Below are 218,868 nucleotides of genomic sequence, written 5' to 3' on the forward strand. Positions count from 1 at the left end.
TCGAAGATAAATTAGCCTATATGTTGCCCCGACTTTATACAGATACAACAAAGAAAAAATCATTGAAATCCGTCCAGTAGTTCCGAAGATTAGCGTGTACAAACAAACAGACATACAGACATACAGACATACAGACATACAGACATACAGACAAACAGACAATTTTTTTTTTTTGGATTTGTGCTCCATTACTGTTTCTAAACCCCACCCAATTATTATTTTTTTAATATATTCAATGTACAGACACAGTTTTTTTACAGATTTATTATATGTATAAGATTTATTATATGTATAGAAGTTGCTCATTTATATGGACTGGCCCGGCGATCGAATTGAGCCCAGTCCCTTTATATTTTTGAAAACATCATGTTTGTACGTAAGAACCGGTGCACAGTAAAAAGTGACATTTACGGTATGAACACTGAAAATAAGCTCTAAATAGTCGTCCCAAATTTTACAGTAAGCAAAATAAACAAATCGTTTTAAGAGAAGAGTAGGTAGGTATTCGCTTTTACAAACTACCGAAATGTGTAAGAGATATTTTGTTAAAAATACCCGACTGCACACTAAAAAAAGAGTAAAACAAGCCCCACAATAATATTGATCAATACAACTTTACTGAATATAATTTATAAATATTGATGGAAAGCATCGCAGGCGGGGACCAACAGAGGCTTATTTATAGTCATTTCGGTTGTGCACCATTTAGCAGAATTTTCGTTGGTGGCGGTCAAGGTGGTCCCCGCCTGCGATGCTTTCAATCAATATTTATAAATTATATTCAGTAAAGTTGTATTGATCAATATTATTGTGGGGCTTGTTTTACTCTTTTTTTAGTGTGCAGTCGGGTATTTTGTTTTTTTAATAATAATTCTTTTATTTATAACTTTTAGCTGTTTTATTTAACGAAAATGTTGTAGATGTAGAAGACTATGTATATGTAAGTACCATTTTAAATTATTTCGACGACATTTGGCTTTAGATTACGAGTGATGTTACTCCGCAACATAAATTTACCGCCAATGCGACGTTCAAGACGATCAAGACGACGTTCATGCATTTGATCAAGACGACGTGATTGTATCGCCAAAAGAATCCCTTTTTGCTTGCTAACGCATGAGTTGCTTTGCGTTGACGCACAATTAACATGTTCCCGTGGGAATTTTGAGAAAAAACGTATCCTATATTAATTACTCCCGTGATTGAAATGAATCTAATGATACCGCATACATATTTTTTTAAAGGGAAATTTAGAAAAAATATCCCGTGGGACTTTTAGGATAAAATGTATCCTATGACACTCCCGTAATCAAGACAAATCTAACGATACCTCATACATCAAAATCCATCAAGCCGTTTAGGCTACAGGAGGTCACAAAGGAACAGACATACATACATACATACATACATACATACTTACATACACTCGAAAAACATTACCCTCCTTCTTTGGCAGTCGGGTAAAAAAATCAAGTATGTCGTCATTTAATTTATTAACTTAATAACATCAATTTATAATAATTTTCTCCAATAACTTACTTGTTCAACTTACATTGAATACCTAGTCATAGTATAAAGAGAGTATAGTTTTCTCGGTGTCAACTTAGTGTAGGTAAGTCAAACGTAAACACTTTTGTTTTGATAAAAGTGTCTGTGTGCAGTGTCTTGCTGGTCCTTCTCCATAAGACCTACTCTTTACAACAAGGCACCTAGTCATTGTCGTTTATTATAATCCTGTAATAGGTCTATAGAGGTATGACAAAAATAAACGTTGATTGTGTAGTCAATTCAGTGTTGAATCGAAGTGTTGACAATTCAGTGAGTTGTACTTCATCCATTTCAATATGGGGTCGGGTAAGATATTCAAAGTGGACATTTTGTTTGTGTGGAGAGTCGCTCACGGCTCGTAATATGTGCGGAGTAGTGCGCCCTCCGCGTCCTCCGCTTGACCTCTCGCGCGGGGGTAACTTAGCATTCACGGCATTGTTCTGTTATTGCACGTCCCGCGCAAGGGGAACTTTGTCTATTGACGACGTGCGGGATACAACTATTTGCAAAATAAATATTTTCTATTTTGCTTTCATCACTGGCACGGACGATGCCTTCTCACGTTTTATATTGACGACATCCACGACGTTGCTATTTTTCAAAAAAACAATTTATAAGTACAATTTATTTCATTTCTTTTGGTTTGAAGCTTGTCTAGTTCCGCCAACTTAGTGATCGTTATTCTGCCTTTGTATCTCTCTGTCTTGTACAAGTCCACGGCTAAATTGAATGTCGTTTATGGGCTTGCCTAGATCAGAGTTGTATGACAGCGGCGGCGTACAATAACGATAGCTTATTACTTGTTACCTTGACCATATTTGTATAAAGCGCTTCAAGTGAAATATCAGCAGTTTTTATGAGGCAATTATTAGCATATTGTGTGTCGGCGGGGGGCCGCGCGCTCGGCGGTGGCCGGCGGCCCGGGCCCCGGGGCCCCGCTGCGCTCATAGATAAACATGTCTGGGCTTCCGAATACTTGCGCTGTGCACCGATATTGATTTTGTTTTTGTTACAACAATATTATATGTAGTGCGAGTACCAGCTAATTTGTTCCTTGTCGGCTTTGGCTCTTAAATCAAAACGAGTTTTGTTTTTGTCTCGTTTAACTGTATCATTTGTAAGTGGATGCTTTTTGGTGTGTTTGTATAAGGATATTGTATTCCTTCCGACCACTGCTTTCTATGATCATCATAAAATTATAAAATACCTCTACTGTTTCCATTTTGTATGGCCGGCAAACTCTAACTAGGTTCATTTTTATCGAAGACTCCTTGTTTGATATTAGGTACTTATTGAATATAGGCGATGCCTGCCAACAATGCAAATTTGTATGCAAATAGGATCAGAATAGATCATCCAGTGGTCTCCCGTGAGTGCGTGCCGTACCGCGCCGGTGCCGCGCCGATACCTTACCGTGCCCGCGCCACAGATAAACTATACCTGTAATTACTATTAAGCGCTGTGTATGCTTCGCGAACAGGTATACAGTGTAACTGATGCGCTTCAACAGATATTTTGTATTTTGAAGGCATAATTATCAAAAATTCAGCCAGTGTATCATATATGTAGGTACTAGTTAGACAGTGAAACCAATCAATCGTAGATCGTATTTGATAAATATCGAATTTTGCAATACAATTTTAAGAAAGTAGGTCTCTTTTGAGACAGGCCATGACCAAGTAAGTACCTAGTTGCCAAGGGTATTTGAGACAGGATAAAGATTTTCTTTGGAAAGGCAATTAAAATAAAATGTATTTACAGACAAGTTACGTTCTGGTTCTATCTATATCCAAATTCCTCTCAGCGATTTATGATCGTTGAGATGCGCACGCGCAATTTCTCAGAAGACTCGGTGCCCCGCGTCCCCCGGCGGGCGGCGGGCGGCGGCTACGCTAGTTTATTTCATGACCTTATGAGTTCCATTCCTTGCCTTTTAATTATAGTCACATTACATGGTTCTGACGCCGATACACTCGGCTTTTAGTGACTCAATCATATTTATTATGATACTTTTGTATATAAATGATCAAGATTTCCGAGAAATTATATCGATATTTGATCGAGGCATGTATTGTTATTACGATAAACGCGTCGGATAGCGCGAGGTCCTGGAAATGCACTCGGTGCATGGGAACGGCTTTGTGCAACTGACTGCACGACGCCTCACTCTGCTTTACTTGTGTGATTTATGTTTTCGCTGAATTTTGTCCATCGTACCTTTGTCATAAATATCCAATAAATAAGCTAAGAACAAATAGTTTTTCTAAAGTTATGATCGACTATTCCATTATTCAGAAGTATCTGGCCGAGTCCTATAGCTTTTAAAAGCTCGTCTAGCTCATTTTTAAAAGGTTGGCCGTTTTTCTCTGTTTCGTGGCTTGTGCTCTCTGTGGCTACACATTCAAAGGGCCATAGTAATGTTACGATTTATTATATCGTGTAATGCTTACCAAACTAATGATTTATCATTTGATATCGGCGTATTATGCTATTCAGGGTATTACGCTAAATGTGGCGGTGTGTATAAGATGCGGTGGCTGCGGGCGGCGTCTTTGTGACCACCGCAAGATCTGACGAGGCCGGCCCGGCCAGGCCGCGAATGTCTAATGAGTTCCGAACCGATAGGGCTACCGCTACATTCTAGGAAATCACGCCTAATGCTTCTTCTGAATGATTCCTTCTAACGTGATGCCTATCAATTAACTATATAAAGCGGCTGCACTCCATAACTGTCACTATTGAAAAACGCTTTGTTTATGATAACAGCAAATGTGTAGTTTAAGTTTTATTATTCCTAGTTCTGCTGTCATTAATTGTAGATAAGCGTCTACTAAATGACATCTATGACGGTAATTACAATATTTTCTAGTGGGTACTTTATATCCTAGAGTAGCAATTTGAGATCACTCATTAACGTCGCAATACGTCTTTGAAGTGGACTAATTAAAGCCATGTAACATTCTCGGTGTGTTTCTAGATTATATTTATTTGAGGCGGCCCTGGTCCTTTGCGGCGCCGACGTCACCTGTCATCCATCAGTCGGCGACAACGCGCATGCGCATACCGGCCGGCGCAGATTGCCCCGCGCGCGCGCACACTCACCTCGCGAATTCAAATTTAACGGTACCAAGATGGAACGCAACAAAACAGTAGCGGGCCGCATTCCGATCGGAGCGGTTAGACTAGTTCCGATGATGCCTCTTACTAAAAAGGGATGCACCACTTAAGACTCCTATTGATCATGCGCGTTTAGGCTAATTTTACCATGCCGATGTTTTGGCTCGTTAGTCGAGAATTTTGTTACAGTTCGGTTAATATCTGCTGCTTAAAACACAACTTACAATTCAAAAGCCATCATTTTTACGGAATGTCTTTACCAATATCTTTATCCTTATCAATATTGTTCCCTTTTATAATAAAAACTGGGCAGAGTATTAATGAGCACTGGTCAGCATTCTCATTTCTTTGCGTCTTTATGTGGCTCAACGTTTGGAGGTAAATTTCATCATGCGCGTGGATCATTGGCAGCCACTGTATAAGCAAGTCAAAGCGACTGCCGAGGAGTTAAAGTCTAAACAAGGAATACGATAACGAGGCTGTATGTATCAACTCTGGTAATCTTCGCCATCTATCTTAATGTCACAATTAATACAACGGTTTATGGACTTGCAAAACAGGTACCATCGAGAAAATTACACTCATAAAAATTATAGTCTGCCATTACGGATTCATATGTAGTAATTGGTGGACACGAGGCAATGGTATACACAGGACTTTATGTTACTAACTACACTGTTAGTCTGATCAGCTCTGAATAGCACTTAAGTAAGGGTGCCAAGTGCGGCTGACTCGTAAGACTACTATTTTATTTACTGAAAATTAAAATCTTAAATAGAACTATTCCATTATCTAATGGGAACATCATTGAGAATTTGCAATATGCAGAGTGCAAGTCGGTAAGAGTGCTTAATCCTTAGATCAGCATATCATATGATATGGTGTCAACAGTGGTGGCACATGGCGGGTACAATTGAATGATGACATTGAGCGGCGAGTGTGTCGTGTGACCGGCAGGTCGAGGCTGCCGGCTCTAACATCATCAGTATGCCGCCGCCGACCCAGCTCCCAATTGCCTGAATTAGCATACTTATACCGAGGCGCCGCCAAATTCGCCTTGTATCACTACTCTCAAAGAAAACGCCGACACCAAACTCGCTTCAACCTTCTCCACTCAAGCATAAGACACATATTTCTTAAATAAGAATTTGCGTTTAGTGCTGAGAGCATTGACTTAAAAAAATATATTCAATCTTATAAGCTCATCAACAAGGCTGATTTTGCATCAGCAGGGGAAATTTAAAAGTGTACACATTAGGATCGTCAAGCGTCGAACTCTGACCTGTCGGTAATGGGCGCAAATTGATCGCGGAGGCAAATTTTTCAAAAGATGATGCGGCGCGATCACACAGCGGCCGCTAGGTGGCGCGACCGGTGCCTCGAACATGTTCATTTTATGTCAAATTAGTTCTTTTGCATTTTTATTTAGCATAATTTGGATTGTGCATCCGTTTAGAACACTTACCCGACGATAAAGAAGTTTTTGTCATGATTTAGCGAGAAGCACCGCGGCGTGCCACCTGGAATGCAAATAAGTTATGGAATTATTCTTTTAGCTAATTAGTGTTTTACGTACATTTCTTGGGAAACGGAATGTTAACGACAAAGACTGTCAAGAATTTTTCGAAAAAGTAAATATCCGTGAATAAGAACTTTTAATTATAACGTCAGTAAGAATTGAAATGACCTCCGCGCAGGAAAAACATCACCGCCTTATTTAATTAGACGTCCGATCGTGATGCTTCCATTAATTATCCACCAGTTAACGATGCTTCATTGTGAACACAAACGCAACCATGACACGGATTTGTCTAACTAATACTTATATTGAAATAATATGCAATTATTTATAACTTGTTGCACTAGTAGTGCGCTAGAGTGGGCGGACTAGCGATATTCAGCTATTTAACTCTGATTACTTAGTGTTGCAATTAATGAAGGCAGCTCGAAAACTATTTCTTTACATTGGATTATACTTATAGCTGTAAATATGATTACATGTTGGTTGTAATTATGTGTGTATGGTAAAGTGTTATTTGATGTCGGAATACTGATTAACTAATGCAATAAGTGATGCGCGTTCAGATTCAAAGTGTTTGATAGTAATTGGTGTAAAATAGTTAAAGGCGTCGGCTAGGCGTGGCCTGCGCGTGAGAGCTGTCAGCGCACACGCGAGCGCATCTGCAGGAATGCACGCATTATTCGCTATCTAATTGCCTAAATAACCATTAAATAATCTGCACTTTAACGCTCGCGAATTAGTTCTGTCTAAAACATGATGATTGTGTTTGAGTTAGGTCTTCACACTTAATTAGTAATACGGTCAGCAGTGACGAGCTTGTCACTGGCGCAGTGCCCTTTACGTGCTAACAAAGAACACCAGTTACCTTTACACTATTTTTTGCGCGACCTGAACACTCCATTGCCTACTACTTTCTCCTAATTAATGATAATTTACCCAGCTAACTGTAGTTTGGTTTTATGAGCGATAATGGACCTTAAAGCCGAGAGCGTCGAGTGCACCTCGTCTACTGCAAACCCTTACAGTTCAAGGGCAACGGGGATGCACTAGCATTGCTCTCTATACATTACTATTTTATTCAAGTGTGTGTTGTATTTATTTGTGTGCTGATTATTAAGTACGCATTAATTGCTGTCTTGTAATTAAAGCATAAATTGTTAGTAAATTAAATGTTATGGTATCCTAGTTAATTTTGACAGCGTCAAAGCAATTAGGTGAATATAATTTGAACTGCTGTCATTCCGTCTTCAACAATTACCTATTTAGAATTCGTAGCAAGAGAATACAAACCATTATTACTACATATTTAGTTTAATAATTCTCATGTATAATATTAACTCAAATGTCAGTAAGCTATTTACCCCATATGCTAACTTAGTAAAAATTGGCGTGTCGTGGCGTGACCTTTAAGTTTGATATTTTATACGTTTGGCATTTTGATTTCGATAAAGTTCAAAATATCGCATCGCCTTGCATACAAATTATAAGTAGGTGTCTAGGCAATAATATTTAGAACCAGACCGGTATTTCACGACTAGGCACAGAACATGGCAATAGGTATAGGCATTTAATAAGGTAGGTAATCACACTTATCAGATTATTTTTCGAATGGTGAAACGCATTAGAATTATTCGCACATTATTGAAATTATGCATTTGACAATATCCTGATCGAAGTTCTCGTGTATTATTTGTTTGAATAGCAAAACTGCGTGTATTGCTGTGACAACAAATAAGCCGGCGGGTCCCCGCTATTGTCCGCACCCCAGCAGCGTCTGGTGCGGCCTTAGCAACCCACTACTGTTTACACTCTAAACTTGCACATCTTATACAAACGGCATCTTTATACACATGTTATTGTTAGGAATTATTACTAAAGAAGTATCTGTTTTGAAATATTATGACAGTGTCAAAAAATATTCAGAGGGATTTAAGTTATGTCGCTCCCCATTTAGATACTCTTTAATATACATACAAAAGACAAGTTGAATAATCATAAAAATAATAGTTTTAGAGCCACTATCTCTTTTATCTTTTTTCACTACAAATCTATAAACACGCGTCAACCATATTTGTATAAAAATTGTGTACCTAAGTTATGTATATGTAATCAATCTAATAGTCTAACATCGGTATAGTATTCATGAGAGCACATAAAGGTTTCCATTAACCTTATGTAACAAGCAGCTAGATCAACATTTAACAGTGAGTCGTGACGGCAATTCGGCGGAGAGGCAACATTTTACAGCAGCCTCTGTTTGCTCTTAAAGTTTGCAGTGCTTGCCTCGGGGCACAATTTCATTACCAAATGGTCCGTTTTTTGTGATCTTTGAGCCGTGTAAACAGCCCTAACGATGTGTGCGCACGGCCTTTGTGCTCGACTGGCTGGTCTTCCTGAAGGACAGGTGCCTCGTTACCGATAACATTCCCAATTTAATTGGAATTGAAGTGGACTATTGTGTAGAGAGCTTTGTTTTGTTTTAGATTTCTTCCAAAATCTTGAGATTTTCTGTTCAGATTGGGTGAACTAGTTTAAATCACACACTGATTGAACCTAGTCTTGTGCGGATTGATCTCATCTTATTTCGGTTGAGATAATCTATAAAATTGTAGGTAGGTGCTAATAGTGATCTTTTTAAACTGACATTTGCACCATAATACATAAGAAAAACTCGGGACTTTCCGTTTCAGTAACTAATATAGGTAGTAAGACATTTTCCGACATACGTATTTAGGATAATCCCAAATAAAATACGGTCGTGATATATGTTCGCGCACGACTAGCAACACAAACGACTGGTCCCTCGTTATTTTAAACAATTCGATAATGGCGCCCCCTGGCGGCGGCTGATTGCGGCACAAAGGGCGCTGTCCCCTAATGAGTGGCATAGTTCTGATGTTTGCCCAGGGCTGGTTCCAACTAGCACGCGTGCTTCACATCAAAATTGATCATTTTATACGAGCAGCTTCCACCCGGCTATTAAAACTTTTGTTCTTACTTACCTTACCTACCTCCGCAACGACATGGCTGTGGGGTGGACAATTACTGCGATCCATTTTTAACATTTCCCTTAGCTATATGTCGAAAATTACCTACTTACGTATTTAGCTTTTGCTAATTCGTTTATTAAAGTAAGGTTTTTTTCCTACGGTTTGGGGTATTATTTGGAAAAGAGGTGTCGTTGACGTGTGCCAGTCTCATGTGTTTGTTGTTTCACAAAATATTCCACAATCATGCTACTTAGCGGCAGAAATAGGTAAAGAAGTTAGCTATAAGGCGTCACTTATACTAACGAGCTCACAAACATGTAACTTACAACCCTCCTAGGTATTGTTACTGTTTACTACCTAACGTGTCATCTATAGATTGTGTGCTATTATTCATAACCCTTCATTTAAATACAAGATACGCGATTCAAAGTAGCGGCCCCTCCCCAGGCTATCAGCATATAAGGCGCACAATGCCACGCGAGACAATATGCAAACTAATCTACATAGGTATGACGTACACCGCGCGCATGCCGCGACAGCGAATCAAACGCCACGCCACTAAAATGACACTTTAAAAAACCTGCGTAGCCTCGCACTGCGCAAGACCGTACGCAAATTATCAGCCAATGGCAGCCTTCCGCGCTGCCTATGTAAATGTTCTATATTCAAATCAGTTTAAAATCAGAACGCGCATGCACGCGCCGGCCCTTTTTATTGGCGCTTTGCATACAAAGGGTTCGGTCGGAGACGCGACGCACGTGTCGGTAAAAAATAAGGGTTATGCTGATGCTGAGGGGTTGTAACCCTTCCGCAACCCTTTTCAGTTGCAGCTGTTTTTTAGCACGATGTGTTAGTCGGTGCCACGCGACCTCACCATTTGACACGTTTTTTGCTCCGAAGTATTTGGAAGTGCTATAAAATCAAGTTTTAAAATAGTTTGTCTCGCGCACACCTGGTGCTGGTTTTTGTTACCTCCGGTGATTTATCATGAACACGCGTCTTTTGTTAAAAAATAATTTGGTAAGAGTTGAAGTTATAAAAGGATTTGAAAGTGCTTGTGTTACGGTATCGTTGCAGTTATTATTATTTTATTTCAAGTTATAGTCAAGGGAGCGAAGAGATTGTTTGAAAACAAATACAGATAGATAATATGATTAGGTCAGAAAGTATTTGCGGTATCAGCAATGTTAATTTTAAATACAAAGTAGATTATGTTATTATTGTAAAAGCAATAAATGAACTTGTGATTTAATATGTTGTTAGTGGAAAAGCCGGGGCTATTACTTAGTTGGTGGAAGTAATCGTCATAAAAGTGGGTAGTTGCGGTGAAGGCGTGTGCGCAAACACGAGGTGTTGGCCGACAATCAGCTAAGTGACGCGGTGTCGGGTGACGTGACTGCTGCCACCAGCCCGGCCCTGATGGTGGTCTGTAGCCTGAATAGTGTACATATGCTGTTGTTGGTAGCTGACAGTATCCTTTGAATAATGCTAATTTGCCATGATGTCAATGAACTTCATCGTATTGTGGACGCTCCACAGGGCGAGTAATGTCTACTAAATCCACAGTTAAATACATTATCAAGATTTAAATACATTTAATGTTTTATGAATATTAGATTTATTATAAAAATACTTCACTGCGATGAAACATGTCTCAGGTGAATTCCATTGGACAAAGGATCTGATGAATAGATTAAAACACAATACCCACAAAAGCCACGAAAACCGTTAAAAGGTAGCGAATTCGTCACAGCAAACAATTAACGAGTAACCAAACGTCCAGAGCTAAATATTTGCGAAAGAATATCGTGTAAATATTGGATAATTGTAGCCATTAACGGTAATATCAGCGATATGGGCGCATTAAGCGCGGTTAATGTAGGAAATGAAATATCCGGTGGAGCCGCCGCGCCGCACTCGCTCACGCATGCAGGACATATCGCGAGCTTTTTCTAATCATTATTAAATTCTCTGAAATAACACATGTCGACATACAAAATAGGATCTTGATGTATGTTGGCGTATCGTCGATATAGGCATATATAGGCAATGAGTAGTTAAATTAAGAAGTAATTTAAAGCTGTCTTGTAAATATTTTTGATCTCAGAAGCAGTGCCAAATTATTAATTTATTTGAGGAAGGGTTTTGATGTTACAAAATTTTGTAGTAAATATTAATTTTCATGATAATTTAATTAGTATAATAGCGTTTCCGCTACGCGTGCACTGTGGGCCGCGCCTTACGTATGCCAAACATCGGAAGCGTCAGCCGCCGTTTTTTCCCCAAAATCCGATACAAGGCAAATATCCTCGTTTTCTTGTATTTGCGTTCACTTTGCTATATTGGGCTAAAATTATTTTCAGCTTGGTCTCGCGTTACAGTGTTGATTTCAGGAAAAGACATGACGTTTTAGCGTCAGTAAACGGATACGTTTTGTGACGCAATTGGGTTTAACTTTGATACGTTTTCCTTATTGGCGGAGCGGAATGTGGCGGTATACGATGTTACGGCCTATTCCTTCACATCAATCTGATCGGATACTGTTTCGGTTTTCTCTAAAATTATGGCGCTTAGGTCAAACGAGGCGCTGTTGGAATGCGTATACATACGCTTGGTTTGTTTACCCGAGACAAGAATGAATGTTTTTGGGATGTTTTAAAGATCTGGTAAAGTAAGGTAAAGTATAAAAGTTTTACGTTTATGTTAACTGCAAACCAAATAAATAATACTAAAGATATCTTATTTGCGTTCACAACAAAATAGAACAATGAAATAGTTCACTGATATACATACATACAGCTACGGAGCTCGTTTATACCGGCAGCGGAGGGGAGGCACGAGGGTAGCAACCCTTTCCCTCCGAGAGGGCCATCCATCACCAACGACTAGCGAAATGTATTTTAATCCACTGCCCCACGCCCGCCGCTTCATGAAACGTGAAAAATGATCCTACTGCACGCACACTAACGCGATTGCTTGTTCATACACACGTGTGACTGTGTGTGTGTGTGCGAATTGGGAAGTTATTCCACATTTTTAGCCATTTCTTTAGTTTGGGTAATTTAGAAGAGCGCGCTGTAGTAAAATTGACGGTCATGGGGATGTATGATCGACTACTCGGGGATGTAATGATGAGACAATTGTCTAGTAACGGGTATTGAGGTATCTTTGTACTGAGTAAGAGTCTAATCTAAAGAGTTAATGTGTAGGTGAGCTATTCATTCAATATTCTCTCCTGCAATAAAATATTACATAGAATATTCGGTTAGTGGTCTAGAACCGATCGCTCTCATTCGGAACGTTTTCCCGGAGCAGCGTGCGTGAAAACTTTTATAGTTTGAAGCGGTCCCGCGGGCCTGCCAGATTTCTGTGCCGGACTCATGCAGTCATTAATCATACACAAATTGTAGCGTCCCTCACCCTGTCCCTTGATATTTAAGCTCCAATTGAGCCAGTCATCTCGCGCCCTATTGAGAGCTCGTAAGCAGCAGCGCTCACTATCTCTTTGAAGCCACTGACTCCAAGTTGACTGAGCGACGGCTACGCACTATTGTGTCTTAAACGATCATCTATTTCATGTCACTGTGAAATGGCGTTTTTGGGCTAAAGTGTTAAAAATAGAATTTCCCGTTGTAACATGGTCTTTAAAGTAGCTTTGCATGTCTCGTCTTATGTTGATTAAAACACCCCATGGCTATCAGTATTTATGTATACCTAAAAGGAGCATCTATCGGAAAGTCAATAAAATAAAACTTTATAATATTATCTAGTAGGTAATATACAATTCATGGTCCGTTTTATATGGTTTTTAGATTTAACGGCTTAATGCGAGCGCGACCCTATCGCCCGACGTCATTGTCATAATAGTGAATGTTTTATTGTAAGGTTATGCGCGCTATCTCTCGCTGGATTACTAAAACATCTGTCCCGGAAAATTCACTCTCGAGCCGTTTATCGGCTCCTTGAGGGTAGATAGAGAAAAAACTGCAATAACGCGGTGTCATAACAAAGACGCCGCCACCGGCCGATAATACTATGATTAATACCCAGCGTTATCTTGAGAGTGCAGGCTCGCCCGCCCTAAGGAAACCGCACCGACTACCCTCACTTGAAAGTCTTAACCGCCGCGCTGCCAGCACGACTTTCAACCCTATGGCGAAGAATTAAAGTTGATTATTGAATGAAGGTGTGGCTGTTTAAGGTATTCTCCGGAGCCGACATAAGAGTTACGGATTTCGCATAATGCATATTATATTCGTGCGGGGGTGGCTGTGAGGGTGCGAGCCGCGAGGAGGCCGCGGGGCGGGGGAGGTATGGCGCGGGAGGGTGAGCCAGGGTGAGGGTGAGGGGGGGGGGAGGGGGCCCGGGCTGCAGGGGAGGACCGCGTGACCGCACGTCTTTTGCACGCGACAAGCTCTCGACATTTTTTTATTATTATTGCGCTTCGATGGAATTTATTCCAGCAAGGGTCGGTAATAGAATAGCGGCCACGCTCGTTTTGCCCTTAATAGCGATTTTGAATATCATTTTTAAATCACATAATGGAGTGTACTCGCCTTTTTAGAGTTATTTTTAAGGGGCGAGGGGTCGTGACTCGTGAACTATGAATTTTTGTGACGGTTTTATATTTCTCGGGATTATGTTGTTTATTGAGGTTGTAAACGTATTGCCGTAGATAATTTTATAGTAACATCAACTAACTTTACAACAACTCTATCCAATGGCCTGATGCTTGCTGGTCTTATATGATATCTAGCGAGTTAACCAGCGAACTCCTTAGTGTATGCCCCGAAGGTCCCACTAATATAATTAGTAATTAATTTCGCGGTCTGCCGGCCGCAGATTAAACAAACGATTAATAGTGCGCAATAAACGATGTTAATCTCAGCCTTCACCGGCAGGTGGCGGCCATTGTCAATAATCGCCGGGTAATATGAGAAATGTGTTGAGCGGAGTGCACCGGGGGGCTGTAATTATACAGAGCGGGGTGGGGGGGGGCTAGGGGGGTGCTCTCCCTGCCAGCCCCCTCGCACTGTCATATGCACTCATATTTATGTTAATTGTACGTATTTATACTGCGCTTCTTTTGTTTGGATTATACGTCTTGTGGTCGCACTATTTCAATAAATTTGTATATGATACACATATCATACTGAACTCAAAAGTTCATATTTTCACTGTCTTTGCTAAAATTAACCCTTCGAAAATAAATTAAAATTTACCCAAGATTTTTTAAAATATGATTTCAAGACCTATTAACATAGAGTACAAACTTCAATAACTAATGATGATAAATTAATGATGAATTCACATTTCTGTCTTCTTGTCCAAAGGTCCATCCCGCGTTCACAATCAAATCATTATGATGAGCTGGTGTTCCCGAGACAACTCCACTGTATGTATGTTACAATCAACATACACACAGACAGTATTACAGGTAACACTATCATATTGGAACTAACTCTACAGTAGGAGAATAATATACTAAAGTTTCAGTGCTTTTAATTTCAGACTTTATATGCCTGTGGCTGATGAATATCTGATGTTCTTGAAAACTGTCCAAACAAGGAGAGAAATGGCTGAATTGTAGTCAATATGTGTAATGTTTTTACATTGAATACATTATGACTACGATAGGCAATGCTCCGGGTTTGCCACGACAACAGGTTGGTTCATACGCTTGTATTTTATATGTTAGAATTAATAAAACTTATATTTTTACTTATGTTTACTCGTCCCATTACATTTTCTGTATGAACTAAGTATAACATTTTTCATTTGTTGATCTATTTTGGTTTTTGACACAGCCAACAATAATTCAAGTAGCATGTTTATTACAGCTATGGAATAATTCACTGACAAAACAAAACAAACCATTATATTTGTAATTAAATATCACGGGATATTTATGGAGTCTCATTAATTTTCCAGGTCGGAGCGTGCTACGGCGTAGCGCCGCCGGAGGCCGCTACGCGCTACGAGCACCCAAATCTTATACTCAGGTTCGTAAACTTAGACTTTTATTTATGAACACAAATTAAGTTCTGTTTTTATAATAAAAGATTACTTGGCTCTTGGGAAACGTCTATTAATTTGAATGCTACTCCGGAAGCTGAACAAAATCGAGTTTATTGCCCTCTCATATCTGTAAAACGAGCACAATAGCAGTGTCCGAGTATACAGTCATCTAGTTAGACGTAATAGTGTCGATACTTGTGCTCTATACATCTTTTCTTCGCTTCCCAAGTGTGTGTAATGTCGCCGAGCTCTCCTGTATAAAGCGTCCGGCGTAGCGTGATCCCTCGCGCCGCATTCTGTGCCCCCGCGGCGACGGCGCCGGGGCGCGCGGCGCGGGGCGCGGGGGGTCAGCGCGGGCTGGTAATGGATCGTACATATTTCTGCAATTGATTAGACGGGGGCGGTCGCCATGGTAACGGGCTGCACCGGCCGCCCCCCGCGCCCCCGCCGCCCGCGCCGCCCGCCCGCGACAACGCTCATTGTACTAGAAATAAGTAAGGTACTGACATATCGCCACACAATGTGCAACATTATGATGATTGATTATTACAAGGAGTCGGCTATCTAGCGGAACTGTGATGCTCCGTGCACACGAGCCGACTCCTTACACGTAACGTTCTCGAAATGGTTGAAACACCAAAATACATTTTAAAAAAGCATTTCGAAAAATTTTAAAAGCTAGAGCGTCCATTTCCGTTAAATTGAGCTCACGCAATAATAACATATAGCATTGGTATTTATTTACGAGCGTCCGTCACGCTTTCTTCCCGCAGGTTGAGTCTACCCACGCGTCGCTACCTGCGCCGCTCCATCACACTGGCGTGCGTTTTGTTTATTTGTCTATCAACATATAACACAAAAAAAACTGATACCCAGATGTAATGTGACTGCAAGCATATCCTAGGTTGGGAAAGCCTAGACAAGATGATGATTGCCCATAACACACTATCGTCAGATAACATATTATTCTGATAAGTATTACCCTCTTCGTCACACCAATCCACACTTTCTTAACTATCATTTTGTTGCATATAAAAACATTTTGAAATAATTAGCTTTATAAATAGGAATTTTAATACATATCAAGACGAGAAGAATTTATATGTTAAGGTTTACCATTTAAGCTAGATACACAAGTCAGGTAACATATGCGTCTGACGTGAATACTAAGTACTGAGCTATTATGTTTTGTGTGCGATATAGCTGTCTTAATTAAAGCAAAACGAACGTGAACCGGCGAAACCAATCGAGGTGAAACTTGTGAGAAGCGCTCATACATAACGCTATTAATGTAGGCATGTTCGCTTGTACACACAAACGCTTTCACGCATCATTGCCTCACAGCTAATGAAATCGTTACTTCATTACATTCATCGCGAAGGTTGCCATGTACTCCGGTTAAGTTTAATATCTACTAACTGAAGACAAAGGACGTTCCTACTTCAGTAAAGTGTAACGCGAGTACACACGGAGGAGCAGTATTGTGTGGAAACACGTCGTTTGGTGCAAATCCTAAATCTCAGAATGCAATAAAGTCTCGCTCCCGGAGCACACGAAATATTTTCAATCAGCCGAACGGAGGCAATCGAATACCTGTGTTAATTGGCGGCGTAATGTCGGCGCCGATTGTCTGCGAGCCTCTAAACTAGCGTCCCTCCGGCGGGAAGCCATCCAGTCTCAAGTTAATTTCCTCGCTGGAGGCTAATCCGCCGCCTAATTATGAGCCTCCCTCGCCCCCCCCCACACCGCCTGTCTCCTCCACGGATTCAATGATACTTAGTTTTGTAACTACGTGATTGAAGTTTCTCATGAAACAGGATATGAAATTAATTTATTAGAGTAGATTTTTTACTTTGAGTTAAAAAAAAATATATACTTTCTATACTTAATTTCATAGAGCCAGAAAGTAAAGAGGTGTTTATTCCCAATATAAATATTGATAAAGTATAGCTAGGCAGTGATTTTATCGCAAATGTTGGCCGAGTATTGTCGGGAATATTATTCATTTCGCAGATACTTCGCACTGATACGCTAACTGTGGTAATAAGTAAACGGCTATTTTCCTCTTCGTGCCCACAGTGGAAATTATTGTTTATTTTGCATATATTCAAGTAGGTTCTTTTCTACATCAATTTTTAAATAAAATCATCTAAACATTCGTAATAAACGGTTTGTCAACAAAGTGAGTCCACTTGTTACACCTGAATGAACTTCAAGAACTCAATGGCATGTAGTGAAGCAGCTCTCATCTCTACAGAGCAGCCATTTACATGGAGTGGTACAGACGCAGCCTCCCTCGCCGGACCTACCGTAACGACCTGCTAAGTGTCGCGAGAGGCTTAATTACGCAGCCGGAGGGCGAGGCGGGGGAGGAGGAGTATGTGGGGGGAGAGGGCATCTGTAGCGAGACGCTTTGTTTATCTCCATACAGTCAGGCGGGCACATATCAATTAGTTCTAACTGACCGCCGCTTATTTTGGTCTGGTTCGCAAGTTTTTTGTCATCGCGTAGTCAATTTTAATTCATGGTTTAAAATTATAGGTGATGTATAACCTGAAAGCTTATAAGTAAAAGCGTTTATGATATCCAGTAATTAAAATGAGTGGTGACAAAATAATGCCATAACGTTTTTATCATAGACCACGTAATATAATCTTCAATCTACTATTTGTTACCACACTACCGCCGATATTACTGTTTCAAGTACCTTCCCGACTAATTTCATTACCTGTAACTATTCACCGATTGAGTTGCTCACACTGCAGCACTCACATTGCACGCGTGAACATAACTAAACGCATGCATCGCAATGACACGCAACTCCACGTTAATAGCCGACCTGGTGGAACACACTTCATAAATCATAATAATAGGTATAATTTTACTTGAAAGATATGCCTTTTCAGAAAAGTGTTACATTAAAACTTGGGAAATAAACAGCAACTCAAAACAAAATAATACGTACAATACAGTTGAGCTTCAAAGCTTCACCGATTCCGTGAGAAATTACATTTGCTAACGAAATGGGAAAAACGTGCGATTCTGGTGAATTCATCCCCCGACGCGAGGGGACGTAATGAGCGCATCTCATCAGCTTATGCAAATAGCGGGGGTGCGCATCGATCGCTGCACATGCATTATGTATGCACTGCCCCTCGCCTGTGTCTGATGCACTGTTCATCTCAGTTTGTAGTTAATGTGCTTTGTCTATGGTACATGTTATGTTTCGATACCATTATCTCCAATCTAAAATACCTAGATATACGAGATAGATTATTATAAACAGTTGTTTATATTAGCACAATTTAGGAAAACGTATCTTACATATGTAATTATGCAGAATGGTGAGAACAAAGACATTTTAAGATATGGACTTGCAGCTATAACTAGGCTGTTATTATGGTTGTTTGAATGGTTTCTAATAACATCTTGATCTCTGGAAAACAAGCTGTTCGCAGTATTCCCGTGATGTTGAGGTCAATTAAATGTCGGAGCTATCGTCATTGTCGTTAATATTAGCCGCGTTGTTTACGATGCCGCGCGGTCCGCTCGCCGGTCGCCGGTCGCCGGTCGTCGCTCGCCGGTCGCCGGCCGCGGGTCGCCGGCAGCGCTGCACAACTTAAATCTTTCATAAACTGCAATGATAATAAATTTAAGTGCATTTTACAGCGTGTGTGTTGCCGTCCGGTGCCGTCCCGTGCGGTCCGGTGCCGGACGCCGCCGGTCCGAGCCGTGGCTTTATTAAATGACCTTTATTAGCTGTTTAACGCCGTTCCGATATTGGACCGACGTTTATATACGCTTTACTGCGCTATGGGGATTTAATTCTTAATATTGTGTAATTAATGGACTTTACGATCACTTTCAAGGAACTGTGGATGTTCTTGGGAGATTTTAAAGGGTTTGAAGGCAGAAAGTGTGATATTGTTGGTGTATTTTGTTATGTTATGGAGTTTTATAAAAACGTGACCAGGCTATCGCTAGTTTGGGCATCAAAGGTGTTGATTCTGGGCTGAGTCGGCAGGGGCGGCGGCAGTATGTAGTGCGGCGCAATAATTCGGCTTCAAACGGTCCTTTGTGGCGTTGAACAAAAGGCCGCTAGTTGCCGGAATCCAATTTAAAAGTAGCGTTTACTTCGCCGTGTAATCGTTAGTGGACCTTAGGGGCGCCGCACACTCGCTCACTGCACGTCCATATACAGCAAATTGTTTAATATGTTATTGAGTGCTCCTAAGTATATGTTTGATCTGGTGGCTGTTATCCAACTGTGATCTGCCTAACCTTTTCCCAACTATGTTGGGGTCAGCTTCCAGTCTAACCGGATGCAGCTGAGTACCAGTGTTTAAATGGGGCGACTGCCTATCTGACCTCTTCAACTCAGACACTCGGGCACCCCGGTGTTTAAATTACAGGGCAGACTTTACAAGAACAGTATAAAATATAATCATATATTTCTTGTTACGCTATTAAACAAACAATACAGTGTGAAAGAAGTGCAAATTGTATAAAAATGGTCAAATACAGAAACTCAACATTTTACAAAGACATACTATTCTTTGGACGAATGTGTTTAAAATTCAGTACTGCTAGATGCAAGTTGCATGTGCGTGAGGCCTAAGCGAGTGCAGGCGGGTGGGGCGGGCGGGGCGCGGTGGGGTGCGGGGCGGGAGGGGGGGGGCGCCCAACAGCCAATATTATACGGGCGTAGTTAGCGCGCACTGATATTAAGAATTCCACAGCGCACAGAGTAGACCAACTGTTTAAACATTTACCTGGACTTTTAGTTTGATACATTTCATTTTTAAAGTTAAATAGTAAATGTTTGTAAAGAGCATTTAATTTTCTTCTAAAGACATTAGGTACCAAGTTACCGCATCGAATAATTAATAGAACTTAACAAAGACAAAAATAAATATAAATCGCCCGGTGCTCAGACCTTCAATGTTCTCTATAAATTCAGAATACTGACATCACAAACACATGCAAATACTTTTAAAATGTTATCGATACAGTCATAGAATTTATAGCAAGCGATTTATAGCAAGCGATATTATATATTTTTAAAGAACTTTTCTCTGTTGCACTAATGAGCAGAGTTCTCTGTCCCGCGGCACTACTCTGCGCGCCGAGATTGGAGCGAACGGCACAAAGTTGGTAATTGAAAAATCTTTCCGGTCCCCCCCCCCGCGACCCCGACCCCCGGCGACCTCCCAGTGACCCCCCAGTGACCCCCGACCCGCAGGGAATTAAACTTAACTGTAATTACACGTGTTATGTTTAATTGCAAAATGTTCGCGATGTACTCCAATAGGTGCCCTCGACGCACAGGTAAATAATAAACATGATTGAAGATAAATTAAAATTTTAAAGTTATTAAAATTATATCATTAGTTTCTCTACTACCCTACTACTACAAGTCACAGGGACTTGAATAAAATTGCTGTTAAAAATATCTTTGATATACAGCAGTTCTCAAAACTTTTTTCATTTGGATGGGTTAAAAAAAGTATCAGTTAGAAATTACTTATTGTATGTGAAAGTTTACATAATATTAGACTTGTACCTAAAACCTCAAGTATTTATCAGTGAGACCTCAGTCTGCCTATATACTCACATTTAATTCTTAGATAAAGTTTTATCTTTACAGTCTTAGGTATTTTCAGTAAAACGTGACTTCCTCGTGTTGGGCGGGAATGTGCCCCTGATGATAAAACTTTATATTAAGTACTTTTTTGTAACTGTTTAGTACAGTCTAAAGTATTTAAATAAAACTACTTTTACGGATTTTATCGCGGTTATATTATTTAATCCCGACGTTTCGGATCCTTTACAGCATCCATGGTCACGGGCAGACTAAGGTGTTGGTCGTCTTGATATATTAGTTACAAACAGCTACCCTACATTTTATTAATTATTATTGACAATCCAATTCACGCAAAACGAGCTCACTGTATCCTTAGGTCGAGCAGTTGTAGGCTTGGATTTTGATTTAATAGTTTCTATGATGGGATTCCAAGCAGGTGGTAATGACCCAGCCATCTTCTCTATTGAAATTTGGATGTTTTTTAATTTCAATAGCCTCGCGAATCATCCTAGGTAGGAAAAAAAAAAGGTAGGAATCGGTTTTCTTTTGCAAGGATTTGTGGTTTATCAAATCTGATGTAATGCTGGGCCTTGTCTAGTGTGTGTTCACAAACTGCTGACTGTCTGGAACGGCGGTGTTTGACATCGGCGATGTGTTCTTTTACGCGGGTCCCTATGCCCGTAAAAGTAGTTTTATTTAAATGTCTAATATTCGCGTAAGTGTCAGAAATCAATACAGTCTAAAGTATAATATTATTAATCACAAAATATAATTTTACTCTTTTCAATCACTAAAATCTACCTTTACATGTTTAATATTGCTTTTGTTAAATTATTCATTAATCTTTTAAATCGTCTTCAAAATAGTAAGAAAGAAAAATAAATGAATAGATTTAGGCTGTTATTAAATATTTTTTTTAAATCACTCAACTAAAACGTGTGTAACTTTTCATTACAGAAAAGAAAACATCTCACGTCAAATTGTACTACGAGTTTTCGTAGACAAACCCCGTAGCATAGAAAACTATGCAGCTCCGTAGCCAATTAGAATATCTATGCTACGCCACTTCGTAGCCATCACCTATGCTACGAGCGGCGTAGCATAGCTCATTTGAAAACCACACAGCTGTCATATTACTTGGAGGTGGGTAGTTGTGTCATCCCATACCTACCCTCTGTGCGGGTGGTGGGAGGGGGTCGGTGGGGTGCAGGGGGGGACGGCCATTCGTCAGCTCTCCGCAGAAATGTTTTCATTTTTATTTCATAAATAAAGAGTGGAATTCCGGGCGGGCGCGTAATAAGGCTGCGGCCTGTCCGCCCAGCGAGCGACTTGAGAAACTTTGCAACTGTCCAGTGTGAGCCTCGCTTTAGCGTGCTTGTGGGGAGAATGCAATTGTGTTACTAACTACTGTTATTGTTGCTCAATCAGAGGACGAGTTTTGTGAATAAATCTTACACAAAACCCTCGTCTTTTTCTGGATAGATCTCCCCATGAAAATTAAATAACCAATGTTTTATTGGATGCAGTAGAAACAGTCTTAATTATTTGTTGAAACTAATTAATAATAATTTAATCTAGACAGCTTATGATAACAATTTTGTACAAAAAACAGGCAGCGATACTTACGTCTATCGAAACAGAATCGAGTTAAAACACAAGTAACCCCGTATGAATACATCAATATTGGCAATCTGTATAGATTTGTGCAGTCCCGGGGGTGCGAGGGGTGCGAGGTGCGCGGGGTTTATTGCTCCACGCGACGCTCATGAATACATCTGCCGTGTGACGTGCTCCGACACCACTCTGTGACTATGTTATGGACCATGTGATTAATTCGGGCATTATAAATAATGCCTGAGCATTATGAATAATGTCTAGCTTTATCGGGCCAAGTGATTAATAACTATTTTGACTTCATTATTTATCACATTGCACGGGCATTATTATATTGCTACATGACAGTTGGGCAATTTGATAAAAAAGCTATATTTTACGCGGTGATAGTTTCATTTGACTTTTATTAAGAGAAGATGTTAATTATGCCAAAATTGGTGGTGGCCTAGTGGGCAAAGAACCAACCTCTCAAGTACCAAGTACCAATGCAACTTTTCTAAGTTTGTATGTACTTAGTTTCTAAGTATATCTTAGACACCAATGACTGTGTTTCGGATGGCACGTTAAACTGTAGGTCCCGGCTGTCATTGAACATCCTTGGCAGTCGTTACGGGTAGTCAGAAGCCAGTAAGTCTGACACCAGTTTAACCAAGGGGTATCGGGTTGCCCGGGTTACTGGGTTGAGGAGATCAGATAGCCAGTCGCTTCATGTAAAGCACTGGTACTCAGCTGCATCCGGTTAGACTGGAAGACCCCAACATAGTTGGGAAAAAGGCTCGGAGGATGATGTTAATTATGCCAAATAATGAGTCTGATTGCGTAAACTGTAGTTTATTTTGTTTTATAATAATAAGTCATTTCTATAAAACAAAGATATGTTGTAAAATTTTCGTTTTTAATTTAATTATATTTTATGTTATATTTTTAATATGACTTTCCTTAACTTTGAAATGCAAAAAACTAGTGGATTTTTAAGGCAGAAGTCCTTCATAATTAATCCAAATCATGAGGCTGATTATTTAAGTGGTTAAATATTTAGTTTATTTTAAGTTAAACGGCAATAACAATAAAAAAATCGAAATTAAATATGTTTGTATTACTTTGCCCAAAAGGTCACGGGCAATATGTATAGTGCACGGTCAATTTGATTATTTGTAAATTATTATCAAATTGCACTCTCATATTGGGCATTTTTCATAATGACCGGGCATTAATTATACTGCCCAATTTATCACTTGGTCCATAACAACTATACTAGCTGCTTCCCGCGGACTCGCCCGGAACACGAGGGAACTACGTATATTTCATACCCACAGGTAGCCTGTAGCCCACTCCAACATAGTTGGGAAAAGGCTCGGAAGATGATGAGGTAAAGAGCCTGTAGCTCTAACAGATATGTAGGCTGCACTGAAAGATATGTAGGTATAATTCAAATGAACTTGATGTTTCCTGAGATAACCAAACAAAATAACTCTTCAGTTTTATAGTATCAAGGATATAGATATCTCTTATTCAGGGTGACCAGTTGTTACTTAAGAGATCTAAGATGCATTCACTAAAATTAGGATATCGATGTGATTTAAAATGAGCGTGAATGCGGTTATTATTATGAAGATATGAAGCAGCAGCGCAGTCCGTCACGCTCCCCACAGCTCGGGGCGGCGGCGGCTCCCTCGCGTTTATGACTCTGTCGGAGCTTGCTTTATTGCTCTATTCGCGACTACATGTGGTGGGCCAGTTTAAACTATTCAAATGTGCACCTATTCCAAACTTGATTTTCAAGTAGGCTTTGCATTTACGACTACTTATATGTTACCCTTACGGGAATTCTAAGCAGTCAACGTTTCGTGACATTCTTATTTTCTAACACTTAATAAACATGATATACAAATCTATGATACATATGTACTATAAGTACCTAACTATTTCAGAATGTCTAGATATACCTTCTGGATATAGTGTTTACTCATACGGTTTAAAATACATTAATGTAATTTTACAAACATAACCCAAAACAACTTATAAATAAAGATAAAACATTTGCACAATAAATCGTCCGCCGAGAAAATTGGATATTCACATGATTTGAGCGCCATTCAACTACTTGAATGGAAAACTGTAGCGAAGGGGCGCGCGGCGTGAACAACTTTCTACAGCAGTGTTTAAAGTCGCCGCGAGCACAACACAAACCCGAAAGGGCAAAGTAATTGGTCTCGAGAGCGTCGGCAAGGGGCGAAGCCCTACCTCCGACATATTGCAAACATATTCTCCGCTTGAAATTTATTGTAAATCGCGGCGGGCGGGGATTTGAATTCGGTCGGCCCCTCCGCTGTCAATAAACCGAATGGACTTTGGAAATTCGCTACATTCGCCCGATGTTTGTGTTTGCTGCCTTCGCTTTTTCTGTTCTTGCGAAAAAACCGCCCCGTCCCCCGCGCCCCGCTCGCCACCCCCGCACCCTCGGCCGCTTCCGATTTTATTTATCTAAGGTTTTCCATTCCGTGGTAATTGTGTGAGTTGCGAGCTCGATTGTTGCTAAAGCGAATATTTATTTGGGCTTCAGTTTGCTTTCCATTTGGTCGCGGCTCTCGCGCCTCCACGTGTGTGTATGTCTGTATGTATGTATGATGGCTCCGAGCTCACTTTTAGCGGCATTGTGCTACAAATTGAATTTGCGGGGACTCAAATCAAATGTTGTCGTAAGAAATGACTTGTCGCCGCGACTGACACTATCAAAAAATTGATCGTCCGCTAGCTTATGAGCACAAAACCGTTCAGTAAGAGTACCCACCGCGGGCTATATTGACTATTACAATACAAATAACATACAACACAAACTACATGGTTATGTGACTGTGTACCTATTCACGCATTGTACTTGTGACTGTTAGTTTCCTTAGTTCTTTATTACAAAACTCAAGACATCAGACACTCAACCCAATGAATAAAAAATACTCTTTCTTTAGACAAACTACTGTAGTAGGCGGTTCCTCCCCACAGACCCGAGACTGCGTATGATTTGTGAGCAAAACAATGCGATCTACATGAACAGTTAAGTAATTTGTCAATAAATCGTAGCAATAACATTAGTACAATGAAACGCAATCAGCATTAGCCGGAATATATTTGGCGTAAATCTTTCACGGCAGCTTTTATGTATATCGTAAAAAACGGGCAAGTGTCCGAGCCCGCTATAAATATGCTCGTAAAGCGGAGCGGCTCAGCGCGGCCGGCGAGCGGCGCAGCGCGGGCCTGCACAGACACAGGCGGGAGGGATGGGGATGGTCTACATAATAACGTCAGATTAACTGACAAATTAAAGACTTAATATAGCATAATAGTGTTTGTAAATGGCCATAATTTGAATTTTCACAAGTAGTTTGTTATTGTCGATGTTTGTTTCGTATGACTCCTACAAAAAAGCGCTGTCCGCTGAGTGTACACTGGCACGGTGAGTTTTATTTATTGGCACATTACGTTATTAGGGAGATGATGTTACAATGTATAACGACACAAAACACTAAACGGCGGCCTCGCAGCGGTGGCTCGTGGTTATATTGAACTTGAGATGTATATCAGTAGTCAAGTCAGAGACAAAATATATTACATTTTGAGCTGTTGGAGTAAACGTTCTTTTTATAAAATCGCACTAAATATAGGTAGCTTTCATTGAGAGTATAATGAGTATGGAAGTTGATTCATACAGCCTCCAGTCGCGTCACTATCGACGCCGTACAAGTGTCTGCTCGCTGTACAAAGTTATCGAAGTGTACGCGATGCTATCGCGACACCGTTTTTACCTCCGCGTCCCTAGGAAGGTGTTGCTGAATAAAACATTTACTTTTTACTAAATAATACAGCTTATTACTTTATCAATCGACAGATGGCGAGGCGGCTGCGGCTGGTCTGCACGGAGCACAGCGCTGGGAGCTGGCGAGTGTAGGTAAACACAGTTTATTTACGTTGTTATTGGACATAACACGCGCAATAGCAGATCAAATGCCAGTTAGGGTTGTATCGGTTCAATCACAGTAAAGAGTGTTCGATGGCGGCCGGTCAGAGCCGCCGGATCCGCGAGATCCGCCAGATCCCGCCTCACAACTATATCATATCATAACATCCAACTTGTGGAGCTACGAATCATTCTACCCTTGTGATGTGGTACTTTATAAGCTGCTCTACACGAGCTTATGCACAAGTAAAGATATCCGTAGTGTAGTATGTATCTTACTTAATCTGTAGTTGTTCATGTATAGTAGTAGGATTATGAGCTGATTAGAAATGTTTACTAACCGGCATTCTCTTGAATACAATTCATGACAAAAGAAAGAATGAACATATGAAAAGGATATCAGGTATCAAGGAGTAGTGTTCCTATGCAACACTTATATAAGTGTGCATACATAAGTGACATGCCACATCAAGTGCGTGTATCTTCGGACGTGTAAGTCGCGATTGAACGCGATTCTCTCCAAGACAAAGTGTGTTATTTCTCGCGGGATCTCTTCGTGGGGTCCGCGAGTGCGAGGCGTGGGAGGGGGTCGGCAGGGGGTCGGGGAGGGTAGGGGGTGGTACTATGTAGTAATATTTTTACGAGCGCGTTTTATTGTCGCGGCGCGCGATAAATTTGTCATCGCGCCCTGCACCCCGCCGGCTGCAACCTGATAGCTCCATGAATTGTAATCATCGACGATGTCTCTGTTCACGTGTTACTTACTGACCTGCAGTCTGGCTGTAACACCGGTAACCACACCACACAGTCTTCTTTCTGTAGGCTCACAAACTTTCATCTTCTAAGTATGGCATCCAAGTATGACGTGTATGGCTCGATATGTTACAGAATTTCTAGGAATACTTATATGTATGTACACAGGTACTTATTCGTACTTGTGTCTCTACGAGTACATATTAATTTATTTCGATCTTTTTTTGTTTCAATGACACTCATAGACAGACATACCTAACTTTTACATTAGTAAAGGCACATGAAAGAGGTTTATGTCTAGGCTTAATCGTTGCCTTATTAAGTATATCAGGTTGAGAAAACATTGGCCCTTTTACCTAATTTGAAGAATTACTCGTGAAAAATATATCTTAGTTAGACACTAACTTTACCTGTTTATTGGCAGTAGTTTAGTTTACCTATTAAGTAATTACAAATCTAGGTTTCGTTCTGATAGTTGGGCGGAGCTCACAGTTCCCACAGCGCGGCGACGCCCGCGCCGCCTCCTCCTACCGTTGCGTACCAGCGTATGATTACCACAATCACCACATTAGTACACAAAAAGTTTCGTGTGTACAATGTTACAATCAGGGTCGACACATGACTGCCAGTTTAAATTCACAAGTCTTCTGAAAACCTGGATTTTCATGTGACAGTGGCACTGATACTCAATACAAATCTCGACTCTATATTTGTTTCGATTTTTATGCTAATAGAATTGATATAGATCATATTAATAAATGTAGACAGGGAATGTCGACCATGCTACATATAAAACATAAGTGATTCAAGCTACCGTTGGTCTTGTTATCCTTTATTATCTGACAAAAAGTGTGCTTCTCCTAATGCGGCAGGCCTGTGATTACAGAGTGTTCCCACAGCGCGGCGCCCGCGCGCGTGACGCAGCGGTTCACACGCGACACGGCGGCACTGCGGCGCGGCGGCGGCGCGGCGCGGCACCAGACTGACCACTATTTGTTTGTAATCGGTAATTTGTGCATGTTACAAATAGACGTTTACTTTGACGTTGTGTTTTCTTTCTATGATTACCTAGTTGTGGAATGCGTGGGAATATTTGGGAACCTGATCTATTAAGTTGTTATCAAAATGGTAGGAATGTCTCTGTGAGATAACTAGCCTAAGTATGACGGCACATGAATTCGTATGAAATACTACCGTTAGGTTCGTAGCGCAGGTGGAAATGAAGACTGGGTTCCAATTAAAATGAATCTGTGCTGTGTTTTGCAGTTCAAATTCATAAATATCTTTTCCGTTGCTACTTTTAGCACTGGATGCTTTTGAACCTAGCCTCTTTCTGTAAATACCTCACACAATACATATGTACAAGCACCTTGAAAGAAGCGGTTAACATTTAATTTAGCAACTTCAGGATTTAAGTAGATATAGCATTCCAAGAACAGAAAAGCAGAAAGTACATTCGTCTTAAAAAACAAGGAAAATAATGAGTAATTACATAAACAATTATAATCCAAGCGGCAGGTATTTTCCCTAAGTATAACTATTTGATAAAGGACAGGCCGAGGTGTCAGACAATAGCCATTAGCACTTATTAATATTGTGGCAATCAAGTAATAGAGGCGAGTCAATATTTGCGCGCGCTATCGGTTGTTGCCGCGGCGTCGCCCGCGACTCATCAATATGTACCACTTCACTGTTAATACGCATATTGCACATTTGTACAATTAATCAATTATAACAATGGTTTATACTGTCTAGAGCTATTCTTTTGAATGTCATATAGATCATGAGTAAAAGTAAGGTATCTAACGTAACTAAACGTCTAGCAGTTTGTGGCTTGGCTTTTGATTTAAGTTTCTGCCAAAACTGCCAGACCTAAGGAGAGAGACCTAAGTGAGCTTGTTTTGCGTGAATCAGATTGTCAATAATAATCAACAAAATGTAGGGTAGCTGTGTGTAACTAAAATATCAAGACGACCGACACTTTAGACTGCCTGTGACCATGGATGCTGTAAAGGATGCGAAACGTCGGGATTAAATTATATTCATATAACCGCGATAAAATCTGTAAAAGTAGTTTTTATTTAAATGTATTATATTCGCGACTTGATCAAGCACTGTATGAGCTCTCTTAGGTAGGGGTATGAGCACCTGAATATATTTTTTGCAAAGCCCACGTCTGTAACGTTTTCTTATTAGCTTCCTGAAAAAGCCGGCTAGCTGACCAGTTGGTCTCAGGTGACATAAGTAAATATAATAATCAATGCCCATATTGTCCCTTTGTGAGAGGCGGCTGCGGCCTGGCCAGCAGTTGGACTGGAGAGAGACTATGCTGGTCATGCAGGGTGGCAGGAGGTACAACTAGTGCATATGTCAGCTGGTGCCCAGCAGTGCCAGGGCGATGGTTGGCACTTGTATGATAATGAGTGGCACAGTTGATGCGTGTGCGCTGCTTTCAAGCTGTTTGCTCACGATAACTTCACGATAACTTTCTCGATAGCCAGCGCTTATCGATCGAGCAAACATTCGATATCTTCATCGGCATAGCATGTAAACGTCGCGTTTCTCACATTTTTACATTTTATGAATATTCAAGAATTGCTAAGCAATAATGATTGGTTTGTTTCGTGTTGTTGCAACTTTATTGCGATACAATCACAATACTCGATTAACAACATTGGTCTGAGATATCACGCTTAGGTACTAATTATTTATAGATATGATGTGGCAATAAACAACAAATATATCGGTTGTATAACAAATTATCTTATTGTCTAATGTGATAGCATGTTGTGATGAACTGTTCGGATGATCGTTCCTGCGGTGTTGGCGAGGCCTGGCGGCGCGTGCGCACCGTCACGATAGGAAACGTATGCAATACATAAATATTGCACATCGCTGTAATTAGCCGCCGAAAGCAAGCATACATGCATATTCAACACGTGTCATTAACACGTCATGCATTTACATTATGTTCATTTGTTCATCAAGGTTTAATTAGGCAGTCGGTAGCCGTTTACAGCTAATAGGCGGAAGTTATCGTTTAACCGATTCGGTTTCGACAATCGCTTGAATAGTGAGTAGATAGGAAAGTTTGGCAAGCTTCGCGCGACAGTTTACGCGCTACGTGAGATGCGCACGAGTGCCGCGCGACGCACCTGCGCCAGTCCCGCCGAGCGCTGCCGCCGCACGAGCGGTCTCCGTGCTGAGCACACTGACTGACTGAGTGCCCTAGTGACTACTAACTTGTGCGTGACCGTGAACTGCTGACACCGCACCATGGACCTCAGCCAGGTAGGATCTTTTGGTTCTGGTGGAGGGTACCTCACTTGCGTACTTTATACGACTTTATTCAGAAGAATATAAGAGTAGTAATATGTATAAAACTTTAAGCACTCGTTACTTAGATGTAACTTAAATCGTATGAATACTTTTTACTTTCACCACGATTTAATTTAAAAATATATTGTTTTGAATTGATAACATCCACATCGATATGATTGAATGTGTATGTTAGTCTTTAAGGTACTATTACTGTATTTTGATTTGATTACCCTCGTTAACAATGGTACATAATATCTACTGCACTATTGCTGGAACTATGAAACCGAATAACGTACAGTTAATGATAACTTTACCGGTCGTTACATATTCATTGATTTACGAATGTTTACCCCAATCACGAGCCGGTGTCGTACATACACACAAACATATGTAATGAATATTGAATTGATTGGTTTTACAATACGCTGTCGTTAGTGTGACATCTCGTGTTAGACATTCATTCATTATTTACGTCAGTAGCGAATAAAAATTACGCAAATACCCACTTGTCTAGCACTAGTATATCCACTTAGCGTGCTATTATTATAATGTAGTCTTCATTGTTAAGTGAACATTTTAAATTAGTATTAGTAGGTAATATTTTTTCTAGTCTAATTTGATACACGTAAAGATTAAATATGCTATGCATGTTTCAACAACGAGACTATCCCAAAGAGAGCAGCTGTAATCGATAACTTTCGTATAATTATACGTTAAACATAATTAATAGTGAAATTATGGATATGACCTTTCTCATTATTCGTTATTCAAGTCGAGAAGCGGTTCATAATTTTGTAATAAATATTACGTGGAGAATGAGCGGCGAGCATGCAAATGTCACTATGTTATGCAAATGACTCTCACATTGACTCGCTCACGTAAATCATGAAGCATAGCAAATGCAATGATGTCGCGTCGGTATGTAGATGCGGCAGGTGGCGCCACTGAGCCGATAATTACACGCCTTCACGACACCATTATTACATCATAAATATAGATCAGTTTCCCTAAGTCATCCTGAACACACGCAACCGACATTACACGTAATTCCATCAGAAAGGCGATATTGATTCTTTGTTAAAATAGTTAATTATTAAGCCTATAAATATGTTTTGACTTTGGTGTCTTTCCTGCGATTTTAAACACTTTCAATGAGTGAACCTTTTCAGTAATGAAACATCAGATGACAATGGTACCTACTTATCTTTTTAGGTTCTGACCGGTGTTTCAATGAAACGAAAAATACTAACATCTTAAATGTAGTACTTATTGGGTATTTTTCAATTTCATGAACAAGTATATCATCCAAGCTATAAAAATAACGATTTTAATTATCATTGTATGATATTTTTCTACACCGTCAACTTTAGTGTCTGCGAAACTGTTTTTAAAATTAAGATCTCAATGTACCATATTATCAGATATAAATGACCATTCCATTAGGTATATTTCTCAACCAGATAATCCCTGTTCTTCGTAGTAAAATACTATAACATAATGACGTGTTTACGTGACTTTATCAAATACACTGAAAATGGTAATTCCTGAAGAATTCAGTTAATTTGAATATCAAGTGTATTGATACACTTTTCAGAATCGAGTGAGTGTACCTATGAGTGTATCATTTGTATGAATATTCATGCGGATTTCAGTGATAACGTCAAAGTACTGATAGACACAGCTCATATAATTACGAGTTTCCCTAGTGACCTCATCTATTTATAGTTAAGTATTTCTTTTTCAAGATTTCGCAAGTTAGAGAGTTGAAACAAAATTTTCTTTGAAATGTTGATTTTACTATACACACCTATAGCTTCATAATGTACTACAGTACCTAGGTACAATTGTACATAGGAGAATGCTAAATCAAATTTTTCATCAGTTTTTAGGTAAACTTGATTGTCCTGGTCAGCGAGGGAAGTTATTGTAGAAACAATTCTCTCTTCTAATCGACAGATTACCTAAACAGAGTACAGATTAGAAGTAAACCATCGCAATGTGTGTTACACCTAGAGGGTATTCGCATTAATTTTTTCATGTTATCATGTTGTCATGTTAATTTCCCATGATTTAATTTTCAATATCAGTTGCCATCGATTACCACTTGTCCGACATAAACAGCCAGAAACTATTGCAACTCACTCGCTTACTTATATTTTATAATACCTTGATTGTGGCTTTTCCAAGAAGTTACACTTCATTGTAATATTCGCATTTCTGGCTGCGTCACACCCAACCTTTATTTGATGTCCTGTACGATTAGGTATGTAATAATACAATCCCTACATAATATATTAATTGTTATCTATTCAAGTATTTACGAATATCATAATATGAGGCGATCAATGAATCACAGGCGTATCGGCACCGCACCTTGCGCGCGCGCATGGCGCCGCCGCGTCACACTTCCGATAAACACAGCCAATGAATAAATTAGCCGCGATACCTTATCTACTAGAAGCCTGCTATCTACTCGCCTTACAGACGAATTATTATTGTAATCACGTAATAAACAATATGTATACATTCACCATCGCTAATTTGGTTCAAATATTTCGTCATGTTTATTTGAATTGAGTAATAAATCAGAGCGTGTTAAGTAATGTTAATTCATATTTATCAGCGTTTACATCTCTGTGAGAGATTTTATCGAATCCCCATATTCGATAAAATCTTGACTAAATTGAATTACCTGCTGATTTCTAGTTCGTTGACTTTTTTTGTACCCAATTGTGAATACCTGCTGAATCTATGACTGTCTTAGGAGCAAATCCCGTTTTCTTTGGTTGGGTTATTTGCGTGGATCATAGGAAATCAAATCAGGGGGTTATTAGATTACGATTTACTGGAAAAGCTTAAGTATGTCTTCTATTTACAAAACCATCTTCCCAGAACCATACAGTGACATGTCCTTATAATCATCAAAATCCGACGACTGCAATAGAAATTGATTTATCTTTAGATCTTCTTTCTACTTGTCATCTCATCTGCTTAGCGTTTTTTCGACTATTTCGGGGTTGGCTTCCAGTTTAACCGGCTGCAGATGAGTACTAGTGCTTTACAAGGAGCGACTGCCTATATATGACCTCCTCAACCCTCACAACCCAATACCCCTAGATATGACTGATTGTCAGACTTTCTAGCTTCTGACAACCCGTAACGACAGTCAAAGAATTTCAAATGACAGCCAGCATCCACCAGTTTATCGTGCGGGACACGCAAGAACTCATTATGACAAGGTGGTCACCCATCCTTGGACCGACCGCGCCTAGCGTTGTTTAGCTTTGTGATCGACAAATACTTGCAACATGGACTTAGCCCCTAGCTAATATATTTACCATTAACTTAAAAAAAAACTCAATAAATATTGATGAACATTAGAGTATAAGGAATGTATCCGGGGTGTGCGGTGTGAGCCGACCGCCACAGGTGCGTCGCTGACCCACATAGTTTTTATAGAGTAAGCACAAACAAACACGTTACGTTATCGACGTGACATGTTTATAGAGCGATAACTCCGTAATATCCACGTGAATATTGATGGCGATACAATTCGCGACTTTAATGCGAATTCTTCGCGAGCCGCACTGTTTGCTTAGCGATACGCCTCTTGCGAAATATAGGTCGACTGTTGTGTGCACAAATTATTATTTAGATATACTGATAATTTATGTCAATAATACATTGATACGTACATACATATGTATTTAGATCATATTTTATTTGGAGCAGCTCTGTTGTTAGTTGAGGCGGTGGTCAACAGCTTTAGGAAACTTCATGACAATCACTTTGTAATGTTTACTTTTTACGTGTTATTAAGGAAAACATTACGAAAAAAACTCGTAACCAAAGTTTACCAGTCTGCGCCATATCTCTAGTAAGTAGTATTATGCCAAGCTGTAGTCTCTTCGCCAAAACCGCATAGCTCACCAGCTTAGATGAGTGGAGTTAAATAACAAATTCTGTGACATCAAAAGGCTGACGTAGCTTTTGCATTTATTTAGCAAAAATCAGAAGGAAAATCAATTTAAAGAGTCCTATGCTAAATCTTTACTAGGACTAAACTGTGAAAATCACACTCGTATATCGTAGTCATACAGTACTGCTCGCTCACCACTCAGTGTGCCCACATAACTATGATTGCACCTTCTCACCGGTCAATCATACTTACTTGTCCGCATTTTAATTGAATAAGTTGTGCGATGTTAATGAGCACGTGGAACTATGCTCCAGGATGTGTCCTAATCATCACTAAACTACCAAGAATACATATAATTGTCAGCTGCACGAATAGGTCTCACTATTCAGGAATATCTGCCGATGGTTAGCAGATCGCTCGAGCTAATGATGAAATGTTTTAATGAGTTTATTAACGTCGTCGATGTACTATTGATGTCTCGTACACGTGGATAATCACGCATCAGCATCGGTTTAGTTTTCCTTTGTATTTAATTGTGAAAGTAAAACTTTGAAATGAGACACCTCTGAAAATGCAATTCAATGGTCTTTATTTTATCCACGTCATCAATTTTAAACAAATACACAGTTCATACAAATCAGGCAATTTACGCATTCGTTCTGTAGATAGATAGGTACCTAACAAGTTCTGAGAATCAGTTAATGTTTCATGGAAATAGTTCTCATTAATATAATATATCAACAACACGTCTGTACGTGGAAAACTCGTGGAAATTATATTTTCTCATGGAAAATTCGCGACCGGAAACAACAGCATTCTTAAATGTACGTACTTTAGTACCTATTTACGGAGGCATTTATAATAGTTATAACTGTGTAGGTACCTTTTGTATCTCTTGGACACTAATAACTTAGTACAGGGGAAGAAAAACATCTTGTGGAAACCTAGACTTTAAAATCTGAATCATTCCACCTCGAGCAGCATGGTGATTACCTAATTTCTTCTATTCTGCTCCTTCTCTGTACTTATGTCTGAGCGCGGCAGCAAACCTTGGGGTAGGCCTTTGTCCAATATTGGACGTCTTTCGTCTGAATGACGAGAATGACAAAAGCTGATAATAAAGTAGTTCAGTAATAGATACAGCTCTGTAAGCATTGCTAAACATTACAGACTGGACGTATGTCATGTAATATTCTGCGAAGTGATACCATGAGTCACGTGTTGCGATCATCGATACATGTTTATGATGTGATGTGAGTGAAGGCTCGTGTCCTCGCGGTGATACACATCTACTCATTAAGCTAATTCATGTAGAGCGGTGTTTGTTGCACTGCGCCAGGAATGTCCTTCCTTCATCGATTATCTATTAACAACTTTTTAAAAAGGTTTCATTAGTCAAGACATGTGTTTTTGGATTTATTTTGTTAGTATAATTTAGAATTTCTAGAAATATTAATGTTCAACAGATAACGTGTATGTATAGATGTAGATAACTGCTTGTAGTGCACTTACATTGTTTTTATTTAATTTAATGCCAATCAATGCTTGAGAAACTTGTGATTGTGAGATATGAATGTTGCTTTTATTGCTTTCTTCCAGTAATAATCTCTATAAGCCTTTGTTGGTCATGGTTATCGATGGCTGAATATCTCATAAACTTTGTAATTACAGCCGAGTTCAACTCTGAATCGAAGTTAATGTCTGCCCGTTGTGCGAGATCGTTTATTCTTATTAATCTCAATCGTACATGGGAATACGCAGAACTGCAGGAAAATATAATAACTACCTACATAAGTACATACATAGTTCGAATTGAATACGCGACTATTGCAACTAGCATAGATTTTGCTTTTTTATATGCACAGCTTACATTCGTTATAGTTTCACTTAATATTTTTTGTGGCATTCAATTCTATCTAGTGTGGTGTCCTCCCCCTGGCGCTGATAGTTGGGCACTATTCTTAAAGAGCAGGTCATTAGGAGCGGTGCCAGCTCGGCGACCATCGCTCATCGCTCGGCTATCTCGCGGCAACCGCCCGGAGACACTAATGTGTCCGGTGACACATCGCGACCGCTCGGCTATCACCGCGTGACACATGGCTGCCACTGCCGCGGGAACCAGGGAAGGGGTCCTATTATATATTGTGAATTGCAAACAATTGCTAACGATGCATGAGATACTTTTCGCAAACAGACAGACAGCTTCGTCATGAGTAGCACTATTTTTTTAGTGATAACAACCACCATGATAACAACAACATAACAATAGCTTTCATTTGAATGTAGTTCAAAATGGAATGTGGTGGAAGGATACCTGTGTTATAGAACCGATTTCATATATTATATTAGAACACTGCTCGGTCGAATCCAAGGTCCACCCATAATCCCAAGTATACTGATTGCAGCTTTGTACAATAACAGATTATTGTAATGAAGTCCACCTACCATTCTGCCAATCCTGCAAGTGCACCACAACCAGCTATTTTCTGAAAGCACCCAGTTGCTTCGTATTGTAATAATATTACATTTATCAGATTTTTGCAACATTCACTGTGATTGGGGAATTACCTTGGGATCAAAAACATGTAATATAATAGACAAGCACTATCAATTATTTACTTTTGGCTGATATTCTGTAGTTATCATTATTGTATCGTACCTATACGTAAGTATGCAAAATTAATCCGAATGACAGTTTATATTTTATAGCGATGTAATCTAAACAGTAGCGATAAATGTTTAAACTGCGATAACATGCGTGGGAGTGGCTGTTCACTACCTACCGTCAGTTAGTATGCAGTTCTGTTATCGTGGTTCAGAAACAATAATTACAAAGGTTGCTTGATGACAGGTAGTCTGCGTTCTTTACTAGGTAGTTGTTGTATAATCCATTTCGCTGAGGATCCTGGCTGCAGTTTAATCGCAGCAGAAATCCTGACAGCAACAGTAATGCTCAGTGGGGTATCTATTGTTCAGTGGTTGTTTGTGAAGGATAGTGTGTCACATGGACATGAGGCATGTCCTGGAACTTGCTACTTACTGTTAGTTTAAAGAGGAAGCCGGATCCCAAAAGTTGTATAACTCGATACATGTATGTTCTAACAATAACCTTTTGAAACTAGGCCCACTAGATCAAGTCAAAATTCATAATAGTTCAATTTTACACATAGCTAACATTTCAGTTTTCAAGCTGTAAGTAAACCGAATGACCTGGATTATAACCAGTCCATTCATCATTCAGAACTACAACTGTGCGAGCATGTAGCTGGTGTTACTGGAACACAAAGGCACCTCCTCCTGCAGTGATCGCTCAACTCATGTCAGATCGCAGGCGAGGATCGCGCGTCAGACTTCATTAATATGGTGATAGCAACAAAGCGTTCGTGTGAGCTATCACGGCTAATTATCAAGCACGTGTCAGATCTGATCGCAGGTCTGATCATTAGCATACCGCGGGCACAGGTGAGCCAACCCCCGGTATTCACAATTAGCGGCATTAAGCGATGATTGATAGCGGTATCGCGCCATCGCGAATGTTTGCGCAGGTAACCACTGGGCTGCTATTGTTGTCGGATCGTTTCGATGCTAATTACCAACCTGCTAATTAATTCCTTACGATATTGTTATTAATTGGCTGTATTCATCACACACGTCACTTGGACATTCAGAATATGAGACATAAGAATGTAACGTGGGTGGTATCGTAACATTATACATTTTATTACAACTATTTGTATTGCTTATCTGGCGTGACAGATATCGGCCTATCATTCTAGATGAGCAATAGCAGCATATTTTATACAGACTGCTATTATCTAAATACGCAGTGTTTATTTGTGAAAGTACTTTATATAGGAGAGATAGCAGACAGATTAACTATAAAGCATACATATCTAGATGTTTTATATTTATATATATGCAGCTGGTTATGACATTGAAGAAGTACCTATTTAATTTCATTAATTTATAACGCCTCATTTAACAATATGTTGGTGTACGTACCTGTTTGCATTGTTGTTTTCGTTGAGTTTCAGTGAACATACCTATAAATAGTTAAAGTCTAAGTTCTGGACTAAAATTGCTATCCATAACATTTTTCAACTTAATAGTTTTAAGTTTCATTTATAGGTATAATTTGTATAGTTGTGCATTTTTAGATGTGTGATTTTTGTAGATTTGGTAAAGTTTTATACTCTCCTATATGTACCTATGCAGAAACTACTGATATATCTACCTACCTAGTTGTGTAGTTACAGCTAAATTTTGATCTTGCATGATCGTTCTTATTGAAGTATCGCTATCATCTATACCTTCTCAAGTTTAATACATGCATCTACTATTAGCTTTGATTGAATATTTATTATATTCATAAAATTGATGACAATACCTAGTGATTATGTGTCATCGATCATAGATAGTACAACGAGGCTATTAGATACAAGCCTGAGTGGTACAGAGCTGCAGCTTCCCACTAAATAGCCATCGTTTTCTCAGATAAATGTATAGTTAGGTCTCAAACTAGTCGGCTAGACACCGCCTAGGTGGGGGGAGGGGGCGTGCCGGGGCGTTTGCAGGCGGCGTGTGCGCAGCCTGCTGCCATGCTATTGGTCCGCTCAGACTTCCTAGTTTAAAAGAATCGCACGTGATTGGTCGTACTGCGGAGTAGTAATACTAGATGTTTCAGCATCCCGATGTATTCAATGTAAATTGGCGCGGATTAATGCAGACTCCATTGTTTCGGGTAATTAGTTTAATAAGGTAATATAAATTAGCGGATGGCTCTGATTGCTATCTGCGTTGCGACACTGCTCGTTAACATGCTAATGCCGGAGAGACGAACTGTTGCCAGATGTTTAATGCATGTTCATAGCGAGCACTCGCCCCTGCACAGCCAGTACCAGGCACTGAGCTGCAGGCTGTGAGATCGAGGCTGAGACCATTCCTTCTGGCTTTACCTAACAAAGAAGACTTGATTGAAGATTTCAGACTCTATAGCGTATTTTGAAACTAGTTGTTCCCAAAAGATGGGCAGATTGAATTAAACTCTACAAAAGAAAAACATTGTACACAAGGGTCGCTGTCTCCACTGTTGCTTTTTGACTGTTGTCAGTCCAAACAGTTCAGTTTGTACCACATGACAATTTTGTGGCTTCAGTTACAAAGTTAACTAATTCAAATACCTGATACCTGAACAATCAATCACCACAGTAGTATTAAGAGCACAGATCACCTAATCAGGTTAGTTTTTTCCTCGACTTTATTAAGAAAATAAGACATTATGGGCAATTTGTTTGTAATGATGAAATTGATGAAAATGTATAGATAATTATGAACAAGTCACTGCATTTTGTTATAATCGAAGCACCGAGCTAAAGAAGTTAAAAAAAAGGTTTTACCTAAGTACACCTATGAGTGAAATTGTAAAAACTTTTAAAAATTGTGCATGTAATTTTTCTTAGGATCTATGTAAATATAGGTTCCCTTGATAAGTATGCAGTAGGCTAAGCACAAACGTCTGAAAAGATATTCTATAGATTAGGAGATAGCGTCATGAAAACTTTTTTTCTAGTCGTGGGTAAAGAACCAACAATACTCAATACTTTTATTGCACTCCATATCCACAACCTCTGAAGTATGAGTGCGTGGGTCCGATTCCAGGCCAGGCAAGACCCAATGCAACTTTTGTAGGCTTATATGTACTTTGTAAGTACCTACATCCTATTTATTATCTATTTATTTAACTTAATCATCTAATAAATTTTCTAAACATAAATAAGTATTATAACATTAAATCATATCTTCGACACCAATGACTGTGCTTCGGAGGGCACGTTAAACTGTAGGCTTCAGCTATCATTGAACATCTTTGGCAGCCGTTACGGGGATTCAGAAGCCAGTAAGTCTGACAACCAGTCTTACCAAGGGTATTGAGTTCGCCGGGTGGGTAGCTGGGTTGAAGAGGTCAGATAGGTAGCCGCTTCTTGAAAAACATTGGTTCTCAGCAGCATCCGGTTAGTTAGACTGGAAGCCGACCCCAACATATTTGGGATAAGGCTAGGCGGATGATGATGACTAATAGGTAGGTACATACAGTGCTTGCAGGTCCTGATTTAACGGTGTAAAAACTTTTAAAAGTGAAGAATCATGCAGACATTCTAAATTACTTATATCCTTTCCACTAAATTGATGTAAAAGAGGAGCTCGTGCAAGCTAAGTAAAATTAAATCACCCTGGCTGATAGATCTAGACACACGGCAGTGTGTCCGCCAAGTTCGAGCAAAAATAGCGACACACCGGCCGTGGGTTATATTACACGAACCATTTCGGGCCAAATTCGATCCCCCTGTAACTCAAAATCAATTTTATTTACGCATATCAAATTTCTAGTATCTGTTGAGACCCCATCACTTATCTAAAATACAAAATTTCATTAATATACATATTCCTATTGTAGGTCTTGAGATATTGACGTCAGAAAATCGCCATTTTTACTATACACTCACTGACTGACTCACTCACTCATCAAAAACCTAGACCACTTCCAATGGTCGTGTTGACTTGAAATTTGGCATGGAGGTAGGTCTTTATGTCAAGGTAAAGGGAAAAATCTGAAAATGGCCAAGTGTGAGTCGGTTTCAAAATAATGAAGGTGTTTTATACCCGGTGTAAATTTATACCCCTAAGGAACTAAAACGAACTAAATTTATCTATATTTATATAATATATCTTCGAATGGTACAAAGGTTTATATTTAGACAAAGTAAAGTAAAAATCTGAAAACGGCCAAGTGTGAATCACTTTCGAAAATAACGAATGTGTAACTTTGATCCACGAACATAATATATGATAACATGTCATGTCAGTCAGTTGGTAAATCTAGTCTATTTAGTTAATCTAGTTCATTTCTTTGTAAGAAACATAGTGCATATAAAAAAATCTAAAAGATAGTATAAATGAGACATTTCTTTAACTCAATTCATCATAAGAAAAAAATAAAATAAACAACCTTACAAAAATAAATGAAATCCCACCCAAAACAAAAATGTGAAAGACTGCCAAGTTCGATAATATGGGAATGCTTCGCCTATAAAAGAAGTGAGATCTGAATAAGTACCAAGTTCCATACACATACCTCAGTTAAAAATAGTTACTTTTTAATGATGTTACTTGGCAAGTTTTAATAGAAAATTTAATACTTGATTCATTGCGTTTAGTAGGTTTATAACAAGGTGTATGAAAACTTGCCAAGTAACATCATTAAAAAGTAACTATTTTTAACTGAGGTATGTGTATGGAACTTGGTACTTATTCAGATCTCACTTCTTTTATAGGCGAAGCATTCCCATATTATCGAACTTGGCAGTCTTTCACATTTTTGTTTTGGGTGGGTTGAATTAGCGCGGTCGGTCTGTTAATGGGTGATCATCAATGTCATACCGAGTTCTTCTGGGTTTCAGAAAGCACCTTCTGTTGTTGTGTTGTTTCAATATTTAACTAAAATATAAATAAGTAGGTACAAACATTTCGAAAGGTGTTACGAATCATAACTTATGATTTTTATTAGTTTCCCGTATCAATAGAACAAACATTAATGACGCATGCAATCGTCATAGATGCGTATCTCACGGCGCGGTCATCTGTCCCCATTGTGGCGACACTGACGGAGGTGATGCTGGTCGCTTATCTGATGCGCGCCGGCGCCATGCTGAACACTTTACGATGCTCCTCACATCTGCCAACCCTTGCTGTCGCAGTATTAGATGCAGTTTGCTTGATTCGATCTTTCGATGTAACATAAACGTTCTTATGCAATGCCCTCATGACATCTGGAAATTATCATTACTAAGTATTAGATGGGCAGCTAAATCTATTCAATTACTTAAACATTTTAACAAGTGGATAAATTATTCTCCATGTTAATTGACCCTCACTTGTATTAAACCTTCAGTACCCATGAATGGTATAAAAAACGTCAGATGCCTATCATCGGGCAAATGGCCGCCACAAATATAACTAATTGAATTCTAAACTACACATTATACCGTTTAAGGACTTTTAAGTAATTTGTCGATTCATATCGTCCCCCTTTATTAAAAGCCCATTGATTTAGCTAACTACCTGGTGACATCCATGAGCACATTATGGCTTTTTAATTCGGTGAAGTGGCCCCCATGGCGTATGGCGCCGGTACACAAATGTCGCTTGTTTATGTTTTCAATTAATTCATTAAGGTCCCGCTGTCGAGGGGTATATTGTTATCAGCTTCATCAAAACGTGCAAGTTTTTTTGGGCAAGGGGTGTCTCGACTGCGAACAGTTAATTTTGTGACAAAAACGTTGATTGATTGTTTCGAGTATAAGTTATGTCAATTTCACAGCTTGAAGTGTTTCGTAAGATTGATGGTGCGAAATTCCAACTGTCCCACTGAACGTCAGGTCTTTCTTAATGTATGATGTTATATTATTATAACCCTTAATTGTTCTTTTCCTGCTTTCCTAAACTGGTACCTACATGCTTTATAGCTACATAGAATGTTGCTAATCTAAGGCAAAGAACAAGCACAGCTAAATGTGCCAAGCTGACCACCCAGCGCCATCAGTCGCGGTGACCAGCGAGCCAGTCGCCAGTGAAGCTATAATATTAACATTTAAACTGCGCACTTAAAAGACGAATTAATCACTTTAAAAGCAATCACAGTTTTTGTGCTCAATCATCGTCTCGTCATTTGCAATGTGCGAATATTAATGAGTGGTGAGTGAGTGCCCGGCCGACTCCCGCGACCCGCTAAATGGTAAATACTTGTAATTTCCCGGTATTTGCCATCAATGGACGGAGGACAGTTCTTGCTCCATTGACGCATTGTTCAGTTTTTGTGTGTCCCTGGTTCCCGGAGTCGACGGTGCCACCCACCGCAACGAACATTTGTTAGGATTCAATGGATATCAGGGAAACGACAACGCCATACAGCGCCTCTTCTAGATGTGGAGCATTGCTAATACATTTAAAGATGATTGCGTATGCGCAAGTGCACGGTAGGAACCGAGGAATGATACAGTTTTGATTACATTATGGTTATAGCTTTAAGTATAATTATATGCAAGTATGAAAGCTATAGGAACAGTGAAGTCGGCGTTTCTGGCGCAGTTGGGTAAAACAAACAAACCGCTGGGTAATAGGCCGGCCGCGCAGTGGGGATCGCGGCGAGCTGCGTGCGCGTCACGACGCACGCGCATCGCTGCTATCAATTCACTTATAGTTTTATTGCTTCAAAGCGATTAACCGCCGCTAGGAATGGGTACAGCGCGTTATATTTTATTCTTAGTCATTGTCTCAACGATAATGGATCAGTTTTTTCGGCACGGCCATGTGTGCCAATCTACGTACTAATTGTTAATTCCGCTGCCTTTTATGGGAGCCATTATAAGTTTATGAAATTCATAACAATATTTTGAAGTGAATTAATTGACGACATAACATACATTAATTATGAGGCAATGTATGAATGGCTCATTACTTGAACAGATGTTCTTGTACCGCTGCATAGATTTCGGGAGGAGTGGCGGGCGGCGGGCGCGGGCGCACGTCGCCCGGCGGCCACCCGCGCACATCACACCTCCGCAGACAGATACACACGACATAATCCTACCTTTTGTTTTACTGACTTATTTATGTTTGTATCCTGTATCCACTTGCACTGTTTAAAACAAATTACTCACCTAATACATAAATCATTTGATAAACTAACCTGCAACCTTCAGAGAATACTTATTGCTAGTATAATATAATCATTCAATAAATTGTAGCAATTTATCAATAAATCAACAACTTGTTTGTTCTGCATGAGTATGCAAAGCGCAGAGAGTCGCATACTGACAACTGTGTGCTTATAGTGATCACGGACATTTGAATGCGCGGCAAGCCCGGGCATTTGACAGACTACAACAAATTGTTATCCTTTTAATGAATTAATTGTTCCAATAAACTAATTCTGGCTGCGGTGGGCCGCTACCGGGAACACAGCGGCTCCGGGATGCCGCGCCGCGTGTCCGGGATTCTTGTCGTGTTCCCGTCCTTATCGCGGACCCCGCGTTTTTGCGCAGCCCTACGTTACTATTAATTGATTGGAATTACTTAAGTATGTGTATTTTTTGTGTCGGTGCGCCATCGCGCCAGTCCGGCGGAGTATGCCTGCCTACTAGTTTTCCTAAATGAATTGCCCTGACAGGCTGCAGCAGGTTGAGGCTTAGATAATTCATCATGACTTGCCAGCAGTCCTTAAGCTTCTCAACTATTTAATTAGACAGCTTCTATGGTGAGCTCACTAACACATAGGTAACTATTTGTTTAGGTTTCAGGGTTTAGCTAGTGTAAAACTACAATGACCAATTTCGTTAATGCAATATTTTTTAAATCTTTCACAAAATCAAGCATCGAAGTTTAAAAAAGCGTTCGGAAACAACAAAACACAAGTTCCCCTGGTGCAGCAGCGGCTCCATATATCGGAACATTGCGTGGCCCGTGATTAAACAATCAAATAATCATATTAATCACAGCGCGCGCGCAGCCCGCCGCGCATGCGCTCTGCGCGGCCCTCTGTTCATGCCGAACGATACTTTGTATTGATCTCCTTACACAGATTATGTTATTATATGAATATCCGCAGATGTGCTACTCCCTAGTAGATGGAATTTAAATGTTAATTGTTATCAAATTGTTCAGATAAAGTCAGGCCTTCTTATAAGGATTCACGAAGAGAAAGCTATTCTTTTCTATTATTTTTTGAATTACAATAGTTAACACGGAACAAGGAGGCTTCCGAAAGTCGCCAAACTAATAGTGGATAAAAAGATTGATCTTTCGACACACCAGTCAAGGAGTAGGCAGCACTTGAGAAAGTGGTGAGTCTGGTCCACTCCATGGCTGGAAGGTTGGAAGTGGTCCACGCAGACGACTGCGCAGTTTCGCTAAACAATAGCTCCCATTACGACATCGATGCGCTTGCGCCTCTCTGATCTGAGGACATTGAGCAGCGCTGCACAGAGAACCCACTTCAAAGAAAAGTCCATCTTGACACAATAAACAAACGTCCGTTACTTATCTTACGCCTTTCAAAGTTCAACTTAGTTTTCAAGTCATACTGTATTATGGTCATCGTGGATGAGGCAAGAGAAAGAGATCGAGGAACATTCAGTACGCAATATACTTGAAGAGTTAGCACCATGAGGGATAGAGTGAACCTTCTGTAAGCTACATGGTGTATCTGCGGCCTATTACAGGCCGGCTGTGGTTAGCTGCGCGCGCGCACGCCGTGTGCTTTATGCTTATTAAACTGAATCCAATCAGCCGACGCGTCGGATTATACTAATTAGAGATATTGTGGCATTACCTGGACGCTTCCGCGACCGCCTGATCCCGTGACGCTCACCACAGGAGCCTGTAATGATGCTCCATTACTTGCACTAGCTTCATACGCTCCGACTGAGGCACAGGATAATCTTGTTATACTTCTATGAAGGCAACTATATCATAGGCTGGACTGTCACTATATGGACTCAAATAAAGATTTAATTTGATTTGAACCTATAGAACTCAGCACACTTGCCCAGAGGTGTCGCAAAGTAGGTACCTCGAGACATCTATCAGACCAACTTTTTGTGATTGAGTCTAATGGTGGAAATCTGACAATGTCCTAGAATTTAGAACATCAGACTGTCGTCAGTTGGTTTACAATAAACTCTGTCGGGCGTTGTGTGGCATACTTACTGTTTGTTTGTAGTTTCGTGCAGCTTCCACATAGATTGCGCAATGGTGAGTATCGTGGCTTTACATATGATGTTATTACGTAATGATATGTGCACAGGTAATGCGGCTATTGCTTACCGCTCCGTCATCAAATTGCCCACTTCCCGTAGTTGGGAATGGCCATAGCACACAAACTTTCGAAGCGAATGGCTCAGTTTTGTAACACGCGAGAATGAAAGTTTGTGCTGACGGCTAAATTGTATTGTAGTCTTACCTATATAATCTAGGCATGTCAGACGCAATCACAATCTATTACTATTATTAATTGCAAGTGGTACTAAAAGTCATGAGTCTTAATCTGATTAACTTGTTTATAATATAAAAGTTAAACCGTCCACAGTGCTGATAGTTATCTCGGTACAGCTCTATTGTGCGACAGGTGACGAGGTAACTGTCGGCTATAAACTATTTAACTGCAGTAATTACGTTTGTTTGCAACAACAAGTCGCGATGTTGCGATACTACAATAGTGTAATTTAGGGGACACGCGCAGCGGCCGCTCGTGAACGTGTTATTAAGGGCCGGCGCATAATGCGCGTACGCAAATCACGGCGCTCCCGCCCCGGACGCGGATCAAAATAATTGCACCCGCGACCGCCGCGCCGCCATTATCTCAAACTATACACAATTACTGACCGCCGCCGCCACCATGCGCGCGCGCACTCTGCCGCCGCGCCGGTCACCGCGCCGCCAGACGCGTACATCGACGCATAGCCATCAAGCTGGCAACACCATGTCAAGACATAGCAGGCAATGTGGAGTGCTCGAGTGTATCGATGGTTCTGTGGTACGGAGGAAGTTATTCGTCGTGCTCATTACAATATTAATCAATGCTTTCACATCCAGGGCTCGGGATAAATATAACCGATGCAGAATATTGTTTAATATTAGTTGCGCAATAGTAATGCGCAGGTGAGCGCTACAAATGATAGCCTGTACAGCGCCCGAGCCGGGGCGTCCAGCGCCCAGCGACCGGCGACCGGCGACCGTGCGATACGGCGACCGACACGCACAGATTTCGGCTTAGTTGCTCTTAACCTGTAATTTGAATGAATTACGTTTGCATAATCAAATATGATTAGTTTTTTGTAGAATTGCTCGAGTGTGTAACTCGAGACACACATGCAGGTCATTCTCAAGTGACCGGGTTCTTCTATTATTGTGCAAGCATTCGTGATTTTGTTTACCTACATTTTATTATTAACTACACTTTAAAATTAATGCGAAAGTAAGTTAGTTAGGGGATATGCCCTCGGAATTTGTAGAATGAGTATAAATTCCAATAATACAAACAATAAACTATCTGAACACTAAATCTTAAATGCTTTTCTAGTTTTCTATGTACACCTTATTTTCTTCTGTAGCCATGAGATATGCTTGAGTGTGGGAGATGTTAGTGCTCGAAACTTTGTAAGATGGATAATGTGAAAGTCAAAGTCAAAGCTCTTTAATCTGAGTTTATAGGTTACAAAGGTTAGTGTGTACATAATATTAGTTAGTGGACTGATGTTACTAACGGGTGTTACATGTTACATGACGTGACTCTTCCCTGTCCCTCTAGAATGTGTCCATTGCACAGGACAGTTGTGTTTCCTGCTAGTTATCGCGAGGTTTCCGCGCGGCACTCCTAGTTCACAGAAGTGCACGCTGCTGATAATCCCCGTGTTTGTGAAGATAACCACATTATCGTCGCACTGATACACTACACACTAACACGCGTATTTGCTTTCAATACAAGCTTGTTACATTAGTGACGTGTACGTGCTAAATCATTGTAATGTGTGCAATTATTATGAACAGTCTTCAGATAGAGTCACGCATTGTTGATGTAAGTATGTAACTTCAACTACATGTTTTATTTGGTAGGTTGAGATGATAGTTGTTTATCTGTAAATGGTCAAAAATAAGAACTCTTATTGCTCTTTGCATGATATTCTTACTCATATCCCAACTCATTGGATAATTCATGCAAAAGTGCAACACATAGGTTTATGTATGTGACTCCGCAGTTCTATGAGCGCATCTATACTCTTGATGTACCTAAGTAAATGAAGAACAAGCACCGAGTTTGTGCGCTGTATGTTGTTGAAGCGTGTAATGGCGGCAGTGACAGGCGTTAGATAGCTCGGCTCGGCGCGACGCGACGCGGTAAATCACGTGGCGTGTTATGAGGCTCGCGGCGTGCGCGCGCGCATCTCGATAGTGACCCACAGCCCGCGGCGAGGACGCGCCCGCGCCGCTCATCACACCGCGCCAACGATAACTAAGCCCAGTAACGTGTTTACATCGGTTAGCTTTCATGATTTCTGTCTTGGAGTATCCAGCTAATGTAATTCTACTAGAAGTGACGACTCCTTATCAACGCCGCCACGTCACGTTACATATTTTAACATAAATTTAATTGTAAACTCGTCAGAGATTGGCTATCGTAGCATCAGATTGATACACACGTGATACACATCGCGCGATATGCTGGTGCCGGCGCAGGCGCCGCACTCCGCGACTATCGGATCGAACGCGGACCGCCGGTATCATGCCCTATCGGTCAATCAACAGATAAATATAATTACTGTTCCCGAGAGATCTAGCTCGGGCTCATCCATAGTCGTTGCACAATGTTTCAATAATCCCTGCTTTACTTTCATCTTGTCCTGTATAAAATATTTGCGCTTAGCTTTATTTTTCCGCTGTTGTAGGTATCTTAAGTTTTGTTGCACTTTTTGAAGTGTTGGTAATGAACGGCGTGGGGCCGCGAGGATGCCCGCGAGCCTCAATAAATAAATTTAACTAGATTATCAGCGGCCGACCGCCTGCGCAGGCGCACTGCTGTAAGTTACTGCCTGTATCCAGCACCAGACGCACACTGTACGGTACAAGTTATTATGACAAAACCATTTCTATTTACTATTACAACTGTGCTTATCAAGCATCGACTCGTAGTATTATCATTACCTACATATATTTTTAGCCATGAAAGCGTGATATCAATTATGATCGTTATCGCGTTTAATTTAATCCAAAACATCCCATTACCCGGCAGATATCAGATAAACCTTCACTAAAACATTACATTGTTATGTCGGTACTACTTACAATCTGGCGTCCGCTCCGCAATAGCAATATTCAAGTTCAAAACACATGCTTTATGGCGGTAGGGACCACAGGCAATTACAATACTCCGCGCCTCCGCTGCGCCCGCGCAGCCGCGTGAGAAGATGCACTCCTTTACTGCACAAGTTCATGCCACAGCTGACTGCTCCCGACGCAAGCCAAACTGAGCCGTGAGCCGTTGTGTTACGAATCACGGCGGCGCTTCAGGTAAAGTGGCGCGCAGCACTGCTAAATTGTTCAGAGTTTACACAAATATTATTTATAAAAGTCGATTCACGATCTAGCGGTTGCTCTCAATGTGCAGCGGTGCAGTTTCGACTAGCTGGTAACAGCTTAGGCGTCTAGTGCTAATAACATTGTGATCATCATATGCCATTAAAAACTTAAGGGAGAGCACCATAGCTCTTGCCAGCAGTGAGCACTGTGATACACTCTGATGTATTCGACATACTTCACATCTCCAGAGACAAGTGGACACGTTGTTTCGTGTGAATGCTACAAAGCGCTCATTAGACGACAGTCTCAACTAAAAAGTGTAGAACGTGACATATTGTAACAAATGTGGTTTGTCTTCCATAGTTATACGTACAGCTCCACAATATCAGAGCGTCACAATCGATACATATTTTTTACACGAAATACTTGATCAGATATAATCGGTGGCACTTTATCTTCGACGAAATCTCACGTTTGAATGAATGTGAATGGTTAATTTATTCAAGACAGAAACGTTTCCGACGAAGCCATTGATGTTACGGCAGTGCATCACGGACGGCAAAAAGTCGCCGGTTTAAATCACTCGGAGGCAAATGACAAGACGGTGATTACGGCAATTAAAACGCCGGCGATTCGACGCTACGTGGCGAGGGGGGAACACAAAAAGTTGCGTGCGCGCATCCGAGCCCTCATGAATACGCACACAATTGATCTAAAGTTTGCAGGTTATTGTGCGAGTTGGCGTTAATGATGCATAGAGTGCAATGTCGGGAATGTTGCAGCGATGCTCTGCCAGCCTTCTCGGGAATCAGTCGAGAGGAGAGGTCATGTGGCGGAGCTCTTGTGTCCGCGGCGAACAAGAAAGTAGCGTAATACCGCTTCGGTATGCCAGTACTCGTAATTTAAACACGCAAGAAATGCCCGACTTGTAAAGTACCCGCAAGAATTTAATCGATTTCTAAAAAGTAAATATTTGTAGCGATTCCTGCGATGCGTTCACCCAGGACAACACAAACACAGAACGACTCGCTTCAGTTACCCAGGAGTGAGCTGCTTGTGCTTCAAGAGTACAGGGCTGTATCAACGGGCTTTTATGTTGTCAAATTCTCTCATAATGTTGGCAAAACCTCCTAACAGCCACTGGTAAAATTCGGCGCACTGAAGTTGCGGTTTGGAGGAAACTATACTAGGATCAGTTTGGGTCAGTTAGGTGATAAAATCTATATCTCTCGATTAGAAGAAGAAAGGACAAATCTTCACAAAATGATGAGGACTGTACTTAACAAGTTGTGATTCCAAGCACACAGGTAGCCACAACAAAACATAATTGTAACTAGGAGAAGTCACAGCTTTCCCATAGACCAGCCCCAATTATAATACATAAGACACACGTTGCATAAGTCCGCTTTCTCAGCGCACCGGTCCGGCGACAATCAGTGCAGGCCGTCCGGCGGCGTCCGGTTCAGGTGGCATTTCCTCGATTATCATGCGTTTAGTTTTTGCTGGCGACAATTACGTCGCATCTGTATGCACGAGGCAGACGCGCGAATAGTCGGCCGCGCCCCGCGCCTCGCCCGCGCCGCGCCACTGTCGCGTCGGTGCAGAGCCGCCGCATCGTCAGCAGGACATCTCCGATACGTCCTCACAAATGCACAACTGGACAAGTGATGGGTTCTAATTTATACTTCTTAAACCAATACTAATTAATCTATCTGTACTAATATAATAAAGACCATTTTTTTTGTTTGTAGATACAGTTAAGGCTCTGAAACTTGTGAAACCGCGGGAAAACTATTAGTTATAGCAATATTTTAAAAGTAGCTAAGTTACTTGGCAGTTGTCACAGAAGTAAAACAAGATAACGATCATCTTAACCCGTAGAAATAAATGAGGGATTCAGATCATGACAATATTAGGCCGGGAGACACGGAATGTCCATCTTTAAAAAATGAGAAATTCATGAATAAGATAAATCATAAACTTTTTTGAGTTATGATGTGTATCGTTGTAGGTGGCTCCTGTACGTGGTTTATTACACTGAAGGTTTTCTGCAACTGTACTACTGTACGCTGAGTGGTCATGTGTCAATGCTGCGCATGTTTTTGCGCATGCGCGGCGTGCTCGCGGCGTGGGAGCTGCGGCCTGCGCGAGCGCACACCGCGCCCCCTCCCCCGCCCCGCGCATCCTCAGCACGGAATTAACATTTTATTGTGGACCCTCATACAAATATGTCACTCACGCACATTCAAATATGTTCAGTTATATTAGTGCAGGGATCGCGTGGCTGTTTTAGCATACTTCGCCAGATTTCTCTGAAGAGTTAGGCCACCTTATATTAAAACATGGTCTTACAATGTACTGGGTTTAGGTCTAGGTTAAGAGCATTAACTTTGTCCAAAATGATGGTTGTATCTAGCACTAATAAGGTGGTGGGTTTACCGTTTACCTAAAATACACCATAATTTCTTAAGATAGTTTGAGCTTAGGGGAAATTGTGGAGAGGAAAACGGTGAGGTGTGATATGTCTATGCTAGCAAAAGCATATTATGTGCTTTAAAAAAAAGATCACGCTTGCATGAGTAACAACGAACTGCAAAGGCAGGAACAAGTTGAAACATCGCTCAGGCTAGCTCTGCGTCCCCAGCTGTGACTCTTCAACTTGATTCTGCCCTTTCAGTTCGTTACTTCTCATGCAGGCGGGTATTTTGTGTTTCATAGTTATTTTATTTATTTAAACATTTGTGTACACAGTAGACACGTCGAAGAAGTAACATAAAGTACAAAGGTTAAAGCAGAGTTATTTTTGAAACAACAACAGAATGATGTTGCTAATTGTGGCGACATTAGTTAGACAACACCATTCTCTCGCTCAGCTTCATACAATACCTACTACTATCTAGTGGTTCTGACGCTGGTTTTGGACCCCAAAAATTCTTTCAATCCCTTCAGGCAAGTTTTATGAGTTTTAATTAAATTACCTCCCTTTTAGACTTCTTTATACTGACTTGATGCATAATGTACCTCCACCTACACTGAGATTAAACACAACTCGGTTAATTATCACGTACCAAACGCTACGAGTGCGCTCAGGTCGTAAGGAGAATAAACTGAGGCAGTCCATAACCGGTGAGTTTTTGTTTGATTAATGAATACTCGTCAACTCGGCAATTTATCACCAGATATATCTTATGTCACACGAGCTCGACCATGAAATATAAATGAGTTACTTTATGCTAAAAACCTCATACCTTCCCCGCATTAATATGAATGTATGCACTCAGATAACTTGCATACAATGAATATTTTATGTATTCAAACCGTCCAAAAACTTGCTCTGGATAGCGCGGGCGCATGTCGGCCAGCTCGCGCAAAAACTCACGCATTCAAACGATGTGCCCTTGTGGGGAGCGGGTTCGAGTCCATTCAGCGCACTGCTGCCAAATGGCTTCATGCGCGCAGCCTCGCCATCATTAGGTGAGGCCTGCGCACGCACACACACCGCGCCTAGCTCCATACGCGAGTGCCCCGCGTAAGGAAGTGTTGCCTCGGGACAACACAGTCGTCACCGCGACACTGATAACCGCTGAAATTCATTATGCGAACCTGCATTCAATATTCTAGCTCGTATATTGCACTTAGCTGAGCCGCACATTCATCTTGCGTTTTTTCATATAAGGTATAATTGGTTTGGCACCGCGGGAATCTACATACAATATGTACGTAACAGTTGCGAGGATAGCTAAGTGCGACAATTAATTGGACACCAAGAATAGCTGACGATTAGTGGCGGTATGATGAAACGAAACGCCACGTTTTTTATTAATCAACATAAATTCTAATAGATCATCGTGTTACTACTACGTGTCAGCGGAGTCATCCCTCAATAGATATTGTTTGCAGTTTTAATAATACAACACAACAAGAATAACAACAGGAAAAAATAGTAGTAAATAAGACATGCCCTGGTCTAAAATCAAAACCGAGACCATGCTAGCATAACCAGCCACTACACCTTCCAGACAGTCCTGTGGCTGTGGATATGCCGTACATATAACATTCAGATATTCGCACAAACAATGGGCTAGGCGAAAAATTCAAATGAGAGTTGATTCGATCAAAACACGAGCACGTCTGCGATAGACAGGTCGGCAACGCAAAACAGCGGGTCGCAGCGGACGCGCGGCGGAATGCGTCGCGCTCCCGGCGCGGTGTGTCAAAGCGATGCGCCCGCGCAGCCGCCGCCGGTCATTTAAATATCATCGCTACTCATATTTGGAATGCCTCCACCGACCGTCGCTCGTCCGCCAGGATTAAGCGACAAAAATTGCTCCAGTTTTTGTGGCGACACATTAACTTTGACCTTGTTCCAGAAGCGACGCATTGTGTTTGTTATTCACAGCGTTTTGAGGTATTCCTGACTCCTGCTAACAACGTTTTGTCTCAGCTCATTGTCTTTGCCTTTGGGACGATATTTGGACTTCAGGGGCACATTAATTATAGTGCAAAACAAATCTACTTACAAACCTGCACGCTATTTTAAGATATCAGAAGAACAATTTCACTTTCTTTGAGGTGACAAATATGAGATGATAAATAAAATTCAAAATATGTGGCCGACCACACTAACAGAGGTGACGGTGAGTTTTGATGCTCAATCGTTTTACGTAGATGTCTAAGCATAACCAGTTCCGTCTACATAAGAAATGATATCATTGTAATTCATACCGTTCGAGTCGACACAGTGTAATGTTGACAGACGTTATGTCCCCCGACCGCGGGAGAGGGTAAAGCGTGGTGGTGTTTGTGGTAACTCGATCGCAACACTTTGGTCATCAATCACTGCGCACGGGAGCTGCTCCAACAGACATACATCATGTGACGAAATTACAAGGGTAACACGCATTACTTGACACACATACGTTTTTTTTATGTTGCAGTGCCTGAAAAATACCTTGTCCTAGCTTGGATAAAAGTTTTTTTACCTCAGTGTCACTTGAGATAACTTAGTGATCTTGCTCTATCCAGGCCTCTGTCACTCGACGTACTTGCGCGCGATAAATGCCTACCGCTCGCTGGGTTACCGGTAGCCCCACGCGGCTCAGGGCGCGCAATAGTCACACGCGCCGCGCGCGCTCCAATATTATTATTTTTATTTCGTGGCATGTTATGCTGTTGGTTTTTATTAGGTTTTTTAAGCTACCTAACAAACTGATGGATTATTTTGAGTTGTGTTGGTTTATATGAGACTATTGTAAGATTTAGAAACATTTTATATGTATGAACTTATCTAGTAATTCTATTTTTTTTTATAAATTAATACTTATCTACTTTATGATTTTAACAACAGAGATCATTAGGTACTTATTTTAATTTAGATACCTACTTAGTTATATGAACTGTATTGTGAGTTTTGTAGCTCAAAACACATCTCGAGTGTAAGTAGGTATAGTTCTGGTTCAACTTAATGACGACTCGGAACATTACGCGTGTCGCTACGCAGAAACCAATTTTAGGTATGTATCAAGACTCGACGGAGTTGTACCATATGGGGTATGGCACTTGTGCTCGAAAAATAGTTGGATACCGCCTTTGATTTTGACGAAAGCTTTACTTAAGTAGGTACTTACCTATGCTTACGTATTAGGTAATATTTAGTAATATGTACCCATACTCCATTTTAGTAGGCAATACAATAGTTAACTAAAGAAAAATATTATTGATATTACTTTTTATTTAAAAACTCAGTTTTAAAAAAGGCTATCTTAAAATAAGCGTAACTTTGTTTTCCTACTTAAATATTAATAAATTGTAAGAAGCAACCCTAAGCACGGCCACGGCACGGTTGCGGTCACTGAACTGTGCGCTATCGCATTGGAATAACAATCAAGCGCTCGAGCTTTTAAGGTTCATTTTCTAACGCAGCTAGGAATTTGTAGGTAGTTAGGGAACTTGTAGGTGCTTATAACAGTAGGTATGGACTTTTTTGTATGGAGTGATTTATCTGTTACGTAGTAACTATTATATAATCTGTGCTCTATCTGTCATTTTCTAAACACCATTTGCATAAACAGTTGCATTCTCCCTGAGTGCTAGATAATCACGACTGCATCTACAGCAACATGTGGTGTGAGGGTAGATGCAAGCGAAGGTGCAAGGTGCAACGCTATCGGGAAGTTCAACGTTATAATTACGCTGATATAATTGTTAGATAGAAAACTGGATGCACTACAGGCGTGATGTCATATTAAATCTTATCGGATGACCATTTGGAAAGTAACTGACAATTATGTACATAGACAAGTAAATTAATATCAACTTTATTTTAATTATTATAATTCTATTAACCCTTAACGATTTTGCGTCCGGTGGTTCTTTTGAGCTTAACTCTTCGCTCTATTATCGTTATCTAAAGCGGGAACATTTATTGTTTCTTTGTACCCTACAGCAAAGGCTTCGAAACTACTGAACCGATTTGAAAAATTCTTTCACTCTACCCGAGTAACATAAGCTATGGGCAGTAGTTTACACGGGAATGAAACCGCAAGAAAACGGCTAGTTCACAATAAGCATACTATCTGTCTGTCTGGTATTGGACGTATGATTTCTATGTACAGCCTGGCAAGCTCGGACGTTAAAGGACACTCACATGGACCACGCGGTGATGCGGGGGACGTGACTGTCAATAATAATAAGTATGTTTAGTAGCCCTGCTTGTAGGCTGGGGAGCTCGTAGTAAGCGGGGAGTAGGCCAGACATGCTGGGCAAACCTGTGATCTGAGTTTAAAGTCCAGCGAGGCATTTTCACCTTTCAGCCGCTCATGTCCCAGTTATCGCCTTTTTGCTTTCGCGACTAGTTCCCGGGGGCCCGCTGCTATATCAAATTAATGTAAACATGTGCACGTTCCGCAGTTGTCATACTTATCAGTTAGTTGGATGTTCGAAGTAGAAACTATTATAAATAATATTGTGTAACATCAATCATATTTATACAAAACATATCCATATAATTAAAATGTTCCGTCAGCCAGCAATGCTCTAATAGTACAATTCGAGCTAATAGCGGCGCGTATTCAAACGCGGCCCGGAGCGGTCGGTGCGCGCGCATCGATTAAGCTTAATTTGTAACAATTATCACTGCGGTATAAACACAATAGTTAAATTCGGTAACACCTTCATTAATAGAGTAATTCTTTCGACCTCGCTGTCCTGCCAAACGATCTCTAACTCTATGCGCACTCACTACGAGTCATATTGTATTGCTGACGGAGCGGTGCGCGGAGGTGGCGTTATTAAAAACGCATTAGGAAGATTCTCAAGACTAGTAGACTCGTCTAATGGCTGTTTACAATGTTGCACAACAGTAGATATGTATAGTGTAGGCTAGTATCGTTACATAACGAGCACTGGTATTGTGACTCCGCTGTATCATGCGAGCTGGACACGATACGCGCTGACCTCAACAGCTGGCATCACTACAACATGTACCAGTTGCATCGATCTTCTATATTTATTGATTCTAAGCGCAATAGATCTTACACGCAACTCAATAAAGCTGATAATGAATTGTATAGAACAGCTTTATTATCTCTCACAACTCTCGGCGTCGAGACATCTGCGCCAGTGCACACTGAGGTATGCTAATCGATGGCTAGCCGTTTAGCTGGCTGGTCGATATTTACCCAAATTACAGTAATTTGAATACGGAGCTTGATTAATGAACTGCTCCCAGTCCCTTCTAACGTCCCGAGTTAATACTAACAAGTTTCTCGTAATTTACTAAATTGCTCCCAAATAACAGTCGCTTTGAATGATACAAATTACGCAGACTAATGTTTAGAAAGCAGCTCCACTCTGACGCGCCCGTTGCGACTGTCCGTAATAAATACTGACACATGAACAATATATAATCGACAAGGAAACGTTTCAATATTTTCCCAAGAGGTGCACGTGACAAATGGTGGGTGACCGTCTCATGCATGTGCATCGGCGGCTGCAGCGCGGAGTAAAAACGCGGCGTCGAGCGACCGCGCGTAATTGTCGCCGTTCCCAGCCGTTCCGCGAACGCCCGCGCCGCCGCCGCCGCGTGCGTGCCACCACCAGCCACCAGCCACCAGCCTCATGGGAACACGTCGACTACATGCTACATTACACGAGTTCTCTAAATTTTCCTAGGGGTCAGCATTTAACTGACCTCTAAGAAAATACTTTATAGTCGAAAGATCCGTGATCTTCGATCCATAACTAAAGAACGGTTACATCAGGTAAATCTGACAAGAACAAAGGGTTCAGTGACAACTTGTGTCCATACGACTCGCGTTGGCGGACAGTGGACAGGACGCACTCAAATATCAAATAAATTATTGAAGTGGACGCTAAGAGTGCGCAATTAATATTGATAGATCTTAGATAATGATATTCTATGTGTGTCGCGGCATGTGACGTTTTTGCCGCGGAACAAACGATCTCATTCCTAGTGGCAGCTACATTCCCCGTGTTGCACACTTGCTAATGAATTATATTTTTTCCACGTCTGTCAATCATATCTGTTAGCGGGTACTGGGAACCGTCGGCGCCGGCGCAGGCTCGCACGCCGGACACTGTGCGTCTGACCCAAACTAACATACTTCGCTGAAGAATTAACAGAAGAAAACTTACCGGCCAAGGCATTTCCATTATAATTTTATGTGTATCTTAAATGCAGTGCGTGGCCGCGCCCGCGTGGAGCACGACGCGACACAGACGACACGGTGCCGCAGTGTGCGCGACGCGGGGACGCGGAGCGAGCTCGCCGCGACACCGTGCCGCCTGCTGGAATACAGCAGCCGCTTCAGAGTCTTCATAACATAAGATTGAACCGATATTTCCCATTAGAGTTTTTGCTATGATAGTGTTATCTGCAAAAGTCAATTACGAAGATAGTTTTTACGAAACAACCAGTCGAGTAGCGAATATGTCAAGCTGTCGGGGCCCTCTGAGATCTTGTTCTGAGATATCGTGATTTATAAAGAATACTTAACGATTAAATCAATACATTCATTAAATGATAAAATATTGAACTAGTAGGTTTCTAATGCTTCCGGTAATGACTTGAAATGATTGAATGTTAAAGCAAGTCGCCGGTAGACATTGCACAGTTTTTCATTGATTGAATGCAATGTATGCGGGAGCACAATAAATTATTATGATAGCGTTAACTTTAGCTATAAATTCATAATAAGGTATGTAATTAAGTATAATATGTTGAGCGACATACAAAAAGCTCGCGATTTGCGTCCGTCGGTGTAACTGCTCACTAGTATGCAATTAATATTCTTCGGCTATAAAGCAAACATTATAAAGCCGGAGTGACGGTGTAATTGTTTACTATTCAATAAGAAGGGAACGTATAAATCAGCGGCAAAAAGCGCGCGACATGTAAATGTTAGCCATTAATCTAAGTATCGCATAAGGTTTGTATGAGCGCCGTACATACGAGTATGAGTATCAATATTAATGCACCACGATACGTATCACGCCAGTCCGCGCAACGTGAATGTTAAAAATTTGCAATGACATTCTGCTAATTACGAGCGCGCAGCGAGCGACCCGCGGGCCGGCGCACTATACATCGCCGGGTCAGCGCGGCGTGGCGGCGCGGCGCGCCTCACCGGGCGGCGATGCACGGCGCGCCGGCCCGGGGGACGCGCACGTCGCGCCGGCGCCGGTATGTGGCGGTATGGTCTCACGGCGTTTCCCACGGCACAGATGCCCTTAAACGTTGGCTGCGTGCGCCCGCGCATGCCCACCACTGCCTGCCACAGCGCTGTGCGTACACATCACTACCAAAACATCCATTTCTTTCAACACTTTGCATTTCAGTACATACATTGTTCTCTTGTGCGTGCCGTTTATAACAGAGGATACATAATTAGTGAAATAGAATGTATGTATGTAGCAGCAAGCTGTTTATCCGTTTTTGCTGAGAACACAAAGGAGCTTTTAGTTTTCGCTCGTGAATAAGCTACTTGTAACCGTTTAACCTGTAACATGATCTGATGAGGACTAGAGAACGCAGATTACCATTAGTATGTAAATCATTATCACCAGCCTCTTAATCGTGCCACTGCTGGGTACAGGCCCCCTCTCACGCAGAGGATTGAGCGTGAATCACAACGCTTGCTCAATGCGGGTTTTTTATTTCAGATATTAGTATAGTTACAAGGCCAGGTTTTCTCGAGATATTTTCTTTCACCTTTAAACAGTCATTATATCTAGATACTAGTGCGTACATCTCAGCTTCAACTTACTTTTCCAAAACAAAATACTTAATGAACGATAACGATAAAATATATGTGGGAGCGTCAGAAGGAGCCTCGCGGCGGTTCTGGCTGTCACCTTCCATCGTTTGCGTTGCAACTACCGGAATTCAGAAATAAAGGCACGCTTGCATAGTCCAATGTTCCATTATTTGGTTTCCTTACCATTTTATTCACAATCGCACACAATCAGTAAGATGGAATGAGATTTCGAGCCAATAGGTTAGTATGTGCGCACTTCAGTTGGCACCTGTCACCAGAATGACTGCTGCCATCACTCATCGTGACACTTACTACTCTATTCGGGGTTACCCGCTCATAATTTTAATGTTATCAACGCGCCGACATATATTATTTAGTTGGATGTTCGTGGTGTGTACGATCACAAGTCAACATAATTTCCATAGGAATGCGTTTTTGTGTTTGTGACGTCACCGCGGCCATTACGCGAACATTCAAATGCAATGTTTATGCAAAGCCGCGCTGTGTCATACGGTGCGCGCGCGCAGCCCGCGGGCGCCCGCATCGCAATTAGCTAATGTGATCATACGGCATTATGTATGTATGCACGCATTGTTTATATTTAAACGCCGATGCGCCCTACATGGACACAGATGCACGTCCACTGAATAGCTGGGAGCTGGCGTAATGTCGCTAAATACATTATCGCTCACATACCTATAAATATGAACGTAAGTTAAGTGTGCATACTAAATAATCAGCTATCCATAGAGATATTAATATTTTATTTACATTTCAAGGCTTTTAAAAATATCCAACTAAAACCAGCAGTACCTAAAATTAATACAAAAGTCTGCTAAATGCTGTAAAATTATACAAAAATGCTGTTGTAAAGTAAATCACATGTACATATGTACTGTGTGACATCTGAGTGCTGGGAACGGAGACAGCTCGCATGTCGTCCACTGACTGCTCTCCGATGTGACGTGAGGTGATGCAGCAGTTCTCACTTCTCCTTGCTACATCGCTGGGTGAATACGTAGTTTCCATTCACTGGGTTAAAGTACCGGGGACCAACATCACAGGTTAACTTTCGAAATGATTGTGTTCCAAGCCTCGCTCAACGCGACGCCCGGTAATGAATTTACCCAACCCAGACACCTTTCTGATAAAGTAATGTTCGTCACACGTTGATAGAATGCGAAACAAAGCCTCCACGTTTACGAGGCAGCTCAAATATAAAAAGGCATTGTTCAGCAATACAATATTAAAGCACAAGCAAGGACATTAAAAGCTGTAAGCAATATAATGTGTTGAGGCAGTACGTCAGTGCAGGGCGGGCGGCGGCGTGGGCGGGCGGTGCAGCGCCACCTGCCGTAATATCCTATTTATGAATAATGTTTTATTCTAAGAGCGTGCGACCCTCCCCCGGCCGCCGCCCCAGGGTTGCGTCCTAGAGCTACATTTCCAAGCGATTTGTATTTAAATGATGGGAGAAAATGAGAGAGTTATTAAACATACAAACAAGTTCTGTAGACATGCACTGTGTTCACCTGCCAACAGTTAGCTGCTGTAACGCCGCACTGAGGACACTGGTGACGTATGTGTGGGCAGCACATAACATTACCATGTGTCAGTGTGATGAGACCAGAGCGCAGGGGTAGCACCGCCAGGGACCTGCTGCGCTCTGGCAACACCGATGCGATGGACACAGTATTTACACGTTAGAAAAATAACAATGGACAAAATTAATAAGAAATGTTATTGTTACTGAATCGATAGGGTACATTTTAGTTAAACAAAGAGGTGTATTGATAAATATGTGGCAGCAAGTAAAGCTGAACGACGCTTGATATGACATCAGCAATAATATGAGAAGTTCCTCCGGCGCACCTCACATAAATATGCTTTTTATTCGAACACATTATCATTACGCTGACTTCGAGAACATATCAAAATACTTGCACCGGGAATAACTTCAGTCGTTACTAAATACTTGTGAACTTATAAAAATACCCAATAATAGCTAATTGTTCGAAAAGAATGTTCTTAGTTTTAAACAGTTATCATAAATCGACATAGTTGTGCGGGGAGCAGCCCTGTGCTCCTTATTGCTTGCTTTGTTTTTGCTTGGCGGGCGCGGGCGGCGGCCGGGGCGGGGGAGGGAGCCGCCGGGCGCGGGGGGAGGGGGTCGCGGACCCGCCGGGTTTAATTAATGGAATAACTCCAGCGAGTTCGGCCGCCCCCTCGCTGCACACCGCTGGCAAATCTTTAAAGTATCGCCTCCAACTAATGTGTTTGTTCGATTTATGGACGCACCAAGTGCTGGCCACGATCAGCCCAGTGCCGACCTGCTGGTAGCTGCTAATACCCAGCGAGAGAGGCAATACAACAACACCCTGAAGGTCCTGCACTGTAAAGCTAAGTTGGTTACCAGCAATCATTGCCAACATATTATCACATCGATGCATGTGCTTGCTTGTTTAGCTCTCGATCAACATCCTGTCCCGGTTTCTCAAACGTCCTACCTGAGGGGATCGTTTTTTGACAATCATAACAAGATTTTAGTCAAGCCACATACGCGCCACATTCTCAAATAAACTTCAATTTGATAGAATTTAGAAATGATTGTTTCCTTAAAGTAGAACACAAAGCATGTATTGCATTGCATAATGCGCGAGTACATAGTGATGAGTATGAGTGAAGCTGACGAGTGTAGACACCCCAGCAGCCCGCAGCGAACATCTCTAACAAAATGAAAATTCTCGTGATGCGAGTAATGTAGTTGTGGTGCCGCGGGAGGTGCCTCCTCCTTCCTATATATCACGTAAAAATAGTCGCAACTCCTTTCACGACCCGTATTCGCTCCGCACCTTACATTATTATGATTTAGTGGAGCACAGTTGCAGCGCTGCAGATGCCCCCCGGGGCCCGGGGCCCGCCCCACCCCCGGGGTGGCAACAAGTCAGCTATGCTAGTAATAAAGCCGGCCATATTTCACACTTAGCGCGTAATGAGCGCGCGCCCAAATAATTGGATCACGTACATAACTCATTATTACCTCGCGCCTCACTTCGGCGTGCGAATGTATCATTACTTGACCCCCACCCCCGCGCGCAGACACACCGGCTCACCCACCCCCGCGCTGGCGACTTCGGAACGCGCAAACACAATAGAAGTTTGTTAAAGGTGCTGCCGAGTGGCCAGCCACCCCCTACACCTAGCTACGACTGAACGGACATCTTATTTGCTTGCCCTTGTCTGCAAACTTCCGTGCACCTCAATAATAAAATTTTATTCCATTTCTACGTTTCCATAAAAACATTGAAAGATTTTTGCACATGTAGCTACAACCAGAGCTCAGCGTGTACAACTGGCGGAGCTTTTTATGAGCACATAATTACGTGAGCGAGCAGTAGTTCCCAAAGCACACGACATCAAACTATTATTCAAACAAGCAGAACTGTGCTCGTGATAGTTTTTCACGCTAGCTGGCGAAGAGCTCGGCATAATTAATATGTAGATTACTTTCTACAGCAGTGGCGAATGTTTAATCCGGGCCCGTCAGCGGCACGATACGGCGCGGGCGTCCGTCAAGCGCTCGGCATAAATCTTGCGCGCGCGCACGCAACGCGCCCGGCCCGCACTCCCCACGCAGTGTTATTCAACTTTAACATTTACCACGCAGCCGTTAGCATATTCATGGCGAGCGAGTATAATTTCACCCTTTCTTTGTAATGAATATGGAAATGAAAGAAAGTTCTCGCGACTTAAAAACTAGTTGCTACTGTAATTGGCGGTAGTTTGATGGTTTTTGTATCGATGCCCCGCGCGCCGTCTAGCGAGCCAGCCCTAGTGCTGCGCCACGCGATGTATCGATGTATCGCCAACCTCGCTCCGCACTCTGCTGTAATCACACTACACGTTATTGCTGTTAGAACAACTAATATTCATAGGACGAACGTAAGTAAACATGAAGGTCGCATCGATTAAATCAACGATGTAGATTAAGATTAGTTTTCTATTAGTGAAACATACACCGATATTATGCAGATATCTTCAAACATGAATCGTAATGAAGTAACTGCGACTATCGTCGATTCAATCAGCAATAACAGGAACAACAGAATGTATTTAATGTAAAAGTAAAAGAACATTGTGTATATCGTTAGTCATGTAGTGTGGTTATCGAGTGGAAATGCGCATATTTATCGATAGATTAATGAGAGCGGTGTCGCAGCGCGCGGGGTCGCGCCCGGGTGGCCGCACGCACGCTAGCCGCCTGTTTCTTCACCCGTTATATTCGTATGAGCTGTGTCCCGGCTCGGCACAGCTCGGCACAGCACAGCTTGTAGCCCGGGCTGGTGGCGCATGGCGGCGCGACGGGGCACAATTTACCTCATACTGGTGACCATTATCTAATTAAGTGTCGATTCGCCGCATAATTGAGGGTGACCGCGTCGCGCCGCTCTCAATTAATACCAACGTTTTAATTTGTTTATTTATTGGCTCAATTTGTCGCAGCCGTCGTGACATATTGCAGCTTTCTGTTTGATCTGTATCAGTCAATCGAAATGTATCTTTTAAATATGGATGAACTGGAATCGAATGAGTAATGCTCGCATCTGTGGTTATTGAACACTGCTCAAGTAGGTACCTACTGGGTACATGTTGTCATTTGTGGTGTATATCATTATGAGGTTCATATCACCTGTAAAGTTATGAGGACCAACAACAACACAGATATATTATTGCACCGTGACTCATGACGGCTCGATATCATGTGAGATAATGGAAGATTAAGTAGCCAAATAAAAACAAGTTAAATGGAAATAGTTTGGTCGCGAAACCCTCAGGAAAACTTCACACAATTATTAGATAAGAGGTCCGATATGATTGGACACATTATCATTAAATCGCTGAGGTGATAATGTAACGGTACGAGGCGTAGTTCCGCGCCGCTGCTCAGTCGCGGTGAAAGCGCACCGTGCGCGCTGCCCCTTGCGCCTGCGCCTGTCCCGCGCTCACCCCGCGCCTGTCCTCTCGCCCTCTCTCTGCGCCGCTGATCATGTCCTGACAGACACTGTGTATGCTGCCACTAGAAGACTTCATAAAAAGTGATCATTGCATTAACTGCTAGCGTTTATGAAAGTGTAAAGTTGTTGACACTTCATTAGAACTGTAAACAGCACGAGTTAGTGTGGCGCCTCCAGGGTTGCCTCGGCGACGCGAAGCAATGACTCCCTACATTTACGACTACTGGGTGAGTGCGCATTGTGAAATCAACTCGGTTGAGCTCTTCGTCTACATCGACACATTACGTGTCATATAATCATCACACATAGTCATTGACCCAACTGACGAGTTGGAGTTATTATTATTTGATTATAAAAGAAAATACAGCCAGAATTTTATACGTTTGCACTTATTATTTATCTTCAACGACCTATCAGGTTTTTCAAAAATATCATTCAGTTTAATAAATGTTTTTCAAAGTTTTTAACCGGCAACAAGGTGCAAATTAACAAAAAGAAAGTATTTCCAAAAAGCCTTGACATTCAACCTAATAGTAATTTCGCTAGTAACTTTCTTTCAAGTGCACTGGAAAGTTCACGCTCAAGGAGAAATTGCGAAAAAAATGTACATCGGTGTGCGCAGGAGTGCCGTTAGCGAGGGGGGCGCAGGGCGGGGCAGGTGGGGTTATATGCAATATCAACAACTAGTTAGCACTAAACAGTTTCTCAAAATAATATAATCAGAGGTAGATTGTCACGTTACACCACTACAGCATTGATAAAGTTGAAGACATCGTGTGAAGTAAGGATGGCAGTTGTGACACCCCTGCTTATTAAACAACTACAGGTAATCCTGCAGAGCTTAGGCTCTACGATGTTGTGATGTTATTTTTGGCAGTGTCACTATGCTCTCAAAACGATACTTTGGTTCAGAACGTATTCATAGCGGATAACTGTCCTGCGCGTGCGCCTTACTCTCGCCGTGACATTTAGGGCACGACGCACCTGCCCCGCAGCCGCCACGCCACAGCCACGCACTCACCACGCCATACGCGCTATGTTTCGGCACATCGCGATAAGTTTATTAATGAACTATTAGCCGCGACCAGCTGAACGTCTGTTTATAAATATTGTCCACATTTCGCGGCGACACTCCGGCCTCGTTAATTCATAGACCAGATAGCGATCGGCTTCAACTTGAATTATAGCTTGATACTATGTAAAATGTCTCCGGGCTTATCTACATTCTTTTAAATGTTACACCGTCCTTTGTTCCCGCGGAGCGTCGCTGCGCCGGCGCACGGCGCGCGGGCTGTGCGCGTCCACTACGCGCGGTATATTGATTACTGCGGCTGCAGAATTTGTTTACCAAGAATGTAATCATTCGGCTGGCCGCCTGCGCCGCTTACACATTTATAAGTTGTTTTTAATAAACTGTTAATTTTCTTTATTGCAATTTATTAGGAAGCCTCAGATAGATAGGGCCCTCCCGCGCACCGGGGCTCTAATTGAAGGTGGAATCAATAAGTCAGTGTGGTTGTATCGCAATAATGATCGCGAGTTATGCGCAGGCGCAGCCGCCCGCGCCTCCGCCGGACCGATCGCGATACGGGCCGGTCACGAACCGTGCTAACTACCGCCACGTGAAAATTATGAAAATGTACACATATTATCAAGATAACGTAAACTGTTTGCGCTATGAATTATTGTTTATGGCGAACTATCCACAACAGAAAAGCTAAACATTCTTGTGTGTTCGACGAAACCTAAAGCTAATACAATTGTTATACCCTTATCTATGTATTTTACACAACAGAAACCGTAAAGCTGATAGGACTGAGTTTGTATAGGTAGCATTAGCCATGCCGCAATAAATAGTGCCAAGCTGCGGCTCTGCATAATGATGTCAGTCCACGTGGAACAACTTCACACGTCCACTCACTCGCCGCCTGTGTTGACACATGCGCGGTGACACCAACTCACTCATTGTCAGCTATAATGTTGCTGCTCTGACACACAACGGAGCGGCCTCTAAGTTTTTACTAAAACCTGTTTCCCCCTTAGGTATAGTCCTTGTATTTTAGTTTTAAATTAAAACTTGACAGATGAATGATGAACCCTAATGGGTTAAAATGTGGATGCAGAAATGCTGATCATATTATTTTGGATTTTAATGGATAAGAGAGTATTGCTCCTACTACTAGTGTAAGTGCTGCAAAGGATGATGGGTAAAATTGGCCGGTATATCCAATGAAAACCATTCGCATATCAAATGATAGCTTATACCCTAAGCTTCATTTTTTATTATGGGCACAACCTTGTAAACCACCGGAGAACGAAGATATAACACCTGATAGCATAGGACAGCCCATGGACTTGAACCACCTCAGTGCGTATGGGAGGGATGTTTAAGTGCATTATTATTGTCAATAATTGTCAGAACGAGTCACAGAAGGTATCTGTGCCCATATTTTCCAAGTTTATTGAAAAAAAAAAGATTATTTAGCAGGTAGTATTTACAACGTATGGTGTACGTATTCCGCCATTCTGGTGAGTCTAACCGGTAAATCCAATAAAAACCATTCGCATATCAAATGATAGCTTATACCCTAAGCTTAATTTTTTGTTATGGGCACAACCTTGTAAACCACCGGAGAACGAAGATATAACACCTGATAGCATAGGACAGCCCATGGACTTGAACCACCTCAGTGCGTATGGGAGGGATGTTTAAGTGCATTATTATTGTCAATAATTATCAGAACGAGTCACAGAAGGTATCTGTGCCCATATTTTCCAAGTTTATTGAAAAAAAAAAGATTATTTAGCAGGTAGTATTTACAACGTATGGTGTACGTATTCCGCCGTTCTGGTGAGTCTAACCGGTAAATCCAATAAAAACCATTCGCATATCAAATGATAGCTTATACTCTCAGCTTCATTTTTTGTTATGGACACAACCTTGTAAACCACCGGAGAACGAAGATATAACACCTGATAGCATAGGACAGCCCATGGACTTGAACCACCTCAGTGCGTATGGGAGGGATGTTTAAGTGCATTATTATTGTCAATAATTGTCAGAACGAGTCACAGAAGGTATCTGTGCCCATATTTTCCAAGTTTATTGAAAAAAAAAAGATTATTTAGCAGGTAGTATTTACAACGTATGGTGTACGTATTCCGCCATTCTGGTGAGTCTAACCGGTAAATCCAATAAAAACCATTCGCATATCAAATGATAGCTTATACCCTAAGCTTAATTTTTTGTTATGGGCACAACCTTGTAAACCACCGGAGAACGAAGATATAACACCTGATAGCATAGGACAGCCCATGGACTTGAACCACCTCAGTGCGTATGGGAGGGATGTTTAAGTGCATTATTATTGTCAATAATTGTCAGAACGAGTCACAGAAGGTATCTGTGCCCATATTTTCCAAGTTTATTGACAAAAAAAGGTTATTTAGCAGGTAGTATTTACAACGTATGGTGTACGTATTCCGCCATTCTGGTGAGTCTAACCGGTAAATCCAATAAAAACCATTCGCATATCAAATGATAGCTTATACTCTCAGCTTCATTTTTTGTTATGGGCACAACCTTGTAAACCACCGGAGAACGAAGATATAACACCTGATAGCATAGGATAGCCCATGGACTTGAACCACCTCAGTGCGTATGGGAGGGATGTTTAAGTGCATTATTATTGTCAATAATTATCAGAACGAGTCACAGAAGGTATCTGTGCCCATATTTTCCAAGTTTATTGAAAAAAAAAAGATTATTTAGCAGGTAGTATTTACAACGTATGGTGTACGTATTCCGCCGTTCTGGTGAGTCTAACCGGTAAATCCAATAAAAACCATTCGCATATCAAATGATAGCTTATACCCTAAGCTTCATTTTTTGTTATGGGCACAACCTTGTAAACCACCGGAGAACGAAGATATGACACTTGATAGCATAGGACAGCCTATGGACTTGAACCACTTCATTGCATATGGGAGGGATATTTAAGTGCATTATATTATTGTCCATATTAGTCAGGACATATCACACAACGTATAATGAGTACATCTTGCTTTGAAATATAATCCTGTGGAATTAGAGGTGTGCTGGCATTTGTAATAACATCCGTTAAATAGTGAGGAAATACTGTTTTCCCGTGCGAAGCTGGGGTGGGTCGCTACTTTTCTAATAATTCGACAACCCAGGGCCGACTATCCTGGTGCCGCAGAACGAGGAAATGCTATCTCCAATAATGGAAATAATATACGGTAGTAGAAGTAAAAGTTTTCATGTTTTGTTTTGCTAGTTAAAACCGATTTTTAATTGATAATCTACCCTAGGCTTATTTAAATAAGTGATAAGTTGACGAAAATACATCACGCAATGAATTTTTCTACTATGGATATTATTTTAACAAAAAAAAATGGTGCAAAAAGTATAAGTCTTTTGTGCCCGACTGTACTTATTTCCGGTCGATTCTTGACATGAACTGTATTATTTCAGTAACTGTAGGGTATAAGCAATAATCTAATTCACATAAGAACTTTATTGGTTATCAGGCCAGGGTTCATACAAAATTGCCCATCATCCTTTTGCTGCAATGTCGTTAGTTTGAACAAAAGTTAATTAATGCTCGGAGCTACATAGAGGTATGCTGTACCGTCTAGCAAGTATGTACGTGATGAGCGGGCACTCTCCATCATCATAATTCGGAGATGGCTGGCTGCAGCGCGATGTGTATCGCGCACGAGCGTCTGACGTACGGCGCGCGCGCAGCCCGGCGCCTACACCACGCACACCACATTAATATCATATATTAGTTCTATTACTTAAGAAAGCTGATCATTATGTTCATTGTTGTACGCCAATAATCTAGACTTTGTTAAACTCTTTACTCTCTAACATAATGTCATTATCCTCCGAGCCTTTTCCCAACTACGTTGGAGTCGGCTTCCAGTCTAACCGGATTCATCTGAGTACCAGTGCTTTACAAGAAGCGACTGCCTATCTGACCTCCTCAACTCAGTTACCCGGGCAACCTGATACCTCTGGGTTAGACTGGCGACATATAGACTTACTGGCTTCTGACTAATCGTAACGACTGTCAAGGATGTTCAATGACAGCCTGGACTGTAGGTCCCGTTTAACGTGCCATCCAAAACACAGCCATTGGTGTCTATGATATGCTTAGAAAGTAAATACAAAATGTAGAAAAGTTGCATTGGTACTTGCCTGACCTGGAATCGAAACCACGCCCTCATACTCGAGAGGTTCTCTCTACCTACAGGAACAACATGCGACTCAGCTGCCAATATTTGTTGTAAGTGTTGCATTTTATTACTTGCCATATTTAATTGCAAAATATCAATTTATTAGCGTTGGTGATAGTCGAGGGGTTATTGTTACCTTAAAGTATGTTGTATTGTAAAGCTGAACCAATACTTACAATTTTATTTACATATACAAGCAGTCAATTACCATAATATGCATATGCACAAAACGAGATAACTTCTAGTTTAAAAATGCAGATTTATGTCCACTTACACCCAAACAGTATGTTACACTATATGTCATCAATTTGTCATACTTCTATCAATATTTACAGAATAAGTAACGGGTTCTGAGTGTTCTATTTAATTAGGTAATTGTTTATTTCCACGATTCGTGGTCAGAGCGATTGGAAGCCCTCCCCCGGGACCCGCGGCAATATTGTATTGTTTGCCACTTTACTTTAATAAGTATAGGAATTATAAATATGCTTCATTTTGGGAGGCAGGATTGGACAAAGTGAGGAATGAATACTAAATAGGGATCTGAAAGTGGTGCCAATATATCCAATAAGTAACAATAAGAAACAATACAAATGTACAAGGAACCAATGTCCAAACCCTGAGAAAATCTTGTCAAATAGGTTTTTAGTCTAATCTCGGTGTGATGATGTTACTTTTAATCCTGTTATAATAGATCTCTGTTCGAGAGGAAGCCTATTCCCAACAATTGGACGACAAAAAAGCTGATGATGTTGATGAATGGGTAATGGTCGATTTTAAATGTGTGCTAAGTTATTATTCACAGTCACATTATAAAATCATAATCCGATAAAACACAAAGCAAGACATGAGTCGCCCGCGCCGGGCCGCGGTCAGCGCTGACGCTCCTAAACTAGGAAATGTTATATGACGCGATGACATTCATTGCTCACGGGGAAAAACTCTATTGAAATGTAGATGATATTTAGTAGGAATATGTTGCATTTCAAGTCGATATTGGCAATGTTTATATTTCTTGTGCTCCTCCCCCTGATGTATAAAACAGGTCTGTCGACATAAATGGTCAGGTGTTATGCACTCGCAGCGTCAACTCTGCTGGCGTCGCTATTACCGGTGCGTGCCCGCGCATGCTGCCGGCCTCGCACCAAACTCGCATTATCATACACTGTGCCGCAATAATGCATGCTGCACGTTAACATTGTCTTCTCAGAATCCATTTCACTAATTGAATAGATCGGTACTTCGATTACTTGCCACAAAAACCTCGAATGTGTCGGTGCGAGAGGCGTACGAAATGACAGCGAAATTAAAAATAATGCAGCGATTATAAATTCATATCAGAAGGCTGCGGCTGCGACTGTAGGCTGCAGTAGCAGGTTGAGAGAGATAATCTGTTGCATTTTCCATGCGTCGTCGGCAGCGGCAGTAAAAACGAGCGGCGGTGAATCCGAGCTTGTTACATAATCAGCCGATCTGCTGTCGCCGACCGCCGGGCCGCTACCCTGCCGCTACCCTGCCGCTACCCTGTCGCTCGCTGTCTCATCTCCATAGGCTAACAGTGGTTTATGTTATTCTATTACACGTCTGGAGACGTTCTATTATTACCACATTATTACATTAAAACTCATCCACTCGTTTATTTATGCGTTACCTACTACTATTTCAATTTTCAAGCCTCAAGCCTCGGTAGGTAATCTCTGATTTGATCTGTTAGGCCTGATCTGCAGTGAACACTTAAACAGTACAAGTGCTCTCACTTTTTGAAATCTTACACTCAATCACGAGGAAAAATAAATAGAACTCTAGGAGATGAGTAGTGAAGTTTGGTGAGAAACGCAGTGATTGACTTGGCAACATCTTAGCGCTGCGGCGCGGGCGCAAAAAATCTCTCCATTCATATGCACCGGGAGGAGTGCGGTCAGTTTTTGCGCGGCCGGACGTTCCCCGCGTTTTATTTGTAAATTGGGCGCGGGCGCGGGGCGGCAGCGGCGCGGCTGCGGGGCGGGAGCGGCGCGGGGACGCGGCGGTAACGAGACCGAGCGCGCGTCATTCAAATGCGCGACTAGTTTTTGCGCAGGCGCATAATTGAATACGAATGCGTACTCGGAAGGATTCTAATGCGTTCAGATGAGACGCGTAATGAACGTTATTTATACAGGCGCGAGTCGGACCTGCCCGAGCTGGCCCGAGCTGACCCGCGCTGCTCCTCACTAGCTCGGCCCGGACTGGTCATTTTCACTTGGCACGTACCTACTTACCCACTATTGATGATATATGTAGGTAGGGTTATCTCTCTAGTACTATTTTTTATTCATTTAGGTTTTAGGTGTAATCTGACAACCCTATGGAGTCTTTACTATGGATTATAGGAACTGTCTAAATAACGAACTGTGGAAGGAAACGGCTGAGCCTGTTATGATGTGATGCTGGTAATTTAGGATATCAGGGATGTGGGTGGGATTTACTTATGTCAAACCTAGCACAGCAGCTCTCAAACTTCATTAACTTCTTCTAAAAGATAATACCCAAAATAAAAAGGAGACCTCTGCACTTATTGAAATGATTTTAGGTAATTTTGGTGAGTTTATTCTTTAGCTTATAGTTAACTTAAAATGGTAGGTACCAGGTGTGCGAGGTTAAGGTGAATGATTTACATCAATTCAATACTCATTGGTTGTCATATCATCGATGTCGAAGCTTGTAAGCTCAATTACTTACAATAATTCACTGATCCTATGGAAATTAAAGGTACTTCACACTAAAATCTTATTTTCTAAAATAATAAGGTACATTGGTTAATATGTCTAGAGAATGCGTATATGCTACCTCTAAAATATATTACTGACACTTTTGGATCAAAAAGTTTGGAAAACTGGCCATGTACTCAGGTACTTTACATGGGGATAAATACAATGCACAATGTAGGCATAGATACCTAACGATAATACATGTATGCTTTACAAATGAATTGGCAGACACCGATAAGTGAGCTTAGAAACCACTAGTCAGGATTCTCAACTATTTTTAACAGCCCTGTTAAGTATGAGTGACTTGACTATGGACTATGGATATGACTCAACATAAAGGTTACTACTTAAAGGGCAGGGTTCCTGTACAATATTCGTTTGTTGGTACTTCATATTTTATTCACGTATCAATACGATCTTAACAATTCAAGCCTACGTAAACATAAACAACGCGGGTAGGCGTACATACGTACAAAGTGAATTTAATCAAGTTTGCGCAAAAATATTACAGCGTTCAGAGGGGAATTGAGACGAACGGCGTGTGTGCGCCGAGTGCCGCCAATGTAAATAAGCACATGATTGTGTTACACATGTACCTACGTACTGGTGGAGAACAGCCCAGGGCGGTGCATCACCGCGCTGGCGGCCCGCCAACGCAGCCTGCACCCGCCCAATCACTGCTCTAAACATGGGCAATTTGCTTACTGCACTAATTTAGGAATTCCCAAAGCGACGGAATTGCACAATGAAACGAAATGGCTCCATTGAACGCATCACTAGGGCTGGTATGTATTGTGCCGTGGCGGGCTGCATCGTCCTGCGCCAGCCAGGGTGCATGTTATTGTGAATATGTAGAGCGTGCTCTAGCAGCGTCGCGTCGCGTTGACGTACAAATGGGCTGGTCACGTACTCGTGTCTGTTAATTTATTGCCGTATTTTAATTGAGCGTAGCATCGAGCGCTCGGCGGCATGGCGGCCTGCCGTCGTAGCGCATTCAATGTAAATGTGATTTCAAAGTAATGGCCCTGTTGCCAATTGCCTGTGGTCACATGCTCTAAGAGCTGTGCAATTTAAACACGCCGGGTTCAGTACCCGGCCGGGGCGTTTTTGCTCGGCCGGGAAAATGCGGCCGAGTGACGACAGGCTAAACGATGTTAGGATAAGTAACGCGAGCGGGAGCTGCGCGTGCGCTCGCTCGCTCCTCCGGGAGGAGCGGGCGGCGGCGGGGCCGGGGGAGGGGAGGAGGACTCGCGGGGACATAAATCGCAAGTAAAAAGCGCCGCGTCGTCGTCGTCCGGCCGTTTTTGCAGTTTCTTGTTATGCGCATTCCTCAGTTTTTGCTCACGCGTGTTCCCGACAAACGAGCTCGGGCAAGTTCGCTAGTTTTTGCGTTGGAAACAATGGTGGGTCCGCGATGGCAGCGGCCGTGATTGCGCGAGCGCAGGCGGCGCGTCGCATTTGCATGCAGCGGCCAATCGCAGAGCGAAGCCACGCCTACGCTGCCCCGCCCCGCCGCCCGGCGCTCTAGCGCGCGCTATCTAATGCTAATGCGCAAGTGTGCGCATACGATGCATGCATCAGCCTCCACACCAGCCATCTCAGCAACAGCAGCACCAGGCGAAGCCAATGGCCGAGCTGTAAGTGATGCGAGGGCACGACTACAAACTGAACATTGACTACAAACGGTACTTGTGACATTTTCCTTGTAACTAATTTGTGTTGTATGTAAGGTCTTACCTATATTTGCATTTAGTACCTACTGGGACAGTAAATATATTGTTGTAAGTATTTTGAATGATTTAAGCTCAACATCATACCTAGCCATAAAAAGCACAGTATAATCTGCCATATTGTTCCCAATCCTTTCGCATGCTCGCGTCACTGCGCTCCGTATGCAAATGTGTGTGAGTAGGCAAGCACGGTCGCGCACGATTGGTGCGACGCGACAAATCGCGACGCATGCTAATCAGCGGCCATTAGAGTTGCAGCACTCGGCACGCACACATGCACGTCATGTAGATTAGCGACTGATTGGCGTCGGCGGCGTGTTGCCAATATTTTGCAACTAGGTACCTAGTCGATGGTCATCGATTAGTTTTTTCACAGTCCTGTCGATGCTAATTATAATGCAAAGCGAGTACTAATGAATTGACGGCTGACAGCTGATCGCTATCACACGTTTAGCCTCGAGTACGCGAAGTATTCGTGCATTATAGATCCAATTATTCGGTCACTTTCAACAAAATGGAATAAATATGAAATAATTGTGAGTATGGTCACGAGCGCGCTCGCTTAGTTTTTGCGCGCGTCACATGAACATGGAACAAAAACGTATTGTCTCGAGCGGCCGTCGTTTTTATAATGTTGTGATGTTTTGCTGTCATCATTCTCATATTATTGTGTTGTCCAGCAGCTTCGGTTATGTAGGCAGTGTGTACCCGCCTCACTTGCTCAGCGGCCAGGCTGAGACCTGACGAGCTGTGAGTTCAACACCCCGCCGACGTTCTGCAATATACTTACTATAACAACCTTGCAAAATATGAAGTAAGGCGCACTTAAATGGTTTAAGTAAGTACCTGTAATGTATTATTTCCTCTAAGTGTCTCGTATGGAATAGCAATGCTTCGCCACAGGAAGTGCGAAGACTTGCGCTGAAGTCGCACTGCTGTCTTGATTTCATTGATTTTTGAGGCATTCATTAAAAATATATTTTAAAATTGTTGTATGATGACCAGAATTGACACGCTTTTCCTCTCATGACCACATTTTCTTCCATTCTCATATGCGATTTCCATCTCTGTTTCTGAAAGTATTATTGTTCAGGGGAATCATTAGGCAACTTATTAATATTGTTTACTTATAGCATTTGCGTTAGTTAGGAGTTAGAAGGAGTTTTGGTAGACATGCTAAGAAGAAGTTACTTAAATAAAAAAATGAGCATCACCAAAGCACCGGTGTTATAAGTTTGAATGCTGTGTCTGTCTGTCCCGCTGTACTTAGCTCTATAAAGTATGAAACGTTTTGGAAACTGTTTATTTTAGATGGAAACTGGTGCTCCAGCCGTGGCTCCAAGTACTGCAGGTATTTATCAAAATCGGCTCAGCAGTTTTAAAAATATAACTGTTTTGTTAATGGGGCAATAGGATCTCACTTCCCAGTTATGAAATCCTTAACAGATTGTCGTGTTTAGCTTTGTTCCGGCAAGAATTTAAACATATTGTTGAAATAATAACAAAACAACAGTTTATATAGAACTCTAATGATTGCAGTAACATATTTCACAAATACTTCTTCTATTAACAATAGGGCTATGGGGCCTGGTGTGGTCACGTGACTGGACACAGGAGTAGCTCGGCATTACCATCGATTAGTTAAACATGGGGACTCTCAGGAAAAACTACGCAAGGAATGGATGGCGTGCCGAGCGCCATGTATTACTTATTGACATATTAGCGCACTTGATGCCTGATAGCTGTTTGTATGCACACGACCTGCCACCAGAACACATTAGAATTGTTAATACGCATGGCAGTTCACTCGTCTATTACTTTGTTTACGTAGACGACGCTATGTTTTTTATAATTTGCATATATTATTTCTTTGATAAAGTGTTTTTCAATATAAATGATGTAAAGTTAATTGTGTAAAAACGAGCTGTCGATATGTGAAGGGTCTCATATTAATGAAATACGTGTTTAATTTATAGTAGATACGCTATATAAACATATTTTAAAGCAAAAAACGAGGAACGTCCATTGTTACAAACTGTTAATAGTGCTTACTTCAACACTATGTATCGAAGTAAATAATAGCTTGTTTAAATCTCTTTCACGCCTGTCTGTGTTTAAAGTGTAGGATTAGGTAGTTTTTCCTCAATAACCTAAGTACACTAAACGTGTGTCAGCTGTACCTAGTCCGGCAGGATATTAACCTGACTATAGTTTGAGTAAAAATGTTAATTAGCGGCGTGTGCGCAATGTTGCTATCACTGCTATCAGCGGTGTAATGGCGGGCACTCGCATAGAGACGTTACAGAGATAGCATCGCGCACGCATGCGCCCGCGCCGCACAGGTCAGGGGGTCGCCTGCACGCGCGCACCAGCCATGCTACATGCGCCGAATGTTCACTACTGATCAAGACAGCTTTATCAAAAGGGACAATCTTTGTATTACATTTCCCATAACTTTCTTTATCTAGAAAACTTCTAGTAAATCAGAAGTTTTGAAAAGTCCTTCCAATCCTAGACTTAGTCAGAAGATGTGAGTGCATGTGTGACATCTCGTGTTCGGCACGTGCGCACCTTCTGCGTGCGCTCGCGTCGTGGCGGCAGATCAAACGGTTCGCGTAATTACACGATTAGGAGCCGCCTGATCATCACCTTGGAATAACATGCTCCGGATATATCCGCCCTGAGCACTTCATAGATGACCAGCTGTAGGGACACCAAACTAATACTTACTACCGATTGTGAATCAATATCCTCAGAGTTGGTTAAAAAAGAAACACAAGCATTGCCTTTCTACTTAAAGCATTCATAGTCATAGTTACCGCATAGCTTTGTAGGTAACTATATCAGTTAATAAATGCAGATTTCTCTGACATTGAGGTACTACGTTACCATAGTCAATTGAAGACATTGTCCTCGAAATATCATCACATCTCTCGTTCTCAAGTGGCGTCACAAAAAGTCTTCGTCATTAATAATGATATCCCCGCCAGAGTTTTTGTCCTGTTGCCAAAGTACCCCGGGCAGCATCACGGCACCACCCGGGAGTGCAGCGCCACGCGAGCGCCACGCGTGCGCACGTCCACGCCACCCACCGCGAACAATTACATTTGTCATTTCAAACAAGTTCCGTCGGTCTCCTTGAAGTTCCGCGAGCGCTTCTAAATCATTCATTAACGACATGTTTGATCACCACTTCTAACTGTTCCTCAGTTTGTTACAATGTTGACACAGTCTTGAGTTATAACTTCTATTTTTTTTTATTTGGCTACGTTATTAGATCATTCAGGAAAAATCTGTCATAATCAGAATAGTACCTACCTATCAATCTTTTTTAAATCTCTGTAGGAACTTTGTCCCTGGGCATATGTTTAAACCTCCGGCACAAGTTATTCCTTGCCTAATATTGTAAATAGAAGACAATATTAAAATGTGTGACATTGGTAAAAGCAAGGCCAGGTCCCCCCGGGACGATCCATCACATCGCGCGGGTGAGCGGCGCGATGCTCATCCATCACCGCGTGCATTACGATGCGCGGCATATTGTACAACTCGATAAAAATCATAAAACACTGCCAACCCTTCTGAACTCACCACACAGGTGGATGTCGAAGGTCCACTGAACACACTATTTTCCTGTACACGCCCAAAATAAAAAGCAATTTCGTTTTCGTCAAAATTACAACATATTGTGAAATCTACATATATATGTCTATTTTTATTTTTATCGTAGCACTCGTAGCATATTTTCGTAGAAATTTTGTCAAACTAAATTGGAGCTTTTTATTCTTTGAAGGGTACATAATATGACCATTGTTACATACTTACACTTAAGAGGAGTTTATCAATATTTAGTCGAATTGAAAATTCAAGTACTTACCTAACTCTACTAGAGTTAATTTAGTTTCAAGTGTGTGCCTCAATGTTGAGTCAATACCATTGTAAGCCTTCTGAATGTTCCACCGGGTTCATAAGAAAGGGGTGTCGCACCCTTCCGTCCCGAACGAGGTGTTAAATGGTTATAAGTAGGCTAGGTGCGGGACACGCCGGGACAGGCCGGGACTCGCCGGGACACGGCGGGACAGGCCGGGACTCGCGCACGTGACACGTGACTACGTTTAAAACTGTTTAGTGGCAGAAGGGTGACGTGTTGTGACTGCAGGTGGACGGCTACACGTTATTTGTGAAGGGCTCGACTGATCTTGTAATGATCCGCGAGGGAAGCTTTCCTTAAGGCTTTTGTGTAAGTAACTCTCTCCTTTGTCCCTTCGGAATGTCTCGTCGAACTGATTTTCTTGATTCAAGATAAAACATTTTCAAAATACTTAGGCATGTTAAAACATGATGGACCTTCGTGATGCAAAAAATAAATGAATTAGAATTTTGAATTTGCACCCTACATGTTGTTAAACAGGTTTTAATTATCCAGTTATCGTGATGGTTATGAAATAAATGCTAATGAGCATACATTTGCAATTCAATTAAGTACTGATCCGACGATGAGCATGCGAAATAAATTATACATTTGAACCCAAATTTTGTGTAAACAAAAAACTAAGTACTAATTACCGAGCACTTGATGCATACATTAGAAGCAGACGAGACTTTGTAATGAAGTTGTAATGCCTTGAAAAGTCAGCTGACTGTGCAACATGGTGGCTAATTAGCAGTTCGCAAATTACTGCATTCTGCGAGTTGTCGCGCACTGGTTGCGTGCACCCTTCTGCCGTGAGAACAGTTATAGTGCAGGCAGTAAACTGCTTAATGTTATATTCATATCAATATTAGACGCCAGAATTATATGTAAGTATCTAGTAGGTACTTCTGGTCTTCTGCTGATCTGATGCTTTTAAGAGTGGATGTTAAATAGATTCTTAGTAGCAGAGTATCCTTGAGTAAAGTTGAACAGGTGCTGCTGTTCCACGAGGCGCTGCCGACACCTCAGCCGACTGCTCACAGGCTGGTGATAGCGCGGCCATGGGAACTGACCCACTGCAATGCGTTAATCACCTCACAGAACGTGTTTGGAACACTGATTACACGTCACCGTAGAGTTATTTGTTTCTCGGCAAGTGTTGTGAAGAGTATTCGTGATTACGGCTCCCACGGTCGCCACTCGGACCACGTCAAAATTAAATAAAAGTCGCGCGCGCCGTAATAAAGTGTAAATGCGGTATAATGCGCGCGCGCAGATCTCAGCATTAGTTCCGCGCTCCGCATTCGTCTTGCGCGGTGTGCGTCGCTCCGCGCCCCGCGCCGCGTCCCGCCCGCGCCGCGTCCCGCCCGCGCCGCGCCGCGCCGACCTCGTGGTGCACGGTACTTGCACATTATCGGTTTACGAGCGTCTCGGATATGTTTATCGATTGAGGCTCAACCCTCGATTCCTAGATTTCATTCATAAGAATTTATCTGTAATGTAATTAGGTTTTTCTTTTATTATGAATCGCTTCAATCACGCTAAAGATATGTTATACCTCCTTAAGATTCGCAGAACAATACAAAGTACTTAGGTACCGATATTATATGATGTATAATATACCTACATATAGGTATTGTTGACACGAAACAAATAAAACTCGGTACCTTAATGTTCTGCGAAGTGGTCATTTCATTCACGTTTGACGCTGAATAATAATATGTTGATAACTCAATAATAAAAACAAATTGAAATCGTGTTCACATTTATATAAATTTCCAATTCGTTTCAATTTAGCCCATATGAGTGTAGCGTCGCTGTAGGTGCGCGTGCGCGGCTGTGCTTGCCAATGTTCCTGTGAAATCGGAAATGATCGGCGGCCACGCGCCGCTCCCCCCCTCCTCCTCCCCCCCGCGCGGCCGCCTGCGCGCGCGCATTATAAACACATTAGCGACAAGCGACAATTGTTTACGGCTCATCTTGCATTTGAATAATTTAGATGGATGGCCGCCGAGCCGCCGAGCCTGCATGCTGCTTCACTTCATTATTTATCTTCTGAAGTATACCAGAGCTCGTGGCGCGCATGCGCAGCACTGATTGTTTTATTTCCTGCAACCGTTGTTGTTAAAAGCCCTGTCTGAATTACTTACATCTCCCTATAGTATTGGCTACCAGTCCAACCTGATGCAGCTGAGTAGGTATATCTTACATGGAGCCCTTAGATTGGAGATTGGATCCCCTTTGGTAGGACTGGTTGACAGACTCTATGGCTCCCAATTATCCGCAGCAAACATATTATTCGAATGACTGCTTATGTCAGCCGGTCAACCACGGACTATGGATGCTTGGCCTTATGATCGACTGACCCGGACGGTTGTTACTCAGCCATGAGACTCTTCTAGGCACATAATGTACCTAAATGCTTCGACAGTGTTTACTAAAAGTGTTGAAATTCAGATTTGTTTGCTAATAAATACTTATTATAAGCGTTAATTAACTAATCTTATGTAAGAAACAGTGTTCAAAATCTACATATACATATAACTGACTATTGTATCCGCGCTCTCACATCGCTAACTTGCAGTCGGCCCATAGTTAAAAACAATAGTTTGTGCCATCAATATTAATTACCGACTGTGTGGGGTGCAGAGGGGTGCAAGGGTGCAGGGGGGTGCAAATGATAAAGTTTGTAGTGTGTAACGCGGTTATGCCGGAAGTTGTGCTAATCACATGAGTGTCGGCCACATAACCAGCTCTGATTTACTTGCCAACTACTGACATGTCAGCCACTGCACAGATGCGACAGAAGTCTCACGTGACATGCCCAGTTCTGCTGCTACACTGGATGCCAATGGTGCACACTATGCGTGTGGAATTTAAGGCACATTTACATGTTGCAGCTGTCATACTGTGTGTATTATGAACTTATGAGTCAACTCCTGACGGACTAATTATATCGAAGTAAATACTAGGTACCTATTGTGTATAGGTATTGACAATTTACAAATGCTGCGTAGTTAGAAACTTTTTCATTTGTAAGGTTTTATTCATCATAATTGATTACTGTCCGGACAATGATTTTAAATATATTCGATTTGTTCTATAGAATAAGTTTTTATATTGAAGTATGTCACTTCACCTCTCGAGCCCAAACAATAAACGTCGTGATATCGAATCAGGTTTTCATTTTGAGCAAGATAATTATCTCCCGGTCCTAGAGTACCTTTGTGTTTAGGTACGTAAAATCGCGTTACCTATCGTCAGTCCACTGGAAGTTGGTGTGCGCGGTGTAGTGGACGCACTGCGCGCGAGGCCGCGTGGCACCGCGCGACGTAACGCGACGCGACGGCTGCTCCATTAGCTGAGCCACGGCCCGCGCTCAATATTTATTGGAAACTTCATGTTTATGCGAACAACGCCGGGCTTTACTTGAAGCATGTCCGATCTAATAATATATGATAGGCCAATAACATTGCTTTGAAATACATTCAAGTCATCAGAGGCGATGCTTACAATCTATGGAATACCTGTTGAATGAAGAACATGTGTATGTTCACATAGATATTTTGGTACTTACAAGATGTGTCATTCAGCCTAAATTACATTCGTCCAAGCATTACTGCTCCTTTGTAAGTGCCAGCATCACATACTCCTGCATATAGCAGCATGTACAGCAGAGCTCGCTAACAGCTGCATATCAACGATAATGCTAATGTACGATATAAGTATTCGAACAGTGTGTAGTTCCCTTTAAATGTGTAGTACAAAGAAGTTGTAAATAAAGCTACGATCAATATTCACGGCACACGTTTGCTCAGCGATTCAGAAAATCAACCGTTTACTGGCAGTGAGATCAGTCGAGGAGTATATACAGTGACGTGGGTCTAACCACGGCTACCACCAGCCTGCACCGACCTGTTCCTGAGCGAGAGCATCAGACACAAGCTTGCTGCTTCAAATCCTGTGCATTCATTCAGTGTGTCGGTGTGTTGTATCGGACGCAGTGGTACGCTCACCATTTCATATACTTCTATTCCTATCGATTTTGTGAACTTTTCAACATCAAACTATGTCGGATGGTTTAATTATAATGTATTTTAAATACATGGGTTTATTTCCAATAAGCGAAAAAATTCCAAAAATCATAGTAGGCATGTAGATAATTCTTGGCAGAATTAGTTCTAACAAGTATACTGACTTAAACGAGGATGCCATGTCAGTAATCAAAACCTGTTCGAATATGCAAACTTATTGGTCTATGTTGTTTAGTCAATTTATTTCAATCTAATGAGAATATTTATCCACCAGCTTCTTATTAGAGTCCCCTGTAGCTAATAAGGTTTGTCTTGCTTGTTGCAGGTACGTGTGCTGCTAGAATTAACTAATAAGATACCTAGTAGCGAGCCGCACTGTACCATGTGCTGCTAGCAATAGCTTTGTGATGTGTTCCAACGAAGGCCGTGTCTTGCGTAAGTCACATTCATTGGATGAGTGGTCGTCAGCAATATGAGCATGTGAAGCTGCTGATTCACGATTCAGTTGTAGTCTTATGACTGCTAATCTTAGTTCCGTTATTCTTGAATCAGCAAGCAATAGGTTATTTATAAATATTGTTTCTGCGCCTAACGTCAACACGACACAACCAACTGAGAAGCTCCTGCTGTCAGTGCTTGCTCCGCGATGTTGAGCTCTGTGGCCCGCGCGCTGCAGGCTGCAGGCGCTCGGCAGCTCGTCGGAGTGACGCGGGGGGCGCATGCGCCGCTATTTAGCCGAGCCCCGGATGAACACAAAGTGCATAGTTACCGTGCCGTGCCTGTACTTATGAGTTTTCCAATTAAGTAAATGGTAACCGCCGCTTATTGGAATAACAATTTTCAACGGAATATCTGTTTCGATCGCGATTAGAGCCCATCGCAGGAGATGCGCCTGTAATTCCAACTAAATTTATTAGAAAGCCGATCTCGCCCTTCTCCGCTCGCCAATTTACTAATCGTAACTCATCTGCGATAAGCACGGGATTACCGCGTGGCGTGCCGGAGCGCCGGACCGCCGGCCCGGCCGCGCATTATCGGCCCATCGTCCGGTAATAAGGAGCGAGATTGGAGCGCTTTAAATAATATCGCCTCACATCGGTAACGGCCGCTGACGGTCGTTCACCGCGCCGGTGCGCCCGCGCAGCGCCAGCAGCGGCCCTCCGCGCTGCTGCAGCACTGCCCCGTGCTGCCACGCTGACACAAGCTCACTGCAGCATATCAGTGTGATGCTAACGGCAACTGTTTGAGTTGTGGTTTTCTCCTGTCTTAAAATAATAATTAACCTAACCTACATGTCAACAAGACTAGATAGAGCTTTGAAATAGTTTTAATTTCATACATTTAGTTAAGTTGTATTGTGTGGTCGTGACTCACTTAAGGCTAAAGTGTAGCGATGTGTGAGCGGCGCGGGCGCAGTGAGTGCTGTTGACTAAGAGCGTTCTCACGGCAGCCGCAAGCACCAGCAATTGATCGCCGCCAATTATACAATCAGAGAGCACCACGCCCGCGCCGCAGCCGCCCCGCAGCCGCCCCGCAACCGCCCCGCAGCCGCACCGCGCCCGCTGGGAACACGCACTAATTGCTGTGGGTTTTTGTCGATCGAGTGTTCCCACTTGTCTTCACAAAACCACTTATAAATTGATGCCGTTCTCCCACAATACGTATTATCTTAATCGCTGATCAAAACGACAATTTAACAGTTTCTTGCAGGAGTGAGATTATAAGTGAATGTGCTAGTGGATAGTGCGCCTCTCTCTAATACCCGGGAGCTGCGAGTTATGCTCCCTGCAATCTGACGCGTGACCAGCACCCTTCACTCGCGTTACCTAACCTCCACTCGTCTCGTACGCTCTGTTACTTACTTATGTAACAGGTACCCAGTCAAATTTGTCACTGTTCATGTGCTTTCACATCCAAACCACTAGACAGCCATACACAGTGCGTTGTAGAATATTAGAAGGACTCATCTCAGCAGAACTATAAACACTTATTAGAGATAATTTTGTTCTTCCTGTGCATTTCCTCGCTGCATATTTTTTGTCCAATTTCTTCTAATCCCAGCAATAAATTATGTCAAAGGAGACCGCCGCCAAAACGCAACGGCTACAAAATTGTGGGTTACCGACGTTATGCTATTGTTCGTATAATCGACCACGTGATTAATAAACGACGGCTTAAAACACACAAATCACAATAAGAGGCGCCTACGCAGCAGTGTGCGCATACGTATGCACGCTCGCTGCGTCTGTGTGCGTGTGCGCATACGCAAATTATTTAATTGTCGGCGGCGGCTCTGCTCTATGGTTATACGCCATAAATCTAGTGGAATCATCCGCGAATTATTCAAAGAGGCCGCCTCCGTGGTGCAGACTCCGGCCAGCGCTGACCCCCGCGCCCCTCCGCTAACTGCTCGTGATTATGTCTAGCGCAGCCCTGCCGTCCGTCATCCTCGCGGCCGTCACTCGGCCACGCCAGACCATGTACCACCGCCTGCATTACACTATTGAAACATATCTCTGAATGCCCAAATCATACCACGCCTTTACTTCTACAAACTCTGAACTAGTCTATTGTTGATGCATTTACATTTTTAATTTATCTTGCGTGCTTTCGTCAAAACGCGAAAAGGTAAAGATTTTTGTTATGTAGAACTGTGAAAAGAAAGCCTTAATACTGAATTCAATGCTGAATAATAATTGTGTGGATAAAGGTCAACAATCGTGCATGGTCGAGTGCAGTGAGCGCCTGGCTTCAGCCACTCAGCCACTCAGCCAGTTAGCCTCCGATACGTTGGATATCGCACCCATTGTTACGCAATCCAGAACAAAGCTCTAGTTATTTGTGTGGCGGCTGTCGCCTTGATTCATAGCGTTCGTTTGTCCTTCCTGCTGTGTGTCAGTGATAGCGCGCTATCGCTGCGCCCGCGCACAATCGCGCTCTATCGTGCCATCTGCGTGAAATATTCCGCCGTCGCCACAATGCCGTGGTTGCCCGCCACGCTACCGGCTCACCTGGCGCCACCCTTACTGCCCACACAATACGGTCGCGTTTCCCCGGCAGCGGCCGCAATGCTGCGCTGGTTTCACAATAACGACCTGTGGCCGCGTAATTCACGCCACCGCGTTCATCATGCAAAGTGACCGCAATGAAAGTGTCGAGCGATTCCCGACCTTACTGACTTCATTCCAAGGTCCACATTCGACTCGCTGCGGAAAGATTTATGTCGCGGGGGAGTTTAGCGTTTGGTATATCGGAATTTGAATTTTGCGCGGTGTGGTCGCTGCGTCGGTGCGCGCGCGCAGGCGACAGATACGCATCGTCTTGTTAGCGCTATCTGATGCCCGATGCTGTAATTGGCACGGAACTGCGCGTGCGCAAGCAACCTCACATTCATACAAAATGAATTTTAAAACGCGTTTTATCAATATTATTCTAGCGTCATAATGGGCTCTGCCAGCGAAAATGATAAGTTACGACCAGGAGACAATATGGCATGCAGTATAGCTAGACGAATCTAGATAGATGACGCCTGCTGACAATTTGAATCATAGGTACGTGAGTAAATGTGAAAAAATATGGCATTGTTTTACCGTGAAGAGTTATAGCTAGCGAGCCGATTTGTCTAGATAAATGGATGAAATATTTGCTGGTAATAGATGCGCGGGCGCAGCGCGAGGTGTCGGATATTTGCATACAATGCGCGCGCGCCGATGTTCCGTGATATTGTTGCGTTTCTTAGCGCAGGTAATTGCGTCGTCGGCAGCAACAATACGCGCCTGATGATGGCAGCGCCATTATGCTCGTACGCACCACTACTGCACAAGAGCACATGCTGTCGCTTCTTGTTCCCTCTCGTGCCACTCCTACTATAACCAATGCTATTAGGCTTGAGATCCTCTTAGTGCTAGAGAGTTGCAGGATATGTTTATATGGAAACAACTTCACATTTCTTAAAGCCATTTATAACCAGGTTGGCTGCGTCCTACCATTACACTAGCGGTGTTTGAGTTGTTTTGTAAACAGTAGCTTGCAAACGGGAAGTGTCGGTGTTCGCCTCGGTCGACTCCTGGCACAACGAGTTGGCGAGACAGCGGGCGGCGCCGGCGCCGGTCACTTGTCAAAATGTTGTGTCACGACGTGAGTAACGACGCGCTGACGTCACTACTGCCAGCGTGCACAATATACGTCACAGCGCATGCGCCACCACACTATAGGTAGGACTGTATAGCTTGTGAGGGGAACCATCCAGTCAGATACCAGATTCTAGGAAACAGATAAATGGTGCCTAGGTACTTGTCTAGGTACAGAAAATAATATCGCTAACACTCCTCTAATTAAATACACTTAAACGTTGGTAACACTAGCAACGTAGTTTCTGCCAGTACTTAGCTACTAAGCTGAATTAATTCCGTCGGATAAAAAAACAGAGCGTGTGATGCGCCGACGCACGGCAATTGCGAAAGACGCCGACAATTGCCGAAGGCGCCGCCACGAATATGGATGAGTTTTACATTTGAGCTGTAATTAGAGCGACGACACTTTGAAGTGTCGCCGGGAAGCGCGGGCGCAGCCACACGCTACGTCGACACCGAATTACTTCTAACAACCGACGCGATGGATTCGCCTTTATTATAATTATATTTCCTAATCAAGAAGACGTAATCTAGTCTAAATAGGAAATATCCTTACATGATAACGATCGCGGGTAGGGATGCATTCAGCAATTTTCGCGAAACTCCATGTAATAATTAAGAAGGTGTTCCAGTCAGTGGGCCGGCGATCTGTCTTGCAGTTTATTGTCCTAATTAGAGCAGTAACACTATTCGCTCATAGCATTATTTACGAGTCGGGTATCGTTTGGCAACGTCCTGAGTTCAATCGTGGATGATTTGTGTCGGTCGACAGCGGACGTCATAATCAGCGGGATCATGCAGTGCAGTTGTCATGCGGCGGCTAATTAGCGCGCCGCCATCTTGCGAGCCGCGCCGGAGCGCGACGCTGACAGGCGACACCGCAGAACTCCCGCTCGCAGACACTGCTCAGCTCTCAGCACTGCCACTCCTGCTGCACGAATACGAAAGACGAGGACTTTCACAAGAACAGTGGACAGGGTAGGTCATAATTAGCACATTATAATATAATTATCGCGCTTAAGTCCCGATTGTTTAGAAATACATAAATAAATATGCGTATAAAATGCGAAAGTTAAAGCATTTAGGTCATATTGTACCTTTTTTTTTTAATTCCTCGTTATTCTAGTTATTCCTTAGCACGACTGCTGTACACGAGGACTCGGATCCGATTCACGGGTTGGGCCGAAATCGTTTTGTGGGTTTTAGAAACTTTCACTAAGCAGCCCTGAGTCTGGATGTTTTTAATTGATATACCTGTGCATAGGAGAGCACGTTAATATCAGTCCTGCGCCTGATCTCCCTTCGGTCGTGTCTGAGGGAATAGTGAGTGCACCTGTGTCTGCACAAATGCTGGTGCACTATAGTATGTTCTGAGCAACTGGCTGATCCCCTTATATGAGAACAGCCGTCGCGCCACAACTGGAAAGTCAATCATTATTATTTGGTAATTTTAATTCTGGGTGTAGTACTGTGAAACTGAACATTTTGTTAATACGGTATCGTGGTTTCCAAAACATAGTTTATTCAATTATTTCACTTAGGTTAGTGTCCGTGTACTTAGTGTGTATGCAGTGAGCCTTCTGTGTCCTCTGCGTGGTGAGCTGCCGATGTAAGAGATACGGCACCGGAGCTCAGCGATTGTGAGATTGTCGCGATACGAGCTCCCTGCGTCGACACTCGCGCTGACTCAGTTAGCGCGTCACCATGTAGATGTTCCGTCAGGGGTGACTCTCGTCACGTCTGGAGCCCACGTGCTCACTGACTGCTGGCCACGGGTCATGACCTGCTCACATGCGCTGCCCCCTCAGGATCAAGCTAACTTGATCAAATGATTTTATATTCACACAAGTTTTTGACATCATATGTTTATTTCATGAAACATGATATATGTTATCTTTTATGAATAATGGTGGTTAATAGTCCGATCATGTTATATGTAGTGGGTAATGTAAGGCTAAGCGTGGCAGGTAATACTTCGACACATTTGATCGATGGCCTGCGTAATGGCTGCCTGCAATGAGCCGTGACACGACATGACATGACTCACTGTCGGCACTGTCAGCAGCATCAGACCGCAGGGTACACTAGTAGTAGTTATGACCGACCTACCGATGTGTATCACACCAGCAGCATGAGCATAGATTGTATAGGGCCTATACAATCTATTTGTTGTATAAGAAGATCAGGGAAGCCTATAGTATAGGCTATGTACTTCCCTGATCTTCTTTCATCCTTGTTGACCACTCTAAAAATTCTGAATGCGTACACCATTTGCATGTGTGTTCACGCAGACCGAACTAGCAGTCTCTGCTTGAGGACTGCAATCATGATGTAGTTCTGTGGGCAGCAGTTGTAAGCTCCCAGTAGTGGTGAAACATTTGCGTTCGCTGGCGACAGATGGGCGTGAAATCGCCGGTAATGACCCCCTCCGCCCGCCGCCCGCACCCTGCCCCCGCACATCTGTCCGCGTCATTAAACAACCGTCTAATCCTGACCTATTGATTGCCGACTGCTTTTTATAATTCAATTAGTTTTATGTCCAGCGATATTACTTGTTAGAAACGTGTTAATAAGCACCGATATGCAGTAGGTAATTGAGTAATCATTTAATTGAAACATTAAATACCTATGTACATAATGACAAGAGAACACAAGACATATATGTAACAACAGAAGCATCTATTCACTAGCTCGGCAGCAGTGTTGTCAGTAAGTAGCGGCGCCCGCAGCGCTGATCGCATCTCGCGCACTGACGGCAGCGGAGCCCCGGGCGCCTGCACCGGGCTACTGCTGCATTATCCTGCTAATATACCCGTCATTGGAATAGAGGGTATTCGCCGCTCGTAAACTTTGACAAGTTTTTTAAGTTAGTCCCAAAAAAAAAACCTTTTGTGGACTGTTAATAAATTGCTCAAGTAGTATCTCAGGGTAATTTTTTCAGTGTTTTACTGATTAGTTGGTAGCTCTTTAAAAGCTTTAAAATGAGTATGAATAAAATGTAGCTTTCACTGTTTGTACTTTCTTCTGTCGGACGGACGTAATGTAAAAAAACAATAACGAGCGACATTCAGCCACAATTAGCGGTAGTAGCGTCTCATCAGCCGACACGGCCGCCGGTCAGCCGGTCAGCCGGACAGCCGGACAGCCGGACACCGGACAGCGATGCCTGACCTTTCCCTAAAACATCCATTAACATCAATAATGTAAAAGGGCAACCTGCGCTCGCGCAAATAAAAAACAAGTCGTTACAACTCACAAAAGTTTTATATTGCTAAAAATATTTTGCCAGAAAGTAGGATCGCATCATGAAAAATGTATAACACATGAAACAACGCGTGAAGTGATCTAGAATGAGGTGGGTATGGCGCAGGCGCAGGTAATGCACTCATATAAGCAGACTGCAATAATAACGCGAACAGTCGCCGAGTGCTCTCGGTATCGCGGTAATGAAGACGTGCCTACTCATTACCATTTCGCATAATTCTCGCTCACCTGCGTAATCCGACCACTTAGTGCCGGCAAGTGTAGCGAGTGCGTGTGTGTGCGGGAGATGCGCGGGCGCATGCACCACGCTGCCGCTACACAGCACGGATTTGAATATAATATACACCTTGTATGCGGAGTGAGACGCATAATTGGCAACCTGAGCAGGTGTGCGGCTGCGTCTGCGCATCGATCATTAATTTTAATAAAAAATTAAGCACATTTAAAAGCCAAAAAGCTTGAGCACATTGAAATTCGTGAAATGGTATGGATTGTTTACATAAGCCGCATGCGACCATCACATATGTTAACGACCCAATAAAAAGGGCTTGGACACCGAAACACTTTTAATGACGCGCCGTGCGTCGGCGGCCGCTCACCGCGCTCACCGCGCTCGCTCCGCGCTCGTCGCTCCCCAGCTCGCAAAAAAGCGAAACGTTCACGGAAATTAACCCTGTTAATGCAAACACTCCCGTTTTGTGTCGGCCCAGTACTGACACCGCTCCGACACATTTAATTACCGGTACGTGTGGTGCTGCGCGTTTTTCTCCGCCGGATGGATTCGGAGCCTCCTAACTTGGCGCGTCCTGGAGGTGATTGTAGTCATTATCACCTCAGGACATTAGGCATACTAATGTTAATTGCGTTTGCGAATTCCTTCAAATCTTTTTATGAAGGTTGCCGTGTTAAGGCGTTAGTCGTTATAAGGTTTTTCTTAAGCCGTCGATCGTTTCAATTCCCACAGCCAATTATTTGTTTAGTACAATACTGTGGTCATAATAAACTTATATTAGGTCCTACGTATTGATAATAAAGTAAGCAAGTGACACGGTTCGCACGGCGAGAGTCAAATTGATGTTATTTGTAGTGCAGTACTGTTAGACGTTCGTCAGCTGAGCATTACATAGTAACGGTGAGTGGCTACCTCGCGTGACGTGTGTCGCCGCGCGGCGCCGCTCGCCTGCGGACACTAGTTGTAGTGCCCCCACCTCACCTGCAGCTTGTAGCATCTATTGAAATTTTGAAATTTCACCAATTTACTTTAAGCCTTTCAATTCGATAGTTCAATCTTACAGTTATGTGATTCCTTTTTTGGCCACAACTTGAGTTTAGTTAATTAGGGTTGCCTTCCAAAAAGTTCTACATTGCGATCCTACATTTACTTAGTGATTATATGAAAGGCCCTCACAAACCTTTCTTTGACGCTGTACTAAACCCCTCGAATCGTATATAACAACTGGAGAGAAGTCCAATCGTGGCTGGCCACGTCACCCGGGAGCGCCGGGTCTCGGGCGAGCACGTGTGACGGTGACGTGACGGCACGGTGAGACACTTTCCCCGGCTATCTGCATGAATATTCATTCCCACGGCGTGTGCAGTGCGGCAGGCTGCGTGGGAAGTGAGCTGCTATCAGCGACCGCATCACCAGCAGATCGGCTACCAGCCCGCACGCGTGATACATGACGCACATGACGGACTCCACCATCTAGATAGTACAATGTGTGAACACCGGCACTATTCGTGACCTTCTAATGTTCTCATACGTGCATACCAAACTACACCTGCAAATATTCCAAACAAAACATGTTCACGATCTTATTTCAATGTTCAAAAGGTTCGTGTACAAAGTCGGAAGGCAGACGAGTAGCCAGCAGTGCACGCGGTGGAGGAGCAGCGATGACAGTTGTCTTTGTGTCGGCGCATGCCGCTGAGCCGGTGATTCGGAACACCCCAATATTATTACAAGATTACCCGACGATACTAAACGGAGGGGTTCACAAATTGCCCCCGCTTGCTGTTTTAAAACGATTTTATTGCACAACTTTGTACCAACTAGTTGTGAAAACTTTAAGCGGTTGGCACACATGCGGTAACGTAGATCTAGACGAATATTATACAGGTACCTATAGCAGTAACCTGTATCATATTTCATACGGATACCAATTCATTATGTAATTTATGGTTTAGGTATATGTCAAGTAGTTACTTAGGCACATTAAATATTAAACACGAATGTTTCAAAAGTTAAAATAGGTATGTAAGGTAGTTTACAAAATGAATGTCGATTGTGCACAAAGTGTGTGTGCCCGCGCTCCCCGGGTGCAGGCGGGAGGCGATCCTGTAATGCAGCTTATTAAACAAAAGCATGTTCCGTATGATAAAGTAGTCGCGCTCAGCATCTCACGCTTGTGATAACCTTATCTAGCGCATGACTCAGTTTTGGAAAGTGCATTAAATTATGAAGCCGCTCGCGTGATTTATCTGAGTGGCCGACGATACCGGCCGCGCCACTGTGCAGGCGATGCAGAGAGACAACTGCGCTGCGTGCGACTCACTACTTCAACAATGCTGGCTAAATGTTTTATGTAATGAAATAACCATTTGCGTTCGTACTACTAGATTATAAAAATAAAGTTTTGATCTATTCAAAGATTATTAAAGTCATGTGAAACTAAATCAGACTGAAAGTTTCGTATCTAGAGACAGTAGTTTATGACAAGAGGACCAGTGTTCGGTATCCTACAAAGCTATATCTGGAACTAGGATGGGATAATTCCCCGAGTACAGTTCAGTTGGAGTGGTACTACTGGTTGTGTGCGTTGCGCAGTGGCGGCGCAGATCCTGTGCGCTCGATATGATATAATTAAAACGCTCGGCGGAGCACGAGCGCGCGAAATATTACCATACACCCGCAGTATCGCGCATCGCACTGCCTGCGCCCGCGCCGCCTGCCCGCGCTGCACCCACTGCCCAATGTCTGTAGGGGCCGTGTCACCTAGTGACAACCATGACGTATGCACTCATGTCACAACTAGAGGGTAAAGTTGCTGTCTTCTATCACCGACATTTGTGTTTGGGTAGTAGATATATTGCTTCAATAAATAAATAACAAAATCATAAAGATAAACAAACTAAGGCATCCTCTAATAATAACCAGATTTATGCTCACATAGTTTTTGCGCTGATTGTAGTAAACTACTCGTTCGGCTGTACATCTCGGCGCTGATCATCCGTGTCGGCGAGAGTGAGTTGTTCTCATGTGTGGTGTAGTGCAGCCGGGCTGTCGGGAACACTGTGCTAGTGTGGCACGCGGCCTCGCTTGCAGGTACATGCATACACATACACAGTGGAGTGCTCTAGGTTACATTCCAAGTGAAAGATATCGTCTGCGCGCGCTACGACACTACGCACGCGTAGACCAAGCGCTACGACAAATACTGATATTCAGTTATTAGGTAACATTACTCTTTTATCAATTTTTTTAGACTTACTCAACATGCTTGAAATAAAGACAACTATCTTATAAGCTGCTACAGTACAAACAGACCCAATCGTGTCCTATTAACTAGTAAGAGCATGCAGGACAAGTAGTACCTATATAACGAGGCTATTATACCAGTGTAAGTGTATTTCGGAAGAAATCGTTTGTAAAAACAATTGTTGAGATCTGCTTCATATTCACGTCTCGTGTGCGTTTAATCTGCGGAGACTTATCGGGAACAGACTAAACACACCTCGACACAATGTAGTGTAGATCCTCGATACCATCGCCGAAATACCCAGCCGCGCCGGCTGACAGGCTATTATGTGCTTTATTAGCAAGCAATAAGGTCGCGGTTGATCTCGTGCTGCTACGGTGTGGTGGTGTGCGTGTGCTTGTCATGCTGCGCGCGCGCCGCACACCTGCGCAGCTCGTGACGCGCATGCGCGCCCCGCCGCCCGTGATTCACTGAAGCACCTGAATTAATATGCCCATTATGATAATATTACGATTATCTGCCAGGAAGTAGACCAAAGTGTTTATTGCCTCCGTACTTTATGGGACAATGAGCTGCACTAATTAATTTATTATGTAAATGGCATGGGAACACCTGTTCACTGCACCTTATGCGTTCGATTGAACTCTCTGCAATGTTATACTGCGTACTGTTGTAATCAACTTCAGTTTCGTACCCTAAATATCTGTCGTTTTTTTTAAGGTAATGCTTTTTTAGACTTTTTATTTGTATAGTCTGTCACAACATAGTGTGTACTCATAAACAACTGCTATTGCTAAGACGTTAACACTATCTCGATCACAACGACATGGTTGTGTGAGTGCGTCTCACAGCGCACCGGCGAGTTACCCTTCTGTGCCCAGGACAACAAGTTAGCTCACATGATAGTTCTAGATAATATTAACTACATTAAACAATTGCAATTAATAAGCAAGTCCAAGTGTCACATAATTGTGATGTCTAATAGTATATAGTTAGGTAACGTGACCATGTAATGTGGCTATTGTCATCGCTTGCATCATGCTGCAGCGGCGAGTCATTAGTATTCAAAGTTAGGAGCACTAAGTGTTCGCCAATCACCAGGGTCCGAATGTAAGTATGTGAGGAGTGGTACGCGGCGGCCAATGCGGGTTCGAGTCCCGGCTCGGCAGTGTCCAGCGCCTGCGTACATTGTGAGTACATGTCAGTTTACGAGCGCAGTTCGGGGAACAGCCGCGGCATTAGGTATGTATGCAGGCGAGCTACTTAGCGTAATGTGGCGACTGACTCACATTCTAAGCTGTTACAACACTTTGTTATACATTGATGTCTCAATGACAAAGCTAAGTTGATTGTTATTTTATTACCTAAACATTATCATAAAAACGGCTTCGCTCTAACAAAAAAGTTTAATACGTATTATTTAAACGGTTCCTGGTAATCTTAGATCTTACTCAGGCACGCGTAGCTCACAAGTTTACTACATCGTCCCAACACGTGCCTGCATTTGCTAGTTGTTGCTTTGCAGTTGCATAGTCGGCAAAAGTCTGCAATAATACACTGCTAGGTAAGCTCTTTATGTAATGATAGTTAAGTAGTCTAATCACCATTTCTCCATCGGTTAAATAGTAATCAATAAACCGAGTGCATTGTATTAATATCCAAGTAAACATCATTTGCATGACAGGCCAATAATTCATGGTAACGTCGGCGACATGAAAGCAGCGGTGGCATCGGTGGGAACGCGCAGGCGCAGCGCGGCCCGGGCGAGTTGCGCGCGGGCGCAGTGCGGGACGAGGCTCGCCTGCTAATGCGCAGCTTATTACTAATATTGTGAGTTATTGATTAGCATCGCCCCTCCGGCAGCTTGGTATGTGCGGCGCGAGGTGCGCGCGCGCAGGTGGCCGGGCCGCGCTTCCTTCCCCGAAGCGTCGCGACGACCATTGTCCGGCACACGCGCCGCACATACATATCGGCCACTAGGTCCGTCACCACGCCGCACGTGTTCCAGCTTCCAACATGCTCAACACCAGAGATCACTCTCACACTCGACAGATGACTCACAGACTTAGAGAAATGTCGAGATGAGCATTAGGTACAAATGAGAACCTTTATGCTTACTCTCTACAAAGATACATACATATAAGGGTGGTTAACAAGCGCGTTTTATAGTGTTGCGCGGGCGCATCGTAAAGCAGGAGAGGGACGAGCGAAGCCGCGCAATTAAACACGATTAGCGCATGCGCAGTCGAGTGGTTGGCAACACCGCCGTGACGGCGCGCGCGCAGAAGGCGCACTGCACGCCGCTCCTCGCTGCACGACTCCTGCAACATAATGCTTTCACGGGAGTTCTACCACTAGCATGTGGTAGTGAGATTGAGCATATATGTAGTTGTAGTATGCTCTTCTTTATTAGTAAAGGTGTATAAGTCGCAGCCGGGGTTAAAATAGCTGTTTAACCGACTTGTTGAATGCAACGTTGAACATTACAAAGCAACGAAGCCTGAACAGCTATGTTAACCAGATGATGGCACTCTGGGCAGTGGGCCTTCTGTAGGCAGCGTGGCGTGTCGGGTATCGCCGGCATCGCGCTCAAACAAAAACTGGCCGCGATACAGACCGCAGACATTGCCGTTAACAGTCACAATTTGACATACTCCTCGCTGATCGATCAACTTCGGTTTAGTGCCTGTTTCCCACGATACATGCTGCAGCTCGAGCGGACACACGTTAAACTGCAATCACGACAGGCTTTGCATCAAATTATATTATGTGCGTTTAGTGTGAGCTTCATGTGTTCTAACTTCATTAACCCTTTAATTAAATACATAGTTCATACGTACACAGGTATTACTTTGTGAACCTTATTTACACAATGTGTTATATTCCATCCATAGTTCTGAGTCAGTTGGCAGAAGCTCACATAGGAGACTCATCAAGTTTATAGTTACTTGATTTATTTAGGAGTATCGGCGTAAGAGCTGATGCAGTGAGTTGGACGCAGTGTCCCGTGCAGTCGGCAGTGCAGCCCGCACCTTGCCCCGAGCTGCCCCGCGCAGCACTCGCGTGTCGTGTGAATGAGCGAGCGGGGCGAGGGGGCCGCGGGGAGTCCCGTTACACGACGAGTGACCTTTGCAGGCAGTTAATCGCTCCACTTGGGCTGGCCTTGACCTCGCCGGCGCATGCACATGCTGCATTTGTTATTAATTATCGTCACACTTGTCCTGCCGCGGGCGCGCAACGGTATTATGTATTAAAGTCAATTTATCGAGTGCGGCAAGCTGCGACTGCGCAGCGATCTCACTGCCTCGTGTTACTGAGCTAGCGTTGTCACACACGTCCAGTTCCTAGTATACGCAGCGCCAACTCCGCTTGACAACGTTATAGAAGCACATTGGTTTAATATTTAGGGTACTTTGAATAGGTACACTGTACACATTCATAACCAAAGCCTTTTCATAGGTAAAAGGTGCAATTTCAAGTGTTAAAAATAAATGAAGTTCCTCCTCCAAAGTAACAAAGGGAACACCAAGATATATCGGGTGTGTCGTACCTAACCACATGAAATCCTATCACATAGACTTTATAATATTGTATGGCGAATTGTAAAAAAATAACCTAATACATTCAGTAGTTTGGCCTCATTAGGAGTCATTTTTCGTTTTTTATAATTTACAAAATCATGTGTAAAGCAGAGATAAAGTTAGGGTATCGAATGTTTTGATCAGTTGACAGCTGTCAGGTTTCAAGGGAGAATTTCAGTTGTTTGTTATGACTGACTGACTCTTATATGGTGTTCTAATACTCGCACATTTTTATTCTATTTACTTTGTTTGATTTTTTTTTGTGCTGATCGACATAAATATGTTAACTAGTAAGTATATTAACGTATTTAATTTAATGTGATTAGGTATACGACACACCCGATATAGATATAAGTAATATTCATCATTATAAACACCAATTAAAATTACAAAAAAAAACTGAAATATTATAAAGTTTAGGTGGACAAGTTCAGCACTGTTTCCCTTTGGTTACAATCATTTGATCCTCATATCAAATGAATTGCAATGTGATAAGCTTTTGATAAAAAAAAAATAGATCTAGAGAGTGGAGTTGGGACAGCAGTTTACATATAAATGTATCTGCAGTTTAATAGTTAACCTGCACGTTCGGGAGTGTGAAAGTTTAACACTAAAGTGATCTAGAAAAGTGCATGCATAGTATGTGCGCTTCAGCTATTCCTCACGTCGGGACTTACTTATGTATGTTCAGTAGTACTTACTGCTAGACACAGTCACATTCATACTGCCTACTGTTGCTACAAGTTGCTACTCAGCATGCTTGCAGATAAAGCTATACTAACCGGTATTTCATTCTTTTATAGATTAGGTAAGTATAATTACTCGTTCGTTACAGCCTTTATGTCGTCCCACTGCTGGGCACAGGTCTCCTCTCACACGAAGGAGGATTGAGCATTAATTTGAGTTTAACTACTGTCAGGGATACATACATTACATTAACATTTCTGACATTGCAGCCTTCGCTACTGAATCAAGTTATAAATAAACTTTATTAAAACTTCTGACCTTGTAAAGCAAACACACAGTAGGTAAAAACCTGTGTTTTAGGCTTAATACAGTCAAATTAAAATGACTGCACTCTTAGTTAGGTATCATGATGTTTGTTAAGTCCAGCAGTAGACACACTAAGGTGAGAGCGGTGTACACTGTACATCACAGAGTACACTGTATGTACATCACAGTGTACAGTGAAACGCGTTGTCGCGGACCAAAGTACACTGCTTGCTGTTCAACTAATTAATTAATTTACAATTATATGATACGAGACTGCTGAGACCGCATTTCTGAAGTCCTATGTTGAAATACTGAACTAGGCAGAGCATCGAAATTCACAGCCTGTGCCTTGTTTTTTGCAAACCCTTTTTTTTCTAGTGTAACTGTTAGGCACCCTTTATTAATCCCTACCACTACGTACTTGGTGATTGCAATATAAGTATGTGGCTCTATTGCAAATATGGGTGCAAATGAATATTAAAGTGCAACTTAATTCAGATGTAAGCTTAATTGATGGTATCAAATTTCAACGATATCGGAATGTTTACCTTTTCATCCCTTTCTGTCGTAAGAGGCTTCGTATTTGCTAAGAGTCACGCTACAGTTTCATACATATGCTTTGTGTATTTAAATTGTAATTTATATGGAAACATTTGCATTACAAACAATAATAAAAGAATTAATCTTAATGGATGAGCCACACGGACAATATAGTTTATCCGGAGCCGTGTCGGTAGCCAGTAGGAGTTACAGACTCTGATGTGTCGGTGTTGAGGAAAACATCGCCACTGAATGTCAATGTTACATCGTCGTGTAAGGCGGGGGTACTGGCAGACAATGTCGATGTTCAGCACATACATGCACAGGTGCACCGACTCAAATTAATGAATCGGTCATTATTCGGTATTAAATAGTGTTTGATGTTTTGAAAACGTCCATCATTCTTCTGTAGTTTATACAAGTGCCGGACGAGTTCTAAGTCCTGTCCTATATCAGCTAATCATGATGGGCTACTGATTGACAATGAGCACCTGCTTTGAGTTACCAGGAGACCCAACGAGAGATAATCCTTCCTGAAACACATTTATATTGATGGTGGAGCCGACTCCCGACTCCCGAACCCAACAAACAAAATGTCCCGTTAAATAACATTTCAAAAGATAAGGAGGATGGAGGCTCCGGGGGGAGGGAGGGTGGTCGCGGGGCGGGAGGGGGCGGGGGGGGGAGGACGGGTCAACTCCGACGCTCGGCTTTGTTTAATATCATACAAGTTTCAAATGACGCGTCCTCTGCTTCGCGTTAATTACGACACTCGCGTGCTACGTGCTCACTCTGTCGTATAGCTACCACTTCTAGTCGTATGTATTCAATCAAACTATCTGCTACCTCACGAATGAGTTACTGAGTTATCTTCATGAATGGCAGCGAGACTCTTTTATCGTGTCTGTGTGCTCTGAGTGGCCAGTAAGTAAATAGGCTCGGAGACGCTTCCTGAATATTTTCCTTTATCGGCACATAATTGGGTAGTTCTCGCACTCTGCCGGTTAACATTCACGGCGTGTGCTCCGGGACCTGGCAGATGTCATCTCACGTGCCTCGGTAACGCGCCTACTGATGTTAGCACAACATATACACACTACTGTGCTTAATAATAACTTATTTAAGCTATAGGCAACTCTTGGCCTATGGCACCTTAATCGGCGGTAGATATATTCATTTTAAAGGGAAAATTTGTAAATAAACTATGACAGAGAGGTGCTCAGAACCTGGACAGTACAGTACTGATTGTTAGAGATTAGACTTTGTTGCAATGAATCTATGAAAAAGGCAACATTGGAAACGACGCGCATAGGACAACAACATAATGCGTAACTCATGTGAATACATTTCCATGTAGCTGGGTCCTGTTGTTCAGGCAGTTGGGTCAGTTTACGAGTAGTGTGATGTGTTGAGCAGGCGGCGCGCTCAGGCGCGAGAGTGTCCGCCGCCGATTGCGTATCGCGCGCGGCCAGCGCCGGGGGACGCCCAGCCCTGCTCACTGATAACACCACCCACCACTGTCATATTTGTAGTCAATAAATAGATACTACTCACTATCAACTATGTAGTAAGTAACTTATACTTCAGTAAGCCTTTGTTGATTGTGCCCATCATAGCTTATGAAATGAATGTATTTTGTTGACCACAATGTAGTTGTTAGTTTCTGCAAATGTAGGCTGTTTGTAGTGAGGGCTGAATGACATCGTTGTGATGCTGGCGGTAGACCTGCTGCGAGCTAGTGGTCGTCGCCGGTGGTGCTGGCGGCGGCCGAGCGGAAGACGCTGAGGACGCTCCTTATCGAGCCGCACACTCCCCCCCGCGCACCCCGCACCCACCCCCCGCCCGCGCCCGCCGCCCGGCCGCGCCTCGCCGCCCGCCCGCATTTCCCCGCGCGAATTTACAATGTAGCGAGCCTCCCGCCCCCTCCCCGCGCGCCGCCGCACCCCCCTGCACACACGCCGCCGGGCTGCGCGCCGTGCACCCTGTGTCCGGGGCGTAAGGTCGCGAGTGCAGTGGCAGCCCGCGCGCCGCGGTGTGCGTGAGATTTTCTCGCCTGGAAATTCTAATGCGCCGCGCGACTGCGATAAAAAATGAGCGGCTCGGGAAACGTGAATACATTACCGAGCGAGACGGAGCACCGCCTCCGTCGCGACGCCTCCCGCGCTATGTGCACACCACTTTATATTGCGATATCGCTGAAGGGAAGGCTCGCGCTATGTACCGCTTTAAGGCTGTTCAATTATGTATCTGAGCCGCCAGCCCGAGCGATCCCTTCTGCGGAGCGTCTCACAAAGGGTTAGCATTAGAGCACACACAGCGTGGAACGGCTCGATAATAGCACTAACAGGTTACAAAGAAGCGCCGGTAATCTAACAGCTAATTAGTTCCGGCAGAGGGTCGGCGTTAGATACCCACATAATGAGCTCACAATCGCGCACACCACGCCGGGGACAAAGGGTTGTAGCGTTTTTTGTGTCGGCACGCGCGTCCTTGTGTTTTTCTAAGGGTTTTTATGCGTTCTAACGCGGCACCTGTGCGCGGAAGGGTTGCGCGCGCGCACCGCCGCCTCACGTGCCCCTAATCTGTGACACGTTTCGGCTCACACTTGATTTATGAGATTGTAACAATACTTTCTTTAAGAAGGGATTATTGGTAGTCGAACATCTCTAGGGGGAGCTACTATCAATCGGCAGTAGGTTAGCTATTGATTAATAGCTGACACGGTACCTGTTTAGTAATGTGCATGTCATGATGTGGTTAGTTAGAGCAGTGTTGTTGTTGCAGAGACGGCGCGAGCCGACGTCGTGGCTGGTGTACCCGGCGTCGCGGCTGGCGCGCCTGCTGCAGGCCTCCGCGCCGCCGCCGCCCCGGCCCTCCGTCATCACAGGTACACACACACACACACACACACAGCACGCGGCACCAGTGTGTCGGGAATACACGCACGACATCTTCTAAACACATTAGTTCCGAAAGTGTTTAAGTTCGTTTAGATTAAGTTTGCTTACGAATATCAAAGAAGTGTTTACGAATAATAATGAGTTTACCTACTCTTTCTTATCGAGATCTAGCATATATTTTGAGTTATATTCAATGACGCCATTTATATTCAATAGCCTACGAGTGATTTAATCCTATGACGATATAAAACGAACTCGGCGATCAGCAGTTACTCACGTGCCGGTCTCGCATTATACATTCAATCAGTACAGTGAAGCAATACTCGTATCACAATAAATGATAAATATATCAAGTAAATGAGCCGGTCCTGCTGCTGCATATGTGTTCACAAAAACTGTCCTGCAGTTCAGTATCGTTGCTAGACTGCGTGTATGTAGGTAAGCTAAAGTAGTTGGTACAGGTTCATTATGTCTACTTAATAAATAGCTGGCATTTTCCGGAGCGATATCGACATTAAAATAACTGTTAGTAGCGCAGTCCCGCGGTACTCATGCGGAGATCACATCAGCGTCCTCTCGTCTCGTCACCAGGCTATAACGGAGTGAAGATGTTTTCCTTAACCAGCGTTACTTTATTGAAATGTAAAACAGCTGCTAATGAGCCACACGTGACAATGCCATAAAGCTCTCGTGCGAACAATTTACTTGACTATGTATTCAAGTTGTCACTTCCTAACTCTTTCCTTACATTACACTATAAAGCAAACATATAATTATTATCAAAACCAGTGGGATGTGTATTGAATCAAAGATAATTCCTTAGATTATATTTATTTTAGTCCGTCACATGGATAGACGCTAGGTTACCCTAGATCAGATATTGCTGGCAACATTTGTACAGCAAAATGTTGCTTTTGTGGAACCTTACACTTGGTTCCATACGCACAAGAAAACTTTGGAAATAACGCAATGTTGACCAAGTTGGGATTTGATAATGCACAATTTATGAAAAGCGCGCTCACACAAATATTAGGTAGTCAACAGCTGCAGTGTATCTATAATGCAGGAGCACTGCCGGACTCCAGCCTCGCACCACATTACGTGTCTACTCATCAGAAGTCGCACACTATCAATAATATATTTGAAGCAGTAGCGAGGTATATTCGCAACAGTTTGGAGTCGGTGCGAAGTGGCGGCACGTCATCAGTAGTTAGCGGTCGCCTGTTGGCAGTACTTAGCCGCGGCGGAGTTGGAGCTGCGCCAAACTGGCCCACTTCAGCGTCATTTTATATTTCACGGATAACACCGGTTCACCTACACTTGAACCTCCATTAAGCACACCTCAGTAAAATTTCAAGTGAGCGGGAATCGAACTCGTTTACCTGTCTGTCAGCCGCAAATATGTTCGCCGGAGCCCTCGCGAGCGACTAAATTGATTTCATTACCCCAAGTTGGGGGTATCAGGCAAGGGGCGCATTCTACAAATATTGCTCTCCATTCGTCTCTCTGCGCTTTACAAATCTCATTTAACTGCACAAGCTGCCTACATTTACTTACTTCAAATAAAATGCGTTGTTACATGTTACCCAATTACGTTTTGTATATCATTGTCAGTCTGTTTTTATTGAGTGACATACAAAGAAGAAAGATACCAGTAGCTAGTGAAATAAACAGCTTTTTGATGATGTTTCTAAGAAGATAATTATTCAAGTCCCAAGCAAATAAAAATACACGAGCAGTAAGCACCCATCATGAACAGATCCAAATCAAAAGCACTGTCTCAGGCACGGACTAGTAAGGAGAGCTCAGGGCATGTATTTGTACAGTAGTCTTGCAACACTTCCATTGATAAGGGAAGGTGGCTCCCGCACCTGCACCATTGTCTGTGATCAGCTCGGGTGACGTCACGCACTGCTCCAGACAAAGGCCCCTACAGACAAGTGTCTCGTGTTTACTTGTAGTGTCCCGCGCCCGTGTGCACGCCTCTTAACCCAAAGGGTAAGGCGAGAGGGTGCAGTCTCCGCTTTTTATAAACATGTTAACAAATTGGCTCGCTGTGCATTCAAGTATTTATATTACAAGTGCGCAATAAAGGGTAACTACAATCGATAATATGACAACATCAAGATTAAGCGACTGCAAACTTTAATTGAAAGACGTTATCTTTTGTTACAGTATAAATATAAACAGATATTGTGTGTATTACGTATTTACGTAGTCGTTGTATGCTGGTGACAGACATGTATCACATTGTCAGTCGCTGGCACGACACAATAGCTGGAGAGGGAGTAGTGATAACAATCACATCTGTCCGCCCTCGCCGCGCTGGACCCTTTTCCATTACTCTTTAAAGTAATTAATAGCGTGAGTGGACCCGCAGCCGGGTGCTGTGCCGTGCTGTGCCGTGCTGTGGCTGCCTGCCGGTCGAGCTGTGTGTGCCCGGCGAGCGCGGCCTTCATGCGTGCGCGCACATCCTGCGACGCACGCGTCCTCTGCAGTAATGTCGTATTACGATGCAGACCAGCTCCTGCCATGTTTCCTACAGTATACACGGAAGTATGACGAACAAATTATATACATTGACAGAATGGTCAGTGATCAGAATTTGATAAGACAAATTCAACAGAAATCATCGAAACTCTCACAACGGAACACTATCGCTATGAACACTTACAAATCTTAAAACTTGCTAAAGTTAACAACAACCCGCTAAAGGATACCTTTTCAAATATGGATTAATTGACCTCTGCCTAAAACGCCACAGGCAGAGACACAAATACTAAGTATTTGTCAATTTAACTTATCTGTCAGTCGTAAGTTCTCTCTGTCTGGTTGGCATAGTACCCCCGTGCCGATGAGATCTCACTGACGGAGCTACGAGTGTCACTCGACAGACATTACAGCATCAGAACCTCGCGCTCTCGTCTGCCTGTCATTATGCAGAAGTCGTGCACATGTGCGTAGTGTCGTCTGATTGTAGAACATACTCTGGTGTCATACAACTGTAATTCACTATTATACAGTTTTATTTAACTAAGTACCATTAAAACAATAAATTCCAAATCGAGTTACAAAACTAGAGCTGCATTCCCGCTTCTTCGTAGTCCTCTTGCGAAAGTAGTTTTCTGGTTGTAAGCTTTGACGATTCAAATAGTTGGCTGCAATTATTGGGATGTTTTTCATGGGGAGAACTAGGACCCGGGAGACGCGGGTCAGCGGATACTTTACATAGATAAATGATAGTGCACATTAAACCACGGCAGTACTAAAGTGGAGTACTGATAGTAAACAGTGTCAGAACCTCCATTGCGTGTGGTACTACTGTCGCAACCGGTCGTTCTGTGCACAAACAGACGAGCTCAGTTTTGTCCTCCCTCTCAGTTCACTTGGTGGTGGTCGCCAGTAGACAGTGCTGCTGGCTGAGCCCTCACTTACTGAGCACTTCTCTAAGTCGGCTGTGATGTCACCCTCCCTCACTACGAGTATATCTTACGTAGATGTAATATGCCACAAATTAATACTGGAAGCACGGTTTAAGTAAATAGATAAAGAGCTTATTATTTTTGTTTAATTATGATTGCAGTAGTTTAAAAACGAACTGAATCTTAACTAATGTGATTGTTTAATTTGTAGTGGTATATCGAGCATGTTGCGTAATGATGAACACAGAATAGCGCTATCTGGATGATCTGGACGCCGCGGTGCCTGTTCATCTAGATTGCATTGGGCAGCAGCCATAAATAGAAAGCTTTCAAAACCAATTATAACTAAATAGATAGTACGGTAATAGTTTAATACTTCACAATACATTTCGATAAATACAATAAACATTAAAAACTTTTAACTAACAAAAACTAACGCTGCCTTGTATTTTGACAAAAAACGTTTTATAACCGACAATTATTGGGTTTTTTATTATTTACTTGCAGAGGTTGTACTTGTACCGTAACTATTGTGTTGTCCGGCAACAAACGGAACTTTTTGTGACCGTCGACTTAACAATACATTTGCAGTATTTTTACTTATAAACTGATTTTAGCTGTTAAATGTTCGGAGAGATGCTTTCACCGGTTTTTTAAAGAACGTTTGCTTTTTACTGCTGCTAATGCGGCCCATAAGACAAAACAACACATCGCTATTGTTAATGAATACATCCACGTTAGTGTAGATGTTCTGATCTACGCTTTACCCTCGCATCTATTGATTGTGTATGTTCGGAGTCATTTCCATTGTACGTAGATCTGCGTTATTCGCAATTTGGGACATAAATCTGCATGCGTTGTGTGCGCTGCGACAGCTCGGCAGAGGGGCGGCGTGGTCCAGGTGCGGGGGCGGCAGCTGCGAGCAGGTGACGCGGCCCACATCCCGCCGTCGAGGCAGAGCGTGCTGCACCGGGAGCGATGTGTCGCCGATACCGACGTGTTGTCGCGCCCGTGCCGTACATGACGCTCACCCCGGTGTGTAACACCACGTGCCGTCACCCCACAATATACAATGTTGGGGGTTACACGACAATAAGTGAAAATAAGTCCAATTTAGTTAATGATTTTTCTAGCTAGTCAGCCGGTTGAGATAGTGCCACAAATTTGATCTAAAGATGAACAAATCGCCCTCACCTGCAGCACGTAATAAAATGGATTCATTATTGGTGATTAGGTCTATGTGATCTGATTTATGTTATGAAATAGCTAGCTTATTCCCGCGGCTTCACCCGCGTCCCGAGGGAACTTTGTTACTCGGACCTAGTTTAGTTTCGGGAGTCTTGAGGAAAAAACAAACAAACAAAAAAATACTTTACTGTTTTAGTATAGAAAGACGTTTTAATTTTTTTTTATCTTAAATATAAAATTCCATGTTAGATGTCTCATTAAAATTCATTTTCTTTATTTTTAATAACTTATGTAAGTAGAACGTAGCATTGCTTATTGTGTAAGCTGTGTACAGTTATAATTGGGTCTCAGGTTCATTTATTGTGTTTTTCTTATTATTTTCTATTTCTTGTACCTATAACCTGTTATCTGTTTCTGTACCTAATAAATAAAATAAAATAAAATAAAAGTGTATAAAGAAGAGCTAAGTATTTCGGGCGAGTAAGTTCACTGTTGTGTTGTAACCACACATACAACTAGTTGTTCTTCTCCGCAATGTTTAACTGTCATACACGTGAAAGCTAATTATTTCATTATAAACAACTAATAATAGTTGGATGCACACTTGGTACCGGGTGTTGCACCTGTGGGTGCTGCTCTGTCTGCGGGAAGGTGCTCGTGACGTCACTACACACATCTTATCTCCCACACACAAGTACGAGTGTCACGCTGAGCTTTGTTCACGAATCGATTTCATCTTCTTCAGGTAACTTCAATAAGTACCTATCCTATTGTAGAGAATTTTAATCAAACTCAATGTTGAGATAACTGGCTGATGACTACATAATTAATGAACTTTTATTTAAATCTCGTCCCCGATATCTTACTTAATGATGAACTAATTAACAGTAATTGACATTTGAATGATGACTATTGAGTTGCTATCGACTTAATAGACGGATGGAATATTTGATGCAGTAGTTACCTGCTATACAAACCCTAACTCTTTTTATTTATTCCCGATGGTAAGATTGTGTTCTTGTTCAAATAAATGTTTGATCATATGACATAGGTAGAGTCTTGAAGAATTTTTGTTAAGTCCATCTGGTGGACCTGCCAGCTGGAGAGGGAGAGTGCGGTGTTGTGCTCATAGCTACCAGCAGTTGCAGCGCTGCAGGCAGGGCGCGTGTCGCGTGACGTGCTGTCACATGTTAATTAGCCGCTCAGGTTCAAGTTCAGGCTTCGTCTGCGGCCGGTCAGTGACCCCGCGCCGGTGACGTAACAACAGCCACTCATTACCGACGCCCGCAGACGTACTCCGCCCAGCCTCACGGCCGCGCGCTGCCTCCGTCCACGCCGGATCTACTCATTTCAATCAGTGAGCCTTCACAAACTCTAAATCCAACATCACAAAAACTGGAGCCGCCGACCAAATGAATGGACGAGCGATGCAAGTTTTTGTCATGATGAGGATGGTGAGCGGTCGGAGCGAAGAGCGCGGGCGACCGGCCGAGCCTCGCCGCGCCGCGCTTTACATACGACGCCGAGGAAAATCCATAACGGCACGCGGAAAACCCTTTTAATATACGGCACGTAAATAAGAGTAGAGACGCGGGGGCGGCGGCCGGCGGGCGGGGGGGCCGAGCCGCCATTGGCCGACCGCCTCGCCCCGCCCCCGCGAAAAAAACCGTCGGAAAAAAGCGGCGCTCGCACGGCAGTGTCTCACGGACGCGCTCGGTGGGCGGACGCTCGCACCGAAGAGACGGCGCGACCCAGGACCGGCGGCCGCGGCCGCGCCATGCCCGCGCTGGCCGTGCGCGACCAGCCGCTCGACTGCTCCATGCGCCTGCGCGAGCTGCCCGCCTGGCCGCCGCCGCCCCGCGACCAGCAGCGCCACGGTCAGTAGTGCCCAGTGCAGTGCTCGGTAAACAAACAGTGCCCCAGCACCGGCCGCGCTCCACGTGCCCAAACCCTCCTAACTTGCGATAGGCGCATTTGTTATTGCGCGTACGCAACTCTTCAGTGCGATATTTGTCGTTGAATGGTTGTGTAGGAAGTCGCTAGTGTTCGTTAGCTGATCGTTGTCGTATCGTCGCCGAAGTTCGATTACATTCGTCAAGTCGCTCGCTCGACACCGCTCACTGCTAATTAATCCGAATCTGAATAAAATATTGTGATTAGTGATGTTCATACAGTCGCAAACGTTAGTTCCGTACGCTCGGGAACATCAGTCCGCTGTACACGGTAAGCGCTATGTTTAGTTCACTGACAGGTCACTGTAATGTCACGCTGACGTGCTCCACTGTGACAACTTGTCAACCTGTACACATTATACAAGTGGATTGCAACCAATGATTAGTAAGTAATCTAATCACAACTTTCTCTTTGAAGTGATAGCCTGTGCTTGTTATTTCTCTGTCGTTGTCCCTACTTATCATCAAAACAATTAATTTTATGTGAAGCACAGTTTCAACTGACAACTTACAAGATATTTATTTACATAAATCGTGAATATGTACCGTAAAGATTAGAAGAATCTTCAAAAAAGTTCATTTTCGAAAATTAAACGTAGAATAATGATATAAGTACCTATGTAAGTGTGGTCAGTTCGCCACGGTGTACATGCGGCGCGGTGTACACGCGCCGGCACGCTAACTTCTTTCGCACTTTATGACCTTTATCATGTAGATAATTTTACTTGAAACTAGCCCTCGCTAAATATATAAAAAAGCAGTAAACTAATGCTTTTGCCTATCTAATTAGGTTATTTAAATAATTAATATTTATTATGATTAGCTCGGCGTCAGGAGCCATTCTTCTTACTAAGTAGCTATTTTAATTAATTCTTATAAAATAATGATTACTTGGATTCTTATTTTATTGATTAACCAATAAGTTATTACATTCAACGATGTTTATTGTAATCATTGAAATTCCTTCGAAAGGAGCTTACAATAAATGAGAACTTCTGAAGAATAGTGAACAGAGAGGTCAAACAATGCGCGTGGGGCGCGGGTGACGGCTGACGGTGTCGGGTGACGGCGAGGTGCGCGGCTCCTATAAATAACTGCGCGCAAGTAATACGACAATAATCCCTTATCGGAACTTATGTGGGGTCAGGTGGCGTATTGTGATTTAGCGGGGTCAGGCAAGGGTTGTCCCGCGGGAGCGCGCCCTCCCTTCGCAAATAATATTAAGTCTCTTACGCGAGCCTTTGTCACCTCCGTCCGCTCCGCTCGCACTGCTTCGCTCGCACCGCTCCGCTCGCACCGCATGAGCAACTTCATCTCGCGATATGATGTCGAGTGTCATGTACCTTCCTGCCGCTACACATTTATTATAAGCTAGTAAAGACGTTAGGGAGCGAGAATGGGGAACTCACGGCGTTTCGTGCTGGACTAAACCATGTCTCGTCTGTTGTCTGTTAGCGAATCATCGCACGACAGTGTAGCCGACTGCAGTCAGGCGCACAGGTGCCGCTCGGCGCTGCGTAACACAAATCATCGGCGATGACAATCATCACTAATTTCTTCATCTTCCCGTACGCTAGACAATACACTAATGGCGTTTTTATCGCACTCCCCACGAATTATATTAAAATTACTATCGAAACGGCATCAAATCACCGCAATGTAATCGATGTAAAATGCGCGCGAGTCGCTCCGAGGTGTAATTCGGTTGTAATAATGTCATCTACCTAAGTGAATTAGCGGATGATGGAGTCACGCGTTGTTTACGAGTGTAATAATACGTGTCGGTCGCGTCGCTCGCTCGCGGCGGAGCGGAGCGGCGGGAGCGGTGCGAGCGGAGCGGTGCGCGCGCGCATGGGAGCGCGCTGAACTTTGGCACGGCGAGGGCGCACGCTATGCGCACCTGTCGCCCAAATTAGCCAACATTACAAACACTGTATTTTTGATATAACGACTGCGGTTTGATTGTTTCGTTTCGTTCGGACACCGGGATATTGATTCGTAATCAGTTTTATTTGAGCAATGACTCCGGGTGTAGGATTGTGTAGACATGACGAGCGGCTGTCGGGAACGCGCTTGTACGGCTTGTATTATAAAATAAATTGCATATTTGAATAATGTAGGTCTGTCCTTACGTAGTGTACCTAATATTTCACGCAGTAAGTAACATAAAATAGATGTTATCTTAGTAAAGTGCGCGTTTGGTGATGAAAAAAAAACGACTTTAAAAAAAACAAAAAAAGCGAAAAAGCCATTTCGTATCGTTCTGGAAATCAGTTTCTATAGAAAGCAAAAATGTCTTTTGCGCTTTTCTGTTTTTTTAAGGAGCTTTTTCTTTTGTGTCTTGTCTATTTTTTTGTCTGTGTTTTAGTTTTAAATCATTTCAGTCGTGCCATCGTAAATGTGTAAAGTTATCGTGACTATATGTACAACTTAGCCAAAAACTGTGTTCCTTCTCCATTATTGAGCTTGCGATTGCAATAAAACGACACACAACACGAGGAAGTACACTTGAATATACAATGTTTGAGGGTTTCTCGCTATTTGTCTGAGTTTACATGCCTAGATCCTGTAGCGATGGGACCATCTCAAAATCATACTAAAGGTCGATTTAAAAATACAATCATCATGACACTTCTTGGGTCAGTCTCTGTTCCCGAAAATCTTTTGTATTGAGATCACACTTAGCAGGTCATCCACAGACGTATTAGATATATAAATAGGTGTATATTGCACAATATGTAAACAGGTGCTGTTTGTTGTTAATTTTACATATTAAATTAGAACATATTTTATTGAGATTAGTTACCTAATTGAAACAAAAAAACTAACATTTTAGTTTTATAATATTAGCATCTGTATTATCATAAACATCAACATTAATCAAAATACTAGACAAGTTTTTATGATAAAGATAGAAAATAGAGATTATTTTTTTTTGGTATAGCATCTCGCACTTCAGCCTAGGAGGCCGCGTACTGCTTAGCCGGAATTACCCCTTTTATGCCTAGAATTTAAGGCCTCCAGCCAGGGGAAATAGAGATTCGAAATCGATGAAAAGTAATAGTTGCCTTTGTCAAAGCTCAGGTGTAAAAACTGTTTTCTTTTTTTCTTCACTGAATAGTTTAAATACGTTCATTAGGAGACAGTTAAAGTATTCATATCGGAATACCTGTCTACTTCCTGAGTAAAGCTCTCTTACTCAGTGCAGACGTTGTAGCCGTGGTGCGCAGCCAAGGAAAGGCTATTCCGTTATAAACAAGTATAACTCCAAGACCTATGTATGTACTGTGTGCTACTTAGTACGATTACATTTAGAATAATAACTCATAATAAACGAGACACTTCCACTGAAAAACAACTGTAACACTTGACATTACACTCGGTGACAGATAGCTTGAGTTCGGTTGATTGCACGGATAGTTGTTATTCCGAGTGAATGTAGTAGTTCCTGCAAGATGTGGGCGAGACCACGGGAAACTGATCAATGTAAAGACATGTCGAAGTCAGAAACGAACCTAAAATATTTCGCTTTTTCCTTTACAAAGATGCCATTAATTTCTTATTACAATACCACAAATTAAAGCTTAAAATAAGTTCTAAAAACGGCTGCGAAATAAACTTAATTGTTGTCTCAAATTGGAAAGTAGTTTCCGCTGTCAGTTCACTTATTATAAAACAAAGTTTTTAACAAAATTACAGTGAGGGCAGTGCTCAGACAATCCATTATATTGCAGGTAGTGCTGTCCATACATTCGTATCATTAAAAACTAGCTGTGGTGCCGTGTACCAGAATATAATATAGCCTAGATACATTACTCAGCAACGGTGTGGCTTCTCAACAGTAAAAGATGTTTACAAATCTTTTCAATAGCTTCAAAGTGTATGATACAAACAGACAAATGTAGCAGGAGCGAGTGCAGCAGCCGACGGAGCGGCCGCGATGCGCGCCTACTTGTGCCTGACAGCCAGCCTCGCTGTCGGGAGTACGGCTGTGAACCATGTGACTGCTACAGGTCACACTTCTTTCATATCAAAACTGTTATTTAGGTCAATTCGTTTGCGTAAATTCAAATGTTAGTAGTTATTATTTTGCAAGTTAAAACCTCAAATCTAAAAAAGTACAAACAGCACGGGACTCCGTCCTTACATAATGATGATTACAAAATAGAGTTAGTTTGTTTCTTAACCCTTTTACGCTGTAGTATATTTTTAAAGAGTTTTTGATTTTTCGAACATAATTTAAAATGTGAGAACATAATGAGTATTACAATTCGGTCCCCACTGGCGGCGCCTTCACTGGACAGTGTATCAGCAACACAATAATCTTAGGAAGTAGGCCTCAGAAAACTCCTTTCTTCTCTCTGCACTTTAAAATGTTATTTGGGGTCGGCGAGGCAGGTTTTATGTTTTCATTCCTCTCTGACACTTGTCATACTGACATTCACTCCCTTTTTATTCGTATCTTTCATACAATCCTGCCATATTATCTTTGATGTTCACCCTCTACATCCACATTCATACTTAAGACACTGCCCGTCAGTTGCACAAAGCTCCATTATTACTATTGTTAACACTTATTATCTTTTTGACAAATAAAGAGTCAGCAATAGATTTAAAGCTTTAACTTAAATGGAGCTTTGTGCAACTGACGGTTAGTCACATGTGTTTCTTTCCTCCTCACTACATGCCCCTACCACGACCACCGCTTGCCTCTCATTGTTTCTGTATCTGTCGCTATGTACTCTCAGACTCTCTCTGATGTAGTCATTCCTCAGTTTATCCATTCTCGTGAAATCAGACATCCGTCGCAACGCAACATAGTCATTTCTGCTAAATGCAGTCTCGTCTCATTTCTGTTTTTCTAGTCCAAAATCTTTTCAGGGCCCGAGGAGACCAGTCGCTAGCTACACTTGTCATAAAATCAGAATGGAAGGTCGGGGGGATCTGTTCTGTGTACTTGAATAGCCCACGTGGCTCTTCTTGGCGAGGTATTCGGGCAATTCATTCTTCTTCTTAAATATTATGATATTGGATTGGCCTTTTTATTTCTTTGGGGTAAGGTAGGTAGGTAAATGTCGGTCTTAAGCCTGATAGTATTTAATATTCTACAAGCTGTTGATTTGCATCCGTGCCATATTCAAGGACGTAATTATGCTAATGATTCTCGACCCAAATCGACAAAAAAATTGGTAAGTAATATATTTTTTTTTTTCGGATTTCTGCCAATGTCATCTAGCCGTATTTAAACTCGGTGCGTGTGTTACTGGCCTTAAAACCGTTCTGCACCCTCACACAAACGCAAACACAAAGCATACGCAACGATTATTCATAAACATTCATAAAATTAGATAACTTCTGAAATACTACGACATTACAATGACAAAAAAAGCAGTGCATATGAGCTATTTCCCGTCTATTGTATTTCCAATCGATTATTTACGTATTTTATGTCCTCCTCCTGAAGTATGGCACAAAAGCAAATCAACACCTTGTATAGTATGGAATATAAGTAATTATCATAGAATAAGTAGAGATATTTTTATTTGGATGATATTGTGACTTCACCCAAGCAGTCAATACAGATGAGAATACAGTTGTAAGGTTTTGTGCCAGCGCAGGTGTGTCGTCAATGTGGACTACAAGAAGTTGGTACAAAGCGATGCAATGTTCCCCTGTACGCCCGCGTGTATGTGATGTGTTGCCCGAGTGTCGCTGATTAGCTTATCTACTGATGTCGTAGTTATATTGCATGAGCTTGATGGCCGACTGCGGTGCTGTCGGTAGCGAGGGTTCATGTCACACCAAACTGAAACATTCATAAACGATAGTTCATTGTATAACGATAGAGTGATGTACTGAGCGCGCCGACTACTGGCCCAACATCTAGCGCCTGCAAACTGTAATGTTTATGAACATCATTATAATTATCAAATTAAACAGACGGCCCCCGCCGGACGGAGCGAGGGGAGGGGAGGGGGGGATGCACCAGTTCACTGCCAGCTAATAATTAGAATGACGCGACCAACTTATTATAATAATATATTCTTTAAATAATCATGCAATTATTTTAAAAACACGAAATGCATTATCTTTATTATAAATCTGAGTGTAACATGCGATGGTTATGTAAACACACAGTGTTCCCTCGCTCCCGTTTTATTTTAATACAAGAACTTTTCGAGCCAATTATTATACTTTTATCGATGCATAATATTTGTATTTTATTAAAGCTGATGCCTGACGCGCCCATTTGCATGGTAGCGAAGCGTCAGCTCAGTGCAGTGCGTCACATATCTGTGGCGGCAGTTACTGTCGACACGCCGGCTTCCGGCTAACTTATAGCTCACAATTATAACAGGCACTTAACCTGTTGCCGCCGCAGCCTGCCGCTGAACACTCGGAGTTTGTTATCGCGGCGCGTGCTGCGGCGCGTGCTCGTTGATGTCTTTACTGTACAACATGCACTACTTCACTAGTTATTTTAAATTGTAACTTGAACATTTGTATAAGTGATGTTTTCTCTCGCGAGTAGTGTGCTCAGCCACGTGACGGAGGCAGAGCTGCCACACGAGGGTGTGAGCCTGCAGCCTGCAGCAGTGTAGCGATGTAACGTCTTGTAATGAGCAGCGTTCGTTAAGCGTGCGCGGTGGAGCGGCGCCGGCGCCGACACCGACGCCTAATTGTTGCTTTATGACGCTATAAACAAGGCACCGACAGCGCCCGCTGCACTCAGTCACAACGCGCCGCTTCCGACCGAGAGCCGAGCATACATCACTGTGTCATAGGCATAAATAGTAGTACTAGCACACCGCACCACGACACACGAATCTATTCCAAAATATTCTATTATAATGTTGATAGCTTGTGAGTGGAATGAGTAAGTGGCGCGAGTTATGTTCGGCTTCCGCTGCAACACTGCACATTGTGCATATTCATTAGCGGCGCCGCAGCCTGCCGGTCACAACGAAGCGTTATCTCGTCTCTCACCGTGTTCACACTCCTCGTGGAGGCGGCACTTCACACACAAAGCGTTGTTTACACGGCTAGGATGGAGGTCACCCAGCTCGGAGTACTCGCTCAGGGTTTACTTCAGTCTATTAGTCTACAGTATGTCGCAGAGTGTCAACCCTGTGTGTTGAGAAGCAGTGTACAGCGCGTGGCGCACGTGTGCGACACACGTCGGTAGCAGTCTGTTGTGAGCGTGACGTGCGTGAACTTGCGAGCGCGATCGATGCCGATGTGGGCCAGCGGACTGGCCCAAATGTTCTCCTTAAGACGAAGGTCCCGGGGCGCGGGTGTGCGCGGGGGTGCGGCCGGGGCGGGAGGGGGAGGCGGGCCGCAATTAACCGGGCGCGGTCGTCGACCCGCGCGTTATCCTGCCGATACATGCGACTTATTGTGACGACATCGATCCGTGACGTCACGCACCATTCATGAACCACACACAACACGCTCGTTGTAGCCATCACCTCATGTGCTCCACTCGCACTACAACTCTACACTACTACTTACTTCCTCACCGATGTTATACATACACAGCTGATCGTGGTGCTGTCTGGCTAAAAGCTGCGAGAACACCACAACAACGCTTTGAAGCGTAATCGCGTCGGAGGATTCCAATCAATTCGATGTAAAGTAAACGCGGGGGAAGATCCCTCACGTCGCACGTAAACTGCGGATAACATTCGCAATATGTACATTATCAAATACATAGTAATATCGTCGCAGCCTTAGCTGAAAAATGCGGGAAAAAAATTGTATGTCTCGATGATACTAAATTATTGTTTTGGGTAACGAACATAAATTGATCAGAATAGATACATCTAGACATCATATCGTTTAGACATCTACAATATAAGCAAAACAACAGTCGGTCGACTCGCCGTCGCTCGCTGGCTCCTCACTATTGTGTTGAGATATCATATAGCTCAGGAACAGTGTTCACCAACAACATAAACGACACTTTTCTTCAAGCAACTGTTTTCTATGTACTGTAACGTACAGGGTTCAAAGTATACTAGGTATATGGCTTTTAAGAAAACTGACGTTTATTATGTCGGGAAACTTGAGCCTTAATATTTGTTTTAATTTAGTGTTTAGTTAGAGATAAAACGTATGTATAGTATAATGTGTCGCGTAGCTCGCCACCTTGTCTTCCCGTATTTACCCGACGTCAATGATAACAACGTGTCGGATTTAAACAAAACGCTGGTTGTGCCTTCGCGAGTGTCCCTGTGTCACCTGTGTGTGATACAATCGAAATAATAAGCTTCAACTATGGAGACGTTTGAAAGTCTTTACAAGTATCATCAATTACCGAAAGTAGCTGCAAATAATTATCATTGATTGACATTTGATTACAAGTAGGATGTTGATTCGGCGAGTGCGAATGAGGCGCACTCTCATTATGCGCGCATGTTGATGCGCTCCAAACTGCTGCTTCTTAGAAACCGCGCGACGCGCGTGTCGTGCGCGCCGCGCCTAATGTATGCGCCGAGCATGCCTCCGCCGCAACATCACTGCCACGATGCTGCTGCTGCACTGTGCAGCACACTGCAGCGCTGCGGGCTCAGCTCGGGCACATGCAGTTTTTGTGCCGCTATTGCGCTCCATGATTGATGCCAAGTGAAACCGCGGCCTGTCCATTAACTAATTTCTGCATTGTAATAGCGCTTGCATTAGCGATTGTAACCGCTTCTCATTAACGCCATTTGCATTTGTAATGAGCTGCCAGCGTCTGTTCTGGGAATCATTTTGACAAGTATAATCAGGTGCTTATCGCGATAAGAGCTCATCCACAACACCCGCGCGGTGCACACGAAGGAGCGCAGTCAGAACATTGAAGGTCGAGCTCCAGCTCAGCAGATGACAGCAGCTGTAGTATCAGCACAAGTGTACCCCCGCCCCCCCCCCCGGGCCCCGCGCCGCCCTCGCCCTCCGACCGATGTTAAGCTATTTTATTATTCAGCGTTATGAGCGCAGTTGAACCCCAACACTTGGCTTTCGTTATTTCTTTGATATCCAGTGCCGGTCGGCGGTATATTAATAGCTTGTTAGATTACAATAATATTGAAAGTGCGATAGGGTCGGCCGCCCTCGCTCCTTTCAAATTGGATTTAAACATTGTGAATTACCTTTCTTTGATTCGCGGGTTAGCCAAATGGGGACGATTTATGGAGCGGCGGCGGCGAGGTGGTCCCCCGGGAGCGGCTGAGCGATGGCGGCCGGACCGCGGCCGGCGCGCTGCTCGTTTATATTCGCCGCGTTAATACGATCCTATCTTTTAACTGTATCGAGGAAGGAAAATGTTTGGGTGCACGAAAGTGGTTCAGCCCAAATTCTAATAAATGCGCGTCGCGTGGCTCAGTATCGACCGAGGAGGAGGCTGGATACTTCCAACGTGCAGGCAGTGGGCACACTAGCGGTCACACGCGGGTCATGTGCTGCGCTGCTGAGCTGATGCCGCACGCGCGTGTCCGCACGAGTGACGCGACGTGTGTCCCTCCCCCCGCGCCCCGCGCCCCGCAGCCCGCATGTCGCTAATATTTGAAACAAATGACAGGAGCAGTGCGCGGGGCGGGTTGTGCCAGTCATGTGCGCTCCCCCGAGGGATACAATGTTGCATTCAGTTTTAAGTTAGCTATGTCGGAGGTTTCCGCAGACGTCCGTTTAGTGTACCGAAGACTACACCAGCTAACAGAGTCGCAGTATTGCAATAATACGGTATCTAGATAATGAGCAATACGGTAATGACAGCTAAATTGTAATGTTAGTTGATAGCAAGTGAATCACGCAGCGATTTGTCTCCACAGTGAGTGGTTTATGTGGGCGCGACAGTCAGCACAGATCTGCTCGTAACTTAGATCAGGTTCAGCTCCAGCATAACTCACTCGGCAGCAGGTTGCGCAGTGACACGCATGCGCGCGCGCACCGCTCGCTATCAACACTACTACATACACCTTATTTCATAAACATTGATCGCTTAAATTGTCACTATATCTTCTGCGAAACAAGATTGTCTAATCATTCGAGGACATCAAAACTAATGACATAACGTTTACAAAAACCATGTGAACCCACGCTACAGGGACACGCGTACAATGTGACGGCACTTACTTGCACTTGACGGTGTGTACACGCCTTACAACAGAGATGCCATGGGGGCAGGTAGGTCAGGCGCGTTCCTCTAGCTCAAATACGTACAGTTGGTGTAAACAAAGCCATCCGTTACGAGTAAACTATCTAGCTAGGTTTTCGAGTTCGTTGACGCATCTGTCAATGATTATTAGTTTTACAAGAAATGGTTGGGTTTCAAATAGTTGTTTAAGGCCGGCGATAGTAACGTCCCTCGTCCTCCTAACACCTACATTTTAGCGCACTACTTTCCTAGGAGAGTTTCCGTAATGATCCCCTCATGTTTCGTTTCTGCTGTTAGGTGTGTCAGTAAAACTAATATGCAATGCCTTAGCGCAAGCTAATATTCTAATGATGCCACACAGTTGATGCCCTCGAAATACTGCCAATAAAATAGATGAGTGGTGGTCAGATTATTGTTGGTCAGCAATCATTTCCTAGATAGCTGATAGAATTACAAACACAGATAGTCTATTATTGTTTTATAAAAAATGAGGCTGGCAATTTAATATTCAATTATTAGTAATTGGTGTTGCCCGGTAGTCGGACAGTCCCACAATTTGGAACTACATTAGAGGCACAATTTGGCGGAGGTCAGGCGGCTACGTGTGCCGTACTGAGGTGCGCGTGCGCCGGTCAGCACAATGCGCCGCGCGACAATAGAGCAGCTGCGCAGTGCCGCACAATCACTGCAGCTCATGATATATGGCGCAGGCTTCTGTTGTGTCGCGGGAGTCGTCGGGCGACACGTGGACATCCATCCAAACTGTTTGTAACTGTCGCTCGCGGGGTACTGTTCTGCTAGGATCACTTTATGATACCTGTATCGTCTGTCCCCCATCTTGGTCAAACACATATGCTTATTTTGATCAGGCTATGTTTAATTGTTAATTATAAATGTTTTTCAGGCAGTGCACCGTGGCGTGCCTGTGATAGCGTGGTCTAACGTGTTGCGTTTTGTTGCAGTGTCGGGGCGCGGTGACGTCAGCCACTTCTTCAACACACAGATGGTGCTCGACCTGAACGGTAAGTCCTCCTCATCACATACATAACGCGGCACACGGCGAGCTGCACCGGTAGCCGCCGCCGTCACACGGCGAGACAAAACGACGAAATAATTAAATTAATATAAATTCACAGCTGAATCGGTTTTTGTGCGGCCGCGCGGCGACACCGAAACATTTCTAATTTTCGTCTAGGTTCGTTTTTTATTCGCGTTAATTAAGGTATGAATGGGTCGACGGGTAAAAAGCGTGTAGCGGCGGGCGCGGGCGGTGCGGGGGGACGGGTTTTTGTGTTGCGCGTGCGTCACGGCACTCTCCGCGCATTGTGCGTGCCCGCCCCGCGCCGAGCCCGCGCCGCGCCGCGCCCGCACTCCACAGACGTGCACAAAAGCTCAGTAGAGCTGTCCTGGACTGGACAGACACCTCGCACGTGTGTGGGGGAGCGACACATGCTTGAACCAGCACAAGCGGAGATGAATGAGCCTCGCGCGCTATATCTACTGAGTACACAGCATGCAGCTGTGTGCGCGGTGAGATGGTACGCCAGTTGTACCGACCGGACCTTCTGCGTCGACGTACTTTGTATCACCATTATTCAAATCTGTTGCAACAGCTCGGCGATGACATCGAGAGTTTCCATCTGTCACACTCCATGCTCGTAATTCTTGAGTTTTTGTGCGACAGTATCCTCTTTATCGGCGCTTTATTCAGAGATTCGCTTTATTGCCTCCGTTGACGATGACAAACGACTGCTGTTACCGACTGCCGTGAAACGCCTTTATTCCATTTCGTTTTGCTAATCAGTTTCAAAGTAACAAGGTATAACGCTTAGTACTGCGGTTCTATGCGCACACAGATTATACCCACGTGTGGATATGTGCCACCACTCGCGTCACACCACGTGTGTGACGTCAGTGTCAGGCGGACAGTCGTGGACAATACTTCATCTGAGGGGTTAGTTGTTCAGTACAATCTACATCGAGTACATACGGCATATAATACATGGAGTACGCGCGTGGTAATGTGGAGTTCACTATCGAACCCAGGGCTATGTGATGTTATCTGCAGTTATCTGTTTTGTCGTTCAATCAGTAAACAGCACTAGTCCAGTTGCAGAACTGCAGCTCCGATTAACCTGTCACAGATAACATTATGGACGTATGTTTAGTAGTTTTGGTCAAAGATGGAAACAGCTATAAATGCGTCGTATGAATGGATTCCTCGCTGCTCCACATAGCTGCCTGTAATTTCCTATGTAAATGTAATCACTGGAAAGCGCACGCCGGACACATCTGTGTGCGCCGCGAGCGCGACTAGTGCGGCGCCCGGCGCGGCCTGCATCGCCATTGACTTTAACCAGTATGCGAGTGAAACGCGACAAATACTCATATTTTTCATAGAGTACAATAAAATATCAATCGGGTTTATCATAGTTAGGTGCATGTAGATGAGCTGAACGCGTGTGTCGTGCGCGTCACGCCGGTCAGCTAGAACACGACCCTCAATCTCTTCACGCTCTTCTATTGTTCTTCTGTCGGTTTCGTCCGCCTCCCGAGGGAAGTCTACCCATACATTAATAAAATGAAGCATATATGTTATAACGTATTACGTACGACATACATATATTACTCCCAAACATCTAAATCAGTGGAAGAGAAACAAACATCCATTTGTCCAAAAGAAGATAGTATTATAATAATAAATGATTAGTTTGTGACATAGGACTCACCTGAAGCCACTTATAAAACTGTAACAATATGTTGTTGAAACAGTAATAATGAACATTTCCTTTAAATGAAAAGTAACGCGGCGCGGGTAATAGTGCGTTACTGTATGCACTTGTTATAAAGCTCATGATGAGTTGCGCGTACGCACGGCCGCGCTAGGGTCGCTACCGAGTTGCTCCACGAGTGTTTCCCAAAGCGATCCACCACATAAATAGGTAGATATAGCATTTCGCAATCCCCTCCGAGAGTTGTGATTTGAAATGTGAGAAAAAAATCTATTTTACACAATAAATAACTTTGACTTTCCAAATTCTTCGACACATTTTATATAAAGAATAAAGATATATTTGGTTTGCATTTTATTACCGAACTATGACTGAGTTACAGTCAGAAGGAATAGCAGTTAAAATCAAACAGTTAGTGATGTCTCATGTATGTGTAACGTTTCTAAATTACGTATCATTATTATTTGACTGGTTTTGTATTTTTTCTGATGTTTCTGGTATCCCGGTACTTGTAATAACTTTTAATACTATCCCTGGGGCAAAATGAAACTCAAAGTACCTTTGCTATAATAAATAAAACAATTTAAATAAATATGTTTTAGTTTCATATTATTTTAAAATAATGTACAGTTTATCTTTTTAATAAATTGTTGGTAATAAAAATGCCATGAATGAATTTGAACAAAATAATGATCTCGTTTCAAAAGTAAAGTAAACAATAGAATGAGTGAGGGATATCGGGAACAAGCCCGCGCTCCGTGTGTCTGTGCTTGTTGTGGTTCACAAAAACATTATTTAGTTGTTATTTTCTAACATGATTTATATTTTAATCAACAGATGAGATGTACGTTTAGGTATTTAAATGTCGAAGAAAAATCACAACCTATCGACCAGACGTATACGCACAAAATTTTAAATGAATCATTACTCTGGTGGAAATAAATGAGTATTAGCTATAAATGTAAGTAAATAATGATGGGGTCTTACTGAGGAGGCTGTAGCAGCACGGCACAGGCATCAGATCTCCTAGTGTTTGGCAACTATATGTTTGGCTACATATACCGACACACACGTCAGTGTACATCAGTACACCTTTACTTTCACATAAATTAAGAAAGACGAGAGCAAGAGGTCACGAACTTCTCACGCAATTACTTAACACTCGCGATTATTTAGCGTACATACTTATTGCTTAGGTATACTTAATGTAAATACGTTTACTGAAATCTAACTGAAACATGTAGCGCGTATCATTAGGCTTAACGTCGCCTAAACGAGTCAGTGTACATCTTGTGCAACATTCAGCTACAGAGATACGTTGGTCAGATAATTGTAACATTGAGTTGAATACTTCACCTGGTAAGTAGCAGTCAAATATACATACAGAAAATGTTTATTTGATATTTTACTTAATTTGAGGATATATCACGCCAGATATTGATTATAACAGCGAGTATGCATCCGCACGGACGTGATGGTGGCGGTCTTGCAGCAGCGTCGCGGTGTCACCCCCGGGACTGCGGGCCGGCTGCCGGGAGCCCGCGGCTGCAGAGGTGAACGCGCTGCTTAATTGCTCCTGTAACATTAACTACGCGATTAGCATAATACTGCTTGTGTTACATTCATAATTACAATTAGCATAATGTGGGCGCAGTTAGCCGCGCCGCTGCACCTCATATTTAAATAAAATATGAACATTACGTAACGTCCTTCAGAGCGGCCCACAGTCACCGCGTGGTGCGTGCGCCGCCGTGACTCGGACAGTCGTATCGCCGACAGATCGCCGCGGATCATCTGATAACTGTTGTTAATAAATCGATTGCTGCTCTCGGTAGAACAGAGCCACTATACATAACTCCAAGTTATTTAGTAACCGTTACAAACGCGTGTATTCTTTCTTATTCATTCAAATCGTTGCTAATTACATCTTAGTTATTAATTAGCATTGTTTCACCGTTACTCATTTAAATTGTTAAAATATTCTCAGAATATTGTTGGCTAATGAGCGCTGTGGCGGTATTCAGCAGCGGGAGGACACGTGAGCTGCAGCTGAGCTGGCAGCCTGCAGCCCAGTCAGCTCACACGCTGCAGCCCAGTGAGCTCACGCGCTGCTCGTACAGGGAGGCTCGCTCGGTAGCACTCGCATTCATCGAGGGAAACGTGTCAAATCGGAATACCGATGTATTTGAATGTAGCATTTATATGATTGACCTCACAGCGCGGCTGACACGGCCGGCGCGGCTCCTCACACGCTCAGCGGAATCAGTTCGCAGATATTTTTCTTTTATACTATTTCACTCAAAATATATCCCTACTATCCCTACTAATATTATAAATGCGAAAATAACTCTGTCTCTCTCTGTATGTTTGTTACGATTTCACGTCTAAACCACGGAACTGATTTTAATAAAATTTGCTACAGAGATAGAGTTGACCTTGAAAAAGAACATGGGATAGTTTTTATCCCGGCCTTTTGGAGAATTCTCTTGGAAACGCGATATAACCGAATTCTATGCGGGCGAAGCTGCGGGTGGAAGCTAGTTATTTATGCAAGCTGTTGATTTGCATCCGTGCCATATTCAAGGACGTAATTATGCTAATGATTCTCGACCCAAATCAACAAAAAAATTGGTACGTAATTATTTTTTATATGAACATTATTAGATAGCCCAGTAATGTTTTCCATCAGGCAGGTAACAACAACGACCACTAGGAAGTCATAGCCGCCGCTTCAGTAAAGCTCCTTATTATTCTGAAGTCAATGAATGATAATGATAATAAATATGAATATTCAAATAGATTCCTCAAAATAGCCTAGGTATAATTTGGAAAAATACCTAATTAGAGTAATGACTTGTATGAAACTTGAACATGAACACGGTCACTTGTAAGTAGTAATGAGCGTGAGCAGGTAGTTCCGGCGCGTCACCAACAGTTAGCCTCGTATAAGGAGTCCACCGCTGTTGTCGTGTCGCTAGTTTTTAAGCGAACATTCTTACGGACCGAAAAGGTAATATGTAAATAGTGCGAATGATAACCGGCCGCCGCGCATGCGCGCACAGAAGCCTCACTCCGCTCTGACCGCGACTCCCTGCGACTCCCTGCGACTCCCTGCATCACACTCGCGGCGTCTCATGGTGGAGTTCACACAGTTTACTGATCGCTATATCGGTTGTAACTAACTACTCAAATTGTTCTCAACTCACCATGTGTAAAGTCCGCCGATGGCGCTGTGCATGCGCCTGCGCAGTGCCCGTCGCTGCTGATTACTAATTAACGGATGGATCATTTGCATGAGCGCCATGTACGGCTCCTCAGCTGGACGGAGACAAACTTCTCGAGTTTGTCTGTGCGGTGTGCGATGTATTCTGTATTTACGGATTTCAACTAATAACAATTCCACATAACGCACAAAGCGCTTCACTCGCACGTATTTGCATGCATCCTCGTCTACCTGCGCGCGCGCATCTGTCTGCATTTTTTCCCCTGAATCCGTCTGTCGAACAATCGCTTGCATATTTCTTTCTATTTCCATTAGTTTTTGTCTTCGCCCGCGCCGGTGAGACGTGAATACAATTTTTTCCATTGAGATTTATTGCAAAACGTGCATTAGGATCCACCGCCACAATGCAGGCAACATTAACGAGCTGCGCCACAATCTGTCACTGCGACGGAATACCTCATTCAAATTATCTACAATCTGTTCTTGTGAATTGTAGAGTTTCCTTTTGAATTCCATACAAGAATTGGCACCTACCAATCTTACCAGGGGGTATCGGATCGGGTAGCCTGGGTAACTGGCTTGTACAGGTTAGACAGCCAGTTCCATGTAAAACACTAATTCGGGCGCACACTTGTAGTACTGCCTCAAGGTCTGCCAGTTTGTGCTGCAGAGCAAGCTGCCGGTGGTCATCCACCTGATTATGGCTGTGCAAATACTCACCCGGACGGTGACATGTCCGACGTATGTCAACATTCCTGTCTTTCAAACTATCATATGACATTATTAGTATCTTTTCATTTACTTTTGGTTCCATTATGTTAATGTACATAATTGTATAAATTCCATCTTAGGAATACGTTATAGTTAAACGTCGTTTTGTGTGTGCATAACTCCGTGCGCGACCTGTGTGTCGGTGTGTGTTCTACGACAATAGAGGCTTGCTCCAATAAACTGGTCAATTTCTTCACTTTCCTAAAACAACGAGCTGTGTGCGCTATAAATACGTATAACGGCGCGTGCGCACCTGTCGCGCTGACCTTCCCGCGCAACTGTACCGCGCGAATATGTCAGCGACGCGTGCGTCACAGCCACGCGTCACCCGCGCCGCCTCGCTGCCTCGCTGCCTCGCTGCCTCGCCGCCTCACAACGAGGGAGGCAAGCATCGATAAATCTGCAATGCTCTGTTTCGGCGAAACCTCGTAGCGATAAGAAGTAGCAGTAATGGACTCGTATTGTGCGGCTGCGCATGATATGCCATTATGCGTGGTAAGGGTGGGTCGGCTCAGCGACAGGTAGCCGCGGGTTCTATTGTGTACTCTCGGGAGCCATGATTGATGCATCTTTCTAGAGGCACACACAAAAAAAAATGCGGTGAAATTAACTTATGCAAATCCTTTGTTGTTAATGCATTGAGTGCGGGATAGGCTGCGTGCGCGCAGTACAGGCTAGTTCAAGCCGCTCGGGACTGCCGGCTCCCGGTAACCTTTCAGTGAAAGTTACAGAACACACAGTGAACGACTCGCCTGCACGGAACTCCTTCATTTATATACAAACATTACATATTCGATAACAAGAGCCCTCGCTAGCATCGCAATAAATTAACTTTGAAAGCATGTTCAGCAAGACGAGAGCTGACCCTGACACTGAGCTGTAACACTCACGTGTTGTTCATTATCCTCATTAATCTGAGCGAGGTTACGTCGCTACGCAAACTAATTAGCTGGGTGCCTGCCGACGTCATTTGCATATCGTATAATAGCGGTGCTTCATATTTATATTCCAAAACTGTGAAGTTGATGTGAAGCTCCGGTCGCGGATGACATCACGCGATATCTGTCATCAGTGGCGGGTGTTCGGCACGAGAGCTGCTCTCCGACACCACGACGGCTCTTATGTACTTGCGTATCTGGCATATATCATGTTTATTAACGGACATTACGATAAATGTTCGAGGACTAATGTTAAACGAATCGGTGAGAATTACTATTACAAAGATGAACGGATATTTTATGGTAATAGTGTCACCAAACAGTTAGCGCTTTTTGGCAAGATTCATGAAATAAGTAGGTATGTGCGATGCGTGTGACGATCCGTGTGTGACCTGTGTGAGCGCGGCCGCTGTCGCCGGCGAGCGCCGCGCCACACCGCGCGCTTCTCACGGCGCCCGTTACGCACGCACACACGCGCACAGCAAAGGTCGCGCCACCCTCGCGATACCGTTATCTAAACCCCTACACCCTCCCCCCCCCATCCTGTCCGAAGCGAAATCACCTGACATTTAAAGTTTTTGCGCTAATCGCGGGGTGAATAATGTATGTGCCCTAGACTGGTCTAGTCGGAGGGCTGTCGGGGGTGGGGGTGACGTCCAGCGAGCGAGCTGCGCGCGCGTCATTCATCGCCGCTGCCGACGCGACATGGACACCGGTGAGTCCCATCACTCATTAGTCTGACAGCTTAGCGCAGGCGATGCTGCCCGAGCGGCCCCGCGGTGCGGCGGTGCTGCCTCGAGCGGCCCCGCGGCCCGGCGGCACTGCCGGCGGTACTGCCCGAGCGGCCCCGCGAGACGGCAAAGAATTTTAGGTATATTTTTTACAAATTAGGGAAATTTTAAAGCAATTACATTTGTCGCGTTTCCGAGAAAGCTTTACAAAAGAAACATTCGGTTTACAAAAAGATGGCGCGACTTTCTAATTTATTGCTCGACCGGCGAAGGAAGCGTTAAAAAATACAACAAAACAATACAAAAGTAAAAATCGCACAAACGTTAGTGTGCGCCGTTATCCATCCAGTCGCACATTCACAATGAGCCTGTCGTAAAGCGCAGGCGCAGCGCCGCAGTGCCCGGCCGGACCATCGCATGCTTTAATAATCCCCTCATTATACCTATGTATATTGTTCTACAAAAAATTCAGACCGTTTTTTAAAATGCTATAAACAAGTACCTACTGAGGACTTTCTTCTTAGGCAAAATGAAAATATTCCGCTGAATACAAGTGGGTAGTAGGTTCGCGGAGTGTCCGGTGAGGAGTCCTCGCTGCAGACTCGCTGCTCCCTGGTGCAGCCGAACATTATGCAGGCCGGGTGCGCCGGGGGAGGGTGACCTTTGGCGAGGTCCCGTTACGGGCACCTGCGCGGACGTTAGGGTCCCGCTAGCCGCCCCCGGCACCACGCTCTCGTAGCGGCCGGCGCGTCTGCCCCATGCCTACACATTGTCATTGATCCTTCAGTCGCCTAGCCTTCAGGCAGCACGCAGTCTTGCTGACAACACTGCCTCTCAGTTACACTCATAGCGATAAAAAATGTAATTCTTTTCAGTCGGTCGTGATCACAATGAAAGTTTAGTGACCGTTTCTTTTCTGGAATGTGTTTAGTGAATGACGCATAGTAACCTAGTCTCGCCTAGTGCCTGTAGCTGCGCTACATGGAATGGATCGGTCTGTGCGTGAGATCGATCCGCATCTCGTAGATTATATCAACCGCTACACTGTTACAGTGAACCAGTCCCGAAACACCTGACTTATGAGACAATCGATGCTTTACCTTAAAGACAAAACACAAGTCTGCAAGCCTATAAGCAAAGCTCTGCATCGTGCAGTGCTCGCTTGCAGGAGGAGTGGTGTTGTGAGCGCGGTCCCGGCGCTGGCGGCGTGTTGCGTAACGCTGCGCGCGCGCCGCGGTAACGGGACGCGTCGGGGGTGACTGACATGTGTTGATATTTGCGACGCGTGCGCCGGCACCTGCGCCCCTGCCCTCCCCCCCGCGCCCCGCAAGCCTCGCCCCGCACGCCGCGGGTCAAGGTCGCGCTCACGCTGACTTGCACTACTCGTATCCTTGTCGTGCCTCGTCCTCTTAATAACATGTTGGGGGTGCTGTTTTATGCTCTCGTTACATTTTATTTAATGTGCATTCTCGAGTATGATGTATGCGCCACTCTGTAATAGTTATGGGAGTTTCTACTCTTAAACTTAGGACAGTCTCATATTTGCGTTAAATTAGGTTATAAAGCGGTTCTGTATCTGACGTCTTGGGAAGGCAATCTATAGGTTTTATTCCGCGGCGCATGATTTGAGGCGTGAGTCGGCCTCGCTGCGGCTCTTAACGAGAGGACGTGATGCGATCACGGTGCGCTACATTTTTATACGCGAGATATTTTGTGGCAGCGGCACGTAACAAACCAATGTCGTTAACATCCACGCATGGAAATGCCTTCCATCAACTGCATATTGTTTCGTACAAATTACTTTTGAATTATTGTAATACACACCGGCTGCCACCAACAGCATTATAACAATAGACGTGCCCATTATGTACAGCAAAGTGAAAATAAAATGTGCCAATGATCAGTCCGGCTCATTACAATACCGTTCGCTTCCTGCCGACGCGACGCTCGTGTGCGCTGCGGACGCTGCTGGAAGGATATCCTTCATTGTACTAAAGCTCAAGTAGATGCCATTGCAAACGAGGGGGACAATTTGCTGCTTCCACGGCGTGGGTGTGATCGCGTGACAGTTAGAATGAGCTGCAGCGCATCCCGGCGGTGCCCGCCCACGCGACTAAGCAGATACGCCGACGTTACGCATGCCACGCACAGGCTTGTCCAAGTAATCGGTGATCGTTCGCGCACTGCAGTGTGCCACTGTCACAGTAGAGTGCTCTGGCGCGGCGGTCCCCGTCCTCCTCGTAAACACGCGTCGTGTGTAACGTCACCCGCGGGACCCTCGCCGGCAACTACTTCGACAGCTCCGTAATTTAATGCAGCCCGCCGGTGGACTTCACGGGGATGTTCAAATATTCGCTCGTAAACAGTTAGTGGTCGCTGACCGGGGGCGCGTGGCGGCCATGCTAAACTTTACTTGATCGTGTCAGGGCGTACACATTGCACATCCTTAAGATGATGAAAAGAATTCGAAACGCGTTTTTTGTTCTTTTTTAAATCAAATTGAAAAAATGGGTACCCCGGTATCTGCAGCAAGTACATTATGGAACATCTAACACGCTTCATTAGCTTTCCAGTGTAAACTTTAAGTTAGAATTTGCTTATTCCTCTTGACTTTAACAAGATGTAAATAAAAGTAACTATTTAAGTATATATGTACTGCTGTTGAGTTGTTTGTGAGCATTGGTTTAAAAAACATATTTGACTCATTTACTTACATTTGCATGAGTTCCAGTGTGTGCATACATTAGCATATGCATCGATATGCCCGCTTTCACGTGGGATTAGCACTCGGCGGCGTGTTCGCGATGACGCTGCTATAGTAAGGTCTCCCGGCTGAGTCACGGCGAGCTGTGCGCGGCTTACCGCGGAAGCCGCACCGCTCGCATTATCATAATGTGGTGCCCCTCGCTGTGTCATGCGGCACCGGCGACACGCGAGCCACTGCTTCTCTCTCAAGTCTCTATCAGACATTGTCCCATATCTGCTGCTGGCAGTCGCTCGGTGAGCTCACGCACTCACACTTCTGACTGAAGCATTCAATTTGACCTGCGCATGCGCGCCGCAGTAATTAGCCGACGTGTAAGCAGCGGGAATAAATTACGTCTATGAATAATTGTCTAAATATTATAATGAGCTCGCCATTTTCAATTATCTGACGGGTGGTAATGAGCTCACATAGTGCGGCCGCGGTTCCGCTCCGAATGCGCCGCCGCCGCACGAGTAGACAACCGGGGGGAGGGGGGGGGCACATGCTCATCCGATGTCCGAACTTAATTTAATTAAAATAGTTTAATTGTAAATCTCCGGCTGGAGCGGCGCTCGTCACAACGTAAAATGGAATCATTTCAGTTTCATTAGTAAACCCGGTATAGTTTTTTTAAAGCTCAATAAAAATTAAACTATAATATGTATTATAATAATCAGTACTTTTAATTAAACTCTGAACATTTAACTTTTGGAATTGACATATTATATCGGTATTTATTAAAGAGAAAATAATAGCTTTGGCCATCTCTCCCGGATACTAAGGGTGAGATGGCCAATGTAGGACGGGTAAGATGGCCAGTACTACATCTCACTTTTTTTTACAAGCAACAGAATCACCTTCAGGAAAATACTTGTGCCTAACTAGTTCCGCTGTGCTGATCAGGGTCTTCTCGTCGCGTGTGCCCTGCACAGGATGACAGCGCGCGTCAGTGCGGCACCCTCGCGGCGGGCTCGACGCGCTGCCCGTACATGTTGACATCATTAGTATCCGGAGTGCGGCGGCGAGCGAGCGCAGCGCCCCCGCCTCGCCGCACATTCCGGGGGCGAGTGTTTATTCCGCTTATCTGAATTTTAAATTGTGTCGGAGTCCCCCCGGCCGGCCGCTGCGCACTCCGCTCTGTCGAATTCCTAGCGGTCTCGCCAATCCACCCGTAAAAACCCAATCAACTGGCCATTTTTGTGATGCGCCCCGCTTTGACACACGATTTCACTTTCGACCCGCGCCGCCGCTCCGCAGCCGCACGCAAAAACTTACACAAATAATTTGATTTTTAGGTTTATAACGTTCTCGAGCGGCGACCTGGCGACGCCCGGCTACTGGCCGGCTACTGGTCGCGCGTACTCGCGTGTGTGACGTGCGCTGCCCGGCGCCTTCCCAGAACTTACAATTTGTTGGTCATTTGATTTAATGCCGGCGTGGGAAGGCCGGTGCACCGCCCGGGATCCGTACCCAGGACCAACGCTTAATTTAATTAAGCATTGGTGCAGCATTGGTGTGTGGTTATCTGTGCTACTTCCACGACTCCATGTCACATTCCTTGATAGAGAATTCTCCAAACTTATAAGTGCAGTAGCCAGAACTGCATGATTTCTTATTGGCATAAAACATGGTATACAAAAGTGTATGTATTTGGTAAATATTATACATGTTTTCAGACTAACGCGTTGTTTATAAGGAAAATCACACTTATGAGACCCCAGCCGATGCCAACATACCTTGTTGGGAAAAAGGCTCGGAGGATGATGATACTTATGAGACAATAACAAATCTAACTAGACGTTTATACCTATGTGTATGATGGCGTTGCCTGTTACATCATAACGGAATCTGATAAGACTGGGACTGAATTGTGTTGGAAATGGAAAATGGTTATGAAATTAGGTGACGGTAAAGGTACATACTCAGTGACAACCCAACGGACATACGCTGCTGACTCGCGCTTCTTACTGCACTCGAGTGTCGAGTGGCCAGTGTCAGAGTGTTCTGTCACAGCGCACAATGCGCGCTTCTGTGTGGGATACTGCGTGAGTCGCTATGTTCGAGTTGTTGTCCGGTTACATAACTCACTGATATTAGTACCCCGATGCGGCACTGCTGCTCGTACGCACGAAGTGGACTGCTTGCTGTCGGGGGAGGCAGTCTGCACACGCAACCGTCTTCAACACATTTTGATTTCTGTACGATGTAGGTACGAAGGTAAACAGTGTTGATATCGCGACGGGCTCGACAGCCGGCGACAATATCAGCGATCTGCGCCGCCTCGCTCGGCCGCGTGCTGCTGTCGTGTCGTGTGCTTCACTCACACTCGCACGGCGGCGCACGTAGTCGTAGATCTGAGCTAACATGCGACACCATGACGGCAGTCAGAAGCTGTTCCAAGCAACTGACAGTGTCGTATGCGTGGTGAGCCAACGTCTAACAGATTGCTATCGACCGCAAGGAGGTTCGGCGTATTACACACGTGTCAATCCGAACGATCCCAGCAGCTAATTACACTCACATTTTGTATTCAAATAAACGTTCTGAGAGCTGTATCCTGAGCCATTGTTTGTGCTAAACAATCACTCATGGTGTTGGGCGCGGAGTGCGGACACACACACACATGCGCCTGCGCAGCCCGCACTACCGACACCCGATGATTACAGTGGACACGCCGCCCGCTAATTTAACGTAATGACGGTGTGATAAACAAACAAACAGTAGGCTCGGCGGGGGAGAGGCCGGGGGGGGAGGGCTACATCTGAATAGGAGCGGCTCAGCACTCGAACTCACATTATAATATCGCATCTAATGAAGCGTCGTTGTCGGCGCCGCGTGTCACCGCGCATGCGCACCGCTCTGTTGTGCTTCTCATTGTTACAACAAGTTCTTTATGAAAAGCTAATTATAAAGTAGTACCATGTTAGCCGGGGCTGCCAGATAGAAATTATTAGATTTTTACATCTTATTAGATAAGTAACTTAGTGGGAAGCCAATCGGAATCTAGTGGGAGTTTTCAAAAGGTGTCACATTGTAATCAGAGACATATTAGAATGTTTTCCTTCTTATTCTTGATCTATACCTTCTTTTAATTAATTAATATTTTCTACATGCTGCATAATTTTATTTATTTTTTCATCCAATTGTGGCTTTACATTAAATAAGTTCCTATCTTAGAGTAATTTGTCATTTTTGCGATTCACAAGCAGTTATTATTGTAAAATGGTTCAGCTATTGGCTATTGCTGGCGGCATTTCGACTCTTAATTCTTAATTTAATTTTATTTATTCCTTTATTTCAGGCAACTAGGGCCCATAAAAATACAAATACACATATATCGTACATTACAATACTTATAAACTAATACATAAAAATGTTCCATATCAATATACATGTACTTACAATACTATAGGTATCTATAAAAACTTAAACTATAAACATATAACAAATATTCTTAAAACGAATGCACACGATGTGTCGGCGCCGTGTTTCGCTGACTGGTGGTGACTGGTCATAGTTAGTTCTCTTTAATGGGTGTTCATGCGACATATTATATCAGCCGACTTAGATAAGTTAAATAGGTCTCCGTGTAACTAGCAAGCTGGCTGGAGTAGCTGCGCGCGCGCACCGCCGAGCAAACGACATCAACGCGCGGAGTGACGTCACGCGCGCCGCGAGCGCTGCGCGTGCGCTGACACTGCTCCGCTGTTTTGTTTACTGCACTCGTAAAAGTTGTCGTAACTCGTATTGGCGTGTTATCTAGTCAACGTAATCCAATAAAGCGCGGCCGAGTCGCTCCGGCATGATCTCCGACAAGATATTCACATCAGCCTCACAAAACTCTATTACAACAGATAATTGAGATAAAATATTGGTTACTTGTGAAACGCAAACTCACGCCGGTAATAAGTGCGCGCGCGCAGCTTCAGAGACGCTTTGTTTGTGAGCAGGCTACTCACCCGATGTGCTCGGACTAGTATAGTGTACTGCAGACATGTCCTGCCAGGTGAAAAGTACGGTTCACAAGAAAAACTCATTATTCGGATTGTAATCATTTAAATTCAGTTGGTGTAATAACAGTACTCGAATAGTATTTTGTACTATACTAGCTAGGCAATCATTTGCAATATTAAACTCGGTCCTCATCTGTTTTGTTTTGTTATTGTGTAATATTAGTTGTTTGTATTTTTTTAACCGACTTCTCAAAAAGGAGGAGGTTCTCAATTCATCGGGATCTTTTTTTTTTTTATTTTAATGTTTGTTCACTGATTACTCGAAGACGCTTGGACAGATTTACAAAATGTTTTTTTGTTTGATAGGGTTTACCTCCCAGGTGGTCCCATAATCATCAGGTCAGGATCTGATGATGGAAACCCTGAGAAATCGAGCGCAACTTTCGAAAATTGTAGGCATACCTAGGGTAAAAACTTGACACTAAGGCGTATGTCTGATAACAGTGGTGAAGGTTTGGAACTGACTTAATGATGGAGACCAGAGAGGGTCGAGGGAACTCGACAACTGAATGTGTAAACCGCCTCGTGTTTGAACTTATATTATTCATATTGATGAGAACTTTCCACTTATGCGGATATTGACAACTATGCTTGTCACTGACAAGCCTAAAAAAAGACTTTACAAAATAATAAAACCGACTCCTAAAACACTTAAAGGCAAGACGGTTTAATTTTTTTTGGAAAAAGTTTTTTATTTTTCTATTTGTATGCCCTGGGCATGAACATATTATATTTAAGACCTATATTATACTTGTGTGTCACGAATAAATTTTAATGTTTTGATTTGATTTGACTGTACATAGGTACAGTCACAGTGTGTATTTACTCACACACATTGTGTATATTATAACACCATGTGAAACTTGTGGAATGCAATAAATGATATGAATATGAATATACATTATACATACATAGTTTTATACCATACAATAACTAAAATAAATTATATTACTTATTGAATTATGGAACAAAGGTCAAATGGCTTTTCAGTAAAATGCAAAAATTTCGCTAAATGGCTATCCTTGGAGATTGTACGAAATATTCGTAGTTAGCAGTAAAGTTTCACTTAAAGTGAATTTTATACTGTCGGAGAAGTTGCGCTTCGGCATGAGTGGAACTAAGCTTACTGCCCGCTGCCTCAAATAGAGATAGAGAGTTATAGATAGTTCAACTCAGATTTGCGCGCGGCCCTATGTGTGCGTCGGCTTGTAAATATACAACTTTCATTCGTGTGACAGTGACGTCGTCCGAGCATGACGTGTTCTTATCGCTTTTTGTTATGGGTACAGTCGTTTGCGTAAATACTAGTTATTCACGGAGAAATTATTAAGGAGTCAGGTAAAGTGTTTCAAAAAAATGAAACAACATTCAAAGCTTTTTATTATTAAATATTGTTTTTCATTGTTTTCTCAAACGTCTTTTCAAATTAACATTGACATTAACAGAAATAAATGAGGTGAAATATCTAAGATGAATTAAATACTCCTTACATATTTTCTAGCTTGGGGTACGCGGACAATAAATAAAAATGTGGACTAAGAATGTAAAAAGACGTGCAATCTAGTATAATAATGTAAACAAAATGTGTGGGGAATTCAAAAAAAATTATATTGCTTTGCATAATGTCGACCAAAATAAGAGGGAAATGATGAAACTCATAAATAAACGTTGAAGTGAAATTGATGAAGGGATGTTGGGTATAATACTTGTCGACATGTACAAAAGAAAAAAGAAGAATACTATAAACATTTTGACATGGAGTCAGAATTTATAATTCACCTTGGACAGTAGCGAATCCGAAAATTCATCATTTAATTTTTCAAGTAGCGATTCAGAATCATTATAGATAAATAAACATTAAATTACGTAATAACTGTGTTTCTTTAAACACCCGTATACAACCCCTAAATAACTGTATTTGTACCCGACTGTACCTCTTGTCACGCACACAAAGTCACTGTATATGTACAAGGGTTACCCACACAAAAGGCCGCGCGCACGACTGAGTTGAACTTACTATAATACTTTAGAGTACCTGCCTTAGAGTTGAGTAGAGAGTTGATACTTTTAACGCATGTTAACTTTTGGGATATGTAATTAAAAGCTTTTTAGGAAAACTTATACACCTTATACACCTCATAGTAGAAAAGTTATTACATGTTCGCGTTTGCTTTGTCGTTAGTGGTACCTAGTGCTGCCAGACCGCGTGACGTCAGCACCAGTGGGGGGCAATGACCTCCGGCCGATTTATAAATTAAGATAACAAATGAAACTAAGCCGCGGACGCCGCCCTGCACGCGGCCCGGCAGGCTCAGGGACGCTCACAGTTACGCGGCAAACAATGCCAAAATGTTAATACTACGGAACCTTCAGACATTACATTTTTACTTATTCCTTTGCTGAAATTTCAATTTCCACAGCAGCTATAAGTTGTAAGTAACGCCAAGGCATAGTTTGGAGCCACTGCACTGGTCCTGTTCCGTACCGCGCTTACGCTAATTATTCCGTAATTCGTCACAAAAATATCCATGAAGGCAGGTTTCGATAGCATCGGGGTGTGCACGCGCATCTCCGCAGCCGCGCCATTAGCGCCCCGCGATGCTATCGACGCGACGCACGCAACACTGTCGCCGCTGCGTCGCGTCCGGCACCGTCCGGCACCGTCCGGCACCGTCCGGCAGTGTCCGGCAGTCACTCGCCGGGAACACGGAGCACTCCGACAGTCATTGATTGACTCGGCAGCAGGGGGCGCGGGAGGGGGGCGCGGCCGGCATCTACAAAGCGGATAATATCTTCATAAATCGATATTTCCACCGCTAATAAAGCGATATTAATTATCTAGTATTCAAATCTCGGATGTTGAGCATTCGTGGTGCGCTCGTGACCGCGGCCCCGCGCCCCTCGCCCCGCGCCCCGCGCCCGCCGGCGCCTGCGCATCGCCTCTCGATTAATAATCGCGGTCGACGGCCGCGGCCCGATTATTCGAGCTCGTGCGATTAACGATTATGATTCGATTATACTCACTGTTCACCGGTGTATTGTCATCAGCGCCCGCGCAACCGCTTAAATAGCCTCACTCGTGTCTCAGACAAAAAGCTACTTAAGAGTTTCAAGTAAAATAACTTTTATTTATTTTGTAATATAGAGATAGAAATTGAATCTTCAGTTTTTCTTAAGGGAAAGTAAGAACCAGAAAACCGTCACATAACTACCAGCGCTTACAGTCGCACTTGTCCTTAGCGTCAATGAAAAGAAAGCGCAAGTTGCAGCAACACTGTCGAATAGCATGTGTCCGGGGTGCGCCCGAGTGTCGCCGGCAGCAGTCACTCCGCGGAGTGGCAACTGTCTCGCGGACGCCTCCCACTGTAGGCACACATATACATGTGCTTTTTATTTCCGACGTCAAAAATTATCAAAAGACCCCTCCCGCTGTGGGTTAGCAGCGGTGAGGGAGTGTCAGACTGACTAAAAACCGTCGTGTTCCGTCATAGGCCTTTTATGTACCAGGGCCGCGGTATCTCTTTCGAACAACCCGCAGCACATATACATGTGCTTGAGCTGAGATTCTCATTCAAACACTGATGACAACTATCCGCCATTGACGGTTGACAACTATAGCGGGGATCAAATATGTATGTAAATGCCTAACGAAACAAGATTTCGAAATATTCTCCACTAGAGAAACCAATGACAAGCAAAAAGAATCATGTTTGTAGTGAAGTAGGTGCGTCGCTCTAGCAGGCGACTAGACGACGGAGCTGTTTATTTCGCCACTGACTTCTAGATCGATGCACCCAACAGTTTTTTTTGTTTCTTTTCAGTGAGTTTGTAAGTCGTTATTTTGTGTACCTATTTTAAGTTTTTTTGCTTTTCTGTGATAAGCATAGTTGTCACGTTCTGCATGAGTTTAATTCTCGTCAATCCTAATAATATAAGTTACAACTCAAAATTACACGATAATTGAATAGGGTATAGTCGATCATCAAAGTTACACGATTTTGTCACTCACTCACTCACTGACTGACCGATCATCTAAGGTACTTCTAGAGGACATGGAACCTTCAAGGGCTGCTAGATAGGTTATCAGTCAAAGAAAACATATAAAAACCTGAATACGTCATATATTTAGTGAATAAATATTAGCGGTTGTGCAGGAACATTATGTAGAACTGCGACTGTTATGTTTGTAACGCGGCGGTCAGAGGAACGATGAGCCGCGCTCATGTGAAGCTGCTTGTTAGCCGACACTTTATCTCATTGCGAGAAATGTCCGCGCTATCTGCAAGTTATTTCACTTTCGCGAAATATAATGCCTTTCAATTATTGTGGCCAACACAAAAAATAGAAAATCCTACCAAAAACCTTGCCAAGTCGCTCTAATTATACTATAAAGTAAGACACTCACAAAATATTGATTTAAACCATAAACCACAAAATAAGTTGAACAGACTTTCTTGTCTTTTATGAGATCTCAATACTTTTTACGATGAATAGATTGCATTACCTACCTGTGGGTGTAAGTTTTTGGTGGGATAATTGAAATCAACGTCAGCTTCCTTAAAAACAACTGTTTGTTGAAATTATCGTTTTGACCATTTCCGTAATTCTCTTACAATCATTACCTATTTAGAGGTAGAATTTGAAAGCGGGTTGTCAGTTTATTTGCTTGTCACACTTTCAACCAAAACTTCCGATTGAGATTTTGGCATGAAGATAATTAGGTATACGGTCGGTATTATGACTGACCACTTGGTCATTATGTTATGCATTGCAGTATTAGTATGAATGGTCCTTATAAGTATTGTTTTCTACTTTCAAAAAGGGGAAGGTTCTTATTTTAGATGTTTGTATTTTCTTATGTTTGTTCGCACGTATCTCTGTCGTTTACCAATCGATTTGATCAATCCTTTTTGTTTAAAAAGAAAATACCTACTTCCCAGTGGTAGCTGAGTGCTGATTCCGAGTATTGTGAGCGTTCACACTCGATAACTACGTCATTATAACTCTATTGGAATAAAGGGTCGTATGCTACATCATATGATTTAGATATATATTACATCTTCATTCATTTTCTCGGTTAATAATGTTTATACTCGCAAAAGTGAGCGCGATTGTAATACGACCAAATACCGATGACAGTCTTTATTAAATAAACAATTCTAAGATTAGTGCTACGTAATTAAATGGTATGATAATCTTCGCATCCAGAAAGTTACTTAACTTCCAAAACTCGCAGTAGGCACTCTGATGATGGAAATCCTAAGAAATCGAGTAATATTCATTTTTCTTTAAAAAAATCGCGATTGGCTCTTTTTTGCCAGAAAAACTTAATTGAGTAGCGACTAATCCTCCTGCGAGTGCTATTGATATCATCAAGATGGTGCACATGACGGACGTCAATATGATGACACGTGTCGCCTGTGTCCGCCCTGGCCGGCCGCCGGACAGCGCCGGACGCTGCGCTCACTGGAGCTGGCTACACTGCGTGCTGTAGTGGGCACTCTGCTCATTTGTGCATTTCACTATAACACCATTACACCGTGTCTTATTATTTGATCGCATGACCTTATGGCGTCGGGGGAGGTGCGGGCGGCGGGGCGGCGGGGAGGGGTGGTGCACCGTTACCTCGCACGCGAGTAATATGATATGTATGGGATTTCAATAATTTGTATGACGCCGCATCATACAGCATAATGAAGTCCGGAATAATTGATGACGCAGGTGTTGGCTCACTGCGAGCCGCGCAGGAAGCTCTGCCTGTCGGGATTCATTTCATGAAGTGAGCACATGAGCGGTGTGCCTGCTCCTGCGCGCTGCTGCTGACGCGTGGGAGACGGCCCGCACTCGCCGGACAGCTGGACGCCGGACAATGTAGTGTGCGGGGCGGGGGGCGCGGGGGGACTAATCCTTGTTAGCTGAATATGCACTCCAATCTACGCTGGAATCGAATTTGCGCCCTCTTCGGCCCGAGTGGCCTTTTAAAGGGTCGCGACGAGATGTTGATGGATTATTTGTGAAGTGGCCGGCCGCCTTTGAAATCTTTCGCGCGTTAAAACGGAGGTAATCTCGGCGCGACCCTCCCGACCTGCCCCCCTCCCGCGCCGCGCGCCTCTCCCCCGCGGGCCGCGCGCCTGCACTGTAAACAGCCCGCAGCCTTCGTTTTGTTTACCTAATCATTTTATTGCCGGCCGCCCCGGGCCCTCTCCCTCCCCCCCGCCCCGCGCCAGGCCTGCCCCGCGCCCCGCTCGCCCTCCAGCGACGTTGAAATTTATTTGAAATGTTGTAATCGGCGTCGCGACAGATGTCCCGGCGCGCAACCCTTCAGGCTCCGGCCTCTTGTACTACAAGCCGCTATTAGATTTATTGGCGAATAAAAAACGTTCCGCACATACTCCTGAGAAAACTCGATCGCAAGCTGCGTCGTAATTTTTACATTTTTTACCCTAAAAATGTGTGTCAGAGGGGAGCGGGGCGCGCGGCGGGAGGCGACAGGTCCCCGCGACGCGGCCAAATCTCTTTTTTAGCGCAAAAACGGAGAGCGGAACAATGCCTGACCCATTTCCCGGCCGTGGGAAGGAATAACGTCTCCGCCGTTGCGATGTTTTATCATAAAAAATGCATTACCCCACTTTTAAAAAATCCACGATTGTAAAAAATACGCGATGCTAACGCACCTATTGTTCGACGGGATATTGAAATTTCAAACTTGGAAGGGTGAGATTTATGTGTAAAATAACGGTTTTACCAAAAAACTGTGAATCAGCTGCATGCTGAAGCTGACACGATCCCTCGCTGCGCGCCGAGCCGTGCGCCGGTGACCCAGTGCGGCACTGCGCGGGGTGCTGCACCGGCAGTGAGCGGTGACCTTACACCCGCAACTACAAACATTTGTAACAGTAATACAACGAGTGATGACCGCCCGCGCTGAGCCGTCCATCGCGTGATATGTCAAACATTTTTTATTCATGATTCAACTAAAATTTAATAAAGGTTTTTGGGACAAACTGCTCGTGTATGAATGAAATCACCCATTTATCTGCGCACGCAGTATTACACGTGTACAGTCGAGTACACACACAGCTTGTCAGTGCTGGCACAGCCGCCATGCATCCTCTCTTGCTCGCTACACTACAGTTATATCGGTTTTCTGTTGTCGTTTGTCTGTGGAGGAGTAGCAGACAGGCATCGTCCTCCCCCCCTTTATCATCCATACAAACAAATGACGCGTTTATAATAGCTAAGTACTGTCAGATGTTGTTGTAGTACTATGTATTTCTGGGTTATTCGTCATCTCACCACACTAGACTCACCACGAATGTGTCCAGTCAAAATTTGAACATTTATCATTTCCCGAAGCGGCACATCAAGATTTTCATTCGTGTCCAGTTAATGAAATTTCAAATGACATTCATTTTCTGTGCCACAAACATCATCGGCCGCTGAATGTCCGTTTTGCAAACGTTTGAAACGCTAACATTGATTCTTAAACTCCTCCACAGCAGTTTTATCTATAACCCTTATTTCTTAGTCTAGTGCAATCATTTCCATTTCATTCCATTTTGGTGTGACTGGTTCGTGATTAGCCTCACAACTCTCAGATAGTCCGGGTGTTCACTGCTGTACATGTACATTTAAGTATTCATTCTAAATTAAATCTGCCTGTCTGCCTGTCCATAAGTACATCGTGCTTTCACGATCAAACTACTGAAACAATTTCAATGAAAGGTACAAAGATATTTTTAGAAGGACATTTTTATTCAGGTGTGGAAAGTAGTTACTTACCTCGTGAACTGCAGGAACAGCCAGTGATGATCGACGTACAACACATACGGTGACGGAGCGCACATACACAGGCAGTCATGAATAAGGAGGTCATGACCCTTCTTAAAATAGAATCATCTCATCACAGGCTAGGATATAACGTTATACCTATAGCCAGCGGGTACTATCCAGTTATGACTTCCTTACAGTACATATATTATATCAAATCCAGTGAAATTAGAATCATTCAAATGTTCGATACGAATATATCATTAGTGATCGTGCAGAATATGCCTCAGACTGTATGATGCTGGTTACGTGAAGTCGGCGGCGGAGTGTCGGCGCCGGGAGGAGCGAGGAGGGCCGTATGCAAACGAGGCGGGGCGGGGCGAGCGCTAAAAAACGCCCCGCGGTGCCCTCCCCGCGCCCGCCGCCACCCCCCGCCCCCCTAACGGAAACCGAATAAAAAACTGGCGCAATCTGTTCCGCGCTACGGAAAAAGTGAATCGGTGAAGGGTGACCCGCGACAATACCGAAGGGTTGCATTGTGCGCGCGCGCAGCCGCCGCGTCCCCCGCGCCCCGCGCCCCGCGCCCCGCACGCCGCAGCACACGTGCGCTATGTAGCGCCTTGTGTACATATTATTGTGAAAGGATAACATTTCACTTTTAACGATTCTCTCTCTATAAAAACTTAATAGGGATTTAAGCTGGGTGCCGTGTGATCTACGCCAATGAGTCAGCGCAAGCTTCAGTATCTCCGAATATACTTACTCTCAACGATAATTATTATCAAAACTAGTATTTCCCAGTCCCCGGCGTGTGCGGGTGACACAAAGACGGACTTGTTTACACTGCCCGTGCGCACTCACTCACAAGTTTAGCTGTTTAATACATCCTCCGGGCACACACATACTTAATGCAAGTACTATAAGTGTTGTCTTTTTTGGATAAGTCCCTGATTTCAGAGGTTACAGCCAGACTACAATAGCAATTTTACAAAATAGCAGAATATTATAATTTCCCAGTGCAAGTATTACGACTACAAAGTAAGCTCGACTGTAAGAATCACAAAAGTCGCGGAGTGGCGCGATGGCGGGTGCAGCCGCGCATGTTGCGGGTTTGTGCTAGTAGCTGTTGTTTGTAACGTTGATAGTGTTGGTGCTGGCTGTACTCGACATGAAATGAATACAATCAGTGTTTGTTTGAAACACTCTGTCAAGGCGTAGTTACCTATCTGCATACGTGAGGATGCAAGTTTACTTTCGTACCCAATACACGCTGTTTTAAAGTTTTAATTCTTCTATACTTGTACTTCAAACTAAAACCTAAGTTTTGTATCTACATTTAAAATAGTTTGATCAGAACAAAAAGCAGACGCCGTTAAACACACCCAAATTGTAACCTATACATATTTGGGATGGGTTAATAAACCTTTTCAAATATTTACCTTGTCTAAGTATTTATTAAAAGGTCAAGCCATCACGTGCGCGAAACAACTCGACAAAAAGCATCGCAGAAACAGACGCTACAAATTATAACTATTACCAGTAGAAAACTTGTATGAGCTGTTTATAATATATCATTAAACCCGTTTCTTTTTTAATAAGTGGTTTTTTCTCCGATAAGAGTGGGTGTCCCACGATAAGAGATAGGTAAATAAATATTATTTATGCAAAATGAAGGCAAAAATATATTGAAAATAGGCATTCCCTTTTGCATTGTTACTTTTGTTTAATTTTTTTTATCGAATTTCGATTCGCCCACGTCGGGTTCGGTTATATCGCGTTTCCTAAAGAACTCTTCAAAAGTCCGGGATAAAAACTATCCTATGTTCTTTCTCAAGGCCAACTCTATCTCTGTAGTAAATTTTATTAAAATCAGTTCAGTACAGAGCAATTATCGCAATCAGCAGTCAGTTCTGGTTAGTTCTCGACTGGGGCTCCGGGATCAGCCGCTGCACAGCCTTGCGGCACTGCTCTGAGTGTTCTGTGCCTGAAGCTAAAGCTGTGCCTAAAGAAATACTGAGCAGAATAACTGAGGCCCATTAAAAGCATGAAAACCTGAACCGCCTCTGCCGATTTACCGTTACGTAACAAACACTCATATTCGATGTACTGCTTCTCATAACACTTTGTTGGTTTTGAGGAGCTCTAAAACATATATGTACGTACAGCAGGTACCTACCCGTGCAGGTAGGTACAACTACGTGCTCCCTCTATCTGCTCACATCAAGAAGTTCGCTGTCACGTGGCTCCGGAGAGGATAAAACGAAACATTGCATGTTAAGAGATCAATGTTATTTTTATTTAATAGATACTTATATCATTTCGTTCAAAAGTCGTGGTGGCTCAGTGGGTAAAAAACCAACGTCTTAAGTATGAGTGCGTGGGTTCGTTTCCAGGTCAGGTAAGTACCTACCATTGCAACTTTTCTAAGTTTGTGTGTACTTTCTAAGCATATCTTAGACGATGGTTGATGAGATGACAAGATGATTGAAAAATCGACCCTTAGAACATGTTGAAACGAGTTTTGTTATGTACGCTGTGCTCGGTGCTGTAGCCAGAGGTCAGGCATGAGCCGCAGTGGCTCGCGGCGTCGCGGCGCACTCCCCCGGGCGGCGCGCTTTCATCTCCGAGCCGCGCTGTCACCCGCACACTCGCACGCACACTCGCGCGCTCGCAGACACCGCCCGTTTGAAGTTCAGTAGCAGCACTAACAACGCTAAAGCTGACCGAGAGCGGCGCGGGGGCTCTCACCATTACTGATGATATACGACTGGTGCGCACATTAAATGTGATTAAAGCAATTTATAATGTTTATTTGGCCGCGATATCAATGATTAAAGCGTAAGTAAGGAGTCGCGCGCCCGCATCGCGCTGCGCCCGAGCCCGTGATAGCGGCGGCACGCGACCCCCGCGCCCCCGCACCCCGCACCCCGCACCCCCGCATCATCGGATTGTTAAATTAAATAGAGTTAACTGCCGCTAAAGGGTTGCGACGCGTGCCGCTCCCCCCCCCTCCCCGCCCCCGGCGCCTGCGCGCGCGCACCCTCGCGCACTAGCCTCGCCACGCGCCTGCTGTAGCAGATTTCGATTTCACATTGCTTTGTTTGCGGCACAACTCTTTCTCTCCGCGAGCTATTCAAAGCAAAGTGCGCACCACATGCAACAGATTATAAAAACGATCATAGTAATATATTGATCGTTACGCGTTACGACGTGCTTATTAGTAAACTATAATGACATGCGTGATCAGCAGCCCTGCCCGGCCAGCAGCCCTGTGCAGTTGTGCAGTTGTGCAGTACGCCACTTGTCCGCCGGGAAGCAGCATTGCTAACTGAGCTAGGAATCCCATATTTTATATTAACTGCTAGTTATAAGTTATTTTGATAAGGGATTCTGAACAATTTTCAATTGTTAAGGGATACGATGACAACCAACAATTTTGATGTGTACTCAATTATAATAACCTAAGATATTATTTAACTATCAAAGATTATAAATGAAAGTATGAAAGTATTATTGCAGTATATAAGCTAGACATGTGCGTATATTGTAATGAGGAGGGTGAGCGGCGCGCTCATATATCATAGCAGTTTAAATTAAACCCGTCACCGATATTGTCGCGCGACGGAATAATTTACAAATGACAGCCGCTCGCGCCGCTCGTAAATCACGCGGCGTGTGAGGCCACCCTTAACCCTTTCCCTGCCCCGCGCCCCGCGCCCCGCGCCGCCGTCCCGCCGCCCCGCGTAAGCAAATCAGTTGAGTTTAAAGCGTCGCTTTATCTGCGAGTGAAGGGTGGCGCGGCCAATCCCCGCGCCGCGCGACTAGCTACTCATCTACATACCAGCCGTATGTAAATGTGACACACGACCTATACGTGCCACAGGACTCATTCGGACTTACCTGCTTTATTCAACATTAATAGTAGTTAATTGTATCATACCTGTCGATATCGTTCCGAACATAAAAGAAACAGATCGAATGTTTTGTCAGGATTCAACTGTAGTTGTTGAGACGTGCGGGGCGAGGTGCGGGGGGGAGGGTGCAGCTGCAAGGCTATTGATTAGCGCCGCGCCGCTGCACCGCCAGCACCGGCCTCATCACCGACCACCACGACTCCACCATCACGACAACACACCATCTACTCGACTCTATGGAAAATATATAATTTTAATTAAATAATTCAAACCATGATTGGCTCCAGTAGATGCCGTTGATAGAACTGTGCGTATTGCACCTCCACCGTCACCGGGGAGAACACATTTCAAACGAAATAAGATTAATAAAATAAAGATGTTATCCGATAACTACAATAAGTGTTTACGGACGCCCCTTCGTGTCGGAGCCCAGCAGCGGGCACTCCACTCGGGCCCTCCCGCGCCCTCCCGCGCCCTCCCGACCCCTACAATGCCAATCTTTAATTAAATATCTAAAGACGAGAGGGTTGACACGTCATAAAACTGCACAAATATAGAAATCAGTGTTCATAAAAACCCCATAAGAATGGTAAAACACGAAGGGTCGGCCGCTACGCGCTGCTACGAGCACACGCTACGCGCCGGACATCTGCTACGCTACTACGGCGACCTGCGTAGCGCCGCTACGACGCACCGTCACTTGCCTCACGCTGACTGGTACTGGATCTCCCGAGTGGAACGAAGTCTGGCTTACTTAACTAATGACTTGATTTCAGTCAAAACCCACCACCATCCGTATGTTTCTTGATTGATAATAATAAATATTCGATAGCATGTTACTGCTTAACAGGAATCATTTTATAAAGTTCACTGCTACGGTGGGATCGCGCCTCAGGAACTCTCCAAACAAATACTACCGAAATAACACTCGGTGGAGCGGTTACCGTTAAAGTAAACACACATTTATTCACTTTAAAGTTCTCTATAAAGGAGGCGAATTTCTTATTCAAAGTAGCAATATGTTGGCGCCTAAACAAACACTGGCCACATTACGTAAATGCATTCTTTGGATAGAGATGCATGAGCCGGGGCGTGAGGGGGGGCGCGAGGGGGGCGCGTGGGGCGGGGGGGGGGAGCGGGGTCGGCGGGTCACTACGAGCTGAATTAAACTTTCATCGGGCGCTGTTTGCGCACATTAGCATCACAAAGCGGCCGCCACCGCCACCGCGCGGCCGGCGGACGCTGTGTCACATCAAACGGGAGATGCCCTTTCATGTTCCACAATCACTTTCCTAATGGTGACTGAACGCTGTGTCCGCGAGTCTGCGTGCCGCAATCGCTTCTTGTCATTTTCTTCAAACCTTTTAAATATGATATCGATTAATCTTTCATTTATTTTGGTTGTATCTGCGGACAATGTAATAGTGTTATCGACATTAGGATCTATAAAGAGTTATTGAGATAAACAAAGAGCAGGATGATTAACACAATAGTAATGAAGTAGTGGAGTATCTCGTGCTGCGCCGGCCGCTGGCTGATGCCAGATATACACAATGATATCATTTGTTTGACAATGGCGCGGTAACGACTCGGGGCACACGCTGCACAAGCCGTTTCATTTTTTATTTCAATCGAACTCGATATCGGAATTCGCGCATCGGTTAGCCGAACCCGTCGCTCCCCTTTCCTAAAAAAATTAAACAGCTTTTAAAAGCTCGATCCGTTCGGCGAAAGGGAAAAAAATCATCTCAGGTAATCGAAATAATGGCGAGATCGCGCGAAAAAAATTCACTAAAGGGCGGAAAAAGAAACGGATTCGTACAAAAAAGTTAAAATTTATAATTCTCGGGTGGAGGGTAGCGCGGGGTAGTGCGGGGTAGCGACACGCGGGCCGCGGCTCGGGCGCGGCGCTCGGGGCGCAGTGTGTCGCCTCGCGCCGCGCAGTGCAGTGCTCTCCCGCCATGGTGCTCTCCGCCTGCGTGCGCGACTCGCGCGCCTACTGCTCCGCGCGCTACCGTGAGTACCCAGCTTTACTGTACGCCTCTCTCACCACACGCACGCGGGTTTGCAACGCGTTCGCGACTGTTACTCGCTCTGCGCTGCATATATCATTATACTTGCACATTCCGTATGTTCTTAGATTATAACTTGTAATAAGTTAGTACTCATCTATATAATACGGAAGTTATATTCACTCGCATAACCTCCATCTAACTGGTGAATGAATTGGTGTTAATGTTTGTTATGACGTGTGCTAGCTGAAGACTGTAAGCAAACCTCGCGTACTCCTGAACACATTGCTTTCAGTCCGTCACTATCGAGATACACCTGATGTTATCCACACAATGTAAACAGTATTTATTAAGTTGTTGTAAGATATTTCAACTCTTTCGTTTATTTATTTCTTAAATACAATGTGTTAATGTCAATTTAAAAAGACATGACAGAAATATGAAAATCTGTAAAATTTAACAATAAATAAAATAGCTTTGAATGTTGTATTATAAGTTTAAATAAAAACAACTTGATTGCGTTTCAAATCATGAAACAACATTCAAATTGACATTGACACATTGTAGATATTTAAGAAATAAATAAAATAAAACTAAAGAGGTGAAATATCTTACAACAATTAAATACTCTTTACACACATAGGCACTATAACTTACAAATGCATAAAGTGGTACAGGTGATGAGAAGCGTCTTCAATCATTTTGTGATTTTGAACGTTCTTGATGACCTCTGAACAAATAACTCTGGAACACTGATCCAGAGTTATTTTTTAAGCATGGATCTTTTCAGTGTTAAAATGTCTAATTCTATAATAAGGGTCTAATACCTGAATGTTTTATATTTCTTAGTGTTTAAACAAGAGTTCGTTTCCGCAGACAACTAATTAGAAACAATGCAATCAGTTACATAAAAGTAATAAGATTTTTCGCCAATTTCACTAAAACTAACTAAAACTCTTCTGATCACGAAATCATAATTTGTGTGGGCTTCCACAATTACTTATGGATAATTTCTATTTTATTTACAACTACATGGATGTATTTTGCCCGCGACTTTGTCCGCGTGCCGAAAAAAATTACGTTTCGTACTAAAGAAAAAGTATCTCGGTCTCCTCTATATCACCTATTTTCATACCGATTTCGATCGGTTCAATCGTTTTAGCGTGAAAGCCTAACAAACAAACCCACTTTCGTATTTACAGTTCTGTAGAACAATCAATAAAAGGGTATATCCATTCGTAACTACAGTCTTTTGCAAAAAACGGGCACCTTGCGAAACCCTGGTTGCATAGTCTTAATATATGTTTCAAAAGGTTTTAATGACTGGAGTGTGTTACTAGCATCAAAAGGATAAGCCAAGCGTAACGCGGTGTCCTGCGTGAGCGACGAACGCGACGCGACGCGACGCAACACGACGCGACGTAATGCGACGCGATGCTATACGCGACAAATGTCCTACGTGATTTTGGTCATTACTTCTCAAATCATGTAGAAGTACAGTACAATTTTGCTTGAAAGTTCATATTTAAAGTAGAGACAGCAACATTTTTTCAAGTTCTTTGTACTAATAAACGATTTCTATAATGTTTATGTTTTTTGTCCCACAACAATCTTTATTCACGCACTGCGGCGATCAACGCTTCTGAATAGTTCGTGGTGTCGCGTCTGGTCGCCCTCAAAACAAGTTCGCGTTACGTCGCGTCTCGCCGCAGACTGTCACATAGGCCACATGTAGGGAACGCCGTTGAGTTGATCGCGTTCGTCGCGTTCGCAGCGTCGCGTCGCGTCGCGTTCGTCGCTCACGCAGGACACCGCGTAAGAGTGTTTTCTTAATTTGAATTTTGAGGAATTGCTAAGACGCTGGCTATACTGGCTGGTAGAAAGTTCGTCAACGTTTTGAAAAGTTTTCGATTTAATTTTCAGAAAACTGATAAAACAGTTTTAATAAGTGATTAATGTAGCTTTCTGTTATATCACAATATTTATGATTTCCCCTTTGCTATAAATAAACACGACGACTGCGACAAACCCAAATTGAAGATAGCAGTGCCAGTTAAAAGACTGTTTTGTTTTTGCAAAAGAATTTATTATTGTATTATAGATACATCATCGTCCTCCCGGGATAGCTCCTGGCAGGTGGATGATGTTCAATAGTCCGGGGCTCGTTTTGCTTGGTTACTCGGATGAATCAAATCAAACATTTATTTGCTAGAATATGGTACATAAGGTATTACAGTAAGATTGTTTCAGCATATTCTGCCCAACGTGGCGTTCATAATTTTAAACTACAATTATAATTGTATAAATTTTATGTAGTAATATTTTGAAATGTAGTTTTTCAAATGACGTGGCATGCAGTATACATTTTTCTTAAATAATTCTAGTTTTACTGGAGTTAGCTGAAGCCTTTTTTATGTAGTGATCGGCAAATTGGTCTTCCGTGCTCACTTTAAATAAATTGTAGTTCCTTTTAACAAAAATACAATATTTCAAAAATATATAAACAGGGTAAACGTAGGATTTTATGCTTTTGGAAGGTTAAGTTCACCGACATCATTGATATCAGTTTTCTTAAACCAACTGTTTACTTGTCTGTCAAAGTTTAGAATGGCTCTAGAAGTCGGTGTCTGCGGCTCTGTTGACTGTATATTTAGCCACCGATTTCTACAGTAGAGCCATGTCTAAAGTTATGGTAATTTTTTAAAGTTATTTTTAAGGACTTGTACATTTGTAAAGATGAGTAAAAACTCTGTATTTTTTTCTTGCGTTGGTTTCTTTAACTGGTTTCAACTAGAACTAAAGAAAGAAAACATTCATTAGCCTTACTAAAAATAAACACTCGAGCCTAAAAGCTGGTTTTCTTCTTATCTCTTTTTGCTGTACGATAATATTCCTTACATCTTCTTAAAAATCGCTTAAGAAAATAGACCAAAAAAAATATGCTTAATCTTTTGTGAGTAGTGTGTACATCATACATCAATGATGATGATGATTATGTCATCCTAGCCGATTTATCGGCTGTTCTCATATAATGAGATTAACCCACTGGGCAGGACATATTATGGGTATAGTTATCGGCACGAATCTTGAGCTCTGACCTACATCTGCGTGATAACTTAGTGCACGAGCATTTGCGCTGACACAGGTGCACTCACTAATTCCTTTACTTTATTACTTCTATAACTTCACTCTCATAGCGCGATGGGACGGCAATCCGACACTCCCGGAGAGAGATCAGGCCAATGTCGGTCCTGTGCCTGATACATAAATAACATGTAGGTATAGGTAGAAACTAGTTTAAACTCAATATACCTCTATTTAATTACTGATGTATATTTCGTCTAAGTGTGAAATACACGTGTGAGTAGACACGCAAACAGATCTAGTTTAGAGCTAACTAGTCATTCCATTCTGAGTCTTTCATCCCACGGGAGCATGTCACGCATCATACCTTAAACAGTCTGCCTAGAACATTGTCTTCTACTTGTAATATTACGCCAGTGCAGAAAACTACTGCTTTTAGTTAGCTGACGTCCAGTGGTGGCGAGAGCAGGAACAACATTGTTTGAAGGTTCCGTCGGAACTGGTTGTGCTTTCAGAATGCTTCATATTGGTTCCAAATTATCCTACTAATATTATAAACGCGAAAGTTTGTATGTATGGATGTATGGATGTTTGTTACTCTTTCACGCAGAAACTACTGAATGGATTTTAATGAAACTTTACAATAATATAGCTTATACATCAGAATAACACATAGGATACAATTTGTAAACATATTGTTCGAAATACTAAACCTGCGCAGACGAAGTCGCGGGCACCAGCTAGTCCTACTAATATTATAAACGCGAAAGTTTGTATGTATGGATGTATGGATGTTTGTTACTCTTTCACGCAAAAACTACTGAATGGATTTTAATGAAACTTTACAGTAATATAGCTTATACATCAGAATAACACATAGGCTACAATTTGTAAACATATTGTTCGAAATACTAAACCTGCGCAGACGAAGTCGCGGGCACCAGCTAGTCCTACTAATATTATAAACGCGAAAGTTTGTATGTATGGATGTATGGATGTTTGTTACTCTTTCACGCAAAACTACTGAATGGATTTTAATGAAACTTTACAGTAATATAGCTTATACATCAGAATAACACATAGGCTACAATTTGTAAACATATTGTTCGAAATACTAAACCTGCGCAGACGAAGTCGCGGGCACCAGCTAGTACTGTATATTAGAAGACCATGATTAATGCTAGAAGGAGCTTGTTATAGGTGTATTTAAGGAAATATATAGTACCTAGGCAACATTATCATACTTCTGCTGGGCGATATGTATCCGCCATCGAGCGCTGCGCTGTGGATCGTCAACTAATCCGAGCGCGCAAAAAACTACACAACTGTCGGTTTTTACATTGGTGACTATATCCACGAAGCGCAGCTCGTTTCTGTGATTGCACCCTTTGTGACGCACACACAAAAACTGGTGATGACGTCTCAATGCGAGCGCAGTTTTTTCAGCAGATGCTACTTTTTTATCAAAGAATACATCTTTTAATAATTCGCGTAAATTTGAATAAATGAACATTGTGTCGACACAAATCCTTTTTTTCCGCGCAGTGAGCGCAGGTAGCGCTCCCACGCTGCGCCCGCGCCGCCCGCCTTCACTACATGCGTGGTATTCGCGCGTCTACTGCTTATTGTAAAAGCATATTTATTTTGGCTAGGCTATCTGATATGTAATGACACGCAGGCTATCGGATATGGAGCAGCGTCGGCGCCGCAGGGCTCGGCGGATAACATCAAGTGGTGGCTGATCCGCTCATTAATCAGCATTACTTGTAATTTGATAATCCGGTGTGTTTGTGGCTTCGTGTCACGCGCCCGCGACGCCTCGCCGCCTCGCCGCCTCGCGCTTATCCTATTAATTGCATTAATTCGGCTCGACCTACTGAGCTGATCCGCACAACACGCACTCTCTTGTTCATCATATATCTACCGTAACCAATGTAATCTCAAAAAAGGATATTTCAGTTTACTTAACAATTTATAGACGGGTACACAATAATCAACTCCGTATTGGCTAAGCTTTTCCCGATGGTGGACCACCAAAACCTTGCTTATAATTTATTAGCTTCTATTTTGGAACAGTAAGAATGATAGAGTGAGGTGAATTCATAAAACAAGTGTAACGTGGAGTAACGCCAGCTGTTGCTAACTCACCTGTTCTGTTGCAGAGGAATCCGGCGAACTCATCAAGTCGCCGTCGCCGCCGCCCAGCCACGGTCAGTACCCCCCCCACCCCCCACCCCCTCACACATACACACACACTACACAGAAGCCATAAGCACGAAGTAAGGATTGATGACTTCACGCTGTTCTAGTGTGAGTTATCGCATGTTCTAAATGTTCAAACGCTAGGTACTTCAAGCTCGTGCATAGATAACATCTTTACCAACTGTGAACTTCAGAGCCCTTTCACATCTGAAGTAAAGTTGGATAATTTAGGTCAGCTTATTGACGAGTTGTAAAACGAATGAAAAACCTGCATTCAAAATACATTATACAACATACTTTAGACCCATGAACAGGTAACAACACACAATTTGGCTTATCCTTAATTCTTGATCCTTGAAAACAAATACAAAATATGTGATTACTTAAATTATGAACGCATCATAATTTTAAAGCAAGAAGGATTTTATTTGTCAGAATACAATACAGTACATTAAGGTGTTACATAATATATATATATTAGCCTCTTGTATTCTACCATTACTGGTGTACAAATATTAAACTTATAAACTAAAAAAATCATTATAAACTATCAAAATGATATAATGCGAAAGTAAATATGTTATAGATAAATTGCAGGAAAAACATTATCATTAAATTACTTATCTATACTAATATTATAAAGCTGAAGAGTTTGTTTGTTTGTTTGAACGCGCTAATCTCCGAAACTGCTGGTCCGATTTGAAAAATTCTTTCAGTGTTAGATAGCCCATTTATCGAGGAAGGCTATAGGCTACTTTTTATCCGGGTTCGTGCAGAGGTTCCCACGGGATGCGGGTGAAACCGCTGGCAGAAGCTAGTACTTCATATTTAGATTGCATCTTTTAAGTAATCATTTACAGTGCACCTAGTAACATTTACATCAGCATATATATCATTTACAATCAGCATAGCAAATAATTAAACCGTCATCTGTTGAAGGCATCTTCCAGCTAAACTGACTTTACACGCTCATCAATATGGTTCTAAACCATCATTTACATAGGTAATTGGGTCGAGTATTATTTTAATTAGTACAATTCTCTTTGGTATAGTTGATAAAAGCGCTGGCATATTGCCCAGCAGATGATATCTGAGCTTGTAATTAGCTCCGGTACTAATTAGCAACAAACGTCACGTCACGGTGTGGGAGGCCGGTGCGCCACTGTTCACTTTCCTCTAACTAATATTGTCGGCATCATTAGAAAGTGCAATAGCACCCCTACGGCTCAGTGCCACCTGCCCGCGCCTTGTCTCCCAGGAAGGGGTTTGATCCCGTGCGACGCACGCACCGATAAAAAAAATCAATGACACCTTAACCCCTTGTAAGAAAGTGCGCACGCGACGTCAGAGCTCGTCTCACCCCTTTGTGTAGTACGTGCCGCTCACAATACCACCCGGAACACTTTCTGAGCCACCCGAGTGGCTCACCGCACGAACAGTGTCAGTGACGAGTCCACGAGCTAGGTTATAATACAACAGTTTCCTCTCAGTGTACCTACCTCTAGTATACCTGTCTCTGAGTCATGTTAGCTACTCTCTATATCTTATTTCTTGAAACTCAAAGTGTGGACACAGATTGACAGTCGTTTCACTGTACTTCTTCGTGCTCGACACAGATGTAATCTTGTATTCCCTTGCTTGTTACCTTGCGTCTAAACTGCAGATGTAATACAATGAAAATGCAAGGAAACCAAGCTGATGACAAGATTACATGGGTGCAATACGCACTTGAAGTGTTTTATGTAAAACGTTAACGTATGTGTGTATGTTGCGCAGACGGGTCGGCGAGCGGCGAGGGCGACATCAGCGGCGACGAGCGGCCGCCGTCCCCCCCGCGCGCGCCCTCCGCCCCGCTGCCGCACCCCGCGCACCCCGCGCACCCCCCCGCGCACCCGCCGCACGTCGCCAGCGCCGCCGCCGCCACCGCCGCTGTCTTCGTAAGTGTCCTGCCCCGAGAGGCGCAGCCACTGGCGCGCGGCACGTGCTGACCTGTTGCTCTTGTGTTGCAGAACGCGGCGGGCGCCGGCAGCGCGCTGGCGCAGCTGCAGCACCTGCTGCTCACCCAGCACGGCGCGCACTCGCTGCTGCTGCACACACAGGTGAGACACGCAGCCACTGATGCAACACTAACACACACGTAGTGACCAGTAGTAACCGCGTGCGCTGTGCCACAGGTGCAGCAGGCGGTGGCGCAGGCGGCGGCGCAGCAGCTGCAGCAGCTGCAGGCGCGCGCCGTGCCCTCCTCCGTCGCCGGCACCTCGCCGACCTACAAATACATACAAGGTTCGTACTCGCACTACGTACATGCAGTGCACGTGCTGTGCCGCCGAGCTAACGTGTTGTGTGTGCAGAGGGCCGGTCGCCGTCCCCGCGCCGCACGCCGCCCGGCGCCGGCGCCTTCCTCACGCCGCACACGCCGGGGCCGGGCCGCGCGCGCTCGCCGCACGCGCACGCGCACACGCCGCTGCACGCGCACGCGCACAAGCCGCGCGCGCTCGACCCCACCGCTGACGACACCGCCGACCTCGAGGAGTTGGAACACTTCGCCAAGACCTTCAAGCAGAGACGCATCAAACTCGGTGAGTGCAGCGGCCGAGGCGCGAGCCGCCGTCGCGACTGTCGCTCGACGTCATGCTGATACCGTTTGTCGTTCCGCAGGCTTCACGCAGGGCGACGTCGGCCTCGCGATGGGCAAGCTGTACGGCAACGACTTCTCGCAGACGACGATATCCCGGTTCGAGGCGCTCAACCTGAGCTTCAAGAACATGTGCAAGCTGAAGCCGCTGCTGCAGAAGTGGCTGGAGGACGCGGACTCGTCGCTGGCGGGCGGCGGCGCGGGCGCGGGCGGCGCCGCGGCGCTGGGCGCGGGGCTGGCCGAGGCCGTGGGCCGGCGCCGCAAGAAGCGCACGTCCATCGAGTCGGGCGTGCGCGTGGCGCTCGAGAAGGCCTTCCTGCACAACCCCAAGCCCACCAGCGAGGAGATCGCGGCGCTGGCCGACGCGCTCTGCATGGAGAAGGAGGTGGTCCGCGTGTGGTTCTGCAACCGGCGCCAGAAGGAGAAGCGCATCAACCCGCCGGCGGGCGAGACGCCGCTGGCGGGGCACGCGCACGCGCACGCGCACGGGCACGCGCACGCGCTGCACGCGGCCGCGCTGCAGCCGCTGGCACTGCTGGCGCGCGCGCCGCCGCGCGACTGACGCGCGGCGCCGCTGTCGACACATATCCTCTCGTTGTAAATAGTGCGCGGCTCCCGCGGTGTACAGACTAGTGTTAGCGTGTATATAGATGTATGTGCGGGCCGCTGCGCCTGCCTAGCCTAAGTTTATATTATATTATTACGTGAATTTTATTTATGTGCGAGCGCGGCGCGATCGCCGCCGCCGCTGTACAGAGCTCATATCAGTTAGCGCACCACGCGACGACTATGTAAGGTGGATGTGTAGAAAACTATCTATATGTTACAATAAAACATCATAGACATTACGAGTGCTTTCATTTACCTTCAGCAATAGGTACTTAGCTGCTTATTCATATTCTTCCCCAATGACGCCACACAGCAGTAACAATGCTCAAATCAAATCAAAAGTCATTTATTCAAACTTGGCTGCAAAACAGCACTTTTCGAACGTCAAAAAAATAATTTTACAAAAGACAGCCCCCAAAACGCCCACCCTTCACCACTTCCTATGTGTTATTGCTGGGAAGAAGAAGTGGCGCAACAAACTCCCCAGCAACACGTCTGTCTGTTAGGTTAGAAGAACCTTAAACATTGTTTGATATGTACATTTGTATACAATTTAATTTGTATATTACAATAGAGGACAATACAGTAAAAATAATTTATACACCACATGCTAGCTAGCACTCACCCTACATACCTTAACTAACTCAAGCATTGAATATGTTTGATGAACAGAAAATTATAGCCTCCAATTATTTACACTTAATAGAATATCAGGGAGTGCCCACCTACATGTGCTATTCTTTTGTAAACTAGTAAATTAGACTGCTCAGCCAGAACATATGTAAAATAAAAAGAGTTTACAAATAAAAACAAAAAAAAAACTAAAGTTTTAGTCAGTAAGACGACCTGCGGCTTGTGGTGCACAAGCAGCACCCGTTCACGAGCATAACGCGAGGATCAGCCATCGCCCCCCTCGCACATTTTTGAGGGAGGGAGGCAACCCGACCGCCGACGCTACCGCAAGCAGTGCCGTCTAAGGGAGCATGACGTACTCACTGCTACACAACTCAATATCAAGATTAAATTATCAGTTCCCGCTAAGTAGTATTATTTACTAAAATCCAAAACAGAAAATTAATACAAAGAATGTATCTTGTCAATAATGTAAAAACATTAAAAAATAATAACTAAATAATCGCCACCTAGTAAAGAATTTTGAAGTATTAGGGGTTAAAGTATGAAATTGCCGTTTTATTCTAGTAGGTTTTTGAATTGCCATAGAGTCTTCATGGTTTGAGGTTTTCGAATGAAACTTTTTTCACGTGGTTTCTGTGATGTTCTTCTTTTAAAAAATGTGAAACATTTGATTATCGATGTTCAATTGTTTTTGTTATTCAACTTAAACAAGAAAGATGGACACTGCGAAAATTTGAGTAATTTTTGAATATGAGTTCCGACGCGGAAGTAAACGGCAGAAACAGCCCGCAATATCAATGCTGCATTTGAAGAGGTGTCTGCTAATGAACGCACCGTGCGATTTTGGATTAAACGCTTTCGTGGTGGAAACTTCGACTTGAAGAACGAGCCATGAAAAATAATAGTTTAAAAAAACTAAAAAACACGCTTTTTATAGAAAAACGAACTAAAAAATAGAAAATAAATTTTAATTAAGAAAATAGTGTTAAAAATTTCAATGAATATAAATTAATAATAGTGTGAATACAAAAAAAAATATATTTAAAAAAAGCGTGGGGTGCATGGTGTCAGTAGTTATAAATATTTTATTGACAGATATGAGTACAGTGATTTTCATTTCGATAATATCTTAAAAAGCACCCCACGCTTTTTTTAAATATTTTTTTTGTATTCACACTATTATTAATTTATATTCATTGAAATTTTTAACACTATTTTCTTAATTAAAATTTATTTTCTATTTTTTAGTTCGTTTTTCTATAAAAAGCGTGTTTTTTAGTTTTTTTTAAACTATTATTTATTTTCTACTTTTTAGTTTGTTTTAAAACTATTATTTGTTTTGTAGAATTAAAATTCTCTTTAGTATACAAAAAATTTTCAATATTAGAGAAAACGGCTAAAGATAATTATTGGAAATAAAAATTAACATCGAGTCCTGCCTTATCGACTGTAGAGAAAAATTCTAGAAAATTTTAATTAATTTTCTTACCTTATCGACTGTAGATGAAAATTATATAAATTAACAAAAATCATATTTTGCAAATTGAAAAGCCTAGAAGTCGGTGTCTAATGGATGTTACTAAGTTAATTTTGCCACAGTTTTTTTTGCTTTTTAGGAAGTCTGTTTTGGGAAGTCGGTTAAATTTTTTTGTACAAAGGTTATTTATTTAAAGCTTTTCAGTGATACGAATAGCGGAATAGTTGTCACTATCCATACAAGTGGGAAGTTCTCATCAATACAAAGAATATAAGTCCAAACGAGGTATTTTACATATTCAGTTGTCGAGTTCCCTCGACTTTCTCTGGTCTCCATCATCAGGTCAGCTTCAAACCTTCACTGTTGCATAGGTCTTGTCAATACGAATAATTTAAGCCCAAACACGAGGTAGTTTACATATTCAGTTGTCGAGTTCCCTCGACCCTCTCTGGTCTCCATCATCAGGTCAGCTCCAAATCTTCACAGTTAAATAGTGCTTTTAGGCGTACACCTGTGTGTCAAGTTTTTACCCTATGTATGCCTACAACTTTTGAAGGTTGCCCTCGATTTCTCAGGGTTTCCATCATCAGATCCTGACCTGATGACTATGGGAACAACTGGCAGTTATTCCGAGTCGAACAAAAAAAGAATCACGTAAATCGGTTTATAAAACTCGGAGTAATCGATGTGTATGTGTAACCTCCTCCTTTTTGGGAAGTCGGTTAAAAATGGAATAATTTTATCAAATTAGTGTATTGTCATCGGTCCTCAATAAATCTACAAAGTTTGAACGAAATCTGGCCGTTTAAAGTGGGTCAAAATCGCGCCCAAAGAAGTCGGTTACAAACAAACATACAAACATACAAACCTACAAACATACAAACATACAAACATACAAACATACAAACATACAGGTGAAGCTAATAAAAAGCGTGTAAAAAGACCGCCTGACAGGTGATTAACGAGAAATTAAGAGAGACGGCGAACGCCGATCCTAGTCAAACTACCCAGATACCCAGCCGAAGACGAATAATGTTGAAAAAATTAGCAGTAAAACAGCCACGACTCATGAATCGACCTTCACCGTTATTGCTCCATGACAACGCGAGGCCTCATACAGCAAAAGAAACCGTTTTAACTCTTCAGGAACTGCAGTTGGAAACTATTCGTCTTCCTCCATATTCGCCAGACCTTGCTCTAACGGACGACCATTTTTTTTTGTGATTTGGACAATTATCTGCGTCACAAGAAGTTTCTTCCCAGGAGGCAGATCAAAATTCTTTCACACAGTTTGTGCAGTCTAGATCCTCAGAGTTCTATCGTAACGGCATAAATGACCTTCTTATTAGATGGCCGCAATGTATAGATAATAATGGCAACTATTTTGATTAAATAAGTTTGTTAAAAATTAAAAAAAATTACAATTTAGATTTTCAGTACAAATCGGCAATTTCATACTTTAACCCCTATTATTTTAGATAATATGGTGATATCTGTTAGGGTAGGATAGGGTAATGTCTGTTGGGTTTTCGGTGGTACTTTTGGATTGCGTGAACCATCATCTGCCTAGTCTTTTCCCAACTATGTTGCCGTTGACTCCCAGGGTAACCGGATGCAGCTGAGTACCAGTGTTCGACTGTTGCGTTGGTAAGACTGGTTTTCATTCTTTCTGGCTACTTACTATTTTTTTTTTTTAATTAATTTATTATTTTTGTTTGTCTGTTGGATCAGATTTTTTTAAAACTATTGACTTAGGAACATTGGTATTAACTATTAAGTTTACAATTAATTACATGTAGTATTAGTACATATTATATACATAGTATTAGTATATATTAATGATCTACCATACCATCTGAAGAATATCTGTGACGTTGTACTGTTTGCAGATGACACTTCACTTATTTTTAAAGTCGACAGAAATAGGGATCAATTTGACGACGTAAACAGTGCACTTTCGTTGGTTACACACTGGTTTAGTACTAATAACTTGGTCTTAAATGCGAAGAAAACAAAATGCCTTAAATTTACTCTACCGAACGTGAAAAACCTAGGCCCGAATATTATATTAAGTAACGAGGTTCTAGAAACTGTCAAATCCACAGTATTTCTTGGTATATCAGTCGATAGCAGACTTCAGTGGGGCTCGCATATAGCTAGCCTCGCGGGAAGGCTTAGCTCAGCTGCGTACGCCGTCAGAAAAGTAAGACAATTCACTGACGTAGACACAGCTCGAGTAGTCTATTTTAGCTACTTTCACAGCGTTATGTCCTACGGTATTCTTCTGTGGGGCAAAGCTGCTGATATTCAAAACATATTTGTATTACAAAAACGAGCTGTTCGTGCGATATACCGGTTAGGTAGTAGACATTCGCTAACGCGGTGTCCTGCGTGAGCGACGTCACGTAGGACATTTGTCGCGTATAGCATCGCGTCGCATTACGTCGCGTCGTGTTGCGTCGCGTCGCGTCGCGTTCGTCGCTCACGCAGGACACCGCGTTAGAGAGCTCTTTAAAGAAATAGGCATTCTTACTGTGGCATCACAATTTATCTTTGCCAATATACTCTACATTAGGCAAAATATTCATTTGTACACCAAAAAAAGCGATGTTCACAGTATTAACACTAGAAATAAGCATAATCTGTGTGTACCCACTCACAGACTCATGGATCATTTTTGGGGCTCGGTATCCGCTTTTACAATAAACTACCTCTAACTTTACTACAATTACCGTTTAATGCATTTAAATTACAAGTAAAGTCAATTCTTTCAAAGAAGGCTTATTATAGCATTAATGATTATTTAAATGATAGGAATAGTTGGTCGCTAAGTTGAACGCAAGACAGCTCATTCTTGTTATCACTATAACTAAATTATTAACTTATTATAATTTTTTTACATTGTTTGACATTACTTCTGACATTAATTCTGATTTTTAATTTTGCTAAGCATTGTTTCTTTATGGCTTGCTAGTACTGCAGTACTTCTTACATATTCTACTTTTCTTGAATAGCTGCAAGCACGTCATGCTCCCTTAGACGGTATGGCCAGCGGTAGCGTTGGGGGTCGGGTTGTCCCCTTCCCTCAAAAATGTGCGAAGGGGGCGATGGCTGATCCTCGCGTTATACTCGTGAACGGGTGCTGCTGGCGGTACCAGGTCGTGTTGGTGGCTATTGACACTATTCATAATAGTATGATTTTCTATTAGCTTTTTTTTGGAGAAAATAATAATACTGTAGTCCTGGCAGGTACACCTTGTTTGTGTTGCTACAACATAATCATCTGCGCATGTGGGTGGGCTCGCCGATTTTATGCTTATATTAAAAATACATTTTTATTTTATTAACAGGAGGCTTTAGATACACTTAATAGACTATAAGTAATGCTTGAGTACCTACTTAGTCTTTATGGGTGTAAATCTGTGTGCTAGCCTACTTGTGTTATGTTTGTATTTTTTTTTTCTTTCCTAATTTTATATAATGGTTATCATGTGATAATGATATTTTTATTTGACTTGTTTTGTATACATTCTGGTTCTTCAAACCTTACAGACAGACATGTGTTGCTGGGGAGTTTGTTGCGCCACTTCTTCTTCCCAGCAAAAACACATAGGAAGTGGTGAAGGGCGGGCGTTTTGGGGACTGTCTTTTGTTTTTGACGTTCGAAAAGTGCTGATTTATCAGCCTAATTTGAATAAACGATTTTGAGTTTGAGTTTGAGTTTGAGTATATGTAGATAATTCTGTATTTCTAAATATGTAATTAATATTAAGTAATATTAAGTACGTAAGTATGAAAGTCGAAAATTATATAGTAAAATTAGTATAGATACCCAAGTAGCAAAATGTAGCCCTATAATTATCCTAGGAGCACGTATTTTTTAATCCTGTAGAAATCCTGTAAACGATAATATAGCCGCATTTGGGCGCAGTTTATTGGACTATTTCGCCCTATAGTCGCTTTGTTATAATCCGGTAAAGTGCTATTTGATTTTATAATTACCTTATCAAGTGCTTTAACAAAATATATTTGTCCTATAAAAATCCGGTAAATGCATCCAAAAAGAGCGATTGGTCCTTTTATGATCTGGCGCGTGCCGCTACTAGAGTAATTGGTCCTACAGTGATCAGCGTAATATCATTAGTAGATTCATTCAGTCGATCATTCGTTCTTTTTTCGTTAATTCATTGTACTGTGCTTGTGCATGACATTGAATCCTCTTTTATTTTCAAAAGATAAGTAAAGTCACATTATAATAAGGTTTGTCATTATGTAACATTTGTCGTATGCCTGTTTCGTAAAGAGTGCCTACACAACTTGCGAAAATAATTTTATTGATGAAATGTTAGACGATAATAATCATATCTTCATACGCCTTCAAAATTTAACATCTTCATTATTTGTTAATTCAGTAATAAATTAATAAATACCTGTCCGACATAGGGTGCCATTACATTGCATTTATCAGAACCTTTATATGACTTTTTAATCTAAGTTAAGACGCTTACATGACATACCTACGCCACCATATTTAAGTTTCAAGGTTCCTTACTTATAAAAATCAGAGGCTATGCTAGCTTGCTGCTAAGAATCCGTTAAGGGTCACGACTAGGGCATGCAATACCGGTTAACCGGTTTTGTTTTTACCGGTAAATCGCCCATTTTTGCGAGTTTTAAATTACCGGTAAAAATAATGTGAAACCGGTAATTTACCGGTTTTTACTTTTTTCTGATAAAATATAGCAATTGTTCATTTAACGTCAAATCTTTGTTATGTAGCCTGAATATAATGTAATGTTGCATACATTACGTATTGTAAGAGTGTTAAAGTTGCTGTTTTTTAGGAAAGTAAACTTGTGTGTCCTTAACTATCTCTAGGTTAGATACAAATCTTCTTTCTCATCTTAATTTATAAAATCTAAATTAATCTGTTTTTCCTCTTAGCTTTGCCTCATAGCTGTCAGCTCATACTAGGTACAAATGTAGCTAATGCTTATTTTACCTACTCAATGACCTTACTGAGCAAGGGCTTTTACTTCACCACCATGCGGACAGCTCTGAGGACACGGTGGAGCACACAGTCCAGGTGTGCACTGCCTGGGAAGGGTACCGCCGTGTTGTCGTCGAGGCAATAGGCAGCGGCGACCTTTCGCGTCCTTCCCTGGTTCAAGCAATGGTCCGGAGCTAGAGGGAATGGGAAGCCGTCGCCTCCTTCTGCGAAGCAGTCATGCTCGAGAAGGTGACGGCGGAGCGACTGCGAGTAGCACCTTTCATCCCAGCCGCTGTAGTGGACCAGGAAGACACCACGGGCGCCAAGGGTCGAGAGACGACTCCCGGCCACCATAGGCGTCGGTCTGTGGGCGGTGAGTTCGGGTGGCTCATCGTTCCACCGTCTGCATAGACAACAGACCCGTGTCAGCGGCGCGCGTTGTTCCACGGGCTCCTCAGGGAGTTGTCAGCAAACCCAGTGGGGCCCAGCAGGGCCAAGGCCTGCCGGGGCCGCGGGATTGTTCGAAAGAGTTACTGCGACCCTGGTCCATAAAACGCCTACTAAAAAACATGGGTTTTAGACAGAAAGAGTCTAGGCTGTCATTTGATAATTGACCATAAAAAAAATCGGTAAAAAAACTTTTAAGTTAAACGGTTTTATCTTATGTGTACTGAAAACTAGAAAATAAAAAAATAGTTACTTACCTGTCAACCTACGTAGGTGGTCCCGGTCATATTAGACTAAAATAAAAACGTGGGGCCCATTAACTATTGCTGTAGTACTTTCTTCTAGAGGTATAATAGGTGTGGATTGCATGGAGTTACTACAATCGTAACTGGAGATTTTGATAATCAATAATCAGCCGTAGCGGCTTCACCAACGAACGCCGAGCTCACGATCTACCAAAGTATAAAGATATGCTTTGCCATAGGTAGGATTTCACAGGGGCCCCACGTTTTTATTTTAGTTTAATATGACCGGGACCACCTACGTAGGTTGACAGGTATGTAACTATTTTTTTATTTTCTAGTTTTCAGTACACATAAGATAAAGCCGTTTAACTTAAAAGTTTTTTTACCGATTTTTTATTTTCTAGTTTTTAGTATTTAATGAAAATGCCTACCGAATATTCCTCATTCTATCTAATTCATTTAGTGCATCATTATTACACGGTCTCTTACCTGACAATTTATTACAATCTAATTCCTCAATACATAGCCCTTCCAGAAACTTTTTTTTGTAACAACCCCAAAAATCATCACATGACCTCTCCTGCTGTGGGTCAGCAGCGGTGAGGAGTGCCAGACTCTTGACTAGAAACCGTTTTGTTCCGTCGTAGGCCTTTTATGTACCAGGGCCGCGGTAACTCTTCCGAAGGCCTTGGCCCTGTTGGGCCCCGCTGGAGTTACTGACAGTATATACACTGACAGATACCTACGTTATCCGCCATTTTGTAGCGGCCGCCATCTTGGATTTCATTTTTTATAGTATATTGTATTCTGCTTGTTGAGCCCTCTCATTTGATACCCATATTGATGGGATTGATAAAATCTTAGTTATCCGCCATTTTGTAGAGGCCGCCATCTTGGATTTTAATTGTATATAGTACATTGTATTCTACTGGTTGAGAACTTTCATTTGATACCCATATTGATGGGATTGATAAAACCTAAGTTATCCGCCATTTTGTAGCGGCCGCCATCTTGGATTTAAATTTTTTATAGTATATTGTATTCTGCTTGTTGAGCCCTTTCTTTTGATACCCATATTGATGGGATTGATAAAATCTACGTTATCCGCCATTTTGTGCCGGCGGCCATATTGGATTTACAATGTTATTGATATTACTATATTGTATTGTCATCGGAATTAAAGGTGTATACAAAATTTCAGATTAATCGGATGACAGGAAGAGGGTGAAATTTGAATTACTAAATTTGACCCAAGAATGAATAAAACAAACGGGGTGAGCTAAATAAAACCGTTTAATAAAAAGGGCTTTCACTTTAATGAAAAATATATTTTTTTACGGTAATTCTTTGCGTTTATCCCGTCTTGTGACGGGGTCGGCTTTCCGTATCTTCCTTCTTCCACTTCGCTCTATCCTCCTGAATAGACATCTTCCTCTTCGAGTTGCAGATTTTCATGTCATTCATTACGACACTCAACCACCACGGTTTCGGCCTGCCTTTGCGCCTTTGACCGAGTATATTGAGATTGAGTATCACATTCACACTGCCGATGTCCTCAGGTGTCACTCCTTTTTACATGTCCGTACCATCGCAGCCGTTTCTCTTGCATTTTGTCGGCGACATCGCGTACGGATGGTACTGACATGTTTTTTTTACGTCCCACGTCACAAAAAACGTTTACCACCTTATACTTTGCATATTTATTTAGTTTTTGCTTTAAGACTACCCAATCTTATTGTTTTAATATCACATAAAAAAAAATACAAAAATTACCGTTTTACCGGTTTACCGGTAAAAATATTTTTATTACCGAATTTTTACCGGTAATTTTTGTTTTACCGAAATTGCATGCCCTAGTCACGACTAAGATAAAATTGTTCTATAATATCTTTACCTCTAGCAGCTTTATCTGTGGCATTTATAGGAAGTGCATGTCTTATAGAAGAATGAAACAAGACGTTAACAAGATAAAACAATCTTACTAAATGCGATTATCGGATCAAAAGTCACACTTTGCTAATAACTTTTATAACTTGCATTTATAAGACTGATCCTGACTGACTGCTCTAGTAAGAGTCGTGTAAAATAATCCTATTGACATTTATAAAACTAAACTATACGGTCGAAAGTACTTGTAGTGCAAATCATCTTAGAAGATGCTTTAGCAGGATCAGTGGCCTAAGTTAATGCGTCTACTAGATTTCTATAAGGCGTGTAATCTTATTAGTCAATTGCTATAGGAGAATTTTGCTATATAGATATAGCTTAAGTAAGAAAAGTAGTCGGTAGGTAGGTATTAGTAGTAGTTAGTAGGATATTTAATACAATAAAAAGTTGAGGCAGTGTACTAAGTAGGTATTTTTTTAGATTAAGCTTAAATTTATTTTTCTTTTTCTCGTCCCTAATGTCGTCTGGTAAGCTATTGAGTACGTATGGGACACGCTTTTCTAGCGTTCGGTCTCCATAAACGTTATTGACTCTGGGTACTACATATTTACCAGACGACATCGTTCGGGTGTTGTATTTGTTAGATACATTTATTAATAATGATGAATTATGCTCCTGATTACCATGGTTATTAGTTGCGAGTAGGTACTTATGTTTAATGCTTACCGTGTAACGGAACGTTACATGATTTGTAAATGCTAGTCTTTGTTTGTGCGCGGGTTAGGAACGCGCGGAATGAACGGAACGAAGGGTTTTGATCGATGCAGCGGCGGGCGTGAGCGCAGCGCCGCATTGACATTCGCTCGCTGGTCGCTTCTAGACTGGTGTGTGCGTTGACCTCCTACCAAATTCCGTCGTGGCAAGCGCCCTAGCAAACACGGCCGTTTAATTTTGAAAATTAATTTTATTAAATCAAGTGATTCAGTATATTTGTTGTGTGGAAATCCCGAATTAGGGTAAGTTTTGAATAGCACACGAATTCATATCATTCATGCAGTTATTTCCAGCTTTGTGCTTCACTTTGTCTTTATTTGCAGCTTTTCATATTTCAATTTGTATTTCTGTGTACCGCTGTGCTTATTCTTGCCGTATTGCTAGTTTTAGATGGCTTAATCTACAAGTTATAGCTGGCAATAGTTAAGAAAAGCATTAGCAAATTACAAAAAATGTTGCGTCATTCTAAATTCGAAGTACCTTCAAGTGTTAATAATTTTTTCCAAATTAAAATTTTAAATAATTTTTTAACTTTTGTAACTGCCATAACCGTTAATTCTGTTTAATTATATTTTCTTTTCTTTTTTTTTAACTGTTAATCAACTCAACTGTTAATTCTGTTTAATTCTATTTTCTTTTCCTTTTTTTTGTAAACTCCGTTCTGTAGTACCGCCACGTCAATGCTACTACATTTAGATAGGTAACTCATCCTCGTTGTCGTCGGTGGTACTCCAGCACGGAAGTTATTAGGCCGAGTTCTGATTAGCTCGAACGGTGATTCCAGGTTTTTCCCCCCGGCTATAAGACGCCAGCAGCAGCAACCTCGTGTTCGGGTTGTTACGAGCCGAGGTCTCGCCGACGCGACAGCTTCGTGCAGCACCGCGTGCATGTCAGCACCGTCTCCATCCCTGTGACGTCACCGTACAGCACCGCAGTACATCTCGGCCTACTTCCATCTCCGGCCAGCGGCGTGATTTCGCCGCCACTACAGGGGAGTACCTATCCCTGCAGAAGTGACTTCAGACAAAGTTATACTCACGACCCACAAATCAAATCTTTGTGTGCCTCCGGCTGTGGTTTTTTTATACATTATACATTTGTTTTAAAGGTACACACCCGTTTTTTTATTTCTATCACCTCGTAGGTGGGAATCAAACGGGTGGAGGTTACAACCGGTAATACCTTGCAAAGTTTATATAGTTTATAATAATCTGTTTTATATTTATTTTTAGTTTTTTTATCCACCAAGAGTTTTAGGAACCTTACTTGTATATTTTCTATATTTTCTATGTAAGATTTGAATGTAAGTCCATAGCAATCAAGAGCATAGTCGATTATAGATTCCACCATACATGAGTACAGTATTTTTAGAGTACTAGTAGGAACTCGATAACTTAGGTGGTAAAATTTACTTAGTATAGTTTTAAGTTTATTGCACAAGAAATCTATATGCTCTTTCCAAGAGAAATGCTCGTCTACTTTAACTCCTAGATAAGTTACGCAATTAACTCTCTGGACAGGTTTACAGCTACAATTGACAAGGTTACCATGAATGCAATCAAAAGTATGAGTGTATAGTGGCAGAGGATTTTCCTTTAGTGGTAAGTATGGTGAATGAATGATGATATATTGCGTTTTATCCGTATTTAATACTATGCCATTATCATGAGACCATTTAACTACGGCGTCCACGTCTTGCTGTACTAGGCGACACGTTTCAACGCGGTCCGTGCCGGCTCGCAAGGCGCAGAGGTCGTCCGCGAACTTAAGCGCCGAGCAATGCTTTAGCACATTACATAAACTATTAACATGCATTAAGTAGCATACGGGACCACTTCCTGAGCCCTGCGGTACCCCGCATCGGGCCATTTTCTCATCGCTCAACGTGTCGCCTATCTTGACCCGGTAAGAGCGTGATGTGAGGTAGTCTCTGAACCATTCCTTCAGAGGCTTCTCCACACCACACTCTTCTAAAGATGTTATTAAAGTGTTTGTTTCCAAGGTGTCAAACGCTTTTTTGTAATCGAAAAATATTGCGACTATAAACTTTTTATCATTTAAGTAATTGTTGATTTCGTTGGTAAAGTAAGACAGTAGTGTATCAGTACTCTTTGCTTTTTGGAAACCGTGTTGAAAACTACCCGTAACGACTGCCAAATATGATTAAATGACAGCCGGGTCCTACTGTTGATCGTGCAACGAACTCTTCCTGATCATCTACCTGTCCTCTGTCATATAACTAAAGCATGAACTTTCCAAATCGGTCCAGTCACAAAGTCGGTAACTCACTGAAATATTGTACCGAATGCAATGACGGGGCGAACTTGTATTAAATAGAATCCAAATTGTCACAAAGCTTATAAATCGCATAATTTCTCATCAGATTAAGTCTACCCCATTCTTCTCTACCAATAATGAATTGTAGGTACGCTCTACGAATTGCAAATAATAGAAAATATATAATTATGGGGCTTGCTTATTATCTTTTGAGAAAGTTGCCTTTCATAATGATCCCAAAGGTGAGTAGCGAGCAGCGCCCTCTGTGCGCGACAGCGCGAGTCGCCGCGCCGCGCCGCGCGCCGCCTGCTGCCCGGTACTCGCGCGCGCCGCTAGGTGGCGCTCCGTGCACTCGCTGTTGCAGGACAGCTGGGGCCATGGCTGCTCCAGTGAGTTAAACGCTCTAAGCATTGGTAAGAGTTTGAGCTTGAACAACAACAACGCCGTCTGATGATCTACAATTCGTAGTACTTTATGGCTGCTTGCCTGTTTGCGAATGTTATTGTACCAAGAGATAAGCTGTAGTCGATTTCATTATTGATTATAGGTATGTTGTAGTTCGCATAAACCGAATACTGATCACTTACCAAAAAGTAGAAAAGATACTTACTTAATTATTGTAACGGTCACCCGATTGCCAGCCATGCCAAAGCCATGCCATGCCGTGCCGCGTCGTCTGGGTTCAGCCAAAGCCACAGTCATGACAACCAAGTACGCCACGGCAGCCACAGCAAAAAGGAAGTCAATTAACCACAGTACGTCACATCCACGTGTCAACGCGGCGATCCCCTCCTGAGTTCAGAGTGGGGGGTAAAATTATAAATATGTCACGCAGCGCATTTTGTGATTGATTCTGATCTAGAACCTAGCCTAAGCCAAAACTCTGTACGATTGTTTACCCAATAAATACCTGCAATCAAGAAAATAGTTGTTTCGCTCTCCTCTATTTCATTACCTAGTTAAAATCTTTAACTAAGTATCCAATAATGTTTTATTGACATTAAATAATTAAAATAATTTCTCATTAGGCCAGGTGGGTATTTACCTACTTAGGCAACTGCCAATCAGCAATTATAAATGAAGTGTTACGATTACTCAGGAGTTAAGCATGAGCCGGCCCCTGCAACTATTATAGTAATCTGTGCTTGCATGAAGGTGCAGTCAGTATGTACTACGTTAGTTTGCTGAACGGTAGACTGCAGTGCTGGCACCTGTATAATTTTCAAATCATAAAAAAAACACGCAAAGCAAATAGTTTCTAGAAGACAGATGCGCCAAGCTTTGCGCCAATTTTTTAAGTTTTGTATCTTTTCATTGACAAGCATACTTACTTGCCACTATCCGCAATATTGGGAAGATCTCTTCGTTACCAATAATATAAGCCCAATCACGAGGTAGTTAGTACATACATATATGTACACCGTTGCATAGTCCCTCTCCCTTTCTCTATGTATGCATGCCTACAATTTTCGAGAGTTGCCCCCGATTTTTCAACGGAATAGCTAAGAAGTAAGTAGGTATACCCATCAAAACAAAAAATAAATATTTAAAATCTGTTTAAATGACAGTTGCGATTCACCATTTCATCGTGACTTCCAAAAACGGAAGAACTCGTTATCATGATGGTCACCCATCCATGGACCGACAACGCTAAGCGTGCTTAACCTTATGAACGTTCCATTTCCCGGTTTCACCCGCATCCTGTGGAAACTACTGCCCGTACCCGGATAAAACATAGCCCAGGTAGGCATACGTTAAGTAAGTGAAAGAATTTATCAAATCGGTTTACTAATTTCTTAGCCTTTAGGGTACAAACAAAAAAAAAACACCAACCATTTTTCCTCTTTATTATATTAGTGTAGGTAGGTAGATAGTGCACAGATAAGATAAGGGAATAGATAAACACCTTTACAGACAGGTAACGCTAAAGTTGTTAGCAGAAACAAGAATAACGTCGAAACGTTGGGTGTTTGTCCGTGGAAATTCATGGTTTCTTGTAACAATGAAGCGAACATAACTTACCCTTGATCAATGAACCCTGCCACTGTAATATTGCCAAATACATGCACGAACCGCAGTGCGCGGTGAGCGGTGCGCGTGTGTGCGTGCTAATGTGCTGAGCAAACAGCGAGCACGGCGGGCACGGCGCGCGGCGAGTCATCGACTCAGTGTGCACGCGCGCGCCGAGTACTGACCCCGGCGCCGCGCCTCTATCAGCGCGCTATCAGTGCGCGATTAGATACCGCCGCGCGCGCACCTGTGCCGCCGGCGCCCAGCACCGCCGCGCCATGAGGAGCAAGGACCGCCTGGCCGAGCTGCTGCACGTGAGTGTCGCGAGCCCGCCCGGCGCAGACCAGTGCCGCGCAGTGCAGTGCCGTGCAGTGAGCAGTGCTTGTGTTGCAGGCGGCGGGCGGCGCGGCCGGCGTCTACCGCGCCACGGTGGAGCCGCACGAGCCCGCGCTGCACGACGCGCGCGTGCACGACATCTTCCTGGAGGTAGGCTCGCCCACCACTCGCCCGCCACTCCTGACCATTAGCGCCACGCTCATTCAGTAATCACCGGTAGGATCGTCAACTCATGACACACTTGCGGAATAGTTTCCAAGCTGCTTACGTAATATTAATGTATTATTACTTGTTAGCGGTCATTACTCATAAACACATTCCTACGCTTGATTGCAATTTGCAGTCCACTAGGGACATACTGTAATTCTACACTAAAATATACGTAAATCAACCTTGGGACGCAAATAATTGATCGCTTTGAGGCGCTCGCTACGAGAACAAGTACTCTAGCGTGGTGTTGTTTACCTACAGAGCTGCGACATTATCGCGCAGTGCATCCTTGACCTCGCGCCGGCTGCAACGTGAAACTATCACAAACTGACAATCACTGTTATTGTGCAATGCCTTGTATTGCTGCTCTATTACCTAGCTCATTTTATTTCTTAAGTACACTTAGAAATAAGCCGTGCAACGATCGCCTCGATTATGCTACAGCTGATGGCTGAAGTCCCGTGCGCTGTTGTGTTGCAGGTGGAGCGCATGCGCGGCTGGATCCACGAGCTGGACAGCCACACGCAGCTGATGCAGCGCCTGCACGCCGACCCCACCTTCCACACCAACAAGCGTGAGTAGCACGAGCCGGCAGCGCCGCAGCGCGCCGAGGCTCGGCACTGAGGCAGCGCGCGCAGACTTGCAGGAGCAGCTGGACGCGGCGGTGACGGCGGCCACCGCGGCGGGGCTCAAGCTGAGCGGCGCGCTGCGCCAGTTCGAGACGCGGCTGAGCGCGCGCAACGACGTGGCGGCGCGCATCGCGCGGCTGCAGTACGCGTGCACGCGCCGCCTGTACGCCGCCGCACTCGCGCGCCACCACGCCGCGCTCGCCGCCGTGCGCGACCAGCAGCGCCGCCTGCTGCTGCACCAGCTCGACCTCAGTCAGTGCCACCACGCTACTATCCGAACCATGCCCATCCGTCACTTGCGCCACCAGAAACATTTCATTCCCATTTCGACCCCTTTTCTATCGCATTCATTTGACAATCAAAATCATCATGGATACCTAGAGTTTTGTAGAAGCACACATGCCTGCCTCAGATTTACCTCATCATCTGCCTAGCCTTTTCTCAACTATGTTGGGGTCGGCTTCCAGTCTTACCGGATGCAGCTGAGTACCAGGGTTTTACAAGGAGCGACTGCCTATCTGACCTCCTCAACCCAGTTACCTGGGCAACCCGATACCCCTTGGTAAGACTGGTTGTCAGACTTTCTGGCTTCTGACTACCCGTAACGACTACCAAAGATGTTTAAATGGCAGCCAGGACCTACAGTTTATCGTGCCATCCGAAACACGGATTTACCTATCTTAATTAATAGATCTTTATTTCCTTAATGACCACTTTTATTGATTAGTTGTTTCGGACCGCGGCTGTACTCGCGGCGACGTGACATTAGCATAGATTCAGATTTGTATAGTGTTTTCGAGTGATGGTTATGCTTCTTGATGACATATTTCCGCATCACAATAATGGCACTGGCCGAGTGAGGCGGCGCGCACGCATTAACTAATTGAGCGCAAACGGATGACTCCTCACGGCTACACATATTGGTGCACACGTTTTGTCCACAAACTTTAAATTAAGTACCTAGGTATTTACCGAAATATTATTGGTACTTCTGTGTGAATTGACCACATAGAGTCATTTAAGTACTTATACCCATTTCATGCTACATTTCACACTGATCTGAACCATACATAAGAACTCAAATATTATACCACACATTCACCACACATGTTTATTATAAACTATGGAAAATGATTATTGCTAAATCCTTCTCCGTGTGAGAGGAAGCCTGTGCCCAGCAGTGGGACGACATGAGTGACGAGTGGGGTGGTGTTGCAGCGTCGCTGGCCGTGTCGGAGGAGGAGTGCGAGGCGCTGCTGGAGTCGCGCGACCTGGCGCTGTTCGTGCACAACGTGCGCGCGGAGACGGCGGAGGCGCGGCGCGCGCTGCGCGACGTGGAGGCGCGCCACGAGGAGCTGGCGCGCCTGGAGGCCGCGCTCGCCGACGTGCGCGACCTCTTCGCGCAGCTCGCGCACCTCGTCGCCGAACAGGTGCACTACAGAGGCTACAACTTGCTGCAGATGCTATTTCTATTTATTCCACTCTGATCACACCCGCGTGTTTTCTAATCTTTGTCCGGATTTGGCGATATTCGAGATGGCAACCATACTCCCAGGCATACAATTTTCAATGCTTGTTCTCGGTGAAAATTAACCGTAGTCGGTTAAAACTAGGTTTAGCCGCACTTCCAAAAACACTTGGTACCTTTAGAACACACTTACGAAAGTTCCTTATTACATCACAAAAAAAACTAGGTATGACGATTTCAAATACGTCCATAATCTAGCGATAGCAGGTACCTGCCGTGATGCTGTTTCGTTGCCGTGTTCCGGTTCACTTGTAGTCTGACAAAACTAGTACTAGCAGATTGCATAATAACACATTTTTGCACTTCATTATTAATCATACATAGTTCATAACACAACACACACAGAACATAAAACACTTATTTCAAATACACACAGCACACACCAATTATCTACTCGACGTCCGTGCATCATTTTCGGGATCCAGCAGAATACCAGCGTCAGGTATTCTACCTGACACATGCTGAGCTGGACTCCCATTCGGTGCAAGCGTAAGACACTGCACCACGCCGTTAATTTTTGTATTTTATGTTTGTCTTTCTACCCACTTCTTGTTTTGTTTTATTTCTTATTGTGTATCTTTATGGTGTCTTGTCGTTTGTCTGAATAAATGTTTTATCTATCTATGTATCTATCTATCTATCAAAATACCATTGTAAATATCTAGACACACGGCAGTGTGTCCGCCAAGTTCGAGCAAAAAAGGCGACACACCGGCCGTGGGTTATATTACACGAACCATTTCGGGCCAAATTCGACCCCCCTGTAACTCAAAATCTATTTTATTTACGCATATCAAATTTCTAGTATCTGTTAAGACCCCCTCACTTATCTAAAATACAAAATTTCATTAATATACCTATTGTAGGTCTTGAGATATTGACGTCAGAAAATCGCTATTTTTACTATACACTTATTCACTGATTCACTTATTCACTTATTCACTGATTCACTGATTCACTGACTCACTCATCAAAAACCTAGACCACTTCCAATGGTCGTATTGACTTGAAATTTGGCATGGAGGTAGGTCTTTATGTCAAGGTAAAGGGAAAAATCTAAAAATGGCCAAGTGTGAGTCGGTTTCAAAATAATGAAGGTGTTTTATACCCGGTGTAAATTTATACCCCTAAGGAACTAAAACGAACTAAATTTATCTATATTTATATAATATATCTTCGAATGGTACAAAGGTTTGTATTTAGTCAAAGTAAAGTAAAAATCTGAAAAAACGGCCAAGTGTGAATCACTTTCGAAAATAACGAATGTGTAACTTTGATCCACGAACATAATATATGATAACATGTCATGTCAGTCAGTTGGTAAATCTAGTCATAGTTAATCTAGTTCATTTCTTTGTAAGAAACATAGTGCATATTAAAAAATCTAAAAGATAGTATAAATGAGACATTTCTTTAACTAACTTCATCATAAGAAAAAAATAAAATAAACAACCTTACAAAAATAATGAAATCCCAAAAACAAAATGTGAAAGACTGCCAAGTTCAATAATATGGGAATGCTTCGCCTATAGAAGTGAGATCTGAATAAGTACCAAGTTACACATACCTCAGTTAGAAATAGTTACTTTTTAATGATGATTACTTGGCAAGTTTTAATAGAAAATTAAATACTTGATTCATTGCGTTTAGTAGGTTTATAACAAGGTGTATGAAAACTTGCCAAGTAACATCATTAAAAAGTAACTTTTTCTAACTGAGGTATGTGTATGGAACTTGGTACTTATTCAGATCTCACTTCTTTTATAGGCGAAGCATTCCCATATTATTGAACTTGGCAGTCTTTCACATTTTTGTTTTGGGTGGGATACAATCTTACCTAAGTACATAGTAACTTAACTGTATAAATTACCTACGTGTTCAAAGTGACCAAGTGTCCGCACACTGCCTGACTACTTGTTTGACGTTTATCTTACTGCATCCATAGTCTACGGAGCAAATAAGCAATTATAAGCCATATTCTTGTGAACAATTCGGTGTAAGGTCGCGTTGTGTTGCAGCAAGACCAGGTGGACAGCGTGGAGTACTACGCGCTGCAGGCCTCCGAGCACGTCGGCAGCGGCGGCACGCAGCTGCTCAAGGGCACCGTCAGCCGCACGCGCGCGCGCAAGGTACCTCCATACTATCACTTAGTTAGTCCATATTCACTTATTGCGCTCCTAGTGTTTCACATCCTATGTATGTATATTCCTTCCCAAATAATCATTGGCAACTTCCTGTAGGAATATACATAGTTACAGGGAAAATCTTCCCTTGTGTTATTTCATTAAATATTTCTCCAAAAGGCCCCGCGCATTGCGAAATGCGAATGTGGATGTTTCATAAGCTTATAATGGAGACGGTAGGGTAGTGCCTAGGTTACAGTTGGTGACACTATGTTGTTGTTGCAGAAGAAGCTGAGCCTGCTGGTGTGCGTGGCGGCGGGCTTCGCCGTCGTGCTGCTCGTGCTCGTGCTCACGTGACGCGCCCGCTCCTCGCCTCCCACGCACTATTCACTTATTCACTGATTCACTGATTCACTGACTCACTCATCAAAAACCTAGACCACTTCCAATGGTCGTATTGACTTGAAATTTGGCATGGAGGTAGGTCTTTATGTCAAGGTAAAGGGAAAAATCTAAAAATGGCCAAGTGTGAGTCGGTTTCAAAATAATGAAGGTGTTTTATACCCGGTGTAAATTTATACCCCTAAGGAACTAAAACGAACTAAATTTATCTATATTTATATAATATATCTTCGAATGGTACAAAGGTTTGTATTTAGTCAAAGTAAAGTAAAAATCTGAAAAAACGGCCAAGTGTGAATCACTTTCGAAAATAACGAATGTGTAACTTTGATCCACGAACATAATATATGATAACATGTCATGTCAGTCAGTTGGTAAATCTAGTCATAGTTAATCTAGTTCATTTCTTTGTAAGAAACATAGTGCATATTAAAAAATCTAAAAGATAGTATAAATGAGACATTTCTTTAACTAACTTCATCATAAGAAAAAATAAAATAAACAACCTTACAAAAATAAATGAAATCCCACCCAAAACAAAAATGTGAAAGACTGCCAAGTTCAATAATATGGGAATGCTTCGCCTATAAAAGAAGTGAGATCTGAATAAGTACCAAGTTCCATACACATACCTCAGTTAGAAATAGTTACTTTTTAATGATGATTACTTGGCAAGTTTTAATAGAAAATTAAATACTTGATTCATTGCGTTTAGTAGGTTTATAACAAGGTGTATGAAAACTTGCCAAGTAACATCATTAAAAAGTAACTTTTTCTAACTGAGGTATGTGTATGGAACTTGGTACTTATTCAGATCTCACTTCTTTTATAGGCGAAGCATTCCCATATTATTGAACTTGGCAGTCTTTCACATTTTTGTTTTGGGTGGGATACAATCTTACCTAAGTACATAGTAACTTAACTGTATAAATTACCTACGTGTTCAAAGTGACCAAGTGTCCGCACACTGCCTGACTACTTGTTTGACGTTTATCTTACTGCATCCATAGTCTACGGAGCAAATAAGCAATTATAAGCCATATTCTTGTGAACAATTCGGTGTAAGGTCGCGTTGTGTTGCAGCAAGACCAGGTGGACAGCGTGGAGTACTACGCGCTGCAGGCCTCCGAGCACGTCGGCAGCGGCGGCACGCAGCTGCTCAAGGGCACCGTCAGCCGCACGCGCGCGCGCAAGGTACCTCCATACTATCACTTAGTTAGTCCATATTCACTTATTGCGCTCCTAGTGTTTCACATCCTATGTATGTATATTCCTTCCCAAATAATCATTGGCAACTTCCTGTAGGAATATACATAGTTACAGGGAAAATCTTCCCTTGTGTTATTTCATTAAATATTTCTCCAAAAGGCCCCGCGCATTGCGAAATGCGAATGTGGATGTTTCATAAGCTTATAATGGAGACGGTAGGGTAGTGCCTAGGTTACAGTTGGTGACACTATGTTGTTGTTGCAGAAGAAGCTGAGCCTGCTGGTGTGCGTGGCGGCGGGCTTCGCCGTCGTGCTGCTCGTGCTCGTGCTCACGTGACGCGCCCGCTCCTCGCCTCCCACGCACTAGTCACTGCATACCTACATACTAATTACTTTATGTTCTATACATTTTATTATTTATGTTACCTATCTTATAATAAATTATTCATAAGTAGTAAAATTCATTTGTGACAGTTGGTCAGCCGCTGCCGAATCCAGTTCATTGCAGTTAGATAGAAACAACTTTGAGGACGAGGTGAATAGGAGAATTCAGTTGGGTTGGGCTGCATTTGGGAAGCTACGTCAAGTCCTAACATCGTCGATCCCACAGTGCCTAAAGACAAAAGTCTTCAATCAGTGCGTCGTTTAAGTGCGTGGACACTGACGGTACGGCTGGTCCACAAGTTTAAAGTCGCTCAGCGGGCTATGGAAAGAGCTATGCTCGGCATTTCTCTGAGGGATCGCATCAGAAATGAGGTAATCCGTCAGAGAACCAAGGTCATCGACATAGCCCACCAAATCAGCAAGTAGAAGTGGCAGTGGGCTGGCCATATTAGCCGAAGAACCGATAACCGGTGGGGTAAACGAGTTCTAGAGTGGAGACCACGCCTCGGCAAACGTAGTGTAGGACGTCCTCAGGCACGGTGGAGTGATGACTTGCGCAAGACGGCTGGCACTAGCTGGATGCGAGAAGCCGAAAATCGATCTCAGTGGCGTGCACTTGGAGAGGCCTATGTCCAGCAGTGGACTGCGATAGGCTGATGATGATGAGCCGAATGCATATCTAGGTATCATACAAGAACCTATGAATAATTTCATAGCATAGCATCATCCTGTTTCTTCTTTCATACGCCATCGTTCTCACTCGACCGGGTGGGATTCACTCTAAAAAACGAACTAAAAAATAGAAAATAAATTTTAATTAAGAAAATAGTGTTAAAAATTTCAATGAATATAAATTAATAATAGTGTGAATACAAAAAAAAATATATTTAAAAAAAGCGTGGGGTGCATGGTGTCAGTAGTTATAAATATTTTATTGACAGATATGAGTACAGTGATTTTCATTTCGATAATATCTTAAAAAGCACCCCACGCTTTTTTTAAATATTTTTTTTGTATTCACACTATTATTAATTTATATTCATTGAAATTTTTAACACTATTTTCTTAATTAAAATTTATTTTCTATTTTTTAGTTCGTTTTTCTATAAAAAGCGTGTTTTTTAGTTTTTTTTAAACTATTATTTATTTTCTACTTTTTAGTTTGTTTTAAAACTATTATTTGTTTTGTAGAATTAAAATTCTCTTTAGTATACAAAAAATTTTCAATATTAGAGAAAACGGCTAAAGATAATTATTGGAAATAAAAATTAACATCGAGTCCTGCCTTATCGACTGTAGAGAAAAATTCTAGAAAATTTTAATTAATTTTCTTACCTTATCGACTGTAGATGAAAATTATATAAATTAACAAAAATCATATTTTGCAAATTGAAAAGCCTAGAAGTCGGTGTCTAATGGATGTTACTAAGTTAATTTTGCCACAGTTTTTTTTGCTTTTTAGGAAGTCTGTTTTGGGAAGTCGGTTAAATTTTTTTGTACAAAGGTTATTTATTTAAAGCTTTTCAGTGATACGAATAGCGGAATAGTTGTCACTATCCATACAAGTGGGAAGTTCTCATCAATACAAAGAATATAAGTCCAAACGAGGTATTTTACATATTCAGTTGTCGAGTTCCCTCGACTTTCTCTGGTCTCCATCATCAGGTCAGCTTCAAACCTTCACTGTTGCATAGGTCTTGTCAATACGAATAATTTAAGCCCAAACACGAGGTAGTTTACATATTCAGTTGTCGAGTTCCCTCGACCCTCTCTGGTCTCCATCATCAGGTCAGCTCCAAATCTTCACAGTTAAATAGTGCTTTTAGGCGTACACCTGTGTGTCAAGTTTTTACCCTATGTATGCCTACAACTTTTGAAGGTTGCCCTCGATTTCTCAGGGTTTCCATCATCAGATCCTGACCTGATGACTATGGGAACAACTGGCAGTTATTCCGAGTCGAACAAAAAAAGAATCACGTAAATCGGTTTATAAACCTCGGAGTAATCGATGTGTATGTGTAACCTCCTCCTTTTTGGGAAGTCGGTTAAAAATGGAATAATTTTATCAAATTAGTGTATTGTCATCGGTCCTCAATAAATCTACAAAGTTTGAACGAAATCTGGCCGTTTAAAGTGGGTCAAAATCGCGCCCAAAGAAGTCGGTTACAAACAAACATACAAACATACAAACCTACAAACATACAAACATACAAACATACAAACATACAGGTGAAGCTAATAAAAAGCGTGTAAAAACGGCTAGTTTTATTTCTAACTACAGGGGAGATCATTATTTCTAGGGCTTTTATTTACTTAAGGCTTTTAGTTTTATTTAGATGAGACTTTTGATTTTAACACGTACATCGTGGAAATAATTAAACAGGGCTACATCTCGTATTACTCCTAAATAAATTGATACGATAAAAACGTATACTTATAACAAATCTGCAGAGAGGTCAATTCTGTACATTAAAGCCGGTTTTACAGTCACACTGACCATCGGCACTGACAGCTACGCGAGTAGTTTGTCTGAACATCGTCCGCGCTGACAGCTACGCGTCATTCAAAAACGCTTCATAGAGCTTCATATATGTATTTGCGGTCGTCGGCGCTGATGGTCAGCGCATTATCAGCATGACTGTAAAATCAGCCTAAATATGTTTCCAAAATATCAATCAGGGGGTGATTAGTGATCGATACTGATGCCAAAAATGCATTGAGTTTTTTTGTCTGTCTGACTGTATGTTCGTTATAGAAACAAAAACTACTCGACAAATTTTAATGAAATTGGCACAAATATTGTTCATACTCCTGGGCAGGTTATAGGATACTTTTCATCACGCTAGGATTAATAGGAGCAGATGGGAAATGTAGGGAAAAGTTACTAAAGGATGATGGGCAATTTTGTATGAACCCTGGCCTGATAACCAATAAAGTTCTAATGTATATTAGATTATTGCTTATACGCTACAGTTACTGAAATAAAACAGTTCATGTCAAGAATCGACCGGAAATAAGTACAGTCGGGCACAAAAGAGTTATATTTTATGCACCCATTTTTTTTGTTAAAATAAAATCTATAATAGAAAAAATCATTGTATGATGTATTTTAGTCAACTTATCATTTATTTAAATAAGCCTAGGGTAGACTATCAATAAAAATCGGTCTTAACTAGGCATAATTGTTTTAATAGCAAAACAAAACTTAAAAACTTTAACTTCTACCACCGTATACTATTTTCATTATTGGAGATAGCATTTCCTCGTTCTGCGGCACCAGGATAGTCGGCCCTGGGATGTCGAATTATTAGAAAAGTAGCGACCCACCCCAGCTTCGCGCGGGAAAACAGTATTTCCTCACTATTTAACGGATGTTACTACACATACAAACCTTCCTCTTCAATCACTCTACCTTTGAATATAATAATATATTAAAAAACCGCATCAAAATCCGTTGCGTAGTTTGGAAGAACTAAGCTTGCAAATGGGCATAGGGATATAAGGACTGAAAAAGCGACTTTGTTTTATGCTATGTAGTGATACACAAATAGTAACCAACCGGGTGGTCAGGTCCACAAGGATACATTCAGGAAGGTTTTATCAGTAGAATAAAGTTATTTAAGTTGTTTGTCAGCTTTCACAGAGTTCTCATCATATGGTACATCAGGCTTGTTAGCCAGGACAGTTGAAAGTCATTGGTGATGATAGATTGATGCCAGCACACCTCCAATTCCACAGGATTATATTTCGAAGCAAGATGTATTATCTTGGCGATTAGATGATGTCTGTGCAAGTACTCACGATAAGTATTTGCATTAAATGGGCTACGAACTTGACTGAACTGATTTGAAAGCTGCCGTCGCGTGTGCAGCCTTAATGGTTAAAGCTATATAGAAACCATGTTTGACGGAAATATTCTCCTTAAAATTATGTAAAAAATATCCCACCACAGCATATGTCTATCTTTTATGGTTGACTCACAATAACACTTATAACTCACAATAACTTCCGATAGGTAGCTAAGCAGTTCAGAGCTTTCTGATTATAGGTACTTGTCTACTCTAACGTTTATAACACTCTCACTCATCCCAATAGTCTAGATACGCATAGATTTAGATAATTGGATGGGCTGGTGATTATTATTTCTTCCTCTCTTTGCACAAAGTCCAAATCTAAGGGCGCGTTCACACGACACGCGCACGCCCAGCGCACGCCACCCGCATCCAACTCGCATTGAAATTTGTTAAATAAGAACTTGAGCCTTATAATGCATCAATAGATCTCAAATTGCATTTATCGAGGTCTATAAACGCACGCCACGCGCACGCCCCGCGCCCGCCTCGCGCCCGCCTCGCGCCAACCCTGCACTCGCCCTGCCCGCGCTCTGCACCCACCCCGCGTACGCGTTGTGATACCTGGAAGCTACTACCTATGCCTAGTGAACGAAGTAGTCCAGTCACTAGTAGTTTATGTGGGCGCGAGGCGTGTGCGAGGCGGATGCAGCACGTGTGCGGGTTTAAGGCGGGCAGAACGCATGCACGGGTGCTGTGCGTGATCGGCGCATGTCATCTGAATACTACTACTAACGCGGACGAAGTCGCTGGCAGAAACTAGTTCTAAATAAAAAAACCACAGCCGGAGGCCCACAAACATTTGTAGGTTTAAAGTCTGAAGTCACTTCTGCAGGGAAAGGTACTCCCCTGTAGTTGTGGTGAAATCCCGCCGCTGGCCGGAGATGGAACTAGGCCGACATGTAGTGCGGTGCTGTACGGTGACGTCACAGGGATGGAGTCGGCGCGGCGCGCAGTGCTGCACGAAGCTATCGCGTCGGCGAGACCTCGGCTCGTAGAAACCGAACACGACTACTACATCACTTTAGAACTTTATATTTTCAAAATTAAACGGCCGTGTCTGCTAGAGCGCTTGACAGGACGGAAAGTGGTCGGAGTGACCTCCGCTCTATTGACCTGGCTCTAGCAGCGTTGACACGCTCACTCCAGGCTAGAAGCGACTTGCGAATCTCGGGTCATTCCGCGCGTTCCTTACCCGCGCACAAACAAAGACCAACGCATTGAAAAATGCCAAATGTATTATGCAATTTGTTCTCGTGTACTTTAAATGGTAACATTTACCTGAGTTAAAACACATTTCATTATTATCACAGCATTGAATGAGCATTAAGATCCATTTGCAGATACGTATCATCTCGTTCAGATTGCACACCTCTGACTCTGCGGTGACACTCCCCAACATGAGTGTGAGTGTTTTGACAGAACAAAAACTGTCTGTACAAGCAACTGTAAGCTCGATCGAGACAAAATTACCAAATCTGATAAACTACCAAGACTCAAAATTACCAAATCCCCAAGTCTAGAAGCTAGTCACTGCGGCGCTGCGCTCGCGCCGCGCTGCATCGATCGAATCATTCGACGCGTTCCTAACCCGCGCACAAAAAAAGAACATTGTATTGAAAAGTGTCACAATCATGTAACGTTCCGTTACAAGTACATAAGGCAGTTCCTAAGGGGAGTACTCAAGGAAGTATATAAGGAAGCCCATGAGGTGAGTACATAAGGAAGTATATAAGCGGTGTACATAAGGGGAGTACACACCTGTAATAAATCTCATATCTTGATAAAAGCAGTCTACGTATACCTATGCAATTCTGATATCTAAATTATGCCTATAAATTACATAAACTTTCAGTAGATATATTGTTTCATTCAGTAACAAACATACAACACTACGGAAGTTTCATTTAATTGTAAATTAGGATATACCTGAATGTTTTTGTGGAAAACGAACAAATGGTTTATATGCTATATTTTTTAGTAGGGAAAAGTATCCACTTAGTCTAACACTAGTATTAAATAAACATTATTCTTTATAAAAGTCTTCTGTTGAACATACGATATTACGTCGGGTCGACATAATATCGAAAAGTTAATATCAAAACACTCGCAGTGACACTCCCTGGTCTTTTGATGAGGGTTTTGTTAGAACAAAAGATGTTTGGGCAGGCAACTACAAGCCATCTCGGGGCAAATTTCATTCAAAACGCGGTAATCACAATATGACCTTGAGGCAAAGTTTACCTGCCCTGTACACACCGGGTGGGTGGGCGGGGGATTTTTTGACGTTTCGTAAAAGCTATCGCAACGTAAGTGGTGTCAAAAGAAGCGTCTCGGCGAGAGCTATGTAGTGGTATATGTATTATAGGAAAGTATAGCGAAATTTTTAAAGTTTTGGTCGAAAAACTGATTTTACCTAAAATACACACAGAATAACGTTTGGTTTGCCAAAATTGGTACACAAATCGCAATTCATAGGGCCGATTAGCAAGCACATGTTTTGTCACATATATCTATCACAAATTAACTATCAGAGTGAAAATAACTCAATTTTATGACACATAAGCTTTCAGAAGGAATATGAAGTTAAACATAATGTTAAATATATAAAAGCAATAAGCGGTTATGCACAGTGGTCTTACCTTCTTACAAACAAGCTAATGACATCTAAAACCTGACCTTCTCCTACTGGAACCTCAACGTACGAATAAAGACGTAAAACCTAACGTCCTGAAACGAAACAATGTAAAGTTATGAATTTAAAGAAATCTAATTTTGTGCAACGTACAGCATTCGAACACAACTTTAAGCAACCTAAAGTAGTGAAAACTAACTTTGAGCAAGGTAACGAAGCGAAACCTAACTATCAGCAACCCAACGTAGCTAAACCTAACTTTAAGAAACCTAACCTAAAGAAACCTAGCTTTGAGCAACCCAACAAATCGAACCTAACTTTCAGCAACCCAACGAAGCGAAACCTAACTATCAGCAACCCAACGAAGCGAAACCTAACTTTCAGCAACCCAACGAAGCGAAACCTAACTTTCAGCAACCCAACGAAGCGAAACCTAACTTTCAGCAACCCTACGAAGCGAAACCTAACTTTCAGCAACCCAACGAAGCGAAACCTAACTTTCAGCAACCCAACGAAGCGAAACCTAACTTTCAGCAACCCAACGAAGCGAAACCTAACTTTCAGCAACCCAACGAAGCGAACCTAACTTTCAGCAACCCTTAGGGTTAGGGTTGCTGAAAGTTAGATTTCGCTTCGTTGGGTTGCTGAAAGTTAGGTAGGTTAGGTTAGGTTAGGTTAGGTTTTTTTATAATGCACCCGCCATCTTGGGTACTGCCGTGTACCTCTGACGTAATCAGAGACTTTATTTTTCTTGCTCGTTCTGTGCTTCGTGGCATTTTGTTATGAAGAGAAACGCCTCGACTTAATCCGTCGCGTTTCTCTCCACCACAATTTTGCAGATTTGTTCTGCATAGGCAATAAAGTGCTCTCTGGTCTTTTTGTCTGCGACGAGCCCATAGGCTTCGCCGAGTGTCACGTTTTTATCAATCGTTTGAGCGAGGTTGAATCTTTTCGTTTCAAACATTGGACACTGGAACAGTATGTGCTGGACAGTTTCCTCAGCCGCAGGGTCGCAGACACATGACGGGCTCTCCCGACACTTGAAGCGGTACAGGTATTGGGAGAACCCCCCATGGCCTGTAAAGATGTTAGTTAAAATTCCCTGCGGCTGTATTTTCCGCACCAAGCGATATGCCTCCCTCGCGTCCGGGAAGAACACTCTCGTGATGGAGGCCGTCTCACCCGTTTTGTATCTCCGGTTCCATTCGTCAAGAGAGTCTCCACGAAGTTCACTCCTGACGAATGAGACCGGGCACCGGTCATAGTCAGGCTTCCTCCGGCTCGAGAGTGCTGCTTCTTTTGCTAGCTCGTCGGCGCGCTCGTTGCCATCGATGCCGGCATGGGCCTTGATCCAGAACAAGGTCACAGCTTTGCCACGGGTCAAGGCCACGCTGAGGTTTCGGCGCGCCTCGATTGCGAGGGAGTGCATGGACCCGGGGTTGGTCACAGTCTGCAAGGCTGCCCGTGAGTCACTATAAATGCCGCAGCTCTCCGCTCCGCTGTTCAGGGCTTCGCTAGTGGCCCTGCATATGGCCAGAAGTTCAGCCTGGTAGACTGTGCAGTACGCTGGCAAGCTCAGTTTTCGGCTTCGCAGTTCGGTCTGGTTGTCCCATATGGACAACGCAGCACCGACTTTGCCCTGGAACTTGCTGCCGTCTGTGAAAATTCTGAGCGACTGCACGTTGTGTTGGTCCACCAGGCTTCGGTCATCAAGACACCTGAAGTTCAGGTCCATACGCAAGGCGGGGTGTGGTAGCTCTGCAAATCCAACCACCCGCTCGACCTCCCGGTCTCCTAGCACTAGCCGGGTTGACCCTTTGCGAGCCTCATATAGGCCGGCTGCTTCCTTGATGCGTAGGTCCAAAGGTACCCGGCGAGTAGTAGGGCCGAGTTTAGGGAGACGGTGCGGTAGGATTTGCAAATCTTCTGTGCGAAGCCCCGCTGGACGGTGTTTAGGAGCTTGCGGACACAAATTTTTTGAGCGGCGGGCGACCATGCGGCCGCAGCATAAAGAATGACGGGCTCCACTGTTGCCGTATAGATTGTGCGGATGACGTCGGGGTGCAGTCCCCAGCTTATTTTTGCAGCTCGTTGGAGTTGCTTCGCGATATTTAGGGCCTTCCTACAGACGTTGGCGACGTGGGTGTTAAAGGTCAGCTTATCGTCTATAGTCAGGCCCAAGATCTTTATTTCGCGAGACATGCCAATGTCGACCCCGCCCATGCGCAAAAGTGGGGTGTCATGCTTTAGCTTGTTCGTCAGCAGCATTGCGCAAGTCTTGTGTGGCGCGAACTTGAGTTTGTTCCTGACACCCCACTCCCGAACGAATTCGAGGGCGGCATTGGCATGTCGCTGCACCTCCAGCGCAGTATCCCCGGCAAACAGCAGAACCACGTCATCTGCGAACGCCTGGCACACAACCCCGCGGTCATGTAGGTTCTTGAGAAGGGGATCTAGGAGGACATTCCACAGTATCGGCCCGCTTATCGAGCCTTGGACGCAACCCTTTTGTGTGTTTCTTAGATGTTCGACTCCGGCATACCTTAGTCGCACACATCTGTCGCCAAGGTAGCTGTCAAGTAGCCGCCTAATGTTGACCGGACACTTTTCCTCCGCCAGTCTGACCTTTATGGCTGGCCACCAGGCGCTGTCGAAGGCGCCCTCTATATCTAGCGAGACGATGGTGACCAACTTTTTGTTTTTTATTTCAACCTTAATTTGGTTCACTAGATTATAGAGGGCGTCCTCGGTGCTCCTCTGGGGCATGAAGCCGTACTGGCGGGTACTCAGCCTCGGCACTAGGTGCCACTGGAGCCTCGTGACAGCCATCTTCTCCAGGACCTTTCCTAACACGGGCAGGAGCCCGATCGGCCTATACGATTTGGCGTTTGTGTAGTTGTCCTTGCCCGGCTTCCTCAGAACCACAACTGTGGCTTCCTTCCACTTCTTGGGGAAGTGGCCCAGACTGAGGCATTTGTTGGCCAGGGCAAGGAACGCCTCGGGGTCCTGGAGAATTGCCTGGCGACAGATGTCCGCGGTGAGACCGTCCGCGCCTGGCGCCTTTTTAGGGTTAAAGGAGGACACTGCTGTTATGAGCTCATGCGGAGTAAAAGGCGGCTCATGTTCTTCATCATGATCCGGGTCGTTTACCCGCATGGCTAAACGTCGGATGTTCTTTTGTTCTTCAGTGTCCTCTTCTTCCAGGTCTTGCGGATAAAAGGTCTCAGCCAGGTGCGATGCGGATTCTGCCGGAGTCAGATATACACCACTTCTAATTAGGGTTGCGTCTTCGTGCCGTGTTGCGGTACGCCCTATCACCCTGTAAATGCCCTCCCACATCCCCTCGCTATCCTGCTTTGTGCAGAACTCCGTCCAGCTCCTCGTTTGGGCTATCATGGCTTCTGTTTCATATTTTTCTTTGTGTTGCAGGTACTCTTCGACGACGATCTGCCTTCGGACTGGAGCGGCGCAGCGGACTCTTCTCTTCCTGGTGGCGACCTCCTTCTTCAGGCTTTCGAGCTCCTGGGACCACCACGGCAAGGTAATTTTTTCCGAGTTTTTCTTTTTCGGTATAGTTTCTTGACATGACTTTTGTATTACTTCTAAATATTTGTTTATGATTATTTCTAAATTTTGACTATTTTCAATTTCTTCGAATTTTGACTTATTTATGTTTTCTTCTATTTTAAACTGGGCCAGTTTCTCACGAAACTGGACCCAGTTTGCTTTTTTGGTGTTGAACGTCCTAGTAGTTGATTTTATTGCTGTGCCTAAAGATTTTTGCAAGTTAATCCTAAATTTTATGCCGTTATGGTCCGAGCTCGTCAGTCCCTCGTCTACCTCCCAGCCTTCAACCAGGCAGAGAAGATCCGCCGAGCATGCCGTCACGTCGACGTGACTGCAGTATCTCCTGCCCCCTCGGATGGTGTCAAAAGTGGGCAGGGTGCCGCTGTTGAGTACCTGCAACTCCAGCTCGTCCAGTGTGGAGCATAGCTCCTCCCCCCTGCTGTCCTCCGTAAGGCTCCCCCACCATGAGCTTTTCGCGTTAAAGTCGCCTCCGATGAGAAGGTGGCGACTTCCCAGCTTCCGCCTGACCGCTCTGAGGTGCTCCAGGTACGAGTCCATGGGCTTGTCCGGCTCGAAGTACACCGATGTTGCTGCGATTTCCCAGGCTTGGGTCCGGATCCTCACCACGACGATGTTATGGGTGGTGAGTTCTGGGCACTGTGTGACGTCTAGGTCGTGGTCGAACACTACAATGGCAGCTTTTACAGTGCCCTCTCCCTCCTCCGAAGCCTGGTAGATCCGCGCCCCCCGGTAGCTCCGCATTCTCCGGACAGAGCCCACGTAAGGCTCTTGGATGAGAGCGAAGGACGCCTTCGACCGTGAAGCGGCCTCCAGCAGCTCGGCGGTCGCCAGCTGCTTTCTCTGAAGGTTGGCCTGCAGAACTTTGTGACCCAGGTCCACTGCGGCGCCCTCAGCAGTATCCGATTTTGACCTGGCCAATGCGTCCCATCTGCGTCTCACCGGGCAGTCCGGGCTGAACGCATTATGCGTCGTTCCCTCCAGCCCGGCTCTAGTGCAGTTACAACAGGATGGGGGCGCATTGGCTTTCGATTCTGGGCAAGAATTGCGTAAGTGAGGGCCACCGCAGTGGCTGCAGGCTTCTTCTTTTCAGTGCAAAGGCGTCTGCCGCCCATATCCTGCTAAGCATAGAGCATTGAACCAGGGAGATTGGTCTTCCACCCTGATCCGCTGCATGTCTATATACACGGCAGACGCCCCCGTCAATCTGCTCCAGAGGGTGGGGGAAACTCTCGCAACAATGTGGCACATCAGCTGGTTCCGAGCCCTTTTTCTATATTTTATTATGACGCGGTCATCCTCAGCCGCAAGGTCGGCGAAGAGCTTGGTGTTCTGCGTCCTCAGGGTTTTGTGACGTCCTCGTCAGTGTTGTAGCTGAGGACGTCCCTGAGGATAATGAGCGGGTCTAGGTTTGCTGCGTCCGGACGGTCAGGTTGACCGGCCGACCTAAGCTTTTCCCGGACCCTGCCTCCCTCTCCTCGTCCCTGCAGCTGATGACGACCTTGCTGTCCTTTGCCTTCCTGACCCTGTCAATGCGGTAACCACCTTCTTTGGCGTTAATAGCAGTGCGGATTTTATCCAGCACCTCTCGCCAGTCTTGTTTATCGTTGGAGGCGACCACAACCGAGTGTAGTGTTGGTCGCGGCGATGCTGCGAGCGGCTTTGTGCCGCTAACACCCCGCGTATGTGGTCGCGTCCAACGCTGTCGTGTGTTTGGACAGACTTTGTTGAGTTCCTCCATTTTGGCGCTCTCCTTCACGAGCCTACTGTGGTCCGCCAGTGAGGAGAGCAGCTGGGAGTACTCTTGACTGCAACGTTCCAGTGGCACCGCATCGACAGTGGCTGGCTGCTCCTTTTTGAGGATATAAGGCCTCCCTTGTCCGCTTCCCCATCCCTCACCATGCGATAGAGGGTGTCAATAGCCAGCGTGACATCCTCCTTGATGTCGGTCCGGAGGTTCCGGCTTTGGCCAAGAGCAATCTTGGCCTTAGTCACCAAGTTTCTGGCTTCTGCACCCTGCTGACGGAGGCTGGGGGTTTTGGGGCTCCCTGCCCCAGCGGGCTTCTGGAGCTGGTGACACGCTCAGTGTTGTGATCTTTAGGTTTCACTGGGGCGGCAGGTGCCGAGCTGGGCAAGGGGTTTGGCTGGACTCCAACACCTCGATGCTCCTCCTGACGTTTGTGTTTGTCGGCTGAGCTGGCCTACATTTGAAGAACTGCCAGAGAAGCATCTTGGGCTGGAGGAGCAGTCTTCCTAACGGGCGTTCGGATTCCAAACATTATTCGAGTTTTGTTTGCTGGCGAAGGACAAAAAGACAATTTTTTGAGATGGATGGCGGCGTCCGAGCAGCTAGCTGTGTGGGCACCTTAGCAGGGCTACTCTTCTTGCTAGGAAGAAGGGTCCAAAGGGCCCTGGCCTGTGGATACTTCACGAAGCTAATTGCCGTCGCGCTCGTCTCAGTGCAATGCACCGTCCAGTGTATAGGGCTGGAAGGTGCTGTCAACAGTTCAAGTAATCAGAACGGATCAAAAGATTCAAATGTTTTGTGATGATTGTATAGATTTTAAAATAGTTTAGTGAAACAGTCAAATATAATAGTAAAAATATGCCAATTGCGACTAAAGGGCGGGTGGGCGGCATTTTGGCGTTTGGTGCGGTGTAGAGGGACGTGCGATACGTCAAAAGACGCGTCTCGGCAGCCAGCTGTCCAGAAACTAGAATAGCTTTCCTAGAAATTTTGAAAATTTTGGTCGAAAACTGTAAAATTTAGTGTTTTAATAGAAAATATTTAATTTCGACGTCCAAACCTACCCTAAATCGTGCAAATGCAGTCAGGAAGACAGGTCGGAGTGTAGGTAATAATAAATTTTTACAATGAAAAATCTTGTCAGAATTTTGATAAATAATTAATTTTGTGTTTTTACAGGTCGAGAAGGGGTCAAAAAAATCGGGTCACACCGCTTCGATGTCGCGTTTGAAGGGTTATCGCGTGCTTACAAGCCTGTTGTAGCTATTATACGCAAAAAACCGCATCAAAATCGGTCTCCTTTTGAAAATGTTATCGGTTAGGTTAGGTTAGGTTAGGTTTTTTTTTTGTGGCAGGAGTGGAAATCCTGGACACCCCGAGGGTAGTGCCGGACTCTACCGGCTAAAACCCACTCCTGCCGTCAAGGTACCCCTGACATAGTCAGAGATCTTATTGCTCTGTTTTTAATTTTAAAATTTTTAGCAATTAATTGGTGGAATATGTAGTTGAGTATAATATATATATATATATATATTTTTAAATAAATAATATAATTTGTATAATACCTTATAAGGGTTTTCTATTTAGCTTATAAATAATTATATCTAATACGTTATAAACATTTATGTATAATAATTTTTGATAGATATTAAGATATAATAAATATGTTTATATAATTAATTCAATACTTTAATATTTAACAATTTTTAATAAATAATAACTCAACTCGTTTATCATTCCCCATGTTCACAGGCCATTTATTGCAATTACAGGAAGCATGGGTCGGCTTCTTTATTCCTACCTATTATCTCTTTTTATTTTTATTTATTACTATTAAAGCCACTTTTGTTGCAGTATTCTAAAAATTTTGGTCTTGTCTTTTGTTGTTTATTGCCAGCCAAAGTGTGTTTCCTGCCGACCCCAGTGTTGTTCCAGGTCGTAGGCCTGCGAGCAAAGATGACACCCAGCAGTATGTGGCACAGATTCTTCTGCGAGTGGATCAAATGTCACGAGCTCCTCCTTACACTTGAAACGTTTCAAGTATGCAGAGAACCGCCGTGTCCCGTTAGTATTTGGGTGGTAATGTTGGAGTGTTCATCCCCTTACTATCCTGTAAGCGTCTGGCATTCGGGAAGAATTATTTTGTCCAGAGGCAGTCTCCCCGACCTGTATTTTCCCGGTCCCATTCGCAGCGCTTCATACGGATTTGTCGCCTGACGAATGATATGGACACAGGTCGTAGTCCGGTTTCCTCTTGACCGTAGAGCAGCTTTTGCTAGTTGGTCGGCTCTTTGTTCCTCCACCCTGCGTGGGCCTTGATCCAGAACAAGGAGACGCTCTTGTTCTGGGAGTGCAGAGTCGGATTGGCCCTCGTTTCCACAGCTAAGGGGTGAGGGGAGGGACGTTTAGACGGTCTGAAGAGCCGACTTTGAGTCAGTCACTGAAGATGCCAAACGTGGTACCAGTGTGTTTCAGCGCCTCCTACGGCTCGTATAGCCAGGAGCTCCGCCTGATAGACGGTACAAAGGACGGCAGTGCGAGCTTAAGGCTTTGGTTTCACGTGTCATTCCATAATGATAGCGCCGCCCCAACCTTACCCTCGATCTTGCTGCCGTCCGTAAAGATCCGCACGTCGAAGGTATTGTGGGTTTGGTATTGTTCCTCGTCTATCAGGCTGTCAAACCCAGGCTTGTTTGCTCTGCAGGATGTGGCGCTTCTATTGCAGGGCCATACTGCCCACTTCCTGTCTCCCAGTACTGGCTGCGGTACACCTCGCTTGGCACTGTACAGTGAGGCCGCTTCCTGTATACGGAGGTCGAGCGAAGCAGCCCAGCCAGCACTAGGGCAGAGTTTAGGACGCGTTGTAGGTTCTCACACAGCTTTTGGGCGAAACCTCTCTGGACCACGCTTAGCTGCTTCCGGACCCTAGCTTGTCGTGGCTGGTGCCCACGCTTCGCCATTATGATGGGTTCGACGGCTGCGTAGATCGCCTGATCACCTCTGGGTGAAGACCCCAACTACACGTGCTGTCCTGGCCAGTTGTTTATAAATTGCTATCGCCTTTTGCAAACGTCAGTCACGTGTTGTGCGTGAGCTAGCGTCGATCGTGAGCCCCAGTATTTTAATTTCCTGGGACAGACCAATCTGATCCCCCCATGCTGAGGCGGGTTGTCATACTTAAGCCTCCGCGTGAGGACCATTATTGGTTTTGTGCGGCGCGAATCTGAGCTTATTTTTGACACCCCACGCTGAACACGTTCGAGTGCGGCATTGGCCCGTCTTTCAATTTCCAGGGCTGTTTCGCCGTCAAAGACCATCACAACATCGTCGGCGAACGCCTGACATACTCGCCGCGACTTTTCCTGCTCCCTTTAGGAGCGGGTCCAGAAGCAAATTCCAAAGTATTGACCCCTATCGAGCCCTGGACGCATCCTTTGTTGGTGTCTTTTCTGTGCTCTTCCCCGCCATATCTGACCCTGACTGATCTATTGCTCAGGTAGCTGTCCATTACCCGCCTCAAATCAGCCGGACACCTTTCCTCAGCCAATCGCACTCTAATAGCTGGCCACCATGCACTGTCAAAGGCGCCTCAATGTCCAGCGACACCAGGACAACGATCTTCTTCTTGTAAGCCTTCACGAATGTGCTGTATCAGACTGTAGAGGGCGTCCTCGGTGCTTTTTGGGGCATAAAGCCATATTGCGAGTACTTATCGCTTCGGTAGTATGGTACGGAGGCGAGCAACCAACATCTTTTCGTACACCTTCCCCAAGACAGTAAAAGCCCAATCGGCCTGTGGGGCATTTTTTGACGTTTGGTGCGGCGTAGAGGGACGTGCGATACGTCAAAAGACGCGTCTCGGCGAGCCCTAGCCAGCTGTCCAGAAACTAGAATAGGCTTTCCTAGAAATTTTGAAAATTTTGGTCGAAAAACTGTAAAATTTAGTGTTTTTTTTAATAGAAAATATTTAATTTCGACGTCCAAACCTACCCAAAATCGTGTAAAATGCAGTCAGAAGACAGGTCGGAGTGGTAAGTATTTAATAAAATTTTTACAATGAAAATCAGTCAGAATTTTGATAAATAATTAATTTTGTGTTTTTACAGGTCGAGAAGGGTGGGGGTGCCAAAAATCGAGTCACACCGCTTCGATGTCGCGTTTGAGGGTTTTATTGCGCTTACAAGCCTGTTGTTATTATACGCAAAACCGCATCAAAATCGGTCTCCTTTGAAAAAGTTATCGGTTAGGTTAGGTTAAAAACCCACTCCTGCCGTCAGGTGTACCTCTTGATGATCAGAGACATTTTATGTCTTATCGATTTGCTCTTTTATAGTTTTGGGAGGGAAACGCTCGGATTTACTCCGATGCGTTCCTTTCCACTACAGTCCTACATATAGCTTCCGCATATTCCATAAATTCGGCCTTGTTCTGTTTGCGACGAGCCCGTAGGCTTCGCCGATCGTCACATTGTTTCCTATTTTTGGCGAGGTTGAAACGTTTAGCCCCAAACACTGGACACTCAAATAAAATGCTGGACAGACTCTTCAACTGGGTAGGGTCAGCATGACGGCTCTCCTGACACTTGAAGCGGTGCAAGTATTGGGAGAACCCCATGGCCCGTAAAGATGCTAGTAACGATGCCCTGCGGCTGTATTTTGCGCACCAAGCGATATGCCTCCTCGCATCCGAAGAACACTTTCGTGACGGAGGCCGTCTCGCCCGTTGTATACCTTCGGTTCCATTCGTCAAGAGAGTCGCTACGAAGATCCCCTTGACGAATGAGATCGGGCACCGGTCATAGTCAGGCTTCCTCCGACTCGAAAGTTGCTTTCTTGCAAGCTCGTCGGCGCGCTCGTTGCCATCGATGCCGGCGTGGGCCTTGATCCAGAACAAGGTCACAGCTTGCCACGGGTCAAGGCCACGCTGAGGTTTTCGGCGCGCCTCGATTGCGAGGGAGATAGACCTGGGATTGGTCACTGTCTGCAAAGCAGCCCGTGAGTCACTGTATATTCCAGCTCTCTGCCTGCTGTCAGGGCTTCGCTAGTGGCCCCATATGGCCAGGAGTTCAGCCTGGTAGACTGTGCAGTACGCTGGCAAGCTGATTTTGGCTCCGCAGTTCGGTCTGGTTGTCCCATATGGACAGCGCAGCACCGACTTTGCCCTGGAGCTTGCCGTCTGTAAATATTCTGGAGCGACTGCACGTTGTGTTGGTCTACCAGGCTTCGGTCGTCTAGACTTCAAGGTCAGGCCCATACGCAAGGCGGGATGGCAGCTCCGCAAATCCTACCACCCGCTCGACCTCCCGGTCTCCCAGCACTAGCCGGGTCGACCTTGCGAGCCCGTATAGCCCGGCTGCTTCCTTTACAGCAGGTCCATAGTAGTAACCCGCCAGTAGTAGGGCCGAGTTTAGGAGACGGTGCGGTAGGACTTGCAGATTTTTGTGCGAAGCCTCTGGACGGTATTAGATTTGGTGACACAGATCTGGCTGCGGGCGACCATGCGCCGCGGCGTATAAGATGACGGGTTCCACTGCTGCCGTGTATATAGTACGGATGACATCGGGGTGCAGTCCCCAGCTGATTTTTGCAGCTCGTTGCAGCTGTTTCATAGTTAGGGCCTTCCTACAGACGTTGGCGACGTGGGTGTTAAAAGTCAGCTTGTCGTCTATAGTCAGGCCCAAGATTTTATATCCCGAGACATGCCAATGTCGACCTGCCATGCGCAGAGTGGGTGTCATAAGCTTGTTGGTCAGCAGCATTGCGCAGGTCTTATGAGGCGCAAACTTGAGTTTATTTCTGACTCCCCACTCCTGAACAAATTCGAGGGCGGCATTGGCATGTCGCTGCACCTCCAGCGCAGTATCCCGGCAAACAGCAGAACCACGTCATCGGCGAACGCCTGGCACACAACCCGCGTGGTCCTGCAGGCTCATGAGGAGAGGATCCAGGAGGACATTCCAGAGCATCGGCCCGCTAATCGAGCCTTGGACGCAACCCTTTATATGTGTTTCTAGTGTTCGACTCCGGCATACCTTAGTCGCACACATCTGTCGCCAAGGTAGCTGTCGAGTAGCCGCCTAATGTTGACCGGACACCTCCGCCAGTCTCTCACCTTTTATGGCTGGCCACCAGGCGCTGCTGCGCCTCTATATCCAGTGAGACGATGGTGACCAACTTTTGTTCTTGATTTCGACCTTAATTTGTTCACTAGATTATAGAGGCGTCCTCAGTGCTTCTCTGGGGCATAAAGCCGTACTGGCGGGTACTCAGCTCGGTACTAGGTGCCACTGGAGCCTCGTGACAACCATCTTTCCAGGACCTTTCCTAACACGGGCAGGAGCCCGATTGGCCTGTATGATTTGGCGCTTGTGTAGTTGTCCTTGCCCATTTCAGTACCACGACTGTTTTTCTTCCACTTCTTAGGAAGTGGCCCAGACTGAGGCATTTGTTGGCCAGGGCAAGGAACGCCTTGGGTCCTGGAGGATTACTTGGCGACAGATGTCCGCGGTGAGACCGTCCGCACCTGCCGCCTTCTTTGTTGAAGGAGGACGCCGCGGTCATAAGCTCATGCGCTGTAAACGGCGGGTCATGGTTTTCATCATGATCCGGGTCGTTTACCCGCATGGCCAAACGCCGGATGTTCTTGTGTTCTTCTGTGTCCTCTTCCAGGTCTTCGGATAAAGGTCTCAGCCAGGTGCGACGCGGATTCTGCCGAGTCAAATACACACCACTTTTGTTAGGGTTGCGTCTTCGTGTCGTGTTGCGGTTCGTCCGATCACCCTGTAGATGCCTCCCACATCCCTCCCTGTCCTGCTTGGTGCAGAACTCTGTCCAGCCCTAGTTGAGGCGCATTTGGCCTTTGCCCATATCGTTTTTATTGCAGGTACTCCTCGACGACGGTCTGCCTCGGACTGGCGCGCAGCGGACTTTCTCTTCCTGGTGGCAACCGCCTTCTTTAGGCTGACGAGTTCCTGGGACCACCACGGCAAAGTGATTTTGTCAGAATTTTTCTTTTTGGGTAATGTCTCCTCGCAAGTTTTGTTTACTATGTCTAAATAATTTTGTATAGTGGTTTCTAAATCTAGTTTATTATTAATTTCTTCTATTTTTTCTTTATTTATGTTCATTTCTATTTTAAACTGGGCCAGTTTCTCATGAAAATGGTCCCAGTTGGCTTTTTTGGTGTTGTATTTCCTGGTCGATGATTTAACTGCAATGCCAAATGATTTTTGTAGTTTTATTTTAAATTTAATGCCGTTATGGTCAGAGCTCGTCAATCCTTCGTCTATTTGCCAGCCCTCCACCAGGCAGAGAAGATCCGCTGAACATGCCGTCACGTCGACGTGACTGCAGTATCTCCTGCCCCCTCGGATGGTGTCAAAAGTGGGCAGGGTGCCGCTGTTTAGCACCTGCAACTCCAGCTCGTCCAGTGTGGAGCATAGCTCCTCCCCCCTGCTGTCCTCCGTAAGGCTCCCCCACCATGAGCTTTTTGCATTAAAGTCGCCTCCGATGAGAAGGTGGCGACTTCCCAGCTTCCGCCTGACCGCTCTGAGATGCTCCAGGTACGAATCCATAGGCTTGTCCGGCTCGAAGTATACCGATGCCACTGCAATTTCCCAGGCTTGGGTCCGGATCCTCACCACGACGATGTTGTGGGTGGTGAGTTCTGGGCACTGGACTACGTCGAGGTCGTGGTCAAATACCACTACGGCAGCCTTTACAGTGCCCTCTCCCTCCTCCGAAGCCTGGTAGATCCGCGACCCTCGGTAGCCCCGCATTCTCCGGACAGAGCCCACGTAAGGCTCTTGAATTAGGGCGAGAGCCGTTCTCGACCGTGAAGCACATTCGAGCAGCCCGGCGGTCGCCAGCTGCTTTCTTTGGAGGTTAGCCTGCAGGATTTTGTATGACTTTATTTCCACTGCGGCGCCCCAGCGGTATCCATCTTTGATCGAGCCAATGCGTCCCATCTCGTCTCACCGGGCAGTCCGGGCTGAACGTATCATGTCGCTCCCTCCAGCCCGGCTCTAATGCAGTTACAGCAGGAGGGGCGCATTGGCTTCAGCACCTCCGGACAATTATTACGTAGTGAGGGCCACCGCAGTGGCTGCAGGCTTCCTTTTTCTGTGCAGAGACGTCTGCCGTGCCCATAACCTAGGCATTGGAGCATTGGACCAGGGGAGAGTGGTCTTCCAGCCTGATCCGTTGCATGTCAATGTAGACGCAGCACGCCCCCGTCAATCTAATCCAGAGGGTGGGGAGACTTCGCGACAATATGACACATTGTTGTTCCGGCCCTTTTCCTGTATTTCCATTTTTGACGTTTGGTGCGGCGAGGGACGTGCGATACGTCAAAAGACGCGTCTCTGGCGAGCCCTAGCCAGCTGTCCAGAAACTAGAATAGGCTTCCTAGGAAATTTTGAAAATTTTGGTCGAAAAACTGTAAAATTTAGTGTTTTTAATAGAAAATATTTAATTTCGACGTCCAAACCTACCCTAAATCGTGCAGTCAGGAAGACAGGTCGAGTGGTAAGCATTTAATAAAATTTTAAATGAAAAAATCTTGTCAGAATTTTGATAAATAATTAATTTTGTGTTTTTACAGGTCGAGAAGGGTGGGGTGTCAAAAATCGGGTCACACCGCTTCGATGTCGCGTTTGAAGGGTTATCGTGCTTACGCCTGTTGTAGCTATTATACGCAAAACCGCATCAAAATCGGCCCCTTTGAAAAAGTTATCAGGAGTACCAGTGTTTTATAGGGCCTTAGGTGATTTGGCACTACTATCTGTATGGAAACGGATGTCGGCGAATTTTTTGACGTTTGGTGCGGGCGTAGAGGGACGCGCGATACGTCAAAAGACGCGTCTCGGCGAGCCCCAGCCAGCTGTCCAGAAATCCAGAATAGGCTTTCCTAGAAATTTTGAAAATTTTGGTCGAAAACTGTAAAATTTAGTGTTTTTAATAGAAATATGACTTTGACGTCCAAACCTACCCAAATCGTGCAAAATGCAGTCAGGAAGACAGGTCGGAGGGTAAGTATTTATGTAAAATTTTACAATGAAAAATCTAGTCAGAATTTTGATAAATAATTAATTTTGTGCTTTTACAGGTCGAGAAGGGTGGGGTGTCAAAATCGGGTCACAAGCCTGTTGTAGCTATACGCGCAAAACCGCATCAAAATCGGTCTCCTTGAAAAAGCTATCAGGGGTTAGGTTATTAGGTTAGGGCGGTTAGAGGTCTTTGCGGCCGCCGAGGGACTGCGGGGGCGGTTTCTGCGCTCCGCTACTCCGGCGGCCAGCGAAGAGAGTGATGTTGGGTCAGGAGCGAGGACCTGGCGGCGTGAGCTGCTCTTAGGAAGCACGAAAGCAGAGCTCAACGCCGCCAAAAGAGAGCAGCGGAGGGCGGTCGCGGTCGATGAGGTGACAGAGATGGCCCGACGCGCCCGCGAGCGACGTGCCGCTTCGGCTTCAGGGGAGATGTCGGCGGTGGCGTTCACCGCGTTGGGCGGCGTGGATGTCGTCCTGAAGGTTGCCACGCAGTCCGGCAACCTGAAGGGCACATTCACCCGCGCCCTCGCGAGGCAGCCGCCGACATCAAGGAGGCGGTTGGAGACCTCCTCAACCGAACGGCCTCAGACGAGGTCACTAAGTTGCAGGAGGAGAACAGCCGCCTCCGAAGAGATCTGGAGGATCTCCGGCGGCAAGTGGCTGCGCTGAGCGAGCAGCAGCAGCCACAACTGCCGCCGTCGCCACTCCGCCCATGGCGACTCCACTCCCGCACCGGGACCGACAAGCGCGCACACCGACGATGAGGTCGAGCATTGTTCGGCTCTGCATGCTCCAGTGGGAGCATGATGAACGCTCGCATCGAGGCCATCTCGGCGCCTTCCGCAGGAGCCAATCCTCCGGCCGACATTAGCGGCGGACAAACGGAGGACGGAGGAGCCGCCGAGACCTGCGCCCAAAGGGGAACGCGGAGGGTGTTGAAAGCCCGGAGGGAACCCCGTCGATGTTCAGCCCACGACTGCCGGTCCAAGGGTGACTCCGCGAAAGTCAGCCGCAAGAAGGCCCGCAAAGCCGCCAAAAGGCCGCGGCACCAGCAGCAGCGCGCGCGCCGTTGCGCAGCCTGCGCGACGGACTGCCAAAGACCGGCGGTCGCAATGCGGGCGATACGTGCGCCTGTTCTGAGGCTGTTACGCTAACGCTCCAGCCCGGAGCCGGAGCGCGGCGTTACGTACCAGTCGGTGATTGCCGAGGCCAAGGCCAAGATAAAATTGGCAGATCTTGGCCTCCAGTCCGTCACCCTCAGGCAGGCTGCCACGGGTGCGCGGCTGTTTGAGGTGGCTGGTGCTGCGAGCGACAGCGTCGAGAAGGCGGACGCTCGCCAAAATGAAGGAGGTCCTCAACCCAGAGGACGTCTGTCTCCAGGCCAATGAAAACCGCAGAAGTGCGGATTGCTGGCCTGACGACTCCGTGACCTCTGAGGAGGTGGCGGCCGTTGCTCGGCGGAGAGTGTCCGCCGGACAAGGTGCGGGCCGGCGACATACGCGTTGACGCTACCGGACTCGGCGTAGTTCGTTCGGTGCCTCTGTAGCGTCGGCGAAAAAGATCGCCGATAGTGGCAGATTGCTGGTTGGCTGGGTTGCAGAGGGTGAAACTCCTGCAGCCCCGGCTTTGCGGTGCTTCCGGTGCCTGGAGAAGGGCACGTCCGGGCAAAAACCGCCGAGATTGACCGCAGCGACCTCTGTTATCGTTGCGGTCAGCCCGGCCACAAGGCGGCCCAGTGTTCCGCGGCGCCAAACTGCTGCTTGTGTTCGGCTGTGGGAAGCCAGCGGGACACAAGTGGGCGGAGGGGCCTGTGGCGCGCCCCAGCAAGGCCAAGAAAAAGAAGAGGAGTCAGCCTGCCGGGGAAACCTCGCCACCCCCGCAGGCCAGTAGCTCCGCGGCCGACTGGCCCAGGACCTGCCGAGGAATGGAGGTCACATAGGGCACCTCCATTTCCTCCAGGGCAACATCAACCACTGTGCCAGAGCTCAGGATCCTCCTCCAGAGCATGGCAGAGTGGTCGATTGACGTGGCTGTGGTCGCCGAGCCGTACTTCATCCCCGCCCGTGACAACTGGCTGGGGTGCGCTGACGGTTTGGTGGCCATTATTGGCGGGACTCTGACCGACCCGTCTCGGGGCCGTGGCTGGTTGCTGTGGTCTCGGCGGCATCGTCATTGTGGGGGCGTATTTCTCCCCAACAAGAGTCTCGCCGACTTCGAGGGTTTCCTTGTCGAGTTGGGCGCCGTCGTAGGCCGCCATCACCCTCGCCCGTTCTGGTGCTCGGGGATCTCAACGTCATCGGCGTGGATCTCCGGTCACCGACTCGGGCGAGGTGCTGAAGAGTGGGCGGTGACGACCGGTCTGGTCGTCCTGAATCGGGGCTCGGAATACACGCGCGGCAGCGGGCGGGTCGATAGTGGACGTCTGTTCGCTAGCCCTCTGTCGCCAGCCGAGTCCGCGACTGGCGTGTCGCCGCGGAGGTGGAGACGCTGTCGGACCACAGGTATATCCGGTTCGACGTCTCTGCCCAGACCGCGAGCGGCCGCCATCCAACAGCCCTGATCAACGACGCCCGCGCTGGGCGCTTAAGTGCATCGACAAGGAACTGCTCGAGGAAGCTGCCTTAGTCCAGTCCTGGATTTGGGAGTCGGCGACGGACGGCCCTGTCGACGTCGAAGCGGTGGCGCTGCGGTTTCGCGGGCGATGACGCAGATCTGCGACGCGTCCATGCCCCGCGTCCGCCAACAGTCCGCAAGGCGCCAGGTGTACTGGTGGACCGCCGAGATGCAGTTGCGCATCGCGTGCGTTGCGGCTCGCCGCCAGTACACACGATACCGGAGACGACGTCGACGGGTTTCTGCCGAGGAGGACGCGCTGTATGAGGTGTACAGCGCGTCCAAGGAGACTCTGTGGCTGGCCATCGGCGATTTAAGTCGCGTGCCAGGGAGGAGCTGCTGGGGTCCCTGGATCGGGATCCGTGGGGCCGCCCCTACCGTTGGGTACGGGGCAAGCTGCGCATGGGCGCCTCCACTGGTGCAGAGCATGCAGCCCCAGCTGCTAGGGCGGTCGTATTGGCGCTCTTCCCGAGCGAGCGGAACACGTTCCCCGACGATGGCTTCACCTCGGCCACACTCTCCCGAAGAGGAGAGCACCGATGTCCCCGAGGTGACGCAAGCAGAGACGAGCGTCGCGGCTCCGGGCTAAGAACACGGCGCCCGGACCCGACGGAGTTCCTGGCCGAGCTCTCGTCCTGGCTCTGAAGGTGCTAGAGCCCCAGCTGAGAGGGCTCTTCACGGCATGTCTCGAGCAGGGTCAGTTTCCAGTGTGTGGAAGGAGGGAGGCTGGTCCTGCTCAGGAGGAGGGCGCCCCGCGGACTCGCCGTCCGCGTACCGGCCCATAGTGCTGCTCGACGAGGCGGGCAAACTCTTTGAGCGTGTCATCGCAGATCGCCTCGTCAGCCACTTGTGCAGAGAGGGGCCGGACCTGGACGACAACCAGTTTGGTTTTCGTCGCGGGCGCTCCACCGTAGACGCCATAATGCGCGAGAGCCCTGGCGGAGGAGACGGTGTCCCAGGGTGGGGTGGTGTTGGCGGTGTCTTTAGACATCTCCAACGCGTTCAACACCCTGCCCTGGAGCTGTATTCGGGAGGCACTGAGATATCACCGCGCCTCCCTACCTCCGTCGCACAGTAGGGGCCTACCGATGCGTCACATATCGGGGACATGACGGTGCCGGTCGGCACCTCATGACGTGCGGTGTTCCAGGGATCGGTGCTGGGGCCGCCCTGTGAACATCGGTTACGATTGGGTGCTGAGAGGCGAACTCCCGTCGGGCGCCGACTTGACGTGTTATGCGGACGACACGCTTGTCACTGCCCGGGGGAGCTCGCACAGGGAAGCAGCGTTGATAGCCACGGCTGCGGTGTCACAGGTGGTGAACCGCATCCGGCGCCTGGGCCTGAGGTGGCCCTCAACAAGTCGGAGGCCATGGTGTTATGGCCCCGACGCGCGCCGCCGTCGGGATCACATCGTGGTCGGTGGAGCCCGGATAGCTGTCGAGTCCACCATGAAGTATCTGGGATTGGTGCTCGACAGCCGATGGGAATTCGCCCCCACTTCCGGCGGCTGGTGCCCAAGCTGATGGGTGCAGCGGGCGCGCTGTCAACGTTGCTTCCAACATGGGGCCCGAGCGCCGCCTGTAGGCGGTTGTACGTGGAATCGTGCGGTCCATGGCCTATATGGGGCCCCTGTGTGGGCGATGGACCTGGCGGCCAGCACTTCAGCCATTCTGCGCAGACCGCAGAGGGCGATGGCCGTCAGAGTCGTCCGCGGGTATCGCACGATTTCTACGAGGCGGCTTGCGTCCTGGCCGGATCCCCGCCCTGGGACCTAGAGGCTAAAGTACTCGCGTCGCTGTATCGGTGGCGCGAGGAAGAGCGGGCACGGGACTCGAGGCCGGTGCAGCGGCAGATAGCGCAGCGCCGAGCAGAGCTCCGTCATCTTGGTGGCGGAATGGCGGCAGAGGCTTCTGCGCCCTACCGCCGGCCTCGCCACCGTCGAGGCGATCCGGCCAGTGCTCGACGACTGGCCTGGAGAAGGCACGGCCCCTGTCGTTCAGGGTGACGCAGGTGCTGTCGGGGCACGGCGAGCCGCGCCTGGCGTACAGGAGCCGGACGCTCGGTGCCACCACTGCGTCCATGGCGGGAGGACACGGCGCAACACACGTTCGTTCAGTGTGTTGCTTGGGAGACAGCGCCGTGTCCTCACAAATGAAGTAGGAGGCGATCTGTCGCTGCCGGCCGTGGTACGGAAGATGGTCGGCAGCGCAGAGTCGTGGACGCAGTGGTGTCCTTCTGCGAGGACGTGATGTCGCAGAAGGAAGCTGCGGAACGGGAGAGGAGATTTCAACTGCCGATCCCGCCCGCAGCAGCGCTCCGGGCGCCGGAGGAGGGCAGACAACGCCCTCTTCCGCCCCCATGAACGGGTCCAGGGGCGAAGGACTTGAAGTCCCCGCCCCTATTCAACGGACTGGCGGAGGCGCGCGCGGGTGTCGACGCGCGCCTCTGAGGCGTTGCACGGGGAGTTTAACACTCACCCCCGTGCCGAGGCGAGGCCCGCAAGGCGGGCCAGCACCAGTGCGGGGCTGCGGAAGAATTTGATTCCCGCGGCCCCGCGCCCACGTAAGGAGGACACAGGTTTTAGCCGGTAAGAGTCCGGCACACCCTCCGCCTCTCCCCAGGCGGAGGAAGTCCATGAGGATTTCCCCGAGAAAAAAAAAAAAAAAAGGTTAGGTTGCGGGGCGGGTCGATAGTGGACGTCTTGCTCGCAGCCCCTCTGTCGCCAGCCGAGTCCGCGACTGGCGGCGTGGAGGTGAGACGCTGTCGGACCACAGGTTATCCGGTTCGACGTCCTGCCCAGACCGCGAGCGGCCGCCATCCAACAGCCCCGATCAACGACGCACCCGCGCTGGGCGCTTTAAGTGCATCGACAAGGAACTGCTCGAGGAAGCTGCCTTAGTCCAGTCCTGATTTGGGAGTCGGCGACGACGGCCCCGTCGACGTCGAAGCGGTGGCGTTGCGGTTTCGCGGGCGATGACGCAGATCTGCGACGCGTCCATGCCCCGCGTCCGCCAACAGTCCGCAAGGCGCCAGGTGTACTGGTGGACCGCCGAGATTGCGCAGTTGCGCATCGCGTGCTGCGGCCTGCCGCCAGTAGCCACACGATACCGGAGACGACGTCGACGGTTTGCCGAGGAGGACGCGCGCTGTATGAGGGTGTACAGCGCGTCCAAGGAGACTCTGGCTAATATCGGCGATCTTAAGTCGCGTGCCAGGGAGGAGCTGCTGGGGTCCCTGGATCGGGATCCGTGGGGCCGCCCCTACCGTTGGGTACGGGGCAAGCTGCGTGCATGGGCGCCTCCACTGGTGCAGAGCATGCAGCCCCAGCTGCTAGGGCGGTCGTATTGGCGCTTCCTGAGCGAGCGGGACACGCCCCGACGATGGCTTCACCTCGGCCACAGACTCTCCCGAAGAGGAGAGCACCGATGTCCCCGAGGTGACGCAAGCAGAGACGAGAGCGGCCGTGTCGCGGCCCGGCTAAGAACACGGCGCCCGGACCCGACGGAGTTCCCGCCGAGCTCGTCCTGGTCTGGAAGGAGCTAGAGCCCCAGCTGAGGGCTCTTCACGGCATGTCTCGAGCAGGGTCAGTTTCCCAGTGTGGAAGGAGGGGAGGCTGGTCCTGCTCAGAAGGAGGGCGCCCCGCGGACTCGCCGTCCGCGTACCGGCCCATAGTGCTGCTCGACGAGGCGGGCAAACTCTTGAGCGTGTCATCGCAGATCGCCTCGTCAGCCACTGTGCAGAGAGGGGCGGACCTGGACGACAACCAGTTTGGTTTTCGTCGCGGGCGCTCCACCGTAGACGCCATAATGCGCGTGAGAGCCCTGGCGGAGGAGACGGTGTCCCGGGTGGGGTGGTGTTGGCGGTGTCTTTGACATCTCCAACGCGTTCAACACCCTGCCCTGAGCTGTATTCGGGAGGCACTGAGATATCACCGCGTGCCTCCCTACCTGTCGCACAGTAGGGGCCTACCCAGAAGGTAGATGCGTCACATATCGGGGACATGACGGTGCCGGTCGGCACTCATGATGCGGTGTTCCACAGGATCGGTGCTGGGGCCTCCTGTGGAACATCGGTTACGATTGGGTGCTGAGAGGCGAACTCCCGTCGGGCGCCGACTTGACGTGTTATGCGGACGACACGCTTGTCACCGCCCGGGAGCTCGCACAGGGCAGCGTTGATAGCCACGCTGCGGTGTCACAGGTGGTGAACCGCATCCGGCGCCTGGGCCTGAGGTGGCCCTCAACAAGTCGGAGGCCATGGTGTTTCATGGCCCCGACGCGCGCCGCCGTCGGGATCACACATCGTGGTCGGTGGAGTCGGATAGCTGTCGAGTCCACCATGAAGTATCTGGGATTGGTGCTCGACACGATGGGAATTCGCCCCCACTTCCGGCGGCTGGTGCCCGCTGATGGCAGCGGGCGCTGTCAACGTTGCTTCCAACATGGGGCTCCGAGCGCCGCCTGTGGCGGTTGTACGTGGGAATCGTGCGGTCCATGGCCCTATATGGGGCCCTGTGGGCGATGGACCTGGCGGCCAGCACTCAGCCATTCTGCGCAGACCGCAGAGGGCGATGGCCGTCAGAGTCGTCCGCGGGTATCGCACGATTTCCTACGAGGCGGCTTGCGTCCTGGCCGGATCCCCGCCCTGGGACCAGAGGCTAAAGTACTGCGTCGCTGTATCGGTGGCGCGAGGAAGAGCGGGCACGGGACTCGAGGCCGGTGCAGCGGCAGATAGCGCAGCGCCGAGCAGAGCCCGTCAGGTCTTGGTGGCGGAATGGCGGCAGAGGCTTCTGCGCCCACCGCCGGCCCCGCCACCGTCGAGGCGATCCGGCCAGTGCTCGACGACTGGCTCGGGAGAAGGCACGGCTCCCCGTCGTTCAGGGTGACGCAGGTGCTGTCGGGGCACGGCTGCCGCAAGTACCGTGTCGCATAGGCAGGAGCCGGACGCCTGCCACCACTGCGTCCATGGCGGATACGGCGCAACACACGTTCGTTCAGTGTGTTGCTGGGAGGAGCAGCCGTCCCTCACAAATGAAGTAGGAGGCGATCTGTCGCTGGCCGTGGTACGGAAGATGGTCGGCAGCGCAGAGTCGTGACGCAGTGGTGTCCTTCTGCGAGACGTGATGTCGCGTAGGAAGCTGCGGAACGGGAGAGGAGATTTCAACTGCCGATCCCGCCCGCAGCAGGCGCCTGGCGCCGGAGGAGGGCAGACAACGCCCTCTTCCGCCCCCATGAACGGGGTCCAGGGCAGGACTGGGGAAGTCCCGCCCCTATTCAACGGGACCCGAGGCGGAGGCGCGCGCGGGTGTCGACGCGCGCCTCTGAGGCGTTGCACGGAGTTTAACACTCACCCCCGTGCTCGAGGCGAGGCCCGCAAGGCGGGCCAGCACCAGTGCGGGCCGGAAGAATTTGATTCCCGCGGCCCCGCGCCCACGTGTAGGAGGACACAGGGGTTTTAGCCGGTAAGAGTCCGGCACACCCTCCGCCTTCCCCAGGCGGAGGAAGTCCATGAGGATTTCGAGAAAAAAAAAAAAAAGGTTAGGTTGGGGTTCTGCGAGACGTGATGTCGCAGAAGGAAGCTGCGGAACGGGAGAGGGAGATTTCAACTGCCGATCCTGCCCGCAGCAGGCGCCCGGAGGGCGAGGGCGACAACGCCCTCTTCCGCCCCCATGAACGGGTCCAGGGCCAGGACTCGGGAAGTCCCCGCCCCCTATTCAACGGACCTGAGGCGGAGCGCGCGGTGCCGACGCGCGCCTCTGAGGCGCTGCACGGGAGTTTAACACCTCACCCCCGTGCTCGAGGCGATCCCGCAAGGCGGCCAGCACCAGTGCGGGGCTGCGGAAGAATTTGACTCCCGCGGCCCGCGCCCACGTGGGCGGAGGACACAGGGGGTTTTAGCCGGTAAGAGTCCGGCACACCTCCGCCTTCCCCAGGCGGAGAAGTCCATGAGGATTTCCGAGAAAAAAAAAAAGGTTAGGCTAGTGCCTGTCAGAAAACCTCCTGTGCTCGGCAACTGCTGGTCCCTGTGGACACGTCCTAAGGGAAGAGCAGTCACCGGGCCGGTATCTAACGGACAATAATCTTCTGCGGGGGTGGGATAGAGGAGATTGTTGTCCGTGGCTAATTTCGACAGGATGAGGAGTCGCTTCCGAGGGCTCTTTATCTGCACTCTGCAGCAGCAGAGTGCACGACTAGAGCGAGGGTAGATCGCGGCCGTTGTACAGTCCGCGGTCTACGGTCTCCGCGGCGCCTGTCGTGGTGACCGAGGTGGGGAAGGCCGCAGGTTGTTCCTCAACCTGGGTGGTATTGGGGAAAAAAAAACCAAAGAGAAAATTACAAAATAACAAAAAATACAAAAATATATTAGGTTTAGTCTTAGGTTAGTGTCCTGTTGCAGATACCGAGCAGCGGGCGGTGTATCCTGCACCGGAGGCATCCGCGCCTCGGGGACTAAATACCCCAAAGAGTGGCCGCATCGCTCTGGGGAAGCGATGTGTGTACCACCCATATCGTAAATGGAAATGTCAGATATAGATGTGTCTTGTCTTGCGATCCGGCTGACGCCCGGCGCTCGCAGGTATCCGGGCCTGCGAGTGTTAAATTGGTTACCGAAGGACGCGCAGGGGTAGGCGACCAGGCCCTGTAGCGGATGTGGCTACTGGAAGCACCGATTCTATGTCATGTGACCCGGCTGACAACCGGCGCCTCAGGTATCCGGGCCTGTGAGTGTGAAATTGGCGACCGACGGACGCGCAGGGGTAGGCGACCAGGCCCCTGCTGCTGATAGTGCTACTGGCAATTGTCTTGGCACGGTCTTGAGCCAGGGGCTGCAGACCGTGCAGTGTGGTCCTGTCCGACGGGGAGTCGCGCGGAACTGCCTCCAGATTTGGAGGAAGCGTCCGCGCGGAAGTTCGACCGAGTGGGTCGATAGGCCTATCCTCAAGCGAGGAGGACCTATCGGCCCCAAAAGTGCCGACAGCTCGGCGGGCCGAAACCGGCACCAACAGGAGGGGGCCTCTTGCGGCCGCCGAGGGATTCGCGGGGCGGTTTCTGCGCCCGCTACCCGGCGGCCAGCGAAGAGAGTGATGTTGGGGTCAGGAGCGAGGACCCTGGCGGCGTGAGCTGTGTTTCCTAGGAAGCACGAAAGCAGAGCTCAACGCCGCCAAAAGAGAGCAGCGGAGGGCGGTCGCGGTCGATGAGGTGACAGAGATGGCCCGACGCGCCTGCGAGCGACGCCGCTTTGGCGGCTTCAGGAGATGTCGGCGGTGGCGTTAAGCCAACAGTGTTGGGCGGCGTGGATGTCGTCCTGAAGGTTGCCACGCAGTCCGGCAACCTGAAGGGCACATTCACCCGCCCTCAGGAGGCAGCCGCCGACATCAAGGAGGCGGTTGGAGACCTCCTCAACCGAACGGCCTCAGACGAGGTCACTAAGTTGCAGGAGGAGAACAGCCGCCTCCGAAGAGATCTGGAGGATCTCCGGCAAGTGGCTGCGCTGAGCGAGCAGCAGCAGCCACAATCTGCCGCCGTCGCCACTCCGCCCATGGCGACTCCACTCCCGCACCGGGACCGACAAGCGCGCACACCGACGATGAGGTCGAGCGCATTGTTCGGCTCTGCATGCTCCAGTGCGGGAGCATGATGAACGCTCGCATCGAGGCCATCTCGGCGCTTCCGCGGGAGCCAATCCTCCGGCCGACATTAGCGGCGGACAAACGGAGGACGGAGGAGCCGCCGAGACCTGCGCCTAAAAGGAAGCCCGCGGAGGGTGTTGAAAAGCCCGTGGAGGAACCCCGTCGAGTGTTCAGCCCACGACTGCCGGGTCCAAGGGTGAGACCTGGGCGAAAGTCGGGCCGCAAGAAGGCCCGCAAAGCCGCCAAAAGGCGGCACCAGCAGCAGCGCGCGCCGCAGTTGCGCAGCCTGCGCGACGGACTGCCAAAGACCGGCGGTCGCAATGCGCCGGCGATACGTGCGCCTGTTCTGAGGCTGTTACGCTAACGCTCCAGCCCGGAGCTGCGGAGCGCGGCGTTACGTACCAGTCGGTGATTGCCGAGGCCAAGGCCAAGATAAAATTGGCAGATCTTGGCCTCCAGTCCGTCACCCTCAGGCAGGCTGCCACGGGTGCGCGGCTGTTTGAGGTGGCTGGTGCTGCGAGCGACAGCGTCGAGAAGGCGGACGCTCTGGCCGCCAAAATGAAGGGAGGTTCAACCCAGAGGACGTCCGTCTCCAGGCCAATGAAAACCGCAGAAGTGCGGATTGCTGGCCTGACGACTCCCTGTGACCTCTGAGGAGGTGGCGGCGGCCGTTGCTCGTGGCGGAGTGTCCGCCGGACAAGGTGGGCCGGCGACATACGCGTTGACGCTACCGGACTCGGCGTAGTCTGGGTCGGTGCTCTGTAGCGTCGGCGAAAAAGATCGCCGATAGTGGCAGATTGCTGGTTGGCTGGGTTGCAGCGAGGGTGAAACTCCTGCAGCCCGGGCTTTGCGGTGCTTCCGGTTGGAGAAGGGGCACGTCCGGGAAATGCACCGCCGAGATTGACCGCAGCGACCTCTGTTATCGTTGCGGTCAGCCCGGCCGCGGCCCAGTGTTCCGCGGCGCCAAACTGCTGCTTGTGTTCGGCTGTAGCCAGCGGGACACAAAGTGGGCGGAGGGGCCTGTGGCGCGCCTGCCAGCAAGGCCAAGAAAGAAGAGGAGCTCTAAGCCTGCCGGGGAAACCTCGCCACCCCCGCAGGCCAGTAGCTCCGCGGCCGACTCCGGCCCAGGACCGTTGCCGAGGGGAGTGTCAGCCACAACCTCCATTTCTCCAGGGCAACATCAACCACTGTGCCAGAGCTCAGGATCTTCTCCTCCAGAGCATGGCAGAGTGGTCGATTGACGTGGCTGTGGTCGCCGAGCTGTACTTCATCCCCGCCCGTGACAACTGGCTGGGGTGCGCTGACGGTTTGTGGCCATTATTGGCGGGACTCTGACCGACCCGTCTCGGGCCGTGGCTGGGTTGCTGCGGTCTCGGGCGGCATCGTCATGTGGGGGCGTATTTCTCCCCAACAAGAGTCTCGCCGACTTCGAGGGTTTCCTTGTCGAGTTGGGCGCCGTCGTAGGCCGCCATCACCCTCGCCCCGTTCTGGTGCTCAGATCTCAACGCCAAGTCATCGGCGTGGGGATCTCCGGTCACCGACCGGGGCGAGGTGCTGGAAGAGGGCGGTGACGACCGGTCTGGTCGTCCTGAATCGGGCTCGGAATACACGTGCGTGCGGCAGCGGGCGGGTCGATAGTGGACGTCTCGTTCTAGCCCCTCTGTCGCCAGCCGAGTCCGCGACTGGCGTGTCGCCGTGGAGGTGGAGACGCTGTCGGACCACAGGTATATCCGGTTCGACGTCTCTGCCCAGACCGCGAGCGGCCGCCATCCAACAGCCCCGATCAACGACGGCCCGCGCTGGGCGCTTGGTGCATCGACAAGGAACTGCTCGAGGAAGCTGCCTTAGTCCAGTCCTGGATTTGGGAGTCGGCGACGGACGGCCCCGTCGACGTCGAAGCGGTGGCGCTTGGTTTCGCGGGGCGATGACGCAGATCTGCGACGCGTCCATGCCCCGCGTCCGCCAACAGTCCGCAGGCGCCAGGTGTACTGGTGGACCGCCGAGATTGCAGTTGCGCATCGCGTGCGTTGCGGCTCGCCGCCAGTACACACGATACCGGAGACGACGTCGACGGGTTTCGAGGACGCGCTGTATGAGGTGTACAGCGCGTCCAAGGAGACTCTGTACCATCGGCGATTCTAAGTCGCGTGCCAGGGAGGAGCTGCTGGGGTCCCTGGATCGGGATCCGTGGGGCCGCCTACCGTTGGGTACGGGGCAAGCTGCGTGCATGGGCGCCTCCACTGGTGCAGAGCATGCAGCCCCAGCTGCTAGGGGCGGTCGTATTGGCGCTCTTCCCTGAGCGAGCGACACGTTCCCCGACGATGGCTTCACCTCGGCCACAGACTCTCCTGAAGAGGAGAGCACCGATGTCCCCGAGGTGACGCAAGCAGAGACGAGAGCGGCCGTGTCGCGGCTCCGCCACGGCGCCCGGACCCGACGGAGTTCCTGGCCGAGCTCTCGTCCTGGCTCTGAAGGTGCTAGAGCCCCAGCTGAGAGGGCTCTTCACGGCATGTCTCGAGAGGGTCAGTTTCCCAGTGTGTGGAAGGAGGGAGGCTGGTCCTGCTCAGAAGGAGGGCGCCCCGCGGACTCGCCGTCCGCGTACCGGCCCATAGTGCTGCTCGACGAGGCGGGCAAACTCTTTGAGCGTGTCATCGCAGATCGCCTCGTCAGCCACTTGTGCAGAGAGGGGCGGACCTGGACGACAACCAGTTTGTTTTCGTCGCGGGCGCTCCACCGTAGACGCCATAATGCGCGTGAGAGCCCTGGCGGAGGAGACGGTGTCCCAGGGTGTGGTGTTGGCGGTGTCTTTAGACATCTCCAACGCGTTCAACACCCTGCCCTGGAGCTGTATTCGGGAGGCACTGAGATATCACCGCGTGCGCCTCCCTACCTCCGTCGCACAGTGGGCCTACCGAAGGTAGATGCGTCACATATCGGGGACATGACGGTGCCGGTCGGCACCTCATGACGTGCGGTGTTCCACAGGGATCGGTGCCGCTCCGGAACATCGGTTACGATTGGGTTGAGAGGCGAACTCCCGTCGGGCGCCGACTTGACGTGTTATGCGGACGACACGCTTGTCACTGCCCGGGGGAGCTCGCACAGGGAAGCAGCGTTGATAGCCACGGCTGCGGTGTCACAGGTGGTGAACCGCATCCGGCGCCTGGGCCTGGAGGTGGCCCTCAACAAGTCGGAGGCCATGGTGTTTCATGGCCCCCGACGCGCGCCGCCGTCGGGATCACACATCGTGGTCGGTGGAGCCCGGATAGCTGTCGAGTCCACCATGAAGTATCTGGGATTGGTGCTCGACAGCCGATGGGAATTCGGCCCCCACTTCCGGCGGCTGGTGCCCAAGCTGATGGGTGCAGCGGGCGCGCTGTCAACGTTGCTTCCTAACATGGGGGGCCCGAGCGCCGCCTGTAGGCGGTTGTACGTGGGAATCGTGCGGTCCATGGCCCTATATGGGCCCCTGTGTGGGCGATGGACCTGGCGGCCAGCACTCTGCCATTCTGCGCAGACCGCAGAGGGCGATGGCCGTCAGAGTCGTCCGCGGGTATCGCACGATTTCCTACGAGGCGGCTTGCGTCCTGGCCGGATCCCCGCCCTGGGACCTAGAGGCTAAAGTACTCGCGTCGCTGTATCGGTGGCGCGAGGAAGAGCGGGCACGGGACTCGAGGCCGCAGCGGCAGATAGCGCAGCGCCGAGCAGACTCCGTCAGGTCTTGGTGGCGGAATGGCGGCAGAGGCTTCTGCGCCCTACCGCCGGCCTCGCCACCGTCGAGGCGATCCGGCCAGTGCTCGACGACTGGCTCGGGAGAAGGCACGGCCCCTGTCGTTCAGGGTGACGCAGGTGCTGTCGGGGCACGGCTGCTTCGGCAAGTACCTGTGTCGCATAGGCAGGAGCCGGACGCTCGGTGCCACCACTGCGTCCATGGCGGGAGGACACGGCGCAACACACGTTCGTTCAGTGTGTTGCTTGGGAGGAGCAGCGCCGTGTCCTCACAAATGAAGTAGGAGGCGATCTGTCGCTGCCGGCCGTGGTACGGAAGATGGTCGGCAGCGCAGAGTCGTGGGACGCAGTGGTGTCCTTCTGCGAGGACGTGATGTCGCAGAAGGAAGCTGCGGAACGGGAGAGGAGATTTCAACTGCCGATCCCGCCCGCAGCAGGCGCCCGGGCGCCGGAGGAGGGCAGACAACGCCCTTCCGCTCCCCCCACGGGTCCAGGGCGAAGGACTTGGGAAGTCCCCGCCCCCATTCAACGGACCCGAGGCGGAGGCGCGCGGGTGTCGACGCGCGCCTCTGAGGCGTTGCACGGGGAGTTTAACACCTCACCCCCGTGCCGAGGCGAGGCCCGCAAGGCGGGCCAGCACCAGTGCGGGCTGCGGAAGAATTTGGATTCCCGCGGCCCCGCGCCCACGTGTAAGGAGGACACAGGGGGTTTTAGCCGGTAAGAGTCGGCACACCCCTCCCGCCTTCCCAGGCGGAGGAAGTCCATGAGGATTTCCCCGAGAAAAAAAAGGTTAGGTTGGGGTGCCTGTCAGAAAATCCTCGTGCTCGGCAACTGCTGGTCCCTGTGGACACGTCCTAAGGGAAGAGCAGTCACCGGGCCAGGGTATTCTGGGCACGGACAATCTCTTCGCGGGGTGGGATAGAGGAGATTGTTGTCCGTGGCTAATTTCGACAGGAGCGGAGGAGTCGCTTTCGAGGGTTTCCCTATCTGCACTCTGCAGCAGCAGAGTGCACGACTAGGAGCGAGGTGGGCAGATCGCGGGCCGTTGTACAGTCCGCGGTCTACGGGTCTCCGCGGCGTGCCTCGTCGGTGACCGAGGTGGGAAGGCCGCAGGTTGCCCTCAACCTGCGGTATTGGGGCATCCGTGGCGAGGTGCTGAGCCACGGTGCCGGGCGCAGGTTAAGTTGGTTTTAAGTTAGCCGTATTAAAAAAACCAAAGATAGGCAAAATAACAAAATACAATATATTAGGTTTAGTCTTAGGTTAGTGTCCTAGTTGTAGATACCGAGCAGCGGGCGGTATCCTGCACCGAGGCATCCGCTGGCCTCGGGGACCAACACCTCCAAAAGAGTGGCCGCATCGCCTTGGGAAGCGATGGTGTACCAACCATATCGTAAATGGAAATGTCAGATAGAGTGTCTTGTCTTGCGATCCGGCTGACGCCCGGCGCTCGCAGGTATCCGGGCCTGCGAGTGTTAAATTGGTTACCGAAGGACGCGAGGGTAGGCGACCAGGCCCCTGTGCGGATGTGGCTACTGGAAGCACCGATTCTATGTCATGTGACCCGGCTGACAACCGGCGCTCACAGGTATCCGGGCCTGTGAGTGTGAAATTGGCGACCGACGGACGCGCAGGGTAGGCGACCAGGCCCCGCTGCTGATAGTGCTACTGGAAGCACCATCTGGCACGGTCTTGAGCCAGGGGCTGCAGACCGTGCAGTGTGGTCCTGTCCGATGGGGAGTCGCGCGGAACTGCCTCCAGATTTTGGAGGAAGCGTCCGCGCGATGAAGTCTCGACCGAGATGGGTCGATAGGCCTATCCTCAAGCGAGGAGGACCTATCGGCCCAAAAGTGCCGACAGCTCGGCGGGCCGAAAACCGGCACCAACAGGAGGGGGGCCTTTGCGGCCGCCGAGGGATTCGCGGGCGGTTTCTGCGCTCCGCACTCCGGCGGCCAGCGAAGAGAGTGATGTTGGGGTCAGGAGCGAGGACCCTGGCGGCGTGAGCGTGTTTCCTAGGAAGCACGAAAGCAGAGCTCAACGCCGCCAAAAGAGAGCAGCGGAGGGCGGTCGCGGTCGATGAGGTGACAGAGATGGCCCGACGCGCCCGCGAGCGACGTGCCGCTTTGGCGGCTTCAGGAGATGTCGGCGGTGGCGTTAAGCCAACAAGTGTTGGGCGGCGTGGATGTCGTCCTGAAGGTTGCCACGCAGTCCGGCAACCTGAAGGGCACATTCACCCGCGCCTCATGAGGCAGCCGCCGACATCAAGGAGGCGGTTGGAGACCTCTCAACCGAACGGCCTCAGACGAGGTCACTAAGTTGCAGGAGGAGAACAGCCGCCTCCGAAGAGATCTGGAGGATCTCCGGCGGCAAGTGGCTGCGCTGAGCGAGCAGCAGCAGCCAATCTGCCGCCGTCGCCACTCCGCCCATGGCGACTCCCACTCCCGCACCGGGACCGACAAGCGCGCACACCGACGATGAGGTCGAGCGCATTGCCGGCTCTGCATGCTCCAGTGCGGGAGCATGATGAACGCTCGCATCGAGGCCATCTCGGCGCCTTCCGCAGGAGCCAATCCTCCGGCCGACATTAGCGGCGGACAAACGGAGGACGGAGGAGCCGCCGAGACCTGCGCCTCAAAAGGGGAAGCCCGCGGAGGGTGTTGAAAAGCCCGTGGAGGAACCCTGTCGAGGTTCAGCCCACGACTGCCGGGTCCAAGGGTGAGACCTGGGCGAAAGTCGGGCCGCAAGAAGGCCCGCAAAGCCGCCAAAAGGCGCGGCACCAGCAGCAGCGCGCGCCGCAGTTGCGCAGCCTGCGCGACGGACTGCCAAAAGACCGGCGGTCGCAATGCGCCGGCGATACGTGCGCCTCGTTCTGAGGTTACGCTAACGCTCCAGCCCGGAGCTGCGGAGCGCGGCGTTACGTACCAGTCGGTGATTGCCGAGGCCAAGGCCAAGATAAAATTGGCAGATCTTGGCCTCCAGTCCGTCACCCTCAGGCAGGCTGCCACGGGTGCGCGGCTGTTTGAGGTGGCTGGTGCTGCGAGCGACAGCGTCGAGAAGGCGGACGCTCTGGCCGCCAAAATGAAGGAGGTCCTCAACCCAGAGGACGTCCGGGTCTCCAGGCCAATGAAACCGCAGAAGTGCGGATTGCTGGCCTGACGACTCCGTGACCTCTGAGGAGGTGGCGGCGGCCGTTGCTCGTGGCGGAGAGTGTCCGCCGGACAAGGTGCGGGCCGGCGACATACGCGTTGACGCTACCGGACTCGGCGTAGTCTGGGTTCGGTGCCCTGTAGCGTCGGCGAAAAGATCGCCGATAGTGGCAGATTGCTGGTTGGCTGGGTTGCAGCGAGGGTGAAACTCCTGCAGCCCCGGGCTTTGCGGTGCTTCCGGTGCCTGGAGAAGGGGCACGTCCGGGCAAAATGCACCGCCGAGATTGACCGCAGCGACCTCTGTTATCGTTGCGGTCAGCCCGGCCACAAGGCGGCCCAGTGTTCCGCGGCGCCAAACTGCTGCTTGTGTTCGGCTGTGGGAAGCCAGCGGGACACAAAGTGGGCGGAGGGGCTCTGGCGCCTGCCAGCGCCAAGAAAAGAAGAGGAGCTCTAAGCCTGCCGGGAAACCTCGCCACCCCGCAGGCCAGTAGCCCGCGGCCGACTCCCGGCCCAGGACCGTTGCCGAGGGAATGGAGTGTCAATAATAGGGCACCTCCATTTCTCCAGGGCAACATCAACCACTGTGCCAGAGCTCAGGATCTTCTCCTCCAGAGCATGGCAGAGTGGTCGATTGACGTGGCTGTGGTCGCCGAGCCGTACTTCATCCCCGCCCGTGACAACTGGCTGGGGTGCGCTGACGGTTTGGTGGCCATTATTGGCGGGACTCTGACCGACCCGTCTCGGGGCCGTGGCTGGGTTGCTGCGGTCTCGGGCGGCATCGTCATTGTGGGGCGTATTTCTCCCCAACAAGAGTCTCGCCGACTTCGAGGGTTTCCTTGTCGAGTTGGGCGCCGTCGTAGGCCATCACCCTCGCCCGTTCTGGTGCTCGGGGATCTCAACGCCAAGTCATCGGCGTGGGGATCTCCGGTCACTGACCCTCGGCGAGGTGCTGAAGAGTGGGCGGTGACGACCGGTCTGGTCGTCCTGAATCGGGGCTCGGAATACGCGCGTGCGGCAGCGGGCGGGTCGATAGTGGACGTCTCGTTCGCTAGCCCTCTGTCGCCAGCCGAGTCCGCGACTGGCGTGTCGCCGTGGAGGTGGAGACGCTGTCGGACCACAGGTATATCCGGTTCGACGTCTCTGCCCAGACCGCGAGCGGCCGCCATCCAACAGCCCCGATCAACGACGGCCCGCGCTGGGCGCTTAAGTGCATCGACAAGGAACTGCTCGAGGAAGCTGCCTTAGTCCAGTCCTGGATTTGGGAGTCGGCGACGGACGGCCCCGTCGACGTCGAAGCGGTGGCGCTGCGGTTTCGCGGGCGATGACGCAGATCTGCGACGCGTCCATGCCCCGCGTCCGCCAACAGTCCGCAGGCGCCAGGTGTACTGGTGGACCGCCGAGATTGCGCAGTTGCGCATCGCGCGCGTTGCGGCTCGCCGCCAGTACACACGATACCGGAGACGACGTCGACGGGTTTCCGCCGAGGAGGACGCGCTGTATGAGGTGTACAGCGTCCAAGGAGACTCTGTGGCTGGCCATCGGCGATTCTAAGTCGCGCCAGGGAGGAGCTGCTGGGGTCCCTGGATCGGGATCCGTGGGGCCGCCCCTACCGTTGGGTACGCGCTTGCATGGGCGCCTCCACTGGTGCAGAGCATGCAGCCCCAGCTGCTAGGGCGGTCGTATTGGCGCTCTTCCCTGAGCGAGCGGGACACGTTCCCCGACGATGGCTTCACCTCGGCCACGGACTCTCCCGAAGAGGAGAGCACCGATGTCCCCGAGGTGACGCAAGCAGAGACGAGCGGCCGTGTCGCGGCTCCGCTAAGAACACGGCGCCCGGACCCGACGGAGTTCCTGGCCGAGCTCTCGTCCTGGCTCTTGGAGCTAGAGCCCCAGCTGAGGGGCTTTCACGGCATGTCTCGAGCAGGGTCAGTTTCCCAGTGTGGAAGGAGGGGAGGCTGGTCCTGCTCAGGAAGGGAGGGCGCCCGCGGACTCGCCGTCCGCGTACCGGCCCATAGTGCTGCTCGACGAGGCGGGCAAACTCTTTGAGCGTGTCATCGCAGATCGCCACTTCAGCAGAGAGGGGCGGACCTGGACGACAACCAGTTTGGTTTTCGTCGCGGGCGCTCCACCGTAGACGCCATAATGCGCGTGAGAGCCCTGGCGGAGGAGACGGGGTGGGGTGGTGTTGGCGGTGTCTTTAGACATCTCCAACGCGTTCAACACCCTGCCCTGGAGCTGTATTCGGGAGGCACTGAGATATCACCGCGCCTCCCTACCTCCGTCGCACAGTAGGGGCCTACCAGAAGGTAGATGCGTCACATATCGGGGACATGACGGTGCCGGTCGGCACCTCATGACGTGCGGTGTTCCACAGGATCGGTGCTGGGGCCGCCTGTGGAACATCGGTTACGATTGGGTGCTGAGAGGCGAACCGTCGGGCGCCGACTTGACGTGTTATGCGGACGACACGCTTGTCACTGCCCGGGGAGCTCGCACAGGAAGCAGCGTTGATAGCCACGGCTGCGGTGTCACAGGTGGTGAACCGCATCCGGCGCCTGGGCCTGAGGTGGCCCTCAACAAGTCGGAGGCCATGGTGTTTCATGGCCCCCGACGCGCCGCCGTCGGGATCACATCGTGGTCGGTGGAGTTCCGATAGCTGTCGAGTCCACCATGAAGTATCTGGGATTGGTGCTCGACAGCCGATGGGAATTCGGCCCCACTTCCGGCGGCTGGTGCCCAAGCTGATGGCAGCGGGCGCGCTGTCAACGTTGCTTCCTAACATGGGGCCTGAGCGCCGCCTGTAGGCGGTTGTACGTGGAATCGTGCGGTCCATGGCCCTATGGGGCCCCTGTGGGCGATGGACCTGGCGGCCAGCACTCTAGCCATTCTGCGCAGACCGCAGAGGGCGATGGCCGTCAGAGTCGTCCGCGGGTATCGCACGATTTACGAGGCGGCTTGCGTCCTGGCCGGATCCCCGCCCTGGGACCTAGAGGCTAAAGTACTCGCGTCGCTGTATCGGTGGCGCGAGGAAGAGCGGGCACGGGACTCGAGGCCGGTGCAGCGGCAGATAGCGCAGCGCCGAGCAGAGCTCCGTCAGGTGGTGGCGGAATGGCGGCAGAGGCTCTGCGCCCTACCGCCGGCCTCGCCACCGTCGAGGCGATCCGGCCAGTGCTCGACGACTGGCTCGGGAGAAGGCACGGCCCTGTCGTTCAGGGTGACGCAGGTGCTGTCGGGGCACGGCTGCTTCGGCAAGTACCTGTGTCGCATAGGCAGGGAGCCGGACGCTCGGTGCCACCACTGCGTCCATGGCGGGAGGGACGGCGCAACACACGTTCGTTCAGTGCTGTTTGGGAGGAGCAGCGCCGTGTCCTCACAAATGAAGTGGGAGGCGATCTGTCGCTGCCGGCCGTGGTACGGAAGATGGTCGGCAGCGCAGAGTCGTGGGACGCAGTGGTGTCCTTCTGCGAGGACGTGATGTCGCAGAAGGAAGCTGCGGAACGGGAGAGGAGATTTCAACTGCCGATCCCGCCCGCAGCAGGCGCTCCGGGCGCCGGAGGAGGGCAGACAACGCCCTTCCGCCCCCATGAACGGGTCCAGGGCGAAGGACTGGGGAAGTCCCCGCCCCTATTCAACGGACCCGAGGCGGCGCGCGCGGGTGTCGACGCGCGCCTCTGAGGCGTTGCACGGGGAGTTTAACACCCACCCCCGTGCCCTGAGGGCGAGGCCCGCAAGGCGGGCCAGCACCAGTGCGGGCTGCGGAAGAATTTGATTCCCGCGGCCCCGCGCCCACGTGTAAGGAGGACACAGGGGTTTTAGCCGGTAAGAGTCCGGCACACCCCTCCGCCTCCCCAGGCGGAGGAAGTCCATGAGGATTTCCCCGAGAAAAAAAAAAAAAAAGGTTAGGTTAG

At 45.5% G+C, this 218,868-nt stretch overlaps 2 protein-coding genes across 10 annotated transcripts; both read left to right on the top strand.

Annotated features, from left to right (window-relative positions):
* The first annotated feature begins 29,953 nt into the window (after nt 1-29,953).
* LOC110379817 (POU domain protein 2) lies at nt 29,954-155,654 on the top strand. Of its 9 annotated transcripts, XM_049840735.2 has the most exons (10): nt 64,665-64,986; nt 82,771-82,880; nt 101,220-101,322; nt 118,998-119,057; nt 152,132-152,179; nt 153,948-154,108; nt 154,181-154,270; nt 154,346-154,454; nt 154,523-154,750; nt 154,830-155,654. In XM_049840735.2, the coding sequence occupies exons 4-10, from the start codon at nt 119,039-119,041 to the stop codon at nt 155,366-155,368; spliced, it is 1,194 nt and encodes a 397-aa protein (XP_049696692.1). In that variant the 5' UTR covers nt 64,665-64,986; nt 82,771-82,880; nt 101,220-101,322; nt 118,998-119,038; the 3' UTR covers nt 155,369-155,654. The 9 variants fall into 9 exon arrangements, with proteins under 9 accessions (XP_049696695.1, XP_049696688.2, XP_049696694.1 ...); XM_049840731.2 differs by lacking the exons at nt 64,665-64,986; nt 82,771-82,880 and adding an exon at nt 29,956-30,389; XM_049840730.2 differs by lacking the exon at nt 82,771-82,880.
* Nucleotides 155,655-170,066: 14,412 nt separating this feature from the next.
* LOC110379823 (syntaxin-1A) lies at nt 170,067-177,058 on the top strand. Its single transcript, XM_064037424.1, has 9 exons — nt 170,067-170,472; nt 170,552-170,644; nt 171,185-171,278; nt 171,343-171,585; nt 172,552-172,763; nt 174,880-174,990; nt 175,270-175,464; nt 176,470-176,580; nt 176,860-177,058. The coding sequence occupies exons 1-7, from the start codon at nt 170,437-170,439 to the stop codon at nt 175,339-175,341; spliced, it is 861 nt and encodes a 286-aa protein (XP_063893494.1). The 5' UTR covers nt 170,067-170,436; the 3' UTR covers nt 175,342-175,464; nt 176,470-176,580; nt 176,860-177,058.
* Nucleotides 177,059-218,868: the final 41,810 nt, after the last annotated feature.

The sequence above is a fragment of the Helicoverpa armigera genome, chromosome 13 (genome assembly GCF_030705265.1).
Source record: "Helicoverpa armigera isolate CAAS_96S chromosome 13, ASM3070526v1, whole genome shotgun sequence".
NCBI classification, from domain to species: Eukaryota; Metazoa; Arthropoda; class Insecta; order Lepidoptera; family Noctuidae; genus Helicoverpa; species Helicoverpa armigera.

What these genes read in the sequence shown, in the direction of transcription:
- LOC110379817 (XM_049840730.2), top strand. Translation starts at nt 64,960, where the DNA reads ATGACTCCCTACATTTACGACTACTGG. An exon ending in GATGGTGCTCGACCTGAACG is followed by an intron (nt 119,058 to 152,131) that starts GTAAGTCCTCCT and finishes GTTCTGTTGCAG; the next exon opens with AGGAATCCGGCGAACTCATC. An exon ending in GACCTACAAATACATACAAG is followed by an intron (nt 154,455 to 154,522) that starts GTTCGTACTCGC and finishes TTGTGTGTGCAG; the next exon opens with AGGGCCGGTCGCCGTCCCCG.
- LOC110379823 (XM_064037424.1), top strand. Translation starts at nt 170,437, where the DNA reads ATGAGGAGCAAGGACCGCCTGGCCGAGCTGCTGCAC. An exon ending in CACCTTCCACACCAACAAGC is followed by an intron (nt 171,279 to 171,342) that starts GTGAGTAGCACG and finishes CAGCGCGCGCAG; the next exon opens with ACTTGCAGGAGCAGCTGGAC. An exon ending in GCCGCACGCGCGCGCGCAAG is followed by an intron (nt 174,991 to 175,269) that starts GTACCTCCATAC and finishes TTGTTGTTGCAG; the next exon opens with AAGAAGCTGAGCCTGCTGGT.